Source organism: Mastigoproctus giganteus, chromosome 4 (genome assembly GCF_048544385.1).
Source record: "Mastigoproctus giganteus isolate SK-2022 chromosome 4, ASM4854438v1, whole genome shotgun sequence".
Taxonomy (NCBI): Eukaryota; Metazoa; Arthropoda; class Arachnida; order Uropygi; family Thelyphonidae; genus Mastigoproctus; species Mastigoproctus giganteus.
In genome coordinates, this window is record NC_143578.1 from 199,277,301 (window position 1) to 199,534,081 (window position 256,781).

General features: G+C 37.5%; 1 protein-coding gene across 1 annotated transcript; it reads left to right on the plus strand.

Annotated features, from left to right (window-relative positions):
• Nucleotides 1–990: 990 nt before the first annotated feature.
• On the plus strand, nucleotides 991–210,082 carry LOC150087318 (lactadherin-like). Its single transcript, XM_090371983.1, has 11 exons — nucleotides 991–1,186; nucleotides 102,301–102,422; nucleotides 114,990–115,189; nucleotides 134,864–134,986; nucleotides 156,591–156,729; nucleotides 166,265–166,405; nucleotides 182,588–182,766; nucleotides 194,749–194,893; nucleotides 201,267–201,314; nucleotides 208,486–208,707; nucleotides 209,786–210,082. Exons 2-11 carry the CDS (start codon nucleotides 102,335–102,337, stop codon nucleotides 210,049–210,051), a joined length of 1,551 nt encoding a protein of 516 aa, XP_090228109.1. The 5' UTR covers nucleotides 991–1,186; nucleotides 102,301–102,334; the 3' UTR covers nucleotides 210,052–210,082.
• The last annotated feature ends 46,699 nt before the right edge of the window (nucleotides 210,083–256,781 follow it).

Below are 256,781 nucleotides of genomic sequence, written 5' to 3' on the forward strand. Positions count from 1 at the left end.
CTCTAGGAATAATCAAATATTTGTCTACATGTTCAGGTCTTGTAGATTCGAGACCCAGCTTTATAGACGATTAGTACTCTCCAGCCTGGATTATGCAGCGTCTTTGGTCACCACATAAAAACCTTCTTTCAAACAGGCTGGGGTCTATACAAGTCCGCTTCATTTCACCGCTGGCATAGCATGATAAATGGTACGTAAAAAAAATCCAGGACATATAATTATTGTGCAAATCCAGTATTTAAAATTCAAGGGTCCATAAGATTACAGTCATAACAGATGATGAGTGCAGGGATAAAGATTTATCTGTCATGACTTTGTAATCTTATGATCCTTGAATTTTAAATACTGAGTTTGCTCAATAATTATACTGTACCAGTGGTGATATTTGTAAATTAATTAAATTTACAAATTATTTATTTATATTAAATTTATTCAAATTATTTACAGATTATAATAAAATTAATGCACTTTATAGATTTTTTCTCCTAAATCTAATCTTTTTTTATTAGAACATTTATTATACGATGATTAGCACGCAATCTATGTACGCTTTTCTAAATGCAAATAGGGAATTCAGTTAAGTACTTTAAAGTTATGAAATTATATTAAAAATAATAATAAAGAAATATTTTAGTATTTCTCAAGACCGAATGGTACTTAGAATACACGTTTATTCGGACTGAGTGCAAGTATACTACCAAATAGCAACGAAAACAGCCATTCAAAGACAGCAAAATATAACCTAGTGGCAAGCGCTCCTTCTACCCTATACCGTGTAATCAACACGTCATAGGTTGAGACTTCAATCACGTGATTGGAAAACGCGTTCGCGCGCTGTGGATAACGCGTGGCCTGCTTTCAAAGCAGTGGACTAATGTATTACTGAAAGTATCGGCAGTGATTTCGAAAGGTCGAAAAAAGCCTTTTTCGTGCTGTTTTTTTTTTCTTTTTTTAAGATTTTCATAATGTAATAATGTTCGATAAGTTAAAGATGTGTGATGCAGTCTCGAAAGAAACTAAGCTAATCTTCTCAGGTAAAAAGATCGTTTACCCCTGCGCTATGGTAAGGCAGTGGATACACTTAGTGGAGAAGCGAGAATTTATTACGATGTTTAGCGCATTGGTATTTGAATGCCGTCCAAAAACCTCACCCACTGTTTAAAATTCTCATTGTTATATAAAACAGGTAAGATATTGTTTACTAAGTGTTACTGTATAGTAAAGTGGCTTTTAACACTTTGTTCTGTTAAATTACTATCACTCGTAGGATAGACAAGAACAGAGTGAGCTTTGTAAATTTATTTTCTCGTTGATCTGAACTTCATGTTATTATCCGAATCTGTGCTTTTATAACTAAAGTTATGATAAAAGATTTCTAGTATTGAACCAACTGCGGTGGGGATATTTCTCTAGGATTATGCAGTCTTTAGGGACCAACTATGCAGATAACCCTGTCATCCAAGTTTTTCTTTGATTTTTCGCCAGTTTTTTTCTCTTCCATTTTCAAGTTTTTTTTTTCTTTTTCTTTCATTTTTTTCACGTTTTTTTTATTATTATTATTTTTTATTTTATCAAAATTACGGGACTCTACTTTCACTATAGCATCTAAATTCAAAAAGATAAGCTATGTAAATGCCGACAATCAGAGGCGCAACTATCAGGGTGCTAGAATTAGCAAAGCGTAAAAGCCCATGAAGACAGGGGGGGCCCACGGGTCTTTCCCGATATTTTTTTATAAAAACTATAGAAAGAAAACTATCTTTCTACTACTACTACTACTATTATTATATAATAGTAGACTGCCATCATACGTTATTTCTTACATTTCCGGTAACGGTGGCTAGTGCTGATAGGTCATTTAGTAAATTAAAAATGTTAAAGTTAAAGACTACAAAAAAAAATTCTGTAAAGGCAAACTAGCTCGCTATATTGGCTATTGAGCACATGAAAGCCGCCAAAATTGAACTTAAAAGAACTAATTAGTGATATTGCAAACATAAAGATAAGGAGGGTGGTTTTTTTAAATAAGAGCCAAATTTATATATTAATTATGATCGTATAGTAATACATTAATAACGAAGTAATTAATTATAACGTACAATTATAGCACCTAATTATATTGTTACAGACCATTAAATTTGCTTAGTTTAACGTACAGTACTAACTTTTTAATAGTTTAGATTTGTTGAATGTTACGTAAAATGTACATCATAAATAATATTTTAATGAGTGAGGCAGTCGCGTTTCGTGTTGATAAAAATATACCAGGGCCGGGCGCCTTCGTATCCAGGTGGGAAGGAGCAGCAGTGCATAGCAGACGCTTCTTGATTAGACCGGGGTTCGTGCCCGTCACCACCAAATACGGAGGATGCGGAAAGGTCAAGGAATGACCACCGCATATTCCCGGAGCAATATGACCTTAGTTGCTAATGCTCCTAAAAATCAAACAACAAACAAACAAACATACCAGGGCCCTTCAGTGTTCTCTGCACACCAAAGTCCAAAATTTCTAGCTACACCATTACTGACAATCATACATGTAGGTAATAACGTAAATGTTTTAATGTAGATATTAATGTTAAATTATTTTAGTATCTAATTTAATCTCCTAAAATTAAACACGTTATAGTTCAAACTGCTTGCATTATATACTATATTATATTATGTTAAAGAATTTTACTATTTGGTTGGTACATATATATGTTTTTAAATTTGTGAAAGTTTTGTTTATTGATATATTTAGTAGAAAAACAAGTTTTCTCCGATCGGGTTATATAAATCTCAATTAAATTAAGTTGTGGTAAGACGATACACCGTTCACCTTATTTTCTTTTCTATAGAATACTCAACCATTTTGAAATCAAGCCCATTTCACATGAAACGTTCTACCGGCATTTGGCCTCCTTTCAGGAGGTGAAGGTGCGTACCGGTAATCTTTGCTTTAGTTAAAAAAAAAAAAAAAATACAATACATAAAATGCTAATAAAATAACAATATACAGACGTATTAAGTGTCGAGTTTTGAAAGTGATTTATAGTACTGTACTAGATATTATTTAAAGTTTCATAATTTTCCTAAGTACAAAGCAAATGATTTTATATAACTGCATAATTCAGTTTCTGAACATTGCTGTATTATAAGTTGCAAACTTTAAATTAGATTATACAGAAGCAAATATTACAGTTATGTACAGAAATGAATGGGTAAAAATAATAAGCAATATCAAGGCTATTAAAAAGCCTACCTCAGCAAGTTTAATCACGTAATTCTAAAATACTATCAAATAAATTACCTGTTTTTCATCCGGACTGAAGAAGTGGGCTGTGATGTAGTACAGAATAGTTTGGCAATTTGGTACCGCACGTCCCGTTTCGACTAGTCAGAAGATTTTTTCGTTACTTTTTGTTTATATGCACCTAGACAGTTAAAAACGTCAGTTAATGTACGCAGTGCGTTACATTTCAGGCGCATTAGCAAATAGTAATTCATGATAATAAAATAAGTCATCCTTGACATGAAATTTGCTATCAAAAATGCAAAGTGGGATAGGTTTCACAAACATATTCATGTCCGACTTGGGAATCTGGGCATTGGGACGTTCAGTAAGATATCTGGAGAGAATGCAGTGTACTTACTTCAGCACTCTCACTTTGAGGCTTGCAGCACATTGTACCTGCGCGTATAGTGTGTGGCAGCATGCGAATCAGCTCCGATTAAAGTTACTAATTTGTGCGGTTATACTGTTTTGATTTTCGAGAAAGATGTTCTAAAGAATTCCTCTGGTGATGATCTGTCCGGTAATGATGCCAAATCGCTTACATCTTCCTCAGGTAATGTTTTTTTAATATATTATTTCTTGACTGATTGTATCAATACGATACAGTACTTCCATTGTCCAACTGTAGAACAAAAGCAGTTGGCTATTGACAACCAGTGTTCGACGACTGTGAGTGCTCCCACCTCTTGGTATCTAGGTCATTGCCTCCGGCTGTTTTAAAGACTTCGCCTGAAATAAACTAGGGAGTTGTGCTACCACAAACACCGCCTAATCCCTTTAGAGCAATTGTCAAAAGTGTTCTGCTTCGCCTTCGTTTTTCCGCCCTGGTAGGGTAACTACTAAAATCATTACTGTCGCTTTCCGTCATACTGCAATGCCGACCAGGAACACCAAAAATCAACTAAAGACGACTACTGTCGTTTGCAGCCGCTGCAACAAAGAAGTCAGTGAAGTGGTCTCGTGTAAATTATGTTTCGCCCTGCTTTGCGAATCATGTTCGGGCCTAAAATCCCTACATAAATTAAATGCCCCGCGTCGCAAGAATTTCACGTGCGTTCCTTGCAAGAACAACCAGCCGAAAAAATTTAGGTCCTGCGAGCAGTTTACCAGTTGCACAGATAATCAAGTTGGTGAAGCGATCGCAGTTCCATTAGCAGATGATAATGATACATCACCCACTTCCAGCACCTCAGCTGCTGATACATTTCATCCAACGAACTGCTTCCCAGATATAAGGGCCGGATCCGTGGAACGGCTTATTTCCCATTGTGATATCACTAACGCCGCAACCTGTTCGGTTGACCCTGATGATGAAGACTCTAGCTTCTCTAACTTAACAGACGCAAAGGATAAGTCCCACCATCGCAGTGTCGCCACTGTAGCAACTCAAACAGAAGACTTCGCCAATATCCCGCATGCACAGCCAACAATGCATGCAGATCCCCAAAGAAGGAACTCCCCACCCTCTATCATGTTTACTAATGTGTCTACACAAACTGACTTTTCGCTTGCTGAATCTTTGTTTCCTAGCCACTCCACGTGCCTCTTCAAGAACCGTAAATCACTTGAAATTATTATAACATCAATACTTGAAGATATCAAACACCGTATGCTCTGCACTACTAATAACTACGTATCCGCCATAGCTGATAACTTTTCTCAAGATCCAAGTTTGTGTACATGTAATGATGGTGGTCCAGCTATTAAATGCGCTACAACTCAGACCTGCGCTACTAATCAGGATCACAATAACTTATCCTACAGCACTAATGCACTGAATTCTGGCCAAACACTAAATTGCCCCGAGATCCAGATAGCCAAAGAACTTCCTTGCCAGGAAAACCAGACCAGAAACCCTGCCAATCCTACGGAAGAATCAGCTAATCCAGATAAACCACTTAGTGTCCCACTCCACAAATCACAGAAGCCATCTACTACATTGCAATGGAAACCCAATCCTGAAACTATCGTCGAGCCTTACTCGTACTCAAGCCGAGTGTATCAACCTACAATGCCGAAGAAACCTGAAATCCACAATTGCGGCCCCCCACTGCAAACATTACAACCATCCCGGGCGGAAGTTGTAGCTGCACCTCCTCCTACACTTGTGGCCCAGAGTTACTGCAGTAAGCCTCGCCATCCTGAAGAAGGTAAAACGGGAACCCCAAATGTACTAAAGAGAAGGCGATCGTTTAAAATGGGCACCTCGGCCACCTCCAGGCTGCAGGCGATGAATCCACCAACTGTCCGTCTTCGACGAAGTCTATTCGTTTCCCGACTGGCCCCAAATACAACTCCAGATGATATCGCGTCATACATAATGCATGAGCTGCACTTTACTGTGTCCGTCACACTTCTTAAGAAAACACCCCTGCATACATCGTTCAAAGTTGAGTGCGATGCACAGAATTTCAGCTCCATATCAGCGACTGCTCTCTGGCCGTCTGGATCACTACTCAGGCCATACTATGAACCTAAATCCAATATCACCCCACGCCTAGCCATGGCTAATGCGCTATCCCACCAAGACTGCTCCCAAGCGTGACGGTTTGATAGGCATTCCTATTCTCAGAAGCCCCAAAACCAGGAATCAGGGTCACACGATGATGAGCCCTATACATACCCCGATGACAAAACCTCTCATCAATCTCTGCAATACCACAGCTACAATGAAATCCACCCTCAGCTCATACCAACTATTGTAACTAACCGTGCTAAAAAGCCAACAAAGAAAATAAATAATGTCCTCGAATCAGCACTCGTGAAGGTCTCGTGTCACCTTACACTCAAGATTTTTTATCAAAATGTTCGTAGTATTCGGAATAAGCTCGAGACACTTGAGCAGATGCTTCTGTCCCAAATGGCTGACGTCATCTGCATGTCTGAAACCTGGCTGGAACCACAACAAGAATCAATTGCCTCCGCCCAAGCTGCTGGTTACAAATCTTTCTTCACCTCCCGCTCTCATACCTGTGGTGGGGGCGTTGCTGTTTTCATAAATGCCAGTAAACTTGAGTTCGTACATGTAGTCTCCAGCAAATCCAATCTATTCGAAGCATTGATAGTAACGGTCAAGATCAACTCTTGCTTATTAGATCTCGGTGCAATATATACACCCCCAACCCCCGATGCTCAGACAATCAATGATATTGCATCCTGGCTAATAAATACGCTTCACACATCTGCTATCCACCTCATCTGTGGGGATTTTAACTTACCACCAAATCTCCAACATCTTCATGAGTCACTTATGGCTAAGATTGCACCTAGTGGCCTCAGGATCATAAACGAAGGCCCAACTAGAGGTCTTCATCGCCTGGATCTCATATTATCGTCTGGTTCCTGTAGCGTCGACATTAAACCCGAAACTCACTTTGAATCCGATCATGAACCCATCGTAGTCCTATTGCAGCTCCCAACGCCCAACTTTAATGTCTCCCACTACGTCAAAAGGAAGATCATCATCTCTCCCACCTTCCTACAACCGAACAGATGCCTTTATGCAACAAGATTAATTCCCTGGGAAGTTCTCGAATCAGGAGATCCGGAACTGGCTCTAGACATATTAACTAGATGGTTGCACACTGTTACTATGTTCTCAGCAGCTAAACAGGTCAGTATCTCCGCTAGAACTAATGCTTGGTGGTCTTCGGAGCTAAATCACAGTTTCAAGTGCAAACAGTCCCTCCATAAACAATGGAAACAGTCTGGTACAGCATATGACCGAACTCAGTACTCCAAAGCTAGAGCACTGTTTAATAGACTGAAATCGCAAGCCATTAAAGAATACACTGACAAGACCTTATCCAAAGGCAAAGTGCCATATACCCATAACTCTGAACCAGATTCCAATTTCAATCCAGTTGAATGGATCAACTATGTAGCCAGATTCCAAGACAACATCACACAACCATATGATTACCAACCAGACCCCATTTCAAGTCCAGATGATGAGCTGTTTTCTATTCAAATCGATCGACAGCAGCTTCGTCAAGCCATCAACTCGCTGCGTCCGTCATGCACCGCTGGCATCGATAATGTCCCACATTTCATCGTAAAGTGCCTCAGTCCATATATCCTTGATCCTCTGCTCTACTTGTTCAACTCCATCCTCTCCCATAGAGTGTTTCCGGCATCCTGGAGCAAATACAGTCTTGCCCCACTACCTAAAGTTCAACTACCAAGCCAGCCGAAGCACTATAGACCGATCTCCACTGCATCCACGCTCCTAAAGCTACTGGAAAAAGTTCTTCTTCCGCATATAACACGCCATCTTCTTCCACAATCATCAAAACAACTCCATTATGTTCTCCCTAATAGATCAACTGTCTCCAACCTTCTGGCAGTCCAAACGGAAATTTTAAATGCATTTGAGGCCAAATCAGAAATGGCGGTTGTTTATGCCGATATTGAAGCTGCTTTTGATAGCCTCAACATCTCAGCCCTTCTGAATCTCCTAACCAATTTCTTTCGGATCAAAGGTGACGTTTTCGCTTTTCTGCACTCGCTCCTCCGGAACAGAACAGTGTACCTCACTCATCGTAACCTCTGCTATACCCGATCCATCAATGCTGGTGTGCCGCAAGGTGGCGTTTTATCGGGGTTACTTTTTACAGCCCTCCTTATTCCGTTTGTGTGTAACAGAGATGATGTCATTACCTACGCCGACGATATAAAGTTCCTAACGGAAATACCACCATCAGCCGACAGGGGAGTGATCACATCGGAAATCTGTAATAAGATCACAGCTTTCTCTAGCCATCTCAACCATTTCGGTCTCAAACTGAACCCCCAAAAATCCGTTATTATGGTTTTTTCTCTGAAGAAGTGTCCCACATTCATACAACCCTCACTGGAGGGCGCAATTATTCCAAGTGTTACTAAACACAAAGATCTCGGTGTAACCTTCGACCCAAACCTTAGGTTCAACTGTCACATCGAATGTGTTCTACGCAAGATCAACCGAATGCGCTGGATTGCCCGTCAACATCTTCTTCATAACACAGACGCAAGAACCACAATCAGATATCTGGAAACCATTGTGTATCCTACCTTTCTGTATGCCTCTGAAATATGGACATCCGCAGTACCTTCTCTCATGAAGCCCATCTTCGCCAGTGAATACTGGATATTGAAGTGGGCAACCCACAAACATCGACTCCCCCCTCAGCAGAGGACCACCAGCATGGCCGACCAACTCCAAATCCCACGGCTGCCTCAAATAATCAGCATGAGGAGAACTGTGACCACAGTCAAAATGCTGGTTGGCAAAATCAACTCCCCTGACTTCTGGGATATATGCCAGTGGCATGTTCCACTTCCGTCCTTACGAGCCACCCCTCTTCTTCAGCTACAACGGAACAGGCTGAAGATCAGTGACAGATTCCTACCTGGACAAGTACTTCCTACAGTACAAGCCCTGCTAATGATCGGAGTTGACCTGCAGAAATTCGCTTCTGATCGCAATTACAGGCGCTCGTTGGCCGAACTTGTTCCCCTTTTGTTTGGCCCCTGATGTCGACTCATACTGATATCTCCATCTTCTATCTCCTATGAGGTGCATAACGGCACGTCGCAGGAAAATCGACGAACTGTCTTCACAAGAAAATGCAATACCGAACAATAACGTGGCACTGTGAAATTTTCTGACTTGTGTGAATATGCTTAAATATGTGCTTTGTACATATGAACGTGTACATACCTTGGTGTACTGTCTGCCTCACAACTATGTACATACTCATATCTATTGAATGGCTAATGCTACGTTTTTAATTGTTATGTAATATTTTATACTGCACAAATTTTTATACTGTACATATTTTTATATTTCTATATCATTGTCAAGCCCCTGGCCTCCTGGCTGTGGCGGGCACATTATTGTATCTTTACTGTACAATAAAGATTTTCTTCTTCTTCTTCTTCTTCACATCTATGAAGCAAAAGAACTGTAATAGGATTCCAGTTAAATGGTGGTCTGGTGAGTTAAGCCAGCTTCGGAAGCAGGTTCATAAAGCACGGAAAAGGTACCAAAGGAGTCGGCTTAACAATGGGGAGGAGGAAGCTAATGTACTTAAAGTAGAGTATCAGTGCATACGTGCGTATGATATCTAAATCAAAATTCACCGCCTGGGAAATGTTGGTTAGAACAGTGGATAATGAGAACTCATGTGGAATTGTATATAAGCTATGTACTGGCAAGACTAAAACATATAATGGAGATATGGCATACTCTATTGGAGGTTTGGACCAGGAAAGTACGAGTTGGAGAGAAAGTATGTCTACGATTTTCTGATCATCTGATTGGAGATACTATCTCTGAGGAAGATGATGAGGAACATACGTTGATGAAAAGGCTGAATCATGCTTACACTGGGGTACACGATGAGGATTCCTTTAGTCTGATTGAGCTCTGTGATACAGTACAGCACATAAGGAACAATAAATACCTGGGGATGGACTTCATTTAAGGAGAGGTCATTAAATGGGCTCCTCGACTGATACTAGGGATCCTTCTTGAAGTCTTTAATAGCTGTCTGCGTGATGGGGTATTTCCATCACCATGGAAGGATGCCTTATTAAAGCTGATACTGAAAAGCTCCCTCAAAGTCAATAAAGATTCGAAGTGCATACTTACTGTTCGAGCCTATAATAGTTCCACACTGGTCTGGCAGACAATATGGGTTTACTCCAGGTGGAACAGAAGATGCTCTTCGGGCATTGCGGAACTATATATTAGGCTCGAACTGTAAGTATGTCCTTGGAATCTTTATTAACTTTGAGAGAACTTTTGACTCCATTCAATGGAGCAGCGTTCTTATGATGTTGCGACTTGCAGGCTGTTCAACTAAGATCTTTAGGGTGGTAAAGGCCTACTTCACGCATCGGACAGTGACTGTTAATTTGTCGGTTGGTTCCATTGTACGAAAGGTGACCAGGGGATGCCCACAAGGATCGGTTTTTGGCCCGCTAGTGTGGAACCTAGTTGTGGAGAACTGGTTGCGTAGGGACTTTGAGCATACAGAGATGGTGGCATATGCTGACGATCGTGTGCTGCCTATTGAATGATATTCACGGACTCAACTAGAAACCAAATCACAGCAGGTTTTTCTTGAATCTAATAACTGGTGCAGGCTACATAAACTGACTGTATCAAGAATCAAAACAAGGACAATGGTCTTCATGGGTCATTTTTCGGGTAGAAGATCCCCAGTTGTGAGAATGAATGGGTTGAGCCTAAAATCGGCAAGGCAATTAAAATATCTAGGCATTATGCTTGATGGATCTTTGACTTTCAGCTCATAAGTTACATATCTATCAGAAAAGGTGAGGAAATTTATTAGGATGATTACTCGAATCACTAGGGTTGGCTGGGGAATAAAAGGTAAGGTGCTGAATTTGCTATATGAGTGTGTATTTATCCCCATGGTAATGTATGGTGCACTAATTTGGTTTGAGAGTGTAAGTGGAAACGTATTTATTAGAAAGCTCAGTTCCATTCAAAGAGTAATGCTCCTTAGGATGTGCATGACATACAGAACTGTGTCGACTCCAGCTTTGCAAGTTGTGACTGGAAAATTGCCTATAGATTTGCATTTGGTGTACTGTGCGTTGGCTTACTCCGTCAGCCGTGGCATTCCCTGTTCTTTTCTGAATATAGAGGTGGACATGTTGACAGATTCCAGGAAGGAAAAGAAAGAATCTGGGACGCTCTGGTAAATGTCTGGCAGGAGCGTTGGAGTGTTTGTGATAGAGGACGAATTACACAAAACTATTTCCCAGATATAAGAAATGCAACCTCGATAAAGTTTAACTGGTTTGCACCAAACTTACAAGCTACAGTGGCAAACAAAAAAACTCCATTACTTGTGAATTTTGCAAATAATGTGTTTTGCACTGTACTGTAGGTTGCAAGAAATGTTCGAAATGCATTTGTTCGATGGGATATATATATATATATATCTGTGAATGAAATCCAATAAAAAACTCCACCTAATGTACCTAATTGCCATAAATATCTTCCCAAAGGGAAGATATTTCCCAAAGGGAAGATATTTATAAGCAATTAAGGGAAATATGAAAAATCATGCAAAAGGCAATCATGACAACCAAACATACATTTTATTGCATTTACGAATACAAACTGAAATGACAAGTTAACGTAATAGTATTATTATGTACTGTAAATCATAATAATACTATTACGTTCGGACTCAAGTTCGAATAGCAAAGCTTAATAAACGGTACTCACCTTTATCAAGAATTAAATAGGAAGTGCAGATAAAGTGTAGATATAATCGTTAAAGTATCTTATAGTTTGACAATTAGATAAGTTATAGAATTTCTTAAAATACCAATATGATTGGACTCAAGTTCGAATAGCAAAGCTTAATAAAGGTGAGTACCATTTATTAAGCTTTGCTATTCGAACTTGAGTACTGTAAATCAGCAAAATAAGTCCTCAATATTTTGTTGTTCCTCCTCCAGTTGCAGTTACAGCCTTGCAACGATCTGGCATAGAGTTAATCAACTTCTGGATATACGGTTGCTCAATTTTGTGGTACCACACCCTTACAATGTTTTCCTGCAGTTGAATCTTACTTGTTGGCTTCTTCTGAGCAATTTTATGTACCAGCAATTTTCAGTAGGGTTCAAATATAGACTGTTTCCGAGCCAGTCCAACGCTGTAATGCCAGCATTTCTGAGGAATGACTGCACCTTAAGGGAGAAAAACAAGGGAAACATTGGTGTAAGTATGTTTTAAGCCTTGTGAGACAAGAAGACAAACTCATCATTAAATCTAAATAGCATAAAACTTACCAATTTTTCTGCGTGGCAAAGTGCTGAGTCCTGTTGAAAAATGTAGTTTTGGACGGCTGTGTGGTGATCCCTAATAACGGGTTTCAGGCACTCCTCCAAGAGAGCAATGTAGGTTTCTGCATTCACCGTTCCGTTGATAAACTTAATTCGCCCCACCCCTTTGCTTATTATGCATCCTCAAACCATCTGACCGGCGGGGAACTTTACAGTCGGTGTTATGCAGCCAGGATGGTATGCCTCCGATTTTCGTCTTCTGACATATCGCTTTCCATCCGAGCTATTCAGGTTGAATTTCGATTCGTCAAAAAAGATGACGATGTTCCATTGCTCTTTTGTCAATGAAACGCGTTTTAGCCAAAGCAAGTCGCTTCTTCCTCATTTGTTGGGTCAGCAAAGGCCTCTTCTTCTTCTTCTTCTTCTTGGGCCGATAGTATGCAGACCACGTTCCGAAAGCTGTCTTTGGATAGTTCGTGCACTTGTTTCAACACCAGAGGCCATCTCAAAGTCCAGGTTTAGATCAGGAGCACTAGTATGGCGATTACGAAGGCATAGCCGTTTCATATAGCGATCTTGGGAAGGCGTAGTCACTCTCCTACGGCCTGATCCAGGTCTTCTCTTCACATTACCAGTTTCATGCTTTAATTTAAGCACCCGGGATAATGTTGACTGGTGGCAGCCTATTTTATCAGCGGTAACACGCATATAAAACCCTTCCTGGCACAGAGTAACAGCTACACTTTTTTTTTCTTGGTGTGAACTGAACTTATGGAGCCATGCTTACATCTCCGCAAAACAGGATACTAATGAGCGTGTATACCCTTCCAGCGCCGTGTTTAAACTGCTGATGCAATACCTTGCAATTACTGTCTGATGCAATAGAAGCGTTATCTGACGCAATATCTTTGCTTTGCTACAAACAAAATGACTGTAATCAAACAAAAACTTATACTCTTCACTACAAATGTTACTTTTTTTTAAGATTATTCAGTTTTTTTGTCCGCCACTGTATGTTCTTATTGACTGGTCATGGTTCGATTAATGTAAAGTGGCACGATTTAGGAATCATGGGAACATAACACTGTATACAAAACTGTGAGCAGTACAGCGATCACAGTTGTGCATACAACTGTGATCTGTGAGCAGTACAGCGATCTACGAAATGAATTGGTATCTAGGGTGAGTAATCTGTCTTATGGCAGAAGGCTGCGAGACGATTCTAGTTGATAAACAGGAGAACTTCTTGGCTTTCTAGGCCTTTATAACTGCTATATTTGTTAGGAGGAAGACTCTTCTGCATCTGGAAGCCTTGGATCGATAATGCGGTATGGTGTAGTGCCGGATTACCTAAAACTCTGATCATTGGGCCATTGTATTTTCTCTCAGGGACATGATGAAACTAGCTCCGTCTACTGGAATCGTTCTGAAAGGCTTTGCTTTGGTGGAGGCACAAGTCTGCTATATCCACTGACTCCAGCTCCTTGTGCTGGCATTTCTGTTCTCGGCAGCTCCTTGTGCTGCTGGCTTTCCAACAGACTCTGAACAGATCTTTGCGATGAAGTTTAGACTTTGTCTGAAATTTAATTATATTATTTTATATGTATATTTATTTTTTATGTAATTTGATTATGCTCAGTTTTTTTTCATATGTATATGTTTTGGTCGTGTTTTTTCCTCCCTGTACCTGGGAAAACAGGAGAAGGAATATATTAGAGTACTGCTAAATTACGTGTAACTGACAGTGGGGTTGCCGTAAGTTGGCTGGGACCGCTTTACTTAATAAATAGAAAAAAATCTTCTTATCAGTTAATTACTAAGATTATAACTTTATACAAAGCTTAATAAAATAAAAACTCTACAGTTTTAAGTTCTCTAAACTTAGCCGTTCAGTTTAATTACAACTGTATATTTATTATTCTTCTCCCGTATACGTTTTTTGCCTCTCTCTCTCTCTCCCTCTCTCTCTCTCATATATATATAAAAATAAATAAATTTTCTGTTTATACTCCGGGACGACCAAACGGTCATAGGAGTTTACAAGATACACAGAATACAAGAAACAGCACAGTATTCAGCAGTCACCGGCTTGAACCCCGGTCATTCATGGCACGTGTACTTTTGCACCAGCGCGCCTCACCACTAGGCTACGGCGGAATCTGTATGTTCACGAGTTTTACATAACAATAAACGCGAAGAGTGCACAGACTGTCTTAAATTAACAATACTGCATTAAAATTAAATTTAATTTTATGAATTTCTTTTCTTACTTTTATCTATTGTGCGGTAAAACAATAGAAATAATTATTGCCAGATTTCTATTTGTCTAACTTTAATGAAATTTGGGATGGCTCGACAAATCTTTCTATATGAACCACATATAAAATTTCATGAAATCCATCTACTGGGAATCCATCCACTTGTTATATGCAGAAGGATTATATGTTATTTGGTTTTTAGGAGCATTAGCAACTAAGGCCATATTCATCAGGCCGCCGTAGCCTAGTGGTCAGGCGCGCCGGTGCATAAGTACACGTGCCTTGAGTGACCGGGGTTCAAGCCCGTGGCTACTGAATACGGTGCTGTTTCTTGTATTCTATCTATCTTGTGAACTCCTCTGACCGTTTGGTCGTCCCGGAGTATAAACAGAAAATTTATTTATTCATATTGCTCCGGGATATGTGGTGGTCATTCCCTGACCTTTCCGCATCCTCCGTATTTGGTAGTGACGGGCTCGAACTCCGGTCTAATCAAGAAGCGTGTGCTACACACTGCTGCTCCTTCCCACCTGGCTACGGAGGCGCCGTGGAAGGACGAACAGACAGGGAGAAAAGCAGACGGACATGGTGAAGGCAATAGGGCCTTATGTATATATGTTAATGCGCCTTATAAAAAAAAAAAAAATATATATATATATATATATAATAATAATAATAATAATAATAAGATTCTTTATTAACATAAATTGTATACAATAGTGATTCCTTACACAGAAAGCCAGAGGAATCTTACAATACGTTGTTTATACAAGTGATTTTTTTTTTAATTAGGAAAAAATATATATATATAATAATAATAATAAATAAATAAAAAAGAACAAAAAAATAATAATCAAAATGTAATAATGAAATAATAATTAAAACGAAAAAGGGCTACAAGTTGGGCAGAACATGAAATGACATCAGCTAACTAGGACCGGCACTTACATAATTGTCCTTTACAAACAGAAAGATAGGCCAAGATGTCATCGCGATATGCCTTGTCAATTGACCACAGGTCGATGTTGAGCGAGTTGAGAGTGTCCAGAGTCACATTTGGGAAGTGTCTCTTGAAATGCTGTAACCTCTGCAGCCTTGAGCACAAGAAGGGGGTACTGCGGAGATGTCTGCCTGGCAAACGCCAACCAACCGTGTTTCAGATGTTGATGTGATCATGCTTAGCTGAACACAGATGAAGGAATGCCTTTATTTTAAGCACATGGGCTCTGTGGACTGTGAGCGTGTATTGCAGGTTGGAACACAGTGCAGATTTAGATGTGTAGATCTGGTGCGACCACAAGTTGGCCAACTTCGGCACCCAGAATTCGAGGCCCCATAGTTTCCTGAGGCTGGTGGGTGGTGCCGCCGACCAAACTTCCACGGCATAGGAGAGCACACTACAGAAGTTGCAAGGTATTTCCTGATTATTTGCTTATTGTGCGTTTTGCACAGATCTATTTTCATTCCCTAGAAGGCTCTCAGAACTTTAGAGTACTGAGCTTGTATTTGTTTTTTATAGGTGAGGTTGGCATCAAGGATTATTCTTAGGAATTTGACACTGTCTGTGGGAGTCAGAACATTTCCTGCCAATTCTGGACGTAGAGAAGATGGATGCAGTATCAGAATAAGTCATCTGACTTGGAGTAAAGATGAGATAGTTTGACTTCTCTGGATTAACTGACAAGCCAAAAAATTTGGCATACTTACAGAATGTATTTAGGTAGCTGTTTACAGACAGAGGAGATTTGTCATTCTTGTGAGTCACCAACACGGCGTTTGCATGGCAAGTAGCATACAATATCATCAGCATATTTAGGAACGCTGGAATTTGATCCATCAGTGGAACGAATATTGCTGCAAATAGCAAGGCTGAGAGAGAGAGAGAGAGAGAGCACCACCTTGTGATATCCCTCCCTCGACGCTTTTACAGACTATAATGCCATTGCCTGTGAAGTGAAGCATTCTCCTAGATAGTATTTCATTGAGAATCTCGAGCATATTTCCGGATATCCCGTAGAATCTTTCAAGTAAGGCAAGAAAGGGCGTGATTTGGACTGAGTCGAAAGCAGATTTGTCCCTGGCACCACCATGCCGTGACGGGACTAATTGTATGTCTATCATTGCTGCAATTAGAGATTCTATTCTATTCTATTTCATGTCCCAGAAAAATGGTGTGAAGATCTTCGTTGTCATTCCAGGCGTAAAGTATTTTCTGTGATAAGGACTATAGCCAAGTTACAATAGATCTATTAGGCATGGCATAATGGGTATGTTTGGGCCTATGCGCAAAGATTGCGAGAAGAAGTGCATCATTATAGATGCACTTCTCGAGGCATTTCAGGAAGGGGCCAGGCAACTGATATTGGCCTGGAGTCAGCCGGTGTTTTCGCGTGCGGCTTCTTCGGAACTGCCTATCTGTACGACAACCAGCTTGAAGGCACCTGTGCATATTTGAGTACTTTGTTGTAGAGTTGAGCGAGTTCATTGCTGATGAAATAAGAAGCAATTTTTAGATTAAAAAGAGGTATTGAGGCAATTCCTGTGGTGGATTGTCAGGCAGTGAATTTATTATTTTTATTAGCTATTCTTCGAAAATTTCTGTATTACTGGTAGGTGAAGAAACGTTAAGCGCTTCGTTCCAAGGATTTGCTTCGGACACACAGTGATCTCGCTTAAAACGCAACACATGCTCACACCGTTCCTGGACATCTACAGACAGAGGGGTGCAAGTATGGCTTGTGAACCACACACGTTTTCTCCTATATATACAGGGTTGTTAAAATTAAAGTATCCCTATGTAGAGAACTCTGGAGCGAGTTCTAAGGCTCGTACTGAAGAGAAATTTGGACACAACAGGTACAATAAAGAATGCACTCGCCACTTATTGAAAAAAAAAAAAAAGTTACAAAATTTGTCAATGTATGGCGCTGTGGCAATAAAAATCACTTGAACAGCGCTACAATTGTTTAATATGTCCTCCATTTTGGTCTACTACAGTTTCCATTCGAAGAACAGCATTTTCTACTGCAGAGCGTAACATGTCAACTGGAATAGCCAGCCTATGACGTCTAATGCTGTCCTTCAGATCTGCCAGAGTTTGACATCCTTCTCAATACACCTGGTTCTTCAAACACCCCACAATCAGAAGTCGCATGGGGTGAGGACTGGTAATCAGGGTGGCCAAGATGTCTGGAAACAACGGCTGATGACCCGTTCGTCTGTAAAGTGTTGCCTTAGCAATCTTTGGACACAACGGTGGATGTGGAATGGCGCACCATCTTGCATGAATATGGTATTCTGAAGGCACGCACGTTGTTGCAACTCTGATATTGCGAAATTTGCCAACATTTCATAATATCGCTGTCCAGTGATAGAACAGGTGCGGGGTACAGTCGGTGTCACCTGTTCAAAAAAAAAAAAAAAAAAAGTGGTCCAATCATGAATGTGGCCGTAAATCCACACCACACTGTCACTTTTGGAGAGTGTAACGGGACCTCTTGGATAACTCGATGGTTTTCTGTTGCCCAAATGCGACAGTTGTGCGTATGCACTTGTCCATTTAAGCAGAAGTGGGCTTCATCACTCCAAAGGATGTTCATGGCCAAGTGATATCCACTGTCATTCGCGCCAGAAACTGAAGTGCGTATGTGAACGAATATCTGCATCACCATGCTTTAGCTGCTGCAGCATGTGCATCTTGTAAGGATAGTACCACAGCACCTGACGCATTACAGTACTAGCCTTACAGTGGAATACGGCATGTCCACTTCACGAGAAACAGCTGGCACACTTGCGCTACCACATGGAGATTGACTTGATAAATCCACGACAACCATAGCCACATACATCTTCAACACGAGAGGAGTCCACTCATTTTCGACCTCTTTCTGGTTCAACACCAAGATCCTGTCGCTTCAAATTTCGCAATCATTTTGCGGACAGCACAAACAGTCATAGGTCCACGCCTTATGCGCTTCTGACGCCGGAATCCACTGATAACCGCAGTTGCATTGTTGCTGTTCTGATAGTACAGCTTCACTAATAGCGCCTTTTCCTGCAACGTAGTTGGCATTGCTGCTGTAGTGCAGTGTGCAGGCAAACATGTACTGTATGATTTTGAAGAGACTGCTTTGCTTTTATACAGTACAGTAGAGCTGAGTAGTGGGGCTGTGGCAATAACTTACGATTATGCAAATAGCGTAAGTTATTTGTATAATCGTAACTAAGATAGTTACACGCCATACAGTGACATATTTTGAAACTAATTTTTTTTTCCAATGAATGGCGAACGCATTCTTTATTGTACCTGTTGTCAAAATTTCTCTTCAGTACGAGCCTTAGAACTCGCTCCAGAGCCCTCTACATAGGGATACTTTAATTTTAACAACCCTGTATATGAAAGGGCATTTAAAATGTTTTCTGTGATGCATTGCTAGTAGTGTGTAATGGTTTGCATGAGTGAACTCCTGTTAGGTGTTAACACATACTGACTGTCCACTGTATATAAACGACGCAGGGAAGCGTGTATTCATTAAGACTTCATCGTAAAAAAGTGTTAAGTTTCATACGTACGGCTATTCAGACAGTGACTAAATTTCATGTTGTCAAGAAAACTCAGCTCGTAACCTGTTGAATTAAAGTTTATAGGTTCATGGTCTGTCCGAATGAAAATGTCGGTATAGTGGGCGAATCCATTAATTCCAGAATAAGGTTAAGCAGTAATGCACGTCATAATCTTCTTCTATCCAGGATTCTGCTTGACCATCTCTCTCACCGCTAATGATTTGTATTACACAGGTTTGTTATCTGAAAAGATATGCCAGCATCGTATCTGAAGCAATCTGCACTGCTGGAAATCAGGGCGTCATTTACCTTCAATGCAATGTAATGCCCTATCGCCATTGGGAAGCGAAAGAGTTGCTGCAAATCAGGGATTGTGAAGTTTTGACACACCATACTTATTCCCCCTTACCTATCTCTATGCAATTAGGCCTACTTTCTTGTTCACTAGGATGAAAAAGATGCTTCGGGAATACCGATCGATTACCGTTGTGTTGATGCAAAGGTTATCAACACAACTTTCGAAGGATTATTATATGAGCACAATTATCCATTTCTGAACATGGCTGCTGATTACAGCGCTGCGATAAAATTTCTTCCAGACCGCTGGTGGATGAGTACTTTTAGTGGTGATTAAATTGGGTAAGGGAAAAGGCGCAGCCCATTGCAACACAGCGTTTCTATAGATTGTGTCTGAAGAGTGTCCTGATCAAATACGCGAACGTTAAGTTTTGTGTATGTTATCAGGACATTTTTTTTAAAAGTGACTATCCAATTCTGCCATCAGCGGAATTGAATACAATGTAGTCACTTTTTTCTTTTTCTTTTTTTTTTGACATGTGGAGAAAAAGCCCGCTTCTTTGCATCATTTGGCCATTTTATAATAATACTAATATTAAGTTTAAAAAGGAACAGGATGATATTCAGTTCTCAATACTATCCAATTATATCCCTTTTTTGGTGTTGGAGACGGTTTTGGGTACTCTTTATATATATATATATATATATATATATATCCAAGTATGAAAAAGCAAATAGTAAAATTTATATTATAATAAATATTAAATAAATATTAAATAGTCACATAACCAATTAATGCCATCTAAGACGATTAAACATTACATCGGTCTGTATAAATATGAATATGAGCTAAGTTAATAGTGGTAAGAGTTTTTAAAGTTAAAAAATGATATACTAGCTTATCAGGTAACACAAAAACCATAGCGGGTATCCAACGTGACCTGGAAAAAATATAAATATATGCCATGACATAAGCAATAAATTATAAAAGCATAAAAAACTACCATTAAAATGTTAATTATGGCAATGAGATACATTGAAAGGGACTTTTTCGAGGGCTAACCCTTTCAATGTATCAACCATAATTAACGAGCTATCCGTTTCTGTAGTCATCGTCCAGCATAACTATGTCCAAATGTATGTAAAATAGTAAGATAGGGCCAAAAGTAGTGACGAGAATAAAATTATGTTGATTAATCCCAAATTTAGCAGTAAGCTGGCAAGATGACTGTTAGCCCGACGGATAGTCAAATTTAAATTAGAGAAAGAGCTATAATTATTATTAGGCATATGTGCGTAGTTGATAGTAAATGCGGTCACGGTAGTCTAAGCAAAAGTCAATCCACAGTGGAAGCTAGCGCTAACCAAGGGATGCCTTGGTTAGCGCTAGCTTCCACTGTTAGCGTTGCCTTGGTTAGCGCTTAGTTCACATGCCTTGGTTAGCGCTAGCTTCCACTGTTGATTGACTTTTGCTTAGACTACCGTGACTGCATTTACTATCAACTACGCACATATGCCTAATAATAATTATAGCTCTTTCTCTAATTTAAATTTTGACTATCCGTCGGGCTAACAGTCATCTTGCCAGCTTACTGCTAAATTTGGGATTAATCAATATAATTTTATTCTCGTCACTACTTTTGGCCCTATCTTACTATTTTACATACATTTGGACATAGTTATGCTGGACGATGACTAGAGAAACGGATAGCTCGTTAATTATGGTTGATACATTGAAAGGGTTAGCCCTCGAAAAAGTCCCTTTCAATGTACCTCATTGCCATAATTAACATTTTAATGGTAGTTTTTTATGCTTTTATAATTTATTGCTTATGTCATGGCATATATATATTTTTTCCAGGTCACGTTGGGTACCCGCTATGGTTTTTGGGTTACCTGATAAGCTAGTATATCTTTTTTAACTTTAAAAACTCTTACCACTATTAACTTAGCTCATATTCATATATATATATATATATATATATATATATATATATGAAGAAAATATAACAATGGAAAAACTAGAGTTAATATTACAAAAATCAAAAAACCGAAAAAGCCCAGACATAGACAATTTGAATGTAGAACTATTTAAGTATGCGGGCACCTTACTAAAAAAACACACTACTAAAATTATTTAACATCATATGGCATAAGCAACAGATACCCAAAGATTGGGAAACAGGAATAGTAATCAATTAACATAAAAAAAAGGCTCCAGAAATAACCCTAACAACTACAGAGAGATAACACTGCTGTCAACTGCTGCAAAACTATACTCTAATATACTAAAGAGAAAACTTAATAAATACAGTGAACAATTCTTAGAAAAAGAACAATGTGGGTTCACAAAAGGGAGAAGCACAATAGATGCCATTTTCTCACTACAACAAATTTTGGAGAAAAGAAGAGAACTCAATCCACCAACTTCAATCCACCTTCTGCTCTTTATTGATTATGAAAAAGCATATGACAATGTAAACCGGGAAAAACTTTGGCAGATTCTACGTGAAGAAAATATCCCAACCCAACTCCGGAAAGCGATCCAAAGCCTATATAAAAACTCAAAAGTCTGTATAAAATATTCTAATGGCCAACTATCAGACCCAATTAACACAAATAAAGGAGTGAGTGAAACAAGGATGTGGATTATCACCAAATTTATTTAATATCTACATCAATAAAATTCTTAAGGAACGGAAACAAACAATTAACAACGGAATACAGTTGAACAACAGGAATAAAATCCAAACTATATTATATGCTGATGATCAAGTTATAATTGCAAAATCCGAAGATGAACTACAGATAGCAGCAAATGAACTTAATAAAATAGGTAAAAAGTACGAGATGAAAATCTCCACCTCAAAAACAAAATCAATGGGATTTTGTGGAAAAAACATACAAAGAGTCAAAATTGTTATTGATGATAAAATAATAGAACAAATATCAGACTTCACCTATTTGGGAAATTTAATATCAAATGAAGGGAAAGACATCCACACTAAACTAAAAATATAATAAAATGAATGGAACGATTAAACGCCACTTCGGAAAACAAATGACAACTGAAACAAAATTATGACTGCACAACATCACTTCAAAACCAGCCCTCTTCTACAGCTGTGAGACTTGGGTCATAAATGAGAAAGATGCACACAAACTAGAAGCAGCACAAATGAGATTTTTAAGACCATTATTAGGCTTTAGAAGACTAGACCACCAAAGAAATTTAGACATCCGCGAGTATCTAAATATCCGCGAGTTTCACATAATTCGGAAACGGGTGCCTACTAGGGGGGCACCCGTTTCCGAATTATGTGAAATCTCACTAAGGTAGAAACGTGGACTAATATTACGTGACAAAATAAACTGAAAATAATAATTAATAAAATGAAATAAAACAGACTGACCATTATGCCCCATCTCGACGGAGGACCACGAGGCCAATAATAGTCAGGGAATTATTACATTTCGACTATTCTACTATTTTTATTATATATTTTTATTGCTTTTTATCTCTATTTAATTTTTTGGATATATATACACACACACACACACACTATATATATATATATATATATATATATATATATATATATATATATATATATATATATATATATATATATATATATATATTATTCTTTTGTATTATAATTCTTTTGTATTATCATTCTATTGTTTCTTAATCTGTCTTTTGTGCATCGTTAATGCCATTGTTATTGCCATGTTGGCCAATTGAACATTATACGTGCCAGTGTATATACGTTTACAATAGTTCGATTTTCTTAAGTACTGGTGTTTTATACATATAGGTATTGGCGTTAATACAATACTGGTCTTTAAGTTAGCCTGGTCTCGGTTATCTTAAATTCACATGGCCTATACATTTAGGAACTTATTGCGTATTGCTAAAGAAATTTTCATGATAATTACTGATGAAAATTTTTTATGTTTTTTTCTATTGCTAAATTTTTTCTATTGCTACAGATACATAAAAAATTTTCATCAGTAATTATCATGAAAATTTCTTTAGCAATACGCAATAAGTTCCTAAATGTATAGGCCATGTGAATTTAAGATAACCGAGACCAGGCTAACTTAAAGACCAGTATTGTATTAACGCCAATACCTATATGTATAAAACACCAGTACTTAAGAAAATCGAACTATTGTAAACGTATATATATATATATATACACACACACACACACACACACTATATATATATATATATATATATATATATATAATATTACGGATAATATAAAGAAAATAAATCCAATAATAATACCATCAGGGACCTAAGACAACGCAAAAAAAAAAAAAAAAAAAAATTATTATCGCTTTTTACCGACAATCTAGATGACGTCAACTGGGGCCAACCACCCAGAATGAAGGCAAAAAACGACAAGGTTCTCTGTGATGATCAATATATGCTAAGTAATTTAAATCTAAACCAAATATAAACCGGTATAGGCCGAAAATAAATCGAATTTAAATAAATCGAAAGAAGATAATAAAATTTAGAAATATTAGAATCAAAGGTAAGAAATATAAGTAAAATATAAATGTAAGCATATATTAATCATCGTTGACCCGACAGAGAACGTAATTTAATGATTAAAATAAGATTAAATATATAATACATACTACATATTGACCGTATCTAGGACATAATGTAATAGTCGTCAAAATAATATGTGGTGCCCCCTATGTGATGGATACGGTAAAAATAAATAATTAAATTAAATTAACGCATAGAGAAACATGCAGATAGTAAGAAGAAAAACTAAAGGAGTAGGAATAATAGAATCTGAACTCCACAAAGGCGAAAAATAGTGGTATAGATAAGAAATAGTTTCTCCTACGTCCTCGGATTGCCCTAATAATTTCGGAGAAATAAAAATAAAGAGTGTAGGACAGTTTAAAGACATTACAAGATATAAGTTGTGGCTCGGGTATGCCCGGGATCGTTCCTATAGTAGGACCCTGAGCTGAATTTGCATGTTATCTCAGCGTGAATTTAAGTAAATTTAAATGAATTTAACTATATATTAACTATATATTTAAAAAAAAAAAAAAAAAGATACACTGTAATTTGCAAGCCGGTGGGTACAAGTTTTCTACGCCGTAAGGCACCAAGAATGCAAAGTGTATCCTATTTACATATATACATGGCACTAAATATAACGATTATATTGAAAATTATATTAAAACAATAGGTTCAGAAAAGAAATTTTTGAAATTAATAATGATTATCGCTTTCCTGAAATGATATTTCAGGTAAGCGATAGGGAAATGATTATTGATCAACCTGCCGTACAACAATGTTAAGCCCGCTGAACAATTTTTATTACTATTGCAGATATAAGCAATCCTTAGACATTGCGATAAAATTATATTAGCATGCACTGATTTTGATATATTAGAATGCACTGATTTTGATATATTAGATTTCCAATTTGTAAGGCTTACTACGTTAAAATTGAATGCATCTCTTTTATTATATACGTTTACGTCTATATTATTATTATGCAATATATCGTTTTTTGCCTTCGTTCTGCTTGTCGTTTTTTGCCTTCATTCTGGGTGGTTGGCCCCAGTTGAAGTCATCTAGATTGTCAGTAAAAAGCGATAATAATTTTTTTTTTTTTTTTTTTTGCGTTGTCTTAGGTCCCTGATGGTATTATTGTTGGATTTATTTTCTTTATATTATCCGTAATATTATAGACATTATGGGTGCATTGCATGATTGCTTGCAACTGCATTGACTCATAAATATTATTTACATATTAGTTACAGTTACTTTCGTTTTAACTTTCTTTACTTTTTTATCAATAATTATAATTATATATATATATATATATATATATATACACATATATATATAAGCGATATATATAGATATATATATATATAGATATATATATATATATATAAGCGATAGGGAAATGATTATTGATCAACCTGCCGTACAACAATGTTAAGCCCGCTGAACAATTTTTATTACTATTGCAGATATAAGCAATCCTTAGACATTGCGATAAAATTATATAAAATTATATATATATATATATACACACACACACACCACGGAAACCAACAGCCCCATGAAACGTTGAACGCTCTTCAAATCGCTACTAACTGAGACATAAGTACATGTGAGTCCGTAATAGTCATAACAAAGTGACGGGGTCTTAGGACCGAATCCGAGCCTGATGTGACATCGCTGGATGGGCAAATGGTGTGAGATTCCGTAAGAATAGGGGAATAATTCGTTTTTATTTCTTTGTAGAGGAAAAATGTTTATTCATACGATGTTTTTTTTTATTATTAATATTCCACATATTTTATTCCATTCCTGTTTTATCACTGTACGGTATTTATTTATTTTTAAATTAATATTCAGTATTTTTAATTAATAGTTCATGTCTTTTGTATGTTATTCAAGTAATATTCCAGTTCTCTTGTGCATACAGAGTCATCTGGGGAAGGAGAAGGAGACGGTTCTGTCGGAATCAATGTAGGATACCTCCTCTTGAGGTGACTTGTCAGATGTAGGAATATACATAAATGCCCTCTGGAGAGTGCTGGGGGGGAAAAGGTGGTAATTTATTTTTTTCCATTATGGCTATTGTAATTCCTTCTATATTCAGACTCCGGTTCTCAGATGAAGGACAATAAACATCCTTTGATGGGTATGAGGAAAGAAGAGGTCGGCACACTAGGGGAGAGGAAGGACCAAGTAGGCACAAAACTGCAGGTTGTCTCTGGCAATGAGGTACAGGTCAGTATGTAATCAGGGGAAGAAGAGTCGGCAGTTTTTTTTTTGTCTTTTGTTCTTCATCTATGAGGGATCTTTATATTTGAAGAGAATAATCGAGTGTATATTATAAATAATTTATGAGTCCAGGTGTCGCCCTTTATATATACACATGTCCACATGGAGTAATAGACAAATAAATAAGTAGAAGGATACAATCGGGTGGGAATTTCTATAGGCAGACAAGAGATCTGATCTGGAACAGGAACATACCACTGAAGTGTAAGAAGGCTATATATCAGGCCTATTACGTACCAATTCTGACATATGTCTGACACTTGGACTATGAGGAAAAAGGATTAAAGCAGAATTCAGGGGGCAGAAATGAGATTTGTGAGGAGCATAGCCGGAAAGACAAGACGCGACAAAATCAGGAATGATGTGATTAGCAGAGAATTCAGGTTGAAAAACTCCAGAATAGGATTGAAAGGTCCCGTTTGAAATGGTTTGGACATGTCAAGAGGATGAACGAGAGGCGTTCGCCAAGAATGTTTGATTTACAATTAAGGGACAAAAGACCAAGGGGGAGACCAAGAATGAGATGGCAGGACATGATAAAGACCGATGTCAGTGAGAGAGGAGGAAATTGGAGTGAAGTCAACGACGGAGAGAAGTACACGGACAGGGCATGGTGGCGAGGCTTCACATGTCGACCCGTGGAATAGCGGAACGATGAGAGATGATGATGATATGGAATGCTGCCTTTATTTTATTTTTTCCCCCTTCTACACCCCAACAATTAGCCAAGATAGTATCTCCATTATTCCTGTTGAGATAGTTTTGGAGTATGGGGGAGGCAAAGTACTACATATAGGATAAGAGTTGAGTGCTACCGGTGCACTCACTGGCGTACATCTCGGGATGTATTCTTTCATGAGTTTTGGAGCGTTCACTCCGAAGTTGTAAACCTCTGTTTGTCAATCCGTAAAGGTGCTAGCGTCTTTCTTTTCGCATGAGAGAATTGTTGCATGAAGAAGATTTATTCGTCGCATATTTTCCCTAGATCTTTGCAGTTCTTTAATTTTTTTTTATGGTGGAACCGCCCAGTAGTTATTTAAGATAACCTTTTTATAAGAGAAAGCCAATTTGGATTGTTTACTTTACCGATTTTTTTTTTTTTTTTTTTTTGCAGATACTATATTTAGCGAGGCATTTGTTTTTATTTTATTGTAAGAAATTACATAGCTCTGTATGTACCCATTTAACGGTGTACATACAACAATAACAGTTAACAAGAAAGATTATAATAAATTAGAAAAAATTGAACAACAGTTACCGGGACATATTTAAAAAAAAAAAAAAAAAAAACAGGAAACACAAAACTTTCCTAGAGCAGTAGTTTCTCAACCTTTTTGGTGCAGAGTAACCTGTTTTCAGAAAAAAAAAATAAAGAAAAAATAAAAATAAGTACCTCTAGTACTTCCCATACAATTTTCTTAGTTTCAGTTGTGATGGCATACCCCCCCCCCCCCCACTACTTCTCTCACGTACCCTTAAGGCAGGAACGTCCAACCTTTTATTTGGATAAGGGCCAAAACAAACAAAATGCTGGAGGTTGGTAGGCCACAAGAACAGTTCCTTACCACTAAATTACGCTTTTTTCGAAATAGAATTTATTTTTATTATGAACGTTTATATTTACAGTTTTTAAAATTTTATTTTATAATTAAATACGAAAAACCAACAGTTATTACATAATACTAATAACATTCTTATTACAGTAGAATCCCGGTTATCCGAAACAGTTGGGACCAAGGGTATTTCGGATAGTAAATATTTTGGAATAAGCGACGCTAAATGTACCTCTGTTTGCATATGAAAGGGAGGTATACGAACGAGAAAAAAAATTACACAGTAATTTGTATTTATTTGCGCATTAGCTTTATGCAGCTTTGAAATAAATGTCAACATTCTGCTTCTTGAAAGTCTCCTTTTTTTTTTTTTTTTTTTTTTTTTTTTGTCTGCTTGACTCTGTATTTTCATCGAACAACTACTCAAAAATCTCCATGGAGAGTTCTGAATAGATGGATTTAATTAATATTTTAATATTTAATTGCTCCTTAACTTACCTCAGCTGTTATGCAATGCTGTAGTCGTAAAGTTAGAAGAGGGTATACTCTGTGAACGTTACGTATGCAGAGAGTACATTTTGCTTATTAATCGAATTCCCGAGAGTATACGGGCTATACCGAATATATGTATGTATAACATATATATATATATATATATATATATATTATTCTTTTGTATTATCATTTTGTGGTTTAATTCGTCATTGTTCATCATTAATGTCATTGTTTTTCGCCATGATGGCTAATTAAACATTGTCCGTGCCGGTGTTTTTTACCTATAGATATTATAGTTAATACATTACTGGTCTTTAAGCTAGCCTATTCTCGGTTATCTAAATTAAGATATGTAATGATATGTAAGACCTTAAAAAATCCAGGCTATAAGGCGGATACCCGCATATACCCACCACTACAGCCCTGCTTGTATGCTATCTTGAGGAAAACTTGTTATAACGTTATATAAATCACCTACGTAGATAACTGATAGGAATTTATTATGAAATTAAGAAAAAACAAAGTTTCCTTGAGCTTTTCATGAAAAACAGGCAATATCTCTTATACTATGCTATACCATGTTAAAGACCGGGTCTTACAATAGAAGACTTTACAGATACGGATATTTTAGGTACCACTGAAATACTAATTCATGATTTGATACTCACATCACGTATCGATTTATATATATATAGAACTTAAATACACTTTTATAAGGGATTTAAATTTAGAAAAGCAATAAACTGATTTTGGTCGCCTATAAGATTAATATCATTTTCTTGTAAAGTCCGGTGCTAGAAGAATTAACTAAAGTAAAACTCTCCGCGTAGCAAAAGTTTTATATCTTTTGGACAAGGCTGCATCTGGATACAGTGGCGCATTTGCTCCAGGGGCCTAAAGTTGTAAAGGGCCTGGAACAACAACTATTTTAAGGAGCAAACTTTTTTAGCTTTTAAAATGTATGCGATAGGGCCCCATACCACCTAAAATCGGCATTGCTTTTGGGATACTGTTAGAATACACAATGTGTTGCAGAGAGGATTTCACCTGACTTGGTCCAGGCTCTATTCATCTTTTCTATGAAAAACAAATAAGAGCCAATTTGAAGTAACACAACAAAAATGGGACAAATTCGCTTATATATATATATATATATATATACTAAAATTTTATTTATTATCACTGTGGAATTCAACCTATTCAAACGAGCCAACAATAGAAGAAGTATGGACTTGATATGGGCTTTTCTGCAAATATGGAAATCCATGTGGTTGCATATGCATACTTGTAGACTTTGCAAGAATTTCAATCGGGTCAAGTAGACTTACTTCAGTAAGTTTCCCTAAGGTATTGAACTAAATTGTGTAAATTGTAATAATAGCATTTATTATTAACACGTTATAATTGATAAAATTCGAGATAACAAGGTACGCAGTAGTTTCTAAACTTGTCACCCGACAAACTCCACATCTTTGGAGTTCAAAAAGGATAATTTGCAGGACTCTAAATAATAGTTGCCATTTGGAGTTTCCAAAATCTTGAAGCAAAAACACTTAAAGGGACTAAAGTGCCGCATCACCAAGTCTTTGAATCACGAACGTAATGACGTATAACACACTGGAATATACACTGCCGTACCAAAATATTAGATGATCGAATATCCTGAAGTGCTAAGCAGTCTTCATTGAATTTAAGTGGAATAGCCTATCACTTTAATGCACAGAGATGAACTTACACATAAACAGAATTGCACAGCCACGATGTTGTCATTAAATAATTTATGTGGACATCAGGAGGAATGGGCTAATATTACACAGGCATCTTGTGAAATGAATGTCAAGGAGCACTGCTTGTTTTATTGAAAACATGTTCGTTTAGATACAGTCCGTCCATTTGTGAATCACTGATGTAATGACAGTAATGGTTATAAGCATTCTCATAAATTTTGTCACCATTGTTGATTGTGAGGCTGATAAGAAATACGAATAAAATTTACTCACTTGAGGCGCCCTCTTAAAGAGAACAAAACTACTTTATATTCATAAGCACTGTGCAGTCCAGTTTTACTATAAACAGTCCTGATGCTACGTCTGTTAGGAAAAATGACCAGTGTGTGATGAAATGGGTTATTAATTTCGGTTCAGTGCTCTTCGAGTGTGTTTTCTAATCGAGAAAGAACGGAAAACTTATAATGGCCTCTGTATCCCATTGTATGAAAGATATTATTTGGGTCACCTAACTTAATGACCTTAGTTGAAGAACTACCATATTTCATCATTTAGTTAGGAAAATGGATAGGCTATTTGCATTCAAAATTCATTACTAGCTTTCGTGCTCGGATATTAGTACTGCTTTCTGGGCGTCACTTGATTTTTTTGGTCACGTGAACTGTAACTTGTTTGACTCCCGCACAAGAGAAGGTAGGCGGTTCCTAAAGGCAACACTAAAAAGGCCGCACTCTGTGGATCAGGAGAACTAAACAGAAAAAGCATTTCCTCCCTAATGATCTGATCTCATCACGGTTGCTGTATCATGTTTTTTCTTTCTGATTTTTATGGCTAATTGGAATTTTTTTGTACTTTGTTTATGCTTAAAATAAGTAAGAAATATCGGTAAATATCAGTCACTAATGATTGTTGAGTTCTTTTTTTTAATGCTAACCTCGGACTGCTTTATTAGTTCATGAAATGGTAAAATATCGAAATGCAAATTGGTGCTAGGTCTAACCGCAGACAAATAAAAAGCATTATCTACAGAAATCGAAGTCGTATTTTTATCTAAGAGGGATAACGGTCGCAAAAGTACCCATCATTTCTCCTAAAAATACTGTTTTTTTTTTTTTTTAATCCCATTATGCCATTACATTGATTTCCACTTAATTTCTAAATATATAATTTTCTAAATTATAGTAGCAAACATTTCACGATAACCTGAATCAAAATGTGGTCCAACGTTAAAAGAAAAGGAAAAAAAAATATATATATATATATATATTATATATACATATATAAGAAAACAGTTCCAAGTGTAATACGTCATTTCAGTCATTCAGCTCTTGCAGTCATATCTAATGCAGTTTTTATAATTTACGAAACTTTATATAGTTGACAGTTCGACTTTTTTTGCTTAAACCAATTACACTAATTTTTTCTAGAGGTGATTTTTCATGCTCATTTCGGAGAGGACAGGTAGAAAACACAAAAGAAAAACTTTCAATATATTATTAAAGAGATTTTTAAAACATTTGTTTTATTTAAAAAAAATATCTTGTTTAGGCGATAATTTTTTTTGTTTTAAGTATGTTACAAGTACAGAAACATCAATGTCGAAGTTAAAGTTGAGCGATATTTGCCCTGACAAATGTCTGTTTACTTCGAAAAACAAATTTATAAATCAAACACAGGATGACAGATATTTTGTCATCCTATGTTTGATTTATAAATCCAAAGGCAAAGTGATCTTAAATAATCTAAGTGGTATTTTGCCTACACAAAATTGCTATCACAGTGACAGCTTCGTTTCCTCCGGAAAAGGGTAATGTTAAACATGTGATTCAACCATTAGCTGACGAAATCGTTGTTCCGGTTCTGAGGATTTATGATTAACTTGTCAGGGTTTAATAACTGTTTACTGGTTCCCTGAAGCAAAATAATATGCCGCTTCTCGAGTACAGCCGAGGATAACTCCACCATTCTTTTTTATAAATCATGCTTTATTGATGACAGAGGCTCGAAGAAATGCAATAAAACAAACAAAAAAAAAAAAAGTGTTGCTGTGTTATTTAGAGACATCCGGTGCCAGAAACTAAATCCATACAATTTTGCAGTAATTTCTCCTAGCATTTTAACTTACAATCAATAGCATTATTCAACCATTTACGTGCACATATAAAGTTTAATTTTGCATGCAATGGTTATGATATTTGACATGAGATTATTTGGAAGAGCATAATTTATGATAACATTGCAGGAGACGCAGAACAGTTTCTAATGAATAAAAATAAAAAAAATACTGAAGAAAAGAAATACGGTAGACTGAAATTCACAAATCATGTTTTAAAGAAGAATTCGGGTTTCTTGTATTCTTTAACTGCAGCTATAAAATAATCAAACACCAAAACATTAAACAGGACAACAAATCGCTATAATTGAAAATTAAGTAGAACTTTGACATTGTTTCTGTTCCGTATTGTATCTTGCTTTTCAAGCAAGTAAACTAATTAAAATAATACTCTGAATGGACCAAAATATCATTCTTTTAATGTTGGAGAGATTTAGACAAAACAAAAATCTTTACTCATATTCCATTTGATTTTTATAATATTTTAATGAAATTTCAATTCTAATTGAAATGGCCTGCTGCAGTTAAGGATTGCGTGTTTAAACTAGAAGGAGTTTTTTGTTTTTACGTTGGATATCGTGGCTTCATATAAAGATTTCATTTTGTTATTTGTTGAAACACACATTGTGCATTCACTTCCTGCATCCCCCAAACACAGTCAGCGTAAGGGGCATCAAACGGGTTGATCCTAACAATTCCTCAGCACTATTAGCCTTCCACTCTAAGGCTCTGTTTGTTTGGACGGTAATTTCGTATGATATCGTGTTCTTATAGCAATAATGCCAACTAACCCTTGAGATTCAGGTAAAGACCTCCCCGACACCCGGAGCAAGATCTCTGGGTCAAAAGAAGGGAGGAGAAAGAGAATCACCTGACTAGTTATTAGATACTTGGGCTTCTCACGAGGTCCAGTTTTATTTCTCTCTCTCTCTAGTGCATCCATTCCGGTCTTGCGGGTAGCACTGTTGATATAAGCAAAGTCTTCCCCACACCGAGTGGAAAACACCTGAGTTTGAATCCCATCAATGGTGCCAGGAATTTTTATGGGCCTTTTTCACAACATGGCTGAATTAGTTGATCTCAAGCGACAGGAGCATTGTTTTTCTCCTGGAAAATTGGGTTTTTTCCAACAAACAGCAAATCGACCAAAAAACAAAACACATACTGACATATTATACACGGCACAATACTAGATAAGGCGCCACCGGTGGTTTCCCACAACTACGCCATCAGCTCTTGCGAAGAAAACAGAACTCTGTAAATGCTAGAAGTAAGTGTAATAGGTATGTTGAGGGTCAGACGGCTCCGGGGATTTCTCCTATCTCCGCGTATGTTCTATGTATCGAGCGACAGTACCCTGTCTACGGCAGAGGTTTAAAAATAATGTATGGGTCATGTGGTATGTAGTTTGTTGTGCCCGATGTTCATCCAGCCTGTTGGCCGCCGGGCCCCTAGTGGGATCCGGCATTACCATACCTAGCGATGGGGACGCCAGCCGGGTGTACCAAGAGACTAATTATACTCTAGCAGGTCCTGAACTTACTTTCCTGGGATTTCGGTGACTAGGGCCTAAAATAAAGGTTGGGGCGATCGCGGTTGATTTAGTTAAAATTGCATTTAGAAAGCGCTGCGTGGGCTTTTACGCTGAAAGAACTATTTCTAGAGAGCCTAAAAGATCGAGAAAAATTTGATGTGATTTAAATTTGGACATGTGGGGAGTCGCTGTACAAGAGAAAATTATGGGAGGGGAGGGTGAAGATATTCCTACGACCCCTCTTCCTATTTCACCCCTTCGAACCACCCGAGGGGGGTGAAATAGGAAGAAGGGTCGTACAGGAAGGTGACCCTCATTTTCAGTGGGGCATGCCCATGCCCTACCAGAGCGAAAATATGGGGAAGGGAGAAGGGTAGAAGGGTAGAAGAGCAAATATTTTCCTCCCCCCTCCCCGAGAAATAGGAAAAAAGGGAGTGTAATATGTGATTTATGTAGTATAGTTTGTTGTTGTTGTGTTGTTCTTTTGGCTACTTTGTCGCATCGTCCGTAGTGGGATACCATGTCCGCCATCACAACAGGGAGGTCCAGGCAGTAGGACTATCGTTCTCTGGCTAGTCTCCCCCACGATCACCTGAGCTTCCTAACGGAGACCAAGTATATACGGCGCAATATGGCCTAAGTTGATGATGTGCCTAAAATCCTGTAACAAGTCGTATCTATTCTCGTTTTGAGTTACCCAACTTCATCCAGTATGCGCCAAGTTTTAATTTATGATCCATACAATCCTTATATCAAGGACACAAAAAGAGATCATGAGTTCAATTTTTTTAAAAAATGCCATACTAGGGCCACCCAAGAATTACAATATGTATTTCGTCTGTAAATTGATATGTTGAAGTGGTTCAGTTTGCCTTTAAAAAAAAAAAAAAAAAAAAAAAACCGAGTTTCTGAGGGAGCGGGGAGAGACGAAAACCTAGCTCTCCTGCCTGAGAAAAACTAACTCAGGCACAAAGTGAAAAACGTTTCTCGCGTCACTTACAGGCTTCGGATCCAGGCCTTTTCCACCTGGTGTGGGAAGGACGGTGATTATAACCACTGTGTTACCCGCGAAGACTCATGAGTTCAATTACGATTATTCAGAAGAGCGACTTCGCATATACTGTACAAGGAAATTTCCTCATAAATAATAAAGAAACTGCCTGCAGCCATGCCCGTTTGAGTTATGCAATTCTGTATTGTAGCTCAATAACAATGAATATATTTTTGTGACACTGTTGTAGTAGGGTTTTAGGAACATCAGCGACTAAGGCCATATTGCTCCGTGTATGTTGCTGTAAATTGCGTGTGTTCTGGTCGATTTTCTGTTTGCTGGACGAAAAACCCGGGTTTCCAGGAGGAAAAACCATGTTACCCTCGCCCGAGACCGACTAACTCAGCCGCGTTGTGAAAAATACCCATAAAAATTCCTCACGTCATCGATAATACTCGAGCTCAGGTCTTTTCCACCCAGCGTGGGGAGGACGGCGATTGTACCAACTGTGCTACCCACGAGAGTGCGAGCTCTATTAACTTAACCTGTTAGATACGACTTCATTATTGAAAGTATTCAAGGGATTTATTCGTAATTACAAATTACGAAAGATTACAAATGCAATCATATACAGCCCTCGTGGGTAGCACAGTTAGTAGAATCGCCGTCCTCCCCACGCCGAGTGGAAAAGACCTGAGTTCGAGTCCTGTCGATAACGTGAGTTCAATTTTAAAAATTTTAAGGGGCTTTTTCACAACGTGGCTGAGTTAGTCGGTGACAGGCGAGGGTAGCATGCTTTTTTCCCGGAAACTCGGGTTTTTTGTCAAGCAAAACAGGAAACAGCCTTCAGAACACGCAATTTATAAACAATATACACGGAGCAATATGGCCTTAGTCGCCAATCCTCCTAAAAAAATATGATATACAAGACCTGCGTAAGTAGCAAAAAGGATGTCAACATTCTTCTATAAGACGATGATGAGACTGCATTTAAAATATTATGTTCAGGACTGGAGGCTACACTTCGAGAAAGACAACTTCTAAAAAGGTTCAGAGAAGGGCAACCAGATTGACAATGGATGCTAATGGATGTTCATATGAAGAACGGCTTAAAAAGTTACATACTGTAAAGCTTAGAGGAGCCCTGATGGAAGTATATTATGCCTTAAAGCGAATCAGTAAAATGAATGAGGGAGGTATATTTTCACTAGCAAAACAGAGAGAGAGAGAGAGAGAAGAACCAGGAAACACAAAAAAATGTGGGAACTAACAAGGCTGTATCATCAAATGAAGCTAACTTTCCCGGCAGTGTATTGCGGATCAGTGGAGTGAACTGCCTGCAGCATTGGTCGAGATTGATAGTTTGATAAAGTTCAAAGCTGAAATGGATAAACACCTTTTTGACGACGAGGAAAGGAAAGTATGATGGTTGGTTGGTCGTTACAGGGTTTTAAGCATATTAGCAACTTGGGCTATATTGTGCAGTATGTAAAAACGGATTTTTACATACTTCACAAACCCGAGTTTTTTCTACATCTTCCAAAAAAATTTTGGTTTACTTCACCATTTTACTTTCACCCGTTTACTTTCACCATTTAGCCATTTATAATACCAATCTAGTATTGTGCCGTGTATAATATGTCAGTATGTGTTTTGTTTTTTAGTCGATTTGCTGTTTGTTAGACGAAAAACTCAATATGTACTAACATTGAGTATGTTGTGATACTGAATAACGTTCAGTATACCATGATAAAAATATCACAATCTACTCAATACGCTACTAATCTAAGTCACAAAAATATCAAAATAAATAAATTCAATAGCGCACTGATTTACCTTTAAAATGTGCTATATAAAAATTATACTGAAATTATAAAAAAATTATTTAATCTTATTTAAAAGCATAAATAATGCATTTTAATTCTGATAAACTGAAGTAAGGTAAATGTGCCCTACCCTTAAGTCACGCGCCTTTCTAGTGCAATACTGAAAATTTTCCATGATCGCATAACAAATTTAACATCTACCAGTGAAATATCTTTTAATTCAGCAATATTCGAAGGGCAATCAGAAAAACTCTTTTCTTCAGATATCCCCCGCCCATTCCAGTTAGTCAAAAAGAGATCCAGAAAAACTTCAGAAAACCATTGCAGAGTCCGAAGGTTACAATGTGGTGGCGACTTGCTAATTCCAAATCATAAAACATCTTTTTCGAGCTGAAGCAGCAAGAGTGAACACAAGACGTTACATTCATTTATTGCAGACGTTTTTAAAAACAGTAGCTTAAAGACTAATACAGTATAGGATTTATTTCCAAAGAGCTTACACTTCCTGTGTCACAATGCAAATCTTACATTACGCCTTTTTCCTGTGAGAACATCTTGAAGGAACGGCCTTTCGAATATCGCTAAAGGAATGGAAGATTCCACAAGAGATCAGAGTGGATTAGGAAGGTGCATAAATAACAAGGAATACATTAGGAACCTGACTTAGTTTTTAAGAACTAAACCTGCATCATTTGTACTATTAATTAAAAAGTTTTTTCACAGAGCTGTGTCAATTTTTTCATGATATTGCAAAATACAGTGGACACTGATTATTGTGGTCACTTCGGGAGTAAGCAACTGCTAACAATAACAGATGGACAAGAATACCGCTGTTCAGCGTTATTTACTGATGAAGAGAGAAATGTGCATATAAAAAGATGGAAGAGGACAGAAAGAAATGATAAAAATCAAGCAATACAAAATCCTTTAATTTGACTGCCCACTAAATCATCGAGAAAGTCATCACTAAAAATTGAAACTGTCAGTTTCATTTTTAATGTTCTATTCTCTATTACAGTGGGTTCTGAACTACTAAGATCTACGGACCTCTTCAAAAATAAAAAATAAAAAGTTTAAGTGAATCGTTTTCGAGATATTGCACATTTCTAGTTGGGATCCACCACTGACAAAATGAACTGTACAGATTTGGGATCCACCACTGACTTGTTTGTTTAGGTTAAGTTATGCTCATTCTCTCCCTTCCCCTTTCTCAATCCTCTGAGACGTAGCAGGCATAATAGTACTTGTCAATGGATAGTCAACATGGAAAGAAGGTACAGCAACAAGGAGTATGCGGACATGCACTCAGTGTATGGTAAAGCCAACAGCAGTGCACTCGAGGCTGCACGTTTGTACCAAGAAGCATTTCCCCGCCGAAGGCAACCCAACAGGCGCACATTCATCAGGGTACATCAACGCCTTAGAGAACATGGACGCTTCGTACATGGAGTACATGGAGTAGCAGGTAGCCCAGAAGCATAACACCTGATGTTGAGGAAAGGGTGCTAGAAAGAATATTTTATTATTATGATATTAGGGTCCCTTGTAAATGATTACATCTACCCATATATTTATTTTGTCTGCAAATTGCGTGCTCTGTGGTCGATTTGCATGTCTGCTGGACAAAAAAAAAAAAAAAAAAACAGTTTTCTGGGTGGGGAAACTTTGCTATCTACGCCTGAAACCGACTAACTCAGCCACGGAGTGAACGAAACCGACTAAAGTTCCTCGCGTCATCGACGGGATTCGAACCCGGGTCTTTTCCACCCGGTATTGGGAGGACGGTGATGATATTACTGTGCAGACTGTTAGAAAGAATAGAACAAAATCCAGGAATTTCGACAAGGAGGGCTGTGCTTTGAAAGAGCGTGTGCTGAGTCATAGAAGTTTGTGGCGAATTTTACATTGCCAATTACTGTACCCCTAATCGAGCGTGTACAAGGTCTTAGGAATACAGACTAACCTCTCAGAGTGCTCCCATAGTCAGTGGCGGATCTTAACAGAAAATGTGCATTATCTCCAAAACCGTTCATTTGCGGCCCGATGTTCACTGGGACTTTTATGCTTATTTTAGTTTGTACTTTTCACCTTTAAATTATTGACCATAATTTTTGAAACATCCTGTATATATACAGGGTGTCTCAAAAATACACGGCATAACTTCAGGAATGAGTTCCTCATATGCAGACAATAAAAATATTTTATATCAACATAGTTCCGGAAATGCTTGGTTTCTGAGTTTTGAAGGTCTGTCTATGACACTTAATTATTCACATCACCTTATAGTAATTGTTCAAAATGTCCACCTTCTGCCTGAATACAGGCCTCACATCGACGTCTCATGGACTCGCGAAGGCGATGCCAAATTCCTGGCATTAGTATTAGTATTAGTAACGGCCGCATGGTGCAAGAAAGCCTATGGCTTATGCTGCACCAGCCGAAAAAAAAAAAATCCGAACAAAACAATGATAAAAACAAAAAATAAATAACTAAATAATAATAATTAATAAATAAAAAAAATAATTAAAAAAATAAAAAGGAAATTAAACCTATCATCCTATGCGCTTCCCTTACCCGAAAGTACTATCCAGATGACCTTTGAATTTTCCCAAACTGTCGGCCTCTACCACCCATGAAGGCAACTTATTACAGTAATTTATAACTCGCTGGCTAAAATAAAACTTCCTGCAGTCTAATCTAAACATTCCCCCCCCGTAACTTGAATTTATGTCCCCTAGTTCTAGCATCATTTATAATCTTGAAAATTTTGTCCTCATTCATTTTACTGATGCCTCTCACAGCCTTAAACACCTCAATCAAATCTCCTCTAAGGTGTCTAGTTTCCAAACTCTGCAACCCACATATTCGAAGTCTTTCTTCATCGCCCTTTTGCCGATCTCACCAGGCGAGTTACCCTTCTTTGCACCCTTTCAAGAAGCTCGATGTCTTTCTTTAGGTGCAGTCTCCATACTTGAACACAGTATTCCAAGTGTGGTCTCACATAAGCCTTATATAATGGGATTATCACGTCCCTATCTCTACTTGCAAAAGTTCGATAGATCATCGATAGGACACCATGGGCCTTCCTTGCAACCTGTTTACAATGCTCAGAGAATTTCATGTCTGACCGTATCGTAACACCCAAGTCCCTTTCCTCCAGTACTGGGTTTAGTTGAACTCCACCAAGTGAATAAGTTTTTTTGGGATTACTGTTTCCCAGGTGTAATACCTTACACTTTGTTGGATTAAAGCACAGCTGCCATTTTCTGACATTCCTGAAGTCTATCTACGTCTCTCTGAAGAAGTTCAGCTTGACAGTGATCATTAACTACTCTACCAATTTTAACATCATCTGCAAATTTAGACATCACGCCCTCTATCCCTTCATCAATGTCGTTTATGAAAATTAAAAACAACAGTGGTCCTAATACTGATCCTTGGGGAACCCCACTTCTTACATCAACCCAATCTGAGGAATAGCCATTTATCACAACCCTCTGCCTCCTGCCCTGAAGCCATCCTTCTATCCATCTAAGGATTTTCCCAGTGATTCCAACCTGTTCCAGCTTATAAAGCAACCGCTCATGTGGGACTGAGTCAAAAGCTTTGCTGAAATCTAAATAAAAAATGTCGAAATTATTCCCTAAATCCAGCTCGTGAGTGACCCTTTCGAAATAGCGAACCAGATTTGTTAAACATGATTTTCCCTTTACAAAACCATGCTGAGTATCCTTGAGAATTTCAGTTCGACCCAAATGATCCTGAATTCCACCCTTGTTCATTGCCTCCATGATTTTCCCTACTACTGAAGTCAGACTGACAGGTCGATAATTTCCAACTTCACTTTTAGAGCCACCCTTATGTATGGGAGATACATTTGCACTTTTCCAATCCAAGGGAATCTCCCCAGAGTCTAGTGATGCTCGCATAATTAGCCTTAATGATTCAATGCACTCGCTTGCCGCCTCTCTTAAGATTATAGGGTATGTTCCATCAACTCCAGGAGCTCGCATAATTAGCCTCAATGGTTCAATGCACTCGCTTGCCGCCTCTCTTAAGATTATAGGGTATGTTCCATCAACTCCAGGAGCCTTACTGGTCTGTAGGCTCGGAAGTTTTTTCATTAAATAATCTTGCGAAATTTCAATATCCTTAATTACATATTTTTTAACTTCGCTCCTACAATTTCCCATTGCCACAAAAGGCTTTTCATTTGTAAATATGTCTCGTATTGTTTCGTATTGTCTCACAACCTGCCACAATTCGATTGCAGAGAGTTTCCATATCAGCTACCGGAGTCGAATTCACCAATGACTTTAAATGGTCCCACAAGAAGAAATCTAGTGGGTTTAAATCAGTGAGCGTGGAGGCCAGATAGTTCGTCCACCTCTACCTATCCACCGACCAGGAAACCTTCGATTCAGGTAATTGCGGGTTGGGTGGCTGAAATGTGCGGGAGCGCCATCGTGCATGAAGTGTGCTTGTTGACGAATGATCAGTGGCGTGTCGTCCAAGAAATCAGGCATGTTGTTTTCCAGAAAGTTTCTGTACGCCTGGCCTGTGAGTTTGCTTGGAAGTACATGGGGCCCAAATAACTTATCACCAAAATCACCCGCCCAGATGTTGAGGCTGAACCGCTGTTGGTGATGTGATGGAGGATTTGCACGTGGGTTTTCCTAAGCCCATACATGCTGATTGTGAAAGTTTTGGATTCCGTCTCGTGTGAACTGTGCTTCATCTGTGAATATCACTAAGGCAGGAAAGTGAGGAGTTGTGCCACACATGCTTGATGCCACAGTTGTGGGCATCAAGCATGAGATCAAATAGGCAAAAGGAGGTGATCCTGGCTAGGACGCGTATTAGGCACACGCATCTAACCCATATGTCACACTATACTTACGGTAAAGTATATTCTACTAAATTGTAACCATTACATTAATGTTCGAAACAAATTCACTTCTCTTTCACATCTTCAAGAACCTTTAAAATTATATCATCTGATTGGAGACAATGCAAATCTAGCTGAGTTTTTTGCATTCTTGAAGCAGACACGATTATTTTACAGATTTTAAAATTTCAACTGCAGTACTAAATAGGATCAGGCACAATATGGCTTTATCAGCCCTTGTGCCATTAAACAACATACCAATACCAACAACAAGACCATCCTAGGCATGGTATGCACATTTTAAAACCGCATCTTCACTCCTCAAAGTCAAAATTGCCAGCTTCATTTCACACCCTCGATTTCGGCGGCAATTTTGCATATATATTTCTCTTTCTAATATCATTACTTCTTACCCATTATAAATTAGGGATAAGAAGTTATGAAACAACTCCTTAGAACTGAAACTAATTAATGAAATTTTTGTTTGCATCCATTTATGAAGAATACGTGTATTAATTCCTTATGAAAGGAATTAATGAGAGAGTTACATCTGGAGCCAGTCCCCGAGCAGTGGAGGCTTTTTATTGATTCATCAAAGGTCAGTTTAAAAGCAGTTTTACTCCATAATGGAAATAAGTATCCATCTATACCATTGACCCATGCAGTTCACATGAAGGAAATGTACAAGAACCTACAGGTCCTTTTGCAAAAAATATGATATGAAGAATACAAATGGAATATCTGTGCCGACCTGAAAGTGGTGGCTTTGCTGACTGGGTTGCAAGGTGGATACACAAAATATTACTTCTTTTTATGCGAGTGGGACAGCCGACCGAAGGATTGCCACTACAGGGTGAAAAAATGGCCAGACCATTCAGAAACTACACCTAGGCTAGAAATGTAACACATCCTCCGTTGGTGGATAATTCAAAAATATATTTACCTCCATTGCACATCAAGCTAGGTTTGATAAAAAATATTTGTGAAAGCGATGGACAAAAAAAAGAGAAGAAAAATACCAGAGAAAATGAAGTACAAATATGTTGGCAAATTACTGTTGGAATCTTGTACAGGAGATGCCAAAGGCCGATTATAAAAGGCAAAAAACGACAAAATAAGTGTTTTGTTAGCAGATAAACATTTTTGTAAATAGAATAGGGGTAACAGACTCATTGTTCAATATATTGTACTGTATGTAACATTTTCGTAAAATATATGAAATCTTTTTTTTTTTTTCGGGAAACTTAGTTTTTGACTTTAATCCCTTCTCTCTTAAAATTGGTGCGTGTTTTAGCAATATGGTTGCCATTAATTCAACAACGTCAAATCTACAAGAATCACCCTGAATCCTAAATTTTAACAAGGAGCGAAAAAAATGTTGTTGTTTTTTTGTTTTTTTTTCGATCAGTGTTATTGACAAAGAGCGCTAATAAGTTAGTGTACGTTGTATGTTACATTTCAAGTACGTTGGATTTTTTCCCTTAAATTAACGAATTTGTTTTATTTTTCTATGAAAATTTCAGGCTCTGTAATTTAAATAAATAAATTTCCTGTTTATACTCTGGGACGACCGCATAGTCGGAATAAATCGTAAGATAGACAGAACACCAGAACATTACCGTATTTAGTAGTCACGAGTGTAAAAACCACTATAACTCAAATTTTAATATATTAAACAGTCAACGTTTTTATAATACATTTACTTTTCTTCCAGGATGTTAATAACTGAAATATACGTATATTAATATACGTATAAAACTCGCATATTAATCTTTATTGCTACTGGTACATATACAGAACAATAGCAATACTCACCCACCCACCACAACTTAAGAGGCTAGGCCTGGGCAGCGGTTCCCAAACTGTGCGCCGCGGCGTCTTAGGACGCCTCAGAGAACTCACAGGGGCGCCGCAGGATATTTTAAAATTTCGAGGGAAACACAGCGATACTCGACATCTGTCGGACACCGAGCGAGCTACTAGCTGAAAGTAGTTCAGTCACAGTTTCAACATTACTTATTAAGTTGTTTGGACCTAACTACTTAATAAACGGAATTAGTTAGGTATTTCTTTTGGGCTAGGGGCGCCGTGAAAAAATTACTGAGACACTAAGGGCGCCGTGAACCGAGAAAGTTTGAGAACCTCTGGGCCAGGGGTTTAATAGAGGAAAAACAATACAAATGAAATAAAGCTATTTTAGATATATAAATATTTCCGTAAAGATATACATTAAAAATATAGTAAAAATGTACATTAAAAATATAGTAAAAATGTACATTAAAAATATAGTAAAATATAAAATATAATAAAAATATACATTAAAAATATAGTAAAATATAAAATATAGTAAAAATATACATTAAAAATAAAAAATAAATAAAAATAAATAACTAAATAAAATAAAAAAATAAATAAAAATAAATAACTAAATAAAATAAAAAAATATATAAAAATAAATAACTACATAAAATAAAAAAATAAATAAAAATAAATAACTAAATAAAATAAAAAAATAAATACATAATTGAGACCATAAAAATAAGAGACTAGTTATGTGTAACATTGTATTAATATTAAGGTTTAGAATATTACACAAAGTTATTATAACAAAACAGCAGTTAAAAAATAATAATAAATTTTCTTCTTATACTCCGTGAGGACGGCCATACAGTCAAAGAAGTTCACAAGACAGAGAATATAATGAAACAGCACGTATTTAGGAATCACACTGGCTTGAATCACAGTCACTCAAAGCGCGTGTACTAACGCACTCCCTTGTACCTGACCACTCGGCTATGCCATAAATCATCATTATTAACCAAAAAGAGTTCAAATGGTAGACAAAGAACTGCTGGATAATCCTGAGCGTATACACTTTGTCCGAGGAAATATTTGCGATGGTAGAAACCTATCAGACAGATGCAGTCGTTGAAGATTAGGACGGAGTTTTTGGGGATGACCGTAGCAATTGCTGTTAAATGTACCAGTGACGCATATCTCAGAAATTTTGATTAAAAGATTAATTCAGTAATGAGTTTGGGCGTGGTAACTAGGAGTCTGGGTCTATGAAAGCTGAAGATGGTTATGAGTCCCTTACTTGATCGAAGTGAAAAAGTCATAGAAAATTCAGCAGAAGGGGTAGACGCGTACCATTCAAACTACGACGGATCAGTTACAAAAAGTTAGTCTGATGAAAATTAATTGATATATCGATCTCGGAATGGAGTCTGTGAAAAACTACTGAATCTGAATGAAAATAATGCTCCAGGAGTAGATGGAATACATGCTGGCGAGTGCATCATCCCATTAAAAATGTCAATGAGATCATCATTAGACTCTGGGAAGATCGCTTGGACTGGAGAAATGCTAACGTCTCCAAGTTCGCGCAGTAGCACCAGTAGTTATAATCACCATCTTCCCCACACCTGGTTGAAATGGCCCTGGTTCGAATCCTGTCAACGTCGCGAGGAACTTTTATCGGCATTTTATACTCTTGGCTGAGTTAGTCGGTCACAGGCGTGGAGCAAGATCCCTCCAAACTTGTCCAGCAAAACCAAATCCACCAGTTGTAGGGTTTAAGGCGTATCAATAACTTATGCCATAGTGCGCCGTATATAAGGTCTGCAAATTGCATGAGTTCTGTGGTCGATTTGCTTTTCGATTGCCGAAAAACCCGAGTTTCCGGGGAAAAAAATCCACGCTACCCTCGCCTGAGATGAGTCAGCCACGTTGTGAAAAAGACCAATAAAAATTCCTGGCGTCACTGACGGGATTCGATCTCAGGCCTTTTTCACCATTTGTGGGGAACATGGTGAGTATACCAACTGTGCTACCCCGCAAGGGCCAATTGTCTAAAGCTGCTGTAGATTCGTGCTGAGCCAACCAAGGCTATGAAACCTCATGTATCTAACACCTACATTTAACCATAGTGTCCGTAAAGGGCGTATATTTTATGATCGATTTGTCTGTTTGCTTGATGCAAAACTGGAGTTTCCGGGGGAGGGCGATGCAGCCTACACTCGAGACCGACTAACTGACGGAAAAAATCGCGCAATCCTCACCCGATATTTCCCTCGCGGGTTGGGAATGGATATAATCACCCTCATCTCCACATCGAGTTGGAATCCCATCAATGACACGTCAACTTTTTTTTTTTAACAGGGTGGCTGAGTTAGTCGATCTCGGGCGCGGGCAGCATGATTTTTTTTTCTTCCGGAAACTCGAGCAATTAAAAAAACAACGTGCTGACGTCTCATAGCCTTAGTTGTTTTGTCTCTTAACATTCACTCATTTCATTTCCTCACCCCAAGCTGACTAACCGTCGGAAAAACCGTGCAGTCTTCAGCGGAGGATTATTGTTATAATTCGCACTTTATGATGAAGGCTAAACTCTTCTGTTCTTTTAATGTTACATGATTAGCAAGAAATACAACTGAAAACAGTAATTCTACCAATATATTTTTGAAGTATTTCTGGTTTTACTTTATGTAAGTTAGAAATTCCAAATACAAACTCCAATTTTATTTTATTTATTTACTTTTTTTATGTCAGGTCAGCTGGTGTCAGTGGAATATCGCATAACACTTGTAACGATTCTGACGAACATCAGGCTCTCCTCGTTTGCTAATTCGCTCTCTTCGTCACCTGAAAGTTGGACTAGTCTCTGACACAGAACGAGTGGGCGAAGTAGAATTTAATACTCAACGTAGGAAAGACCGTTCTGATTTCATGATAACACACGGAGGTCTCAGCTGCCTAAAATATGCTGGACTATTAATCAGTGTCGGTAATGTGTGGGTGTATTTTTATCCCTAGAAATCTATGGTAGTTGGTACTTTGTCTACGTAATCGTGACAGCTGTAATCTAATCTACTGCATTAGTTCGTTTGCTGTGCAAAGTGGGATTTCATGAATTTGTTGACTTTTTTAAAGGGGCTGTGAAACTCTTTCGCATTTGTAAGAGAGAAATTTCTGAAGGTTTTGTTCTTTGGAATGTGAAGGCAGTAGTCAAGGCTGCAGCTTCGGTTGGTATCAGCGAAGAGAATAAAGTAACGTGCTTAAAGTTGATCTCTGGGAGATGTATCTGCCGCTTAAGTGTTTGATGAAAAAGTAAATTAAAAGTATATGAGATATGACGTTTCAGCGACAAGGACCTATACATAGGCCCTTGCAGCTGAAATCTTCGGAAATTAGGCGGCAGGACCTGCCAGAGTACTATTGTGATCCCTCTACTGCCTGACCTCTGCCTCCACGTGGCTAAGGGAATTGACAATGGAGGGTCCCACTAGGGGACCAACTGCTAAATGGTCAGAAGAACAACATAACACGACACTACACAACACAACATTAACATACACTTTTGACAGTTCTAGCCTTCACAGAGTACTGTGACACACAGAGTACACAACGCGAAGATGGGGCCGTTAGACAATGAACACCATACTTTATTTTATGAGATATGACCAGATTGCAATTTTAGAATTAAAGGAGTACTTAACACCTACATCTAGTCATTTATTTGATATTCCTTGATAAATAAGAGCTTTCTAATTTTACTCTAGACTCAAACTCGGATCTCCTTTGTTGTTAGCACTCTTATCACATTTTTAAACCCCTCATTTTTTTGTGCCCATGTCCTGTCCCTCACGGCTAGCACAGTGGTTTTGACCACTTGTCTTCACACAGCATGGAAAAGGCCTGGATTCATTTCCAGTCTGGACAAGAGGAACTTCTATGAATTTTCTCTTTTCTTTTCTCCACAAGGATTTTTTAATTATCACTGTCACTGAGTTAGTCGGTCCTGGGCGAGAGTTTGCAAAGAGTTTGCGGTCATGGTTTGCAAAGCTCTTTATCCCGCAATCAGGCAACTGACCATACCGAGGGTTTAGTGTCAAACACGTTAACTACAAAATCATTTTGTAGTAAACGTCATTTGAAATTTTCTTGGTTTGCCGGAAATGTGCTTATTGCCCAAGCTAACTTGTAAAGTACTAGAGAGATACAGTTCTATGAAATGATATGCATTGTTGTCTCAAAACTTTGTAGTTAACGTTGTTTGACACTTAACCCTTGATACAAAACAAGAAATTTACTATGGCCTTGGCTGCGTCGAATATCTGAAACAACTCAAACCAATCCAATCCTGTGATTTACAATTGAGATTTTAATTTAGGAAATAGCGGACAGTCAATGAATTACAAACATTAAAATGAATAATCAACTTACCATCATGAGTTTCTTAAAAATTTCAGGGACAGTAATGGTAGCGTGCACTGGAACATTATGTAAAAACAATTACCGATTTATCACAAAAACATATTTTCATTTTGCCAACTTCAAAATATTGTTGATTAACTGTGATCCTCAGCCCAATTTATACTGAGCAGTACCTTTACAACGAAGAAAGTAAGTGACATTACATGCTGTTATTTGGTTTTTAGGAGCATTAGCAACTAAGGCCATATTGCTCCGGGAATATGCGGTGGTCATTCCCTGACCTTTCCGCATCCTCCGTATTTGGTGGTGACGGGCTCGAACCCCGGTCTAATCAAGAAGCGTGTGCTACGCACTGCTGCTCCTTCCCACCTGGCTACGGAGGCAACTTCGACATCACATGCGTCCTTCATTTCAGTAAAAAGGGTTTTATGTTCTTGACGAGTTTGGAGACTTCCACTTATTGGTCTGTCTTTGATTTCGGATAGAATTTGAGAAAAGGATTTTATTACCAGCAGTCGTGCTTTTCAAGGATATTGCACCAGTATTTGGAGTTTGAATCAAATCCAACCCCCATTGAGGACAAGCCGACTGAGCTTCAGTTCTACTGAAAAAAAAAAATTAATGAAAGAATCCCTGTTAGTGAATTTATAGAATAAATGGATCGACAACTGTTAATCATTCCTTACCATATTTCAAAAATATTTCCTGAGAATGAAATCATCGAAGTTGTAAATCATTCTCTTCCCAACGAATAAGATCATCAACATAATGGTTATTTTCGACATGAAAAAAAATATATAGTTAAAGAGCAAGGCGAAGCTTGAGTATGACATTTTTTTTTTTTTTTTTTTTCTGTTTATACTCCGGCACGACAACCAAGTCAGTAGAGTTTACAATAAATCGTCAATACAAATATTTCTTTAATGCACTGCATGCAATTCCTAACAAAAAATCTCACCAATTAATAAAATCGTCTAAATCTGGTAACAGAGGCATCCCTCCTGTTAGAGGTTAAAGGGTGGCTTAAAGGTTAAAAGGGCCTGGAAATTGTCGTTTAATGTAATAATTTTGCCCATACAAATATACCTATACAAAATTCACCAAAAATGAACATAAGAGTGGATTATGTAATACAAATCTCTCTTATTACTTTCTCAGTGCCTCAGTAACTAACGCTGAGGCATGGACGTGCTTTCGGCCACACAAGCTAATAACAGCTCAGGAAGTTTACTCGTTGCTGATAACTAGACTTGTGACAGACTGATACAATGCTATTGTGCTATCAACCCGAATACTCGAACCTGGCATCTCTTTCTGTCCTATCACTACAAAGGCAGAAATTGAAGATGGAAGCTATTGTATTGCTGATGTGAAATATATAGTGTATATAAACAACGGCTTCTGTAAAGGGACCCGGCTGTCAGATCGGATAGTCGACAAATCGATCGTTTACCGTTCTATCTCAGTTAACGAGAAGGAAGGTAATGTCTTATTCCGAGTATAATAATGAATACAGAGGACGGACACCACTTACTTTTTGTTCTCAATAGAAAACAGTTTAAAAAAATTCAAGCAAGGCAATGAAAATGTGAGGAGTAATTTCGTTGGGCTTCACATAAATCAGAATAAGCCGATCTTTGAGCAAGGTTAGACTCTGTCTCGATGTAGAAATATGGGCAGTATCAAAATTCAAAGTATGTGTGCCAAATATCTCGCCATATATGTTGTGCACAAAGTTTTCAGCAATGTATCCTGAGGATGCACAGGACACATTGCTGGAAACTTCCACGTATATAGCTTTTCAGTTTATTTTTACTTATCTTCATTTTCAATTTTTCTTTTAATTATTATTCAATTGATCCTTTCCAAATACAAAATTCACTGAGAATGTGTAATTGAAAATACATTCAATTACACATTCTCAGATTTACAGTGCCATTTCAGAAGTGCCTTACGTTTCTCGAATGTCAAGCAGATCTGTCCCGTTTGTTGTTATGATCTAACTCATGGGTAGTGATGGGTATAATCGATTATATGCAAATTAGGTAAAGATAAATATTGTAACGTAGTATTGTTTAGAGAGAGAGAGAACTCATAAAAGATTAATAACAAATAACGGATATTTTTGTTAATATTTTAAGGACCCTGCGAATTATTTTCTCGAGTTGCCAAAAATAAAAGTGATGAACAAATAAAGTTGTAACATAATGGATCACATCCAATGATAGCATGCAATATATGGTACTATGAAGAATGGAGCAGCAACGTTTACGCTTATAAAAATATGTTGTTTAAGTAGAGCGACAAGCAATAATCGGTTAACTATGGATGCAGAAAAATACTTCAAGAATCATGTAATTTGATGTAAATGTTTCTAAAACCCACAGAAGAAAGGGTAGTAAATGATACATACTCAAATTACATGAGATATTCGAGGGTTTTCACAAAAGGTAATGCATAATTTTTTTTTTTTTAAATCTAAACATAACACTAATATTTAACGAGGTGTTAGATTTGAATCTCAATGCTCTGAGAGCTGTACAAACAATTCCAGGTGCCACCAGAGCTACAGTTGCCGTAGCCAAGTGATGGTGTCAGAGTTCAGTAGCACACGTGGTTCGAGCCCACATGACTGCTAAATACGGTAAAAGAAATAATATCCTTGTTAAAATGACTACCTGTAAACTCCTCTCACCTATGTGGTCGTGCTGGAATATAAACAGAACATTTAATTTTATTTAAAGAAGTTCTAAATGGCCGATGAGATTAAGCAATACGTTCAATAGAGAACGATAAGCACACGCGACATTAGGCATTTACAATATCTTTATCCCTTATAGTAAATGCTGACAAATAAACTATGGGCCAATTACATGCGCACTTTAGGATCTGCGAAGGCCACCGTAGCCAGTGGTCAGGCGCGCGGGTGCATAAGTACACGTGCCTTGAGTGACAGAGATTCAAGACCGTGACGTGACTGCTGAATACGGTACTGTTTCTTGTATTCTGTCTATCTTGTGAACTCCTCTGACTGTCTGATAGTCCCGGAGTATAAACAGTAAATTTAATTTTTAATTTTAAAACTGCCTACCTAAAGAGAGTAGTGCGTTAAATTTCTTTTATGCGTAGGGTATTACAACAGTGGCAAAGTAATGCAAGAAACAAACTTATACAACAACAGCCCCAACTCTTTCCCTCCCACCATTCGATTTGTACAAACAATTCTCCAATAATTTGCGTTTCTAATAATAATAAGTTTATTTGTCCCTTTTCTGTTACACTTTTTGGAAGAGAGCAGTAAAAATGGAAGGAGAGCACATAAGCCAAAGGCTTTTTAGGGGGTATTCCCTTTGAAAAGAGATACAAATAACAATATAATACTTACGCAGTTCTGAAATTACTACAGGAAATTATAACAAAAACAAACATACTAACAATCTGTCCGATCCTTTTAAATTTATTCACACTATTCACTCCCACAACAACAGGTGGAAGTTCATTTCCACATTCAGTTACTCTTTGGCTGAAATCAAGTGTTCTCCATCTATTCTACGATTCTTTTTCATAATTCATATTCCTCATATGCATCGTCCGAGAAAGAGTAAGGACACCATCAGGTCTTCTCGCAGATGCCTTTTCAGCCTGCAATTTACAGAATAAGTCTTTCCTGGTAAATATGTTAGGGTGCTTACACGTAGAACGCCGGTAGCCACTTACCGGAAACCAGCAGCAACACAAAGCAGAAGTTTCTTACTGGCTATGAACACATAGAAATCAGTTGACCAGTGCAACTTCTCGGTATGTGATGGGGTAAAGTTTTCACTGGTCAACTGCGTTGTATTGTGTTCATAGCCAGTGAGGAGCTTCACCTGCATGTCGTTGCTGGTTCCAGGTAAGCGGTTACCTGCGTTTTACGCGTAAGCAGACTAAGGGTGCTTATACGTAGCAGTTGCACTGGTTAACTACTGTTTGTGTGTTCATACCGAGAAGTTGTACTGGTCAACTGCTTATATGTTCAAAGCCAGTGAGAAGCTTCCGCTTTATGTCGCTGCTGGTTTCAAGTAAGCGGCTACCTGCGTTCTAAGTGTAAGCACCCTTACGTATTTTATGTATTCACCATCTTGAATGAGACAGTGGAACGCTCATAGTAAAAGCGTATCGGAACTTTTCGGCGCTGGTTGTGTTTATCTTGTCGGTGACGTCGTTAATTTTTAACCATGAGTATTGATACTTTAATTCAAAGGTTTGAATAAAGTGTGCGAATTCTGAAATATGCGGCTGAAGAATCTCTTTCAAAGAGCTGCTAAAAGACGGAAGTTTGGAAAATCTGTAATGGAAGGACAGTGTAAGAGGTAGTATATTAACGTAAAGATTGAGCTTTGTAAAATCTGCACAATTTTAAAAGTATTGAATTGTACGTACAATGTAAACAGTGTAAAGTATACGAATATAGTACATGAATATAGCTATAAATAATGTACTGTAAATAGAGTATATGTACCAGATACTCGTTTTATTTATCTTTAAACTTTTCGTCTATTTCTTTAGAAAAGAGACAGATGAATGAGAGCACCCGTTTAATGCTCCAGTTATATTTGGTAGAATGAATACTGTATATTGAAATGTAGTTAATTCTGAAGTGTATGCAAAGACTGTACTGTATATGATGTAAACATATAATTAGTGATGTACTCCTAAGTGCGTATGGGCGTCTGTCTAGAAGACATTGTTCGTATGGTTAGTTATTTGGTTTTTAGGAGCATTAGCAACTAAGGCCATATTGCTCCGGGATATGCGGTGGTCATTCCCTGACCTTTCCACATCCTCTGTATTTGGTGGTGACGGGCTCGAACCCCGGTCTAATCAAGAAGCATGTGCTATGCACTGCTGCTCCTTCCCACCTGGCTATGGAGGCGCCTTGTTCGTATGGATATAATAAATAGGTTGAACTTTAGTATAGTGTAACCCACGTGACGAACAGAAGGTAACGTAAAGGATGTAAATTGAGAAAGATAGTTGTAATTAGAAGAAAAAAAAAACTTATAGGAAGGGTCATGAACTGAACTCCAGATTATGGGTACACCTTGTGTCACTACGTTGCGAGCATGGCCAAATTCGGGACGGATTCAAGCAAAAGAAGTGTTTTAATAGACTTTCATTTTTGGCTAGTGAAAAAAGCTTCGGTTAGTTTACGCCAGTAAAGCAAAAGAAGCCACTTTCTCCGAAGGTGTACCCATAATCTAGAGCAGCGGTTCCCAACCGATTGTTCGTGAACCCCCTGGGGGTTCGCACTAAAAATTCTATAATGGCGTCTGCTTAGACATAGGTATATTACTGTAAACTACAAAATATAACTAATAATAAACAATAAAATTAAATAAAAAGTAAAGAATTGCCAAAGAAACCACATCTCCCACAATTCCTTATAATTAGTTTACTATCTTACAGTATATCATGTTAAATAAATATTTTTTTTCATACAAAATTTTTTTTTTTTTGATTCTCAAGGATCATTGTTATGTACAGGTTTTTTTTTTTTTTTAGAACCTATAGTACTTAGTATCGTGCATGGGTTGAAGGTTGAAAAGATGCAAGAAGATACTTGTTGACATCAGACTTGAACTTCTGCTGATTGTAATTTTCAGGAAATACATAAGAAGGGGGGTTGTTCCAGAAAACGGAAATTGAATGAATAAATGAGGAAGAAGCAAAGTTGGTTCAGTGAGTTTGAACTTGCACAGTAAAAGGATGTTGACTGGTAGCGGCAAGTGTTCGGATTGCTTTGAAAGAGAGAGCGGGAATTATAGAAGCCAATTCAGAAGAACAGTGCCCGTGGAAGTATCTATAGAAAGGTCTATGAGACAGAGAGTGGAGAGACTGTTAGAGATGAGACTGTTACGCGGGTAGCACAGTAGTATTGTCACCGCCCTCCCCACAACGGGTTTGTTTGTTTGTTATTTGGTTTTTAGGAGCATTAGCAACTAAGGCCATATTGCTCCGGGGATATGCGGTGGTCATTCCCTGACCTTTCCGCATCCTCCGTATTTGGTGGTCACGGGCTCGAACCCCGGTCTAATCAAGAAGCGTGTGCTACGCACTGCTGCTCCTGCCCACCTGGCTACGGAGACGCCCCACAACGGGTGGAAACGGCCCGGATTCGAATCCCGTCGATGACGCGAGGAATTTTAATGGGCTTTTTCCACTCCGTGGCTGAGTTAGTCAGTTTCAGACACAATAAATATATGGATAGATGTAATCATTTACGGGTGACCCTAATATCATAATTTGATTTTTTTTTTTTTTTTTTTTGTTAGAGATGAGACATTAATTAACCTAACTGCCCTCTTCTGAACGGAATCTAGAAGCCTGAGAGAGGTTATGGGGAGCACCGCCCCAGATGTCGGAACAATATTCCGTGATAGGCCCGGATTTGCGATTTCTGCTGAGTCAACAACAGTTTGGAAGAAAAGTAACGCCAAGAGAAAACCAAGTTTTTTAGATGCAGAGGAAGCAATATTTGTAATGTGCTTTATTCCAAGAGAGATTAGAAGTCAGGGTAATCCCCTGCCTAGATCTTGCCTAGAACTCAGAGCGTCATCGAAGATAAACATAGGAGCAGAAGAATCCTTTTTGCGAGATATAAGACAGTAATGAGTTTTAGAAGGATTGAAATTAAGTTATCTTTACCCCACTGGAGAATTACCTCAGCATTTAAGGAAATGGTAGTGGATATTCGAGAAGTTGAAGCTGTTTGAGCAGGGAAAGGTTTCCCAAACTGGAAGGTGGAATGAAATGTGCTATCGTGAGCAAAACGATAGATAGGATTTCCAGTCAAAGGAAGAAGGTCATTAATATACAAGAGGAAAAGAGTAGGAGAAAGAACTGAATCTTGGGGAAGACCAGCATTAGTGGAGAAGTTAGAAAACAGAGAGCAGTCTACCATTAACCAGTGAGCAGTTAGAGATAAAACTGGATACCCAATTATAAAAAACAGCTGGCATAGAGTGGAAGCTTATTTAGAAGACTTTATGCCAAACACGAACGAAAGCCTTTGAGATGTCAAGAGCAACTGCTTGTGTTTCACCCATTTTTTCCATTGAATTTGTCCCTAGAGGATGACATAAGACAGAATATCACCAGTGGATCGATACTGCAGGAACCCATACTGGCGATCGTTGATCAGACGGAATGTTTCTAGGTAGTTTAAGAGTTGGTGGTTAATTGATTTCTCCAGTACTCTAGGAAAAATAGAAGTAATTGCAATGCGACGATAATTGGATGGGAGGGACTTGTCACCCTTTTTTAGGAACTGTCTGGATATGAGCAAATTTACAAGAAGAAGGAAAAATACTTTTGTAATAAGGAAGTGAAAAAACCGGCAAAGAACAGAAATAAGTTCAGGAGCTCAGGTTTTGAGAACAAGTGGAGAAATACCATCAAGACCTGGAGCTTTCTTAGCATCAGATTCATCAAAATCCTTCTGATACCCTTTAAGTAAGACCACAAGAGACATTGAGTGGAGTGTACTACTGAGAATGGTTTGAGGTGATTTACCAAGGTCATCAATACATGAGTTGGAAGAAAAATATGATGCTAGCAGGTCAGCTGATGTGGCAACAGAACCATCTGATTTGACAGAAGTGGGAACAGAGATGGGCAAAAATTGCAGCCAATAGTTTTGGCAAGAGACCAAATGATCGGCTACAGTTGGACAAGAAGCAAGTTTTCTGCTCTTAGCCTGTTCTAAATCTATTTTGGACTGATTAATAACTGCCTTTCAAAGTATAAATGATGCTTAATAATAATTTTTATTATTACACTATGTTGCTTATAAAAACGTACACTGATGTGCAAAATTTAAGGGCCAGTCAGGTTTTCACCTGTAGCTTCTCACATGATTGACCTGTATGTGGGAAAAGCATACCAAAGGAACCTCGTGAGGTGCAGAAATGATGAATGAAACAACACCGACAAAGCATCGGAAACAAAACGGTACAGAGGAACTTTATTCAAAAATGGCAACATAGCACAGGCTGCCATGATACAGATGCATCACTGCCAAAGGTGAAACAAAGGGAAGAGGTGGTCCTCAGTAGGAGATATGGCCACCCCTAATGTCAATGCAGGCTTTGCACCGCCTGTCCATACTTAGAACAATATTGTTGATAAGTTCTTGCGGCAACATCGTCCATTCCTCTGTCGACGCTATCTTCAGCTAGTGAATATTTTCTGGTGGGTGTGGACATGCCACTAGGCGTCTCCCCAGCGCGTTCCATGTGTGTTCGATGGGATTTAGATCAATGGAACGGGCAGGCCAATCCATAAGAACAATATCCTCACTTTCCAAAAGCATATCAACAGCTGCAGTGCGATGGGGTGTGGCGTTATCATCCATAAACACGAACTTGGGGCCAGTGGCACCTCGGAACAGACGCACATGGAGGATTACCTCAGTAGAGTACGTGCACCGGTTACAGTACCTCCTTCCAGTATCTGGAGTTGTGTACGTCTGTAAGATGTAAAATCTTACAAGTAAATTGTATATAACGATAACAGATCGTCGTTCCCAAACTGAGAATTTAATAAGAAAGGATACGTCAGGAATAGTTATATTGTAAAATAAAATAAAATATAACAAATCAAATAAATTGAACAAAGTGGATCGTAAAAAAATATTGGGGAGATTAAATTAAGGAGAGGGCTAATCGAAGGCAAGGGAGAGTCGTGAGAATTACTGCGCGAAATTTCTACCAACAGATGGATAAACACTCAGCTATAAGTACCGTAAACAAATCTGACGGTCTAAAACGGGTAGCAGAGCCATCAACAAATAAGCGACAAAAAGGGTCACTGGAGAGAACAATAGAAAGTTGAGCCGAAGTAGTCGGAACATCCCTTTGATTGGAGACAAACAGGAAGTGAGTACAAGACTAATACTGTGTCCAAAACAATAGAACTAGCGTCTGGTAGTCTGCAATAGCTCGTCCTGAAGAAATTTATGGTAGGTACGAATCTAGTAACACGTGTCTGTAGGGTTCGGCCTTCTTCAAAAGAGAACAGACGGCCTGGGAAAGGAATAGTGATATTAAAATGGGAGGTTGAATCTAGCGGGGATGGAGATAGCATGGGAAACCCACACTAGCGAATAGTCGGGATGTAAATTTAAATATTGATGTAGGAGTGGTTAAATTTCTGAGCGAAGGTGGGCCAACACAAAAGGGCGGTACACAAATTCGGAAAACAAAAAGAGAGCGCGCGCAGCCAAGAGAGGACACTGGGTTGAGTTTTTGTTGGTGTTTTTGTAAAGATCAGTTAGGAAAGACAAAGTTGAGATATTTGTCTGTGTCGGTAAAAATGAGTTAGTGGGACCCAGAGTTGAGTTTTACCTGGGTGTTTATGAAAATAAGTTAGTGGGACACAGAGTTGAGTTTATGTGGGTCTTTGTGGAAATGGGATAGTAAAGACACAAAGTTGAGTTTTTTGGTTGGTGTTAGTGAAAATGAATTAGAAAACACTGAGTTGAGTTTTTTGGTTGGTGTTAGTGAAAATGAATTAGAAAACACTGAGTTGAGTTTTTTGTTGGTGTGTTGTGAAGATGAGTTAGGAAGGACACTGAGTTGAGTTTTTGTTGGTGTTTTGTGAAAATGAGTTAGGAAACAAACAGTTGAGTTTATGTGGGGGTTTATGGAAATGAGTTAGAGACACAGAGTTGAGTTTTTGACAGTGTTAGTGGGAAAATGAGTTAATAAGTTGTGTAGGGTTAGACAAGTACTCAGGTCAGCAGTTGAGAAAAATCTGACAAAGTTAAGATGAAGTAATAAGTGTGTAGGGTTAGATAAGTCCTGTTCTGTCTTGTCAGCCAGTTGGGAAAGATCTGACAAAGTTAAGATGGAGTAGTGAAGGGTTAGATAAGTTTAAGTACAGTCAGTAAGTTAAGAAAAGTTAGAGGAGTTTCATGATAGAAGAGAACAGTCGGAAAGAAAGCAAGGGTAGAGGCCCGTATGCAAATAAGAGTAGTCCGTCATCGGAAGGCAAGGGTAGTGGCCCGTATGCAAATAAGTCTAGTCCGTCATCGGAGGAAGGCAAGGGTAGTGGCCCGTATGCAAATAAGTCTGTCCGTATCGGAAGGCAAGGGTAGTGGCCCGTATGCAAAACGAGTAAAGTGTAAGGAGAATAAGCCTGTCCGTCGTCAGAAGACAAGGGTAGTGGCCCGTATGCAAACGAGTGAAGTGTATGGAGAAATAAACCTAGTCCGTAATAGGAAGGTAGTGAAAGTGGCCAGTGTAAAAATAAGTAGTGTAAGGAGAAAAATAACCCTAGTCCATCATCTGAAGGCAGTGATAAAGGCCAAGGAAAGAAATAACCCTAGTCTATCATCTGAAGGCAGTGATAAAGGCAATGCGCAATAAGTGAGCTGAGAAGGTAAAGTTGTAATCCCGAGCCCGCCAGAATAGCTGAACCGAAGGCTAAGTAGCAGTATTGAAGACGAGCCCATAAATTCCTAAGAGACACAGTGATGCCCTATCCAGACGTAGACTACAGCCCATTGAGAAACGAGAAGTCCTGAGATGAATGCCCTTGGCAAACGATGATGCCATTTCCAGACAAGGAGCTGAAGGACCCAAAACGGAGAAATCCGATTCGTAAAATTAAGTACGTGACTAGTTATAAGGTATTCTCACTTACCTATAAAGGACTGTAGGAACTCTAATATCAGATTAGTAGAAATTTAGAAAGATGTTAAAGGAAGGATGTACAAAAATATAAAATATATACATAAATATAGAGATAATTCAGATGATAATTATGGGTTTTGATTAATGTATAATTAGACATATGTAGAAAGGCAAAGGAGAGAAATTTTATATTTGTTATTAGTTATTGTATAACATATATGTATTTAGGAAGGGAAGGGTAGAGAAATACAGAGAAAGAAATAGCCTTATGAGTGTAGCTAACCCTTGGGACAAGCATTAGTCCAGAAATTGATGTTAATTGTACGATTTATCTTGATTAGAGAATGTTTATGAAACTACTGTATATTCCCCAAGGCAAAGGGGGGCTCTAAATAAATCAGAAGTTAAGAGTGAGATTCCTAAATCAATTTATAAGGCAAGAATTTGATTTACATAGGAGAAAGAGTAACTAAACCTCTTAAGTAATTATTGTTCATGTGTGAAAAAAGAAGAAACTATAGCAGTTTTTTTGTAAGGATATTGATTATGACATGAAATTTGTGTAGAAAGAAATAACCCTTCTAGTGCAAAACCAATGTACAGTACTTAATTGTATATATATCTGATGCTACACAGGCAAATTTGAATAATATTAGTATGTGCCTGAGTTTTGATCACTTTATCATGTTGTGTATATATATATGTAAATAAACTATGTTATGTTATAAATTAACGTGTGCTTTTGTCATTCTTGAACACTCAGCCTTTCCGAAGGGAATTATAAATAATAGAGAAGTTCCCTTGAATCTGGAATTCTCCTGTGAATCCAAAGTCAGATGTGTAAGTGGGGGTATAAGAAAAAAAGGTCTATATATCTAATAGGGAACAAAATAAAGAATATTTAATATTATCATTAAATAAAAACAACAGCAAAATAAAGATAAAGACTCCCCCCCCCCACGTCCATCCAAGATAATGCCTCCCAGACGAGAACACCTCGACCGCCATATCGATCTCTTTCAGTGATGTTTTCGGGGTGGTACCGTGTGCCAACCTCTCGCCAGATTAGCTGACGTCCAGAATCGCTGCTGAGACTGAATCTACTCTCATCAGTAAAGAGTACCTTAAGTAAAGATTTTGTGGTTGTAACCTTTAGAAATAGTGTTGGTCCTTAAGTTTTGCACACAGTATAGTACTGGAAATATTTTATAATAAAAATTCAGAAATATTATACGATTTCAGAGAGGCTCGCTTTAATTAAATTAATGGTTCGATTTAAAAATATTATGTTGAAAGGGGTTCGCGAGTCAAAAATGGTTGGGAACCGCTGATCTAGAGGATAACCGGGTCATGTTTTTAATCGACTTTAATTTTTGTTTAGTGAAAAAGGTTATGTTTTTACGCGACTTCGGGATGGATTCAAGCAAAAGAAGTGTGGGTTTTTAATTTATTTCCATTTTAGTGAAAAAAAAGGATAGGTTAGTTTACTCCACTAATTCGGGACAGATTCAAGCAAAAGGAGTGTGGGTTTAGGTGTGTCGCGTGACCTGTTTGTGGGGAGGCTTTTATCTGTGGCTGGTTAATTGACTGGAGGAGTAATTACGTGATTTGTTTTGCCCATTCGTTGGTCACGCCGAAGGATACACTATTCCAAATTTTACCAATAAATAAATCATAAAAATTAAACGCGATCAATTTAAGAAGAGCAATGTGTGAATTAATCCTTTGCTAAGAAAACAGTCTTCACTTGGCATTTGCCTTTTTGCACCACAAAAATTCAAAATCAAATCAAAACAAAACTTGGCATTTGCCTTTACAGTTTTCAAAAAAAAAAAAAAAAAAAATCCTGGCAGAAAAATTCCTTTTGCAGGTTTGAACTGACTTGGGTTGTCAGTTCAAACCTACAGTATTTTCAAAATGGGCAGCATTCTCAAAAGCGCTGGTTTAATCCAGAAAGTGTTACGATGGTTATTTAAAATGGAGAAAGGAGTGCTTTCCCTTCCTCCTTTCCGATCTGATTGCGATCGATTCACATGTTTTAAAGGCTGTCTTCAAGAGACCATAAGTCATTTAGAAACATAATTGGGATTCATGCAATTAGCTACACAATTTTTTAAATTTTTACCTTTTTGAGGAGGAAGGGGAACCATTGTGTTCCTCGTGAATTCCTCCGACTGTGTGGTCGTCCCGGAGTATAAACAGAAAATTTATTTATTTATATATTATTTAGACGTGAACTGCATAAAGAAATTCAACCGTTATTTTCTGTTATTTCTTTTCGAACAATGGAGCGAACATAAGTTCTTGAATTATCTGAGGTGAAGGCTTCGAAAATCTGTCAAGGTTATTTAATGCTTGCAGTTTATAAAAACTGACACTTTCCGTGCAAGGCTACAAAGAAAGAGAGAAGTTGGATCGCAATATCGCTTGGGAATGTCATCGGACGCGCTGAGCTCTGCATGACTTCTTCCGCCATGCAAACAACCGCCTACTTGACAAACGTGTCATAAATAACGCCGTATTATTAATACTCTTGTGACAAATGATTGCTGTATCATAAAGGGTCACTGGCTCCTCTTCTCAGTTTCGATGAGTTCTGAAACCGTATAAAAACAGAAATGACCTATAGGGCGTACGATGTTAGTGGTTCCACCCAAACTTGTTTTAGTTTGAAGTTTTTCTGGCCTCAATTTTCTTTATTCACAAGTTTGTTGGAAGCTTCGAATGTTCGCACATGTGTTGCTGCTTGAGGAAGTGGTATTAGGTTACGAAAGCGCGTGCACTTTCTAACTTCGACGTATCTTGAGTAAAGTCGGCATCGATCTGTGTACCAGGGCTGGCTCTAGAAGAAGGCAAGCGGCATACCGCACACGACCGCTCGCTCTCGGTGAAAGCACGGATTTAAAAAGTGTATCTCTTGAACATAAAACATAAAAAAGCTATGTCTATGGAACATTTGCGTCTTGGTTATAATTGTACCGCAGACTTTCGATAAACTGCCCAAGGCTGGACAAGACTAAACTTGGGTTTTGTTAACTTACAGGCGGATAATACCCATCACTGAGATAATGTCTACCTGTAAATCGAGAAACGAATAACTGTACACTTCTCGCAGACCGGAATGTTCACGATGGTGCAAGTGCCCAGATTGTCCTACGGAATTTAGACAGGTTTCTAATGCGGTGGCTTCCTGCGTTTGTATCGTATATTTGTCTCTTCCAGTATACAGAAATATCTCGTTTAACGAAGATTTAATTAATGATATTTCATTATAGCGACACATGAAAATTATCACCACTATTCGGTTTGCGACATCCCCCACCTCGTTAACAAAACTGTATAAATAATTTCTAGAAATGATAAGAAAAGCGCCATACAAACCCGATTAAAAATAACTCATCATTTTGACGTTTACCAGCAAAGTGAAGCGTCATTTGTAAATAGATGCAGAGCACGCGCACATAGGTAAAGAATCATATAATTAGAATTACTTGATTCATTTATCGGTTTCCTTTTAATCCCTTTTAAAATGGATCCGAAACGATCATGAAAGAAAGCAGCAGCATGGAAGAAAATTAGATATAAAAATATATGACTGGAGATTGGAAAACACTATGGCCTAGTTGTATCCAAAATACTTTGGTTAGGGAGAACCAGTGCAATTTATAGAAAGAAACATAGCAGAGGCGGCAAAATACAGCAGGCTTGGATAATGTTGGCGAGGCTGATATAGCAGATTTAATAAATAAATAAATAAATTTTCTGTTCATATTCTGAGACAACCACAAAGAGTCAGAGAAGTTTACAAAAGATATAACACAAGAATATCGCTATATTTAGTATTCACGTGCGCTAGATCAGTTTAGACACATAGACTGTTGTACCCTCACACTTTAACACGCGGTGGACTTCGATAGTCAAATCTTCACATAGTGAAGATTTGACCATCGAAGAAGTTCTCGAACACGAAAGCCAAATAATATACAGTAGTGGCATAGTGTTTAGGGTAAGGCGCCACCGGTGGTCTCTCACAACTGCGCCATCTGTACTCTTGTTTCCCGGCACTACCACTGGGAGGCGAGCCAGGCTGCCCATCATACTCTGGCTAGCCAACTCAAACAAAGGAAATACAGTATCACCAGGAAATTCTTTCCGAACATCGACAGGATGTACCCCAGTCCCCCAACTTGGTTTCACCACCCGTTTACTGACTGGACACGGGACCTTTAAAGCCAAGGTGACAGCGCTGGGAATTGAGGAGGATCAGAGCTGCGCCTGTGGAGTGCTGGGTGCACATTATGTATGATTGCACACATTATGTGGACCTCAGGTGCAGACTGATCACCGCGATACACTACCTCCCCAAGAACCTGGAATCACATCTACTGGACTCACTAGAGGAATATAGGGTGCTAAAGGAATATGCAAAAAAACTATTTGCTAGGCGTAAAACACTGATAGCCATCAACAGAAGAAACAGATAAAAAAAATGAGACATAGCACACACGTGGAGAGGACTCAGGGAGAACCTCCCACAGGAACTCTACTAATAATATCTAATACCTAGCGAACGGAAGAATAATCCAATGGAGACAGATTCGGATCTTCCCATGTTGAAGAGAACCACAGCCATTGACAACGGACAGACAACGGACCTGACCAGTGTTCATAGCTGAGGAGGACAAACCTGGATACTAAAGACTACCGATGACAGAGAAGACCGACGAAGATCTCATACTGCATAGAAACTCCAAGTTGCCGCCTTGACGGAGCTATATTGGCTCAAGTCTCTGCGCTCTCTTGTGCGGTGCAACCCTTTTTCTCTCACACCCGGCAGGGTGGGGAGTAGACGGCTCGCTGTCTCTTCTCTCTCCTGCCATACCATTCCTTCCCTCTGGTGGGGCATGGGCATGCCTCACTAAATAATAGGGGGTCACCTACCCTATCGACCCTTTTCTTCCTATTTCACCTCCCCAGCCTTCATTCTCCCCTCCCAGTACTTTCTCTTGCACAGCGCATAGCCCTACACATCCAAATTTAATAAAATACACACAAAAAAAAAAATTTCGCCCGACCTTTTAGGCACTTCAGAAACAGGCCTTCAGCGTCAAACCCCATATTAGCGCCTTAATGTAGCTGATATAAAATTAACCGCGCTCGTTCCAATTTTATTTTAGGTCCTAGCCACTAAAATCCCAGGAAAGCAAATGGCAGGACCTGGCAGAGTGGCGCCTCCGTAGCCAGGTGGTCACGAGCAGCAGTGCGTAGCACATGCTTCTTGATTAGACCGTGGTTCGAGCCCGTGACCACCAAATACGAAGGATGTGGAAAAGTCAGGGAATGACCACCGCATATCCCCGGAGCAATATGGCCTTAGTTGCTAATGCTCCTAAAAACCAAATAACAACCTGCCAGAGTATAATTGTCTCACTGGTAACACCCGGCTAGTCTCCACGTGGCAAGGTCTAGGCAACGTCGGGTCCCATTAGGGGTCTGGCGGCCAATAAGCCGGATAAACAATAGGCACAACATATAACACTACACATAACCCACTTCTAATTCTCTGGCTCTGACAGGGTACTGTCACCGATACATAGAACAAGCGCGGAGATGGGAGAAATCCCAGGAGCCATTAGACCCTCAACATATCTCATACTCTGGCTAGCCTCTACCAGGGTCGCCTGAGCTTCCTGGCCGAGGCCACGATAAAAAATAAATAACGTTTTGTTGAAGAGAGCTAGCAAGGAACAAGAGAGGAGGAGGTCAGACTGCGAGGTGAAAGAAAGGTTGACCAATAGTGAAGACAGTCCACTATGGATTTAGGCAAAGTCGGGTAGGGAAGGAGATTAAAATTCCCAGGAGCAGGTGCCCCTGTGCGAACACATGTGTGTTGATCCAGCACCCGATGAGTGCCAGCAGTGATCCCGCACTCTAAAGTGAGTGCCAGCATGTATCCTACCCTCGAAGCCAAAGGATACAAAGAATACATGTACTCATGTGTATACTAAATCAGAATCCCATATTATGGCCTGAAATGTAAATGAATGTATGTGTGTATGTCAGTGATGTCTTGTGTATGTAAAGTCAGGACTCTCTGCCACCAGGGAGCAGCCACCACCTGGGCAGATGCATTCTGGTGCCCGTCCCTGGCACAAAGAGCTGGGCGTGTATTACTAACAGTGTCTGTACAAAAATGTACTAAAAGTTCCGCACCCACCGATAGTGGTACAAGACTGGTGGGTGCCAGAAAAATCTAGCTCATAGATTGCCCAAACCTACGAGCCCACATTTAAAAAAAAAAAAAAAAAAAAAAAATTATCCCGCATAGTGTCAAAAGCTCCTTCAATATCAATATACAAAACTAGTACATATTTGGATTGGGCTATCTGTATACTATTTAACAATTCACCAGCAACGTCTTCAGCAGATGGACCTTTTACAAAACCATATTGACACTGTAAAGTAATATTATGTCTAATCATCCATTCATTAAGTTTCATTTGAATTAAACGCTCAAAAAGCTTTCCCAAATTTGGAAGTAATGAGATTGGTCTATATCAGGGGTCGGCAATCTTTTTTGAATGAAAATCCATTTTTGATCTAATTAAAAAAAAAAAAAAAAGACAATCCGAAGAGCCGCACCTCAGCTCAAGCTGGGAGGAGGGGAAAGGGCGGGGGAGTTTTATTTAAAAAAAAACATATATTTTGAAATATTATTTATTAATACTGAAAAAAAACGTAACAAACATCAATTAGGTACGAATTAATGTGACTTTTGCTGATGAACTTCTTGAGCGATCTCAACATCAGGCGAGTATGCCGTAATTTTCATCTTTAAACATGATGAGAGACTAGCATTGTTCAGACGGTTTCTTGATTTATTTTTAATATAGTTCATGTTCGAAAATATTTGCCCGCAGAAATTCTTCGAACCAAAAACTGAGCGAAGTCCAAACGCAAATATTTTTAAATTTTTATACTTGTCCGGTAAGCTACTCCATGCATCGAACACAATTTGGTCTTGCTTTTTCAACTCATCTATCGCCGTCCATTTGTGTAGAATTTCAAGGGCAGCCTTTTTCCTCTCTAAATCCTCAATTTCAGTTTTAAAGCATTTTAGTCTTGCACTCCACGTCCTTGATTTTTAAGTCCTCTAACTCCATTTCAAATTGTGCTTCATGTGGACTAAAAGTTAAAGAGCCGCAGGTTGCCGACCCTTGGTCTATACCCTCTGGGATCAGTTATCTGTTTTCCAGGTTTATGAAGCAACTTGAATTAAGCTAATTTCCAAACTATTGGAAATGTAATATAAATGAAATATATAACACCTATTAAACATGTTTAATATGTATTGAAACACTTCAACCATTTTAATTATTGCATTATTCTCAATGAGATCAATCCCAGGGGTATTATTGACATTTAATTTCCCAGAAATATCTTTTAATTCTGTCAACGTAAACAGCTCAAATCCAATAGGACAAAAGCCAAAGAATAAAAAACACAGTTGGAGAAACACACTGTTTGAAAAAATTAATAGAACAAAATGTTTTTTTTTTTTTCATTAATATTTTATTGTGAACAGTGTCGCCGAAGGCGAATATTTGATTTAATAGGCATCCTGGCATGCAAATTCCGACTATCCAATAAAAATCGATCCACCACTTTATAGAGTCGCACATTATGCAAACTACTGGTTAACACGAGAATTTTACGAAAATACCCAATCTTGACTAATTTTATGCTGCTGAACAGAAATCACATTAAAATTTGTCGATTGGCTCTTGTTTCGCATTACAGTTGGGGTTTCATATTAGCGAGTTACTCAACATTATCAACTACGGCTCTCGGCAAAACGCTTGGCAACACCACAGTTTCAGTAACACGCTCTTGTCACGTGATGGGCAACTGTCGCCTCGCTCTGCACCACGTGATAAGTTGCTGACACCCCAAATGCGTCGTCAACTCTGCTGTAGTAATTCTCCAATACGGCTAGGTACTGATTTGTTCGCAGTTAAAGGTTGTTCTCTGTACGATTCCTACTTTTTGCACAGTATTTGTGTCGTGTAAGATTAATATACCCCTTAATTACGTGAATAGTCCGGATGACTTCTGTTATGTATCTGTAACTATCGCCTCGTTCTGCACCACGTGATAAGTTGCTGACACCCCAAATGCGTCATCAACTCTGCTGTAGTAATTCTCCAATACGGCTAGGTACTGATTTGTTCTCAGTTAAAGGTTGTTCTCTGTGCGATTCTACTTTTCGCACAGTATTTGTGTCGTGTAAGATTAATATACCCCTTAATTACGTGAATAGTCTGGATGACTTCTGTTACGTATGTGGAAAAGTCATGTTAGTTTCAAGAAAGCGCCCCTTAACTCGAGCCGTAAAAAAGGCCTACTTAGTATTAGCATTAATAGAGGCATACGATGCAAGAAAGCAAGCTTATGCAGCCCCAGCAAAAAAAAAAAAAAAAAAAAAACTCCCATTTCACCCCTCCATTCGTTCCAAATGCTTGTCCAGCTCAGTTATCAACTTCCACAACAACAAATGGAAGTCTGTTCCACCAATCAACTACCCGCTAGCTAAAGGCAAATTTCCGCACATCTATTCTACAATTGTCTTTCCTCAATTTGAATCTGTGTCCCCTCAGGTTCTTAATCTGAGCAAGAGGAAGAATCACATCAGCATTCAGCTTGCTCAACCCATTCAAAGCCTTATACACCTCAATCAGATCACCTCGCAGGTACAGGCGCTGCAATTTGCAGAACTTAAGCCTTTCTTGGTAAGAGCACTCCTTTTTTTCCCCTCACAATCATGCTGCCCTTCTTTGTATTCGTTCTAGCAACTCTACATCCTTCTTAAAATGAGGCCTCCAGACCTGTACACAGTACTCTAGGTGTGGCCTGACCATTGCCTTGTGTATAGTGTGTTTAGGGTCTAACGGCACCAGGGGTTTCCCCCATCTCCGCGTAGTATACATTGTGGTGTGATACAGAACACTGTAGAGGCCAGAGGTTTAAAAGTGTATGGATATTGTGGTGTGTAGTGTTTTGTACCGTTGTTCATCTGGTCTTTTAGCCGTTGGGTGTCAAATGAGACCCACCGTTGCCCACACTATACCTCGTGGAGGCAGACCAGGTACACCGGTATTTTAGAGATTTACCATTTACTCTGGCAGGTCCTGGCACCTAATTTCCTGAGATTTCAGTGGCTAGGACCTAAAAAAAAAAAAAAAATATTGCCTTGTATAACGGGATAATCACCTCCCTGTCCCTGCTAGCAAAATTCCTATATATCATTAACAAGACTCCATGACCTGCCCATGCAGCCCTTCCGCACTGCTCAGCAAACTTCATATTTAACTGCACAATTACCCCCAGGTCTTTTTCATTTTCTACTTCCCTGGGTGTAGTAGCACACAGTTGGTACGTTTCTCTTCGGTTATTGCTACTCATAATCAGTACTTTGCATTTGTCAATGTTAAACTTCAGTTGCCACTTTTCAACCCATTTGCCCAACTTATCTAGATCCAGCTGGGGTAGCATACTGTCTTTACTGTCGTTAACAACCCTGCCAACCTTTATATCATCTGAAAACTTGGACATTAAACCTGATATACCTTCATCAATATCACTGATAAATATACAAAACAACTTCTTGTACTTTGGGTGTAAAGTAGGGGACAAGAACGGGACTCCACACATATGCTGCACTACCTGTTCATCAAAACTCAACGCGTGGGTGAATCGAAAGCGACGTTTTATGCCTTTTACAGTGCCCATGATATGGAGGGAGCCAACAAATCACGTCACAGACTGATACAGTACTTCTGTATGGTGCCTCCTATTAGAAAAGGGGTGACAATGAAGAAAATTTGGGCAGTGACGTACCCAAATATACCATCTACAATTAGTCCCGTGCCTCACGGTGAAGTACTACCTATTCCTGAACCACCCGACCGTTTTTCTGTACTTTGATAAAGATGAAAACACTGCTGAACATCAACTTGATATACACGAAGAACTACAGCAGTCGTCTACGTCAAGGGATCCACCATTTTGTCCAATCCTTTAGCAAGAATAAGGCAGAAGTTTTGGCCTCGAGGCTACAACCGTAGAATCTTCTAGATCATTCTGTGAAAGTGACAACACTCCGTACTCGAAATATACCATGATAAATTCTATAAAACAAAGATGAACTCATTGTTTGTAAGAATGTTGATGGTCTAGTGGCAGCAATGAACATGAGGCACGTTCCCGAAGAATGGCGACTATTCATAGAAGCGTCTAAGGTTAGCCTTAAGGCTGTGTTATTACACAATGGAAATATGCTGCCTTCAACACCTCTTGCACAAAGTCTGCGCCCGTAGCACAGTGGTATCGTCACTGTCCTCCCCACACCGGGTGGAAAAGGGCTGGGTTCGAATGCCGTCGATGACGCGAGGAACTTTAATGGGTTTTTTTCACTCCTTGGCTGAGTTAGTTGGTCTCAGGCGTAGATAGCAAGGTTTTTCTCCCCAGTAACTGGGATTTTTTCGTCCAGAAAAACAGTCAAATCGACCATAGAACATACGCAATTTACAGACACAAATACGGGTTAATGTATTTAATTAGGGGTAACCCTAAAATAATAATATGCCGTCCACAAAAAAGAAACATACGTAAACATAGAGAACATCCTCTTAGGTGTACACTATCAGAAGTACGAGTGGAAAAATGCGGTGATTTAAAGGTAATCGCTATTTTATTAGGACTACAAAAGGGTTACTCTAAGTGTTGTTGCTTTCTCCGCAAGTGGGATAGTCGTGCAAAGGATATGCACTATGAGAAGATGAGTTGGCCTCAACGAAAATCATTAACACCTAGAATGAAGAATGTAGCATTTGAACCTCTGGTAGATCCAAATAAAGTTTTACTTCCACCACTCCACATCAAACTGGGGCTTATGAAAAATTTTGTGAAGGCTTTGGACGTGTACGGTCCTGCATTCAGATACTTGCAAGAGAAATTCTCAAGACTTAGTACAGATAAGATTAAGGCAGGCGGTTTCATTGGTCTACAAATAAGGCAACTTTTCAAAGACGAACAGTTTGAATGTGTCCTTAGTGATAGCGAGAAATCAGCGTTGAAAGCCTTTCGATATCTGTCGACTGGTTTCTAGGAAATGTTAACTGGTTTCTAGTTAATGTTAACTACAGCAGCTTGTGGAAGATCTCATTACTTCTTACGAAAAACTGGGGTGCAACATGTCAATGTCATTGAAGATGAATTTCTTTCACTCAAACCTGGATTTCTTCCCGCCAAATTGTGGTTCAGGCAGCGACGAACATGGTGAGCGGTTCCATCAAGATAGCGCAGCGATGGAACAAAGATACAAAAACAAATGGAGTGCCGCCATGTTAGCCAATTATTGTTGGCTGGTGAAAAGGGATGCCCCCGAAGGTGAATACAAGCGAAAGGCGAAAAGGGTCCGTATTTGATACAGGTATGTTCTTAGCTACATCTTACTGCCATATAAATACATTAAATACATTTTATAAATATAAAAAACTACTTTTTTTTCGAAAACAAGAGCCAATCTGCCATTTTGAGCACCATTTCTGTGTTTAGTACTCCAAAATCTTTAACGTATACTTACTTTCATGTCCGTAACAAGATATGGCCCAAAATTTGTTGTTCAATGTTATTCATGCCTTTAAAAACAAGGGTTGCGACCACATACATCACTTCATTCCCTCTTCTGGTTTGCTCAGTGCATCTCCAGTACTTATGGTGGCAAGTCATCGTCGTTTAGATGATTCTTTGAGATGGCGGGCAGTCGCAAGCGAAAGTGGCACGTTGCTTAATGTGTCACACAGCGTCGTCTCGGCACTGTCTTTGTACCCGAATACCTTTGTGTTGGTCGGGTGGCGTTGAAATCTGGGATGCCAACATGGCGCTCTCCTTTGCAGATATTCCTTGTTCTGCAAACTGTCTTCCTTCCGCTGGCAATGGTGGGCTCCCAATCAATGCCAGGGGTGATTCCCACTTCTCCCCTCCCACCTCTTCGTTCCACGAGAGGATACCTTCTTTCCTCGTCCTCCTTCCTCCCACTTTGATTCCACACCTTATACTACTTCCCCATTCACTCTCACTTTTTTTTTTTTTTTTATTTTCCGTCAGGAAGCTCAGGCTACCCCTGACGGAGAGCAGCCAGAGTACATGTCTCACCTATCAGTGGTGGTGGCGGGCAACGTGGAGTCCCACTAGGGGCGCTGCGGGCAAACAGCCAGAACATTACAACAGAACACAACACTTTTCACATACTTTTTTTTCTGGCTTTTACAGAGGTTCTGTATACATCACAAGAGTACTGATGACGCAGATGTGGGAAACCACAGGTGGCGCCTTACCCAAACACTATGCCACTAGGTAGAACTATTTGCGGGCAACAGGAACCATTACAAGGAGAGCTGGACAAGGTCGCCCGAGGGCTACGTCAACCAGAACAGAAAGATATCTGACTCTAACGGCAAGACGGAATCCTACAATGTCCTGTCATCAACTGTCGCTTGAGATTGCTGCGGCCACAGGTGAAAATATTTCCAATTGGACTGTGTTAAGAGGCTTAATTCAAGTGCACTCTACATAAGGAAGTCAGTGGTTTGTACCTCATTAACCCCAAACCACTGCAGATTTCGTCTAAACCGAAGCAATGAACATATGATTTGGAGCCGTGACAAATGGTGTACAGTTCTATTGTCTGATGAGTCCAGTTTTTAGCCTACAAACAAATTCTAGACGTTATTTCATCATAAAACAATGAGGAATGTGGTAACATCCCTCCAACATTTGAGACTTCAAACTTCTTGTGTGGAGGCAGAATAATGATCAATGGCCTGGCCATCTTCATGTCTTTGATATGGGTAACGTAACTGCGCAGAAGTACAGAGAACAGATCCTCGAACCCTATGTGCAACTTTTCAGGGGTGCCGTTGGCCCAGATTTTCTTTCTATGCACTGCATATAGAGCTCAAGTGGTGGAGGAATATATTGAAATCGAAGATATCCAACGACTGCAGTGGACAGCACGATCATGAGACTTAAATCCGATTGAACATGTGTGAGACTCCCTTGGGCGTCGAACTGCACGCCAACAGCCAACTCTTCGGTCACTTGGTGAGCTAAGGTCTACGCTGGTGGAAGAATGGGATTTGTTGCCACAGAATCGTGTAGACACCCTGATATCGAACATGCTCACTGCTATCAGGCCTGTTCAGCCGTTGGAGGGGATCATACGTCGTACTGATGTCATGTGGCCATATTTTCGAACATCTCATATCGACTTCTGTAATGTGACCTCTTTGGTACTTCTTATACAACTCCTATAAATTCCCCCAATAAGGGGGGATACATGGGGAGCTTTATTAACCCCAATGTTATTTACGCTGCTGGGCTTTGATTTAGACGGTTAAAACTCAACTGGCTGCAATTCAACTTGTTACCTATGCTGTTGGACTTTGTTTCAGGCATGCTAAACTTCAGATAGTTAAAACTGAACTGGCCTCAATCCAACGTTAGCTCAGTTTTACGCTTATCGCACCATGTTCGTGCCTGCTCTTCAGGTTCTTAAAGGCACTTTACCACTTGACATACAGCTCATTTACAGAAGTTTACGTAACCATAACAAGAAAGTAATCGTCCCTACTTTCAAGGAATCTGTTAACCTCACTGCAGAACCCCATGAAGAAAAATCCAGATGCTACAATCTAATGATTGAACAATGACAGAAAAGTGGAAAAATACTCAAAAAGGCACCTTAAGTTCATACCAAATGTTAAATCTGAAGATTTAGTTGCAGCAGGTACGTTAAAGGCATATTAAAATAAAATAAATTTATTAGCAGATTTAAGCACATTTAACGTTTTCTGGTCCTACCAGAATCCTTCAGATACCATGTTTTTCATTATATTAAAGCTAATGAAAAATACGGCCAAAAATTTTATTCCAACAATAAAATTTTACAAACTAATTTTTAAACAAGGAGTTCTAAGATTAATTCTTTCTTCGGCTTTTTCTGTTAACAAAATCGAAGTTCGTTTTGCGAGTAACTTATTGCTGGAATAAGTGTTGCAAAAATAACTTCAAATTTATAGAAACGCTTTGAATTTTTCTAAAAACAAAAACTGATTTAACGCAAGGGTGTTTTAATATGTTTGATATAATGTTGAGCCCTTGAAAAAAAGGAGCATCTAGGGCTTACGAACACAAAAGACGTGTGTATCTTTTCATCGTGAAACAATATGTCCACTAAATAGAACTTCGGATGCCGCTTCCAAATCTGTTTTCGGTTTTTCTCTAGCATTTCTAGGTTTTGTGACGAGATCGATTATATGAGCATGATGAGACTAATTATACCACTCACTTCAGCCAACCTACATGAATATGATTTATTTATTATCGTTTTTTATACATCCATATTTTGTAAATGTTTGAATATATTTATATCCTTGTTATTTCATAATTTAATTACTTGTTTATAAATTGTTTCAGGTAAGGTCCGGTGAATTACTGAAACACATTCATCGTTATGCCTCGAAAGTATTAAACAATCATCCAAAGTAAGAAGCTTTTTATAGTTAGGTCTTAAAGTACTATCTATTTTCTCATAATTAATTTATAGCGAAAGCTTAATTCGTCCAGTACTCGCCTCTTAATCCGTATTTATAACTTTTTGAAGTTCATAAGAACGTAAAAGTAAAAGTTTAAAAACTACATTAATAATTAAGATTATGCTCAGAGGAAGAAGAAGTGCACCCTTTCTTTTCCTCCAGTTGTCATCCATAAATCACTGTGTGAATGAGAAGAAAACTAAAACCAAGTTCTAAAACATAGTTTTAAAACCAAACAATCAGGCACTGAACTCACACAACATGTACAGTCACATAACCATAACCCGTTAATTGATTCTGCTATTATTCTAATTAAATTAAATTAAATTCCGATTATAGGATACTCCAATCTGAAGCTTTAGTAATAGAATGGTTTCGGTATAATACGTCACTGGAAACATTAAACACGAGATTACCTGCCGGTCTTTCAACAATATGGAGCCTCGCGCACTTTAAATTCCCACGTGTTTAACGTGACGCATCATGGGAGCGGTAACTATTATATAGATCTTACCTTTATTTGTACTACTGTACATATTCTATAGAAACATAATAAAAGAAAAGGTGAAGTGCTTACGGAAGCGTATAATTTTCGTCATTGGTCTTCGCTTTTTTTGTCAGGCTTTGCTCATTTTCACCTGCAGATCGCTTAAAAAAACTGTCCAAGGAGGTTTGTTTCTTCCTCCCTTTCAGGATATTGCGGAAATGTGTTAGGCAAGTTTCGTTGAACAACTCCGATGCACGACCAGTTGCAACTTTTTCGGGGTGATTTTTATCCACGAACTCTACAACTTTCTCCCACATTCCCAAGATCTCCTTTATATTTCTTGTAGAGATAACCTTCTCCATCTCTGGCTCCTCTTCAAAACTAATTTTTCGTTGAACCACCATATGCTGCTGCGAATGTAGATCGTGTAACTCCTCGGTTGTCAACTCCTGAGTCTGTTCCTCGACAAGTTCGTTCACATCTCTCTCATCCACCTCCAGACCCATGGATTTTCCCAGAGAAACAATCTCCTCTACCACTGACACTTGAAGGTTCCAATCCTTCAAAAGCCCTTTCAGCTACAGCCTCAGGCCACAGCTTCTTCCATGCAGATATTAAGGTCCTCGTTGTAACACCCAGCCAGGCCTGATCAATAATTCTTAGGCATATCACGATGTTAAAGTGGTCCTTCCAGAACTCTCGAAGGGTAAGGTTTGTGTTCTCCGTCACTTCAAAGCAGCGCCGAAAAATGTGCTTGGTGTACAACTTCTTAAAATTAGAAATCACCTGCTGATCCATGGGCTGCAGGATAGGAGTGGTGTTGGGTGGTAGGTAGAGAACCTTTATAAACTTGAACTCTTCGAGTAAATCATCTTCGAGATTTGTTGGGTGAGCAGGGGCATTGTCGAGGACGAGAAGGACTTGCATGGATAGGTTGTTTTCCTGTAGATATTTTTTAACAGAAGGGCCAAACACCAGGTTTATCCACTCCACAAAGAATTTCCTGGTGACCCACGACTTCGGATTTGCCCTCCACATAACTTGTAGTTTTTCTTTTAAAATCTTATGTGACTTAAAGGCTCTGGGATTTTCCGAATGGTATACTAGCAGAGGCTTGATTTTGCAGTCGCCACTCGCATTGGCGCAAAGTGCTAGAGTTAATCTATCCTTCATGTTCGTCTTCTGGCATCGTCTTCTCCTCTGCCGTTATGTAAGTCCTATTCGGCATCCTTTTCCAGAAAAGCCCTGTCTCGTCACAGTTGAAGACTTGCTGAGGGATGTATCCTTTGGCTTCTATCAGTTCGGAAAACGTTTTGATGTAAACCTCAGCTGCCTTCACATCCGAACTTGCTGCCTCACCATGCCTGACGACGGAGTGAATGCCGGTCCTTTTCCTAAAGTTGTCAAACCAGCCCCGACTGGCTTTAAACGAGTCTTCCGATTCCTCGTTTGTGGAAGTGTGTGGGATCTGCTTCAGCAAATCACCGTAAATCGCTCGTGCTTTCTCACATATGATACTTTGTGTTAAGAATCCTCCTTGAAGCTGCTTCTCTGTCACCCACACCATCAGTAGTTTCTCCATTTTCTCATGGAGAGAGGTCCGGAGCTTAGAAATTATTGTAACGCCCTTGGCTGGCGTTATACCCTTTATCAACTTCTTCTGTTTAAGCACAGTACATATCATTGATGTGCTACGTCCGTACATCCTCGCCAAGTCAATTACTCGCACACCTTGCTCATGTTTTTCTATGATTTCACGCTTTAATTCAATAGACATCATCTTCTTCTTCGGACCCATGGTTATAAAAATAAATTTGATAATGTTTTGTAAATGTACAAAAAGCAAAAAACGCGAACCCAACTTATCAAAAATGCTACGAAAACGAGTGGAAACATGCACACAGACTGAGGTCTAGTCTGAGGTGGGAGAAACTGTTAGACGCTGCACACGACCCCAACATGCGGGGCGCATGTTGGGGTCGTGTGCAGCGGTGTAGTGTGCGATTCTTCGTATCTCAAATCTTGCTCTCACCTCAAAGCAAAATATCGCTCGCTCGGCAGCTCGTATCTCAAAACACTCGTATATTAGGGCACTCGTATATCGAGGTACCACTGTACTTATTCAACTGACGATGAATATATGGCAAGTCTTTTGTTTAGACTCTCGGCTTCTAATGGTTTTAGTTTTCTTCTCATTCACATAGTGATTTATGGATGACAACCGGAGGAAAAGAAGGGGTGCACTTTTAACTCTGAGCATAATCTTAATTATTAATGTAGTGTTAAAACGTTTACTTTTACCTTCTTATGAACTTCAAAAAAGTTATAAATACGGATTAAGAGGCGAGTACAGAACGAATCAAGCTTACGCTATAAATTAATTACAATCACCCAAGCAAATTCTGCTACGTGCAGCTCGTTCCTAATTAAATCATAACGGCTTACAATCATGAGGGAGGGAGACCGAAAAATTTACCAGCTTATACTTTGGCTGTCTTCTAGGTGGCAGTGTTCGCGAGCAGCACAGTGGTTATAATCACCGTCACCTCAACACCGGGTGAAAAAAAAAAGGCCCCGTTCGAATCCCGTCAATGATAGCAGATACTTTTATGGGCTTTTTTTCACTCCGTAATTCAGTTAGTCGGTCTCCGACGAAGATAGCAAGGCTTTTCCACCCAGAAAATCGGATATTTCATCCAACAAAACAGGCAAAGCAACCAGAAAACACACGCAATTTACAGACAGAATACACGGAAGTAGATAAGGTAATTCTCTGGCCCTAGTATGGCTTCCTTTTTTGTGTGTATACCTGGATTAAGCGATCAGCCCAATCCCTCTCAATGGCAGTATGCCAATTTCGACACCTCCACATCGTGGACTAGATTCTTCATCAGACGAAATGGAATGCGATAAACGAACGATTGGCACAGACCTGAGAACCTTAGCCGACCCTGAGTACACAACCGACGAGAGTCATCGCAGCCTGAGTTGTTTACTCAAGTTGAGTTGAATGATCTCCTTAAAGATGTATTCCTATCCAAAGATAAAGCTGATCTCCTCGTCGCAAGACTAAAGAAAAAATACTTGGTTAAGAAAAGCGTCAAAGTATCTCAATACAAAAAGAGAAACCAAGTTTTGGCAGCATTCTCTACAGTAAACAGTCTGTTCTGCTACTGCCATGATGTCAATGGAATTTTTAGGGAATTGTTACATCTGAATGGTGCCCCTTCATCGACTCCTTACTGCAAAGTTTAAAAGCTGTTCTCTTACATAATGGAAACTTAAAGCCATCCATCCCTATTGCCCATTGTGGCCATTTTAGAGAGTTCTGTATCACCACGAAGTACTACGGTGGAGTTGAACGTTCAGGAGTCTTCGTACATAAGATACAATACAATACAAAATAATAATAATAAATAAATAAAATAAATGCTCACTATTCATTTAAAGGAGACATGGCCCCTTCGCTGTTTGGCTTAAAATGAAAACTGTGCAAACTAAATAAAAATTGAGCAAATGGTCTTCACAATAAAAAGAAGAAAAATCAAATTACAATCTGCAAATGGCCCCATAATACAAAAAGTTCATTCGCATGTAGGCCTGAAGCTTGAATGACGGATTATGCCTTATTTTGAATACATAGAAAAATGACATACGAAGCACTCTGAATCACTAGACAGGAGCTCGCCGGCCTCAGAAACCCCAATCCTAAATAGAATTGCTGGGGAACCGCTTGCCAGGTCAAGAACGGTACTGTAAGCTGGCTTAGATATCAAACCTAAGATGAAAATTATTACAACATGAAATAGTTTAACTCTAGCTCAGTTAGGCGCATCCAGATATACTGGATGCGCCTCGAGTGGAAAGCTAGATATCTCGACCACTGTTAAAGCAATGGGGAATAAATGGTGAAGAACCAAAACAAATGCAGCACGACACAGTTGGACAGGCTGGAGAGATATTTTCTCAACAACTATTGTTAAGGTTTTTTAATAATCTGAACATCGATGGACCTACAGAAACTATGCACAAACACTTACTGTATACAGGAAGAAAATCTTTGGGAACATCTACGGCAGTTTCAAACTGTGAAGCAAAAAAAAGAACAATCATCAATAATTCCTTTCAGATGAGGTGACACATAAATGTTTTACGTACTTTAACTTATATTGTGTGTTTTCTGACTTTATGAATTCTATAATTAAGGATTTTGTAAATTTTACAATAATGTAACCACAACACCTTCTAGTTAAACTGCTGTTTCTCACAAAAGAAACAAATAGACAACAATAATAAATATTAAACTCTCGCAGAGAATTTAGCGGAAGATTGAACTTACAACACTTACAAAAGAAACACGAAATTTTCTTTCGTAAGTAGAAATAAAATTAAATGTTGGGACTTTGTACAGCAATTCGTTTATCAATGTACAGTATGATCCAAATAAAAATTCAGAAGAATTTTAAATTGAACTAGCATATATATATATATGTGCAATATGGCCTTAGTTGCTAATGCTCCTAAAAGCCAAATAACAAACAAACATATATATATATATATATATATATATATACACTAAATGATCACTGAATTATGACCACCCCATCCATAATGGCAATGCCGGATTAAGGTACGAGCTAACAGTACCCTTGTCCGGGGCGCCAAATTTTCCAAATCGCGAAAAAAAAAAATTATATTATTTACTAAGGATATATATATATACAAAGGGTACTAGGAAAGTTTTGCAATACAGCTTTGTTTATTTAATTTTTTCAAAGTAATTTCCTCTACATTCAATACACCTCTCCATCCTCCGAAACCAATCTTTAAACCAGTTCTGCCAAGTTTCACTAGGGAGTAAAGCACACTCGTTGTCCCAAGCCCGTAGAAGGTCCTCATCACTGGAAACCGCCTCCCTTTTAGCTTCATTTTCACATGCGGGAACAGTGCAAAGTCGCAGGGAGCAAGGTCTGGGCTGTAGGGAGGCTGCGCGAGAAGTTTCAGTCCTGTCGTGGTCAAATATTCGGTGCAGGCTTTGGCGCGGTAAGCTGGAGCATTATCGTGATGGAGGTACCAGGTGTCCATTCTTGACTTTGACCGCAGGTTCTTCATAGATCCAATGACTTTAGGCAGGCATTGTTCAGTATACCACTTAGCTGTGACTGTCTTCTGCGTGTCCAAAACGACACGTTCCACAATTCCACTCGATTTCAAAAATACAGCTATCATTTTCTTCTTTACAGATCGGGATTTTCTGACAATTACGGGTGTGTCGTCATCATCAAAGACCCAAACTTTGTTTTGAGCCTTGGTCGGCAGATCGTAATAGTACAGCCAAGTCTCGTCACCTGTCACGATGTTGTTCACATACCGAGATTGTCCCTTATCAAACTTTTTTAACATCTCCCGGCACCAAGTCACACGTCGTGTCATCTGCTCTTCAGTCAGTTGATGCGGCACCCAGAGAGAACAAAGTTTCTTCACGTGCAAATGATCTTGCAGAATCGAACGAATTGCTGGTGCATTTAGGCCCAAAGTATCCTCTATCTGTTGGTAGGTCACTCGCCTGTTTTCGACAAGCATTTTCCTCACAGCAGTAACGTTTTCCTCCGTAACTGACGTTCGTGGACTTCCCGGCCTCTCAGAATCCTCCAGAGTGAAATTTCCCCTTTGGCATTCTCTATACCACCTGAATATCGTTGTACGATGTGGACAATCATCATCTAGTGCAAGAGTCATTTCTTCTAAGCACTGGTCTATGGTTAAACCACGCACGAAATTATACCGCAAAACTGTCCTTATCTCATTTCGTGACCACGATGCCATCGCAAGCACTTTACACTCTCACTACTAATGAATAACTGAGCCTATCGACTTGGCGCGGCGGCTACTATGCACGTATGAACATGTCTCAACATGCAGCAACAAGCAGCTTCCTGTGATTCATTGTTGCGTCATATTGCAAAACTTTCCTAGTACCCTTTGTATATATATACTGCATATCCTTAGTAAAGGGACGCCAAAAAATCTTTCTGCCCAGGGCGCCGAAATGTTTTGGACATAATGGACTATGCCGCAGCGCATTGTACGAGCTCAACGGCAGGTCATTGTGCGACAGTTGGCTTTGCAATGCAATAAGGGAAATGCAAGAAAATATCCTAAATAACGATGCACTGCACACTCAGACGTATGGGGTTCCACAGCTGACGACCCAAGAGACACCCTCTCCTCACTGCTGATCATCATCGACTGCTGTGGTGTCAACAAGATGCTGATTGGACACTGGAGGCTTGGAAACGAGTAGGCTGGTTGGATGAGGCTAAATACCTGGTGCAACACGCTGACGTACACCGTGTGTGGTGGCGCAAGAAACACGATTCCATGGACCCATCGTGCATGGTTCCCACTATCTAGGCAGGTGACAGTGGTTGCTTAATATGGAGCATGTTTTGCTGGCAAGAACTAGTGGTGCGTATGGACCAAAGTTCCACTGGTGAGGTCATCCGGCAGCTCTTAGGAGACGATGTGCACCCTGCCATGTTGCATTTTTTCCTGGTCATAAACGGGATCTTACAAGACGATAATGCACCATGTCATCAGGTCTGCACTGTACACAAGTGGTTCGAAGAACGAAGTGAAGATAATATCCATTTTATTGGTCTCCAAATTCGCCTGGCCTTAATCCAAATGAATACCTGTAGGATGTTTTGGAATGGGAAACGTGGCTTATGGACATGCAAGCGTCATCTATTCCGACACTGTGAAAAGCCACAGTGTCGAACCTACTGATCCTTATGGATGTCTTCAGAAATCTAGTGGAGTCAATCCCTAGGCGAATAATGGCTGTTATCCGTGCAAAGGTGGCCCTGCACGGTATTAGGTAGGTGGTCATAATTCAGTGATCCCTCTGTGTGTGTATACACACTGAGCGATCACTGAATTATGATCACTCGCTTGTTTCTTACCACTCATGTGTGTGTTTGATAAGATATAAAAATTCTATATTTTGTGTATAAAAAATTCTATATTTTGTGTATAAAAAATTCTATAAAAATTCTTTTATAGAATTTACCTCAGTATCATTATCAAGAGTGAAACACTGAAATTGCCAGAAAAGACAGCATTATGTAGCTCTTTGTTTCTGACGTGCACATAATGCATGTAAATAGTAATTTGAATTCAGCAAATATGGAAGGTTAAGGTCAAAAACACGTAAGAAAGAAAATACTATTAAATAAATTTTCCGTTTATACCCCAAGACGACCCCATTGTCAGAGGAGTTCACAAGATAGAATACAAGACACAACACCATATTTGGTAGTCACGCGGTCTCGTATCACGGTCACTCAAAGCACGTGTTCTTATTCGGGCCTACAGTTTACCGTTTACCCGACAGAGGATCAAATAGAATAAATAATAATTAGTGAAAATAATAATGATAAAAAAAAACAACTTTTAACGTCCTTATTTGCTGAATTCTAAATTCAAATTACTCTTTACATGCATTTAGTTCCAGTCGGAAACAGAAGTCTACATTTTGCTGTGTTTTCTCGTAATTTGAATGGTTGACTCTTGATAACGACACCGAGGTTGTGCATTATACGATAATGTTTTCTCTCTCACTCTCTCTCTCTGTCTGTATACCGTAGATTTGCTTGTTATTTGCCACTTTTATACACCCTTTTTATTTATATATTCATTATGATCGTGGGTTATTTTCACTTTTCAGTAGCCCTAGTCCATAAAATTACTTTCTCTTTCAAACTTTCTTCTTTTTTCACAATACATGGCTTATTCTTCGATTTCTTATATATAAAAAATTTGAATTAAATAAGTAAACAGAAAAAGAAATAAAGATTAAGATGGTAAAGCAAACACCGGTGGCTGCAAAGAATATGGTGCTGCATCCCTTGAACCTTTGCAACAATGATGAGCAGGTCTAGTTCAGCCCACCGGTTCGCATTGATTGGTAGATTTAGTCCTGTGAGTGGATTAAATCCTTTATCGCTACTTCGCGTTAGCGTGTATTTTATAGGTTATTAATTACCGCTCATACGTCTGCAGAACTGCAGGCCAAATAAGAAACAAAAAAAAAAAAAAAAACCTAAGTACAACAAAAACAGAGGGGGGGAGGTCAGCTAAGAATAAGGATGCTAAAGAAGAAATTCGTTCAAATAATTTTTAGAATACAAGCCAATTAATATAAATTTTGCGGCGCCTGGTGGTAGCAACACACTAAATTTAGAAAATGATATGTACAATATCTGTTAAATACATCAATTCTGTATTTCATTTTACTTTCAAAAAGGTAAGGCAGAGGTTGAGCCGAAGTTCAATAAGAGCGAGCTTTCCGTTCGTTAATCGAATTTGTGATATCAAAACTTTTTGTTCGTAAAATAAAATGATAGGTAGATCGGGGGATTACTGTTTTACTACGAAGAACATGAATATCGCAAAGTTTTTTTTTTCTGTTGATATTACAAATTTTGTATAATTGTATAATCAAAAACTAGACGCAACTAGGTATAATATCATAAGAGCTTGAAATTATCTATTTAATATCGGTGTAAATACACCATAGATAGCTCTTAAAGAGAAAACTACGAATGTAGTGTTAAAGGCAACTGGGTTGTCATGTTGGCAATACCAGGGAACCTATCCACCCACAGATGAAAGGTCAACAAACCTTGAAAAGGTACCGTCTGGGTTGGGGTACCCACCGACAATAAGTAACAATAGACTTCTCTATTAGTGAGGCGTTGCTTATTCGGTGTAGTGCAATACATGGGCAACTCGTTGTGACGGATGAAATTATGCCTTTTACATTACTTTCGTAGTTTTCTATTTAAGGGCCATCTATGGTGTATTTACACCGATATTAAATAGATATTATAATTTAATTAACATTCCAAAATAGATTTTGTTTTCCTGTGATTTTACATATGTTACAGAGTAAGTATAAAAACAGTTAATTTAAGACACACAAAATATCTTACTTGAACATTTCCAGTGGTGACAGATCAAGTAGTAGCCCAGACGAATATTGCTTGCCTTAGAAAAATGCTTCTCATTTTGCTGCGAACTACTCACATAGAAAATTCAGTCACAAGAAAAGAAGTTTGGTTATAAAACCACTTCAGCTTAATTAAATAATATAATTTAATAAAATAAACAGAATTACGTATAATACAAATTGGATAAACCCACCGTTTTAACACTACAAAATAACTTCCCGCAAATCTGTTTAGTTACAAGAATACAGTAATTGCGCAGTCTCATATACTCTTTCACACGTTGGGTGTCGCTAATAACACATTATTACATGTTTAAAAATTAAATTAAAAAATATTATTGTTCATTAATTAATAATTGGCAATTAATTGATATCATAAATGAATACACTTTTAGCTTTGTCCAGTTCCACTTCTACAGCCTGCCCTTCTATTTTTAGGCATGTTGAAGGGCAAATAAAAAAAATAAAAATAATTAATTTTGTCTGCATAAAATTTACGAATCACAGGTGCGGTATATATATAAATTGTTTTCTTACTTCACAGTTAATTGTTGTTTAGGCCTGCGCCGAGGTATTTTTACGCCGTAAAAGGTACGTCCCTTTCTTTTCTTGAATTTTTCAATCCAACTATGGTGAATTAGATTTTTTTGGCTTTATCTAATAGTCAAAATAATCTATTTTCTGCTAAAATCATCTTTCCCAAACTGGCCGTTGCTTTTTTTTTTTTTTTTTTTCGTTGCTCTGGGTCCCTCGTTTCTCTTCCATTAATCCCATGGCTGCTATGGCAGCACAGTATACGGCTGTGTGGATGGCCTCCAGTGTTGTACCATTGTTGTCGAGGTGATGTGGTAATTATTTGCCTATTAAGGTGGTCTGTGACTCTCTAGCATGATATTGGGTCTCTGCTTCGGTATCACGTGGATCTTTGTAGGGTCTATTTCTTCGAATTCTGTTAGAGCCTTCGTCCACTCATCTTCTATTCTGGATATCCTGATCTTGTCTCTTTCCATTTTAGCTGTTCTGGGTTGTGTTTCCTCTTGCTCTTCCCCTTCTGGTTCTACGTTGTCCATATTCTTTGTTGTTTATAGTGTGTAGTGTGTTTAGTGTCTAACGGCACCAGGGTCCCCCATCTCCGCATAGCATACATTGTCGTGTGATACAGAAAATTGTAGAGGCTAGAGATAAAGTGTATGGATATTGTATTTTAGCCGTTGGGCCACCCACCGTTTGCCACACAATGCCCCTGGGAGTCAGCTCAGGTATGCCAAGGGCCGGTGCTGTCATCAGGCCAACTAGGCAGTAGCCTTGTGTGCAGATCTCAGAGGGTGCAGTACTGACCTCAGCCTATACTTCTCTTGGAGTTTTGGGGGCGCTGACTTCATGATTTGCCTAGTGCGCCAGTTGCTGGCGGCTGATCTAGCGCCTGCACTGAGTACACCAGTATTAGATATTCACTCTGGCAGGTCCTGTCACCTGGTTTCCTGAGATTTCACTGGCTAAGTCCTCCCCACACAGGGTGGAAAAGGCCTGAGTTCAAATCCCGTCGATGACGCGAGGAACTTTAATGGGATTTTTTTCACTCCGTGGCTGAATTAGTCGGTCTCAGACGTAGATAGCAAAGTTATCCCCCAGAAACTAGGGTTTTTCGTCCAGCAAACAGACAAATCGACCATAGAACACATGCAATTAATAAATATAAGACACAGCACAACAGATGAATTTAATTATTCGGGTGGCCTAAAAATAATAGTTTGGCTAAGACCTAAAAAATAGTTGATCGCTGATATCCTGCTTGATATTTTTCCAAGATTGCAGGAGCTATCAGGTTCTTCATGATGACGGTCTTTCTCTGGTTCGCTATTCGCTTCAGTGACCTGAATATCCGGGAATCGTTTCAACCACTTGATCGAAGCTCCACTTCTTGCATTGCTGTTTTCTTCCTTCCTGGGTGGTCACTAGCGCCATTGTGCAGGAAGCACTTCCAGTTGATTGGGCTGGATGGTCTTGACCTTCCCTTGTGGTAGCCATACAAGGGACAGCGCCGACTTTTCGAACCGACCCCTCTGCCTAAGACCTGAACACGAGTGACTTTATCTTGCGCCACACTCGATGCAGTATGATTATTATTTCTCTTCAACGTCATCATCCATCTATGGAAATGGTCCTCATTAGCTTCCGTCCACTGATGCCCTTGTGGGTAGCACAGTTGGTAGGATCGCCGTACTCCGCACACCGGGTGTAAAAAACCTGAATTCGAATCCCGTCGATGACGGGAGGAGTTTTTATGGACCTTTTTCACAAAGTGGCTGAGTCAGTCGAGTCTCAGACAAGGGCAGCATGATTATTTATCATGGAAATGCGGGTATTTCGTCCAGCCAAACAGAAAATCGACCTCAGAACACACAATTTACAGACAATATACACGGAGCAACATGGCCTAAGTAGCCGATGCTCGTAAAACCTAATAACAGCATAACAACAACCGTCCAGTCTAGTGTGAGGCACCAGATGACTCCACAATTTGCCTCAGCCGTCACTTTTGGGGTGGTAGATCTGTTGAAGCAACGTTCACAATAGTTTATTATTATTATCGTTGCTCTTATTATTATTATTATTATTATTATTATTATTATTATTATTATTATTATTATTATTATAGAGCAGTTGAAGAACAAGAAATCTTATGGCCTGGACTGTATTACAGTAACCGAAGTAAAGAGAAATAAAGAACAGTTCACTGTTCTCTTGGTGGAGCTTATATTACGGATGTTAGAGTCGGGAAGCTATCCTACGAAATTACTTTCGTTTAAGATAACTCCTATATATAAAAAAGGACCGCCTGATAACTTTTACAATTATAGACCAATAACAATACAGTCAGTTATAAATAAGATAATAGAAAATTATATATTTTCTCATATAAGCAAATATTTACATAAATATGGACTGTTAAACAACTCGCTATTCTCATATCAGAAGGGCAAGAGCACACAGACATTATTAGAGAATTTAGTAGACTCTTTTAACTTACATTTAAACAACAATAACCTCATAATGATTTTATTTATAGATTTGACCAAAGCATATGACTTAATTGATATTACTGAAATTACTGAAATATGGAATAAGGGGAAGAATCAATCAACTCTTAGCTTATTTAACCAAAAGAAAAATAACAGTTGAAGTAGAAAATACAAAGGAAAAATCATATAAAGTAAAGAGGAGAATACCTCAGGGTACACATGCAGGGCCAATCATGTTCAACATCTATATAAATGACATATTCGAAGTAATAAAGAACTCCTTTATAAAAATCTATGCAGATGATATAATCTTATATACAATAGGAAAGAACATGACAAAAATGGCAATAGACTTACAGCAGGATGTAATACATTTACAAAATTGGTTGCATGATAATATAATTTATTATCTCACTCAGCTTTGAAAAAACAAAATTCTTGGTAATTAGACCTCCTCATCAAACCGTGGACATACATCCGTCTATTAAATTACATAAACACGAATGCCTACATGATCAGCATTTCCAGAATTGCAAATGTCTAACTGTGGAAAGTTTCAAATCACTGTTACCTTGGGTTATGGATTAACTACAGTCTAAGTTGGGCAATGCATATAACCGATTTGTACAAGAAAATGAGATTTTATGCGTACTTTTTTTACTACATTAAGAATAAATTAAATCTAAGAACAAAAGTAACATTATATTATGCATTAGTGGACTCACAACTCAATTATTTAGTAAATGTATGGGCAAGAACAAATATAACGGAAATAACAGTAATAAACAGCTTAATTAACAGGATTTTGAAACTTTTAATGGGGACAAACTCTTGGAATGACCTGAATAAGAGAAAGCAATTCTTGTTGAAATATAAAATACTATATCTAGTTCAAAAACTGAAGTTAAATCTATTCTTGAAAAATCTTAACACTATTTTTGAAGAATCGAATCTACAAAGGAATGCTCACTTAATTTAAGGAACCCAAAAGCAATTGTTTTGCCACACCCTAGGGTACTAAATAGATTTGGAAATAGGCACACAATGAATATAATAAACAGTATGTTGGCTAGTGTTGATTTCAAGCTCAGGAGACGTTATCCTATCTCCAAATTAAAATTCCTAATAAGAAAATTTCTGATACACAATGAATGATACAGTAGATTAGAATAGATATACAGAAAACTATTTCTGTTAGCAGTGTGGTTTGAAGTGACATCATTGTCTTTTCTGTAAGATAACAAATTGTATGCAAAAACTGTTGTTAATGAAGAATTACAACTTGTTGTCCAGAAATTTACTTTTCTTAACAAGTCCATTTATTGTAAACAAATTCTCTTGATAAAATAAAATTGGATTGTATTAGAGTAATTTATTATTATTATTAGTGTTTTGTAATGTATTATTATTATTATTAAACCAGTCTCATATAGCCAGATAGTGTTCTTTGTCTAGCTGCACCAGGGGTCTCCCCCAACTCCGCGTTTTTACTCTGTGTAGAGTACAAATACCAGTCTCCCAGCGTGATAGAGACCCTACGTCTCCCAGCGTGATAGAGACCCTACGTCTCCCAGCGTGATAGAGACCCTACGTCAGTCTGACTCAAATCCGGGTACATCAGACTTGTAGTCCAGTGTCGTAACCACTGCGCCATCATGTCCTTTATATTATTATTATTTTGTTGTTATATTATTTCCCCCTGATGGGGGGGGGGGAGTTTCACTCCCTGACAGGTACTAGTACCAAGTGTACAGGGTGGTTGTTATGTCTGGTTCTATTGTTCATCGGGTAACTCTCTGGCTATCCTACAGGTGTTTAGGATTGCGACTTTCTGGAGTTGCTTGTATGTGTTCTCTGGGAGATCTATTGCTGCTAGGCTGATATGGAGGATCTTTGGCATCATACGGGTGGTTGAAACGACGATCGGGATGGTCCTTACTATTTTGCACATGCTACATCTCTTTGATCTTTTGTCTTAGATCCATGTACTTCCTGATCTTTTCCTCATGGGTTTTTTTGGAGGCGATGGGCATCGTTATGTCAATCAGATAGGTAGCCTTTTTATTCTTGTCGACAAGGGTTATGTATGGTCTGTTGTGCGGGACTATCTTGTCCCTTATTATGGTGCGGTGCCAGTACAGCTTGTAGGTTAGGGGCTCTAGTACGGCCTTGGGCTCGTACCTTAATACTTTCTCTGATATTTCATCGCTAGCTTCTGGTGTATTATCCCGGCTACTTGATCGTGTGCACGATTATACACTGGTGTACAAAACTTAAGGAACAACACTATTGCTAAAGGTTGCAACCACAAAATCAAACGAAACAGCCTGTAGTGATTTGCATAACTGTGGCCGTTCAGTAGAAAGCTGGTGCACATGCAAAAATTTGAATTGTGATGAGAGGGCTCACATAAACAGATAAAAGCAGCAGTTGCAGTTATGTGCAAATTACCAAATGTTGGGCACGATTGTTACAGACGTTCGATTGGTTTCATTCGGTGCTACAGACAACGAAATGGCCAGTAGACAACATCTGGATGACTTTACCGGGGTCGAATAATTGGGAAGCTCGAGGAAGGTCGAAATGCGAAGAGTGTGGCTGCAGAGTTCGGTATCGCCCATAGCATCGTTTCACGTGCGTGGTCGGGCTTCAGAACGACAGATACAGCTGTTCAAGGGAATAGTGGTGGTCGTCCATGAAAAATGATGACCACTATATACTCCTATAGGCCAGCAGGGACTGACACCAGACAACGGGATCCAATTCAAACCAGCTCCACAGGACGCAGGATATCGCGGTTTACTGTGGCCAGGCGACTCCACAAAGGTGGACTGTTTGCCCGACGGCCAGTACGCTGTGTTCCTTTAACATCTGCCCATCGGAGACACCGTTTACAGTGGTGTATATTGAACTCAAGGACTGGACAGCAGCGAAATGGGGTAAGGTACTCTTTACTGATGAAAGCAGATTCAGTCTCAGCAGCGATTCTGTACGTCAGCTAATCTGGCGAGAGGTTGGCACACGGTATCACCCCGCATATGGCGGTCGAGGTGTTCTCGTCTGGGAAGGCGTTACCTTGGATGGACGTACACAACTCCAGACACTGGAAGGCAGAACCGGTGCACCCTACTGTACCGAGGTAACCCTTCCCTGTGTGCGTCTGTTCCAAGGTACCATTGGCCCCGAGTTCGTGTTTATGGATGATAACGCCACACCCCATCGCACTGCAGCTGTTGATATGCTTTTGGAAAGTGAGGACATTGTTCGTATGGATTGGCCTGCCCGTCCCACGATCTAAATCTCATCGAACACATACGGGACGCTCTGGGGAGACGCCTGGTGGCACGTACTCACTCACCAGAAAATGTTCACCAACTGAAGATGGCGCTGGCAGAGGAATGAACGATGATATGCAAGAACTTATCAAAAACATTGTTCTAAGTATAGACAGGCGGTGCAAAGCCTGCATCAACTTTAGGGATAGCCATATCTCCTACTGAGGACCACCTCTTCCTTTTGTTCCATCTTTCGCAGTGATGCATCTCTATCATGGCAGCCAGTGCTATGTTGCCATTTTTGAATAAAGTCCCTCTGTACCGTTTTGTTTCCGTCGGTGTTTTTCCTTCATCATTTAAGGACCTCATGAGGTTCCTTTAGTTTGCTTTTCCCATATCCAGCCTACTGTGAAAACCTGACTGGTCCTTAAGTTTTGCACACCAGTGTATTTTGTCTTGGTAATCACCTTGCATCCTGCGGTGATGTGCTGGATCTTTTCTGAGGCCAGGTGGCATCATAGATATATGCCATATGACGCTCCAGGCTTCTTGGCGATATATTTTCTATAGTTCCTCGTGCTGATTACCTGGTCTTGGATGGCTAGCATGAATCCTTCAGTCTCGGGAAAGAGCGTCCCGCTCGTGAGCCATGCATTGGATGCTATTTTATCTGTGTGGTCTTGATGGCGGTCACTGTAGTGTCAACCATGGAGTGTCTTCCTTGCCCATCTTTCTAGCTTCGCTTGTGCCTCCTGGTTGGGAGGGGACTCCTCGCTTAGGTTGAGTGGGGGTGTACTGCTCGTTTAGCTTCCTTATCGCCTGATAGAATGCTTCTGTTTTCTTCTGGAAGTAACCTTTCGGGTTAGCTATCGCTGTCCTCTGTTGCTCAGTGAGGTCTATCATGCCCCTTCCTCCTGCTTTCCGAGCTGTTGTCAGTCTCTCTCTCTCTCTCTCTACGGCTGATTTGGTGGCGTTGGCAGCTCTTGGTCATAATTTTCCTTGTCTTTCTGGTGATATCCTCTAGCTCTATGGTAGTCCAATATGATACGAAGGAATATATTAGCCTTTGGGACTGTGTCTGCACGGTTAGCACAGTGGAATCGTCACTGTCCTCTCACATGGGTTGGAAATGGCTGGGGTTCGACCCCCGTTGATGACGCGAGGAACTTTAATGGCCTTTTTTCACTCCTTGGCCGAGTTAGTCGGTTCCAGTCGAATTTGGCAAAGTTTTTCCCCCCAGTTACTGGGGATTTTTTGATCCCGCAAAACAGGCGAATCGACCAGAAAACACACAATTTACAGACACAAACACGGGTTAATGTAATCAATTACAGGTAACCCTAATATAATTAGTCACAAACACGGGTTAATGTAATCAATTACGGGTAACCCTAATATAATTAGTCACAAACACGGGCTAATGTAATCAATTACGGGTAACCCTAATATAATTTCACTGATACAATTGGTGGGGTCTTGCATTTGTTTAGACCAAATTCCATCCTGATATCATTGCTGAATTTTTCGGTGATCCGGACTAGTTGCAGAAGTTGCTTCTCGGTTGGTGCGTAGAGCTTGATGTCATCCATGTATATTAGGTGGGAGGCGCCTCCGCAGCCAGGTGGGCAGGAGCAGTAGTGCTTAGCATACGCTTCTTGATTAGACCGGGGTTCGAACCCGTGACCACCAAATACGGAGGATGCGGAAAGATCAGGGTATGACCACCGCATATCCTCGGAGCAATATGGCCTTAGTTACTAATGCTCCTAAAAACCAAACACCATATTTAGGAACATTAGGTAGGAGAGAGTATTATTATTAGACATTCTAAATTGAAAATTATTATTTTTTTATTAATTTCATTTTAAAAAAACGAAAGTTGTGTTGTAGTAATAGTCAAATGGACAGCTTAATTTCTTAACAAATGATGTTGATATAAGTAACTTAAAATATCATGAGCTGCCATTTCTACATTCATACATTATATAGTCGTATCTTTCTAATCACATCGAGTAGCCACTTTATAGCGAGAAAGTTCCCCTTTATACCTCTAACATCCTGGATTCGACGAAGTGTCCAAAGTGTATCGTCGTAATGTTGGTCAACGCTAACTCGAATGCTTTACACAATTATTATTATTATTATTATTATTAGTCATATGGTGCAAAGAAGCTTGAGGCTTATGCTGCACCAGCCAAAAAAATTCCCAAGTTATCCTGAGAGAGAGAGAGAGAGTCAGAAGTAGAAAGGAATCACCAAGAAGGAATACAGTTTTATTTTAGAGAGAGAGAGAAGCTATTTAATCTATTCTTTTTTAAACCCAGAACTCCATGAATTCTAGGTACTATGTAGGTGTTAAGATTCACATACCACATACAAATAAGTAAACTGTCAACACATGCATACATTATATACCAGTTTTACACGGTTCTGACATTTTGGTGCTACGGTTAATTACGAATGTGCTCGAATTTGTAATTGGTAACTGGCATCTAAACACTTCATCCAATAAGTGTCATTGTACCGTATACATTGTATCGTCATACTCGCTGTAATCGATCCTCTCGCAAAACGCCAACCTTTATCTGTTAAACTGTATGTTTCTAAAAAAAAAAAAAAAAAAATTAACCACCGTATCATCCTTCAGTGACTCATGCAGTTGCATCTGATGCCTTTTCCCTCCCTTAATCTATACCACATGTCATCTCTTCAATATTATAGACCATCATGCACGTACACAGTTCTTCTTTGGAAGAAAAATCTGTGACCTGGCTACCAACGCATAAATCATCTTTTATTTTAGTGCTGTCGAATTTGATGACCCTTTACGCATATAAAAGATTCTACCTAGTGTGATGTCATTTAGAGAAACAGAAGACTGACTCGATGTGAGTGCGAGAAGTACACTGCATCTGCCTCCGCACTTCTAAGGAAATCATGAAAAGTTCGTTTTTAACTCGAATGTAAAGCGGGCGTGAGTCTTTTTCGCAGTTTTCCCTAATAATATTCTCGTTTACAGATTGATACACGCACTTGGTCATCTTTTTCCTGATTATCTAATGTGTGAACAGACGTCCCTATATATCGAAAAAACTGCGTTTCAAATTCTGTTATTTTTATATATTATATTATATTAGTACAAGGTGTCCACAAACCCAAAACCACTTCCAAGCGATGAAGGATAACTTCAAGATTTTATTCACAAACCGGAGTTGTGTCTTATACCTCAGCTGCAGAATGACAGTAATGGCGACTTCCTTTTCCAACAAACCGAAGCTTTATCACATTAACATAAGGTTCGTACATACCCGAACACAGTATTTCCTGGGAAGTGGATTGGAAGAGGAGGGCCGAATTTATGGCCTACAAGATCCCCTACCCTGACTCCTTTATATTTTACTCTAAAGATTTGTGAAAAACCCAGAGCATGTTCCACCTATGCCTAGTACCATTATGGAACGCATTTGTGAAGTAATCGGCCACGTTGACATGGATATGTTGTGCCGAATATGGGAGGAACTGGAGTCGAGATGTGACATCTGCAAAGTAACTAAAGGTTCACATCGAACACCTAATTAAAGGTTCACATCGAACCCACATCTAATTAAAACCTGAAGATATCTTCTTTATCACCTGAATGTGGTTTCAGGTTTATATCATATACCCCAGTGGCGTAGCTACCATGTAGGCAGGCAAGGCAATTTCCTCCGTGCCCAAGCCCTTTAGGGACCTGGCGTCTTTGGCTGTCTCCTCTTTTTGCAATTTTCGTTAATTAAGTAGGGGCCCGAACATGTTCTTTGCCCCCGGGCCCGAAAATGGGGAGCTATGCTACTGATGTATCCTATTCACACAATATCGTTTTACTTTTATAAAGGATGTTTTTTTTTTTTTATATTATTATTAGCCATATGATACAAGGAAGCCTGAGGCTTATGCTGCACCAGCAAAAAAAAAAAAAAAAATTTCCGAGTTACCCCCTGTGTGTGTGAGAGAGAGAGAGAGAGAGAGAGAGAAGTAGAAGGCATCACCAAGAAAGAGAAGAATGATGATATCCAGCTCAGGACCCTGGGTTTGCCAAGCCCATACTCACTAGATGTGAGCCCCCCCGGGTATTTTTCTGGACACCTGTATTATATAACGACCCTGTGTAATACAGATCTAGAAATGACCTCAAACTTGAGATATCGAAACGCGAAATGTTTGTAGGCGGGTATATAATTCATTAAATTATACAGAGCGGCACCAGAAGCGCCGGATCTTCGAGAGAATGCGAATACTCAAAATGGTACCCAGACACTTCGTAGTCTAGATGTTATCCAGATTCGTCTGTGCTTGCCCAATATCCAGCTAGTAAATAATTACAGTATTCCAAATGTGTGCTAATTAAAATCGAGATGAACAAATTACACATTTTAAAAATATAAAAAGTTGATTGTGATAAAAGGAGGGTACAGTGGATAAGCAACCCGAGCTCCTGGCACGACAGGGGGTTAATATTTTCAACTTTCCTTCTTTATTGGTTTGACTTTCGATCTACGTCGTTAATTGTTTTGTGATTAAAGAAGTTTGGCCATTAAAAAATAATAACATGATTTATTAAACCTATTCTCAATAATTATTTTAAAAAATAATTTAAAATGAGAGCCATCTCTCGAGGCGCCTCCGTAGCCATGTGGGAAAGAGCAGCAGAGCACACGCTTCTTGATTAGACTGGGGTTCGAGCCCGTCACCAAATACGGAGGATGCGGAAAGGTCAGGGAATGACCACCGCATATCCCTGAGCAATATGGCCTTAGTTGCTAATGCTTCTCAAAAACCAAACAACAACCATCTCTTGAAAACGATTACTAAAGCGTGCTACAGTATTGTTTTTGAATTGTGTGCGTTGTCTAGTGGATTTGCCTGTTTGTGGATGAAAAACCCGAGTTTCCGGGGGGGGGGGCTTGTTATCCATGCCTGAAACCGACTAACTCAGTCACAAAAATAGTCTTACTGACTAACTCAGTCACAAAAATAGTCTTACTGACTAACTCAGTCATAAAATTTCCACACGTCATTGATGGGATTCAAACCCAGGTCTTTTCCACCCAGCATGGGAAGTACAGTGACAATGCTACACTGCTGCGTGCATAGATTCATGCTTTATTACAGCATCCAACTGGCATACAATTGTTGAAGTATGTGTGTTTTTACAGTTTATTTTCCCCATTAGCAACGCTTTCTGTTTCACATGGCAGTAGTGAAGAGCTCATGTCTAAAGCACTCCACAGGAAGGGAGGAAGCATTATTTTAAAATAATGAATGACCAATCCCTAAAAAACAATTTAATACTTGTATCATGTGCATTGATAAGGTCCTAAACTGAATATTGGAAATCTTTTGAAATCTGTGCATTTTCTGTATAGTGAGACATTCCCAGGTTTCAGCAGGCGAATTTTGGGGAAAAAAAAAAAAATATATATATATATATTGAATGTATCTGAAACACAAATTCACAAGTTGTTACCAAACAAAATGTTAGTGTAGAATGAATTTAAGTTCTAAAATCCCAAAACTCACTACTGTCATTCTCATTATTACTGATACTATGAACTGAACTTGTACAGTACTTTCTTCAAAGAGTGCATTATCTGAGTACCACAAGATTGACTCCTCATTTCCTAAAGGACTTCAAGCTGCTCGAAAAAAAGTTGGGTTTAACTGATTGTTTTTTGGGAGTAAATGAAGCCTATACCCAGCGGAAAATTTTTTCGCTCTTTGATTGTTTAGAAAACGAAGACCCCGACTTAGGCAATGATATGTTCCATGACGTAGTGTAAAAAAGCTAGTTTTTAAGCAGAAGTGATTCAGCACATGAACAAAGTTCTGGAGGAATAAATACTTCTGTGAATGAAAATTCCCAGCCTTCTGTATCAAAACAACAAACTCTTCCATCTGAAACCATGCTCATAGTACATGTTACTAATAGGTTAGTATAATAGAAAGCTTTAATACTTTTTGCATATTTTTTTTAATATGAGGACCTTACAACTGCAATGTGTATGCACCAACCTATCAATTTTTCCATTCTCTGTTGCATGTACAGTGGCAGAAAAAAAAAACTAACATTTGTAGTGAAATGTATGAGATATTGTTTGATTACAGTCATTTTGTTTGTTGCAAAGCAAAGGTATTGCAATAAGACAGTAATTGCAAGGTATTGCATCAGCCGTTTCTATAAATATGGCATTGGAACAGTATACATGCTCATTAGTATCCTGTTTTGCGGAGGTGTAAGCATGGCTCCATATTATTATTATTGTTATTATTAATAGCCATATGGTGAAAGGAAGCCTGAGGCTTATTCTGCACCAGGAAAAAAAAAAAAATTCCCAAGTTACCCCGAGAGAGAGAGAGTCAAAAGTAGAAGGGAATCACCAAGAAAGGGAAGAATGATGATATCCAGCTCAGGTGTGCCTGGGTGTGCCAAGCCCATACTCACCAGATGTGAGCCCCTGGGGTATATGTTCGGTTGACACCAAGAAAAAAAAGTGTTGCTGTTGCTCTGTCCCAGGAAAGGCTTTCTACACATGCTATCGCTGATAAAATAGGCTGCCACCAGTTAACAGTATCCTGGGTGCTGAAATTAAAGCGTGAAACCGGTAATGTGAAGAGAAGACCTGGATCAGGCCGTGAGAGAATAGCTATGCCTTCCCAAGATCAATATTTTAAATGGCTATGCCTTTGTAATTGCCATGCTCGTGCTCCTGATCTAAAACTGGACTTTGAGATGTCCTCTGGTGTTGAAACAAGTGCACAAACTATCCAAAGATGGCTTTCGAAATGTGGTCTGCATGCTTATCGACCCAAGAAGAAGCCTTTGTTGACCCAACATATAAGGAAGAAGCAACTTGCTTGGGCTAAAACACGTTTCATGAACAAAAGAGCAATGGGAAACCATCATCTTTTCTGACGAATCGAAATTCAACCTGCATGGCTTGGATGGGAAGCGATATGTCAAAAGACGAAAATCGGAGGCATACCATCCTGACTGCATAACACCGACTGTCAGATGGTCTGGGGATGCATAACAAGCAAAGGGATGGGGCGAATTAAGTTTATTAATGGAACAGTGAATATGGAAACCTACACTGCTATCTTGGAGGAGTGTCTGAAACCCGTTATTAGGGATCACCACACAGATGTTCAAAACTGTATTTTTCAAAAGGACTCAGCACTTTGCCAAACAGCAAAATTGGTAAGTTTATGCTATTTAGATTTAATGATGAATTTGTCTTCTTGTCTCACAAAGCTTAAAACATACTTACACCAATATTTTCCCTTGTTTTTCTCCCTTAAGGTGCAGTCCAACCTCAGAAATGCTGGCAATACAGGGGTGGCGGCCCAACAACGGTCTAGATTTGAACCCTATTGAAAATTGCTGGTACATAATGTCGTCTAAAATTGCTCAAAAACCAACAAGTAAGATTGAGCTGCAGGAGAGCATTGTAATGGTGTGGTACCTCAAAATTGGGCAACCCCAGTTTCGAATCCATAAATTGATTAATTCTACGCCAGATCATTGCAAGGCTGTAATTGCAGCTCAAGGAAGAACAACAAAATATTGAGGACTTATTTTGCTGATTTACAGTACATAATACTATTACGTTAACTTGTCATTTCAGTTTGTACACATAAATGCAATAAAATGTATGTTTGGTTTCGTGATTGCCATTTGCATGATTTCTCATATTTCCATTAATTATGCATTTTACCCCTTGGACAGATATTTATGGCAATTAGGTATATCAGGTGGAGTCTTTTTATTGGATTTCATGCACAGAGATATAAATCTCATCTAACAAATGCATTTTGAATATTTCTGCAACCCACAATGCAGTGCAAAACACATTAATTGCAAAATTCACAAGTGATGCATCTTTTTTTTTTTTGTCTGCCACTGTATTCTTTAAACTGTCCTCTCTCATCACTGTATATACCAAAGATTGATAAGACTTGAAACAGGAGAGACTGCTTCCACAGGAAAGGGATATACTTAAATAGAAAGGGTTCAAGAATATTTGCTGATGCTATTGACACAGTGTTAGGTGGGTCGGAAAACTGCTAGCTTGGGAGAATATGGATGGATAGGTTAGAAACATGGATGGATAGGTTAACAGTAGTCGCTGAAATAGGTGAAAGTGATTCTTGCACTGCATTCTACTGGAATGGGCAACAGCCTGGAAAACAAGTTGCCTGGGATTTCAGAGACTGCTGGGAGTAAGCTACCCTCACACAGCCCAGTTATATGAGCTATGTGAGGGTAGCTAAGAATAAGAACAAGTCAATATATACTTGTGTGTACACCAGTGCTAGGAGTTTAGTAAATTAATTTGATAAATTTGACGTGCTCATCAAAACATCAAAGGCAGATATTATGGGGATATCAGAAACATGTTGTTACACAGATATAAGAATGCAGAATTAGAATTTGGGGAGCACAATGTGTACAGAAAGGATAGATGAGATAGGAGTGGAGGAGGGGTTATGCTGTTAGTTAAGAAACACATAAAATCTAGGGAAGTGCATCCAGTTGACATGGGTGGACAGTGCAACTTTGAGTCAGTTTGGTGTGACCTAAGCACTGGGAAAGTGAAATTGAAAGTAGCAGTGTGTTATTGGCCTAATGACACTGATGAGTATATTGAACAACTATACAGAGAAATAGAGTGGGCCAGTAAATCAGATTGTCTTATAATGGGGGATTTTAACTTTCCAGATATTGACACTGAACTTGTGATTTGGTCACTCGCACACTAGGAAGATTTTTGTTGATTTATTGGAAGATTGTTTTCTACAGCAGCATGTTCAAGAGGCAACTAGAGGGGGTAATAGTCTTGATCTGATTATCAGCAGTGACTCTTCATGCATTAAGAATATGCAGATAAAGGAACCACTAGGTGGCAGTGACCACAGTGTGCTGATGTGGGATTTACTCAAAGATGTAACTACCATCACCGGTAAAGGGAAGAGTGCTTACTTTCGTAAAGGTGATTATGATGGTCTGAGACAGTTTTTGAATTCTATACAGTGGGACCAACTGATGATGTTACCAACAACAAATTCTAAATGGGAAGCATTCAAGTTGGTAATCTTGGATGGACTAGGTTGGTGGACTATAGGCTTTTTGTCCAAATTAAGAAACACCATTCAAAGTTTAGGCCTAAATGGATGTGAGATGAACAAATAGGACTAGTGGTAGAGAAGAAAAATGCATTTTTCTTCTCTGCCACTAGTCCTATTTGTTCTTCTCTCCTTTTGTGTCACAAGGTGACACAGAAGCTATGGTAGATATAAGCTGGTGTGTAAGTAAGTCAAAGGGCGCCTCTGTAGCCAGGTGGGCAGGAGCAGCAGTGCGTAGCACATGCTTCTTAATTAGACCGGGATTCGAGCCCGTGACCACCAAATACGGAGGATGTGGAAAGGTCAGGGAATGACCACCGCATATCCCCGGAGCAATATAGCCTTAGTTGCTAATGCTCCTAAAACCAAATAACAAACATAACAACAAGTAAGTCAGAAAGGAGTTTAGACAGGCAAATGATGCAAAGAAAAACAGCATAGAGTCCTTACTTCTGTAAACTCTAGAAGGAAGGAAATGAATCAGATTGGTTTACTTGAGCAGTGCAGACAGTCTGCAAGAGTAGCTCATAGTGTCTTGTCAATGATATACAGGAATTTTTCTATCAGGGATAAGGAGGTGATTATTCCCTTGTATAAGGCAATGGTCAGGTAATACATACCCTGAGTACTAAAATTACTAATTTTAGGAAGGATATAGAGCTGCTGGAACAAGTACAGTGAATGGCAACAAGATTGGTGAAAGGAACAAAAGGTTGCACTTACAAAAAAAGACTTAAGTTTTGCAAATTGCTGTGTCTGTGGACTATGCACCTGCGAGGTGATCTGATTGACGTGTATAAAGCCTTGAATGGTTTGAGCAAGCTGAATGCTGATCGGATTTTTCCTCTTGCCCAGATTGGTCACCTGAGAGGACATGAATTAAAATTTGCCTTTTGCCAGTGGTTGGTTGATTGTTGGAGCAAATTTCCATCTGTCATTGTAGAAGTTGACTGCTTAAATAAATTCAAGGCAGAACTAGACAAACATTTGGAGTTAATGGATGGCTGAAATGGGAAGGGTTTTTTTTTTTGGCTGATGCTATATAAGCTTGCTTTCTTGCATCGTATGCCTCCGCTACTAATTCTAATGAGCTCTAGTGATACACGCATAAGCCCTCACTTGGATATGCTAAACAACAGCAATAACACAATATAACACTAATTATATATAAATATGTATATATATATCACTGCATGAACCTTGTAGTTATACAGGGTGTTTCAGTTAAACGTTTCAGAACTTCTAAGAGAGGTAGGGTACATCTGGACAACTCGAAATCATATACCAATGGGCAGAATCGAAAATTCCGAGCTTTAGTGCAGGGAATCTTAATTTCGCACAAGAACGCCAAGTTAGTAGGATGGATGATTACACGAACGCAGAGTTAGCCGATATGCATTTGGCGTACGGGGCTGCAAATTGTAGTGGGCCAGCCGCACAGCGTTTGTACGCGGAACGATATCCGACGAGGCGTATTCCCAGTCATAATTTCTTTGCAAGACTGCACCAGAGGTTAGCTGAGAGAAGTTCATTTGAAAGAGCTGACAGGGACAGGGTAAGAACAGCACGGACTCCAGCCGTCGAACAGAATGTGCTGCAGCATGTACAGGGGAATCCAAGAATGAGTACACGAAGTCTAGCAAACGCAGTCGGGGTTTCCCATTGCAGCGTCTGGAGGATTCTCCGAGAACAAGACATGCATCTGTTTCACGTGCAGCGTGTCCAGACACAGCAACCGGAGGATTATGCACCTCGTATTGCTTTCGCACAGTGGTACCTTGGAAAATGTGCTACAAATCCCCTTTTTCCTGCTGAAGTGTTGTTTTCCGATGAGGCATCCTTCACAAGGGAAGGAATTTTCAACACGCATAACGACCATATCTGGGCGGTTGAGAACCCGCATGCAATACGACGTCGTGCAGCACAGATTCGATTTTCGGTCAATGTATGGGCCGGTATTATGGGAGATCACCTCATCGGACCTTACCTGTTACCGTGTCGTCTAACCGGACCTATCTACTTGATCTTTCTGCAGCAAGTATTGCCACAACTTTTGAGAGATGAACAGATTTCTGCATCGACGCAACAGACAAAGTGGTTCCAACACGATGGAGCCCCTGCCCATTATAGCGGAGATGTTTGTAACTACCTGGATGTCACATTTGGTCAACAGTGGATCGGACGTGGTGGTCCCGTGCGTTGGCCTGCTCGGTCACCCGACCTATCATGTCTTGATTTTTATTTCTGGGGTCATATGAAATCGCTAGTTTATGACACCCCTGTTGACAATGCTGAGGAGCTGGTTGCAAGAATCGCAGTAGCTGCCGAAGAAATTCGAAATTCGCCTGGAGTATTCCAGAATGTTCGGATGTCCATGCATCGGAGATGTGAGGTGTGCATTGTAGCCCGTGGAAGAAACTTCGAACACTTACTTTAATCCACGTACCTTTTGCTTCTTTTCATGTATTATTAAAATGATTTCTCACTTACGGTCTCTTTTCTTTATGGTGCTTCTGTGTACAAAACCGCTTCAGGAAAGCATTTCCGACCCCACATTGCTATATGATTTTGAGTTGTCAGGATGTACCCTACCCCTCTTAGAAGTTCTGAAACGTTTAACTGAAACACTGTTTCTTTCCTTGGCTATCTGTTTTCCTCCATTCATATCACATGGCCTGCCCATCTAAGTCTTGAGCTCTTTATCACTCCTACTATATCCGGTTCTCCATACAGTTCCTGCAGCTCTTGGTTTGTCCTTATTTTCCACTCTTCCCCATCTTTGATCAGGCCAAAGATTTTAATATCTTCCTTTCCCACACATTTAAAGACTTTTCGTCCTTCTTATTAATGTTTCATTAGCATAAGTCATGGCGGGTTATACCACTGTTTTGTATAACACTAATTTCATTCTTCTAGAGAGCAGACTTGATTGAAAGTATTTCTGCAGGGAAAAATAGCATCTATTACCAGCATTAAGATGAGCCTGAATTTCTGGAGTGTTACTACTATCGTGTTGAATCATAGCTCCCAGATATTTGAAGGATTCTGTTCTACTGAAACTATGCTTCGCTGTTTGCCAGATCTTTTGGGTACTTTGTCTCTCCTTCCTACTTGTAATCATAGGGCAGTATTATGGAAACTGCAAATTCTGAGGTTGGTCAGATCATGTCCCTTACCGACTTTGATCAAATTCTTTGTATGGATCACATGCCATGAACCTGCAGTATTACATTTGCCGCTTCTTACCACGACACGTGTGCCACCAGGTAGGGAGGAATGGCAGAGTGCTAAAACTGGAGGTGGCTATAATATTTTGACTGGACAGTGTATAATTCTGTACTTATCTTGTCCATGTGAAAGTTCAACAAAATACATGCCATCTAAAATGCATTCAGTGAACTACTGAGTTGCAAAAGTTCTTACAACTAAACTGAGCTACATGGCTCACACAGTAACAGAGTAACAAAGTAGCCACTCTAACTGGCAATAATGATAATGCCTGTTAGCCTTGAAACATGTGGAGATGTCATTGTGTCAACAAAGAAACAACTCCAGACACTGGGAAGAGTTTCTCTTGGAGTATTTTTAAAATTGTGATGTATGCTATATCAGTTTACTGATTGAAACAATTTTATGAGTATATGAGTATACTCATATACTCATAAAATTGTTTTATGAGTATATGAGTATACTCATATACTCATAAAACTTTTATACGGTTATTTATTTATTTATGATTTATTTATTTATATATATATTTTTATATTCAAAAAATCAAAATACTGTACTTTTAAAAGGGTTTGGTATTCAATGTATGAAGTATGATTGCACTGTTTTTAAAGGGTTCATTCAATGTAACCTAAACCAAAAAGCATGCAAACTGAAAATAACAAACAGCAGTAATTAATAAAACATGATGAAAACTGTCTAATAAGAAATTATATTATTAATTTATAACTAATTACATTAATTAATGTTAACAGCAATGATTTGATATCAAAAATTTGATATCAAAAATTAATATTACTATTAGAAATCAATTTTTTGTTCAGTGTTTAACTGATACTATGTGAACAGTGTTTATATCTTTCTCGCACTCAACTTCCATTCTTGTGTGATGTCTGCCCATAATGCATCTTCCAGATGCTAGGTGAGAGTGTGTTGTGTTTTTATTCTGGGGATGAGTGACTGAAAATTCTAATCTGAGAATTATGATAAAAACATTCTCAATTATTGTAATTATTGGTTTCTCTCATTTATTTTTGTTTGATATTTTGTAACTAACTGAGATTAGCAAATCACAATTAAATAGAACACTATTTTCAATTTGGTAAAAAGGCTAAAAATTACTTTTTTTATAATTGAAATAAAAAAATTGTCTCACAGATGCCACATGAGCATATCTGTTCCATTTAGAACACAAGTGACAGAAACTTAATAATGCAGAAATTATATACTCATAAATTGCTGTTTGTAGAAGTGCCACTACAAATGGTTCTTGATATTCAGAAAAATACCCTTTACTTGCCTTACTATTTCCCTTTCTTTCTTGATCTAATATCTAATTAATATGGAATCTAATAATTAAGCTACAATGTTTGACAATTATAGCTCTTCCAAAAGCACTACAACACAGTCTGTCAGGATGATCCAGGATGCAGCTCTGTTTTTTGTTTCTTCTTGTTGTTTGCTGATCTTGTGGGAGTTAAAATTGCCATCTGCAGTTGGACAAGGTGGGTATTTGTTAAAAACTATAATACAATCAACGTATATATTCATGTTGTCTTTTTTTTTTTTTTTGTCATTCTTTCAGTCAGTCTCATGGTAAAACAGTTTTCACTATCACTGGCATAACAAGTTCAATCACTTTCTAGTGTATAGATTTAATCCAGTAGACATGCATCACCAACACAATATAGAAATAATTCATGTTTATACTCCAGTCACAAAGTCAGAGGTGTTTGTAATAAATAAATTTTTTTTTTGGCTGATGCTATATAAGCTTGCTTTCTTGCATCATGTGCCTTTGTTAATGCTAATGCTAATGAATAAAATTGTTAATAGTATTTAACACTCATCAGTTTGAACCATGATCAGACTCAAAGATCATGCACTACAACACTCCCATTCCTGACCACTTGGCTATGTTCAGCCCCAATAAGGTCATAATTGCTGATAAACTCAAAGATAATTGTTAACTACAAGCTGTTTGTTTTTGTTGTATTTGGGTTTTTGGCACAAGGGCCTCTTGGGTCATATTGTGCCTGTTCAATATTTTCTTATCACAAATTTCACATGTTATTGTGATCACAGACTATTATAAAGATTTATCTGTTTCAAATAAGTAAACAGTTCCTCCAAATTTGCATCATTGCCAAGAATTTACAATAAAGTTATCGGTTCCTTCAAGTGGGTTGGGAGGTAAAGCTTGATTTCCTGGTAGTTGAAAGTTGGGGACATTCAATGAGAATATGATTTATTGTTAGCTGCGACTGGCAAAAGGAAACACTGAGGAGGGTTCTCTCCCTTAAGCAGATACAGACGAGTTGGATGTGAATGACCAATGTGGAGCCTTGCTAGAATTACTTCTTGTCGCCTGCTTTTCCTGATACTAGATGTCCACAGTTTTGGCTCTTTTTTTATCTGCAGCAGTTTATTATTTATTTGAGCTTTCCAGAGGTCAGACCATTGCTTCCTACATGACGTTTTAATGATGGATTTGTAGTCGGTGAAAGTGCCTGGAAGAGCCTGAGTCAGGGTGTTTAGCGGTGGCATCCGCTTGTTCATTACCTGGAATGCCTATATGACCAGGTATCCAGCAGAAGATAAACTTCTGGTTGGCTTTTTGACAAAATAACTTAGACTGTATCTCTTTAAGAATCGGATGAGAGGGCAATATGATAGATTGAATGGCAGTGATTGCGCTTAAGGAGTCTGTGTATATCAGAGATTGCTTTATACAGCTGTTGTGTATTCTATTTAGAGCTAGTTTTATTGCAAATAATTCTGCAGTACAGATACTGCATTCTGTAGGAAGAAACGCAGCTACTGAGAAGGTGGAAGAAATTGCTGCAGCACCTACGGCTGCATGTGTTTTGGAGCCATCAGTATAGATAGGTATTTTATCTGAGTTTTCTAACGAATGAGTTTTATGGAGCTGTTGATAGTTGATGTTTGCCAGAGAGGAATTTCCCCATCTTAAAAAGAAATTGTTGCAAAGAGGTGAGCATTCAGTCTAGGGAGTTTCAGGAGTAGCAAGGTCTTGGAATATGTTCTGAAATTTAATATCCCAACTGATCATGAGTCGTTGCAGTCAAATCCCTGCGGGGCAGTTTTCATTAGGCTTATTATGATATAATGCAGCATATTGAAGATCAAACAGGTATTGCCAGCGGGGGTGGGATGATATGCTTTAATTTTTGCTGCATAATTACACAATAAGAATTTTCTCCTGAGATGCAAAGGGGATTCATTTGCCTCAATATACAGACTGTGGACTGGAGATGTTCTGAAGGCTCCCACAGCTATCCTAAGGGCACTATGCTGTATGGTGTTCAGATGTAATAGCAAACTTTTTCTAGCGGAGTCATAGACAGATGATCCATAATTTAAGCATGATCTTATTAAAGCTCTATAGAGATGAAGGAGAGAGCTTCTGTCAGCACTCCAGGGCATAGCAGAGACTGCTCTTAGGATGTTCAGTTTTTTAAGACATGTAGTTTGAAGGAAAGCAATATGGGAAGCAAAATTAAGTTTTATTATCTAAATATAATCCCAACAGACGAAAATTGTTAGTGACGGGAATTAGGTTGTTTTTTAAAAATCTTTCTGAATCCAGGTGGAGTTTGCGTTTTTTACAAAAATGAATTGCACTAGATTTCTTTTCTGATAGGGAATAGCCATTCCGCAATGCCCATGATTCGATTTTAGTGATCCAAATTTGAAGTTGTCTTTCAAAGGTGTTCATGGTTTGGGATTGACAAGAAACATTGAGGTCATCAGAAAACATGTACAATTCTACTGTATTTGGTACATCCTGTGTCATGTTTGTAATTCTTATTGCAAATAATGTCGGACTAAGAATGGACCCCTGAGGAACACCCTCCTCTTGTTCAAATGATTTGGATAAATTGTTCATGTATCTAACCTGAAATGTTCTTTGGCATAGGAAGTTTTGTATAAAGTGGGGTAAATGACCTCTCAAGCCAAAAGAATGAAGATCTTGAAGTACACCATATCGCCAGGTGTTATCAAAGGCTTTCTCAATATCAAGATTGATCATGACCAGATGTTGTCCCCTTATGAAAGCATTTCGGATGTTAGCTTCTGCTTTTATCATTACATCTCATGTGGGCCGGTTCTTTTGAAACCCGCACTGATTGCTATTTAGCAAGTTGTTAGTTTCCAGGAACCACGTTAGCCACCTGTGAACCATTTTTTCTAGAACTTTGCCTAAACAGCTGGTCAGTGAAATTGGCCTGTAATTATGCAGAAAGCTCCAGTCCTTTCCTGGCTTTGGAAAGGCTACTATAATTGAGTGACACCAGGAGTTTGGATAAGTATTTTCTAGAAATATTCGATTGTAATATTTTAATAATGCACTTTTTGTTCTGTTGTTTAGTTGGCTTATCATGACATAGTAGATCCCATCTGGACCAGCAGCACTACTGGACGTTTTATTGAGCACCCCTAAAAGTTCTGTTAATGTAAATGGCTGGTTGTACAGGTGTGACAGGCGCCTCCGTAGCCACGTGGGAAGGAGCAGCAGTGCGTAGCACACGCTTCTTGATTAGACCGTGGTTCGAGCCCGTTACCACCAAATACGGAGGATGCGGAAAGGTCAGGGAATGACCACCGCATATTCTCGGAGCAATATGGCCTTAGTTGCTAATGCTCCTAAAAAAAAGCAAACAACAACAACAACAGGTGTGAAACTCTAGTAGAGAAATTGATCTTATGCTGCTCTGATGATTCTTTAATTTGTTGAAAGATTGGGTTGTAGGTGGATGCACCTGATGTACTGGCAAATGATTTAGCTAAGGCATTTGCAATTTCTGCCGGAGTGGACAACTCCTTTCCTTTCCAGTTTAATATTGAAGCCAGGGACTGCACATAGTTGCCATTAAGTGTTTATATTTTCTTCCAGATGAGTCTGATATCTGTGGGAAATTTGCGAAACAAATTCCAAGCCCTATTTTTTTCCTGTTTAGCATATGTGCAATCCGGATTCCATCAGGAATTACTGTGATTGCATTTCCCAGACAAGGATTTTGGTATTGTAGAGTTGGCAGCTTGTAATATTTGATTAGTTATATGTTGTGAGACATAATCTATGAGCTGGAGTTGGATTATTTCATGATCTAACTGAACATTTGAAGCGATTCATTCCAGTGTGCTCTATGAAATTCCCAATTGGAGCAACCCGGTAAAGAGGAGTTTACCTGTGTTTGCAGACAAGCTGTTTATCAAAGGTATTCAAAGAGTTTTTTTACCTATGTAAACTCTAGAAGGAAAGGGATGAATCAGATTGGTCCACTGGATATTGATGGTTCAATTGTTGATGATCCTGCTCAGGTGGCTAACAAACAACACGAGTATTTTGCATCTACATTCACACATGAGGAGTTATTCAGGAAGGGGAATGCCAGAGGTGAAGTAAACTCTGACAGTGAGCAAGATGATTTTGTAATAACTGAGAGGAAAGTGGAGGAGAAATTGTTGAGGATAAACATAAAAAAAGAACCCGGGGTGGATGGGATCTATCCAGTTATATTAAAGGAGGCAGCAAAGGAAGTAAGGAAACCCTTAGCCATAATTATGAGAGCTTCTTTGAACTCTGGGGAGGTACCCATAGACTGGAGACGTGCAAATGTGACCCCAATTTCACAAAGGAGGATCAAAGGCTGACACAAGTAATTATAGACCTGTGAGTTTAACTTCTGTTCCAGGTAAATTAATGGAGGCACTGTTTAAAGAAGCACTGCAGAATCATCTAGACAAGACTTCAGTTATAGCTCGGACACAGCATTGTTTTGTTAAGGGAAAGTCTTGCCTTACCAATTTGATTGGATACTATGATGCAGTCACAAAAGAACTGGATGCAGGGAATAACTTTGATATTATATATTTTGATCTTTTGATTTAGGGGGTAATATTTGAAAGATCCAAATATTTATATTTGGATCTTTTGATACTAGGCTTTTGATACTGTTGCACATGGAAGACTGCTGCACAAATTGGTGCAGTGTGGCATTGGAGGCAAATTGCTGCTATGGATAAAGGGGTGGTTGAGGGGGAGAAGACAGAGTGGTAATCAATGGACACTGCTCATCGCGGACTAATGTTATTAGTGGAGTCCCTCAGGGTTCAGTATTGGGTCCATTATTGTTTTCTGTATTTATAAATGATATTGATGACGGTATATCAAGCTTAATGTCCAAGTTTGCAGATGATACAAAGGTTGGCAGGGTTGTTAAGGACACTACCAACAATATACTGCTGCAACAGGACCTGGAAAGGTTGAGCAGATGCGCTGAGAGGTGGCAAATGAAGTTTCACATTGACAAATGTAAAATACTACATATGGGAAACAGTAACCCCAGAGCAATGTATCAACTCTGTGGTACTACACCGACAGTGGTAGAGAATGAAAAGGACCTGGGGGTATTGTGCAAGTAGATATGAAGTTTTCTGAGCCGTACAGACATGCTGCAAGAGTAGCTTGTGGTGTCTTGTCAATGATATACAGGAATTTTTCTAGCAGGGATAAGGAGGTGATTATTTCCTTGTATAAGGCAATGGTCAGGCCAAACCTTGAGTACTGTATACAGGTCTGGAGGCCTCATTTCAAGAAGGATGTAGAGCTGTTGGAATGAGTACAGAGAAGGGCAACAAGATTAGTGAATGGAACAAAGGGTTGCTCTTACAAAGAAAGGCATAAGTTTTACAAATTACAGTGTCTGGAGACTAGGCACCAGCGAGGTGATTTGATAGACGTGTATAAAGCCTTGAATGGTTTTAGCATGCTCAATGCTGATGGGATTCTTCCTCTTGCTCAGAATAATCACCTTAGAGGGCATAAATTCAAATTGAGGAAAGACAGATGTAGGATAGATGTGTGGAAATTTGCCTTTAGCCAGCGGGTGGTTGGTTGGGGGAACAGATTTCCATCCCTTGTTGTGGAAGTTGATAGCCTAAATAAATTTAAGGCTCAGCTGGACAGGTATTTTGAATGAACGGAGGGGTGAAGTGGAAGTGTTTTTTTTTTTTTGGCTGATGCTGCATAAGCTTTCTTTCTTGCATCATATGCCTCTACTAATGCTAATGTTAATGATCTTGTAATAACTGAGAGTAAAGTGGAAGAGAAATTGTTGAAGATAAATACAAGAAAGCCACCTGGGGTGGATAGAATCTATCCAATTATATTAAATGAGGCGGCAAAGGAAGTAAGCAAATCCTAAGCCACAATCATGAGAGCTTCCCTCTTCCCTGGACTCAGGGAAAGTACCCATGAACTGGAGATGTGCAAATGTGACCCCAATCCACAAAGGAGGATCAAAGGGAGACACAGGTAATTACATTACAGACCTGTTAGTTTAACTTCTGTTCCAGGGAAATTAATGGACGCACTGGTTAAAGAAGCATTGCAGGATCATCTAGACAAGACTTCAGTTATAGCTTGGACCCAGTATGGGTTTGTTAAGGGGAAGTCTTGTCTGACTAATTTGATTGGATACTATGATGTAGTCACAAAGGAACTGGATGCAAGGAATAACTTTGATATCATATATTTGGATCTTAGAAAAGCCTTTGATACTGTTGCACATGGAAGACTGCTGCACAAATTGGAGCAGTGGCATTGGAGGCAAATTGCTGCTATGAATAAAGGGATGGTTGAGTGGGAGAAGACAGAGAGTGGTAATCAATGGACACTGCTCTTCATGGACTAATGTTATTAGTGGAGTCCCTCAGGGTTCAGTGTTGGGTCCATTGTTGTTTTTTGTATTTATAAATGATATTGATGATGGTATATCAGGCTTAATGTCCAAGTTTGCAGATGATACGAAGGTTGGTAGGGTTGTTAATGACACTAATGACAGTACACTGCTGCAACAGTATCTAGAAAAGTAGAGCGGATGGGCTGAGAGGTGGCAAATGAAGTTTAACATTGACAAATGTAAAGTACTACATATGGGAAGCAGTAATCTCTGAGTAACGTATCAACTCTGTGGTACCATACTGACAGTGGTAGAGAATGAAAAGGACCTTAGGGTAATTGTGCAGGCAGATATGGAGTTTTCTGGGCAGTGCAGACGGTCTGCAAGAGTAGCTCATGGTGTCTTTTCAATGATATACAGGAATTTTTCTAGCAGGGATAAGGAGGTGATTATCCCCTTGTATAAGGCAATGGTCAGGCCACTCCTTGAATACTGTATATAGGTCTGGAGGCCTCATTTTAAGAAGGATGTAGAGCTGTTGGAACAAGTTATCATTACTTTGAAGATCTATGATTTCTAATTGTAGATCTTTATCTATTTGTGAATCATTTACATCAAATGGATTCTGAAATAATGTAAATAATTTTATATTGTTTTCGAAATCAACAAATCAATCAACAAATGCTTCCATCAATAATTCAAGATTTTGGACAAAATTGTCAATAAAAAAATCACAATTGGGCATACTATTATATAAACTTTCACAACACAAAAAATGGGAAAAATTATTTTGTTCAATTTGATTTTTAAATAATTCTAATTTTGTCTGAAATACTCTAATATTGTAGAAGAAGTCATTTACAAGTAGATCGCGACTTTGAAGTTTTTTATTCAATGTATTCAAATGTTTACAAATATCTGTTAAAAATGCAAGTTCCTATAACCATTTAGAGTGTGTTAATTGTGGGACTGGTTTTAATTTTTCATTCATCAATATGTCTATTTCGGTTCTGAGTTGAAAAAATCTTTTTAACACATTACCGCGACTCAACCATCGCACCTCCACCTCCCTATGAGACAACAAATCACCATATTCGCTTTCGATTTCCTCCAAGAAAATTTTAAACTGATGATGGTTCAGGCCATTTTTGCATATAAAATTCACAATGCTAATTATAGTAGACATGATTGAGTTCGAAGACAAAAATTTACTGCACGATTGCTGGTGAATAACACAATGAAATTGCATAGGTCTTTCGATGTTTTTGGAATCAAAATATTTATTAACATGGCTGATGAAACCAATATTTTTTCCAACCATATTCTTTGCACCATCGGTCGTAATTGCTGTCAACAATTCCAAATCAAGCTGCAGGTCTTCAAACACTTTTGATACGCTATAAAATATGTTTTCACCAGAGGTTCTATTCTTCAAGCTTTCAAGTGCAGCCAGTTCTTCTGTGACTTCAAAATTTTGATTTATACCGCATATGTAAATGAGTAACTGTGCTGTGTTGGTAATATCTTCACTTTCATCAACTGCAACCGAAAAATTTATAAAATCTGTAACTTTTTGTTCGGCACTCGCACTGTTGGGATTTACAACATCGCAAGAAACACTGCTGCCAAGTGGAAGCACACAGAGTTGCAACAATGTTACAAAATTATATTTGGATGCATTTACATTATATTTTGATTAAAATATCCTTATATACGATATGTAGCAACCAAGAAAGATTTCTATAGAATAAATTTCACGTGGCGGATGAAATAGTCTTTTGGGCCGGATGAAATCATCTGGCGGCCCAGATCCGGCCCGCGGGCCGTAGGTTGGAACCCCTGCTCTAGTCTGTAGCATGATTTACATTTAAAATTTAATTTAATTTGATAATACCACAATAAACTGAGAAATACCCAAGTGCAATGACAACTCTACACCACTCACAGGTTATATACAACAATAATACATACATATCATAATGGATTATGAAACAGCAATACAAAAAAGGAATAGAAAATATTGACATTATTCCCTCATACTCATTTTAAAACAATTTTGGAGGCCAAATAAGAAACAGTTTCACTTATTTTATCAAATAAATAATAACTGTACTGCCAATTTTAAACAAAAAAAAAAAAAAAAAAAGAGTTCAAATAATGGCACCCACTTGGCTGTTATCCTCATTTCCCCTTTGTTCATGAGATGAGACCATATTCCATATCTCTGAACTTTCAACAAATTCATTTGTGCAATTTGGAATAATGAACAACCAACCACATGTGATACGAAAAGAGACATGCTAAGAGTAAATATTTGACTAGATTTGATGAAAATCAAAATTAATTCTATTTCTATTTGTATCATTGACTCTCCAGTGGAACAACTGTTTAAATAATATGCAACTGTTTTCATAGTCATAACTAAGAGATCATAGCATTGTTGAAAATGTAAATTTTCAGCAGACAAAGCATCTCCTTATTTTGCAACAATTAGTAAGATTACTTGAATCAGACAATTCCAAACAGATGGATAGAGAGATAGATTCAGATAGAATTTGGGGTCTCTCGCACCTTGGATTTAATACCACTGTACTTCTTTGCTTGGGTAGCTATCAAATCCCAGGTGTACAAAACCAGGGTATCCAACATCCAAGACTTGTAACATTACATATCAGATGCAGTTACATCCATAACTCTTGATGTGCTAGTTGTAATCTTCAGTTCAATCATAGGATGACTGGAGTTGTGCTTAGAATTAGAAGGCAGTCTTACTGAATTGTTGACATTTAATGTAGATAATGCTATTTCTTTTATAGCATTAGATAAGGCTGTTTCTTTTATTACCAAAATAGATGGAACTTTTAATTAACCTGAATGAAGATACACTGCATAGACAGTTATCATTTGATCAATAGTATTTCGTAATACTATTGATTGAATGACAACTGAAAATTCAAATTAAAAAATATTCTTATATCACCATATTATGTGCTTCTAAGACTAGGGTGCCATATTTTGTCAGAATGAACATACACTTTCCTATAACCTCAAAAAATATGATAATCTGGTTTTACAATTATTATATTAATTATGCCTTAGTCTTACCAATTTAAGTTCACTTATTGGATTGTGAAATGTGTAACAGATTGGCCATGTGGAGAAATTGGTTGTAAATGAAAATTATTATAACTCTAAAAGAGAACCATCAGAAGGCTTGATTACAAATAGTCCACATATAGGTTAGTGCAAAAGCATCATTTTAACGTAGCTATCTACCAAAGTAGTTAAATTAATTAAATTGGCATCGTTTTGGTTATATCTCATATTGTGAATGCCTTCGCAAGTTGCCATGGTATTGTCCACAAATAGTCCACACATAAATTTTAATTTTTTCTATGAAGTGAATTTTCTATTTTCTTTTTATTATGAAGTGACATAATTAATGCTTATTTTCTTTCATATTTTTGTAGCGATAATTTCTGAAGACAAAACTAAGATTAACGTAAGCATGAACCTAACAAATCTAGTAATTGGTAACAGATCCAGTAATCTGGCACTGCTCATTTTTTGGATGTGTTTAGGGAAATGGATGAAGCTGGCAAACTAACTGAGAATTAAAAAATTTAAATGCCAAAGCAACATTAGAGCAGATTGTGCAGGGTGGAGATTTTGCCTCAGAGAAATAAGTTTTTACCATACTCCAATGAAATTGAGAAATTTGTTAAGTCATGGAATTGTCTAATTGCTATTCATGAATAAAATTAGTGACATTGATAATAAGTGATGGATTGCTGAGATTCAAGAGTCGTACATGAAGCAGCAGACTGAAGTAATTATAAACTAAACATATTTGTTCTGTAGTGCAGCATTTCCCAAACTGGGGTCTGCAGACCCATGGGGTTCTGTAGACCAGTTCCAGGGGGGTCTGTGAAATGGACCCACTGGAACTGTTAAAATTATTTGCTCTATGTACTGTATAGCAAATTGATGATAAATAAAGTTATTATTATATATTTATAATAAAGTTGATAATATTATATATTTATAATAAGAAATCTACAATTATTGAATTGTTATAATAAGAATAAAGTTGAATTGTTTTAAACAAAAATTTGACTCTACTTTTCTGAAACCCCAGTGCTCATACATACCAGATGATTATAAAATAAGTTTCCCTATTCAGGAGACTCTAGCTTCAAAATGGTTAGAGATAGCGCTGTGAAAATCAGTGGGTATGTCATTTAGGGTATGACGGAAGTGATTCGTAGAAGAAAAAAAAAAAAAAAAAAAGTTCAAATTTCTGACACTAGGGGAGAAATTGGCACTGTAAACATGAGACAGAATACTTAACTTAGGATTAGATTTTAATATCAGAACTTAGAAATCTACAGATATTGTTCTGTGTGCTTTCCTTCACTTGAGATGACATTGTGAAAACGGAGGACTGTGTGCGACACAGTTTCGTGTAGCATGTCATTGGGGATGTTGGCTACATGCTGTTTAATGCTTGCTTTCAAATCGACAAGCATCTATATGCCGCCATGGTAAACTCTGTCTTTCAGGTATCCTCACACCCAAAAATCATAGGGATTGAGATCTGCTGATCGGGCTGGCCAGAACTGTGAAAATCTCTAGAAATTATGTGATCATTTCCAAATATGGAAAGGAGCAGTTCCTTCACTTGTCGACCAATGTGGGGAGGGGCACCATCTTGCATGAACACTATGGTCTCCAAGCATTGCCTTTCTTGCAGAGTGGGAATAATGTGATCTCTTAGAAGAGCGCAGTACCATGCACTAGTTACCGTACACCTTAAGGGGCCATGAGGTGTAGACTCTTCAAAGAAAATGGTCCGATTATAAACGCTGCTGTGAATCCACACCAGCAGATGGACAAGAAGTTTCCCATATTTGACAGTTTTGTGCATTTACAGCCCCATGAAGAGTGAAATGTGCCTCATCAGACTACAAGATCATTTGAGCCCATATATCATCAAGTTTCATATGAGCCAGAAATTGTAGAGCAAAGTCTATTTGTTGTTGCTGATCACAAGACTTTAGTTCTTGCACTACGTGAATCTTGTATGGGAACCAGCGTAAAATTATTTGAAGCACTTTACATATAGTAGACCAAGGAAGGTTCTAGTCTCTTGACACACCTCTGGCACTACTGACCGTTAGTGTTTCAGATTCTGACCATTGCAACTGCCACTTCATCCACTACTTTCGTTCCAATACGTGGTTGTGCCCTGCCTGGAATTACACCCAACTCCCTGGTCACTTCAAATTTCTTTATTAGTTTTCGAAGCCCCACTGACATCAAAGATCCTTTATGAAAACCTTTAAGTTTCTGATATTCATGTAGTGCTGCATTAGCGTTACTATTATTCTGGTAGATAGAACAGTTTTACTAAAAGAGCATGTTCCTTTTTCGTAAGAGCCATAATGATTACTGACTGTGGCATTGGCCTTTCTGCTTTTATCTAACAGGATGTCATTTGTGTATAGCAGTGTGTCTTGAAGTAAACAACAACTTTTACCTATGTGCAGCGCCGTTTTCCCTAGTGACAGAAATTTGAACTAATTTTTTTTTCTTCTACAAATGCTTCCCCATAGCCTAAATGACATACCCACTGATTTTCATAGTGCTCTAATTGTTTTGACACTAGGGTCTCTTGAATAGGGAAATTTGTTTTATAACCACCCAGTATATGTATATGCAAACACAGAAATATATGCATATATATACGGATTCATAAACCTTTTTGATTTCTGAAGGGATCTGTAACTTTTTTTGATTTTTTGAAGGGCAGTCCATAGATCTCAGTAGTTTGGGAACCACTGCTGTAGTGAATTCTTTAGAACTTCAGTGAATGTGTTTAGATTGTTGACACAGCAACTTTCAAGCTTTTTTGCCCACAGGTTGTCTAAAATAAAAATTAAATGGCCCAGAGGTGAATAACTTTTTAATCGCATACACATGACCTTATCTATAGTGGAAAAGATTTAATTATCAAAGACACTCATTATAGCTACTTCAGTGGAGAAATTTATACAAAACTTTCCACTTTTTTCTTTCCAAATTATACTACACACATTATGATACATTTTACTGCAGTATAGAAAAAAAATAAACAAATAAATATTTTTTGTGGTTTTCTGTGACTATATAATCATTCAAAATTCAGAGAATTCCAAGATCTGTCAACTTTCAGGTCCCAAGGCTGCTGAATTCGAGAGGTTTGACTGTAGTAATGAAACTGTTGATTAATAGATTATTTTATGTATTGGTTTCAATGAATGAACTTTTCACACCAAAAGACATTTGTGTTAGTCTTTATCTAATTAAAAAAAAATTTAACAGGTTGTAGTCAGCCATTAGGTTTGATATCAGGAAGAATTGAAGATTGGCAGATAAGCACAAGCTCATCTTTATTTTCTGATAAAGATCCTGGCTGCCATATGCGATATGCTCGTCTTTTACAGTCCGAAGGGCGAGCATGGTGTGCTGGATTACAAGCAGCATATGAATGGATCCAGATAGACTTAGGTGTTGTTACAAAGGTAAAGTAGTGCCTTGATGAGACTTATTATTGATAAGTATATGTATATATCTATCATATGAATATTTGACTGAGTCCATAAATACTCATTTTTTAACTTCTAATATATGTAACTTTAATTAAAATATCAAAGTTTTGGTTTAATTTAAGTTGAATAGGAAGGAATAACTTTATAAGAATAACCCTAAATGTGAAAAGGAAATCAGATCCTGAATACAGGGTGGACATGTATTTTTCAGAGCATTTCAACTACCATAAAAGAAAAATACAACAGATAAAGAGAAATTATTCATTTTATTTGAAAGAAGACCTCAAAAAAGTTTCATGGAATTCATAAAGTAACATAACCACTAGATGGTGGGCTGAAAAAAACTGAATTTCAAAATGGCATCATTGCAAATGATAGAAATGTGTGATGTGGTATTATGAAATTAAACCTGTCATTAAAGACCAAAGACATTACCAGTTGGAATACGGAGAGGAAGCACCTGGTAGACAGTCTATCAAATGATGATTAAAACAGTTACAATAACAGGTCGCATTCTGTGGTAGAAAGGACAGATAGGACTTCTGTTGAGGTTAGGACATTGAAAGGGGTGAATACTATTTCAACATCCTTCTAGCTACAATTGGAGCTCACGTGGAAACTTAATAATGTCTGTATGAAAACTTTTTGAGTTGTTAAATAAAACCAATTTTCTTTATCTGGTGTATTACTTTTTCTTTAATTTTGTATCCACAATGTAATTTTGAATGTTTTATTTCATTTTTTAAATTGTGAGTAATACATACCCACACTATGTATTAGAATCTCTCTCACATATATCATCTATATACCATGTATATAGATGATATAGATAATATCATCTATATACAATGGTGCTTACTAGTCAATTAACAGAGAGCTTACCATATAACAGACTTGTTCCAATATCAATGTTGAATCTACCAGCCAAAGCCAAATGTTTGTCACACAACTTTCTTAATGATGGGTTAGGTGACTCTTTCAAAATCTAACAATAAACATACAAGTCTGTTGTTAGATTTCGAAAGAGTGTAAGTTTGAGTTCTTTTTTTTTTCTTTTTTGCTGATGCTGTATAAGCTAGCTTTCTCATCATTTGCCACTACTAATACTACAGTGCTTACACAAATAACAAAGTAATTTAAGTGATTGGTAAAAGCTGATGCTGTGAGTGCTATAAACCATTATTATAAGTGGTGGCCTCATAGCATTGCCTTTTGCCAATCACTTAAATTTACTTTTGTGCATCCTGTTACAGTTCTCTTATTGTGGATACATCTCATCAGTGGGTTGCTGAGATCTTCACATTGCCTACCTGCTCATCAGTGAGACTCCAAACTGAATTTAGGCTTGAGTTTTGGTTGTGAGTAGTGAGTTCAACCAGATGAACTTCAAAATAGTCAAAAATTGAGTCTGGACAGTGGCAAACAATTTAAATAAAATGTTTGCCACAAAATGTAATTTTTACTCCCCAGATTTTCTGGAACACTCTAATACACTGCTCGACAAAATTAACAGAACAAAATGTTTCTCATGAATGTTTTATTGTGAACAGTGTAGCCAAAGTTGAATATGTGATATAATAGGTATCCTGGTATGCAAATTCCAGGTATCTAATAGAAATTGACCTACCACCTTACAGAGCCACACATATACTTACACCTATAAAAACATGGGTTGCGACCACATCAGTTCATTCCCATTTTTTGGTTTGCTCAGTCACATCTCCAGTACTCAGGATGGCAGGTCGACATTCTATAGATGATTCTTGAGATGGCAAACCATTGGATGACTTGAAGCTGGGCAGTTGCAGGCAGAGGTGCACTTTGGAGAAGCAGTTTCAGGAAACAGGAAACATTACAAGAAGAGTTGGCCAGGGTCACCAGAGGGCTATATCAACTAGAACAGATTGCTACTTAGTTCTAACAGCAAAATGGAACCTTATGATATTCTGTCATCATTTGTCTCTTGAAGTTGCTGTGGTGGCCACAGTTGAAAATATTTCCAACCAGACTATGCTCAATTCAAGTGGACTCTGCAAGGAAGCCAGTGGTTTGTATCCCATTAACCCCAAACCACCACAGAGCCCGTAGAAACTGATGCCATGAACATGTGACTTGGAGACCTGACAGATGGGTACAGTTCTGTTCTGTGATGAGTACTGTTTTAGCCGACAAACAAATTCTAGACATTATTTCATGTGGAGACAATGAAGACTGCATACTATCCCTCCAACATCAGAGAAAGGGATATATGGGGCAGAATAATGATCAATGGCTGCATCCCTCCATGTTTTTTATACGGGTAACATAACTGCGCAGAGATACCGAGAACAGATCCTCGAACCCTATGTGCAACTTTTCAGGGGTGCTGTTATGTCCAGATTTTCTTTTAATGCACAACAATGCCACTACACATAGAGCTCAAGTGGTGGAGGAATATCTTGAAATTGAAGATATCCAAAACGGCCAGCATGATCACCAGACTTGAATCCAATTGAACATGTGTTTGACGCCCTTAGGCATCACATTGCACATCGACAGCCAACTCCTCCTTGGTCACTTGGTGAGCTAAGGTCTGCACTTGTGGAAGAATGGGATTTGTTGCCACAGAACTGTATAGGCACCCTGATATCAAGCATGGTTCACCACTGTTAGGTTAGCCATTGGGTGCGCCATACACTGTACTAATGTCATGTAACTATATTTTTGAGCATCTTGTACGACTTTTGTAATGTGACCTTTTTGGTAATTCTTATACAATCCCTATAAATGTTCCTTATACCTGTCCAAAGTTTCTCACTGTCTCCTCATTTCATCGTTATTCTATGACACACCACCATACAAAATTTTGTCCTGCTCCGTCACAAGCTGCATGAGTTTTCTATGTGTTCTGTTAATTTTGTCCAGCAGCGTATTAGCAATGCTAATATTATTTCATACACAGTGTGCCAATTAAATAACAAGACTGACGCTACTACAAAAAAAAGAATAACACTAATGGCAAAGTAAGGGTATATATTTTCGGAGTAATCACCTCCAATAGGTACACACTGTTTACATCTTTTATACGTTTTGAAAACACTTCTAGAACTCCTCTTTTGGTACTGCTTTCAGCTGGTCAGTCACTGCAGCCTGGATGTCTTCTATCATCCTGTATTGTGTTCCTTTCATGACTGTTTTAATTTTGGGGAACAAAAAGTAATCTGCAGGAGCCAAATCGTTGAATATGGTGGGTGTTCAATGACTGGAATCGATTTTTTTGCCAAAACACTCGACTCTCTTTTCTCGTTGCTCGAAACTCAATGAATGTGGTATAAAACGGGAACAAATTTTTCTCTTACCCACACAGATTCCTTATTGCTACTGATCATCTCAGCAAGCAACCTCATTGAAATTGATCTTCAGTCACAATTTTTCTAACCTTTGTGACAGTCTCCAGTGTACGAACAGAGATCGGTCGGCCAGATCAGGGATCATCCTCTAACGACTCATGTCTTTTACGAAAACGAGAAAACCGTTCAAATACTCTTGGCCGAGACAAACATTTGTCTGCATAAACTTTTTTTAAATCGTCAATTTACAATAAAATTTGATAACTGCCCTTTGCTCCATTTTCAATTTTATGATGACATGCACAAAACTATTACTCATCCCATCATAAATCACAAACTACTGACCAGACAAGTTTCCACTTGCATTCGTTGGAAAGAGCACACTCTAGCAGATCTAATCATGTACTATTTTGGCCTCTTACATTAATACTAAATGCAGAGCGCATGCAGTCTCGTTATTTAATTAGCACCCTGTAAAACAGCACACATAAAGATCTGTAACTATATTTTTGGTTTATGTATGCTTCCTTCTGTCCAGTGTGTCTTGAGAGAAAATAAAATATAATTTCCATATTGGCATGATGTGAAGGAATTAAAAAAAAAAAAAAAAAAAAAAAAAGATATATTCAACCCTTTGGAGTATGGAAAAGGCCTGAGTTTGAATCTATCTCAAAATGGAGGGCATTTTATCAACATTTTTCATACTGCGGCCAAGTTAGTTAGTCTCTGGCATGATTCTATCTCCAGGAACTTGAATTTTTCATCCAGCAAACAGGCAAGCCAACCAAAGAATACATGCTGTTAAAGATTCAATATACTGACACCTCATAGCCTTAGTTGCTTTGATACTTAATACATGTCATTGCCTTTTGAATGTTGCTTTGGTTAATCATATTTCTTAAAGAATGGTACTCATTCTTCTCTACAGTGCTAAGAAAATAGATGAAAAAAGCTCAGCACAAATTTTATTTAATTCTTCATTTAATAATTGATTAGTTTGAAGAATCTGAAGTCACTGCCATATCCCCATGGCCCATGTTAAAATGGAGAACATGACATTCAGGTATCAGATTTGAAGGGCAGAAAAATAATAGTTTTAGTAATTTTACTGGTCCTCTTTCATGTAACAGCTTCATTTGCTGTTTTCATTCATGCATGGTGGTAGCTTGACATTATTCTGCTTGCAGTGGTAATTTTACAGTGGTGAAACTACACAACCATCAGATCTCCAACTAGAGGCGTTCAAAAATTCAGATGACTCGATGATTAGTTGGGTATGGTTGTTATAGAATGTAGGATGGGCCCATTCGGGCATCTCATGAGGGAAGGGCCAGAATTTGTAGTTTTGCCTCTGCAATTTTGTTTGTTGTCTTTATTTTAAATAAGCTTTTATGTCAGCACAACCACAAGCATCACTACTTAAAATGTCATGCATAAAATTTAACAAAAAAAAATCAAAGTGATCCTTTTTTTTGTTAAATGTCCATTCCTTTCAATATTGTTTCTTATAAACATATTTATATATAGAAATTTTACTGAATGGAGAGAAAATAAAATACATGATGCTCTATTTTATCAATAATTATGACAGGATCCTTTTGCTTGCTTCATTATTTAAATGAAGAATGAGTACAGTAAAGCACAGTTTTCCAAAGTTGGCATCACCAAATTTTGCCATCATATCAGCATTGTTTTCACTTTGATTTCCTATCACTGTACATTGATATAATTGACTGATTTAAAATAAATTTTTGATTAAAACATTAAAAGGTTATGACGTTTAACCCCAGGGGCTCAGGCTCACATCTGGTGAATATGGGTGTGGCACACCCAGGGTCCTGAACAGGTATCATAATTCTTCTCTTTCTTGGATTCCCTTCCCTTCTACTTTTGACACTCTCTCTCTCTCTCTCTCTCTCTCTCAGGGTAACTCGGGATTTTTTTTTTTTGACGTGCAGCATAAGCCTCAGGCTTCCTTGCACCATATAGCTAATAATAATAATAATAATAATTTCCTCATGTTTCATGCTTGGCAGCCGGTGAGCTGTTTGGTGAGCTAATAATTGAAATATTCAATTTCATGTGTCCTTGGTTAAGCTTGTGCCTCACATATTACCTCTTTCTTACCTTGGGGTTGTCAAATTAATTTTTGGTATGTGCATAGTGTGTCAGCATCAAAAAACATTTCGTGAATACTGATTTAGGGCATGAAAAGAGTACAACATGATGTCACTAAGTAGTGCATGAGCAAAGAACTTACAGTTCATATTGATGTTGCAATGCCCTTGCTCTTCGAGAATGTTAGGGTGTTAAAATGTATAAGTAGTGATATTTATTATGATAATTTTAGTTGCTATGCTAAATTAACAAAATTATATATTGTATTATCCATTTTAACATCATATATTCACTTGAAAAATATCTTTATAAGAAAATCAGGACAGAACAGCATCCCCCCAAAAAAAAAGGTTTTAGGGGCACTGAAACCTTATGCCAAAAATTGGGACAATCCCAGAAAATCAAGGTACTTGATCACCCTACGTTGGTGCCCAGTGACATGACAATAGGGTGGTGAGGATAACAAAATTTCATAAGCACAAGGATTGTAGGCTCCCTCACCAAATTTTTTGTTGTCTCAATAAAGTCTATCAGTGGGATTTTTCTATGGGCCATTTCACCCCAAGTTGTGCTGTCTGCAATAGTATTCAACTGGCTTACAGTGCAGGGGCAGCAGTAAGCCAGCAAATGCACAAAAAGAACTTAAAATTTACATATTTCTTTGTATATAACCCTTATGGAAAAATGTGAAGTAATCCAATTCTGGAATTAGGTCATTGTCATTTAGGCTTTTATCCATAGTTTTTATTTTCAGTCCACACTCTTAACAGTTATGTTTGTTTGTTATTTGGTTTTTAGGAGCATTAGCAACTAAGGCCATATTGCTCCGGGATATGCGGTGGTCGTTCCCTGACCTTTCCGCATCCTCCGTATTTGGTGGTCACGGGCTCGAACCCCGGTCTAATCAAGAAGCGTGTGCTATGCACTGCTGCTGCTCCTGCCCACCTGGCTACGAAGGCGCCCTCTTAACAGTCTCTTCCCCTTTAGAAGCCCTTGATGGTGCCACATGGCAGATTTTTAATTTTGTAAATTGCATGAATCATTATCACAGTGGTTTGTGGTAAGCTGACTGCTTGACCATGTTCATATTATTCCCCTCACATCTAACTTTTTTAATACTCAATTTGACTGCTAAAGAGATTGCTTTCTGGGTTTGATTTTTTTTCACAGAAACAGAGATTGTTTCTTGTGATTTATTTTTTTCACAATATGCATGTAACTGTACTTGTTGGCCATTTTTTTACACATACCCATAGATATGGAGCAACGCCAGCCACAAGCATGTTCAGCCAGTTCTGTCAAACAGGGCCCCGCACTCAAATGGTCTAAAGAATATCATCTACATCTTTTCCACATTTCTATCAACGAGCTTGCGGCCATCTTAATGTCACAGTATCGTCACTCCAAGAGCACTTGGAGTGACGATAATGTGAATAACAATTAGACAATTCATGAACCAGCACCAGCGACAGCTCCAAGCAGGCTTACGCCCAGCACCTTTCATGCACGTCACTATGATCCTCCTACTGACTGCCGAAAAAGAGTCAGGCTTATCTGTGGCAGTGTATGAGGTATTTTACGATGTATGAGGTATTTTATTTTGTAGTAATAATTTTTTTATTGTACAACTATAAAATTACTCTTTTAAAAGCCTTTGAATAAATATTGGATGCACTCATTATTTTCTTTTTTGTGTTGTACTTTTCTCATCCCAAGACATAAATTACATATGCATTCCATATCCAAAAGTCCATTATTTAACTGGAATTAAAAGTCACAAATATTAGCAACTGTTCCGTTGTAGTGTGTGTAGTCCCATAGTGCCATCTAATCATCAACTTAATTATTGCTGTGACAATCTATTTGCCAGTTCAAACATGAGCCAATAATTTACAATTCTTCTAACTTATATTCAGCTACCATCAGTGGGTCTTCATCTCTCTCTAACACGCACAAATATTTCTTGGCTTCCTCCTGACTCCCTCAGTGGTCTGCATATTCCCCATTCTCACCTTTAAAAATTTTGTTTTGTCATCTGGTGTCTGGCTCATGAGTACCTTAATTAAGGTTGTACAACTATATCTAGGTTATACCCAAATATATGGACTGCTTGTCCCATTGTTTATTGATCACTGCCCTATTAATTGAATTTTACATGATTTGTCTCCTTTATTGGTGTGAAACAAACTTCAAACTTTTAATTAGTTTCCTGGTTATTTGCTAAAACTGAGTTATTCAATTAATCAAACTTGTTCAAATCAAAAAAAAAAAAAAAAAAAAAAAAGCTTAGAACTAATTTTTCATATCAATCATTCCCTTGGATATGGTTCCTCTGTTTTGCGTGCCCACTATCTCCTTGTAATTACTAGTCTGGCTCAATGATTGTAATCCATTTTGTTATAGTTCCCCCCCTTTTATTATATAACCATTAGCAGAAAAGTCTGAATTTGCAGAATATGATTGATTAATGACTGTAGTAAAGACAGAAGCCTTTGAAAAGGGAGCTTGTGCAAGGCCCTCATTATATTTTTGAAGATTATCTGAGCCTCTTGTTAGAAAAGTTAATTTAATAAAATGTAACAGACTATTTTTAAACAGGGATGAACCTTAGCTGAAATGTTTTTAGACAAGCCTCTTAAACAATTAATGACAGTCTCTTTATTCCAGTGGCCAGGTATGGGCTCGATGCTGGAGGGCCATCCATTTTCAGGGCTAGTTGCACAAGTCGACTTGAAAATTGCTAGAAGTAGAGCATATACTTCATTCCCAATGCGTATATTTTGTTTGATATCGAACATAGGACGTTATTTAAAATTGTAATTTTTATGTTGTACCCACTTTCAGTAATATCTGTATTGTTTTTAACTTCTGGAGGTAAGAAATAATGAGCAAGTAGAATCTTATTTTATAAAAATTGTCATAATGGTCTGAAAGTAATTCTTGAATAGGGCCTCACAAATTTTGGGGTCAGCCCTGGTTTGGAGCAATTTAGAGCATTGCAGTGTCTGGAAACTAGGCTATTAAGCAGAGGCCTAAACAAAGTGCTTAAGGCTTTAAATGGATTAAGTAAACTAAACTGATGGTTAACAGGAGAGATTGCATCTACAGGAATGGGATACACTTAAATAGAAAGGGTGCAAGAATATTTGCTGATGCTATCGAGGCAGTGTTAGGTGGGTCGGAAAACTGCTAGCTTGGGGGGAGACAAAGACCAATAGATTGACAGTAGCCACTGGCAGAGGTGAAAGAGATTCTTGCACTGCTTCTATTAGAATGAGCAGAAGCCTGAAAAACATGATGCATGGTATTTCAGAGACTGCTGGGAGCCATTGCGGTACAAGAAGGAAATAAAATTGAGAGTAGGAGTGTGTTATAGGGCTAATGACTCTGATGAGTATAATAAGATATTGTACAGGGAAATAGAGTGGGCCAGTAAATCAGAGAGTCTTATAATGGGGGATTTTAATTTCCCAGATATTGACTGGAATTTGTGGGTTGGTCACTCGCACACTAGCAAGGCTTTTGTGGATTTATTGGATGATTGTTTTCTACATCAGCATGTTCGTGAGGCAACAAGAGGGAGCAATACTCTTGATCTGATTATCAGTAGTGATTCTTCATGCATTAAGAACCTGCAGATAAATGAACCACTAGGTGGCAGTGATCACAGTGTGTTGAAGTGGGATTTACTCAAGGAGGTAACTACCATCAGAGGTAAAGGGAAGGGTTTTTGTTTTCGTAAAGGAGACTATGATGGTCTGAGACAGTATTTAAATTCTGTGCAGTGGGACCAACTGATGATGTTACCAACAGCAAACTCAAAATGGGAAGCATTCAAGGAACTAATCTTGGAGGCTACCAGGCTTTACATACCAACTAAGAAATATTGTTCAAGGTTTAGGCCTAAATGGTTGTCAGATGAACTAAAGAGACATGTGGCAGAGAAGAAAAATGCATGGGATACATACAAATTAATGGGTGACATGGAAGCCTATGATAGATATAAGTTGGTCTGTAACCAAGTCACAAAGGAGATTAGGCAGGCAAAGGCAGACTACGAAAAATCATTGGCAAAGGATGCAAAGAAAAACAGAAAAGAGTTCTTTACATACTTGAACTTGAGAAGGAAAGGGATGAATCAGATTGGTCCACTGGATATTGATGGTTCAACAGTTGAGGATCCTGCTCAGGTGGCTAACAATCTAAACGAGTATTTTGCATCTACATTCACGCATGAGGAGTTATTCAGGAAGGAGAATGATGTAGGTAAAGTAAACATTGGCAGTGAGCTGGATGATTTTGTAATAACTGAGAGGAAAGTGGAGGAGAGATTGTTGAGGATAAACATAAAAAAGGCACCTGGGGTGGATGGGATCTATCCAGTTATATTAAAGGAGGCAGCAAAGGAAGTATGCAAACCCCTAGCCATAATTATGAGAGCTTCTTTGGACTCAGGGGAGGTACCCATAGACTGGAGATGTGCAAATGTAACCCCAATTCACAAAGGAGGATCAAAGGCTGACACAAGTAATTATAGACCTGTTAGTTTAACTTCTGTTCCAGGTAAATTAATGGAGGCACTGGTCAAAGAAGCACTGCAGGATCATCTAGACAAGAATTCCGTTATAGCTCAGACGCAGCATGGTTTTGTTAAGGGCAGGTCTTGCCTGACCAATTTGATTGGATACTATGATGTAGTCACAAAAGAACTGGATGCAGGGAATAACTTTGATATTATATATTTGGATCTTAGAAAGGCTTTCGATACTGTTGCACATGGAAGACTGCTGCACAAATTGGAGCAGTGTGGCATTGGAGGCAAATTGCTGCTATGGATAAGGGGATGGTTGAGTGGCAGAAGACAGAGAGTGGTAATCAATGGACACTGCTCAACGTGGACTAATGTTATTAGTGGAGTTCCTCAAGGTTCAGTGTTGGGTCCGTTGTTGTTTTCGGTGTTTATGAATGATATTGATGATGGGATATCAAGTTTAATGTCCAAGTTTGCAGATGATACAAAGGTTGGCAGGGTCGTTAAGGACACTACTGACGCTATGCTGCTGCAACAGGATCTGGAAAGGTTGAACAGATGGGCTGAGAGGTGGCAAATGAAGTTTAACATTGACAAATGTAAAGTACTACATATGGGATACAGTAACCCCAGAGCAACGTATCAACTCTGTGGTACTACACTGACAGTGGTGGAGAATGAAAAGGACCTGGGGGTAATTGTGCAGGCAGATATGAAGTTCTCTGAGCAGTGCAGACGAGCTGCAAGAGTAGCTCATGGTGTCTTGTCAATGATATACAGGAATTTTTCTAGCAGGGATAAGGAGGTGATTATTCCCTTGTATAAGGCAATGGTTAGGCCACATCTTGAGTACTGTATACAGGTCTGGAGGCCTCATTTCAAGAAGGATGTAGAGCTGCTGGAACGGGTACAGAGAAGGGCAACAAGATTAGTAAATGGAACAAAGGGTTGCTCTTACGAAGAAAGGCTTAAGTTTTGCAAATTACAGAGTCTGGAGACTAGGCACCGGCGAGGTGATCTGATAGAGGTGTATAAGGCTTTGAATGGTTTGAGCATGCTCAATGCCAATGGGATTCTTCATCTTGCTCAGAATAATCACCTCCGAGGGCATAAATTCAAATTGAGGAAGGACGGATGTCGGATAGATGTGCGGAAATTTGCCTTTGGCCAGCGGGTGGTTGGTTGGTGGAACCGACTTCCATCACTTGTTGTTGAAGTTGATAGCCTAAACAAATTTAAAGCTCAACTGGACAGGTATTTCGAACGAACGGAGGGGTGAAATGGGAGTGGGTTTTTTTTTTTTTTTTGGCTGATGCTGAATAAGCTTGCTTTCTTGCATCATATGCCTCTACTAATGCTAAAAAAAAAAGTAAACACATGGGTTGTGTTAGGGTAGCTAAGAATAGAAACAGGTGCAGGTATACTTGCGTGTACACCAATGCTAGGAGTTTAGTAAATAAATTTGATGAATTTGAGGTATTGCTCAAAACATCAAAGGCAGATATTGTTGGGATATCAGAGACGTGGTGTCACACAGATATAAGGGATGCAGAACTGCAATTTGGGGAGTATAACGTCTACAGAAAGGATAGACAGGATAGGAAGGGGGGAGGGGTTATGCTATTAGTTAAGAAACACATAAAAACCAAGGAAGTGAAGCCAGTCAACATCGCTGGACAGTGCAGTGTTGAGTCAGTTTGGTGTGACATAAGCATTGGGAGATCAAAATTGAGAGTAGGAGTGTGCTATAGGCCTAATGACTCTGGTGAGTATAATAAGGAACTGTACAGGGAAATAGAGTGGGCCAGGAAATCAGAGAGTCTTATAATGGGAGATTTTAATTTCCCAGATATTGACTGGAATTTCGGGGCTGGTTACTCACACACTAGCAGGGCTTTTGTGGATTTATTGGATGATTGTTTTCTACATCAGCATGTTCGGGAGGCAACTAGAGGGAGTAATACTCTTGATTTGATTATCAGCAGTGATTCTTCATGCATTAAGAATCTGCAGATAAATGAACCACTAGGTGGCAGTGATCACAGTGTGCTGAAGTGGGATTTACTCAAAGAGGTAACTACCATTAGGGGTAAAGGGAAGGGTTATTGCTACCGTAAAGGCGACTACGATGGACTGAGACAGTATTTAAATTCTATACAGTGGGACCAACTAATGATGTTACCAACAGCAAATTCAAAATGGGAAGCATTCAAAGAACTTATCTTGGAAGCTACTAGGCTTTACATACCAACTAAGAAATATTGTTCAAGGTTTAGGCCAAAATGGATGTCAGATGAACTAATGAGGCATATGGCAGAGAAGAAAAATGCATGGGATACTTACAAATTAACACATGACACAGAAGCCTATGATAGATACAAGTTGATATGCAACCAAGTTGCAAAGGAGGTTAGGCAGGCGAAGGCAGATTACGAGAAATCCTTGGCAAGGGATGCAAAGAAAAACAGCAAAGAGTTCTTTACTTATGTAAACTCTAGAAGGAAGGGGATGAATCAGATTGGTCCACTTGATATTGATGGGTCAACTGTCGATGATCCTGCTCAGGTAGCTAACAAACTAAATGAATATTTTGCATCGACATTCACACATGAGGAGTTATTCAGCAAGGGGAATGTCAGAGGTGTATTCAACTCTAGCAGTAAGCTACAGAATCTTGAAATAACTGGGAGTAAAGTGGAGGAGAAACTGTTGAAGATAAACACAAGAAAGGCACCCGGGGTGGATGGGATCTATCCAGTTATATTAAAGGAGGCAGCAAAGGAAGTAAGCAAACCCTTAGCCATAATTATGAGAGCTTCCTTGGACTCAGGGGAGGTACCCATAGACTGGAGATGTGCAAATGTAACCCCAATTCACAAAGGAGGATCAAAGGCTGACACAAGTAATTATAGACCTGTTAGTTTAACTTCTGTTCCAGGTAAATTAATGGAGGCACTGGTTAAAGAAGCACTGCAGGATCATCTAGACAAGAATTCCGTTATAGCTCAGACGCAGCATGGTTTTGTTAAGGGCAGGTCTTGCCTGACCAATTTGATTGGATACTATGATGTAGTCACAAAAGAACTGGATGCAGGGAATAACTTTGATATTATATATTTGGATCTTAGAAAGGCTTTCGATACTGTTGCACATGGAAGACTGCTGCACAAATTGGAGCAGTGTGGCATTGGAGGCAAATTGCTGCTATGGATAAGGGGATGGTTGAGTGGCAGAAGACAGAGAGTGGTAATCAATGGACACTGCTCAACGTGGACTAATGTTATTAGTGGAGTTCCTCAAGGTTCAGTGTTGGGTCCGTTGTTGTTTTCGGTGTTTATGAATGATATTGATGATGGGATATCAAGTTTAATGTCCAAGTTTGCAGATGATACAAAGGTTGGCAGGGTCGTTAAGGACACTACTGACGCTATGCTGCTGCAACAGGATCTGGAAAGGTTGAACAGATGGGCTGAGAGGTGGCAAATGAAGTTTAACATTGACAAATGTAAAGTACTACATATGGGATACAGTAACCCCAGAGCAACGTATCAACTCTGCGGTACTACACTGACAGTGGTAGAGAATGAAAGGGACTTGGGGGTGGTTGTGCAGGCAGATATGAAGTTCTCTGAGCAGTGCAGACGGGCTGCAAGAGTAGCTCATGGAGTATTGTCAATGATATAAAGGAATTTTTCCAGCAGGGATAAGGAGGTGATTATTCCATTGCATAAGGCAATGGTCAGGCCACACCTAGAGTACTGTATACAGGTCTGGAGGCCTCATTTCAAGAAGGATGTAGAGCTGCTGGAAGGTGATTATTCCATTGCATAAGGCAATGGTCAGGCCACACCTAGAGTACTGTATACAGGTCTGGAGGCCTCATTTCAAGAAGGATGTAGAGCTGCTGGAACGAGTACAGAGAAGGGCAACAAGATTAGTGAATGGAACAAAGGGGTGCTCTTACGAAGAAAGGCTTAAGTTTTGCAAATTACAGTGTCTGGAGACTAGGCACCAGCGAGGTGATCTGACAGAGGTGTATAAAGCCTTGAATGGTTTAAGCATGCTCAATGCTGATGGGATTCTTCCTCTAGCTCAGAAAAATCACCTGAGAGGGCATAAATTCAAATTGAGGAAAGACAGATGTAGGATAGACGTGCGGAAATTTGCCTTTAGCCAGCGGGTGGTTGGTTGGTGGAACAGACTTCCATCCCTTGTGGTGGAGGTTGATAGCTTAAATAAGTTTAAGGCTCAGCTGGACAGGTATTTTGAATGAACAGAGGGGTGACGTGGAAGTGGGTTTTTTTTTTTTTTTTTTTGACTGATGCTGCATAAGCTTGCTTTCTTGCATCAAATGCCTCTACTAATGCTAATGCTAATGCTAATGCTATACTTACTTTTGCTTGGATAACACACGTATAAGAGGACATAAATTTAAATTGGTAAAGGATGGCCGTAAGATGGATGTGTGAAAATTTGCTTTCAGCCAAAGAGCAAATGATTGTTGGAACAAACTTAATTCAGATGATGTGGAAGCAGGAAGGATTTGACAAATTATTAGAAGAGTTGGATAGTTTTTTTTTTTTTTGACTGATGCTGTATAAGCATGCTTCCTTGCATCATTTTTCATAGCTAATACAGATACTAATTTGTATCAGTATTAGGCTGAAAACAAATTTCCTCACCTGCAACCATCCTTTATAATTTAAATTTATACCCTCTCATATATGTTGTTTGAGCAAAAATAAGGATGCCATCAACATTTAGTTTACCCAAGCTATTCAAAGCCTTAAACACCTCAGTCCACTCTCCTCGGTTACGTATATACAGATACTGCAATTTATCGAATTGAAGTCTTTCTTGATAAAGAATACCTTTTTTTTGTGCCCCTGACTAATCTTATTGCTTCTTGCTGCATTCATTCCAACAGTAGTAGTAGTAGTAGTGGCATGTGATGCAAGAAAGCAAGTGTATGAGCTTATGCAGCATCAGCCAAAAAAAAAAAAAAAATCGCACCATTGCCTCCAAATGCCTGTCCAGTTCCTCCTTAAATTTATTCAACTTATCAACTTCCACAACGACAGATGGAAGTTTGTTCCAGCAATTAACCACCCGCTGGCTAAAGGCAAATTTCCGCACATCTATTCTACATCTGTCTTTTCTTAATTTGAATTTATGCCCCCTTAGGTTCGTAATCTGAACAAGTGGAAGGATCCCATCAGAATTCAGCGTGCTCAACCCATTCAAGGCCTTATATATCTCAATCAGATCACCGCGCAGGTGCCTAGTCTCCAGCCACTGCAATTTGCAGAACTTAAGCCTCTCTTGGTAAGAGGATCCCTTCATTCCCCTCACCAATCTTGTTGCCCTTCTCTGTACACGCTCAAGTAAATCTACATCCTTCCTAAAATGAGGCCTCCAGACCTGTACGCAGTACTCAAGGCATGGCCTGACCATTACCTTATACAGAGGAATAATCACCTCCTTTTCCCTGCTAGCAAAATTCCTATATATCATTGACAAAACCCCATGACCTGCCCTGGCAGCCTGTCTGCATTGCTCAGAAAACTTCATATCTGACTGCACAATTACTCCCAGGTCTTTTTCATTTTCTACCACCTTAAGTGTAGTACCACAGAGTTGGGACGTTTCTCTGTGGTTACTTCTACCCATATGCAGTACTTTGCATTTGTCAAGGTTAAACTTCAGTTGCCACTTCTTAGCCCATCTGCCCAAATTATCTAGATCCTGTTGCAGTAGCACACTGCCATCACTGTCATTAACAACCCTGCCAACCTTTGTATCATCTGCAAACTTCAACATTAAGCCTGATATACCTTCATCAATATCATTGATAAATATACAAAACAACAGTGGACCTAACACCGAACCCTGTGGGACTCCACTAATAACATTAGTCCACGAAGAGCAGCACCCATTGATTACCACCCTCTGTCTTCTCCCACTTAACCATCCTTTTATCCATGGTAGCAACTTACCCTTAATACCATTCTGCTCCAATTTGTACAATAGTCTTCCATGCGCAACAGTGTCAAAAGCTTTCCTAAATCCAAATATATGATATCAAAATTATTTTTTGCATCCAGTTCCTTTGTAACCACATCATAATATCCTATAAAATTTGTCAGACAAGACTTTCCCTTAACAAACCCATGCTGTGTCTGAATTATCTGCAGTCTTGTCTAGATGATCCTGCAATGCATCTTTAACCAGTGACTCCATTATTTTACCCTACAGTTCTACATCCTTCCAAAAATGAGGCATCCAGACCTGTTATGAAGTACTGGAAACAGCCTGACCATTACCTTATGCAACAGGATAATCATCTCTTTGTGCTGGAGAAATTCCCGTGTATCATTAACAGAACCCTATGAGTTGTCCTAGTGGCTTGTCTACATTGCTTAAAGAACTTCATGTCTGACTGCATAATTATCCCGAGGTCTTTTTCATTCTCCTTTTCATACCAAACAGTTAATATGTTATTCTGGGGTTATTGCTACCCATACTTAGTACCTTGCATTTGTCAATTAATATTTGGATAGCATTCAGATAAAATTGAAAAATGTGATACCATAACTAAGGCAGTGGTGACATTGTTTCCCGCTAAGCACTCGTTGAACCTATTGGTTTTTGTTGTTACATCCACCAGTCGATAAAATAATTTCATATGTAATTTTATTGATCGCGATATATTGTTTTCACTTTCTATGATTTTTAAATTATCATAAATTAATTATATATTTATTTTAAACTTCCAGGAAAGTTAATCAATTTCTTTCATTCTGCAGTAGTATATCTCTCCATTCACATCTCTGTTTGTTATTATTGTTGGGTTTTAAGTGCATCAGTGACTTATCAGTGATTATATTGTACCATTGGCATTATGTAGTTAAAAATGATAAATAATAAAATATGTATCAAAGAAGTTCTTGCTATTAAAAAATTGAAAGCTGAAGGCCCTAACAGTCGTAATGATTACAGGTTGAGATTTCCAATACATGGAATATGATTAATGTACGATATTTTCAATCATGGGTAAGTCCTTCTCAAGATCACTTTTCCTTCTGATATAAAATCTTAGCTCATTCTTTGCCTTTCATGACACAACAGTATCTAAAGATGATGATCTCATACCAAAAAAGTAGTTAACTTAATACATTAACTGCTGCAATGTTAAAGAAAAAATTTCACCATCATTTTTTTAACTATGGTGCCTAACTATGTACTTAACCATTCATATAATAAAAATTAGTTTTTCTCTTATGATTTTTTTTTGCGAGACCTGCTGTCATGTAAGTTTTTTTTTGTACAAGTGGGCCTTTGTATAAGACCCCCTTGTACAAAAAAAAAAAAAAAAAAATTCACTTCTGGTTATGACACATACCCCTGCTCTCATACTGCTCGCTTACATTTATGTCATTTATTTCTCCAGTCAGTACAAATTTGTGAAGTTGAATTATTTAAAATAAATAATATTTATTATTTATTTGTGGAAAAAACAATGTAACTGCAATATTCAAGTCAGGCCACCTACTTGAAAAGTCTATGTGACATGACCATTTAGAGCTGTACACCATGTTTCAGAATGAAAACTAATGAACAGCAAGTGAAATGCTTTGTTTGATGGGCTTGTGTGATAGTAGATTGTGACCAGAAAAAGTGGAAAATCCTTGTAAAGGTAACTTAAGGACTTTGACTGGGATAATTGTTATTGTTTTAAAAATTTTCCAGTACAAACATTTTTATGAATATAACCATAATTTGAATATTTAGTTGAGAGTATAAAGTTTTTTTGTATCAATTCAAAATATAATGCTTTATTATAATTGCATTACCATATTTTTCAGACCTGTTGTATAGTTTTATCTCTGTTCAAAAAGACAGCCTAATTGTCTATTAGATAATGTCATGTAACCACAGGCAGTGATGGGTTGCCAAAATCTTAAAAACTGGTTCCCTATAAAAAAGTTTGAACTTGAATGCATATTGCAGCAAGCAACAAATAAGAAGTGCACATGCATAGTAACATAACTCTTGACCTAATTGTTATAGAAACAGCTCTTTAACTACTAGAAATGCACATTCCCTTGCATTTGAAGTTTATTTTCTACATCTTATTATTTTCTACACCGTTTTACAAGGTTAAGATTATTCAGTTTTGAGATCATGTTATTACATTTGTTTGTGTAAAATTTTAAAAACTGGTTTGCACGAAATGGTGGAAACTGGCTGCCTCTCATCACTGACTACAGGGTAAAATCATATTCAAGGTTTCCAGGTAGCCTAATTAAAATTCTTTAATAACACAAAGCACAATCAGAAGCATCTGCCATCTCACAGAGTCAATAAACAGTCATGAATAAACAGTGTGACACAAAAGGCCTATCAAACTGAAAAGACTGAGGCATAAATGTTGTGTCTCAGGGTGGTTAGTATATTAAATGCTGCTTTGCAGTAGAATTTGTATACAGTAAATTAAACCCTTGATTTAAAGGACCCCAATATAACGGATTTCAGATTTAACAGAGCGGACAAATAATAATACAGTAATGTACATATTAATCTCGACCATATTATTTTTTAGGTTATATAAAACTTCAGTGTTATTATTAATTAAAAATTAATAATAATTACCTATTTCCATTATTGTTTGATAATCACCTACTTTTCTTTTTATAATCAAATTAAGGAATTTGTTTTTTATTCATTCTGAAAATGTGTTCAAATAGCTGTTTTCCAAGATTACAGATAAGAGCAGGTGGTGACTTGCAAGCTGAACATAACTTGGGACACTAAACTGCAGGTCTACCGACTCGCTTTGTTTTGGTCTCGGTCTGCCTCAACCTATTGTGTGGTCAGGTTGCATACAGAGTGTTTCTGTGATTTCTGAATTTGACTTTATTTATTAAATAGCAGTCCATACAATTTAAAATGGCATCAAGTGATAGAGGAGTTAAAAGAAAGTATGTGAACTTAAATATGGCACAGAAATTAAGGCTAATTGAGAAATTAGAACAAGGCGTCTCAGCAGCACATGTTTGTGAAATTTACTGCTTAAAAAAACAAACAGTTTCTGATATTTGTAAATCAAAGGCCAAATTGCAACATAATTTTATATGCTACAGTACTGTATATTGTATTAAAGCTTTTTTTTAACATTAAGAACAATAAAAATGTCTCTCCCAGGTTACATTCAATTTAATAGACTTTTAGCATTAACGGACACCCCTTCTCCCCTATTAGTCCGTTAAATCGAGGGTTTACTGTACTTAATTTTTTTATGATTTTTAGTTGAATTATATCGGAACTCTGTAGTTTTAATGGCAACCCTTAGGAGAAGTGTACTTCTTAAAAAGCTAAATTAATAATGGCTAAATGTACTCATTATTTTTATTTACTATATTTTCTATTCATCCTTAATCAGAGTAATTTGAGGTAAATTTCCAATAAATTGATAACATCTATAGCTAGAGGGCTTGTGCATAGTGTGTATATCACACTTTAAATTTTTTAATGTTTTAAGTACTTAGTGTTTGTTTTGTTTTCTTATTAATATACCTTAGATTTTTTAGTTAATCTTTGATTTTATTTCCTTCAAAGCGGCTAAAAGAGTTATTATTTCTAACCATTGTTTCTGAAATGTACTATTAGCTTACAGGTGTTATGACTCAGGGAAGAGGAGATGGGCACCAGTGGGTGACATTATATCATGTATCTCACAGCACAGATGCATTTCATTGGAAGTACTGCACTGATATTTATGGAAAGAGAAAGGTCAGTTAAAATTTCAAAAGAAATGTTTACATTAGTCATGAAGTCTTTTTTTTTATTTAGTGTAAGAAATGTGTCAGTATTTTCTTGACCATACTTTATATGCTTTATTTTCATTATTGACACACCAAGAAGGTAGAGGACAGTCCATGGGTTTGTGCCCTCCCCTCCTCAAGTCATTTTGTATATGTGCGAAAAAACAAGTTTTGCTAATGTGTTTAGTGCAAATAACATTAGTCACTGTGTTTGCAAAGTATGCATTATTTCATACTAAATAAACTATAGCATATAAATAATAAAGGACAAATAGGATAAAAGTATTAGTCGTTCATGCTCCAGATAATGCATGTTCTTTTTTTTTTTTTTTATATCAGAATGAGTATATTCGGTGGCACCCTTTTTAGTAATGAAGAAATCTATTAACACACTGCCTTGAAATCTTATTGCATAAGTTTACAATGGTTTGGTGGGAAATGTGAGTTCAAAAATGCAACTCTTGAGTTTTTTTTTTTTTCATTTATTATTGAAAAAGCTTTTTTTTTTCACAAAATAAATTTTTTTATAAAAAATAATTTTTTTGTGTTTCTGAACAAAATAGGAAAACCTGGTATTGCATTTTTGCATATTTTATTCAAATATGCAATTTATACTAATACGATTGCAAAAAGAGAACATTTTAGAAGTACCAAGACTGCACAGCACAAGACAAGGTAAATAATAAGTGAACAGTAGACTGCTATAAGGTATATTCTCTGTACTGTTTTAGTATGTATAGAAAATTCTAGGTAAAGCCATGTTTATTTCTGTGTTTGTAAGTTTTTAGTGTGTATAGCAAAAAGGGACTGTGAAATGAATCTGGAATATATTTCCACATTTCTGGTAGTTTTATTTTGAAAAAGTTCTATAATTTGTTTATAAGGTGTAATATATATATTTCTCAGTGAAATTGGTCATCAAATTTCTTTGAAAAGCCATGAACTATATACAAAGTTTGTCATGCTCATGTTGAATAGGTATGAAAATTGAAAATAGAGTCAAGATAAGAAAAGATAAAGTTCCTATCTTTTGGCTGTTTTCTTGGTTTGGTATATTTTTTTTCTTTTTTCAATTAGTATTTAATGAGCTTTCCCTAAGTGTTCCATGAAATGTGCCACCAGAAATTAACATTAAACTAAATTTCAATATTTTGCTGCACTTTAAAATTAAAAGAAAATATACTCTGTATATTTACAAAAACCAATTCCAGTGATGAAATTAATATGAACTATTTTATTTCTATTTTTTTTTTTATGTAAACCCCAAACACGAGAGGTATTAGAACCTATTGTATGTAGAACCGTGCTTGGGTTGGAGGTTGAGAAGATGAAAGAAGATATTTGTTGACATTGGACTTAAACTTCTGTAGACTGTAATTTTCAGGAAATACGTATGAAGAAAGGTTGTTCCAAAAAACGGCAGTTGAATGAATAAACGAGGAAGATGAAAAGTTGGTTCTGTGAGTTTGAAGTTGGACAGTAAATGGATGTTGGCTGGTGGCGGCACGTGTTCGGACTGTTTTGAAAGAGAGAGTGGGAATTATAGAAGCCAATTCAAAAGAACAGTGCCAATGGAAGTATCTGTAGAAGAGGCATGCAGCAGAAACAGTTTGCCTATGAGAAAGCGAGTGGAGAGACTCTGTTAGACACGAATCATTGATTAACCTAACTACCTTCTTCTGAACAGAATCAAGAAACCTGAGAGAGGTTTTGGTGGCACCACCCCAGATGTGGGAACAATATTCCATGGTAGGGCGGATTTGCGATTTGTACAGAGTGAACAGCTGTTTGGAAGAAAAGTAACGGCAAGAGCGAAAGAGAAAACCAAGTTTTTTAGATGCAGAGGAAGCAGTATTTGTAATGTGCCAAGAGAGATTAGAAGTCAGGGTAATCCCCAAAAGAGATATATCATTTTGCCTAGAAATCAGAGTGTCACCAAAGATAAGCATAGAACCAGAAGAATCCTTTTTGAGAGATATAAGACAAGACTGAGTTTTAGAAGGATTGAAATCAACTAAGTTGTCTTTGCCCCACTGGAGAATTACCTGGAGATTGGCATTTAAGGAATTGGTAGCAGATAATCAAAAGTTGAAGATGATTGAGCAGGGCAAGGTTTCTCAAAATGGAAAGTGGAATGCAATGTGCTATCAACGGCAAAACTATGGATAGGATTTCCAGTCAATGGAAGAAGGTCATTAATATACAAGAGGAAAAGAGAGGGGGAAAAGAACTGAACCTTGGGGGAAACCAGCATTAGTGGAGAAGTTAGAAGACAGAGAGCCATCTACCATCACACTCAGTGAGCGATCAGAGAGAAAACTGGATAACAAATTACAAAAAACAGTTTGCAAACCATAAAATGCAAGCTTGTTTAGAAGACCTTTATGCCAAACAGAATCGAAAGCCTTTGAGATGTCAAGAGCAACTGCTTGTGTTTCACCAAACTTTTCCATTGAATTTGTCCCTATATGGATAACATAAGCCTCAATATCACCAGTGGATCGACACTGATGGAATCCATAGTGGCAATCGTTGATCAGACAGAAGGTTTATAGGTAGTTTAAGAGTTGTTGGTTAATTGATTTCTCCATTACTTTAGAAAGAGTAGAAGTTATTTGTTATTTGGTTTTTTTTAGGAGCATTAACAACTAAGGCCATATTGCTCCGGGATATGCAGTGGTCATTCCCTAACCTTTGCGCATCCTCCGTATTTGGTGGTGACGGGCTCGAACCCCGGTCTAATCAAGAAGCGTGTGCTACGCACTGCTGCTCCTTCCCACCTGGCTACGGAGGCGCCTAAGAGTAGAAGTAATTGCAATGGGACAATAATTGGATGGGAGGGACTTGTCACCCTTTTTAGGAACTGGCTGGATATGAGCAAATTTCCAAGCAGAAGGAAAAACACCTTTGGAATAACAAAATTGAAAAAAGGCGGCAAGGAACAGGAGTAAGTTCAGGAGCACAGGTTTTGAGAACAAGTGGAGAACCATTGGGACCTGGAGCTTTCTTAGCATCAAGATTCGTCAAAATCCTTCTGACATCCTTTTGATGGAAGACCACAGGAGGCATTGAATGGAGTGTGTTGGGAATGGTGGGAGGTGTTTTAACAAGATAATTAATACATGAGTTGGAAGAAAAATGGGATGCTAGCAGGTCAGCTTTATCCTTGGCTGACGTGACAACAGAACCATCTGGTTTGGACAGAGGTGGGAGATGGGCAAAGAAGACACTCCATGGCAGACACTACAATGACTTCCATCAAGATCACACCGATAACATTGCTTCCAATGCATGGCTCACAGGCGCCTCCATAGCCAGGTGGGAAGGAGCAGCAGTGCGTAGCACACGCTTCTTGATTAAACCGGGGTTCGAGCTCGTCACCACCAAATACAGAGGATGCGGAAAGGTCATGGAATGACCACTGCATATCCCGGAGCAATATGGCCTTAGTTGCTAATGCTCCTAAAAACCAAATAAACAAATAAACAAGCATGGCTCACAAACAGGATGCTCTTCCCTGAGACTGAAGGATTCATGCTGGCCATCCAAGACCAGGTAATCAACACCAGAAACTATAGAAAATACATTGCAAAGGAGCCCGGAATGTCAGATGACACATGTTGACGATGCCACCTGGGCCTCAGAAATGATCCAACACATCACCGCGGGTTGCAAGGTGATCACCCAGATTGAGTACACTCATAGACACAACCAGGTAGCCAGGATAATACATCAGAAGCTAGTGAGGAAATACCAGTTGACCAAAGAAAGTGTGCCATACTACAAGTACGAACCCCAGGCAGTACTAGAGACCCGAACCCACAAGGTGTATTGGGACTGGGCCATAATAATGGATAAGACCATCCCGCACAACGTAACTCTTGTGGACAAGGTGGAAAAGGCTACATACCTGATTGACATAGCAGTGCCCAACACTAGCAACCTGCAGAAAACCCATGAGGAAAAAATAAGGAAGTACACGAACTTGAGACATGAGGTCAAGGGGATGTGGCATATGCAAGAAGTATCGACCATCCCCATCGTGTCAACCACCGGTATGGTACCAAAGACCCTACGCAGCAGCCTAGCAGCAATAGGTCTCCCAGAGAACACCTACAAGGAACTCCAGAAAGTCACAATCCTGAACACCTGTAGGATAGTCAGAAATTTCCTTGACCAACAGTAATACCAGACATTACAACCACCCTGTGTACTTGGTAGCAGTACCCATCCCAGAGTGGAATCCCCCAATCAGGGAGAAATAATATAAAGCAACAATAATAATAATTTTCCAGTTGGAAGAAGATGATTGTTAACTTCTATCCATCTAAAATAATGATAATATTATTGATAATATGATAATATTATTAGTCCTGTCTTATTTCTTGTAAAAACATTCTACTGCTCCCATTGCTCATCATCAACAATACTCAGATTTTTACATGAGCTTGCTTATCTTTACTGGGAATAACTGACTCTTTAGCATAAGGATATCACAAATATTGCTTCCTTCTAACAGAGACACTGAGGCATACCCATGTTGTTGCTATGGCTCAAATCCAGCAAACATTTACAACTCAAACAGCATCCTTCAAATACCATAACTTCAAATCATGCATTAGCATTAGTGGAGGCATATTATGCAAGAAAGCAAGCTTATACAGCATCAGCCAAAAAAAAAAAAAAAAAAAAAAAAGAAAAGAAAAAAAGAGAAATGAAAAAAGAAAAAAAAACCCTTCCCATTTCGCTGATCCTTTAGTTACAAATGTTTCTCTAGTTCTGGCTTAAATTTATTTAAGCTATCAACTTCCACAACAACAACAACAACAACAACAGATGGAAGTTTGTTCCAGTAATCAACTACCCGCCGGCTAAAGACAAATTTCTGCGCAATCCATTTTGAAAAAAGACATTTTGAATTTATGCCCCCTCAAGTGCTTAATCTGAGCAAGAGGAAGAATGCTATCAGCATTAAGTCTGCTCAATCCATTCAAGGCCTTATACACCTCAATCAGATCGCCTCGCAGGTGCCTAGTCTCCAGAAGTTGCAATTTGCAGAACTTAAGCCTTTCTTCATAAGTGAACCCCTTTGTTCCCCCCCCCACCAGTCCTTTTTCCCTTCGCTGTACTCGTTCTATCAACTCTACATCCTTCCTAAAATGAGGCCTCCAGACCTGTACGCAGTACTCAAGGTGTGGCCTGACCATTGCCTTATACAAGAGGATAATGTTCTTGTTTATACTCCGGCACGACCAACAGGTCAGTGGAGTTTAATAAATCAATCAATACAAATGTTAATTGTATTAAGCAGTTATGGGCTTGAACCTCAGTCTAGTCAAAGAGCGTGTGCTACTGCACTAGCGTTCCTGACAACTTGGCTACGTAAGGCCTAAAAAAATTTTCTTGTTTATACTCCGGCACAACCACCAGGTCAGTGGAGTTTAAAATAAATCAATCAATACAAATGTTAATTATATTTAGCAGTCATGGGCTTGAACCCCAGTCCACTCAAAGAGCGTGTGCTTGCGTGAACTTGTGATCTTGATGACTTGGCTAATCAGGCCTGATCACATCCTTTCCCTGCTCGCAAAATTCCTGGATATCATTGACAAGACCCCATGACCTACTCTGACAGCCTGTCTGCACTGCTCAGAAAACTTCTTATCTGACTGCACAATTACTCCAAGATCGCTTTCATTCTCCACTACCCTGAGTGTAACACCACCCAGTTGGTACATTTCACTGGGGTTACTGCTACCCATATGCAGTACTTTGCATTTGTTAATGTTAAACCTCAGTTGCCACTTCTCAACCCATCTACTCAACTTTTCCAGATTGTCTTGGAGCAGCATACTGTCATTACTGTTATTAACAACCCCTTGTATCATCTGCAAACTTTGACATTAAGCTTGATATACCTTCATCAATATTATTGATAAATATACAAAACGACAATGAGCTGAACACTGAACCCTGAAGGACACCACTAATAACATTAGTCCATGTAGAATAGTATCCATTATCACCCTCTGTCTTCTCTCACTCAAACATCCTTTTATCCATTGTAGCAACCTGCCCTTAAATTTATACAGTAATCTTCCATGTGCAACAGTATCAAATGCTTCCTGAAATCCAAGTATATGATATCAAAATTATTTTTTGCACCCAGTTCCTTTGTGACCAGGTGATAGTATCCAATAAAATTGGTCAGACAAGACTTCCCCTTAACAAACCAGTGCTGTTTCTGAATTATTACTGCTGTCTTTTCTAGGTGATCCTGCAATGCTTCTTTAACCAGCGACTCCATTATTTTCCCTGGAACAGAAGTCAAACTTCTGTAACGGGTTTGTAATTATCCCTGTCACCCTTCGATCCCCCCCCCCTTTGTGAATTGGAGATACATTTGCACATCTCCCATCCATGGAGACCTCCCCTGGGTCCAAGGATGCTCTCATAATTATGGTTAAGGGTTTACTTACTTCCTTTGCCACCTCCTTTAATATAACTTAATACATCTGTAATCAGGTTACAAAGGAGGTTAGGCAAGCGAAGGCAGATTACGAGAAATCTTTGGCAAAGGATGCTAAGAAAAACAGCAAGGATTTCTTTACTTATATAAACTCTAAAAGGAAGGGGATGAATCTGATTGGTCCACTTGATATTGATGGTTCGACTGTTGATGATCCTGCTCAGATAGCAAACAAACTGAATGAATATTTTGCATCTACATTCATACATGAGAAGTTATTAAGGTTTGAAAAAGGCAGAAGGTTATCAAATTGTAGTAGGGTGCTTAATGATTTTGTAATAACTGAGACAAAGTGGAGGAGAAATTGTTGAAATTAAACATAAGAAAGGCACCTGGGGTGGATGGGATCTATCCAGTTATATTAAAGGAGGCGGAAAAGCAACTAAGAAAACCCTTTGCCATAATTAGGAGACCATCCTTGGACTCGGGAGGTTTCCAAGGACTGGAGATGTGCAAATGTATCCCTAATTCACAAAGGCGGATCGAAGGGTGAATCGAGTAATTACAGACCAGTTAGTTTAACTTCTGTTCCGGGTAAAATAATGGAGTCACTGGTTAAAGATGCATTGCAGGATCATCTAGATAAGACTGGAGCAATAATTCAGACACAGCATGGGTTTGTTAAGGGAAAGTCTTGTCTGACAAATTTTATAGGATATTATGATGTGGTTACAAAGGAACTGGATGCAAAAAATAATTTTGATATCATATATTTGGATTTCAGGAAAGCTTTTGACACTGTTGCGCATGGAAGACTATTGTACAAATTGGAGCAGAATGGTATTAGCATTAGCATTAGCATTAGTAGAGGCATATGATGCAAGAAAGCAAGCTTATTCAGCATCAGCCAAAAAAAAAGAAAAAAAAAAAAAAAAACAACCACTACTCCCATTTCACCCCTCAATTCGTTCGAAATACCTGTCCAGCTAAGCCTTAAATTTGTTTAGGCTATCAACTTCAACAACAAGCGATGGAAGTCTATTCCACAAACCAACTGCCCGCTGGCTAAAGGCGAATTTCCGCACATCTATCCGACATCCGTCCTTCCTCAATTTGAATTTATGCCCTCTCAGGTGATTATTCTGAGCAAGAGGAAGAATTCCATCGGCATTGAGCATGCTCAAGCCATTCAAAGCCTTGTACACCTCTATCAGATCACCTCGGCGATGCCTAGTCTCCAGGCTCTGTAATTTGCAAAACTTAAGCCTTTCTTCGTAAGAGCAACCCTTTGTTCCATTCACTAATCTTGTTGCCCTTCTCTGTACTCGTTCCAGCAGCTCTACATCCTTCTTGAAATGAGGCCTCCAGACCTGTATACAGTACTCAAGGTGTGGCCTGACCAATGCCTTATACAAGGGAATAATCACATCCCTGTCCCTGCTAGAAAAATTCCTGTATATCATTAACAAGACACCATGAGCTACTCTTGCAGCTCGTCTGCACTGCTCAGAGAACTTCATATCTGCCTGCACAATTACCCCCAGGTCCTTTTCATTCTCTACCACTGTCAGCGTAGTACCACAGAGTTGATACGTTGATCTGGGGTTACTGTTTCCCATATGTAGTACTTTACATTTGTCAATGTTAAACTTCATTTGCCACCTCTCAGCCCATCTGCTCAACCTTTCCAGATCCTGTTGCAGCAGCATAGTATCAGTAGTGTCCTTAACAACCCTGCCAACCTTTGTATCGTCTGCAAACTTGGACATTAAGCCTGATACACCATCATCAATATCATTTATAAATACAGAAAACAACAATGGACACAACACTGAACCCCGAGGAACTCCACTAATAACATTAGTCCACGTTGAGCAGTGTCCATTGATTACCACTCTCTGTCTTCTGCCACTCAACCATCCCTTTATCCATAGCAGCAATTTGCCTCGAATGCCACACTTCTCCAATTTGTGCAGCAGTCTTCCATGCGCAACAGTATCAAAAGCCTTTCTAAGATCCAAATATATAATATCAAAGTTATTCCCTACATCCAGTTCTTTTGTGACTACATCATAGTATCCAATCAAATTGGTCAGACAAGACCTGCCCTTAACAAACCCATGCTGTGTCTGAGCTATAACTGAATTCTTGTCCAGATGATCCTGCAGTGCTTCTTTAACCAGTGCCTCCATTAATTTTCCTGGAACCGAAGTTAAACTAACAGGTCTATAATTACTTGTGTCAGCCTTTGATCCTCCTTTGTGAATTGGGGTTACATTTGCACATCTCCAGTCCATGGGTACCTCCCCTGAGTCCAAAGAAGCTCTCATAATTATGGCTAGGGGTTTGCTTACTTCCTTTGCTGCCTCCTTTAATATAACTGGATAGATCCCATCCACCCCGGGTGCCTTTTTTATGTTTATCCTCAACAATTTCTCCTCCACTTTCCTCTCAGTTATTAGAAAATCATCTAGCTCACTGCCAATGTTTACTTCACCTACGACATTCCCCTTCCTGAATAACTCCTCATGTGTGAATGTAGATGCAAAATACTCGTTTAGATTGTTAGCCACCTGAGCAGGATCCTCAACTGTTGAACCATCAACATCCAGTGGACCAATCTGATTCATCCCTTTCCTTCTTGAGTTTAAATAGGTAATGAACTCTTTTCTGTTTTTCTTTGCATCCTTTGCCAAGGATTTCTCATAATCTGCCTTTGCCTGCCTAATCTCCTTTGTGACTTGGTTACAGACCAACTTATATCTATCATAGGCTTCCACGTCACCCATTAATTTGTATGTATCCCATGCATTTTTCTTCTCTGCCATATGTCTCATTAGTTCATCTGACAACCATTTAGGCCTGAACCTTGAACAATATTTCTTGGTTGGTATGTAAAGCCTGGTAGCTTCCAAGATTAGTTCCTTGAATGCTTCCCATTTTGAATTTGCTGTTGGTAACATCATCAGTTGGTCCCACTGTATAGAATTTAAATACTGTCTCAGACCAGCATAGTCTCCTTTACGAAAGCAAAAACCCTTCCCTTTACCTCTGATGGTAGTTACCTCCTTGAGTAAATCCCACTTCAGCACACTGTGATCACTGCCACCCAGTGGTTCATTTATCTGCAGATTCCTAATGCATGAAGAATCACTACTGATAATCAGATCAAGAGTATTACTCCCTCTAGTTGCCTCCCGAACATGCTGGTGTAGAAAACAATCATCCAATAAATCCACAAAAGCCTTGCTAGTGTGTGAGTGACCAACCCACAAATTCCAGTCAATATCTGGGAAATTAAAATCCCCCATTATAAGACTCTCTGATTTACTGTCCCACTCTATTTCCCTGTACAGTATCTTATTATACTCATCAGAGTCATTAGGCCTATAGCACACTCCTACTCTCAATTTTGATTTACCTATGCTTATGTCACACCAAACTGACTCAACACTGCACTGTCCAGCGATGTCAACTGGCTTCACTTCCTTGGATTTTATGTGTTTTTTAACTAATAGCATAACCCCTCCTCCCTTCCTATCCTGTCTATCCTTTCTGTAGACGTTATACTCCCCAAATTCCAGTTCTGCATTCCTTATATCTGTGTGACACCACGTCTCTGATATCCCAACAATATCTGCCTTTGATGTTTTGAGTAATACCTCAAATGTATTAAGGGTAAGTTGGTTGAGTGGGAGAAGACAGAGGGTAGTAATCAATGGGTGCTGCTCTTTGTGGACTAATGTTATTAGTGGAATCCCCCAGGATTCGGTGTTGGGCCCACTGTTGTTTATCAATGATATTAATGAAGGTATATCAGAATTAATGTCAAAGTTTGCAGATGATACATCTGTATAGAATAGATCTGCGGAAAGGTTGGCAGGGTTGTTAATGACAGTAATGGCAGACTGCTACTGCAACAGGATCTAGAAAATTTGGGCAGATGGGCCAAGAAGTGGCAACTGAAGTTTAACCTGGACAAATGCAAAGTACTGCATATGGGTAGAAGTAACTCCAGAGAAACGTACCAACTGTGTGGTACTACACTTAAGGTGGTAGATAATGAAAGAGACCTGGGAGTAATTGTGCAGTCAGATATGAAGTTTTCTGAGCAATGCAGACAGGCTGCCAGGGCAGGTCATTGAGGGTTTTGAGGTGGTAGATGACTTTCATCAACCGGTGAAATACCACCACTTTGCTTATTGGAGACTTGAAGTGGTGAAACCCATGTTTAGTCTCTAGAGCAAAGTTTCCGGCATCCCCTCCCCCCATACTTCTCCTTCAACCCATGCACGGTACTTAGTACTATAGGTTTTGATACCTTTCGTGTTTGGGGTTTTCATAAAAAAAAAAAAAAAAAAAAAATGATATATAGGAATTTTTCTAGCAGGGAAAAGGAGGTGATTGTCCCTCTGTATAAGGCAATGGTTAGGCTACGCCTTGAGTACTCCGTACAGGTCTGGAGGCCTCATTTTAGGAAAGATGTAGATTTGCTTGAGCGTGTACAGAGAAGGGTAACAAGACTGGTGAGGGGAATAAAGGGATCCTCTTACCAAGAGAGGCTTAAGTTCTGCAAATTGCAGTGGCTGGAGACTAGGCACCTGCGTGGTGATCTGATTTTTTTTTTTTTTTTTTTATGAGAACCCCAAACATCATCATCATCAGCCATTTTCAATCCACTGCAGGATGAAGGCCTCTCCAGCAACTTTCCAGTTCCTTCTGTTTTGAGCACTGGCCATCCATTTACTACTCAAAAACTCATGAATTTCATCTATCCATCTCCGCCTTTGTCTTCCAGGTTTTCTTCTAGCTCCTCTTGGGTACCATTCTGTTATTTTCTTAGTCCATCTGCCATCATGTCTTCGAGCTATGTGTCCTGCCCAAGACCATTTTAGTTCTTTAGTTTTGATAAGAATGTCCTTTACTTGAGTTTGCTGCCTAATCCATGTGTTTCTCTTCTTATCTAACAGTCTGATTCCCAATATAATTCGTTCCATTCTTCGCTGTGTAGTTCTCAGCTTCTCTTCCATTCTTTTGGTGAGGGCCCAAGTTTCACTTCCATTTCTACATCAGCATGTTCGGGAGGCAACTAGAGGGAGTAATACTCTTGATTTGATTATCAGCAGTGATTCTTCATGCATTAAGAATCTGCAGATAAATGAACCACTAGGTGGCAGTGATCACAGTGTGCTGAAGTGGGATTTACTCAAAGAGGTAACTACCATTAGGGGTAAAGGGAAGGGTTATTGCTTCCGTAAAGGCGACTACGATGGACTGAGACAGTATTTAAATTCTATACAGTGGGACCAACTGATGATGTTACCAACAGCAAATTCAAAATGGGAAGCATTCAAAGAACTTATCTTGGAAGCTACTAGGCTTTACATACCAACTAAGAAATATTGTTCAAGGTTTAGGCCAAAATGGATGTCGGATGAACTAATGAGGCATATGGCAGAGAAGAAAAATGCATGGGATACATACAAATTAACACATGACACAGAAGCCTATGATAGATACCAGTTGATATGCAACCAAGTTACAAAGGAGGTTAGGCAGGCGAAGGCAGATTACGAGAAATCCTTGGCAAGGGATGCAAAGAAAAACAGCAAAGAGTTCTTTACTTATGTAAACTCTAGAAGGAAGGGGGTGAATCAGATTGGTCCACTTGATATTGATGGGTCAAGTGTTGATGATCCTGCTCAGGTAGCTAACAAACTAAATGAATATTTTGCATCGACATTCACACATGAGGAGTTATTCAGCGAGGGGAATGCCAGAGGTGTATTCAACTCTAGCAGTAAGCTACAGAATCTTGAAATAACTGGGAGTAAAGTGGAGGAGAAACTGTTGAAGATAAACACAAGAAAGGCACCCGGGGTGGATGGGATCTATCCAGTTATATTAAAGGAGGCAGCAAAGGAAGTAAGCAAACCCTTAGCCATAATTATGAGAGCTTCCTTGGACTCAGGGGAGGTACCCATAGACTGGAAATGTGCAAATGTGACCCCAATTCACAAAGGAGGATCAAAGGCTGACACAAGTAATTATAGACCTGTGAGCTTAACTTCTGTTCCAGGAAAATTAATGGAGGCACTGGTTAAAGAAGCACTGCAGGATCATTTGGACAAGACTTCAGTTATAGCTCAGACACAGCATGGTTTTGTTAAGGGGAAGTCTTGCCTGACCAACTTGATTGGATACTATGATGCAGTCACAAAAGAACTGGATGCAGGGAATAACTTTGATATTATATACTTGGATCTTAGAAAGGCTTTTGATACTGTTGCACATGGAAGACTGCTACACAAATTGGAGCAGTGTGACATTGGAGGCAAATTGCTGCTATGGATAAAGGGGTGGTTGAGGGGGAGAAGACAGAGAGTGGTAATCAATGGACACTGCTCATCGTGGACTGATGTTATTAGTGGAGTCCCTCAGGGCTCAGTGTTGGGTCCATTATTGTTTTCTGTATTTATAAATGATATTGATGATGGTATATCGGGCTTAATGTCCAAGTTTGCAGACGATACAAAGGTTGGCAGGGTTGTCAAGGACACTACTGACACTATGCTGCTGCAACAGGATTTGGAAAGGTTGAGCAGATGGGCTGAGAGGTGGCAAATGAAGTTTAACATTGATAAATGTAAAGTACTACACATGGGAAACAGCAACCCCAGAGCAACGTATCAACTCTGTGGTACTACACTGACAGTGGTAGAGAATGAAAGGGACTTGTGGGTGGTTGTGCAGGCAGATATGAAGTTCTCTGAGCAGTGCAGAAGGGCTGCAAGAGTAGCTCATGGAGTATTGTCAATGATATACAGGAATTTTTCCAGCAGGGATAAGGAGGTGATTATTCCATTGTATAAGGCGATGGTCAGGCCACACCTAGGTCTGGAGGCCTCATTTCAAGAAGGATGTAGAGCTGCTGGAACGAGTACAGAGAAGGGCAACAAGATTAGTAAATGGAACAAAGGGGTGCTCTTACGAAGAAAGGCTTAAGTTTTGCAAATTACAGTGTCTGGAGACTAGGCACCAGCGAGGTGATCTGATAGAGGTGTATAAAGCCTTGAATGGTTTAAGCATGCTCAATGCTGATGGGATTCTTCCTCTAGCTCAGAAAAATCACCTGAGAGGGCATAAATTCAAATTGAGGAAAGACAGATGTAGGATAGACGTGCGGAAATTTGCCTTTAGCCAGCGGGTGGTTGGTTGGTGGAACAGACTTCCATCCCTTGTGGTGGAGGTTGATAGCCTAAATAAGTTTAAGGCTCAGCTGGACAGGTATTTTGAACGAACAGAGGGGTGAAGTGGAAGTGGGTTTTTTTTTTTTTTTTTTTTTTGGCTGATGCTGCATAAGCTTGCTTTCTTGCATCAAATGCCTCTACTAATGCTAATGCTAAGTCATGGTGGGGAGTATACATCGATTCATTATTTTACGTTTCAGACAAACTGGGATATTGCTCTTCAGTATGTGACTATATTTCCTGAATGCTATCCATCCAAAATTTATTCTTCTCTTGACTTCCAGCCATTTATCATTATTACAGCTAATAACTTGTCCCAGATAAGTATATGACTCCACCTTTTCAATTACTGCTCCTTCAATCATTATTTCCCTTTCCGTGGCATACTTGTTCATCATTACTTTTGTTTTAGCCATATTCATCTTTAGTCCAAAATCCTTACTAACTGTGCATAACTGATTAAGATTTTCCTCTAATTATTTGGGAACGTGGCTTATGACCACAATGTCATCTGCAAATCGTAAATGGTTTAGGTACTCTCCGTTCACATTGACTCCTTTCTGCAACCAGTCTAATCTTCTGAAAGCTTCCTCAAGGGCAGCAGTAAACAGCTTGGGAGATATTGTGTCTCCTTGTCGAACTCCTTTCTCGATTTTAAATTTGCTACTGTCTTTGTCTAGTCTAATAAAGGATGTAGCACTCTCGTATATTTTCTTCAAAATCATAATATATGGAGTATCTATGCCTTGTCTTTCCAGTGCCAGAAACATTGCCTTGTGCTGTATGGAGTCAAATGCCTTTTCATAATCCACAAATGCCAGGCATAATGGTGTTTTATATTCATTTGCTTTCTCCATTAGCTGTGATATTATGTGAAGGTGATCCATAGTTGAGAATCCTGTCCTAAAGCCAGCTTGCTCTTTCGGTTGATTCTCATCAAGTATTCTTTCTAATCTGTTAGTAATGACCCTTGTGAACAACTTGTAGATATGGGATAACAAGCTAATTGGTCTATAATTTCCAATTTCTGATTTATCTCCTTTCTTATGCAGCAAAACTATGATTGCATTATTCCACTGCTTAGGCATCACACCTTTTCTAATGCACTTTGTGAAGAGCCTTGCCAGTTTTTGTGTTATGTCTCTTCCTCCCAATTTTAACAACTCTACAGTAACTTCATTTTCCCCCGGGGCTTTCCGATTCTTCATTTTCTTCAATGCATGTTCTACCTCATCGGGAAGAATATCGGGTATGTCGTATGTGTTGCTACTTTGCAATTCATCTTCCCCACTGCTGGTATCATTCCCTCGCTCCTTGTATAATTCTCTATAGTAGTCTTCTGCTATTTGAATTATGCCTTCTCTGCTGTTTATAAGTACACCATCACTATTCTTCAGTTTCAGTATCATTTGTCTTTCTGTATTACTGCTCGTGGCTGCTGATTTAAATCCTTTGTTTTCCCTTAATGCTTGTTCTACTTTTCTTGTGTTAAATCTTCTTATGTCCTCTCTGAGTCTCTTTCTAATGGCTTTGCATAACTCAGTATACTCAATTTTCTCCCTGTCAGTGTTTTTCTTGCTCTTCATTTGTCGTCTTTGGTTCATCATGACAAGTGTTTCTTGACTAATTTTTTCTTCTTTGGATTTCTGTTTCCCTATAGGTTTCTTGGGCTTTATCACTTTCAGAAAGTTGTAATATTCCTCGTCGATATCTTGGTCCTGAGCAGTCTGCAGAAGCTCAAACTTGTTCTTAAGTTCCAGTACATACTGCTTTTTCTCCTCCTCTGTTATTTCAAAGACCTTTGTATTATTTACTCGAGTCAGTTTTTTCCTTTCCTTTCCCACATCTATATCAAGTGTACATCTTACCATTCTGTGATCACTTCCAAAATTTACCTTATTCAGGACGGTAACATCATTCACAATATATCTTCTGTTAGTGAGGATGAAGTCGATTTCATTAGTTGTTAATCCATTTGGACTCTTCCATGTCCACTTTCTGTTCACCCTTTTCTTGAAAAAAGTGTTCATTACTGACATTCCTTGAGATTCTGCAAATTCCACAAGTCTTTCACCTCTTTTATTTCTTTCACCAATTCCAAAATTTCCTATAGTTCCTCTTTCTGCGCTGTTTTGCCTTTTTCCAACCTTAGCATTGAAGTCCCCCATAATAATAGTGTAGTGGGTTTTCTGCTCATCTAGAAGACTCTCAATTTCAGTGTACATTTCTTCAACCTCTTCATCATCATGGCTCGATGTTGGTGCATAAATCATTATAATCTTTAGCTTGTACCTCTTAGAAATCTTGAGTATTAGTCTTGACACCCTTGGTGAACCCCAAACACGAGAGGTATTAGAACCTATAGTACTTAGTTAGTACCGTGCTTGGGTTGGAGATTGAGAAGACGAAAGAAGATATTTGTTGACTTTGGACTTGAACTTCTGTAGATTGTAATTTTCAGGAAATACATATGAAGGAAGGTGGTTCCAGAAAACGGCAGTTGAATGAATAAATGAGGAAGATGAAAAGTTGGTTCTCTGGGTTTGAAGTTGGACAGTAAATGAATGTTGGCTGGTGGCGGCACGTGTTCGGACTGTTTTGAAAGACAGAGCGGGAATTATAGAAGCTAATTCAGAAGAACAGTGCCCATGGAAGTATCTGTAGAAGAGGCATGCAGCAGAAACAGTGCATCTATGAGACAGTGAGTGGAGAGACTCTGTTAGAGATGAATCATTAATTAACCTTACTGCCCTCTTCTGAATGGAATCAAGAAGCCTGAGAGAGATTTTGGGGGCACCACCCCAGATGTGGGAACAATATTCCATGGCAGGGCGGATTTGAGATTTATACAGAGTGAGTAGCTGTTTGGAAGAAAAGTAACGCCGAGAGCGAAAGAGAAAACCAAGTTATTTAGATGCAGAGGAAGCAATATTTGTAATGTGCTTGTGCCAAGAGAGATTAGAATTCAGGGTAATCCCCAAAAGAGATATATCCTTTTGCCTAGAAATTGGAGTGTCACTAAAGATAAGCATAGGAGCAGAAGAATCCTTTTTGCGAAATATAAGACAAGACTGAGTTTTAGAAGGGTTGAAATCAACTAAGTTGTCTTTGCCCCACTGGAGAATTACCTGAAGATCGGCATTTAAGGAATTGGTAGCAGATTTTCAAGAAGTTGAAGCTGATTGAGCAGGACAAGGTTTCTCAAAATGGAAAGTTGAATGCAATGTGCTATCATCGCCAAAACTATGGATAGGATTTCCAGTCAATGGAAGAAGGTCATTGATATACAAGAGGAAAAGAGTGGGGGAAAGAACTGAACCTTGGGGGGGACACCAACATTAGTGGAGAAGATAGAAGACAGAGCGCCATCTACCATCACCCTGAGTGAGCGATCAGAGAGAAAACTGGATAACCAATTACTAAGAACAGTTGGCAAACCATAAGGTGGAAGCTTGTTTAGAAGACCTTTATGCCAAACACGATCAAAAGCCTTTGAGATGTCAAGAGCAACTACTTGTGTTTCACCGAACCTTTCCATTGAATTAGTCCATAAATGGGTAACATAAGCCAGAATATCACCAGTGGATCGACACTGACGGAATCCATACTGGTGATCGTTGATCAGACGGAAGGTTTCTAGGTAGTTTAAGAGTTGGCGGTTAATTGATTTCTCCATTACTTTAGAAAGAGTAGAAGTAATTGCAATGAGACGATAATTGGATGGGAGGGATTTGTCACCCTTTTTAGGAACTGGCTGGATATGAGCAAATTTCCAAGCAGAAGGAAAAACACCTTTAGAATAAGAAAGTGAAAAAAGGCGGCAAAGAATAGGAGTAAGTTCAGGAGCACAGGTTTTGAGAACAAGTGGAGAAATACCATCAGGACCTGGAGCTTTCTTAGCATCGAGATTCATCAAAATCCTTCTTATATCCTTTTCACGGAAGACCACAGGAGGCATTGAATGGAGTGTGTTGGGAATGGTGGGAGGTGTTTTACCAAGATCATTAATACATGAGCTGGAAGAAAAATGGGATGCTAGCAGGTCAGCTTTATCCTTGGCTGAAGTGACAACAGAAACATCTGGTTTGGACAGAGGTGGGAGCAGAGATGGGCAAAAGTTGCGGCCAATAGCTTTGGCAAGAGACCAGAATGCTCGGCTACCATTAGGGCAAGAAGCAAGTTTTCTACTCTTACCCTGTTCAAACTCTAGTTTGGACTGATCAATAACTGCTTTACAATTGTTGTGAGCTTTGGTGTAGGCAGAAAATGAAACTGAAGAATTAGAAACAAGCCAATTACGATATGCAACATTCTTCTCTTGGACAGCCTTAACATATTTATTGGAAAACCAAGGTTTAGATAAAGGACAAGATTTTAAAGTGGAGTGTGGGATAAAGGATTCCATTCCTGCAAGAATAATTTCACTGACACGATCTGAGCAAACGTTGACATCAGAACTTTTGAAACAGTAATCTGACCAAGGAAAAGAAGAAAAGAAGTCTCGCAGGTCATCCCATTTTGCATTCTTGTAATGCCAAACAACACGAGGTTGGGAATAGCCATGAGATAAAGGTTCCATTGGAGAAGAGACAATCACCAAGTTGTGATCTGAAGTGCCTAAAGGAGCTCTCACTTCGACCGTGTACTTAGAAGGGTTGTTTGTGAGAAAAAGATTAAGCGTATTGGCTGTATGATTAGGATTGTCCGGTATTCTTGTAGGTAAATGAAGAACAGTCTGTGCTAGGTCATTAGTAATTGCAAAAGCCTCAGCATCTCGACCTGCTGGGTCGGTGTGACTAGAAAACGGGAGCCAGCTGGGGTTGTGAACATTAAAATCACCAAGGAAAATTACCTCACTGTTAGGAGAGTTGGACTGGAGAAAGTCAAGTTGCAACGAGAGGAAGTCAAAGAGCTCCAAGTGATTAGTCGAGTTGGGAGAACGGTAGAGACAACAGATGAATTTGACACAATGAGGTAGAGAGATTTTAAACCAGAGAAGATCAAAGAGAGGAGATTCCAAATTGCCAAGTCTCTGATAGGGAATATCAGAATGGACATATGCACAAGTACCACCTTTGAGGCAAAAGGAATCATACAGCGAATAATTTGGGCATCTGAGATGAGCAGTAGTTGAATCAACCGATAACTGAGATTCTGTCAGAAAAAGTACATGAGGTTTGGTAGACTGCAAGTGGAAATGGACATCGTTGAGATTAGAATTGAGACCACGTATATTTGTGAAATGAATTAGGAAGTTCTTGAATTGAAGTGATTGAAGTGTATAAGGCCTTGAATGGGTTGAGCATGCTGAAATTTGATGGGATCCTTCCATGTGTTCAGATTACGAACCTAAGGGGAAATAAATTCAAATTAAGAAAAGACAGATGTAGAATAGATGTGCAGAAATTTGCCTTTGGCCAGCAGGTGGTTAATTGCTGGAACAAATTTCCATCTGTCATTGTGGAAGTTGATAGGTTAAATTAATTTAAGGAGGAACTGGTCAGGCATTTGGAGGGATTGGTGTGAATTTTTTTTTTTTTTTTTTTTTGGCTGATGCTGCATAAGCTCATACACTTGCTTTCTTGCATCACAAGCCAATACTACTACTACTACTACTAGATCCCATCTACCCCAGGTGCTTTACTTATGTTTAACTTCAATTGTTCAATTTCTTCACATCCTCTGCACCCAGCACACACAAAGATATCCACCATGGCTAGATCATGTCCTGTTTGAGAGAGATCTGCAAACATGTCACATTTTTCACATTTTTTTACACTGTGATGCATTGGAGAATCGCCCCCATTAGTTCTCCCCTAAACCACAGTACTTTTGCTACTTTGCGAACGTTGCTTTGCTGCTCTAGTCTGGGGCATGGATTTCCATTTAAGTAAAATTTAATTAACATTAAAAATTAAAAGGCTTCATAAATTTAATTGATTAATTGCCAACACTATACTAAGCTAACAGATTCCTACTACAGTGCTATGTATTACGCTATCTAGTTTTATGTCATACTTTACGCTATCAAGTTCGAGATATACATTACTTAATCTCAGGCTCAGTCTCAACTCTCAGATTTTCAATGAACAACTTGATAAAGTGTTGCAGACCATTTTGATAACACCACAATTTCAATATCATTGTCTGAGTAGACAACAAAAATAAAGTAAATCTAATCAGTGTCAATCTACACATATGGAAATTGATGAGAAAATCAGTACCAGATGAACTCCTATTAGAAATCTACATTGAAGATGATATGGATATGTGAACCTATTTTTTCTTAAAGAAATAAAAACTAAAATTGATTGACAAAATCCCATGCTCTCCAAAAACCAGAATAATTTGCTCTCCACCCACAAGTCAAAATAATACACCACATAAATAAAGTAGAACTATGGGTTCTTCAATCTATCTCAGTAACATTGTATACTTTTGTAGTGATTACAAAAATCATTTCTTTCTAACAAAGCAAAGCAATGTTTTAAGTGAGTAGTATCATACATTTCTGAAATAGTGCATGTTTTTATTTGTAGTGTACATTATTAATTACACAGCTGACCTTCATTCAGTCATGAAAGTAATCTTTACAAATGTTTATAGACTGGTGCTGTGGCATCATCATCATCATCAGTAGCCCTGCTACAATTTTTCAATATTTAGAAGCTGTGTTTCCAACATATCAATGTCCAGCAAGCACTGTATATTTCTCACTACAGATTGAATATGATTACTATTCAACAGAGAATATTCAAGTATTAAACAGGGATAACATAAACTTTTATTACTAACTTGCAATTAAAAATACAGACAACGTTTCTTAAACAATTACAGGCATCACATGCTAAGCCTGAAGTAAAAAAAATTGCATTTGGAGTTCATATAATATATAGTTCAACTTACAGTAATGGTCAGTTGTGATTAGGAGCAACTAATGAGAGATATACATCACAGAGTCTGATTACACTGGTCGGCATCAATTTCCTCCCTGAAATAGTTTAAACAGATTCTAGTATAGAATATATTCAAAAACTTAAATACGTGCTTTAAAAGTTCTCATCACCCTCAGTTTTCATATATCGTTGGTTAATAACTGAAAACCAAGACTTTTCATTAAAGCTTCATTTCCTACATTCCCATTTAGACTTTTTTCCTCTAAACTTGGAAGTGGTCTCTGATGAACATGGTGAAAAGTTTCACCAAGATATTTCTCAAATGGAAAAAAGATACTAGGGAAAATGGAGTCCAAATATGTTGACCGACTACTGTTGGAATCTCATATGGGGCAATTGGATGAATCTCATACCATTGGACAATTGGACAAATCTCATACCATTGGACGATCATAAAAGGCAAAAAAATTACAAAATAAGTGTTTTGTTATGAGATAAACATTTTTGTAAATAGAATAAGGTTAGACCTATTGTTCAATATTTAGTACTGTATGTAACATTTTCTTAAAATATATGAAATCTATTTTACTAGTAACTTTTTTAATTTAATCCCTTCTTCCTTAAAATTGGTGGGTGTTACAGCAGTATGGTTGCCATATTTGAATTCAACAATGTGAAATCTACAAGAATGACCCTGAATTTTAACAGGGAGCAAAAAAAAAAAAATTTTTTTTGACAACCAGTGTTATCAGTAGGCCAAATGTTGTAGCACAAGCATAATGTTGGCAAACATTCTGCTTTAAGAAATGAAAAGCCACTCACTTGTAGTCAGTAAGTTATATGTGCCCATTTTTTGAGCATCTTGTAAAAAAATAAAGTATGATGTGAGCATTTATTTATATATTTTTGTATAAAATATCATACATTTTCACTCTGACTGTTAATGCATTTTTACAGCTCTTTCAAGGGAATGTTGATTCACATTCTGTTAAGTATAACTATCTTGATAATCCGGTCAATGCACGTTTTATCCGTGTTCATCTGATGGAGTGGCACAAGCATCCAAGCTTGAGGCTTGAATTGGTGGGTTGCCAAGGTAACATGTAATGTTTTATTTTATCAAGTAGTTTAATTTAAAACTTGCAGGATAAAATTTTTCACTTAATGTTAAGAGTTTGGCATAGCTAAATCTACCGAAGTCTTCATTCATGGCTAATCTAGTTTATTTATGTAAAAGTATTTAAATTTGCTAATAGCCATTTTATGTTTCAGCTCCTATCTCAGATGTATTTAAGTTCATATGTAAAATCAGAAATCTCTGTATGCATATTTCATCATGGCAGTTATCATTATGTTTGCTTCTTTATAAGCTAGAAATATGCCTTGTGTAAGTAAAGTTATATAATTTTCTTTCTTTCCCATTCTTCTCAGATTCTGTTTACTGAGGTCAACATATTCTTTCTCACTTGTTTTACTTCATTCTGATAGATAAATATATTTTATTCAAGTTTTACAGAGAGGAATAAAGCCTCAAGCTTAATATATAATTACTTGGGCAAAGATAAAGAATGAATTTACAAAACTCTGCTGGTAATTTTCTTGTTATGTCACTGGTAAACAGGATATATGTGTGCTTAGTCATCTGTTTGTTGGCAAGGTGTTTTCACTTTAACCAGGAGTCCTTAGGCAGGGTGGCTCACCTCCCTAGGGAAAGTGAGGCAGAGGTCCAGAGGAGGTGAGATGTCTTCCATTATACACAGTCTTGTTTTTTTTTTTTTTTTTTTTGCTACACCTATTCATATTTAAGTTGTTGTTGTAATGTAAAAAGTGTGCTGTTAATCAATACAAGGGGGTATCAAAAATTTCGTACTCTGACCTAGATAAAACATCAGTAGGAAGATGCCATTTTTAATATAAGTTGTCTACATATGCAATAACTAACATATGAAATTTAATTCCTGTAGGTGATTGTACACTAGAGGTGGAGCCTGGAATCTGAGGAAGGACGCTATAGTTGACAAAGTGGAGTATCGAGCAGTGATCAAGTTCCTGCATTTGCAGGGCAAGAAAGCTTAGGAAATTGATGAAGAAATGAAAGCTGTGTATGGGCAGAATTGTCCATCCTATAACACTGCAAAAAAGTGGAAACGGGAGTTCCAGTGCAGTCATACAAGTGTCTTTGATGAGCCAAGAGAAGGAAGGCCATCAACATCCACAGACAGTGAGATGGTTGCAAAGGTTGAGCAGCTGATGCTGAGTAACAGATGTGTGATAATTAATTTCCTTGCAAATGCAATGGGAATTAGTTATGGGTCTGCCCACATCATTTTACATGACCATCTGTACATGTCTAAGGTCTCTGCATGATGTGATCCAAGATTGCTGATGCCATTACAGAGGTGATGTCAAATGCAATGTTCTTGCCAACTGTTGGATTTGTGCTACTGCAGTATCCACCCTATTCTCTTGACTTAGTGCTGTCAGACTTCTTGTTTCGAGAAATGAAGAAGCCATTGCATGGACACTGCTTTGATTTGTCTCAGGAAGTCATCAATGAAGTGGAATTGTGGTTTCAGGCAAAAAGTGCAGACTTCTATGATCAAGGCATTAAACAACTGATCCACAGATGGGAGAAATGTGTTACTACACATGGAGAGTACTTAGAAAAGGATTAAAGTTCCTGTGATGTTTCACCTTTCTAGGGCTATTATTTCTGGGTAAGAGTACAAACTTTTTGATACCCCCATGTATATCCTTTTCAAAACTGAATTTTCTGACTGTGTATTTCACTTACAATTTTTGAAACTAGAATAAGGGATCTAGGGATAGCAGGGTAAAATTGAAAGGGAGGTGACCATACAAAAAAGTTAGGAATCTGTGTTCTACACATTTGATAAACAGAGAATGTGTGCATGGTCAAGGCCTTTGTAAATAATTTAAAAGTTCTACTCACAAGGCAAAACTCTGATATTTGGAACAGCAAAATGCAAATGGAAAGAAATGGAAAAATGCTCTAATCAAAATTAAGGAGTAGACCAGTCAAGGAAAAGAGGAACAGAAATCACATGGATTATCTCATTTCTCATTCTGAGGCTGAGAATGTCCATGAGACAGAGATTCCATTTGAGAAGTTGTGACCTGAGATGCCCAAAGAATTCATCTAGAGCAGTGGTTCTTAACCTGGGGTATGTGAAAGTCTTTCAGAGGGTACGCAGGTCTTGATATGTAAACATATGTAAAATACAATATTTCTTGTAATAAACAAAAAAAAAAATTCATCCCTTACGAATATCACTATATGTATTTAACGATATGAAATATATTTAAATTATTTTACTTACGTTTTTACAACAAAAAAGTTCTCAACAAATAATTGTTGAGAACTTTCAAATTTAATGTTTTTATTTCCACCTATCCTCTCCATCATAGGCCGGTGCGTGATTTTCCAAGAAAAAATAACTTCGTTTATCAGAGGAGCCGGTAACTAATTTACTTTTGTCAGTTCCAACAATAGCGCTGTTCTCCTTCCCCTCATACAGTTGTTTGACTTGTTTTGAGCTGCATAATGGGGTTAACGATTTTGACGAAAATTAAAATGTAATTAATTAAAATGTTCTTAATTTGAATTTTTATTATTTTATTTGTATTTTTCTTTGACATTAATATGTAATATTGAAAATACTATTTCTTGTAATTTTTAAAAAAACCACAATGTTTCTTGTGCAGTAAAATTTTGGGGAACAGATCTATGAAACCTTCCAAATTAAAAGAACATCTCACTTCAGTACATTCCAAATATGTATAAGACAATCCAGAGCAATTTCGCATCAAGAAAGCTAGGTTTGAAAAATCAGGTACATTACAAAAATTTGGATTCACTCCTTCACAGAAACCATGTCTTGAAGCATCTTATAAAGTTGTATATCACATTTGTAAACAAAAAAAAAAACCACACGCAATCGTCAAAACCTTAGTAAAATGCTGTGCTTTGGAAATGGTTGAACTCATATGTGGTTTAAATGAAAGAAAGAAACTTGAAGCATTATCTCTTTCGAATGATGTTATATTGTCCAAGATTAAAGACATGTCTGATAACATTTTAAACCAGATAATAGAGAAATTAGGAGCGACAGCATACCCTTTCAATATTCAACTTGATGAAACTACAGACATTTCTCAATGTAGTTGGCACCTCCATAGTCAGGTGGGCAGGAGCAGCAGTGTGTAGCACACGCTTCTTGATTAGACCGGGGTTCGAGCCCGTGACCACCAAATACTGTTATTTTGGTTTTTAGGAGCATTAGCAACTAAGGCCATATTGTTCCGGGATATGCGTGGTCATTCCCTGACCTTTCCGCATCCTCCGTATTTGGTGGTGATGGGCTCGAACCCTGGTCTAATCAAGAAGCGTGTGCTACGCACTGCTGCTCCTTCCCACCTGGCTACGGAGCTGCCACCACCAAATACGGAGGATGCGGAAAGGTCAGGGAATGACCACCACATATCCCCGGAGCAATAAAAAAAACCTAAAATAATAAACAACTCAATGTAGTCAGCTTCTAGCTTTCGTTTGTTACCAACATATGAATATCATCAAAGAAGAATTTTTATTTTGCAAACCCCTCCAAGAAACTACGAAAGGCATTGACATTTTTGGAAAACAAAATTTTGATTGGAAATTAAAACTTGGCAGTATTTGTAAGGATGGAGAACCGGCAGTGCTGGGAAATACTTCTGGATTTGCTGGTTTAGTAAAAAAAGAAATTCCACAAACTGTTGTAACTCACTGTATGTTACATCGACATTCTTTAGCATCCAAGACTTTGCCACCTAAACTCAATCAAGTCTTAAAAACTGTAGTAAAAGTTGTCAACTTTATCAGATCCTATGCTTTAAATCACCGAATTTTCAAAAAATTATGTCAAGAAATGGGAGCATGACATGAAATTCTTCTTTATCATACTGAAATATGCTGGCTTTCCAGGCTGAATAAGCGTTTTAATACCAGGCATAAGCATGTTAATACCAGGCTGGCATTAAAATGCTTATTTGAACTTTGTGCAGAAGTTATTATTATTATTAGCAAGCATATAGTGCAAGGAAGACTGAGGCTTATGCTACACCAGCCAAAAAAAATTTTGAGTTACCCTGAGAGAGAGAGAGAGAGAGAGAGAGAGAGAGAGAGAGAGAGAGAGAGAGAGAGAGAGAGAGAGAGAGAGAGTCAAAAGTAGAAGAGAATCACCAAGAAAGAGAAGAATGATGATATCCAGCTCAGGACCCTGGGTATGCCAAGCCCATACTTACCAGATGTGAGCCCCTGGGGTCAAAGTTTTATACTTTTTAAAACAAAAAGAAAGTTTTCTTGCCCAGCAATTTGAAAAACAAGAATTCGAAATTAGTTTGGCTTATTTAGCAGATATTTTTGGCCACATGAATGAAATTAATCTTTCAATTCAAGGAACTACGATTACTATCATTGATGCCCCTGAAATATTAAAAGCGTTTTTATCAAAGTTACCACTTTGGAAAAGAAGACTGGAGTCATCCAACTATGCAAATTTTCCAAATTTAGAATCAGCTTTAAAAAAAGGATCAAACAGTGACATGATCTTGCCTGTTTCTGTGCAGACAGATATTATTGTACATATGGACAAGCATCAAAGTTCTTTTGATAATTATTTTAGTTCTGATGAATTAACAATGGCAACGTGGATCCGTAATCCTTTTATTAATAACATTGATGATATTAAGGATGAGGAATCAATTAAAGATGACCTTATTGATTTAAGACAAAAGAATTGCATAATTCTTTTGTCTTAAATTTTAAAAAAAATTTAAAATTTTATTTTAAATTTAAAAAAAAATTAATTCTACATGTTTAGAAGAATTTTGGTCTTCCTTAAAAGAAGCCTATCCTCCATTAGTAAGAAGAGCCATGAATCTTTTAATTCCATTTGTGACAACTTATATGTGTGAAGCAGGATTTTTGACACTCATTTCATTAAAAACAAAGAAACGAAATAGGCTTCTTGTGGAATATGATATGCGTGTTTCTTTATCGAAGACAGTTCCCCAGTTCACCGTTTTAACAATGAATAAACAGCAACAATGCTCACATTCTTCTGGTTTTATTTTTTCTATTTTCTTTTTTATTTATTTTATTTGTATACATTATTTATGCTTGTTAAATATTTAAGATTACTAAAATATTGTACAAATAAGTAAATAAAGATATTTTATAATGGGGGTACACAATTGTTGTTAAATTTGACAAGGGGTAGGTAGGTAAAAAAAGGTCAAGAACCACTGACCTGGAGCATTCACCATGTACTTTGAAGTACATGGTGAACATGGCTACAAAGCAAGTGCTTTTTGCTGATGACCAGCTTCTAATAGGAGAAAATCAGAACTCATTGCAGAAAGCCATCTTCTCATTAAACAAAACAGCAAAATCATTTGATATAGAAATTTCAACTTCAAAGACAAAGTTATGGCATTTAAAGGAAGAGATCCAATAAGAAGCAAGATCTGCACTGACAATAATATTATCGAACAAGTTGATACTTTCAACTACCTAAGGTGCATTACAGCCATAATGGTGCATAATGGCCATAATAGCCTTTAATGGCGCATTATGTGCCATTAAACTCCCATAACAACAACAAAAACAACTTTCAAATACCTAGGATACCATCTGTCCTATGAAAAAGATATTGGGCAAAAATAAATAATTACATGGGAATAACTAAAATTATAAATCATATTTTCGAAACTAAGGAAGTACATAAGAAAATATGAATATGAGGATATGAATACATAACGTCCTCACCAGACCTAGCCTAACCTATGGCTCTGAGGCATGGTCAATGAGCAAAGGGGATAGGAGGAGGTTGGCTGATGCTGAAATGTATTTTGTGTGCAGAGCCACAGGTTATACCAGACTTGACATAATAAGAAATCAAGATATCCTGTCAGAACTGGAGACAACTTTAGTACTGAATTTTATCAATTCATATAGAAACAGATGGATCCAGTATGTAGAGAGAGAATGGAGGACAGATGCTATGACAAAAGAGATTCTGAACTACAAACCTCAGGGAAGGAGAGACAGAGGCAGACCCTTGCAAAGATGGAGAGAGACCATAATAGGCCACTAGGCCTAATACTGGACAGGAAGAAGAAGAAGATTGTGTTAAATGAAATATTATTTCATTTAACACAATCTTGGAATACATGTTTTTTGTCTTCTATCCTTTTTTTTAATTTATTTTTTCAGCCATTGATTTCACTGGGCATTTTACACTTTTAAAATAATACAATAATAGCTTAACACTGGTACAGGAAAACAAAGTATTTTTAAATCGTCAATTATTAGATATATTGTATATGAAGCCGTCCTTCCGTATATATATTGTAGCCATCCTTCCGTATATATATCGTATATGAAGCTGTACTTCCCATCTGCAGTAGTTCACACATAGCAGGCAACAACTGTGAACACTATAATGTTTTAGCAACAACTATCTACTATATTACTCGTCAATGCAAAAGAATTCCCTATTTCTCTATGTAGTGCAGTACTGCTGTAAGCAGCAGCAGCATGGAAATGACACTGACAACATCTGTTATGTATTATTAACATTTATATTTTTGGCAACTAATTATTTTATGACTTTTGATACATGAACTGCATGTTTTTTTGAAAATTTATTGAAATATTCTTATAGGCTCAGATGGGCCACAAAAAATGTTTGTTGGGCAGCACGTCACTGTTCTTAGTATGTCTAAGAAGATGGATTATGTGAAGAGTCTCTTGTTAAAAAAAATTACTCTTTTTTAAAAAAATTAGTTTAATTTAAATTAGTTTAATTTAACAGATTCTTGAAAAAGAGATGACTCAGCTGAAATTATTCTTGAGTGAGTCCCTTGTTAACAAATTGGCAGTATGCCTCTTGCTAAAAACACAAAGAAAAGTAGAAAACAATTTAGAAAGGAAAATCACACTGGTTCACTTGATGTGAATGGCATAAATACTTATGATCTTGTACAGGCTGCTGAAAACATGAATAAATATTTTATACCTACATTCACACATGAAGAAGTTTTTGGTGACAGGGATACCAGAAGTCTATCTAATATTGAATGAAAGTTAAATGATTTTTTGATGACTAAGGAAACTGGCAGAAAATTTGTTGCAGCTAAAAATAAACATGGTACATAGGGCTTATGGAATTTCTCCGATTATATTAAAGTAAGCAGAAAAAGAGGTAGTCAAACATTTGATTAATAATAAGAGCACTTTTGATTCAAGGAAAATCCTTAACCTTTGTGAATAGGAGATGTGTAAATGTCTCTCCTATTCACAAAAGTGGTTCCAAAGGGGACAAAATGGGTAATTACTTTTTTTTTTTTTTAATTCTGGGCCAGGAAAAATTATCGAGTCAATAGCTAAAGTAATGCAAGATTATCTGGATAGAAATAGAGCTATAAAGCAATCACAGAATGGATTTGTTAAGTGAAGCCATGCATTACAATTTTGATTGAATACTATGAGGTTGTCATGAAGGAAATGGATGCAAAGAATAACTTTGAAATCATAAATTTCAAATTTTAGTAAAGCTTTTGATAGTATTTCATATGAATGATATGTAAATTTGAGCAATGTGGCATTAGGGTCTAGTTTCCACTGTGGATAAAGGGTAGTTAAGGTGTATAAGACAGAGGGTAGTTATACATAGCCAATACACTTCATGAGTATTGGCTAGTTCTAATGTTATGAGTGGGGTACCAGGAATCAGTGTTGCCTACCCATACTGTTTATAATATTTATTAAAGATATTGACTTAGGTATTTGAAGTTTAATGTATACCTTTCCTGATGATACAAAGGTGTTTTATAACATTAACAAATGTATGCTACTTCATGATCTAGATAAAGCAGTCAGATGGACTGAAAAATGGCAACTGATTCTGCCTTTTTGTAGATAATTGCATACCATTCAGGTAGTACCAAGATCAAGGTTGTAGTTTATGAAAAAAACCTGAAGGATAACAGCAAAGTCTGAGATAAATGTCTCTGAATAGTGACAGGCTGCTATAACACCTCATGGGGTTCTGTCAATGATATTCATGAACCTTACCAGTAGGGACAAAGAGGCAATTATCCCATTGCAATAAAGGACTGGTTTATGCCCCATATTGAATATTGCATATAGATTTGGAAACTTTGTTTAGGTAGGACATAAATCTGTTGGAAATTGTGTATTAGTGAAGAGCAAGATTTGGGAATGTATTAATACCAAGAAAGCTGCAGTATAGAAACATGGCATCTATGTGGAAATCTAATTGAAGTGTTTTAAGTTTAAAAGAGTTGAGTAAACTAAATGCTGATAGTTTTTTATTCTTCCACAGGTGGCATGGCACACAAATGTAGGGACATAAATTTAAATTGAAAAAGGTTAGTTGCAGAATAAATGTGCAGAAATTTCCTTTCAGCTAGAGAGTAATTGATCATTGGAATAAACTTTGCCTAGCGTTATGGAAGTAGGAAGTTTGAATAAATTTAAAGGATTGGACAGAAAAATTTTTTTGACTGATGCTTTATTACTTACTTCCTTGCCTTCATTTTACCCAATACTAATGCTACAGTATATTAAAATAATTGTATTTTATTTTATGCTTTGAAAATCTGATGCTTAATTTTATAGGTATAACTACTATTCTTGCTCTTGTAATGATATCAAATATTACAGGAACAAGAATTAAAGTAAAAATATTTATTTATTTTTTATAAAAAAATTATTCTTTGAATACTTATCAATGAACCCTGCACAGATTGTTTGATCTGACCTGACACAGTTATTTGGGACCCAGCCCCACTTTTTGAACTTTTGAGTAACTTGATATTAAAATAGTAATAAGCAAAAACTGCAATGCTAGCTAAATATTGTAACAAAATTAAAAGCAATCAATAAACAATGAGGGAGAGAACAATACTATCTCTATTTTCAGCAACGTATTTCTTGTGCACTCACTTTAAATGAAGGATCACTTGAGCATAGCACATTATGCCTTGTCAGTTTTGTAGCACATAAGACTGATGTCAGTGCATAGATGGTTTCATCTTACTTTGTTGTCTCTACAATTTAATTTTTCAAGAATTTGCAATACAAACATCTTTTACAAAGTTTAATTATTAGATTTTAAAATTCCTACAACAGTGATAAAGAAAGTGTTTGATAGATACCTGAAATTGTTTTTGCTTACAGCAAGGAAGAATTGCTGTTCATCGCTTACAGATCTATTAGCAGTAGACAAGTAGATACTGCTGTTTGAAAAATTTGAAACATTGTCTTTCACACATTGAATTATTACTTGGCAAGTGTTTAAAAAATATAGTTGGAGCTTTGATTGGTAGAATTTATTTCAAATATTTTATGTGCAAATTGATTAATGATTTTTAACTTATTATTATTGTACTGTGCCCGGCTTTTAGCTGCTATTAAGATTTCAGATTTGTACTTCATTATTATTGAATTTTATTTGACAATCTTTTGCAGTCTACATTCATATAAATTTGAATAAAGTAAATGATGATATGATTAAATCTGATGCTACATTTTTATTTTACAGAGTGTAATGAGGTAATTAGTCTCCCATCTAAATCTAAACTTACAGCTTCTTCATGGCGACCATGGAAGAAACACCGGACATGCACTCCACAAGATGGCCACATCTATAGCCATGGTGCTTGGTGTGCTAAACACAACAATGGTAATTTTTTGATTGTATTTCTCAAGTTAATAGCTGTTTTTGGTACATGTTTTTCATTAGAGATACAACTTAATTTGCTAATATTTTTAAATTTTAAGTGTAACTCTATGTTGTGTATCTGCAGGAGCTACAAATGTGCATTATAAAGTCTTTCTCTCTCAAATGCCAGAGTAAAAGAATATTACTAATGCTATTGAGGCAGTTTTGTGAGTCAGAAAATTGCTGCTCTGGTGGGGGGATACACAGACTAATAGATTAAAATTGCCACAGGTAGAGGTGAAAGTGATTCTTGAATTGCTTCTATTGGAACATGCAGCAGCCCAGAAAGAAAGGTACTGGGGATTCCACAGGCCTGCTGTGGGTCATCATGGTATAAGGAAATACATAGGCTCTGCTAGGGTAACTAAGAGTAAGAACTGGTGCATATATACCAAAGCCAGGAACACAGTAAACAAATTTGATGAATTTTTAAGTGCTGGTCAAGTCATCAAATGCAGACATCATGGGGATAACTGAGATGAGGTGTCACTCAGATAAAAGAACAGAAGCAGAATTTGAATATGAGGATTACAATGTGTACGGAAAGGACAGACAGGGCAGAAGGACGGGAGAACGGTTATGTTCTAAATTAAGAAGCACAAAATCTAAGGCAGTGCATCCAGTTGACATGGGTGATCAATGCAAGTTGAGTCAGTTTGGTGTGACATGAGCATTGAGAAAGTAAAAACGAGAGCAGGAGTGTTATAAGCCTAATGACTCTGATGAGTATAATGAACAACTTTACAAAGAAATAGAATGGCCAGTAAATCAGAATGCCTTATAATGGGGGGGGGGGATTAACTTTACAGATATTTACTGAAACTTGTAAACTGGTTAGTCACTTTTGTGGATTTATTGGATGGCTGTTTCTACGGCAGCATGTTAGATAGGCAACAAGAGAGAGCAATACTCTTGACCTGATTATCAGCAGTGATTCTTGTTGCATTAAGAAACTACAAATAAAAGAAACACTAGGTGGCAGTGATCACAGTGTATCGATGTGGGATTTGGTTAAAGATGTAACTACTATCAAGGGTAAAGGGAAGGGTTTTTGCTTTCATAAAGGAGAATACAGTAGTCTCAGAAAGTTTTTAAATTCTATGCAGTGGGATCAACAATTGATGTTATCAACAATTTCTAAATGGGAAGCATTCAGGGAAATAATTATAGAAGCCACTAGGTTTTTCATACCAACTAAGAAATACTCTTTAAGGTTTAGACCTAAATGGATGTCAGATTAATTAACGAGACACGTGGCAGAGAAGAAATGTGCATGGGATGAATATAAATTATCAGATTAGCATTAGTATTAGTAGAGGCATATGATGCAAGAAAGCAAGCTTATGCAGCATCAGCCAAAAAAAAAAAAAAAAAAACCCACTCCCATTTCACCCCTCCGTTCGTTCGAAATACCTGTCCAGCTGAGCCTTAAATTTATTTAGGCTATCAACTTCCACAACAAGGGATGGAAGTCTGTTCCACCAACCAAACACCCACTAGCTAAAGGCAAATTTTCACACATCTATCCTACATCTGTCTTTCCTCAATTTGAATTTATGCCCTCTCAGGTGATTATTCTGAGCAAGAGGAAGAATCCCATCAGCATTGAACATGCTCAAACCATTCAAGGCTTTACACACCTCTATCAGATCACCTCGCCGGTGCCTAGTCTCCAGACACTGTAATTTGCAAAACTTAAGCCTTTCTTTGTAAGAGCAACCCTTTGTTCTATTCACTAATCTTGTTGCCCTTCTCTGTACTCGTTCCAGCAGCTCTACATCCTTCTTGAAAGGAGGCCTCCAGACCTGTATACAGTACTCAAGGTGTGGCCTGACCATTGCCTTATACAAGTGAATAATCACCTACTTATCCCTGTTAGAAAAATTCCTGTATATCATTGACAAGACACCATGAGCTACTCTTGCAGCTCATCTGCATTGTTCAGAGAACTTCATATCTGCCTGCACAATTACCTCCAGGTCCTTTTCATTCTCTACCACTGTCAGTGTAGAACCACAGAGTTGATATGTTGCTCTGGGGTTGCTGTTTCCCATATGTAGTACTTTACATTTGTCAATGTTAAACTTCATTTGTTACCTCTCAGCCCATCTGCTCATATTTTCCAGATCCTGTTCCAGCAGCATAGCATCAGTAGTGTCCTTAACAACCCTGCCAACCTTCGTATCGTCTGCAAACTTGGACATTAAGCTTGATATACCATCATCAATATCATTTATAAATACAGAAAACAACAATGGACCCAACACTGAACCCTGAGGGACTCCACTAATAACATTAGTTCACGATGAGCAGTGTCCATTGATTACCACTCTCTGTCTTCTCCCCCTCAACCCTTTATCCATATCAGCAATTTGCCTCCAATGCCACACTGCTCCAATTTGTGCAGCCGTCTTCCATGTGCAACAGTATCAAAAGCCTTTCTAAGATCCAAGTATATAATATCAAAGTTATTCCCTGCACCCAGTTCTTTTGTGGCTGCATCATAATATCCAATCAAATTGGTCAGGCAAGACTTTCCCTTAACAAAACCATGCTGTGTTCGAGCTATAACTGAAGTCTTGTCTAGATGATCCTGCAATGCTTCTTTAACCAGTGCCTCCATTAATTTTCCTGGAACAGAAAGTTAAACTCACAGGTCTATAATTACTTGTGTCAGCCTTTGATCCTCCTTTGTGAATTGGGGTCACATTTGCACATCTCCAGTCTATGGGTACCTCCCCTGAGTCCAAGGAAGCTCTCATAATTATGGCTAAGGGTTTGCTTACTTCTTTGCTGCCTCCTTTAATATAACTGGATAGATCCCATCCACCCCAGGTGCCTTTCTTGTGTTTATCTTCAACAATTTCTCCTCTACTTTACTCTCAGTTATTAAGCTAGATAATCTCTAGATAAGATTATCTAGCTTACTGCCAGATTTGAATACACCTCTAGCATTCCTCTCGCTGAATAACTCCTCATGTGTGAATGTCAATGCAAAATATTCATTTAGTTTGTTAGCTACCTGAGCAGGACCATCAACAGTTGAACCATCGATATCAAGTGGACCAATCTGATTCATCCCCTTCCTTCTAGAGTTTACATAAGTAAAGAACTCTTTGCTGTTTTTCTTTGCATCCTTTGCCAAAGATTTCTCGTAATCTGCCTTTGCCTGCCTAACCTCCTTTGTAACTTGTTTACAGATCAACTTATATCTATCATAGGTTTCTGTGTCATGTGTTAATTTGTATGTATCCCATGCATTTTTCTTCTCTGCCCTATGTCTCATTAGTTCATCTGACATCCATTTAGGCCTAAACCCTGAACAATATTTCTTAGTTGGTATGTAAAGCCTAGTAGCTTCCAAGATATGTTCTTTGAATGCTTCTCATTTTGAATTTGCTGTTGGTAACATCATCAGTTGGCCCCACTGTGTAGAATTTAAATACTGTTTCAGACCATCGTAGTCACCTTTATGAAAGCAAAAACCCTTCCCTTTACCCCTGATGGTAGTTACCTCTTTGAATAAATCCCACTTCAGCACACTGTGATCACTGCCACCTAGTGGTTCCTTATCTGCAGATTCTTAATGCATGAAGAATCACTACTGATAATCAAATCAAGAGTATTACTCCCTCTAGTTGCCTCCCGAACATGCTGATGTTGAAAACAGTCATCCAATAAATCCACAAAAGCCTTGCTAGTGTGTGAGTGACCAACCCACAAATTCCAGTCAATATCTGGGAAATTAAAATCCCCCGTTATAAGACTCTCTGATTTACTGGCCCACTCTATTTACCTGTACAGTTTCTTATTATACTCATCAGAGTCATTAGGCCTATAGCACACTCCTATTCTCAATTTTGATCTCCCAATGCTTATGTCATACCAAACTGACTCGACACTGCACTGTCCAGCGATATTGACTGGCTTCACTTCCTTGGATTTTATGTGTTTCTTAACTAATAGCATAACCCCTCCTCCCTTCCTATTCTGTCTATCCTTTCTGTACACATTGTACTCTCCAAATTCCAGTTCTGCATTCCTTATATCTGATATCCCAACAATATCTGCCTTTGATGCTTTGAGCAATACCTCAAATTCATCAAATTTATTTACCAAACTGCTAGCATTGGTGTACACGCAAGTATACATGCACCTGTTCCTATTCTTAGCTACCCTAACACAACCTATGTGTTTATTTGTACTGCAATGACTCCCAGCAGTCTCTGAAATATCCTGCATCTTGTTTTCCAGGCTTCTGCTCATTCCAATAGAAGCAGTGCAAGAATCACTTTCACCTCTGCCAGTGGCTACTGTTAATCTATTAGTCCTTGTATCTCCCCAAGCTAGCAGTTTTCCGACCCACCTAACACTGCCTCGATAGCATTCGCAAATATTCTTGCACCCTTTCTATTTAAGTGTATCCCATCCCTGTAGAAGCAGTCTGTCCTGTTAACAAGTACAGACCAGGCTGAAAAAAATTCTACACCTTGAGCCTTGCACAATCTCTCCAGGGTCGAATTGATTGATAAGGCTCTCATCATATACTCCCTCCTATCATGTCTTGGCAGAATTGCAGACACTTTCAAATTATACCATAACTTGCCATTTTATTTAAACATTGACCTGTACTTGTCAAGTAATTCCACTGTTCTCCTACTCTTAATGTCATTTGTGCCAACGTACAACAATATCAACCATTGTGCCCTTAAAAGATGATATCCGCTCTACAACATCATTGTCATTTTTTCCACCTGTCATTTTTTCACAATATATTCACCATTTCCCTGACAATAGCACGAAGAACAACTAGTTCCTGTGGGACCAGTGCATTCTGTCTTAGGGGTTGCCACTTTGTTGCCTAATGTTCAAATGCAAGCTCTGGCATTGATGTGGGCAGCTGAGATCTTCATTGTTCCACCAATTTAAGTCCTTTGATGGCATCTACCTTGTTCTTCAAACTCTCATAAAGGCCAATAACAATGCTGAATTGGCACCTAACTACTTCACATTCCTTACATCGAGCGCATACAAAGACATCCCCCTTAGCAATATCATGTCCCATTCCAGAAGATCCGCAAATATTACACAAGTTGCACATTTTTTTAGGCTGTGATGCATTGGAGAATTGCCCCCTTTGGTTCTCCCCCGAGCCACAGCACTCCCACTACTTTGTTGTGCATTGCTTTGCTGCTCTAGTCTGGGGCATGATTTCTATTTAAATATGATGTAATAAATTAACAGTGAAAATTAATAAGGTTAATAAATTTAATTGATTAATTTACTATACTATATTTGACTATACAATACTATACCAAGTTAATGCAGTAATATGTATTCTGCTATATAGTTTTACGTTATACCTTAGCTATCAAGTTCGAGATATACGCTATCAAGGTACACTATACTGTAATAATCACAATGTAAAATTAGTTATATCCTTAGCTAAATACAAAAATTTATTAAACCTTCAAAATACATATTTATTACAATTAAAACCCTACTATTCTTCTGCGCTAGGTTACACTATGATATTCCCACCAAAACGATAGGATAGTGGTACAAGTAGTGAGTTGTAACTTACACAGTCACTAGCTGAATTTAAAAAATATGCTAAGGAACACTGGCTATTTAATCTATTTGTAAAACACAAATTAACACGTTAACTATTCAAAAATACGATAAAATACAAAAGATATATATACCCAAATTTAGACGATGTTCTTGTTATTACTGATAGTTGCTCTATTCAAGACATTTTACATTCATTTAATAATATTCATCCTAGACTCAATTTTATATGGGAAAGGGAAAATACTGATACAAAGTCATTAAATTTTTTAAATTTCACACTCGCGACACAAATAAAGTCCAATTTTAACATCTATCGTAAACCAAGAAACACCAGTATGCTTCTGCATTATAACAGCTATCACCTGTTCACCTACAAAAGGTCTATCGTTTTTAATCAATTTCTCAATGCCTATAAATATTCAATGACGGAATCTGCTTTAGACTCAGAAATACAGATATTAACCAATGAATTCTTAAACAGGGGTTACTCCCTTGCTGCAATAAACCAAATTAGGTTACAAACTAAGAGTAGGACACAAAAATTTACACCAACCAAGAATAGCAACATCAAAAATTACTTTATTTCTGTCCCATATGTTGAACAATGGCACAAACAGCTTAACAGATTCTTTAAAGATACTGAATTTAAAATTGTGGCCAGACCAATACAGAAATTACACGCTTTACTAAACAATTGCTCAGTCCTTTCCCCTTTTGCAACACAAATCAGTGACCTGGTATACAACATTTCTTGCAGTGATTGCAACTCATCTTATTAGGGTTCAACACGGTATATTTGGATGTGAGAGTGAAACAGCATGCATCCTCAGTCCATGCTTCTCATTTAGCAGCGTCAGAATTGGCCTTTCATGAAGTTAATGAAAACTGTACATTTTTATTCAAAAGGCCAAAATACTTAGTGTGTCCAATGTAATTATACTAGACTATTAATTGCAGAAACCATCGAAATTAAATTACATGAGAATTCTATTAACGTTCGCTGTCCATATCTAATCTCTGATTCGTGGTCATTTCTGTGCATGCATGCATGAAGACAAATAATCTTGCTATTTAAGATCCAGGCTCACACATACTCTGTAATTTCCATTCATGTGATCAAGACATCTTGGCGAAAAGCCCTGTCAGCCTCAGGAAGGAAAGTTGTTTTCGTAAAATTTACATTAAACTTTTTTAATTGTTTTCGATTTATTATTGTAATCATTTTGCATTAATTTTATATTTGTTGTAATTTCTGGAGAGTGTCATACAAAAGTGTTCTACATACCATATTGGGGTAAATTTCTCTTATTCTTCTATAAATAATACTTTAGTGTTCTGTGCTCGTATTTGTATACAGGTGGTTTAACTCACGGACTTAGTCATTCTGCAGAGGAGATATGCACCAAAAAAACTGACTAGCCTGTTTTCAAGTCAAAACAGGCTAGCAATTTTCATATTAAGGCTTCTTATTTCACGATAGAAAATGAAGGGGGAGGATCCAAACCCAGTTTTGCCTGTAGGCCTTATCGGCATCAAATTTTATATAATCAGCATCAAGATCCTGAATTCTTTCAAGGAGTTGGTATGGCAAAAAACTGTCTGCCCAGTGAAGCCACATTTTCACTGCAGAGAGTGATGGGCCAGCCCCGAGAGAGGCAGGTGGAATCTACCAGCCACAATGTGGGCATTTCAGGGATTGCTTTTGAGGGGTTTAGCATTGGTGCTTATAGGCTACCCACCTCACTCTCTTGCATACTAGCACCTCAGGTTAGTAGGTGAACCTTACATAAAAATGAGAAATTTTGGCCATGTCTAATTTAAAGTTCCAATATGCATTTAGTATTTTAGGGTACTTAAATGCAAACTGATTTTTAAAGGATATTTTTGCAAAAGCAATGTCTAGGAACTTCACAAATGCTAAGACCTAAATTACTCATAGAACCTGAGTAGTCTAGATCTCACTAGAACCTCCTCACTGATATGCCATGAGGATTATGAAAAAATCCAGTGAGTACAATGGCAATCACAATTTATTTGTGCTGTGAATATGTATCTTTTAACTTCAAGTGTGACTTGAATGACAGAAGGTTGGGAACTGCTGCCATAAAGTATTTCTAATTTAAGTGGATCATCAAAACCAATTTGTGTGTGTATATATACAGGGTGTCTATAAGTTATTCAACTGATTATGAAGCTCGATTAAAATTTTATTGTAATAGGTATTGTAAAACAGTTTGCTGCACTTAATAAAGCAACTCAAATAATTTCTTATCACACAATCACACTTCTGTAATCCTGCATATGGGCACCGTTGGTAGCACATAGACTATCAAGATGGTAGTCAATTTCATTCCAAGTGTTTTGAGGCATTTCTTGAGAAATGAAAGTCACTGCCTGCTCAATATGGTCTTTTAACTCTGTGATGTTAATTTTTTTGCATACACCTTGTCCTTTACATAGCCCCATACAAAGAAATCCATAGGGGTGATATTCAGGGAACAAAGAGGCCATGGAATGGGACCATCCTGGCTGATCCATTGGTTAGGAAATTTTTTATTGAAGAAAGTGTACACATGCAAGCTTCAGTGTGGTGGTGCCTCATCTTGCTGACAGAACATGTGTGTTGCATATCTTCCAGCTGAGGTGCAGCTTACAATTCAAGCATATCTAGGTAATTTGCAGAGTTCACAGTGTTTTTATGAAAGAAAATGGTCCAATCACCTGGCTGAAGGCAAGCGTACACCACACATTTACCTTAGGATTATCATGATCGTGTTCACAAACTGAGTGGGGATTTTCAGATCCCCATATGTGACAACTGTGTCTGTTAACTTTACTAGACAGGTGGAATGTCACTTCATCACTGAAAAGAACATTTTCCAAAAAACCAGGAATTTTTTTTGATAAAGCCCTTTAATGGATTTATAGATCTGTTACAGGTGGTTAATTGTAGGCTCATCGATCAACTAAATATGATTATGACACTAATGGTAACTTCCAAGTTCTGTAACTGTAAAATACACTTAATCCAATCTTCAGAGTCTGGAAAATTGTTGACACTGCGTAAATTCTATCTGCGAAAATTCTCCCCCTGAGACATAACTAATATAGTAGAAGTATACTTATAACAGTAGGTCCCACACACCCTTAATAAACTTTTAATAATAATATTTTTTCTTCCAATCCTAAAAAAATGACACTTCCATCCCTAAAAAATTCCTCATGTGTAAGTGAAGATGCAAAATACCTATTCAGTTTGGCAACAATTTAAGCAGGATCATCAAAAGTTAAACCATAATACATCTTGCTTTCCAGCCTGCTGCATGTTCCAATAGAAGCAATGCAAGAATAACTTGCACCTCTGTTTGCAGCTACTTTTAATCTATTAGTCTGCATATCCCCCAAGCTAAAAGTTTTCTGATATTGCTAATACTATCAAGTATTAGCAATATCCTTGCACCTCAAACAAAACTGGAAGGATATTGCCCGGGAAATGGGAAATATATGATGCAAATAAATTTTGCATTTACTTTTGATTTGGCATTAACTTTTTACCCTGGCAGATATAGCAAGGGACAGAGTCAGTGGTGTAGCTACCATGTAGGCAGGCAAGGCAATTGCCTCCTGGCCTGGGCCCTTTAGGGGCCCGGCATCTTTGGCTGTCTCCTCTTTTTGCAATTTTCATTAATTAAGTAGGGACCTGAACATGTTCTTTGCCTCTGGGCCCAAAAAAGGGTAGCTACCCTATTGGACAGAGTTAATAATATTGTAAACAGTTATCATCTTCTAAAGGAACAAAAGTTAATTTTGCTGTAAGAGGTCTGAGAATTTATTGCATGGGTATGAGGCAATGTTTAGAAAAGCTACAAGTTAGGGGCTAAATTTGAAAGTCTAGCAGTTGCCTACATGAGATTGTGAAAAGCTCAGTGGATAGAATTTTTCTCAGCATAACCTGCACTTTTTAACAGCAGAGAATGTTTTTATAAGGATGGGATATACACGTAAATAGAAGAGGCAAATATGTTTACTGATGCTATTGATGTAGTGTTAGATGGGTTGTAAAACTTAGTTTTTTTTAGGGGAGAGATACATAGATTAGTAGTTTAAATGGCAGCTATAAGCAGAAGTGAAATTGATTCTTACAGTGCTTCTATTCAACATGTAGTTGCCTGGAAAGCAAAGTGGAGGGGTTACATGGCCTGCTTGGAAGGGGGGGGGATTCCTCATGGAGCAAGCAATTCTATGAACTGTTACTAAATGGTTCTATTTTACTAAGAGTGTACAAACAGCACACATATGAGGTCTATTCAAAAAGTATATCCAGACTGCTATAATATAAAATAACAGTAAGCATATTTATGGGGTAGGTAACTTAATCTTCTTTGAAATAGTAGCCTTCTGATGCACTTAGTCCAATGAAAAAGTCACTCTTGGAAGTGCTTCTGGAAAGCTGATTTTGAAATTGTCAAAAGCTAAGCTGTTGTTACTATCTTAATTGTTTCTATGTTATCATCAAAAAAAAAATAAGTCACATGGAACCATTTTCATGGATTGCTGGACTTCATTTTGTCCAAAAAAATCTATACAGGTATGATAAATGTGAGAGTGCATTATTGTAGTGATGCAATTAGCCTTTGAAGTTCCACTTTTTTGGTTTTTTTCTTTGAACTACATCATGAAGATGTCTCAGAACTTCAACTTAGTACTCTTTATTTTTTTCCCTGTGGAGCATATTTGTGGTGAACACAATCACTATCAAAAAATGCTAACAACATGTTTGCTGTACACTTGCTGCACTTATTTGGATTGTGGGGAAAGGAGGAATATTCCACTAGATAACTGCTGTTTAGTTTCAAGTTCACCATTTATGATATGTTTCAAAAATACCTTGTCATTAGTCTCATGTTCAAAAAATCAGACGTGATTTAATGGTGGTAGTCACATTATTCCTCTGTTAACAGCTGTGGTATGAAACTTTCATAAATGTGCCTCATATTCAAGATGTTAATATTCAATCATTTCATACACACATTTCAGATATGATTTCATCATTTGTTGAATTTGAAAGCCATAGATCACTTTTGAGGCTCCCTGCACTCTTTGAAATGATAGTACCGATCAAAAACTTGCATACAGTCTATTGCGGAGTCCCCATATGCTATTTTAAGATTTTAAAATTTAACACAGACGTTGAATTTATTGTGATATTTTTAAATACAATGGAAACATCTTCATTATTGACTGACAATAGAAGACTGCTGTGAGTGAACAGCTTACTTTGTAGAGGTGAGGATGAAACTTGCCTAAAGTCATTGTGCTTTGTAGCAGTACATTCTGTTGGCTCATCTTTGAATGAGCATAGTGTGGACATTTTTTGAACAGACTTGTTGTTGTTGTTTTGTTTTTTGGAGCATTAGCAACTAAGGCCATATTGCTCCGGGAATATGCGGTGGTCATTCCCTTGACCTTTCCGCATCCTCCATATTTGGTGGTGACGGGCTCGAATCCCGGTCTAATCAAGAAGCGTGTGCTACGCACTGCTGCTCCTTCCCATCTGGCCACGGAGGCGCCCGAACAGACTTGTAGAGGTAAGGATGAAACTTGCCTAAACTCATTGTGCTTTGTAGCAGTGCATTCTGTTGTCTCATCCTTAAATGAGCATAGTGTGGACACTTTTTTGAACAGACTTTATATACTTGGTTATGCACTAAGTGGTAGCAGCATAGCAATAAATTTGATGAATTTGAAGTACTAGTTTTGCTATTAAATGCAGATATTCTAGCAATATCCAGAAACATGGCACTCAGAATAGAGGGATGCAGAATTTGATTATGGTGAGTACAATGTGTATAAAAAAGGACACGTATGTGTGTGTGTGACATGCTGATTCCTGTCTTTTTTTTAGAGCAGCACATAAGGATTCCCTCATAATGCACCTTGTGTTTCTGTGATGAGCTATTTCTGTATCACTGATCGCTGTGTTATATTGATTTATGTGTTTTGTGATGATTCACCTCTTAAGCTAGTGGAGATAGTTTCTATATCACCAAGAAGGTCACTGGCTGACTCCTGTCCTTACCTCAAGTAGATGGGCTATCTGCTAGAAAATAAATGAACTTCAATTGTTGGTTTTCCTTCTACCACCTTTGGAAAGAGTCTTGGAAAGACTGTTATTTCTTAATAGTTTAGAAATTAGCATTAGCATTAGTAGAGGCATTTGATGCAAGAAAGCAAGCTTATGCAGCATCAGCCAAAAAATAAAAAAATAAAATAAAATAAATAAATAAAAAATAACCACTTCCACTTCACCCCTCTGTTCGTTTGAAATACCTGTCCAGCTGAGCCTTAAACTTATTTAGGCTATCAACTTCCACAAGGGATGGAAGTCTGTTCCACCAACCAACCTCCCGCTGGCTAAAGGCAAATTTCCACACGTCTATCCTGCATCTGTCTTTCCTCAATTTGAATTTATGCCCTCTCAGGTGATTATTCTGAGCAAGAGGAAGAATCCCATCAACATTGAGCATGCTCAAACCATTCAAGGCTTTATACACCTCTATCAGATCACCTCGCTGGTGCCTAGTCTCCAGACACTGTAATTTGCAAAACTTAAGTCTTTCTTCGTAAGAGCACCCCTTTGTTCCATTCACTAATCTTGTTGCCCTTCTCTGTACTCGTTCCAGCAGCTCTACATCCTTCTTGAAATGAGGCCTCCAGGCCTGTATACAGTACTCTATGTAAATAACAGACAAGGGTGATTGTAGAAGAGAGAGAAGAGTATAGGTGAAAGGCGAGAGTAAAGAGCAGATGGCTGCTCCTCAACAGAAGTGGAGACCCTATTATATTACTTACACACAACTGCCAACGTAATTTTTCTCCAAATTTGTAATTTTTCACAAAAAATAGCAAAATTATGTTAAAATCTGCATTTTTTTTTTTAATTCTGTGAATTTTTTCTTATTTTCATTAACAAATATAGCCACAATAAACATCTGAGAATAGTTTTCCTTGATTACTGTTAGTCATAAAAAAGCAAATTTTCTCCGTTTTGTTTCCAGTGCAGTGCATACAATTCAGCCTAGGGATTATACCCCCTTTTAGTTTAGAAAATGATAAAGATTAATAAAAGAGCTTAGAGTTCATTTAAAAGCTAATATCATTAAAGTTTATTTTCAAATAAAATAAATGTACAGGATGGCAATTCTTCTAATTTGCATTGTCAACAGAATCTAGAAATATGAGCCAAAATACAGCCCTTCCTTGTCGATAAATTATTAAAGGCCACCTTCCTTGTCAATCATAATTATAAAAGAAAAATGAGAGATAAGTAGAATAGAAAATCTGTTTATTGCAGCTTAGAGACAATATGTCTTAAATGTCAAATCAGATTGGTGGATGATGAACTGATCAGAGCTGCTATTTCTAGATAACTATCTAGAAATAGCAGCATTTATACTTATAATTTTGAAATATGCAGGTTCCAACAAATTTTGGCAATAAAAAAAAAGTCTTTTTATGAAATTTTGATGCAACATAGGTGGAAAGGAGGGGGGTCCATGGTGCCCTGTCAATAATTTATTGAACACTTACTTGCAGAGGTCATAATCCCACTCTATAAGGTAATGGTGAGATTGCACTTGGAATACTATGTCCAAGTGTGGAAAATGTACCAAAAAAAAAAAAAAAATCCAGCTTCTTAGAAAGGCCAAAAAAAACAGATGATACAAGTGATGAAATTGGCAAAACAGGATCCATATGAAGAAAAAATTTGAATATGAAGCTTGTTAACTGGGTGCCTTAGAGGAGGATCTAATTGAGTTCTATAATAGGTCTGTATTGTTGATGATACTGGAAGGACATTAAATTTAAATTACAGGGGAAAGAGATATGGACTAGATTGTAGTACGAGGTTTTCTTTTAACCAGCAAAGCTGTAAATTACTGGAATAAGTTAAACATGTTATAAAGCTTTTTTTCCTTTGGCTGGGGAGCCCAGAGCTCCCTTGCACAATATAGATAATACTAATACTAATTAGTATTATCTAATTTTTCAAATTGTGAGTCGCTTCAGTACTACACTCTAAATAAACAACAATTCTCCAAAGAGACATATGATGTTAGCTATTTGTGATGTGGTGCCCCTCCATTGGCTGTTTCAGTATCTTTTGATATCTTATTAGTAGGAAGCCGGGCACCACATCATTGGAGCACCTGGCAACCAGGCATCTGAGCACTTGATTTAACTCACAAAGATGAGAGGTGCCTAAAGAACAAAATGGGAAACCTCATGTCAAGTAACTACCTAAAGGATGGCACTTAGGTGTAGCACACACGCACACACAATTACATACATATATATTATATAAGCAATATATTTTAAATGTTCAGAAAAAATAGTAGTTTCATTGAAATTAACATATGCTAAATTACCATTCGATCCATAAAACTGAATTGTCTGGCCATCAAAATACTTTGCCCATAAACCATTGCCATGCTGTGGCTTCTTGAAAAGATGTGCTATAATTTATGATGATTATTTTACTTTATTACATTTTTTATTTTTAGTTTTATATAATTTTATTTTTTACTTAATTTTTATTTTCATTTTTATTTTAATTTATCTATTTTAGTTTTTATATTATGATATTTTATTGCACTATTATTTATTCTATATTCTTTTATTCCATATCAGTTAGCACAATCTATAAAATACATATTATACAGTAATAACTTAAATTTATTAAAATTGGTAAATATAAAAATCTATATACTTGACATTCTAAACTCATAATTTGTAATTGAATCTTGCAAGCTTTACTTAATGCAAAATCATCTATCATTTTACTATAGTGCAAGTTTACCTAACCTGGAATACTGCCAGATAAGGTATATCAAAAAATCACTGCTTTGCATGTGATTTTTTATTTAAATGAATACTAAACTTTAAATTATAGTACTAACTCAACATTTATCAGCATACATTCTCATATATCTCTCAATAAAGTAAAATTTTCAAAAATAGTTTATTAACAAATATAAAAATACATGTAATATAGAAATCAAAAATAAGGTTGTAATTTAAAGTCTAAGGATTAGTTTATTTAATCAGTATATTTCTTTCTGTTAACACAAGTTTTTTTTTTTTATATCACTGTGTTCATTTCTGTCACAAGAAGCATGGAATAGTTGGGGGTTGTACTGTCTACATCTAGATTTGATTGCATATACCCAAAGCAAAGTAATAAAATACACATATGAAATTCTTATGCTTACAGTATCCTCATTTAAAATGCCAGTTAGTTATTTGAACAAATTGAGGGTTTAGTGTCAGACAATGTTAACTACAAAATCATTTTGTAGTTGACTTTTTTATAATTAACCAAAAAAAAAGTCATTTGACATTTTCTTGGTTCACCGGAAATGTACTTACACCCTAAGCTAACTTGTAAAGTACTAGAGCGATACAATTCTATGACATGATATGCATAGTTTTTTGTATAAAGTAAAACTAAAATTATCGCAAAAAATCCAATTTTGTAGTTAACATTGTTTGATACTTAACCCTCGAAATGCACCAATCATTTAATTTGTATTTAAAAATTAATTCATTAAATTCTGGTTAATATCATAAACTTGCTTCCTAGTTGAGACTTTTTGAATGATACAATTTATCTTTATACATGCAAAACTTGAGGCCAATATTGTGAACAAATGTGTATTCAAGAATGGTTTTGATAATGTATAATATATTTGCTAGCATTGTCATTCTCAGGCTAAAAACAGCCAGTTGTTAACCTGTTCTAAAAGCATCATTGACTGCATGTAAGTTTTAGTTCAAAAAACTTCTTTACTCAGATTTTACTGACAGAAAAAGTCAGAAGAATTCTGAGAGCAATGTATTAGTAAATAATTCTTGGATCACATTTCCTTTACGACACATATCAGTGAGTATGTGTTGTAAGCTGTATCAGCAGTGAAGTTATCTCCATTTCTTTTCAAATTTTCCCGTACTATTTTTGTGCACATTTCTTGGCCTAATTTCCATCTGACAAAGTTAGATATCTAAATTTTTTTATAAAAAAATTTGAGATCTAAAATTTTTATTAGGGTTCCAAGTCACTGCCTTCCCGTAGGACTGTGTTTCCTTCTCTTTAAAAAAAAAATATACTTTTCTCTTGGAAAATCTGTTTGTTTGTTATTTGGTTTTTAGGAGCATTAGCAACTAAGGCCATATTGCTCTGGGTATATGCGGTGGTCATTCCCTGACCTTTCCGTATCCTCCATATTTGGTGGCTTATGGGCTCGAACCCCGGTCTAATCAAGAAGCATGTGCTACGCACTGCTTCTCCTGCCCACCTGGCTACGGAGGTGCCCGAAAATCTGTTTATTGCAGCTTAGAACTCATGCAGCTTGTGGTAGCCTCACAATTTAAGAGCTCAAGGTCATATTAAAAGAAATTTAGTTTTTTTCTTAGTAAACTTTTCTTTCAGCTATTTAAAAAATGTGCATGTGATACTATCATTTATATAGGTGCATGTTGTGACATTAAAATTCACTTACATAATTTCAGGTAACCAGTGGCTGAAGATTGACCTAGGTCCTCCGACTACAGTTACAGGCATTATTACAAAAGGTCGAGGAGGTAACAAACACAAGCAGTGGGTAACATCATTCCGATTGTCCTATAGCAATGATAGTGTTTTATGGTTCTTTTACAAAGATGATAATCCTCATGATCCAAAAATCCAGGTTGGTGGTTTATATATATAAAATTTGATTATGAATTTAAAATTAGAAGAAAGAACATAGTTCAAGTTGTTTCTGTGATAGGACTAATGTCCATTTTTTCCATGAATGAAAAGGCAAAGTATTTTCAAATTGCCCTTCCAAATTGCCTTAGTGAACACTACACAAATAAGTAATATTTTTTCTGAAAATAGAAATCCTTTCAAAAAAAAGTACTGATCACTGAAATTCCTTTGCAATTTTAGTGATCAGTACCTTTTTATTTGTTCATTTATTTTATTATTATTATTATTATTTCTTTTTATTTATTTTTGGTAATAGTATGCATCACTGTATTCCACTTTTCTGTCTCCAGTGACAGCTACAAGCTTATGATCACTTTAAAGATGATATTATCACCCACGAGTCAACTTAAAATTTAACATTGTTTGTAATCACCAAGAGAGGTGATTTAAAAATATGTATTTTATTTATATGAATTCAAAGCTATTCATTTAAAACCAAGCAAAATAGCTATTTTGAGACTTACTGATTACTCATAAGACAATAGGTGCCCCCTATTAGGGAACATTATGCCAAAAATGTAATTAATGATGTTGAAATTTCACATGTTTATTTAATGAAAAAAATTTTGAGCATACAGGCCAGTAGGGTTCCTGGAGTTGATGGCATGTACCCTATAAGCTTAAGGGAGGCGGCAAGTGAGTGCGTTGAATCATTGAGGCTAATTATGCGAGCATCACTAGACTCGGGAGTGATTCCGTTGGATTGGAAAAGTACCACTGTATCTCCAATACATAAGGGCGGTTCTAAGAGTGAAGTGGGAAATTACCGGCCGGTTAGTCTAACATCAGTAGTAGGGAAAATCATGAAGACAATGATCAAAGTTTGAATTCAGGATCATTTAGATAGAAATGGAATTCTGAAGGATACTCAGCATGGTTTTGTAAAGGGAAAATCATGTTTAACTAATCTGGTTAGCTGTTTTGACAGGGTCACTCAAGAGCTGGACTTTGGGAATCATTTTGGCATTGTTTATTTGGATTTCAGCAAAGCATTTGACTCAGTCCCACAGGAGTGGTTACTTTATAAGCTGGAACAGGTTGGAATCACAGGGAAAATCCTTAGATGGATAGCTGGATGGCTTCAGGACAGAGGGTTGTGATAAATGGTAATTCCTCAGATTGCATCACCAAGGATCAGTATAAGGACCACCATTGTTTTTGATTTTCATAAATGACATCGATAAAGGGATAGAGGGCATAATGTCTAAATTTGCAGATGATGTAAAGATTGGTAGAGTAGTTAATGATCACCGCCAAGCAGAGCTTCTTCAGAATGATCTAGATAGACTTCAGGGATGGTCAGAAAAATGGCAGCTATGCTTTAATCCAGAAAAGTGTAAGGTATTGCACCTGGGGAACAATAACCCTAAAATAACTTATACACTTGGCAGAGTTGAACTAAATCCGGTATTGTTAGACCACAGTTGGAACACTGTGTTCAGGTATGGAGACCACACCTAAAGAAAGATATTGTGCTTCTTGAAAGGGTCCACAGACAGGTGAGATTGGCAAAAGGGCATCCACATGAGGAAAGACTTCGAATATATGGGTTGCAGAGCTTGAAAACTAGGTACCTTAGAGGAGACTTGGTTGAGGTGTTTAAGGCTCTGAGAGGCATAAGCAAAATGAATAAGGACGAAATTTTCATGGTTATAAATGATTCTAGAATTAGGGGCCATAATTTCAAGTTGGGGGGTTGTTTAGACTGGATTGCAGGAAGTTTTATTTTAGCCAGCAAGTTATAAATTACTGGAATAAGTTACGTACATGGGTGGTAGAGGCTGACAGTTTGGGGAAATTCAAAGGTCAGCTGTGATCCTGTCAAAATAGCTAACCAGATTAGTTAAACGTGATTTTCCCTTTATAAAACGATGCTGAGTATCCTTCAGAATTCCATTTCTATCTAAATGATCCTGAATTCCAACTTTGATCATTGTCTCCGTGATTTTCCCTACTACCGAAGTTAGACTAACCGGCCAGTAATTTCCCACTTCACTCTTAGAACTGCTCTTATTTATTGGAGATACAATGGCACTTTTCCAATCCAATGGAATCACTCCCAAGTCTAGTGATGCTCGCATAATTAGCCTCAATGATTCAACGCACTCATTTGCCGCCTCCCTTAAGATTATAGGGTATATGCCATCAACTCCAGGAGCCCTACTGGCCTGTAGGTGCAAAAATTTTTTTTTTTTTCATTAAATAAACATGTGAAATTTCAACATCATTAATTACATTTTTGGCATAATATTCCCTAATAGGGGGCACCTATTGTCTTATGAGTAATCAGTAAGTCTCAAAATAACTATTTTAGGAGGGAATCGCTTAGATTGTCCATTTCCTTTTCTCTTATTTGTTAATTATTATTATATATATATATATTTAATTTTCTTCTTATTATTATTATTTTATTCTTATCATTTTATTTATTTTTTTTTTTTTGTTATTTTATTATTTTTTTTTTAATTTTGGCTGGTGTAGCATAAGCCATAGGCTTCCTTGCAAAATGTGGCCATTGCTAATCCCCCATTATAAGCCAATCTTAAAATCCCCCATTATAAGCCAATCTGATGTACTGGCGCACTCTATTTCTCTGTACAGTTGTTCACTGTACTCATCAGAGTCATTAGGCCTAAATGCACTCCTACTCTCAGCTTGGTTTCCCTAGTGCTTATATCCCACCAAACTGACTCAACACTGCACTGTCCACCCAGGTCAACTGGATGCACTTCCTTAGATTTTATGTGTTTCTTAACTAACAACATAATCCCTACTCCCTTCCTATCCTGTCTATCCTTTCTGTACATATTGTACTCCCCAAATTCCAATTCCGCACTGCTTATATCTGTGTAACCCCACGTCTGTGATATCCCAACAATATCTGCCTTTGATGTCTTGACCAGCACTTCAAATTCATCAAATTTATTTACTATACTTCTAGCATTGGTGTACATGCAAGTATACATGCACCTATTCTTATTTACCCTAACACAGCCCACGTATCTCTTTGTTCTGTGATGACTCCTACCAGTCCCTGAAAACCCCAGCACTCCACCCTTCAATCTAATAGAAGCAGTGCAAGAATCACCTCTGCCTACAGCTACCTGTTAATCTTTTAGTCTATGAATCCCCCCCAAGCTAGCAGTTTTCCGACCCACCTAAGACTGCCTCGATAGCATCAGAAAATATTCTTGCACCCCCTTCTATTTAAGTGTATCCCATTCCCGTAGAATCAGTCTCTCCTTAACAAGCACAGACCAAGTTGAGAAAAATTCATCCCCATGAGTTTTGCACACTCTCTAGGGCCAAATTGATTGACAAGGCTTTTATCATGTACTCCCTCCTATTGTGTCTGGGCAGAAGTCTGGACACTCAAATTTAACCCTGATTCACGACTTTTTTCAAATTGATCTGTAATTGTTAAGTAAATCCGCTGATCTCCTACACTTAATGTCATTAGTACCAACATGTACAACAGTATCACCCTTTGTGCCCTTAAAAGATATCTGCTCTACAACATCAACTTTTGCCCCCAGCAGACATACCCTGGGCCTATTCCACCTATCCTTTTTACACAATATATGACCCATCTCCCTGACAATGGAGTCAGTGACTCCATTGTCAGGGAGATGGGTTAATAGTTATTCCTCAGGAAATAACTATTTCCTGAGGACCAGCACATTCTGCCTTGGAGATTGCCACTGGTTGGTTGTTTTTTTTTTTTTTTTTTTAGGAGCATTAGCAACTAAGGCCATATTGCTCCGGGATATGCGGTGGTCATTCCCTGACCTTTCTGCATACTCCGTATTTGGTGGTGACGGGCTCGAACCCTGGTCTAATCAAGAAGCGTGTGCTACACACTGCTGCTCCTTCTCACCCGGCTACGTAGGCGCCAGATTGCCACTGTGTAGCCTGATGCACAAAAGGGAGCTCTGATATTGAGTTGGGCAGCTGAGAGCTTGATAGTTCCCCCACTGTAATACCTTCGAGGGAATCTACCCGACTCTTCAAACTCTCACGGGCACCCATCAGAATGCTGAGTTGGCACTAATTTCTTGACACTCTCTGCTCCTAGCACACACAAAGATATTCTCATTAGCTAGGTCATGTGCTGTTCCAGATGATCTGAAAACATTTCACAAGTCACACATTTTTAAGGCTGCGATGTGTTGGAGAATCCCCCCCTCAGTTCTCCCCCGAGCCACAGCACTCCCGCTACTTTGTGCTCATTGCTTTGCTGCTCTAGTCTGGGGCATGATTGAATTGATTGAATACAATAAAAATTAATAAGATTAATCAATTATCAATACTAGGCTATCTAATAGATTTCTAAATGCAGTAATACATACTGTGCTATCTAATTTTATGTTAGCTACCTATTTACCACAGTGAATTTCCTACTGCTCACTCTATACTCTAACAATGGCAGCAAGATTCAAATGAAACAACGGTTTTACATATATTAAGTAGTAACCTACAAAATCTCTATCTAAATTAAAAATAAAAATGACAAGTGTAACTAGGTCTATAAAGCCACTTATAAAGTATGATATAATATGACAACCTGCCTCTTATGCCACACTGCTTCAATTTGTACTCAGCAGTCTTTCAAGTGGAACAATATCAAAAGCCTTAATGAACTGTAAGTATAAGGTGTCAAAATTATATTTTGCATCCATTTCCTTTGTGACTATGTCATAGTATCTACTCAGATTGGTTAGACAAAGATCTTCCTTAACAAATCTGTGCCGCAATTGACATATAACTGCATTGCTATCAAGGTGATCTTGCATTACTTCTTTGAACACTGATTCTATTATTTTCTTTGGAACAGAAGTGAAACTTATAGGTCTATGATTTTCTCACTTTGCTCTTTGATCTCCTCTTTTGTTAACAGGAGAGTCATTTGCACATCAATTCATGGGAATGTATAAATGCCCATCTCCCTTGAATCCAAGGATGCACTCATAACTATGGCTAAAGATTGTGCTTACCTCCCTTGCTGCTTCTTTCAACATAATTGGAGAGATTCCATCAGTCCCATAGTGCCTTATTTACTTTTACCTTCAACAAGTTTTCATCCTCTTTCCTCTCATTTATCCCCATCCCTAAAAACCACTTCATGTCTGAATGTATATGCAAAATATTTATTTAGTTTGTCAGCCATCTAAATTTCATCATCAATAGTTATGCCATTCATATTTAGTAGACCAGTGTGTTAGATTGCATTCCTTCTAGTGTTAATATAAGCAAAGAATTCTTCACTACACTTCTTCACATTCTTAGCCAAAGATTTCTTATAATCTGCCTTAGCTTGCCTAACATCCTTAGTAATTTGATTGCAGACTAGTTTATACTAACTGTATGCTTCTGTTCCCCTTGATAGTTTGTAATCATGCCTTGCATTTTTCTTTTCTGCCACTAGTCCCATTAGTTCATCTGACATACATTTAGATCTAAAACTTGAATAACAGCTCTAAGTTGGCATAAAAAGTTTATTGGCTTCTATAATTACTTCCCTGAACACTTTCCATTTAGAAATTTTAGTTGTTAATATCAGTTGGTCCCACTGAAAAGAATTAAAAACTGTCTAAGACCTTTGTTCACCTTTGTGAAAGCAAACTCCCTTTCCTTTACACTTGACTGTAGTTATATATTTAAATAAATCCAGCATCAATACACTATGATCACTGCACCTAGTGGTTTCTTTACTTAGAGATTCTTAAATACATGAATAAAATGATTAAGAAGTACTGTTTTCTCTTATTGAGTCTAACATGCTGCTTGTAGAAAACAGTCATTCGGTAAATTCAAAAATGTTCTGCTACTGTGTGAGTAACAAACTCACAAGTTCCAGTCAGTGGGAAGTTGTTATAGAGACAAAATTGTTTCTTCTTTGGAGTGTGTGCTATAGTATATAGCTTCACCATATATGTATAACTATTTTGGAGAACAGGTTTTATGCTGTCTTATGCTATCACAGCAGTGATTTGCAAGGGAATGCACTTTTCCTGGTTGAAGTTGTCTTTATTCGTACAGTTCATGTCTGCCCCCCACCCCTCATATTGAGGATAATTTCTAGTCCCAGATTTCTAGATAGATATATCCAGTATACACAGGTTCCATAAAATTTTTACTTTATTACAGTAGTCTATTTATTTATTATTAGTTTTTTTTTGGATTTTTTTTTAGTTTTAAGTATTCTGTCCAGCTGATTACAATGGTATATTACTCTGCACAGTTTAATATTTCTTTTATTTTTATTTTGGTTTATTATTATTATTTTTTCAAGTTTAGGATTGTCTTCATTTTTAATTTTAAAGCTTCACTGGATCAACGTAATATCCAGTTTTATTACAGTTGTTTATTTAGTCTCTCTCCTTTTTTTCTTTTTTTTCATGATTAGTTCTGTCTGATAAGATATATTTTTTCAGATAAGAGGGTGCTATCTAAATACAGTATGTTTAATGGTTTAGGGTTCCCAATTTCTTTCTTTAGTTACTCAGTTCTCAGTATGTTATGACTTAAGTTTGATTGGTTATCATATTACAGGGCATGATCCAGCTCTATGGCAGGGTTCATTGGTTATTGAAATTCTGTTCTTCAGATTTGTTATCCACTGAGGCTTTGTGTGGCTGTGATAGAATCAGATAGGATCCGGGTGGATGGGATGAACACCCTCTTTAACCTCGAATCAGTCACACCCCAAAAGGAATAAACATGCTCACATGGCTTCTTTTAGAGTGGTTTTTTATTTTATTATAAAAAATTAATTTTTAGCTTTTTTGTTGAATTGAAAATGATGTTTTGTTAATTATGATTTATATGATTTCTCATTTCTCATGCTATATGCATTTTCTTACTTATCTTCTTTCATATACACCACATTCCCCAATTTTCTGTGTTTGTATCTAGCAGACCCTGCCTTTTTAAAGAAAGATATTTTCAAAAAAGAAAAATACAATGGATACAATGAACCAAATTAACAAATGCCACTTGTGTGCAGATACTGCCCTTATTCATCAATACACCTACGCAAAGAGGTGGATAGAGGAATGAATTACAGCAGTGGTTCCCAACTGATGGTTCATGAACCCCTGGGGTTCGCACAAACAATTCTGTAATGGCGTCTGCTTAGATTTACATAGGTATATTATTGTAGACTACAAAATATAACTAAAAATAAACAATAAAGTAAAATAAAATTACATAAAAAGTAAAGAATTGCCAAAGAAAAAACCACATCTCCCATAATTCCTTATAATTAGTTTACTCTCTTATAGTATATCATGTTAAATAAATATTTTCCATACTAATTTTTTTTTCATTCTCAAGGACCATTGTTATGTACAGGTACTTTGTTTTTAGAACCTATAGTACTTAGTACTGTGCATGGGTTGAATAGATGAAAGATATTTGTTGACATTAGACTTCAATTTCTGTAGATTGTAATTTTCAGGAATGGATGTTGTAAAAGGATGTTGACTGGTTACGACACGTGTTCGGACTGTTTTGAAAAAAACAGCGAGAATTATAGAAGCCAATTCAGAAGAACAGTGCCCATGGAAGCGTCTGTAGAAAAGGCATTCAGCAGAAACATAACTCTATGAGACAGAGAGTGGAGAGACTATGTTAGAGATGAGACATTAATTATCTAACTGCCCTCTTCTGAATGGAATCTAGAAGCCTAAGAGAGGTTTTGGGGATAGAGTGTAAAGTGTGTTAGCTGCCTAACGGTACCAAGGATTTCCCCCATCTCCGTGTTATGTACTCGGTTCATGAAGCACAGTACTCTGCGGAGGCCAGAGATTTAAAAGTGTGTGGGATTGGTTATGTTGTGTAGTATTATGTTCTGTTGTTTCTCTGACGGGTCCCTAATGAGGCCCACCGTTACCCACACTTAGCCATGAAGGCGTCTCCCTAGCCAGGTGGGAAGGAGCAGTAGTGCGTAGCACACACTTCTTGATTAGACCAGGGTTCGAGCCCATCACCACCAAATGCGGAAGATGCGGAAAGGTCAGGGAATGACCACCGCGTATCCCCGGAGCAATATGGCCTTAGTTGCTAATGCTCCTAAAAACCAAATAAATAAATAAATAAATAAGCATAAAAGGGGGGGGGGGGCTGAACGCTGGAAGTCAGAAAAGGCCGAAATGGAATTTAAGCGAAGATGAGATTAAATTTTTTTGGCTTTGGCTAAATTGTGCAACAATAAGTTTGGGGGGTACTCCGTCGGTTTAGTAGAGTAGTGGAGGGGGAAGAGACGGAAAGCTGGAGGGACAGGCAGATATATGGTTTTGGGGATACCGTACCAGATTTGGGAACAGTAATCCATGGTAGGCCAGATTTGCGATTTCTACAGAGTCAACAATTGTTTGGAAGATAGGTAACGCCGAGAGCAGAAGAGAAAATCCAGTTTTTTAAATGCAGAGAAGGCAATATTTGTAATGTGCTTTATGACAAGAGAGATTAGAAGTAAGGATAATCCCCAAGATCTTGTATAGAAATCAGAGTGTCATCGAAGATGAGTATAGCTTGAGTATAGCGATGAGTATATATCAAGCTTAATGTCCAAGTTTGCAGATGATACAAAGGTTGGCAGGGTTGTCAAGGACACTACTGACACTATGCTGCTGCAACAGGATCTGGAAAGGTTGAGCAGATGGGCTGAGAGGTGGCAAATGAAGTTTAACATTGACAAATGTAAAGTACTACACATGGGAAACAGCAACCCCAGAGCAATGTATCAACTCTGTGGTACTACACTGACAGTGGTAGAGAATGAAAGGGACTTGGGGGTGATTTTGCAGGCAGATATGAAGTTCTCTGAGCAGTGCAGACGGGCTGCAAGAGTAGCTCATGGAGTATTGTCAATGATATACAGGAATTTTTCCAGCAGGGAAAAGGAGGTGATTATTCCATTGTATAAGGCAATGGTCAGGCCACACCTAGAGTACTGTATACAGGTCTGGAGGCCTCATTTCAAGAAGGATGTAGAGCTGCTGGAACGAGTACAGAGAAGGGCAACAAGATTAGTGAATGGAACAAAGGGGTGCTCTTACGAAGAAAGGCTTAAGTTTTGCAAATTGTCTGGAGACTAGGCACCAGCGAGGTGATCTGATAGAGGTGTATAAAGCCTTGAATGGTTTAAGCATGCTCAATGCTGATGGGATTCTTCCTCTAGCTCAGAAAAATCACCTGAGAGGGCATAAATTCAAATTGAGGAAAGACAGATGTAGGATAGACGTGCGGAAATTTGCCTTTAGCCAGCGGGTGGTTGGTTGGTGGAACAGACTGCCATCCCTTGTGGTGGAGGTTGATAGCCTAAATAAGTTTAAGGCTCAGCTGGATAGGTATTTTGAATGAACAGAGGGGTGAAGTGGAAGTGGGTTTTTTTTTTTTTTTTTTGGCTGATGCTGCATAAGCTTGCTTTCTTGCATCAAATGCCTCTACTAATGCTAATGCTAATGCTAATGCTAATAAGAGCAGAAGAATCCTTTTGCGAGATATAACAGAGGACTGAGTTTTGTAAGGATTAAAATGAACTATCTTTGCCCCACTGGAGAATTACCTGAAGGTTCTCATTTAAATATTTGGTAATGGATACTCGAGAAGTTGAAGCTGTTTGAGCAGGGGAAGGTTTCTCAAACTGGAAGGTGGAATGCAATTTGCTATCGTCAGCAAAACTATTGATAGGATGTCCGGTCAATGGAAGAAGGTCATTAATATACAAGAGGAAAAGAGTGGGAGAAAGAACTGAACGTTGCGGAACACCAGCCGTCTGCCGTCTGCCATTACCCGAGTGAGCAGTCAGAGAGAAAACTGAATATCCAATTACAAAGAACAGTGGCGAACCATAGGATGGAATCTTATTTAGAAGACCTTTATGCCAAACACAATCAAAAGCCTTTGAAAAGTCAAAAGAAATGGCTTGAGTTTCACCAAATTTTTGCATTGAATTTGTCCATAGATGATTAACATAAGCCAGAATATCACAAGTGGAATGACACTGATGGAATCCATACTGAAGATGATTGATCAGATGAAAGATTTCCAGAGAGTTTAAGAGTTGGCGGTTAATTCATTTCTCCATTACTTTGGAAAGAGTAGAAATAATCACAATGGGACGATAACTGGATGGGGGGGGCGGATTTGTTTCTCTTTTTAGGAACTGGTTGGATATGAGCAAATTTCCAAGAAGGAAAAACACCTTTGGAATAAGAAAGTGAAAAAAGGCAACACAAAACAGTAAGTTCAGATGCACAGGTTTAGAGAACAAGTGGAGAAATGCCATCAGGACCTGGATCTTTCTTAGCATCAGATTCATCAAAATCTTTCTGACATCCTTTTGACTGAAGACCACAGGAGGCATTTTGTGGAGTGTACTGGGAATGGTTTCAGGTGATTTCCCAAGATCATCAATATACGAGTTGGAAGAAAAATAGGATGTTAGCAGGTCAGCTCTATCTTTGGCTGATGTGGCAACAGAACCATCTGGTTTTGACAGGGGTGAGAACAGAGATGGGCAAAAATTTCGGCCAATAGCTTTGGCAAGAGACCAGAATGCTCGGCTATTATTTGGACAAGAAGCAAGTTTTCTACTCTTAGTAGTTACATAATAACTACTTTACAAAGTATAAATAATACTTAATAATAATTTTTATTATTACGCAATGTCGCTTATAAAAACGTAGTACTGGAAATATTTTATAAAAAAAATTCATAAAAATTTATACGATTTTAGAGAATATAGGCTTAGTGGTTCACATTAAAAATATTATACTGAAATGGGTTCGTGATAAAAAAATATATATTATGTTGAAAGGGGTTCATGATAAAAAAAATATTATGTTGAAAGGGGTTCGCCTGTCAAAGAAGGTTGGGAACTGCTGAATTACAGTAACCGAATGACAGGTGTTTGTACACACCAACTAATTTCAAGAAAGGTAGTGCTCATTCGTGTGCCATATATTATATACCAAACAAAATCCTTCATTCATGATAACTGAAAATGAAAACAAAAAATACTGCAATTTTTTTTTTTTTTTTTTATCGTGATGTGAGCAATACACGAAGGAACAAGTTTTTTCCTGCTTCCTTTGTGTATCGTGGCCATGAGATCCAACCGGATAGTGTGGCACCATTGTGATATCCAAGCCCGAGGCAGGATTCGAACCTATGATCTTTGGGGTGCCAGGCAGGCACTTTACCCACCCGGCTAGCCCAATCGGCAGTACTGCAATATCATTTATAAAAAAACTGGTGGGAAAAAGCATATGAGGATATGATTCTATTCCCAAAAATTTTTGTGTACCCTTTTGTCAGATATCACACAACTGAAGGATGAAATAGGAAAAAAGTTTATTTTATTTTATATTATTGTGTTTCATTTCATTATACAAACTTTAGAAGCAGCAGGTGGTCTTAAATTCTCCAATGTGCTTTCCTAAATTCCTTTGAAATTCAATGCAGTGTAATATAAAATAAAATGTACTATTTTAAGTCCTGCACATCCTTAACATTAATTTTTTGTATAGCGCTGTTATATCCTGCTTGCTGTATTCTTGATGTTTTATTTGTTAGTGCATATATAAGAGAAGCACGAAGTGCTTCACTTAATAGGTGAATCCATTATAAGAGTGACTTTCAACTTTACCATGTGAATTATAAAGAGCAGCATGTTTAATAGACATCGAATGAAGATGCCAAATCTTGCCCAGAAGATAAATGAATAATGTTAGATAACCTCTTTGTTAGTCAAATACATACATTTTTAATTTCTATATTCAATGTTATTTGTAAATATATATATTCCTCTCTCTTTCTCTGTATGATGATGATATATAGATTAAACATGTATTATATTTTTCACTTTTTATTATACTCTATTACTATCATTATATTAAAATTACATTTCTAGGAATTTGGAGGGAACATGGATAAGAGCACAGAGAGAAGACACTACCTCAATCAGCCATTTGTTGCTCGCTATCTTCGAATTCATCCAAGGAAGTGGAAAGGACGAATAAGTATGCGAGTAGGAATCATTGGATGTCCTCACAAAGGCAAGTACAATAGATTTCAATGTTACAATACTAGTAATATTGCAACAATTTTAAAATTTCATTGTTACGATAGTGGTAATATTGAACTGGACATAATGAAGCATTATACAGTAGACTTTTGATTTTCCGGGATAGATGGTAAAAAACAAATCCCAGATAATCGATTTCCCAGTTAATCCAAAAATACAAAAGTCTCCGACATACGTAAGAGATACGTTCCAGGACTTCTTACTTTGACGAGTTTTATGTAACTCGGGAATGACTAATAACATATTGCTACTACTGTATATTATTATTGACAAATCTGAATTCAGCACGATACTTGTTAATGTTTGGCCATTTTGATACATCCTTAATATAATGATTCCTTAGAGATTTAACAGATGCACCGTTTTCAAACTTTTGAATAATTTCAAGTTTTTGTTTAACTGAAAATACAACTGTTTTGTGTTTGCCCATAATTTTCACGATTTCTAAACAAAAAAAAAATTTACTATAAAAAAAATTCCAATATCCCTGACATAAATAACAAAAAATTTGTCCTTTGCACTGCAATGGAACACAACAATCGACGTGATGCACTAAAACAAACTAAACATTTGGTCTCTTTTTTCTTTCTTTCTTTTTTTTTTTTTTTTTTTTGAGCACCAGGTGTGAAGACAGCGGGGATTGCAAGATAATAGGTACACTAATCTCCCAATGACAACTTATAATGCCGCTTGTTTGCTTATTTGCTACTTGCAAAATATCTGTTTATACCTATTCTAGTTATTACTTGAATTTTATGATTTCTTGTTGATTTTTTTTTTTTTTTTTTTTTTTTTAATTTTGAGTCTTGAAGTGTCCCGGTTAATCCGATCCCAGTTAATTGAGAGTCTGCTGTATATGTAAATCAACAATGAGATGTACACACAGTATTCAGAAGGTCAGTCCACAAATGGAGAAGTGAAATCAGATTTGAAAGCACACTGCTGTACTTCTTTTTTTATTTTTACATACGATATTAATTTGTTATTATATACGATAGTGATATACGATTATATAATTGTATAGCAGGGAAAAAACTCTGTCTTTGGGCCAAGATCTCACTTTCAAGTAACCAAGGGTCTGCAAGTGATCACACCCTGGGCTGATGCCCAGGTTCAGCAACAAGTTCATATCTCACCCAGACATAGAGTCATGGCCTCCATTTCCCCCACCTGGATATGGGATAAATTTCTTGCAAAAGAATGTTTGAATGGAAAAGGGATGATAGAGAAGAAGAAGAAGGGAATATATATTCTAAATAGGGAAAGAAATGAGGAAAAGATAAAGTCTTGTAGTGAATGTGAGAGGATGCTCCAGAGAGAGAGAGAGAGAGAGAGTATGAGCATATGAGCGAGTATGAGAGAGTAAGAGAGAGTATGAGCGTAGCTACTAGGAGGAAGTTAGCATCTGGGTCCTGAAGATCTGAGGGAAAGTTGATGGAGTATTACACAGAGGATGATGTGATGATGGTCTCTTTCTGGGAGAAGATCAGTGGATAGCCAGAGAGAAGAATAGAGTCTCTATAGATATCTAAGCAGCAGTTAGAAGTTAGGTACAGAATGACATAATTCCTGGAAGGGTCTGCAGAGGAATCTGACCTTGTTTGGGAGAGCAGATTATGCCAACACACAAGGAAATATCACCCTAAGCAAATGGCCTAGGGTCTGCAGATAATTCCCATCATAACAAAGAGTCAGGATCCATAGTAATCAGGAGAGGAAAAAGGCTCCAGGGAGAGTGGTGGTGGATAGGAGTTAGCATCTGGGTCCTAAGGCAGGGGAAAATGGAAGGAGTATCCCACAAAGAAAGAGGTGAAGACAGCCTAGAGTCCCTCAATGGAGGAAAGTCTTCAGATAGTCAAGGAGAAACATCTATAGCATTCCTTGGAGGAGAAGAGTCATCACATTTCTAGGAAGATGTTAAGAGTCGCTATAGAAATCTGAGCTGCTAGAGGTTAGTTGCTGTATGGCAATAGCTGTTTTCCGGGGTCTAAGTTGTAGTTCCTAATTAGGAAAGGATGAGCTCATATCATTTTTTGGACTTGTGTCAGGGGCAGAAGTTATAAAGCAGACTTGTATTTGAGGCAGAAGTTGTGGTTTGTGAACATCACACTGGTCCCTGTTTACCTGGAGTGCTTGATTGTTACTGGTATTAAATGTGGTAGGAGCAAATCCTGATATCAACAAGAAAACTTGCTGAAGATACTGACAAGTAAGGCAGCCAGCAGCCACAAGAATATCAAGAAAAATGCTTCCAAGGTGAAGCCTAGAAGGTTGAAAGATAGAAAGGCTCTTAAAAATACTGTTACTGAAAATATTGAAATTTATAATTTTCTTATTTTAAATAAGGTGATGCTCAGAACCATAAACAAGAGTACCAACAATGGAAGAAAGAAGTTATCTTTTAGGTGGATATGACTGAGAGTCAAAGAGAACATGGGAACAATTTCCAAGGTCACCACAATGACAATGGTCAGTCTGCGAAGCACATCTCTCAAAAAGTTTTGGTTGAGAAACCCTTGACCAATGACATGTTGTACAAGCTGGCTTGAAACCAAAAAAAGGTAGGTTTAGATACAAATGATACCTCTGATATAAAATATTTTGTGGTGGTACTGGGAAACACAATTGTTGTACAAGAAAAGATAGATGGGACAGCAAGGAGGAGGGTTATGTTCTTGGTTAAGAAGCATTTAGATTCTGAAAGAGTAAAACCAGTTGACATGAGTTGCAGTATAATTTTCAGTCAGCCTCATGTGGCAAATGCTGGGAAAGCAAAAATGAGAGTAGGAGCATGTTATTCTCATTGCATTTGTTCATTATATTCATGTCTGTATACTGGCATAATACTCATTGCAGTTATTCAGCTTATAAGACTGAATAACTACAAAGATTATAATGAACAGTTATATAGACAAATGGGGTAGGCCAGTAAATCAGATTGTCTTATCATGAGAATTTTAACTTTCCAGATATTGATTGGAACTTGTGAATTGGTCACTCAGTCAGTAGTAAAACATTGCTGCAGTTACTGAATGACTGTTTTTTAGGAGGGACATTTGAAAAGTTTGTGGCTCGAGTATGAAAGAGCAATGGTAGTGTTAAAAATTTCTGTGCTTAATGTGTAACACTTAAAATAGTAAACCACCAAGTTTCATGCAGTTTCAATAATGCCATTTTTTAATTACTGGTCCCAAATCAACCAAGTTGTGTGAATGAGAAAAGATGAACAAAATCAGTCACCCAATATTTTGAAAAAAAGGGAATAATGCCAAACGCAATGAGAATATGGTTACATGGGAGAGGATGTCCCTTCCTATTCCATGGTTAAGAAATGGGATCGCAGAATTTATACAAGATAAGAGGAGCTTGGAAGATGATCCATGCTGTGGAAGACCTGCAAAGTTCATCACTCCAGAAGTTGTTGACAGTGTGCATGATCTGGTGATGAGTGATCAATGCGTGACAGTTTGGTACATTTCCAGCATCTTGGGTGGTACATAGTATTATGTGGTATACACATCTCATCTGAATATGTGTACCACATAATAACAAAGGTTCTCACTATGAAACAGATGTCAGCATGATGAGTACCAAAGTTGTTGACATCAGATCAAAACTACACATTAGTTATCAAGTCAAATGAACATTTTCATAGTTTTCAAGTAGGCCCAGCAAATTTCCTCTCAAGGTTTGTGACCATGGATGAGATGTGGCTCCATAACTTTCAGCCAGAGACAAAGAAGCAGTCCAAATAGTGGAAACACAGCTCTTCTACCCCCTTCAAAGAAAGACAAGTCAATTTACCCCAGGGGCTCACATCTGATGAGTATGGGCTTGGCACACCCAGGGTCCTGAGCTGGATAGCATCATTCTTCTCTTTCTTGTTGATTCCCTTCTACTTCTGACTCTCTCTCTCTCTCTCTCAGGGTAACTCAAATTTTTTTTTGGCTGGTGCAGCACAAGCCTCAGGCTTCCTTGCACCATATGGCTAATAATAATAATAATAATAATTGACAGAAAGTGATGTCATTGTTGCAGTGGATGCATTCCTGGAGGTCTAAGAGAAAACTTTCTTTTCGGCTGAAATCAACACATTGCAGCATTAGGGGAAACAATGCATTGACTCCAAAGGGGATTATACTGAAAAGTAACATGTTACCAAACTCCTTGAACAAATGAAAATGCTCAGGAAAGTAACAATACAAGCTACTAAGCTTTTTATACCAGCTAAGAGATATTCTTCAAGCTTTAAACCTATATGGAAGTCAGATCAAGTGATGAGGCTAGTTTGTTTGTTTGTTTGTTTGTTTGTTTGTTTGTTATTTGGTTTTTAGGAGCATTAGCAACTAAGGCCATATTGCTCCGGGGAATATGTGGTGATCATTCCCTGATCTTTCTGCATCCCCGTATTTGGTGGTGACGGGATCGAACCCCGGTCTAATCAAGAAGCGTGCGTTACGCACTGCTGCTTCTTCCCACCTGGCTACGGAGGCGCCATGAGGCTAGTGGCAGAGAATAAAAGTGCACAGGATGATTATAAATTATCAGGGGACACAGAAGCATACAGTAAGTATAAACTAGTATATAATCAGATTTTTCAGAAGGTTTTTTCAGAAGATAAGGCAGATTATGAGAGGTCTTTGGCTAAGAATGCAAAGAATGCTGTAAAACTGAATAAATATTTTGCATCTATTCGCATGTGAAGAAGTTTTTAGAGATGAGGGGAGGGAATACCAGAAGTATACTTAATTCTAACTGGGAGTTAAATGATTTCGAACATTAAAATTTGAATATAAGAGAGAAATCGTTGAAGATAAAAGTAAATAAGGCATCTTGGTCTAACGAAATTTATCCAATTATATTAAAAGAAGCAGGAAAAGAGGTAAGCAAATCTTTAGCTGTAATTATTAGAGTATCAGAGTGTGCTACTCCAACAAGATCTGAATAAATTAGGCAGACAGACTGAAAACTGGCAATTAAGGTTTAAAATTGATAAATGCAAGGACTGCATTTATCTGAGAATGCCAGTTGGGTAATACCATACTCAAGGCAGTGGAGAGAATACCTAGGGTAATTGTACAGTCAAATATGAAGTTCTCTTAGGTGTGTGTGTGTGCAGACAGGATGTTAGGAGAGCTTATGTACAGGAATTTTACCAGGGCAAACAGCTGAATATCCCATTCTGTAAGGCACTGGTTAGGTGCATCTTTAGGCTGCATCTTGAGTACTACATACTGGTTAGGTGCATTCTGGTTAGGCTGCATCTTGAGTACTACATACTGGTTAGGTGCATTCTGGTTAGGCTGCATCTTGAGTACTACATACAGGTCTGTAAGCTTCATTTTAGAATGTGTGCAGATAATGTTAAAAAAATTAGTCAAGTGTACAAAAATGTACTGTTACTGAGTTCTGTAAATGCAGTGACTGAAAACTAGGTGCCCACAAGGAGACCTGATTGAAGTGTGCCGACCGGGCTAGCCAGGTGGGTAAAGTGCCTGCCTGGCAACCCAAAGGTCACGGGTTCGAATCCCGCCTCGGGCTTGGATCAGAGTACAAAATGCAAAAAACTTTAGGAGGTGCAATATGGCCACAGAAGCCAATGTGCCAACAACTAACAAAAAAAAAAAAAAAAAAAAAAATTGAAGTGTTTATGACTTAAATGGATATTACATAAACTAAATGCTTATGGCATCCTTACTCTTTCTCGGATAACAACACAGAGGGATATAAATTTAAATTAGTTAAGGATGGTTGCAGGAGAGATGCAAGAAAATTTGTTTTTAGTTGGAGAGTAATTAATTGTTGGAATAAATTTCCATCTGATGAAAGTGGATATGATTTGAATTAAATTTAAAGGAATGGACAAAATATTAGAAGGGATTGGCAAATGAAGGGGATAATTATTTTATTTATTTATTATTCTTTTTTTTTTGGCTGATATTGTCTAATACTGTTCCATTGCTTCTTTATATAATTTGCCATTACTAATACTAAATGTTTGAGGTCCAACATGGCTGGCATTTGTATGTTTCAGATCCCTGTTCTAAACTATTATGTAAAATAATGTAGGTGATGCCAGTCACATTGTTTGCATACACCCTTCTCTTGAATTATAAAGTTATGAATGAAGAACAGTTGTAACCAAACACAGCTTTGATTTAAAAATAAGTTAGGTTATGAAACAAAGAAAAAATGTAACATGAGCTATAGGCAAATATAACATGAGCTTATATAGAATAGTCTGTTACTTCTTTTTATTGTCCTAAGCTTGTAGGAAAGGAAAAAAATTAATTTTACATGGTTATATATTGGCTCTATTAAATTTCTTGCTTTTCTTATTTCAGGTAACTGCGGTCCTGGATTTTTTCGAATTCATGATGATTCAGAATGTGGTGAGTTTTTCAGTATGTAGTTCTTTAAATTAAATATGCTTTGTGTATCTTTATTTAATATATTTTATGCCAAACTTGCAATAGGCCATCAAAGTATTAACCAAAGCAACTGGTCAGGGAGGAAAAAAGTCTCATTAAAGAATTTTGAGTTTTGGTTCGCCAAGCACAGTGAGTCAAAATTGATTTTGAAATTGAGTATGAGGGCTGTTACATGTACATTTAGGGATTTCATTACTATACTCTCAGCTGTAATGATTTTTTGAGTTGGTTTGTAATGAGTATTGGTCTGCAATAATTGTGTTTTTACATTCTTAGGTGTTTATTATAGTAAGCTTTTGTCTATCACAGAGGAATTTTTAACAAACAGCAATGTGATTTTATATAATGTTTATGTACCTCTATATAGACTTATATATGTCCGTATACAGGGTGTCTGGAAGTCATTAGTTATTTTTAAAATGCTTCCGTAGGATTGAAAAATCACATAGAATATTCATTCAAATTATGTTTATTAGAGAATTTGATAACAACTAATATCCTACAACTGCAGTTTGGTTTTAGGTACTAATGGCTGGGGCTGCTCAATTTCATGATTGAGAAAATTTGCATTCAGATCCAGACATGAAGTATAGAAATCAGTAACAATTTCAGAGATGGTGATAATCTGAACAAGCAAAGAATTCAACAGTGAATCCTAAAACCATTAAAGGTTGCCGCCAAAAACCAATGACAATAGGATTTGTGGTAGATAGAAAGAGTAGTAGATGATCATTCTCTTCTGTGTTAGATGAGATCATTAATTCTCAATCATTATGCTTCTAAATAAATGGAATGCATGTGCAACATACAGATTCTCACATGGAATCTATTAGATTCACATTTTATTTAATTATAATATTTAGTTTTCAGCTTGTTATGCTGAATTTGAAACTGATTTTTTAAAAGTTTAAATTTATTATAGTTAAACTTGATAATGCAACTTAATGGATAAAGGTATCTTAGTCCTTATAATGAAGTAGTCATATAAACCAAGCAAAGTCTGTTTTGTGGTTGTAATAATAAATGATTATTATAACTAATGTGTTATGATGTCACCATAATTATTGTGTAGAAAGCATGTTCAATAATTGTAATCATTCATTCACATATAGTGCTTATGAAATAAAGTTTGCCACTTTCAGTTATTATTCAAAACAAAAACAGTCATCTGTCTTCTATGATTTTTGACCAGCAATGCTTTATTAAATTGTCCATAATTTGTGCAACCGCATATCTCTGTTTTCCAAGTAATATACACTATTGAGTTAACCAAATATAACTTGCAACAAATATCAGCTTCATTTTGAGCATCATTATAATTATTCCTTCATAAATAAAACTTTTTTATTTTTCAACTCACTCTGACTATTGTTGCAGAGTTGGACATTCTGCAATTTTATCCCTTAATTGCTGTGCATGGCAGGGATTTCACCTCAGAGCAATAAAAGTTCTTCCTTCCAGTGCTCTACCACTTTGAAGTGAATGCTTAATGACAAACAGTAACAGCTATTTTGGAATGAAGATATGTTTGCATTTTTTAACTTGTGTTTATACCATGGAAATTCCTTAGCATGTCACAGGATGTGTGAGATTAATATCTCTTTGAATTAGCAACAAATAACTCAAAAGTTTCTAAGTTCTAGGGTTTTGCATACAGCATTGGACTGACACTATGCATTCATTAAACACTGGGGAACAAATATAAAAAAATTACTGCTTTTAAATAGTTGTTTTCATAAAATAATTTCAGAGCAACAACTTGCATCTGTTTATATTTGATCAAAAAATTTTCAATACAAAATATTTATTCATAGCCAAAGCTTGTGCCATGGTATGAGTGCACCTAGTTTAACGCAAACCTTTATTGATGCACATACCATTGCCCTTATCAGTCCTCCACAAAATATTCAGTTAGCTGCCTTTATTCTGGGCTTTTCAGCCTACACAACATGAAAATTACAAAAAACCCAAATAAACACAAATTACTACAGGAAAAATAGATATATAGATATGAGCAACAAGGTCCAGTGCTATTACATTCAAATTATTATTTGGTTTTGTTTGCTAGTTCATGGAAGTTTATGGCAAAGGTGTTACAAGTCAGTGGAACATAATAAAATAGTGTACAAAGCAGTGGCTACATTGTTTTAGAACAAGAAAGGACATTATGCAACCAAGCGCAACAATCAGTGTGATGATTTATTGTACAGCATTAATGGGTTTACACATGACCATTAAACAAAAATGTTCCTTGTTTCTCCAGATAAGATTCCTGCTACTGCAAGAAAATGCATGGTCATGCCTGTTGCAACAACCCGACAACTTCTGCAGTGTTTAAAGTGAGAGATATTGGAGTAACCTGAATATAGCCCTAACACTTGCATCTTTTTCTGATACTAATTGTTGCAGATTACAAGTTTCATAATGACGATGACATGAGAAGTAAGACAATGACTGAGCAAAAGGATGTGGACTTCAATCAACAGGGAACAGAAAAACCTGTCCAATAATATGATAATCTCAATCTTTGTGAAAAGTATATCAGAAAGTTGTGGGATGACAGTAAAATTCTCCTGCATTGTTCAAATTATGAATTTTTAATAAAAACTTAAACAGTATGCCTCATAAATTTACTTTCTAATCACCCATTGTGTTTCATTTTTCTCCATTATTCTCATTGAAATAATGGTCCATATTTAAAAATAATATAAACCACAATCCACGAGCCACAGAATAAACTTGAAGCATGACACAGAAGCTGGAAATTAGTAGTAAGATACAGGAGTGATCCTACAATTTTCTAAGGGGGGGGAATCAAGCAGTGTTCTGGGGAATCATTAAGCTTTAATCATTATGTAGCAGTAAAAAAATCCACATTATTTTGATCATAAGGTGGGGGAGCTGCTGTCTGGTCCTATCTGGACCACCCCCAGTAAAGATGGCTCATTTTTGAATACGATCCAAGAAAACTAAAGTCATCAAGTGCAAGATTATTATTATATTTGTAAATTGCATGTATTCTAGAACAGTTTGCATGTATATGGGAGATAAAAACCCAGAGTTTCTAGCAGAAAAAGCTCATACCTTCTTATGCCTGAGACCACTAGTTAAAACCCCAGAGGAAAAAGGCTGTTAAGAAATTTCATTAATGATTGATGGATTTGAATTTAGACTTTTCACAAGTGGCAAAGCCACTATACTATTATGGTGGTGTAAAAAAGCATAAAGTTTCTCCCATCCCAATGCATACTGCCGTACACTTTTTAAGAGATTCCAAGAGGATGAAAATTAAGATTCTGCACAAATAGTATTAATTTTAAGAGGAGGAGAAGCATATCCCAATAAAATAACCCCAGGGGGCTCACATCTGGTGAGTATGGGTTTGGCACACCCAGGGTCTGAGCTGGATATCATCATTCTTCTCTTTCTTGGTGATTCCTTTTTACCTCTCTCTCTCTCTCTCTCTCTCTCTCTCTCTCTCTCTCTCTCTCTCTCTCAGGGTAACTCAAATTTTTTTTGGTCGGTGCAGCATAAACCTCAGGCTTCCTTGCACCATATGGCTAATAATAATAATAATAATAATAATAATAATAATAATAATAATAATAATAAAAGGAGGTGAATTGAAAGAAGCATATAGACAGTCATCAAAGGATCAGACCTCTAAAGTTTTGAATATTTTTTGCATGTAATTGCACATAATAATTAATTTTATTATTATTATTTTTTATTTCATTCAACATTACAAAAATTAAACTACAAATTGTGTATAAAACTCTGAATTATTAAATACCTGTTTAATGCACACTAACTAAGACTAACTGACTGCAGATTTTATGTAAATTTTCCTTTTTATAAATCCTCATCACAGACTCTTCATCCCATCAATATTTTCAATCCTTATTCTTGTTTTTTCATCTTTTCCATCCCTTGTCCAGTTGGCCGTTAGTACTATTGGCTCTATTAATTTTGAAAAAAAAAAACAAAAAAACAACACTTTCTCTCATAACTTGTACTGGTTTTTTCTTGCTCTTTTTTAGTATTAGTCATATGGTGCAAGTAAACCTGAGGCCTTTGCTGCACCAGCCAAAAAATAAAAATAAAATAAAATAAGTCACCTATTTGACTCCCACCTCATGTAGTTACCTATCCAACTAACCTTTGAATCTCCCAAAGCTGTCAGCTTCAACCACCCACAGAGGCAACTTATTCTAGTAATCAACAACTTACTGGCTAAAAGAAAACTTCCTGCAATTCGGTTTAAGCTTTTTTCCCCGTAATTGGAAAATATGTCCCCTAGTTCAGAAATAATTTGTAACAATGAAAATAATGAAAATTTTACCCTCGTTCATTTTACTCTCTCCACTCAGAGTTTTGTATACCTCAATCACATCTCCTCTAAGGTGTTAACAAACTCTGCCCACATATTCAGTCTTTCCTCACATGAATGCCCTTTTGTCAATCTCATGAAGTAAAACATTACCCACCTTTGGACTCTTTCAAGAAGCTCAATGTCTTGTTTTAATTGAGGTCTTACAATTGCCTTATACATGGGATTATTACATCCCTATCTCTACAAGCAAATATACAATAAATCTTAACCTGAAAAGTCTTCTCTTCTTCTAATACCTTAAAGCAGACAAACAACATTTTATTGCTTTTTCTAGATGATCACAATCTATTTCCAAAGCTAATATTTAAAAAAAAAAACAATCTTATTTGAACAAATTCCATATTTTAAAATAAATCTATAAATAATTTGTCCATTAGTTCCCACTATGTTTAGCATGCAATATGAAATTACTACTGGCCACGTTGCACATAAAGCAAGCATGTTCATCCCTGACTTTGTTGCACCATAGAAGATAATTATCACTAGTTACTGTAGATTGCCTATGTTTCCATCATTATTTGTATTAATGATGAGAATACCTGCAAAACTTTACTTAAACAAGTATTGCCAAGTTCAGTCCTTAACATTTTAAGAATTTCCACTCTATTTTCCCCATTCTTCACACAAAACTAGATACATGCAAGCTGTTCTGCTTTCGTATTCATTACAATCACGATAAAAGCCTAAGACATATCTGAATTTAAATATGTGCTGCTTGTTACTGGATTGTTTGGAGTAAGCGGCTCAACCAAGTGATGTGGTGAACCCCCGTACATAAACTCATTATCTATACTCACTAGCTTCACCAACTGTTTTTATAAGTATTTAACTATGAACATGATAATTTACTTTTAAAGTAGTCATTATATTAGTGACCAATATTATTTCATTCTGAAATATGAGGTATGATCAAAAAATTCGGTGGTTGAACTTAAATTTACAAAATGATGAATCTTACTGGCTATTTGAATAGATCTTTGAGATCAATTTCCAAGGTCAATACATCAATATTAATGTTTCTTCAACATCTGGAAGTGAATTTCGAGTTTTTCAGGAAATTCTTAAATGGAAAACAATGAATGTGTAGGGATGTTGCCATAATGCCACAAATTCACTGCAGCCCACTTTTCTCTGGCCATTTTTCCTGAACAGCATTGTGCAATCACCATAGAAATGTTTTTAGTACCATGCATGACACATTCATAATAAACAGTGTCCTCTGAATAACAAAAACTAAGATATATATGATCACATTTGATTGAGATTGTCTTGCTTTTTTGGGCTTTGGAGAAGATGGAGCCTTCCACTGGGAGGACCTGGCCCTTGTTTCTCAGTTATATATCTAGTAACCCATATATCTAGTAATGATGGCAAAAACAAAAGTCCTGACAGGTGAGAACTCACCATCCTCTGTGATCATCAGTGGGGATGTGAGGTAGAAGCTTTGACAAAATGCATCACATTCTTAAATCTTATGTTAAAATTGATTGACATGTCCCATAGAAATACCATTTTTACTAGCTACTTTGTGGATAGTTAAACGTCAATTGTTCCCGATCAGATCACGAGCATGAGTGATTGAGTCATTGGTTTTTGAAGTTGAAGGACAACCAGAGTGAAGATCATCTTCGACAGATAACAAACTCTCTTTAAATTTTGTTGAAAAGTCGGCTGGTGCCTCCGTAGCCAGGTGGGAAGGAGCAGCAATGCATAGCACACGCTTCTTGATTAGACCAGGGTTCGAGCCCGTCACCACCAAATACGGAGGATGCGGAAAGGTCAAGGGAATGACCACCGCATATTCCAGGAGCAACATGGCCTTAGTTGCTAATGCTCCTAAAAACCAAATAACAAACATAACAAACAGCTGAAAAGTCATCAAATCACATCTTCTCTGAATGTATCTTTAAAAGCTGTTTATAACATTTCATGGGTCTCTGTTGCACTTTTCCCTAATTGGAAATAAAATTTGATGCAAATTTCCTGCTAAGTAACGTCACTCATTAAAAATGAAATAAAAAAAATAAAACACCTTCTTTTTAATGCACACTAGAAATGAGCAATTCAGCCATTACTATGTCTAATGAGTTACCAAGTATGTTGTAACAAATATGTTACAAAGTTGCAGTGTTGACGTTGATGAATGAGTTACCAAGTATGTCATAACAAATATGTTGCAAAGTTGCAGTGTTGATGACTGAGTTACCAAGTATGTTGCAAAATTTCAAGATATAAAGTCAGCCTCCAAACTCTTTGATCACATCTCATAATCATGCATAGCAGTGTTAAATCTTCTTTATATGAAAAAATCAGCATTTTTGACACAGATAACAAAAAAAAAAAAAATGCTGTCATATATATTTTTAAAGGTTATCATATTATAATTTTACAGAGAAAAGTATTGCATTGGCTAAGGAAAAAACTATATAAGCATTTTAAGCTGTCTGTTTTCTATCTCTGTGCTAGCACTGCATAATGGACTTATCAAATATTTTGAGAGCTAAAGGTTATAGTATTCCTATGCTCATGAATGAATAAAATGATATGTTTATGCTATTATGGTGGTAAATATTTTAGTTTGAATCTTGTAAATATAATTCATATCTGATAAAATGTAAAATAATTTTTCTGTTTTAAACTTTTTTTATTAAACAGAAAATGAATGTGGAATAAATACACCAATAAGGTATTGGTTTCATTATGTCTAATTGAGTGTTTTATACTTATTCTGCACTTTAGTTGAGAATTTAGCACACAACAGGGATACATGGGTGAATGACAAGCGCCATACATGGGTTGGATGGAAATATGGACATTCTTCTTTTGCTGTTGATGGAGAGTTAGAAGCTCCTCTTCAAAGATGTGCCATTTTAGATAACTACTATGCTGAAAATCCAGTGTGGATGGTTGACTTGGGTAGTCATATGACTGTAAGAGGAGTTGTAGTTTTTACATGGCAAGGTAAAGGACAAGGTATGTAGTTTAGGAAGAGGAATTTTTATCTTTAAATAAAGAATATATGTTAGCTATTAGAAAACAAGATTAGATATAAGCAAAAATGTTTAGAGACCAAAAGTCTTCAAAGCTGTTATCCCTAAAGGTGATGAATTAATACTTGACTTTGAAAGGTAAGATCAATAGCTAGCGTCAGCTCAAGAGAAAATTTTTATACAGGCAAAAATATCTGTTTCCCCAACACACTCACACACCTTCTTCCCAGATGTAAAAATTTGATAACTTAAAATAATCATAAAGAAACAATACTAAAGAAAAAGCTTACTTTGGCAGTGTGATGGAATCTATGCAATTATATTTTAAAAAGCAGTGGGGATGTTGTTGTTGTTGTGGTGGTGTTTTCTGGTGCAAGGGCAACTTAGGCCATATTGCACCTCCCAAATCAATGAACTTTACATACAGGATGCACAGTCTCTCTCTCTCTCTAGGGCCAAACTTATTGACAAGGCTTTCATCATAAACTTCCTCCCATCTTATCATGTCAAAATTCCAGACACTTTCAAATTCGTCCCTACCTTTTTCCCAGAGTTCACCACATCTATAGATGACATGCATAAACTACCCTTTTATGGTTAATTAAACATGTTCTGTAAGTTTATGAAGCCATCCAGTCCTTTTTGTTGAGGTACCACCTACAGTTTTTCATTTTTTTATTTTATTAACATAATGAATTTTGGGAGATTTATATGAGCTGCAGTTGTGTGCACAAAAAGGTTACTGATGTGGCATTCAACCACCATTCCATATTGAAAGTTTAAGTTCCAGTGTACAACCACTGGATTTTAATGTACTGATGCTGCACAGGCAGATCCACAAAATTTGTGCTGGTATGTTTGAGCCAACATGCATGTGCTGGCGGACTTTTGGCACACTACACAATAATCGTGCAGGGCTGCTTGAATACTTTTGGTCATATTAAATCATATACAAAAAGAATATTGTACATAATGCTTCATGAAATTTTTAAATTTAGAATTTATTTCATTTATCACTGGTGAATAAGTCACAGTTTTTATACTTACAGATCGTACCAATCAGCACAGGGATCACCTTCACAATTTGGATAAATTAATTTCTTATGTGGAAAATAAACCCCGATTAGAAAATCTTGATGACAGCAAAAAGTGTGCATCTATTTCTAGAATGAATAATGCACTTTTTAGAAGGAAGTTACACTTCGAATGTCCTCAGAACCTTTCAGGTCGTTATGTCTACCTCAAAGCAGTGGGTGTCATGACACGCTGGACCAGACTATTTTCAGCAATTATTTGTGAAGTAATGGTCTATTGATTTGTACCAATGATGCTTATCCTTAATGAAGACAACTCCTGTTTGAAACTGTTATTTTCAGTACCTAACAAGTGGAGAAAGAAAAACAAGATAAACCATCAACAGTAATTGAAAATATAACGAAAATAGCCATTTCTTTTTAATCATTATTGCTCATCCTTGTAATACCCATCATTGATGTAAATGCCTCTTACATTATATATTTCTATTTATGAACACCAGTGGAAATAGATAGGAAGTTATTCTTTTAGCAGAATAACTTTTTAGTGATTTCTGATAGTACACACACACTTAGAGCCCCATCCTAGCAGTATTGTAACCACTTAGCAGTGTTGTTTATGTTGGATCATAATTTGAATGATTTTGAAAAACAACGTTTCAGGTATGCACTTTCTTATGAATTCCTTTTGTGGAAAATATACTTTTAACTGCAGGTATAGACCATATGCAGGAAAAAAATAGATATGATTCACTAAATATACCTAATAAACATACAAGCTAAAAGATGCTCATACTTTGAGTGCATAAAAATAAAACCCTCATAACTTTGTTGAAGAAGGCCTACCAAAGACCAACACCATTCTTTGTTATTCTGTATAAGACAAAAGAAAGAAATGAAAGAAAGCCATGTTAAAAGTAGTGGAAAAAAAAAAAAAATAAGGCCACTTCAAAATGCTGCAGTCATGCTTTGAGAAAATAAACATCAGTGACTATGCTGAGAACTTATTTTAATCTGTTAATTTATATTTAACACTTGCCTTATTTTGTAAATAGAACATATAAAGTGTACTGTTAGTTTGATATAGCATTTCCTTTGCTATATCATTGCATTGCTAATTAAAATTAGCACACTCAAACAAACATGTTGCTGATATTACAGTAGCAGTTGTATATTTCTCATATGAGTGTGAATATTCCATATCTGGAAAATGTTTGAAAGTTTTTAAGAAGTTATTTTTATAAGCTAGCTATTTTAATTGATGGACTTTTGTGTGTGTTTGTGTATGTGTTTGTGTATGTATTTATATCTGTTTGTTTGTGTATATATTTGTTTGTGTGTGTATATATATATGTGTGTGTGTTCTTTTTTGTAACTCCCAAATTTTACTTAGTTTTGGCTGCTTTTTATATCTCTATGTTTTGAGACTGACTAATAATACTAAACTGCATACCACATATATGCTGTAAGCAGTTTAGGACTACTCATAAAATTAGGATCATTTATATTCATTTCGGCTGACCCCTTCCCCAGTACATTACTCTGCAATGTAATGGAGGGTGATTGCTCAAAATGTCATGATGAATTAGAGGAGATCGTGGGAGTGAATCACAAGAACTGCTTACCAGGTTATTTCTACAAAAAATTAAAAAATTATAATAATATGACTTGAATTGGAATATTTGGTCTTTCATGAAAAGGAGAGTTAGAGTTTCTCACTACTTCCACCTGTCATATCATTAAAGAAACTCATTATGAGAGTTGAACAATGTGATATTTTGGGAATCTAGCTAATACATATATCAAGTTAGTATTTGTATTTTAATTTTTTTAAATTTACTTCTATAACAACATAAAAAGCATGCCACAAATAGTTAATAAAGTTAAAAAATTCTGTTATATGATATAAAGAATTAGCATTTCTTTAGTATGGTTTCAAGCTTTTATCTGTATCTGATTATATGTGGCTGCTAAGAAATCAGCTCTGATGATTGAGCATAGGCCAAGTGTCCACTCATCTAAATTTTTTTTGTTTCTGCCACTTTATTATAAAAAAAATTAAATAACTTCCTAAAAATAATATTAAACTAAAAAATCACATTAAAAAGTGCACATGCATTTATTCTGGTCTTTATTTCAAAAATACAGGGTCTTTGAAGAAAGATAATCCAATATTAATGGTGATGTTTTCTGAAATACATATACATATCAACATTTATTGTGTGCTCTTCTTCAGCAAGCTTGGAAAAATCTCCTAGAAACAGTGAAAGACAGAAAAGTTAACTTCTCTAGTCCATTTCTGAATTTTTTAGAATCCTGTATCTGAATAAGCATATGATTTACATATGATAAAGATTTTCATCTGAATGGCTAGGTTAACAAGTATGATATGCATATGTGGCCCAAAAAATAATAGGGATTCAATTGTATCCCCAAAAATGCAGTGTAGGATGCTGTTTCAGCTCAGTATCACTGTACTAATATTTTCTTAATAATACAGTGACTGCTGACCATTATTTGCATCTCTCTCTCTCTGAACAACTTATCCCATTTCCAAAAAAAGTATGGGTGTCAATTTTGGCCAAACATTTTTATCAACAGGCTCGGCTGTATACAGCAAATACTGTTCTTGTGGAAACACTCTCACTGAGCATTAAAGATAGAATTCTATTTAATTGATTTATTGAACATTTGAGATATAGATGGAGCATGCCACAGTTCACTCTATTCACAGTTCTCCACAGTTCACATTGCAAAAATAATTTGCACAAAGATCAAAATTAAGGTAAGAAATTTTAACAGTTGCCAACAGCATCAGTGAAGACTGGAAGATCTGACTGGAATAATGGGATATTTTTAAAGATAAATACGGAATGTTCTGTTTGCTGATCATGAACATAACAAAAAATGTTTTTGCATGATTTCTGCTCTCCAGAGACTTCTGAGTTCAGAGATACCAAATACTGTACACTGATGTATATCATATACAGTGTTTTAGTAAATATATTCAGTTAAAACTGGAGAATCTTTAAAAAAGATCCTGTCAGCAATGGGTGAACCAGTTGCATGCACAGAAAATATACCAGCATGTAGCCACTCATAAATAAATTTGTTGTTGTTGTTATTTGGTTTTTAGGAGCATTAGCAACTAAGGCCATATTGCTCCGGAAATATGCGGTGGTCATTCCCTGACCTTTCCACATCCTCCGTATTTGGTGGGCACGGGCTTGAACCCCGGTCTAATCAAGAAGCGTGTGCTACGCACTGCCGCTCCTGCCCACCTGGCTACGGAGGCGCCAATAAATTTGTACTTCAAATAAAAAGTATTCTTTATTTGAAGCTAAATCTGTCTTACGTTTTATGACTATCATCTACATCTGACAGTGAAAGTTGTAATTATAATTGTGTGCAAAATTATGAAGCAATAAAATTATTTAGAAACTTCATGTACTGTTATGTTCTTATAATATCAATGGACTATTTATTAATTTTAGTTAGTTTTTTTTTTAAACTATGTGCACAGAAACTTATTGTTCATTAGCTTATTTTTGATGTGCAGGCCGATAAAGGTTTGCCATTGCTATCCTATATCATTGAATGGCACAACATCACACGACTGCTTTTTTTATGAATATGAATTTTTTATGAATTAATTGGTGGCATTGCAGAAATAACTTTTCATCAAAATTGATGAAAGCTCTTTCCACAAATGTCAATGAATTATACCAGTTTAACAAAAACTGTTATAATTTGATTAGCATATTTTTGTCCAATACACTTGAACAGATTAATCTAGCACAGTTTACAAGTAAAATAAAATTACTACTCACAGTGGAAATTTTATTTATTAATGTAGAAATATATACTTGGAAATATTGCTTTGTAAATTTCCTTAGCTAGTAGTATACCCAGTAATCTGAAATAAAATTATGACAATTATTTTTCATTCCTGAATGTCTCAAAAATTCAGAATTATTAAAAAATTAAAAATTTGAGAACTATTTCCAAGAAACTTTATTCTTTGATATCACATTTTATTATATGTGACATAGTAAAAATCACAAATAGGTTCTGTCTCAAAAAGCTTTCCTTAAATTAGTTGTTTTGAATGTATTTTCCCATAGAAACAATGATTAGTTTCTCAAAGTAGCTTAAAAACCCCTATACAATCCACAATGCAGCTGAAATCAGGACCCATTTAAGTATTCTCTTGGACTGGAAACAATTTGGAGGCTCATATATTGTCCAAATATATAAGTAAATCACCTCCACATTTCCAATGGGGATGAGACTATATCCTCCTTAAATTAGCCCTGTCTAAAATACTCTATATACAATGAAAAATGAAAAAAATGTAGAAATACAATTAACAAAACAAAGGGCCATAAAAATGAAAAACAAATATTGACTGTTATATATACAGTTTTACGTACAAGCTAGTGCAATAGCATCATTTCTGTACGTAGCCAACTACTTAAGTAGTTACGAATTGGCATCATTTAAGTATATCTCATATTGTGAATACCTTTCACAAGTTAACATGATATTGCACTATCTTGAATAAGTAATGCTTCACCATAGGAAAAGACTATTGTTACTTATCCTCGGTGGATATCACCACCCGTACAGCACTGTTTTGGAGCTTATTGGCTCCTCATCGGATACTACCACCACTGTTTCGGATCTTATTGGCTTCTCATCGGTGGTTGGGCAGCTACTCTGGTGTTGCAATGATAACAACCTATATTGTGGAGTTATAATTTGCTACTGGGTTGTCATCATTGCAACACCAGAGTAGCTGTCCAACCACCGATGAGAAGCCAATAAGATCCGAAACAGTGGTGGTAGTATCCGCTGAGAATAAGAAACAATAGTCTTCTCCTATGGTGAAGCATTACTTATTTAAAGTATTGCAATATCATGGTAATTTGTTGTGAAGGTATTCACAATATGAGATATTCTTAGATGATGCCAATTCATAACTACTTAAGTTGGCTACAACTTGTATGTAAGTTAACTTTTTTCGTAACCTGAGGCTCTAGTCCTAAATTACGTTGTAATATACAGTTTTTTAATTTTGTGAATGTGGTGGATGAGCAGAAATTTGATCTCAGAGCAATAAGCATTCTTAACATGCTGCTCCAAATACTGAGGTCTCTGGAGCAAAAGTTGCAGATTCTAAAGGAAATATCCCCGTATTCTCCCTCTCTGATGAAAGCATTCCCCCTATCACTTACATCTCCCAAATTTTGAGAGAAAAAAAAAAACTGAGATGGGACGAAAATGAATTTTCAAACACATTCACCAGCCCATATCTTTGTAACATTGTAATAAAGTTAATTCCAGAGATTCAACAGCATTATGTTCAATGCTCAGTTTGTTCAGAAAACTACTATACTAATATCCACATACAGAAACAATATATAACAAATAAACAATTATCATAATTATTTTTTTTATGCTTCTTCCAAGAAATTCATGCACAACTGCTTTAAATAATCACCAAGTTGCTAGTTCAATATCCTGTAGCTTTGTTTCAAATACAGCAGAACCCAGATAAGTTTTCCAAGGGACTGGAAGTTTAGAACTTCTTATGCGGGAAACTTCTTAGAAGGGAAATGTCCTAAGGGTATGAAATATTAACTATACAAATAAAAATGAAAAGATACATGCACATAAGTTAAAGATGATTTTTAAGTACTATTTTAGAATTTATAAATATTTTACTCTGCCTATGGGAAACATTTTAACTGGGGATTTCTAATTGCTTAACATTCTGTTCATTTAACTCAATACCAAGTTGGAAGAATAAGTTCCTTTGGAGTTTCAACATACCTTAAAAGGTCACAATTACAATAAGACACAGCAACGATCCACTAAGCAATTCAGAACTGTTCACAACCATCAGAACTTAATTCATTGCAGAGGCCTCTGGAGTCAGAACTCTATGATTCATCTATGATGCTACTAAAACACTCACTCAAATCAATAAAATGCCTTAATTAAAAAAATTGCAATGATAACAACCTATACTGTGAAGTTATATTACATAAGGCATTTTATCGATTTGAGTCAGTGTTTTAGTAGCATCATAGATAAATCAGAACTTAATGTGGTCTACGTATCCAATTATGGAAAACAATTGCAATGTGTCACTTCCATTATATCAAAATGTTTATACTAAAAATGTTTTAGTCCTGTGAAAGCATCAGAATATGGAAAATTCACTAATCAATCAAGTTAGTGCCAGCATCAATTTAGTTCATAGTAAACCACTGAAGTAGGTGAAATGGCATCATTTCTGTTATATCTCATATTATGAATGACTTCACACCGAGTTGCCCTGATATTGAACCACCTCGAATTAGTAATGCTTCAACAATGGATTCTCAAATAGGCAACACTTTGCCAATGGATTCTCGGTGGACACCTCCAACAGGGATGGTGGGGCGGTATCCACCGAGAATAAGTAACATTAGTTTTCTCCATTGGCGAAAGTGCATAGCACACACTTCTTGATTAGACCGGGGTTCGAGCCCATCACCACCAAATACGGAGGATGCGGAAAGGTCTGGGAATGACCACCGCATATCCCGGAGCAATATGGCCTTAGTTGCTAATGCTCCTAAAAACCAAATAACAACAACAACAACAACCATTGGCGAAGTGTTGCTTATTGGGGGTAGTGCAATTTCAGGGCATCTGGTTGTGAAGGCGTTCACAATATGAGATACATGTATATCAAAAACGATGCCATTTCACCTACTTCGGTGGTTTACTATGAACTAAAATGATGCTTGGCACTAACTTTTTCGATTACCAAATGTTTATATTGTTTAATATTAAAAATAAATAACTTATATATTTAAAAAACGTATTAAGTGGAAAAACATCATTATAATAACACACGGTGTATTCTTTATCATGAACTTTTTATGCAGGAAAACTTCTTACGTGGGAAAATAATACATTAGAACATATTGAGTTGAAATTGGCACTTAAGAAACCAAACCTGTATAGGGGGAAACTTCTTATGCAGTAATTTCTTATCTGTATTCTACTGTATATTATTTTGAGGCATTTTTTTATTTGAGGCCCATCTCATATTTGCAGTTTGGGTAATACAGCACTTATGTGGAGACCAAGTTTTGTCCTGCTCAATCTTGCAACAAAATTACAAAGAATATACACATTTAGTAATACTATAGATATTTTTTACTCTTGAGTTTTTGTTATGAATCATCCACACACACATACCTGAAACTGTCAGGGTGATTTCAACAGTTCCTTTGCTTCTGCTCAAACATTTTAACAATATAACACTAAGCAGAACACAGAAGAAATGAACAATATGCAATAGATAGGCAGAAAAGTTACTTTAAGCATGGTACATGCACTCACAAAACCGTTTTCTCTTACTGCAAGAGAGAAGTAGGAGGCAGACAGACAAGCTGTGCATGTTAACCCCATGAATGTTATATTTATAAGTGCCTGCAAACATTATTATTTGCACATAATGCAACAGATCAGTGTGATATTTAATTCCTGAAATTGTAGAAAGATTGTAGAATTGTAGTATTATGGTTAACACAAAAACCTGTAGTATATATATGTAGAAATTGTGATGTGAAGTGAAATTTTAAGAATTTATTTTGAAATTATACATAAAAATTGACTGAAAACAGCTGATATATCAGAGCAGGTAAAAATCATGTTGGTCAGTGTAATTTGTACCATCCTTCTCTAACCCTTTTTTGGTTGCAAGAATCGTTTAGGAACTCTGCACTGAGTTCTATCAAGCAGAGATTTGTGAAGAAGCAATACATTATTACTTCCGTTGTCATGAATTAAACGGGCTCCTAAATTAAAACATAAGCTATATAATTGTATTTTCACATGATGACGCTTGTAAAAGCTATTAATACTTAACCTACAGGCCCTCCCCACGAATAAAATTTCTAGAAACCTAGAGTAAATATATTTTTGTTCAAACTTTTATTTTGAAAAGTTAACAACGGGAATGTTTTGGGCATAATTTTAAGCACTGGTGATAATATTCTGACATTTGGGTATTGTACAGGCTTGGTTTCAGCTTCCATTTCGTCGGCATCACTACTCTGAAATTTAGGCATAAGATAGTCGGGAAACTTTTTATTTTTTGAAAATAGCACTGATGTTACTTACTAAAAATATTATTTGTTCATGTCTAATATAATGTCAGAATTAGAAATGAAATTTTAATAAATACCATTTTAAACAATTTCTCGTTTTTATTCTCAAAGATTCTATCAGGTGATGAAGATAATCACGGGTTGGGAGTGTCATCAGCATGTCTGCTCTTGTTTTATGCATATTTATTATTATGAATATAACAGAACTTGGTTAGTCTTTACAATCTGGTACCCCTTTTGCGAGTAGCAGTGATTAACATGCCTAGCCCACTATGGTTAGTCTTAGGGTGTTTAGCCCCCTCCCCTTGCTGCTATTAGTCTTTACAATCTGGTACCCACTTCTGATTGATCGTTGTGAGTAGCAGTGATAGACATGCTAGCCTGCTATGGTTAAGCTTAGTTAGAGTGTTTACCTCCCCCGCCCCCCGCAACATGTTTTAAAATCAGAAATTCTTATTTAAAAAGTGTTAGGATTTTTAAAGATGGCTAGTACCATCTTAACACTTTAGAAAACTAACTTTTGCATGTGGCAGCAAGAGATAGCAACTGGGGATAATGATGTTCCGGCTCAATTGACCACAGCTTTTCACAATGTTTCCTCTGTAGAGCTTTGGAAACAATTACACAGAACAGCAAGCAGAAGACAAAATTGAAAGCTCTTCCCATCCCGCAACTTGTTTGAAACTGACATGGTCCAATATTTATGCAGGTTAAATTTGAACCATCCTCTTATAATTGTGTTTATATTCCGGGATGACCATAAAAGAAAATCATGCTTGAATCTGGGTTAGGGGCTATACTCCAGAATTTGGGTACAAGTTTTCTCAGTGCAGTGGGCGTGGTCTTAAACCACGCCCGCTAGAGATATAGTACGGTTGAGATTGTGATTGGGTGATTACTGTGAATGTAATTTTTGTTTCTGATTGTTTCATTGGATGTGAATTTAGATTGGTTTAGAGGGAAGTATGAACTTATCATTTGCATGTGAGGATTGATGAGGTGAGTTTTATTTGTATTCAAGTAGTTATACTTGTTGGGTACCCTTCCGGTTGATTGTTGCGAGTAGCAGTAATTGACATGCCCAGCCCTCACATCTGCAGTCTTAGGGTGTTTATCCTCCTCCCTACCGCTGTTTTTATAGCGGAAAACGAGTTCCCTATTTTAAAACAGCGGGCGGTGACAGGTATTATAACTAAAAATTATGCCGTGCCCTCGCTATCTGGTATCTTAGTTAGGCTTTTTATTCCCCTCCTCACCGCTGTTTTTATAGCAAAAAAAAAAAAAAAAAAAAAAGAGATCCTTATTTAAAAAGTTATTTTAACCAAAGATTAGGTTTTTACGAAACTTTGGAAAAGATTTAATTTAAAAAAACGGACTTATTTTTCAAAATTTGTAATTATTTTCGCTTATTTTAATAACATATTGTAGTTTCTCTTTATGTTTATTTAGGCTTTAGAAGACCACAAAAATTACGTGATATCGTAATTTTTGTATCACAATATCACGTGACTTTAGCGTGTTACATATGTTTCTGACCGTTACTCGATCTGGAGAATTACCGTGTTTGGCTTCAGTACTGGGTTTTCACCCATGGATCTTTGCGACAATGAGTGATAGAGCAAACTAAACTAGAATTACAATTAATAAGCTTTCGGCTGGGAGGCAGCCTTCTTCAGATTGAATACATGAATGGCAGTTGGAATAGAGATGTGCACTGCTAGGATGGTGCGTGAGGCGCGTGGTTAATTGTTTGTTGATGTTTGTGGCTGTGACATATGGTGGTGACGTGGCCAGCGTTTGTCTATGGATAGAATTACTGCCTCTGTGATGGGGTTAACTTGGCAACCACTGTTCCTGTTCAAAGAGGCATCCGAGCATTTTATATTTAACGATTCCAACCAGGTGCGCTTTAGGTAATGGTGGGACCTGTCCACGACATAACGGTGTGGGTCGATGTCGTGGTGGGTTGTCCAGACATGCTCGGCGATAGCTGAGTGTTCTATATCTGCCAAACGGACAGATGTCCGTTTCCATAGACTATTTTATCTTTTCTATCCAGTGAATAGGGGAAACCCTGGAGCCCGCCAAAAAAAAATAATAAAATACAGTACTTTGAACTTTCTATCCATAGACAAACGCTGGCCACTTACCACCATATGTCACAGCCACAAACATCAACAAACAATTAACCACGCGCCTCACGCACCATCCTGGCAGTGCACATCTCTATTCCAACTGCCATTCATGTATTCAATCTGAAGAAGGCTGCCTCCCAGCCGAAAGCTTATTAATTGTAATTCTAGTTTAGTTTGTTCTGAGAAACAAAATAAAAAATTTTCGTAATGAATCCAGAGCACGTAGGCCTTTTTTACTACAATGAGCGATAGGCAGATCTAACTCCGATATTAAACTAGCGCTAAAAGGGGATAAACGGGGAAAAATTTGCCGCTGGATTTAAAGCGGGAAACAAAATTTCGCACACGAATAGATAGCAAAATGGCATTCACTTTAAATCGAAATGGTCGTGATTAACAGCAATCACTGTGAAAAAGAGGAAGGAGGACTTATCTGTGGCAAAGATCCATGGGTAAGAACCATGTAGTGAAGTCTAACCGGAATCTGCAATTAACAGCTGGAACGCTAATATTTAACAACAATAAAACCAAGGGTAAGTATATTTTAGCCCATTTTTATTTTGTAAGGTTAACAACGGGAATGTTTTGAGCTTAATTTTAAAAAGTCAATTTATCAACAACTATGTTCTGTTGCGCTCCGATCTGATTCCAGCATTATAGTAATACCTACTAACACCAGGTGGAAGCACGGTAGCTTAAAATTGTGATGTGTTGTTGTTGATATGGGGGTTTGATTGCGTATAAGCTAATTTGGCTATAATGCTAATTGTGATGTGCTAGTTTTTGGATTTTGCGCTGAGGAAATTATGGCGAACTCCAGGGTTGCTATACTCTGAAAATGATTTTTATGGACAGTATTAAAATAATAATAATAAATAAAATATGGACAACCAAACGGTCACATTTCTACATAGACATCAAAGTAGTACAAAAATACATAACTTAAATTCATAAAAGGTTATTCACAAATAGTTTTTGTGAATAAAAAAAAAATTACATAAAAGCTGCGTTGATATATCAAGTCGTACATACCACTTTAAGCAATGCGAACCACCTAAAGTAAAATTATGGTACTGGTACAGGAAGCCTGGAAATAGTAGGGATGAGACTTAGTCATGCACACCCCAACATGTGTTGCAACATTTAAGAGAACAGTTCCGAACGTTTCACAAATGAGTGAAAACGAAATTACTCATATACAATGTTCTTTAGACCCCTTAAAATTTGTCAGTACTGTAATTTTTGTGGAATCTGGAATATTTTTTACATACTTACTCAGTTTTAGATCCTTTTCTTTATGGATAGTTGGCAACCTTAAACATGAGGTGTCATTATCATATGCGCTGCTGAACAAATTAATGGCTTGTCCGTTTCAATCTATACAGTATATAAAGGTTGAAGTAATAAAGCGAGAAAAAGAGGTCAGTTTGCATTTTTCATATAACTTTTGTAGCATAATTAGCCTATATCTCCCTATATGTCACTTTTGTTCATTTATCCAAATTATATACGTATATAACGAAACAGGCCTACGCGCTCTGGATTCATTGAGGAATTTATTGTAGCTTAAACACAGAGCGTACAGATAAAGCAGAAATATATGAGCTTTCGGCTATATGGTAGCCTTCGTCAGAATTAAAATACATGAATGGCAGTTGGAATGAAGATGTGCACTGCCAGGTGCGTGAGACGCGAGGTCGTGGTGGTAGACAGATCCCACCATTACCTAAAGCGTACCTGGTTGGAATCATTAAATATAAAATCTTCGGATAAATCCTTAAACAGGAACAGTGGTTACCAAGTCAACCCGATCACAGAGTCAGTAGTTCTGTCATTGGACAAGCGCTGGCCACGTCATCATGCGTCACAGCCACAGACGTCAACAAACAATTAAACCTCGCGTCTCACGCACCTGGCAGTGCACATCTTCATTCCAACTGCCATTCATGTATTTTAATTCTGACGAAGGCTACCATATAGCCGAAAGCTCATATATTTCTGCTTTATCTGTACGCTCTGTGTTTAAGCTACAATAAATTCCTCTATACGTATATAGTTTGGAAAAAAAAAAATATATATATATATTTTGCATTTTTGTATCAAAAATGAGTGTTTAAACTTTTTTTTTATGAAAAAAAAAAAAGTGGGTACTAGGAATAAATTTATATCCCATAGTGATACTGAAGAAAATATCATTTACAAAAAAAAAAAAAAAAGTAACCATTGCTGAACCTATTGGAATTGCTCGGTTAGGTTAAACGTTGGGTTATATGCATCAATCCATTATTAGTCTCCTCTCTCGACACTGAACTCTTCTCGTTTAACCATTAGAAATCTTTGTGGACACAATCTATTTTATGACATTCTGGTCAGCCACTACCTAATATTGGTTCCTGCACTGTCACATTTTGTTGCAGTTTAGATCCTTGATGGGAACCAAGTCTAGGATATTGTAGCCCCCCCCCCTTGTACTTTCTCTAACGTGATGGAATAATTAACAATTATCCAGATGGCTCAAAAATCTGGATGTACATGGCGTAATGCGGTACACAATTTCCAATCTATACGGGGCAGGTTGAAGTCGCCCATGAATCGATCACACTCAAATTGCCCGCTTAAGTTACTTACTCTTACTCAGAATCATTTCGTTGGGTCTGTAACATACCCCGACTGTCATCTTCCCTTTACCACATATCAACTAGTACTACACAGACACAATGTCCATCTGAAATGACACGACTTTCTGTACAGCCTGATCGCTTTTGATAAGAAGCATGATCCCCATCCCGTACGATCCTCCTTGGCCCTCCTGAACGCTGTATATTCCGTGTGATGGAATTTTTCACCCACTAGTCCTATTATATGAACATTAGTTGACAATAAAAGTTGCGTGTCATTTTGTCATTTATTTACAAGACTCCTGGCTTTACTACATAACATATGTGGCCAAACCGTGGCATGCAACTCTTTGGAACTTGAACTGCAGCTCCGGGGAAAATATGGGCTGGGAAAATTCATGTCTCAAAATAATACTGTACCTTGATTAACAGGAAATTATAATAAAATAAATAAAAAAAACTCGTCGGTAGCAACCAAATATCCAATGATTTTAATGGAATTTTTCCAAGAAATTCGCATACTTTCTAACTTTAATTTATACAAAAATAAATAACTATGTTAGCTATGTGGAAATGCTAAAAATTACCATAAAAAGTACCTTTTATTCATTTCACTAATGGGAAAGACATGGTTTCACCTCCAAAATCTACTTTTAAATAGACAAAATGAGCAATTTTGAAATGGCTTGATTTGAAAAGTAAATTTGTATTGCCTATGTGAATTTTATTTATTAAAATTCCCTATACATTTCGAAGGCTTGTGCCTCTCAAACTTTTCAAATTATCTTCTGTAGTTCTCAAGCCTTCAAAGACTATCTTGAGGGGGCTCTAAAGTTTGGCCATCAATATTATACAGGTAAATTAAATTTTGTATTTGCTAGCATTTTACGACGCTAATTCATCCCGTATAGCTACTTAAATACGTTTTCCTGGTGATGTTTCAATGTTTCTTCGTATGTATAGGGGTTATTTTAAATAAAATTTAGAACTGCTCAAGCAAGTACAGGTAGGAAAATTAAAAATAAAAAATCACATTTTATATACAGTAATTATACTGCACAAATCTCACATTTGGATTTTAGAGTTGCAAAACAAGTCAAAACTGCATAATAAAATAACCACTGATAGGTAATTTCAGGTCAGACACTAGTACTCGAAGAACAGTACAAGTGCGACTTTGGCTTATGTCACTAAACTTGCATTATTCCAATGGCTTCCGTAATTCCAGCCCGTTCCTAGTAATGGTTTCCATGAACCGTTCAGGCTTCCTCATTCACTTTAGTAGAAACTCTTGCACTTCCACTGCTCAAATGAATTTCATCTTTACAAAACAAATCTTTTCTATTAACTATGTTAGACCAAGCTGAGAAAATCCCCTAACCATAAATGTTGCAGAATCCCCCCAAGTCAACAAGACTTTCCTCGTGTATTTCTTCCAGGCAGAACTGCAAACACGAGAACATTTGTCATTTCTCGCGACAGATTTACAGCATGACTATATTTCTTGACCAGATCATTAACTAGTTCATTTTTATGTTTCTAATCATTAGTACCCACGTGGATCCTTTCGTTGTTCAGAGTGGGGGGGGGGGAATCCACCAAAAACATCTTGGACAAGTTGGAAACACATAACAAGGATAAATGACGGAGGTATATCTCCGTATTCCCTAAAGGTTGTTGCGTAACAATCCGAAAAAGAAGGTGGGAGAGAATTTTCAAAAATGTTACACATTAACGATTCATTCACTTTTCCAATTTTTAAGTTTATATGAGGATATCCACTGTCCCTGAAAGGATATTTGGTAACAGTCCGAAAAGGGAAGTACTGTAATTATATTTTATCCAGGATATTTATTTCTAGAATCGACCCACCATGACATACTTTTAAGCTGCACTTAAGCAGTTACTTTTAGCAATGGGAAAAAAACCCTGATAAACTTCAATATACTAGGGTGGGGGGGTTCTTATTTTTCCCCTCCAGTAAAAGCTATATATATATATATACATAAAAACTCTAAAAAATAAAAATAACATTTAATCAAATACTCAACAGTAATCCGTTAATGAAAGGCATTTTAAACAAAAAAAGAGCCCATTTTACATCAGTGGCAGATTCCTTAGGGAGCGATCGGAGAGATTTCACCCCAAGAGGCTTTGTAAACTGGATAAAATGTTGTGTTTTAGGATTATATAGTAACTTGTTATATATGTAATATAAAAGCTGGTTAAAAATTCAAGATAAATTGGTGCATTTTCAATTGCTGCATTCACGTATAACATCATTATAGTTTTATGTTGTAAATGTCATTTGCAAATGACGTTATATAATAATTATTATTATCTATTATTTCATAATACAATTTGATTATACACTAATGAACAAAAAACATTATGATCAACATGCATAATAGCATGTTGGGCAGCTTTTTGCCTTGATAACCGCTTGCACCCATAGTGGCACTGACTCCACGGAAGGTGTCGTCGGGTACCCTGGATGAAAGGACGTCCGAGAGTTTGGCAACGGGCATTGTGGTGTTGAAAGAGTCCAGTGCAATATGGATCACATTCCCCTTGTAGGACAAAATTTGGTCAAAATGTCGAGGTAGGATCCGGTGGAGAGGGTGTATTCAATAGGGACGAGGTAACCCAGTAATACCAATGATACCACCGCCGCCGGACTATTTTTGTCCAACCGCAGTCTTGTTGCAGCTGCTCACCTGCTCGTCGTAGAATACGCACTCGTCGATCGGAATGATGGAACTAGAACCTTGATTCATCAGACCAGGCAACTCAAATGTCCAGGAACTGTGCTCTCATGCCCGCCGCAGGCGGAGGTGTCGGTCAACATGGGCACATATTCCCCTCCCCCCAAGCTTACTGCTGTCCAGGAGGTAGCTCTTGAGCAGAGCAATAAACAGATTTAATAAATAAATAAATAAAATAAAAGGTCGCCTACTCCGTTGGCCTATCCGTAAGAGCGTTCGGCCGACGGTGTGTGGTCGGAAACGTTTCTTTGTGCATCCTGACTGTAGTCTGGTGTTAACTGAGAGATCGTGAGCCGTCTATTGTCGCGGACAGCACATGCTAACGGCGGTTGGCATGTGCTGTCCGCGTTAATCTCGACTGTCAACCAGTGGTTGTCTCCCCATCCCTGCACGTTGGGTGGCTGTGTGTCCCTCTTCGGACTATTCCGCCACAATTCACTACTTGGCGCATAACGGCGGTTAGCTGCCGTTGTACCGTAAAACCTCCAATAACAACAACTTCACCACAACGATTCTCGAACAGGCCGACGATGCCTGAGGTTGCTAAGATGCTGGCCCCATCTTCTTAGCACCGCAAATCATTCCCCGTTCAAACTCCGTGAAGTCCTTCCCTTATCCCAATGTATGGACTTAGAGCGATAGTCCTGTAATTTTTGTTGTTCACGACGATTTTTGTTAATCAACATTCAGCCTTTTTTTTTTTTTTAAATAAAATGTAATTAAATTTCTTTTCAATTTTTTATTTTCAATGTTGACAACTCTACTTCTCTGTGTACATATAACTCAATTTACTCATAACCCCAGGGGCTCACATCTCATCTGGTGAATATGGGCTTGGCACACCCAGGATTCTGAGCTGGATGTCATCATTCTTCTCTCTCTCTCTCTCTCTCTCTCTCTCTCTCTCTCAGGGTAATTCAGAAATTTTTTCCTGTTGGTGCAGCAAAAGCCTCAGGTTTCCTTGCACTATTTGGCTAATAGTAATAGAGACTGACATGTATGATGGCTTTGAGTAATGCAAGTTCCCGAAACTGACGCTGGCCAACTTATCTTCCGTGTCCATAGTCGGTAAGCGGGTCAGCTTCCCGAGGCCGACAATATGCGCTAGTGAGCCTGTTTTCTACGAATACGTATCCTAACAATGGAAGTCGCTCGATTCGTTCGCATTGCTTTCTTCAAGGGTTGGCGATTCTAAATTGATCTGCCATTTGCATACACCAACAACGCCCTATTTCTTACATTTTTTTGCTACATTGTCTACGATTGGGTTTGCGATGTTCAAATGTGTGGCTGTCGCATGCAGTGACAAATTGCTGATATGACAGCTGAGCTTAATTTTCCTTGAAATATCGTAGGCGCCTTGTCGTGATTCATACGTTTTGTTTGGGATATTTTTGCTAATCTTGTTTCTGCTTTGCATGTACATGATGATTTTTTTATCATCTAGAGAAAATAACATATTGTTTAAAAACAGAAATTAACACCTGAACTATATTTAGCAGGGCTGAGAAATTCATGTCACATGTTCAATGTGTCCTCCTCATTTATCAGTAATGTGTTGCAGTCAATCGCTCTCTTCAGCGAAGGAATAGTTCGTGGATTATTCTGAAACACTATTTTTGAGATAATCCCAGAGATAAAAATGACATAGGTTTAAATCAGGTGACATTGGAGGCGACGTCGCTAGTCCTTTGCCATGCACCACAGAGTAGTGGTAAGAAACTACCCTGTGATTAAAAATTTCATCTAGGAACACCAGGACAAGTGCAGTAATATGAATCCTCGCAGCCCCCTGTTGAAACCAGTTGTAATCCACGTGAATGCCGTAGCCATACAAAAAAAGAAAAACAGAAAATATTGTCCCTAATGACACAGGTGATGCTTCCATTAACAGATAATACTGATGTAAGACTGGCGAATACAGTATAAACGAAAGTGTGTTAGCTGTCTGACTGCACTAGGGGTTCCCCCCATAAAGTGCGATATCAGAAAACCAAACTCCGTTTATAATGTCCGGTTCTTGCTCTAAGAGTGCACCGAATTGTGTGGACAACTGAACACGCCGTTCTTTCGCATTAGGTGTTTATTGGCTGGCTGAGCTGAATTTTTTAATGATATGCAGACAAGTCACTTCGATAAACCTTTCTTTCTGCGCTATAAGACGCCCTCGTCTGTTGTGAAAGCTTACACAAGCCCTTCTTTGGGTTTAGCAGCAACATTTCTAGACCTTCATCAATCTTCTCTGTGGTTCTTAATGACGGTTAGCTTGCATGACCTTTCTTTTCAAAACAATGCTTATCCTCTCAAACTGTTCCCTAACCTCAACACTGTTTGTTTTGTTGTTCCATTATGCTATGTCCATTATGCACACTGAAGTGTTGACGGTATCTTCTTTGGTCCCCCTTATGTAGTATTCCTTAACGAGAAACACTTTTTTTTGCAAAATGCTGTACGCTGCTATTTTATTCAATGTTGCCAACCAAATCTCCAAACTTTTCTCTTGAGAAGCTTGAGAAACCGCAACGTAAAGAAACAGTATGATGAATAAAAAAATTACTCTTCATCTCTTCATCTCGTTTGCACGTCCACTACATTGGATACAAAATATTCGGGAGTGCCCGAATATTTTGTGAAGGGTAGTATACATATGAAATGGATTTTCGATATCCAGTGTGTTAACCAATCATATATTTTCACTTACTCCGTTTATGCTTAAATCAGTGTGAGGAAATTAGCACTGATAATACTACTTGGATATACAGTATTTTGTCAAATTAACCAAGCAAAGCGTCAGCAGGGACACAATCAAATGCCAAGAGCATTAGAAAATGACTCGAGATTTAGTGTATGAAGAAGAAAAAGAGAGAGACAGAGAGAGGTTTCCGGTCAATATCTATATTGAGATCATGGACGTATGTTGTGAGATACCTGACAGTATCGACAGCACCCCGTGATAATTAATTGCCATAGCAACCAATTTTAATCTTAGAAAAACACAAATACTATTAACGTTTTTTTTTGCAGAATTCCCATTGTGAAGTCACGTATTTTTATTGTACAGTACTATGTTGAGTACATGGTAACTACATTTCATAATATCGTCCATATGCAACAAAGATATGGTCCTCCACAGCGAGGAGGTCAGGGCCATCGAAACTGCACTAGAACCTGATTTTTGCTAATAAAAGGGGATACATTTGAATATTGCACTTTCTGACTTTACATACCTGATCCCTCAGTTCCCCTTAATGATTGTATTCATTGTCAAAATAATTAATGTAAAACCCTCTGAACTCGGGGCATATCTTACCCCTAGGCAAACAAAGCAATTGCCTAGGACCTGTAAAATCATGGAGCTCGGTCCCCTCGAATAATAAAATAAATTTTTTTATTTACAATTCAAAAAACACAAAATTCTACCATAGTGCCTTCTGCCGTTACGAGAACCTTAAAACTACGATTAAGGAGACGCCAACTGTTCTTCCTCGCGATTACGGCCGCACAAAACGCTTTCTTCCGGAAACTTTCAGAGTCACCTCCGTATTCAATCTGCACAAATTTGCTTTAGCCCTCGGTGAGTCCGCTGGAGTCTACATAAGTGCACTAACCGAATCATTGCTACTTGTGTGTGAATGCTTGTATACACCAGTGGCGTTAGCGGACTTACCCCAGGGGTCCTAACTTTTTCCCACCCGCAACCCCAAAATTATACATGACAATCACACACGACCCTATACATTTGCCTTTGAATGCTCCTTTGGCGCCATGATTTCACAAAACAGCACCAAAACCTAATCAATTATCATTATTATTATTAATCCAAAAACATTAAATGTCATTTCATAATAAACATTATTACAGGGGCATCAAAAATACTTCTGCGTAGGGCTCGAAAATCCTCAAGTTAGGCCCTGTATGAACTAGTGATCGTGACCGAACATAAACAAGAATACTGCCACCACCTGCCCGTTGCTGTCGGTCCAGGAAATTGGAGTGATCCCTCTTCGCAGTTTGTCACCTTACTCTCCATCTATTCCACACCGCATAGCAGCAAACGTGATTCATCGAAAAGGGAACTTTTTTTCAAAAAGTTATCAATAGTCTAATGACGCCGTTCTGATCCAAACTTTAGGCGTCGTTGTCGATGAGTGGCAGTAAACGTGGGAACCTTGAAATGTGTGTTTACAATATTTTATAAATTGTTGTTTATGGATATAATCTTCATATCGATTATTATATTGTTGGGATCATATTTATCACAATCTTTCAATTTTCAGTATCTTCATTCTTCCTTTCTTATACTTCTACTTTTCTCTTCAGCATCGTGCAGAATGCAAACTTCAGCTTGATATTTTTGCATTTGAAATTTTCTGTTTATTATAAAGACGCGGAAGATTTCAAAAGTATGAACAAAATGTTCTTGGACGCATTCTGGTATCCAGAGTAAGTAAAAATAATAATAATAATAATAAATAACGATAAATAAATAAATAAAAGTCAAAAAAGGTCATTTAGGTCCAATTTTGAACGGACATAAATTGGGGTGTGAGGTTCTTTCTAATTGGTAAAAAATAATAAAAAGGGTAAAATAAGAAAAATTAATAAGAATAAGTAGACACTTACCCAGCAAAATGTTTATTCTTATCGGCTTCAATTTCTTATTGTCTGTTTATTCCCATTTGTTAATACAGTATATGAAAATAATATAAAAAAAACAAACAATTGCCGGATTTCTGTTACTACTTTATTTATTTTTTGATTTTAATGAAATCTGCGACAGCTGGACAAATCTTCAAATAAGGGAAAGCAAAATGTTATGTCATGTGATAAATGAAGCATTTTCAGTAGAGACAGAATTTACAGTGTAGTTATATGTCTGTGGTGTTGGCATAGTGGACTAAGCAGAAATGCGACCTTCACGACCAAGGTATCTATCTATAGGAGAATTTCAAATATCACATCATTGTCACCGAAATATCACCTAAAGCTAACACGATTCCTCAGTTTCCTGGTGAGCTACCAACCACTGACACAATACGCTGAACAGGTAGAAAAGAAAAGATGATTTTGGTATCTGCAGTACATGCGTGACGAGACGTGCATGTCCCTTTGTACAATGATTAGGAGATTCTAAAAGTGGGATTTCGAGTGCTGCTGAGTAAGTGGCATGGTATGTTTTGGTGCTTCACTCACACAAATTATAATTAGTGGAAAAGGACTATCTTTGGCAATCTTTTCCATTGTTCTCTTATCTCAATCTTTCATCCTCAAGGACACCTACCCTTGATTTCTTCATATTTCTTCTTTGACCTTAGGGAACAACACAGAAAATTACTTCCTAGATTTTCTCCACAAATAAATTATCTTTTAATTACTTTTAGTTAAAGGCTAAATTTGAAGAAAGCTGCTTTTCATGGATTATAAACAATTAGCCAAAAAGCCTGAACACCAAGAAGCAAAGAATAACAGTAAAATTATGGAAACACTGCTAGGTAGAGTAAATAAAAACACCTTTAATAGTAAAAATAAAGATGCAAAATAGGAATTAATCGTGGAAGCTACTAAACGTCTCATACCTATTAAGAAATATTGTTCAAGGTTTAAGCCTAAATGGTTGTGAAATGAACTAATGAGACTCGTGGCAGAGAAGAAAAATGCATGGGATGCATATAAATTATCAGACGACACAGAAGCTTTTTTTTTTTTTTTTCTGTTATTTGGTTTTTAGGAGCATTAGCAACTAAGGCCATATTTCTCCGGAGATATGCGGTGGTCATTCCACTGACCTTTCCGCATCCTCCGTATTTGGTGGTTACGGGCTCGAACCCCGGTCTAATGAAGAAGCGTGCTGCTCCTGCCCACCTGGCTACGGAGGCGCCGACACAGAAGCCTAAGGCAGATATAAGCTAGTCTGTAACCAAGTCACAAAGGAGGTTAGGCAGACTACGAGAAATCTTTGGCAAAGGATGCTAAGAAAAACAGCAAGGATTTCTTTACATATATAAACTCTAAAAAGAAGGGAATGAATCAGATTCGTCCACTTGATATCGATGGTTCGACTGTTGATGATCCTGCTCAGATAGCAAACAAACTGAATGAGTATTTTGCATCTACATTCACACATGAGGAGTTATTAAGGATTGAAAATGCCAGAAGATTGTCAAATTGTAGCAGGGTGCTTAATGATTTTGTAATAAGTGAAAGCAAAGTGGAAGAGAAATTGTTGAAGTTAAACATAAGAAAGGCACCTAGGGTGGATGGGATCTATCCAGTTATATTAAAGGAAGCGGCAAAGGAAGTAAGGAAACCCTTAGCCACAATTATGAGAGCATTCTTGGACTCGGGGGAGTTCCCCACGGACTGAAGATGTGCAAATGTATCCCCAATTCACAAAGGGGGATCGAAGGGTGACACGAGTAATTACAGACCAGTTAGTTTAACTTCTGTTCCGGGTAAAATAATGGAGTCGCTGGTTAAAGATGGATTGCAGGATCATCTAGACAAAACTGCAGCAACAATTCAGACACAGCATGGGTTTGTTAAGGGAAAGTCTTGTCTGACAAATTTCATTGGATATTATGATGTGGTTACAAAGGAACTGGATACAAAAAATAATTTTGATATCACATACTTGGATTTCAGGAAAGCTTTTGACACTGTTGCGCATGGACGACTACTGTACAGATTGGAGCAGGAAGGTATTACGGGTAAGTTGCTACAATGGATAAAAGGATGGTTGAGTGGGAGAAGACAGAAGGTGGTAATCAATGAGCCCTGCTCTTCATGGACTAATGTTATTAGTGCAGTCACATAGGTTTCGGTGTTGGGTCCACTGTTGTTTTGTATATTTATCAATGATATTGATGAAGGTAAATCAGGCTTAGTGTCGAAGTTTGCAGATGATACAAAGGTTGGTAGGGTTGTTAATGACAGTAATGGCAGTGTGCTACTTCAACAGGATCTAGAAAATTTGGGAAGATGGGCTGAGACGTGGCAACCGAAGTTTAACATTGACAAATGCAAAGTACTGCATATGGGTAGATGAAACCCCAGAGGAACGTACCAACTGTGTGGTACTACACTTAGGATGGTAGAAAATGAAAAAGACCTGGGAGTAATTGTGCAGTCAGATATGAAGTTTTCTGAGCAATGAGGACATGCTGCCAGAGCAGGTCATGGGGTTTTGTCAATGATATACAGGAATTTTTCTAGGGGTGATAGTCCCCCTGTATAAGGCAATGTTCAGGCCACGCCTTGAGTGATGCGTACAGGTCTGGAGGCCTCGTTTTAGGAAGAATGTAAGTTTGCTTGAGCGTGTGCAGAGAAGGGCAACAAGATTTGTGAGGGGAATAAAGGGATCCTCTTACGAAGAGAGGCTTAAGTTCTGCAAATTGCAGTGGCTGGAGACTAGGCACCAACCACTGCAATGAGATGTATAAGGCCTTGAATGGGTTGAGCACTCTAAATTCTGATGGGATTCTTCCACTTGTTCAGATTATGAACCCAAGGGGGCATATATTCAAATTGAGGAAAGACAGCTGTAGAATAGATGTGTAGAAATTTGTCTTTAGCCAGCGAGTGGTTATTTGCTGGAACAAACGTTCATCTGTCGTTGTGGAAGTTGATAGGTTAAATAAATTTAAGGAGGGACTGGACAAACGTTTAGAGAGAATGGTTGTGTGAATTTTTTTTTGGCTGATGCTACATAAGCTCATACGCTTGCTTTCTTGCATCACATGCCACGATTACTATTAGTATTACTATGTGCGGATTTTTCTAAATTACTCCAATATCAGAAAGATATTATTCGAATCCCTATTTTATATTTTGTATTATACGCATTTTTTTTTTTTTAAATTATATGTATTTCAGTAGTTTTATTTTACATTTTTAAGGATGTACTCTTTATAGTTTTATTTTTATTATTAAAATTTATTTTATTTATTCTGTCTAATCACCTTGCCTTGCCCTTTATTATTATTACATTAGAAACAATTGCCAATAACAGAGAATTGTAATGCTATTCCACAGGAGTAGAAAAAAAAAATTAATACTCATATTGCAGCTAATTAAAAAAATATCGATACGTTACTACGTTAGCGTCCTTTTTTTCTTTTTTAAACGACGACATCAAAGATAGAGTACAGTAATGATGGCGTAGAGTATTGAAATGTGTGCATTCAGTTATCTTCTCGAATTTTTGCGAACTTGCTATAAATGTAATAGGATGTAGTAGCATTAAAAAAATCTTATTTACCGTCTTTCACCGCATAATAAGAAATTCAGAAGCGAGGTTTCAATACTTATGATTGCTTTGTTTAATTCTGTAAGTACGGTATATTGCCCTTTCATTAAACGGATATCTTTGTGTTATATTTTTATAATTATATCTTTGAGTTTTATTTTATTATTATATCTTTGTATTATATTTTTATAATTATATCTCTGTGTTTTATTTTATTATTATACTTTTGTGTTATATTTTATTAATATATCTTAGTGCGGTTAATTTTAATATACGGTATACAGTTTTTAAAATGGATGCAAAGTCAGTAAGTGGGCCACAAAGAAAAAAAATAATAAAAAACAGAAGCCAGCAGGAAACTGACCCGAGCACAACATTTATTTTTCAACATAAGCTCCGTAAACACTTGTTCCATCGTTTTATCAAATTCTGGAAGCCCACTGCCTAAAAAGACATGGTTACTGTAATCAGTCTCGTACATCAGTGCATTGGACGCGGACAGGGTGGCCAATCGTCCCAATATGGCCGGGATTGTCCCGATTTAGAATTTCAAGTCCCGCTTTCCGATTATACCATCATTTATCCCGATAAGAGAGGAAAAAACTGTTAATTTATTGATTTTTCGTATTTTTAATTAATTCTTATTGGAATCTAAAGGATTTGTTAATTAATTAAATTTAATAAGATAAAAATGAGAACTGAGAAATCTTTTTTCTCTCTGTTATTTTAAATTGCATGTATAACATATTAATTTTATTAAGTAATGAAGAAAAGAAAAGCGTGTTGATAAAAAAAAAAAAATGGGTGCAATTTTTCTCAAAATTCCCGAAGGCAATTAATTTGTCTCAAATTGTAAGCTCCATATTAAGCATTCCACATTCAAATGCTTCATCAGAAAGAGTTTTCAGCTTAATGGAAACTGCCTGGCGGAAAGAGAGAAACCTTTTATTAGAAAATTTAGAAGCCGAACTTATGGCGAAAGCAAACTATAACATGTCCTGTTCAGAATTTAAAAACTTTTTAAAATCTTCGGAAGGAGTAGAAATTTTAAAAATAGCGAAATATAAAGAAAAATATATGAAGTAAAAGTAGTCTTCCTCGCTATTTTTAAAATAATTGTTATAAATAATATTATAGTTTATATCATCATTCTTCTCTTTCTTGGTGATTCCCTTCTACTTCAGATTCTTGTTTTCTCTCTCTCTCTTTCGCTCTGTGTTTCTCTGGGTAACTCAGAATTTTTTTTTTTTTTTTTGGCTGGTGCAGCATAAGCCTCAAGTTTCCTTGCACTATATGGATAATAATAATAATAATAAAGAAAAAAAGTGTACCATATTACAAGTACGAACCCCAGGCAGTACTAGAGACACCAACTCAGAAGATGTACTGGGACCGCGCCATAATAACGGATAGGACAATCCCGCACAACAGACCGGACATAACCTTTATGGACAAGAAGGAAAAGTCTACCTATCTGGCGCCTCCGTAGCCAGGTGGGCAGGAACAGCAGTGCGTAGCACACGCTTCTTGATTAGACCTAGGTTCGAGCCCGTGACCACCAAATACGGAAGATGCGGCAAGGTCAGGGAATAATGACCACCGCATATTCCCGGAGCAATATGGCCTTAGTTGCTAATTCTCCTAAAAACCAAATAACAACAACAACAACTACCTATGTGATCGACATAGCGGTACCCAACACTGGCAACCTGCAGAAAACCCATGGGGAAAAAAACCAGGAAGAATACGAACTTAAGACAGGAGATCAAAGAGATGTGGCATATGCAACAAGTAATGACCATCCCGATCATCATGTCAACCACAGGTATGGTGCCAACGACCTCACATAGCAGCCTAGCAGCAATAGGTCTCCCAGCGAACACCTACAAGGAACTCCAGAAAGTCGCAATCCTGAACACCTGTAGGATTGTCAGAGAGTTCTTCGACCAACAGTAACACCAGACATAACAACAACCACCCTGTGTATTTGGTAGCAATACCCGTCATGAGGTGAAACCCCCAATCAGGGAGAAATAATATAATAATAATAATAAGACAAATACACATTGACAACAATTATAGAACAAATAAATATTATGATTGATTGATAAAAAATGTATTTTCATTGTAATTTTATATTTTTCTTTTACTTTTTGAACTAAAAAATGCTATGCTACACATTTCGTTTCAAGTTGTCCTGATTACCAATTTTAAAAATATGGCCACCCTGGACGCAGAAGCGGTCCAGGTCTATCAGCGCCCTGTGAGAGATTTTTTGGTGCGCCCTCTCCGAGTTGAAATTTACAGCAAATCAGTGAATTTTGAGAATTTTGCGCCCCCTAAATTTTGGCGTCCTGTTCGGGGGAACCGCTCGGTCGTGACTTAAGCCCCGGACTGGACGCATCCTGATTCTCACAAAGAGGTTCAAGGCTGTGTCATCAGCAAGAATAGTAATTATAACTTTTTATGGCTTTCTGCATTTTCAAAAGCTCGGAGGTACTGTGAATGCTGCGTCGTATCCTACACTTTTTAAACAACTTAAAGATTAGATGAACAGAAAACGGTCTGGACTATTTAGACATGAATTACTACTGTTGTTGGGGGGGAGGATTTCTTGAGAATCCTTCCTATAGCAGACCTCGCTCCTAGCGACTTTCATGTTTTATTAACTTAAACAGTAGTAGTTTGGTAGTAAACGTTTTATTGACGATGTGGAGGTTAAAAATGATGCACATCGCTGGTCACCACATAAACTGAAATTTGTTTACTCCTAGAATTTCATAAAGCGACCAGACAAGTGTATAATTGGTTTTGGTTATTGGGCCTAAAAACAAAAACAAATGTTACGTTCAAGCAAGTTTCCTGCTTTTTTTTTTTTTTTTGATTTTTCCCCCTCTCTTATTTTATGACTATTTACTAACTTTCCCTTAGAAAGTGTATTCCAATTTACTTGAGTCAAAAATAAAATTATGGATCTATTTGTGCATGGTTTTATAAAACAGTAATTAGTATTGCTATTAGGGTGCCCTAGAAAAGCCAAGTAGAATTAAAAATTACATTGCCCTAATTTTGGTCGATTGCTTTCGTTGGCAGCGTGTTTCTTTTTTTAATGTTTTCTAAATATAAAATAATCGAACCTTATGAAATAAACGAATAGGTTACTTTGGAAGAAGGAAAATCTAACTTGAAACTAGCAGGATAAAAAAAAAAAAAAAAAACCGGTAGCTTCCAGTCACACTACCAATTAATCAAATTCATATGGATTACTGCAACACAGAATCTTCCATTATCAGAATCGTAACTACTCGTAATTCCACCGGAAGAATGGTTAGGGCTATATGCTAACCATCTGCCGAATATAACACAGTGCACTTGCGTTTGTTTTGGGTCCAGTGTTTCTCGTGGGTTTCATTGTAGTAGCGTTTGTTGAAAAAATAACACAAAAGGACTTTGCTGACACAAAAAAAAAAAAAAAAAAAAAAACGCACCACGACTGATAAAACAGTGGCCGATTCTCATCGAGGAGGTCACTAAAATTGACTACTCGATGGTTATCGTTTAGCGTTATAAACAAAACTACTGTATATATTGCAGTGAAGATATACAGTACTTTGGTTTATAACGTTAAACGATAACCATCGAGTAGTCAATTTTAGTGACCTCCTCGATGAGAATCGGCCACTATTTTATTCTGATAATATTTTTCTGCATACTTTATCAAAATTCATTCTCGACGGATTTGGAGCTGCTTTTGAAGTCGTGTACCACTACAAATGTAGTAGTAATGGTAATGGAAGCATGCTCCGTAGCCAGGTGGGAAGGAGCAGCAGTGCGTAGCACACGCTTCTTGATTAGACCGGGGTTCGAGCCCGTCACCACCAAATACGGAGGATGCGGAAAGGTCAGGGACTGACCACCGCATATCCCGGAGCAATATGGCCTTAGTTGCTAATGCTCCTAAAAACCAAACAACAACAACAATGGAGGCATGTGATACAAGAAAGCAAGCGTATGAGCTTATGTAGCATCAGTCAAAAAAAAAAAAAAATTACACACATCCATTCCCTCTGAAAGTTTGTCCAATTCCGCCTTGAATTTATTTAAGCTATCAACTTCCACAACGACAGATGAAACTTTGTTCAAGCAATTAACCACACGCTGGCTAAAGGCAAATTAACGCACACGTTTCTACAACTGTCTTTCCTCAATACCCCCTCAGGTTCGTAATCTGAGCAAGCGGAAGAATTCCATCAGAATTCAGTGTGCTCAACCCATTCAAGGCCTTATACACCTCAATAAGATCACCTCGCAGGTGCCTAGTCTCCAGCCACTGCAATTTGCAGAACTTAAGCCTTTCCGGGTAAGAGAACCCCTTTGTTCCCTTCACCAGTGTTATTGCCCTTCTCTGTACACAACAAGCAACTCAACATCCTTCCTAAAATGAGGCCTCCAGACCTGCACGCAGTACTCAAGGCGTGGCCTGACCATTGCCTTATACAAAGGGATAATCACCTCCTTTTCCCTACTAGCAAAATTCCTTAATATTGTTGACAATACTCCATAACCTGCTCTAGCAGCCTGTCTGAATTGCTCAGAAAACTTCATGTTTGCTGCACAGTTACTCCCAGGTCTTTTTCATTTTCTACCACCCTAAGTGTGGTACCACAGTTGGTACGTTCCTCTGGGGTTACTTCTACCCATATGCAGTACTTTGCATTTGTCAATGTTAAACTTCAGTTGCCACTTCTCAGCCCATCTTCCCAAATTTTCTAGATCCTGTTGCAATAGCACACTGCTATTACTGTCATTAACAACCCTGCCGACCTTTGTATCATCTGCAAACTTCGACATTAAACCTTATTTACATTCCTCAACATCATTGATAAATATACAAAACAACAGTGGGCCCGACCCCGAATTCTGGGGGACTCCACTAATAACATTAGTCCACTAAGAGCAGCGTCCATTGATTACCACTCTCTCTCTTCTCCCACTCAAAACACCCTTTTATTCATTGTAGCAACATACTCTTAATACCACGCTGCTCCAATTTGTACAGTAGTCTTCCATGCGCAACAGTGTCAAAAGCTTTCCTAAAATCCAAACATATGATATCAAATTTATTTTTTGCATCCAGTTGCTTTGTAATCACATCATAATATCTTGTCTTGTCAGACAAGACTTTCCCTTAACAAATGCATGCTGTGTCTGAATTATTACTGCAGTCTTCTCTAGATGAGCCTGCATTCTATCTTTAACCAGTGACTCCATTATTATCCCTGGAACAGAAGTTAAACAGGTCTGTAATTACTCATGCCACCCTTTGATCCCCTTTGTGAATTGGAATCAGATTTGCACATTTCCAATCCATGGGACCTCCCCCTGAGGTCCAAGGAAACTCTTATAATTATGGCTACAGCTTTGCTTACTTCCTTTGCCGCCTCCTTTAAAATATAACTGGATAGATCCCATCCACCCTAGGTGCTTTTCTTATGTTTAACTTCAACAATTTCTCCTCAACTTTGCTCTCAGCTATTGAAAATCATTAAGAACCCTGTTACAGTTTGATAAATGTAGATGCAAAATACTCATTCAGATTATCAGCTATCTGAGCAGGATCATAAACAGTCGAACCATAGATATTAAATGGACCAATCCGATTCATTCCCTTCCATCTAGAGTTTATATAAATAAAGAAGTCCTTGCTGTTTTTCTTAGCATCCTTTTCCAAAGATTTCCCGTAATCTGCCTTCGCTTGCCTAACCTCCTTTGTGACTTGATTACAAACTTGTTTATATCTGCCATAGGCTTCTGTGTCACCCGATTATTTATATGCATCCCGCGCATTTTTCTTCTCTGCAACGAGACTCGTTAGATCATCTGATATCCATTTGGGCCTATACTTTGAACAATATTTCTTAATCGGTATGAAAAGCCTAATAGCTTCCACGATTAGTTCCTTGAATGCTTCCCACTTAGAATTTGTTGTTGGTAACATCATCAGTTGGCCCCATTGTATAGAATTTAAAAACTGTCTGAGACCATTGTAGTCTCCTTTACGGAAGCAGAAACCCTTCCCTTTACCCCTGATAGTAATTATGTCTTTAAGTAAATCCCACATCAGTACACTGTGATCACTGCCACCTAGTGGTTCATTTATCTTCAAATTATTTATGCACGAATAATCATTGCTTATAACCAGATCAAGAGTTTTACTCTTTCTGGTTGCCTCTTGAACATGCTGCTGCAGATAACAATCATCCAATAAATCTACAAAAGTCTTGCTAGTGTGCGAGTGACCAATCCACAAGTTCCAGTCAATATCTGTAAAGTTAAAATCCCCCATTATAATACAATATGATTTACTGGCCCATTCTATTTCTCTGTACAATTGTTCGTTGTACTCAATAGAGTCATTAGGCCTATACCACACTTCTACTCTCATTTTTTGCTTTCGCAGTGCTCATATCACACCAAACTGACTCAACATTGCACTGTCCATCTATGTCAACTGGATGCATATCCTTAGATTTCATGTTTTTCTTAATTAACAGCATAACCCCACCAACCTTCCTATCCTTTCTGTACACATTGTACTCCCCCAATTGGAATTTGGGGAGTACACATTGTACTCCCCAAATTCCAATTCTGCACTACTTATATCCATGTCTCTGATATCCTAAGAATATATTTGCCTTTGATGTCTTGACCAGAACTTCAAATTCATCAAATTTATTTACTATACTACTAGCATTGGCGTTCATTCAAGTATACATGCACCTGTTCCTATTGTTAGCTATCCTTACAGCCCATGCATTTATTTGTTTTATGACTCCCGCCATCCCTGAATCCCCATCACCCCTACCTCCAGGTGGCTGTTCATTCTTATCGAAGTAGTGCAAGACTCACTTTCACTGTCTGCGGCTACTATTAACCTTTTAGTCTGCGAATCCCTCCAAGCTAGCAGTTTCCCGACCCACCTAACACTGCCTCGATAGCATCAGGAAATATTCTTGCACTCTTTCAATTTAAATGTACCCCATCCCTGTAGAAGCAGTCTCTCCTGTTAACAAGCACAGACCATGCTGAAAAAAATTCTACCCCTTGAGCCTTGCACAATCTCTCCAGGGCCGAATTGATCGACAGGGCTCTCATCATATACTCCCTCCTATCGTGTCTGGGCAGAATTGCAGACACTTTCAAATTTAACCCTAACTTACGACTTTTTTTCAGCATTGACCTGTACTTGTTAAGTAAATCTGCAAGTCTCCTACTCTTAGTGTCAACATGTACAACAATATCACCCTTTGTGCCCTTAAAAGATATCTACATCCTCAACTTTTCCCCCTGGCAGACATACCCTGGTCCTGTTCCACCTGTCCTTTTTTGTGGTAATATAGTTACGCTACACAGTTAATGCTAGGTTTTGGGGTGTAAGCATTTATACCGAATTACTACCAGATGAGACAAGTAATCCATAATTTAAGTAGAGTTGTCACATTCGTCGTAAAAATGTCCTCGATCATGGGCCTGCCAACCTGGGAGTATAAACTGCAATTACTCTATAACTATCGTATATACACTTGGTGTTATAAGCCGACTTTTTATTATTTTTTCCCCTTGAAAATTGGTGGTCAATCGCCGTACTGATTGACCTCCTTTTATCAGTCGTCTTGCCTAGTGTATATTCCAGTAAATCTGCATTAAATTTAATTCCATTTTTAATCTTTTTAGTTCTGCTCTTTCAAATATTAAATTGTGACATTTTATTAAGCTGCACAGTAAACTGTAAATTTCTTCTTCCTTATGATGTCGTGGCATCGCTGTTATTGTTGAGATATGTTTACACGGCCCATCTTTGTTTATATAACCGAGCCATTTCTATCACCTGTTCAGTACCGAAAATTGGTTTCTCTGAAGATAACGCCTAAATGTGGAAGTGTCTTTACCTTTAAGAAAGTTTACTTTTCGAGAACTCGGAAACATAATTTCCACCGAATTCCATGAACTTTATTTGTCTGATGAAGATGAAGAACAAATTCTTGGGTGAGAAACAATGTATAGTTGTAAAAATATACAATGTACGTTATCAATTGTAAATATCAGGGGCGGCTCATCCATAGGCACTGCAGCACCCCCAGCTATTTATACAGTGAACGGAGTTATATGAAATTTTGTGAAGAAAAATGCAACGCAATGAATAGTTTTATTAACAGGACCCGCATATAGTATGCGCATCCTCTATTTCCGGTAATCATTTCAATAATAAACGAATAAAAACACGAAATCGTTTCCATCTTTGAAGTTTAATTAACCGTAGGCCTCACTGTGTGCCAGGCAGTGACACATTTTGCATTCCAGTGAATATCTGGTAGTTGGTTGCCATTGGCAACCAGCATATTGACAACTTACCAATGTACATTTTTTTATAGGTAAAACGAATCAAAGTCACTGTAAAGCGCGCAATGCAGATTTCATCGTTGACCATGATGGGTGTGTAGCCACAATGTCTGTGTCATTTTGTTATTCGCCCGAATTCCCATTAAGTAACTAAATAATATCAGTGCTAAGTCAATACTCAACATTCAACAGCGTAATTATGTGATTACAGCTTAATTGTAAATTGAGCTTGAACTTGGTAAGTTGAAGTTATTATGAGATGATGTGTAAGTGAAACATTATTTCTACGACACACGATTTTGTGAAATTTGATTCGATCATGGCCTCCATGCTTCCCCATGAAGTTAATCGCGTGACAGTGAATAAACTTCAATTTAGTTTTTCACAATTATCTCTCCAAGAAAAAAATGCGATTAAAAAAGCAGGCCGCCCCACACCAAAGATTCAAATTTCTCAGGGGAATAAGTAATAATAAGAAATATATTAGCAGTTTTAAAACTGAATGGTACCAAAAAAAAAAAAAAAAGTTGGCTTTGTGGTTGTGAAGTTAAAAATGCAGTTTTGTTTTCCATGTTTACTGTTCGGAGGCGACTTAACGTGGACAAAAAGTGGCTTTAAAAACATAAACAGAATGAAAGAAAAAACTCTAAAACACGAGAGTTCGAAGAAACATATTGATAATGTGGTTTCACTATCGCATTTGGGAAGCGTAAATATTAAAGAACAGCTTATATAGTGAGACCTACAGACTTTCGATCTGCAAACATAACAGAAAAGTTACGAAGAATCGTGAGGTATTATCTAAAATAATAAACTGCTAAATTTTGTAGACAGTTTGAAATTCCTTTACGTGGACATGACGAAAGAGACGATTCTAAAAATCCAGGAGCATTCAGAGGATTAATAAATTTCACCTATACATCAGATTACAATTTAAAGGACCATTTAGAAAGTAATGCAGCATTTAAAGGCATTTCAAAAACTATTCAGAATGATATTCTTGAATATTTGTTGCAAATATGCCGGGATGAAATAAAAAGAGAAATTAAAGAAACTTCATTCGGAGCTGTCGTGGCTCATGACACAACAGATGTTTCAGAACATATACAAATGGTAATTGTTCTGAGATATGAACTAAATGGAGACATTTTTGAGCGTTTTTGGGGTTTTTTCACTGCGGAAAACCAAACGGCAGACGGAATATCGAGTGCATTCTAGATAGTTAGACGTTAATTAGAGATCCGTTAATCCTCGAAGAAAATACTCAAAAACTGGTTGCTCAAACATTTGATGGCGCAAGTGTGATGAAAGGAAAAAAAGGGGGAGATCAGGCTAAAATAAAAAGTGTACAAAAATGCACATTTTATTCACTGCTATGCACACCAAATGAATCTGATGATGAGAAATGCAGCAAGTTGTACCCAAGATTCAATAATATTCTTTTCAAACCTCATGTCGATACCATTTTTCTCGAGATCACCACAGCGTCTCTCTGTTCTCAGAAAGCATATGGACAACCGTGTTGCCCGACCTTCCGCTACAAGATGGAACTTCAATATACGCCCCGTAAACAGCGCTTATGAAAATTTTGAATCCTTAAAAAGTGCATGGAGGAACTACAGGCGACAGAAAACGCAGATATGACAATTTCAGAAGCAACTGGAATTTTGCACATCTTGAGTAATGAAAAATTCGAGTTCTGGTGAGAACCTTTCCATCAGATAATTCCTAGCGTGGAAGTTATTTATAATCAAATGTAATCTCGAGAAATAGAGGCAGTTAAAATACATGAATACATAGGAAACTTTAAGAATGTCATTCTAAAAATCAGGAATTCAATGTAGTGTGAAAATCCTTCAAACACACTCATGATTGAAGCGAAGGAAGTATGCGACTATATAAGTGTTAACATAGGTGAGAGATATTTTTTATGAAAATCCCAAACACGAGAGGTATTAAAACCTATAGTACTTAGTACCGTGCTTGGGTTGGAGGTTGAGAAGACGAAAGAAGATATTTGTTGACATTGGACTTGAACTTCTGTAGACTGTAATTTTCAGGAAATACGTATGAAGGAAGGTTGTTCCAGAAAACGGCAGTTGAATGAATAAACGAGGAAGATGAAAAGTTGGTTCTGTGAGTTTGAAGTTGGACAGTAAATGGATTTGGCTGGTGGCGGCACGTGTTCGGACTATTTAGAAAGAGAGAGCGGGAATTATAGAAGCCAATTCAGAAGAACAGTGCCCATGGAAGTATCTGTCGAAAAGGCATGTAGCAGAAACAGTACGTCTATGAGACAGCGAATGGAGAGACTCAGTTAGAGATGAGTCATTAATTAACCTAACTGCCCTCCTCTGAATGGAATCTAGAAGCCTGAGAGAGGTTTTAGGGGCACGGCCCCAGATGTGGGAACAATATTCCATGGTAAGGCGGATTTGCGATTTGTACAGAGTGAACAGCTGTTTGGAAGAAAAGTAACGACGAGAGCGAAAGAGACAACCAAGTTTTTTAGATGCAGAGGAAGCAATATTTGTAATGTGCTTGTGCCAAGAGAGATTAGAAGTCAGAGGGTAATCTCCAAAATAGATATATCATTTTGCCTATAAATTGGAGTGTCATCAAAGATAAGCATAGGAGCAGAAGAATCCTTTTTGCGAAATATAAGACAAGACCGAGTTTTAGAAGGATTGAAATCAACTAAGTTGGCTTTGCCCCACTGGAGAATTACCTGGAAATCGACATTTAAGGAATTAGTAGCGGATATTCGAGAAGTTGAATCTGATTGAGCAGGGCAAGGTTTTTCAAAATGGAAATTGGAATGCAATGTGCTATCATCGGCAAAACTATGGATAGGATTTCCAGTCAATGGAAGAAGGTCATTAATATACAAGAGGAAAAGCGTGGGGGAAAGAACTGAACCTTGGGGGGACACCAACATTAGTGGAGAAGATAGAAGACAGAGTGCCATCTACCATCACCCTGAGTGAGCGATCAGAGAGAAAACTGGATAACCAATTACAAAAAACAGTTGGCAAACCATAAGATGCAAGCTTGTTTAGAAAACCTTTATGCCAAACACGATCGAAAGCCTTTGAGATGTCAAGAGCAACTGCTTGTTTCACCAAACTTTTCCATTGAATTTGTCCATATATGGATAACATAAGCCAGAATATCACCAGTGGATCGACACTAGCGGAATCCATACTGGCAATCGTTGATCAGACGGAAGGTTTCTAGAAGGTTTAAGAGTTGGCGTTTAATTGATTTCTCCATTACTTTAGAAAGAGTAGAAGCAATTGCAATGGGACGATAATTGGATGTGAGGGACTTGTCACCCTTTTTAGGAACTGCCTGTATATGAACCAATTTCCAAGAAGAAGGAAAAACACCTTTGGAATAAGAAAGTGAAAAAAGGCGGCAAAGAACAGGAGTAAGTTCAGGAGCACAGGTTTTGAGAACAAGTGGAGAAATACCATCAGGACCTGGAGCTTTCTTAGCGTCGAGATTCGTCAAAATCCTTCTGACATCCTTTTGACGGAAGACCACAGGAGGCATTGAATTGACCGTGTTGGGAATGGTGGGAGGTGTTTTACCAAGATCATTAATACAGGAGTTGGAAGAAAAATGGGATGCTAGCAGATCAGCTTTATACTTGGCAGAAGTGACAACAGAACCATCTGGTTTGACAGAGGTGGGAGCACAGATGGGCAAAAGTTGCGGCCAATAGCTTTGGCAAGAGACCAGAACGCTTGGCTACCATTAGAGCAAGAAGCAAGTTTTCTATTCTTAGCCTGTTCAAAATAAATTGATTAACAAGGAGAACTTCATTTTGCCCATATCCCACGACTGAAAGAGAAAAACTTCTTACGGAATAACAAGTTTTCTATCTTACGCAATTATTGCAAATTGACTTGCTGAAATTTTCACAGAAAATAATCTAGCTGAAGTTCTTGGTGAACTTGCAAAACTCATAAAAGTTCTTTTGACCATTCCGATGACTACTTCAGAGCCCGAACGCTGCAATTCGACATTAAAAAGAATAAAAACATTTTTAAGGAGCACTATGAATCAGGAAAGGCTAAATGCTCAAGTAATGCTTTCAATAGAGAAAAGTGTGGTCAACAGTGCACCAAACTTGAATGTAAAATTATTAATCTATTTTCAACAAATAAAAACCGAAAAATGGATTTTGTTTTTAAATAAAAGTTCAAGTCTGTTAATGGTAAATATCTAGTTAATGTTTTGTAGTATTTTTAATTTGCTTATTATTATTATTACTGTGTATGTCTACATGTCTTATAACCAAGGCAATTTAATGTAACTTTTAAGAGGCAGCACCCCCAAACATCAGTCACGAGCCGCCACTGGTAAATATATCTCCATTAATGCGTGTCTTTCTAACCACATGCTTCTGATCAAAGTAAAGACTTTATGCCCAGCATATAAGTCGACCTTAATTTTAGACTTTTTTTTAGGGCTTCAACAGTTGCCTTATGCGCCAGAATATACGGTAATCAGTTCAAAAAATATGCGGATAGACAGACTAGCCTGGTAGGGAGTTGGGAATTTCCACCGGTAACATGTCAATTATTTATGACCTCTAAGCGACCTCAAAAGAAAATAGGATCCTGTTATTGAATGTCCCAATTGCGCAGTTTAAGATATTTTAACATCAGTTGACATTAATGGAAAATGCGAGCTACTATGAAAGTAGTAACGTTGCAAGAGCTCTTCATCTTGCAGACCTTACCAACGCTCTATTCAAGTCTTCCTTGACACGGAATAGCCAAATTACACGAATTACGTTTAAAGTAACGCTTGTTTAGGTTAGCTTCGTGCAGAATTAACTGTAAATATTTTTTTTTGCAATTTGACTGTAGTGTCTTTTGTAATAATAAAAAGACCAAAATGCTACTATGTGAACAAAGTGGCTATAGATTTTTATATCTTCCGCTGCCTGCTGGTGGGTGTAGAGGAAAACCGGTAGGAATGTCGAACGTTGTTTACACAACCTGAACAGGAAACGTTGGTGTCAAAGTAAAAGGAACATCAATTTTCTAACATTAATTTTAATCCATCATCCTGATGCAATAAAAAAAAAATCACTAAACTTGTATTGCGACGCAGGAAACTTGATTGTTGATATCTGATGGCAACAACTATTAGTTATGACGCTGGGGAGTAGCTCTTATAATCTGAAGTTAAACATATCTATTTTAGCCTTATTTTGTAATGTATATTTTTTAGTCTATTATTATTTCAGAATAATCTAGGCACAACCTGTTTCTAATCTCTGACTTTAGGGCTAATTGCAATACCATCCAGTGTACAATTGACATCTTTGGAATCAAGATATTCTATCTCAATTTGCTATGCTCACTCTGACTGACATTATCCTTAAACAGACACACGAGGTTTAAGAGACACCATGAGTTTTCAAGGCAATTACAGTGGGTAAAATTTATTTTCTCTATTCCTTCTAATAACACTGGACAACACCAAAACAATTTTTTTCTTCTTTTTTCTTACAAACAAAAGTCGCAGATTCTAAAGGAAATTGATCCCTGATTCTTTCAAATATTTCATGTCAAACGATAATATAGGCCATCTTAAAATTGATTCTTATTCATCTCAAAATACTTTAATCAAACATATAATGTACTACATACGTTCTATTTCCTTAGAAATGCTTGCCGCTCAGAGTTTTTCATATAGTTAATTTTGCATTCCCTCTACAGAAACCAGCAGTGATCTCCAATCATGGCAGCATATTAGCGACCTTAGTACCACTTTTCCATTCTGGATATATTCTAATGATAGCGTTCCCCTTCTTTATCACTTACATCTCCCAGATTTTGAAAGAAAAAAAAAAAAAGAAGAAAACTGAGATGGAATGAAGAAAATTAATTTTCAAAGCCATTCTGCGGCCCGTATTTTTATAACATTGTAGTAAACTTGACACCAGAGATTCATAATTATCTTCTTTCCTTCTTCCAAGAATTCATGTACAACTACTTTACATGATCACCAAGCGGCTAGTTCAGTCTTCTGTAGTTTTGTTTCAAATATATCATTTTTGTGTTTTCTTTGAGATCCAATGAAAACTTCTTTCGGTTAAATTGGGAACACTTCCCTTAGGTAGCAGAATCCACTTCCTTCTTCTTCCAGATCTTTAGCAAAATTCTTCATTAATCCAAGCTTTATACGCTAAGGTGGAAGAACCGTTTTGGGTTCAACCAGTGGACCATATTTTATATTACTTCTCCCTGATAACCCTATTTTCCCTGCTGCACAATGTGATGTTTTTCTGTTGCACGACTGTCCCGCAAACATAGAAAACAAGAGTATTTTTTGTGAGACCGATTAACTAAAGATCATCACAGAAATTCCAAGTAAAGTCATGGTACTTTATTGCACTCAGGATCTCGGACATATTATCATATGTTTCTTTCGTGCCAACAGCATGAATTAGAGAAACTGATGGGAATGCATTTCCATTGTGCAGAAAACTATCGCAATCCTAATGCCATTCATTAGGATTGCGTTCAATGTCCAGTTCGTTCAGAAGACCACTAATATCTTTAAACAAACATGTATAGTCTTCCATAACAAAATATTTTTTTGGATAGAATCAGGCAACAGTTTTCTTCAAGTTGTTGTCATATTTGATGTCTTAACTTCCTTCCATGCTGTTAGTTCGTTTCATGAACATTTTGAACCCAGTTTAAAAGGGATCATTGAAGGGGAACTAATAAAAAGAATGCGCAGAAGTGGAAGAAAAAAAAAAAGAAAAAAAGCAAATGTACTTCTACTTATTTATTCAAAGACGTTTCGGTTTGGCCGTAAACGCCGCATCATTTTTTTTTTTCTTTTAATCAGCTTGGAGAGCTGCTATATGCGGGAATGTTCACCACAGGGTTAATATTTAAGAAATTGTTTTTAAAGCATTGTTACGAGTTAACAAATTCCGCAAACTGAATATTGATGGTAAATTCTAGTGTGTCATTATAACGAAATGTGGTTAAGTGAAATGTCAAGGTATACTTGTAATCAGATGCAGTGCGAATCCAAACCTATTTTACTAATGCAGTAAGTCTCATTATTAGGATCTTACTGCATATGTAAGAGTACTTCTCAGAACTCTCCATTGCTGGCTTCCTTCCTTCGAGTATTCAAACATTCTACACATTGAACATACAAAAAAGAAAAAAAAAAATTGTCAAACGCTATCTTGCAAAAGATTGTTTGCGAAGAGGCATGTAACTATAAATCAGTACTGATTCTATTAGTGACATTACGATAAGTGAAATAGCGATAAATAGCTGGTGAATATAAACTGCTATATCGATACTTCAATCCATAAAATATTAGTAAAGAATAAAACTGAGATGAAAATTACCAAAAAAAGAAAAAATGCTTTAACTTTCAGAAGATGTTTGTGTACGTCACAGTTTATTACGTGCCATGTAAACTACGAAAAGTAATTGCTAAAGGCTGATCAGAGCGTTCCCACACTGTGTTGGTTGTTAGAAATGAGGACGGATGGAAGAAAAATAAATTAAACATAGGTGACAGAGGGTGGTAATTAAAAAAAAAAAAAAATGATCGGAATGAGGAAAGGTTAAATGTGCGAAGTCAATGGTACATTTAGACCTGAGTTCTGGAATTTCGGCACAGGAAAACTACCAGGAAATACATTGCAAGCAAAATTTTTCTCTTTGAGAAATGGTTTTTAGCATTCAAACCGGCTGTCAGGTCACCCCTGATTATTCCCCTTCGCCGCGGTAAATCAGAAGTCAAGGGGCTAGACGGCTGGTTTCGCAAAAGATCACGTGAGCAACTGGAAGGGGGTAGAATAATTTTAATGTTTTGTTGTAAGGTTTTAGGTGCATCTGCGACTTAGACTATATTGTACCATTGTATATTATGTCTGCAGACGTGGATTTTCATGGGGCGATTTGCATGTTGCGCCGGCTGAAAAATCCGAAGTAACTCATGGGGAAACTTCCTACTCCCTCCTTCAGTCGAGGCTAACTATAGCCTCGACTGAAGAATTTAGAAATTCCTCCAAAGACAGATATCCGGATTTGTTATCAGATAAACATTTACAAAAATGTTTATCTGATTACAAAACACTTTTTTTCGTGCACTGGTGTCTCCCGTACGAGTCTGCCAACATATTTGGACTCCATTTTACCTGGTATCTTTCTTCCATTTGATAAATATCTTGGTGAAACCTTTAACCGCGTTCATCGCAGACCGCTTCCAAGTTTTCAGGAAAAAAAGTCTAAATGGGAATGTAGGAAATAAAGCTTTAACGATACGTTGCATCCCAACCCTGTACGCTAAAATTAGCTCATCCACGAGTTCACTGTAATTTTGTGATTTCTCTTGACTAAAACTAAACTTTTTCGAATGCCTTCCAGACTCTTATTTCTGCAGCATTTAATTTTTTAGTAAATTCTCATCTTGGAATAGCAGTTTGATCTGAGAACTCACAAAAATTCCCTTTTATCTTGGCCTCTGATTCCAGGAAACTTTTGCCTTAAACAGGAAAAGCCTTCCTTTTTGTCCATCGCTTCCACAAATATTTTTTTTTTTTTATCAAACCTAGCTTGATGTGCAATGGAGGTAAATAGATTTTTGACTTATCCACCAAAGGAGGATGTGCAACATTTTTCTGGCCTGGTGTAATTTCTGAACGGTTCGGCCATTTTTTTACCCTGTAGTGACAATCCTTTGCTCTGCTGTCCACTCGCATAAAAAGCAGCAGTATCTAGTGTACCCACCTTGCAACCCAGAGAGCAAAGCTACTACTTTTAGGTCGGCACAGATGTTCCTTTTGTATTCTTCAATAGCATATTTTTTTGCAAAAGAATATGTGGGTTCTTGTACGTTTCCGTCATGTGAACTGCATGGGCCAATGGCAAAAGATCAGTGGTTCCCAAACTATTGAGATCTACGTACCTTTTCAAAAAAAAAGTTTGCGGACACCTATATATATATATATATATATATATTATATATATTTCTCTGTATGTGTATATATATATATGTATGAACATGGGTTTTCTGAAAAGAAAATTCAGTTTTATGTATAAAACAACTTATTCTTACATAAATATATAATAATAACTTTATTTATCATCAATTTGCTATACAAAGAAGGAATAATTTGACCAGTTCCAGAAGGCCCGTTTCGCGTACCCCCACGGGTCCGCGGACTCCAGTTTGGGAAACGCTGGTATAGATGAATACTTATTTTCATTTTGGAGTAAAATTGCTTTCAAATTGACCTTGAATGGGTCAATGAAAAGCCTCCCCTGCTCGAGGACATGCTTCAGATGAAACTCTTTCATTAATTCCTGAACATTGTTACAATAAACCAAATAAACCAAAGCACCATCCATGGAGTAATAGGTCGTTATGTTACCTTGCCTCTTCCTATAAAAAGACACCTTGACATCCTTTTCAAGAAGATTCCACTGGTGAAGCTGTGATTCTAGTAATTGAGCCTTGGTTTGGAGAGGTCCAAATCTCTGACCAAATCGTTCAATTCTGCCTGAGTGATTAGATGTGGCTTTTTGGATTATCAAGAGTTGAAAAGTTTGGATCTGTATTCGTTCCGGATTCTGCATTTTCTATTGACTCCTTTTTTGATCCATAAGTTTCTGGTGGCTTTGGCACAGGCATTGTATCATCGTGAGGAACCGGCCTTAGAGAAGAAGGTATGTTGGGATACAACTTTTTGTTTGAATTTCTCTGAAAAACCAGAAATATTGGTCATGCAAAAGTAACAATCATTTATGTGTTCTGCAGGTTCCTGACATATCACCGGAAGAACAAAAGGCATCGATCTATGACTATCTCTATGTCAGCCTGTTAATGTCCTTGAACATGAGCTACTGGAAATCTTTGAAGCTAATACTTTATTTTGCTCTCCGACCTGACATCCAAAATAGAGTTCACAGGCTTTTCTCATACGTTATGACAGTGGCTTCCGTTGCGATTTTAATACCACTTCTCCGCAAATGTAGCAAAAACCATCAGGCTTATTTCGGCAAGAACGCGATGTATTTCATGTATGGTTGAGGTCCGCACACATAAGAAATAGATTTCTATTTATAATTTGAACATAGTTAAGATTTACACTAATGCACACTTGTTTACAAACACTAATTCACTCAAAGACTTATTTACCACTCGCTCTCTGAAACACATACACTTTTTGAAATACGAAAATGCTTGCTTGCTTGGTGCGCAACCCACTCTTAAATATACTGGTAGTAGTGGCGTAGCCAGGATAGGGTCAGCAGGTACATTGTACCCCCTTGCCGAAATCTGGTTTGTGGCGCTTATCAACATTAGGCGCCTTTCAATATTCCAGAACGTTCCGGAACATTCTCGAATGGAGTAGAAAGCTCCCAAATGTTCTAGGGAAAAAAATAAATAAATGGAAAAAGTTAATTAAATCAACTACAGGTCTTGGTTTTCGGTCATTAACGAACGATATTTGAAAACATCGAGGGTGATGAGAACTTTTTAAGCAGATATCTGAGTTTTTGAACATATTCCCTACGAAAACCTGTCGAATTATTTCAGGGAGGTAATTGATGCCGTCCAATGTCCACATCTATACAAAACACGGCTGTCTATAACTTAGTGTCCACTTTATGAGGTACACATACCCTTTTCATGAAATGGAATGCCTCTTCAGTGACAGAATTACGTTTTCGTACATGTAAGACCTTTTATTTTATAGCTCACGATAAGTTGTGAAGAAATACAAACCAACGCCACAAGCGGGTGTCTTACTTAAAATACAATTACTTGACATTATAAATTACATTTTGTACTGGATTAAGGTTAAATGAATTTCTGGACATTTATGATTCTATTGTTGTAGTAGGGTTTCAGGAGCATCATTGACTGAGGCCATATTGTTCCTATATCTTCTTCTTCAAGAGGAGTGTTTCCATTTACAATTGGTTTCCTCAGCCTACAAGTTATTTCTTGTTAGAAATTTTTTCCCGCCATAAAGTGCGGTTCAAGGTGTTATAGTTCCTATATACTGTCTGTAAATTGCGCGTGGTAGATTTTCTGTTTGTCGGACAAAACCCGAGTTTCCGGGAGGAAAAACCATGCTATCTTCGCCTGAGACCGACTTCAGCCACGTTGTGAAAAAGGCCCATAAAAATTCTTCACGTCATCCACAAGCCCCGAACTCAAGCAAGCTGGGAGTTCGGCCACTTCACCAACGTCGCCAGCGGTTACAGTAAGATTCTGTAAGTTCAAGTGAACAACTACCATGGTGAAATGCATAGTTGTTAACAAAAGTGGCTCAATAGTTTTTATTAACCCTCATCTGGAAAGGTTTTATGAGTTTCACATGCAGCATCAATTCCTTGAACATAGAGAAGCAAAAATATAAATAAATTAAACAAGATTTCTTATTATTATTTTAAGAACTAATGCCGTTGTAGGCTCCTTACTTTCACAAAAAGAATTTAAGAAAATCGAGTTACCTCAGAACTGAAAACACGAACTTTCTAATCATGTGTGTATTTTTTGTATGTATAAACTTTAATTGCTAAAAATAAAATTGTATTCTTCCAAAAAGGCTTATAGATTTCTTTATTGATGAAGACATCCTTGCGCCAACTCCGCAATCTACATAAGTAAAAGGCATTTGTCTTTTACTGGTCCACCCTGTTTTAAGCCTACTTTTAACTCCTCACTTTAAAGTTGTCCCCCCCCCCCTGAAGAAAACTAATAATTTCCATAATTTCTACTCAATTTACAAAATTGAAACTCTCAATATACATAAACAGAAGTATATTCTTTGATTTCCTACCTTGAGCGCTCAGCAAAAACTATTAATTCACTCTAAAACAGCAAAAATGTACGATCACATTTCAATTTATTAAAACGTTCAATTTTTTTACACAAAAATATCAAAAATTAAACTTCTTAGTGCGGTATTATACAAACTGACTTTTTTTTTTGCTCACAAAAGAAGCGTTATCACTTTCATCTTTTCACAAACAAAAAAAATTCCGATGTTTCATAATACAGTGTATACAACTTCAATTTTTTTTTCTGGGATATGTTACTGTTCCAACAAGAAAATAGTTATAAAAGGTGACCCAACTAGTGGACACCAGTGTTATGGATCTGGTTCTTTCTATAACTCAGGCAGCCATTTTGGGTTTACTTTCTAGTAAAGCCTGGTTAAAAAACAAAATAAAATAATACAAGACATGAAGTAGAATACATAACTGAGGTTTCTACCAAAGGTGAAACTATAAATTCTGGCCTTCACCCCGCCTTCAGATTTCTGAAAGGCTACCGTGACCACCATATCAAACAAACTGTTCTCTCCGTAATGGGGGGGAATCATAGCGATCAGGTCCAGGTATCATCGTAAGGTGGAAGGGGCATGGCGTCAGGCGTTTGAGTTTGTTTTTTTTTTAGAACGCCTCCTGCGTTCTTTTTCTTTAATTTTAAATTTTCTGTTAAGGGGGTGGGCATATTCCCCCTCTGCCCATCCCTGAATACGCCCCTGTTTCCAACAGTATATTTTTTAAAGTTTATAGCTCCTTTGAAGTAACGGAGAAGAGATTATTTGTGCACTATTTCTGGTTGATCATTTTTAATTATAATCACATGACAAATACATTTTAATTATCCATACAAAGAACTACACCATTCCGCACTGCTGGGCCGATGTGTTGTTCATATTTGTCATCGGTGGCCTATATACAGATATGTTATTTGCCCGAGCGAAAACTACATGCACATCACAAACTTAGCAAAAACTTTAGGGCTGCAGCAGAGGAACACATAACAACATTTGAGAATTACTAGAAGGGGACAAAATGCATGTATTATTTAATCAGATGCGTTTATTCTTTCCGACTTTTTCCAGCTCGTCAAAATCGAATATTCACTACAATTTAGCTTTTGATTAAATTAAACTAGCACTATGTATAAAAGCGATTTTATGGGAGAATAACTAAATGCTTCTCTGTTTCTTCAAAAAATAATTTTTTAAATTCTTAACTACATTGGAGTTGAAATTAAATGTTTTCCCCCCCTTTAAATCCTTAACAGACGAATTGCAACATATTTTACTGACGTCTTTTATGTTTGGGTATAGGACTGTGACCCAGCTTATGAAATGTGTGGATTGAGTAGCAACGCAGTTTACCGGGCAACACGTTATCTATGATGTTTAGAACGCAGTTATTTAACCTTCAGTGGCCCATCTTTGTGTCCTACATCTATATTTCAGTTGTCCTATAACCTAAAGGCATCGCTCTTGTACCTGTTGCTCGTGACCTGCTAAGTATCCGACCGTAAACAATCCCGTCGCGGAATGTCTAGTGCATCAACTTTGCAATTAAGCTGCTTACATTTCCTCAAAGCACGTGGTAAGCGATTTGTATTCGTACTACTAGCGTCCTCTCTCTCGAAGCGATCATTTCGGATATGTCAACTGAGGTGCGCACGCCCACATACACACAGAAGAGATAGAAAGAGAGAGCCACTGATAATCTTCAGGTAACTGTAACAGAAATGCGGTTGGTAGCGGCAGTAGAAAAGGAAAACAGTGCCACAAACACGGAATATTATCTAGTGCACGTAAAGAAATCGTAGAATCCAGAGGCGGACTGACCATGACTTACCGGGGAAACCCCGGTAGGCTGGAGGGATTTACATTACTCTGACCTCCGATACATTGTTTTCTCTGGTAAGAATTTTTGACCCAGTTCGCCTCTGGTGGAATCACACCCACGGTCCTGATCTGGATATCACTATTCTTCTCTTTCTTGGTGATTCCTTTCTACTTCTCTCTCTCAATTTTTTTTTTTGGTCGGTGCAGCATAAGCCTCAGGCTTCCTTGCACCATATCGATTATAATAATAATACTGTATAGCAGACGTGGCCAAACAGGTTTGCAAGCCCCATGCAGATCTTTGATACTTGAACTGCAGCTTTCAGGGAAATATTGAATATTCATGTTTCAGAATAATAGCCTAACAGGTAATTATAGGGGGAAAAAAAATACTCATGGTAATACCCAAACATATGATTTTATTCAGATAAAAATAAAATGAATAGAGTAAATAAAAAAATTTAACCCAGGGGAGTCACATCTGGTGAGAATGGGCTTGGCAAACCCAGGGTCCTGAGCTGGATATCATCATCCCATCCTTCTCTTTCTTGGTGATTCCTCTCACTCTCTCAGGTAACCCAGGAATTTTTTTTTGGCTGGTGCAGCATAAGCCTCAGGCTTCCTTGGATCATATGGCCAATAATAAAACATCTGAATCAGATCTCCCTGTGCCTTGAGTTATGAAACTACCAAAAATTCATAGAAAAAAAAAAGTGCCTTGAGTTATGAAACTACCAAAAATTCATAGAAAAAAAAAAGTGCCTATATTCATGCATTTTCACTATTAGGAAATTCCCCCCCCCAACCATATTATATTTCAATTGGATCTTTTCCCTCACATCTAATGATGGGCTATAAAGATATTTTTTGCTTTATTCATCAATGAGCATATTAAACAGTTAAAATGAAGCTATTAACTGCAGAAAAGCAAGCTTATGTAGCATCAGCCAAAAAAAAAAAAAAACCAGTTCACCCAGCCATATCCTACAAGAATTTGTA

Bases quoted from the DNA above. Each gene is read 5' to 3' on its own strand.
- LOC150087318 (XM_090371983.1), top strand. From the start codon at position 102,335: ATGATCCAGGATGCAGCTCTGTTTTTTGTTTCTTCTTGTTGTTTGCTG. The intron at 115,190-134,863 runs GTAAAGTAGTGC...ATGTACTATTAG, and splicing joins ACTTAGGTGTTGTTACAAAG to CTTACAGGTGTTATGACTCA. The intron at 208,708-209,785 runs GTAAAGGACAAG...TTATACTTACAG, and splicing joins TGTAGTTTTTACATGGCAAG to ATCGTACCAATCAGCACAGG.